We start from the raw sequence: 288,358 nt of genomic DNA on the forward strand, positions 1-288,358 counted from the left end.
CTTAGACAAAATTTTCAGTTGGTGTGAAGAATGGCAGCTAGTCCTCAATGTGGAAAAATGTAAAGTAATTCGGATGAGTAGGAAGAACAAACCGGTTATGTTCAGATACAGTATTTCTAGTTTGCAACTTGACACAATCAAGTCGTTTAAATATTTGGGCGTACGCTGCAAAGCGATATGAGGTGGAATGAGTATGTAGAAACTGTGGTAGGGGAGGCAAATGGTCGGTTTATTGGGAGAATTTTAGGAAAGAGTGATTCAGCTGTGCGATCTATTCCTGAGTACTGCTCGAGTGTTCGGGATCCGTACCAGGTCGGACTCAAGGAAAACTTCGAACAATTCAGAGGCGGACTGCTATACGTGTCACCAGTAGTTTGTTTGTAAACGTTACAGAAATGCTTCAGGACTCAAATGGGAATCTCTAGAAGAAAGGAGACGTTCTTCTCGAGAAAAACTGTTGAAAAAATTCAGAGAACTGGCGTTTGAACCTGGCTGCCGTACGTTCTACTGCCGCTAAGTTGCCTGAGCCGTGCGTGGCTCGTGTTCCCGCCACCATGCATTTTACACCCTGTTTTTAACATACTTCGACCTCACAGCGTTAAATTAAATTACTACTGTCACTGAGTTGCTGCTTGCCTGACCGTGAGCGGCGTTAGCAGAACGTATCGAATTTTCCCTCTCATAGTATCTTTGTTGACTGCTATTACTTCCCGGTCGTTGTCGGTCGTAGGGAGTACGCATTGGAGTTCGGGTTGCGAGTTCGGGTCTGCCAGTCATTTTGGAACGCGTCTGTACTCCGGACCTGCCAGTCGGGGAATTGCAATGCGGCACTAGTGCAATCGGGCTGGAGCAGCACTGAGGTCTGCGTCGGCATGGCTCGCCCGACCACTGCCGCCACGCATCACTTGAGCCGGGCCACGGTCTTGGTCGATCGTCGGTCGGCCGTCCTACCGGACGACGCGTTTTGGTTCGCCGACCGCTCATGAGTCGGCTGTGGGTGCGTGCATCGACTCCCGATCTGTCTTCGTGCGTGCTTAGTTACATTTGTGTGATTTTCTGGTCTTCGTGCAGTGTTTGCCAGGTTGTGTGTGTAGTTGGTGTTATTTCCACTGACGACTATTTTCTGAGGGAAGTCGGTCGGTTGTTGCGGACGAGGGAAATTATCTCCGCGCCGTAAAGACGGCTGGGGCCGCCGGCAGCCCCTGCGCAGTGTCGGAGCGCGTGTGGAGCAGTCCGATCGCTACGAGCTTCGTGGTTCACCGACCCAGGACGTCAAACTTGAGCAGTGGTTTCAAGTACCCAAGCCACGTCCATTCATGTTGTGGTGGTTCGTTTCAGTTGTTTGCTGCTGGGGAGGTTTTCCTGTCAGCAACACAGAGTGTTTCCACTGCTGAAATTTAGCCGCCATGCGGTGCAATTAACTATTTTGGTCGACTAGAATTTGAGTGGACCAGTGGAATTTTCTGTCGTGTGGCCGTTAGTGTTCTGGTTACCTGCCCTGGGCACTGACGTCAATTCAGGCAGCGTCCTTTCCTCAACTGTTGTCGCTGTCCAACATGGTGTGTAAGTTAGACAGCTAATACATACTCCAGTGTGCATTATCACGTTTGTAACGTTTCTGGTTTGAGTTCTCACGTACTGATCGACGGGAAGCAAGTCGTTGTGTCGATCGGTCCGTGGCTGTCCCCAGGTTGGGTTCAGACGGATCAAGTGTAGTTGGGCTCACCACTTGTCTCGCCTAAGTGAACGAGGGCAGACCGGTCTCCCTGGAAGCTTCCGAGTGTCACCGGTGTTTAATTATCTGTTGTGAGCTACTTTAAATTCAAGGCTTATGGTTTTTTTTTTCTTAAAAATTTTGCAAAATTAATTTGTAAATTTATCTTTCAAGCTTAAACATTTCGGCCTTCTGCCTTTAAAACTATATGGTAATACATTCTAAAATTTTGAAATTTAATTTTGGCCCTAAACCGTTTGTATTGCACTTTGCATATGTTTGCTGCTTATTTTTTAAAATTATTTTATTGCTTTCTTGATTGGATTTTTATCTTGTTGATTTGTTAAGATTTCTTGTTTGGAGGCCTTCTACCGTGAAAGAGTTGCATTCGGTAAAGGTCCGGCTATGTGCCGCTTTGGTTGTAAAAGTTATTAAGTTACAATAAATGCCAGAAGGAGAAACTGACCTCAACCTTTGGCCCTTTCCACAATCCTATTACCTGTTCTGCCCAGCGGGTTTAGCGGGCGTATCATTGACCTTATCTCTGACGCGACCCCACCTAGCAACAAAAAAACCAACGTCATATTATGGCATCTGTTGTCCCACGCACTATTTGTCCCACAACCTTTTCAGCTCCTATCATACTTTCGGAGTTATTCTAGGTCGCAATAGTTAGTGATCCACCCTGTAGAATACATATGGTAGACGTTTCTGTTTCCTGAACGAAAAAATAGTACTTAGACGTTTCTGATTCCTACACGAGGTACAAAACTGAGACGTTTCTGTTTCCTGCACGAGGAATAATACTATCTTTACAGAAAGAGCCAATATTTAGTTCGAGTTCTGAATGAAACATACTGCGTAGCTTTTCGTTATGGTGGCGACGGCTTTACTGCCATCTGCTCTGTGCGGTTTCACTGAAATACTAAGCATTCGTTCGTGCGCTTAAGGACCACGGAAATAAGATACGAGAAATTAGGGCTCAAACGGAGGCATATAGACAGTTTTTCCCTCGATCTATTTGCAGGTGGAAAAGAAAAAGAAATGACTGATATTGGTACAGGGTAACTTCCAGCACACACCGTATGGTCGCAGTTTGTCTGTTTGGATGCAGATTTAGATATACAGTTGATAATGCAGACTATTACAGTTTTTCTACGACTTCCCACTGGACACACTGAAACGCCCGCTACATCACGCAGGGCTAACAGGTAATTAGGACTGTGGAAAGGGCCAAGGGAGTTGTGGTCGGATTCATTTCACAATTGTAATTTATTATCAATTTTTGATAACTTTTGAAAGAATTAAATTTGCTTCGCTGCTGAAGGTCTCCAAACAGATGCTGTAGAATAAGTTCAATTTTGAAAAGACATGACACACAGCTAAATTTACGAATAAGATAAATCGTATACATATGAGATGAGCATGCGGAGCAGCTGAAGGCCGCCGGATTAAACCTTCAAAATTTAAATATACTACGATGATTGCTGAGGCAGAAGGCCACAATGTTGTAAGATGCTAACAGGCCTGATGGCCCACAAGCTGCACAGAAAGAGATAAACAAACTCAATAAGATGGCTGAAGGCCGCAAAGTTAAATTCTGCAAATTAAGGAAATATATACTGCAACAATCGGTAAAACAATACATTAAGATTAAAAATCTGCTTTTGCAACACCAACGGCGGAAGGCCCTCAGTAACTTGTAAAATCCTTCAAAGGAAATTACAGTAACCTTTCAAGAGCAGAAGGCGATAATGTTTGGACTTGAAGGAAACATTGAGAATATGTTTTCAGGGCTGAAGGCCCACAACTAACCGTGCCAAATTAAAAATATGAAATACAGTTGAATTACAACAGCATTAACACTACCAAAAAGATAATTAAGAGAACGGCACTCAGGAGTCTCCAGTGGATCGGTCTGCCCTCGTTCACTTAGGCGAGACAGGTGGTGAATCCAACTACATTTAATTCGTGCGAACCCACGAAGGGACAGTCACGGACCGACCGACCAACCGCTTGCTTGCCACGACGGAGTACACGAGAATTCAAGGCCCCAAAAAATTACAAATATCACTATCCCCAAACAAACGTGTATGTGAACTGAGCTACCATGTTGGGCAGCAACAAACGGCGAGGAAAAGACACTGCCTAAAAATTAGGTTAGCGGCCAGGGCAGGTAACCAGAACACTATCGGTCACAAGGCATAAAATTCCACTGGTACACTTGAATTTCAAATACGGTAATCTAGTTGACGTTACCCAAAGGGAACACTCGAATTGTAGTCAACCTATATAGTTAATCGCACCACTTGGCGGCTAAATTTCAGCAACAGAAACACTCGGTGTTGTTCATAGGAAAACCTCCCCAAGAGCGAACACTGGACTCGGGAGGACGACGGTTCAATTCCGCCTCCGGCCATCCTGATTTAGGTTTCCCGTGATTTCCCTAAATCGTTCCAGGCAAATGCTGGGATGGTTCCTCTGAGAGGGCACGCCCGACTTCCTTCCCAGTCCTTTCCTGATCCGACGAGACCAATGACCTCGCAGTTTGGTCTCTTCCCGCAAACAACCCAACCCCCAACCCAAGAGGGAACTAACGAAACGAACCACACATCATGAATGGACGTGGTTTGGGTAGCAGAAACCACTACTCAACCTTCACGTCCTGGGTCGGTGAACCACGAAGCTCGAAGCGATCGGACAGCTCCACACACGCTCCGACACTACGCAGGGAGCGCCAGCGGACCCAACCGACTGCAAAGCACGGAGATAACTTCCCTGGTCCACAGTAACCGACCGACTCCTCTCAGAATGCCGTGGAAATAACGACAACTACACACACAACCTGCACGAAGACCTGAACGATACCCAGCAGTAACTGAACACACCCAAAGGCAAATCGGGAGTCGATGCCCACACACACACACATCACACACACACACACACACACATACACAGCCGACTCCGGCGAGCCAAAACGCGTCGTCCGGTACGACGACCGACCGACGATCCAACAAGACCGCGGCCCGGCTCAAGTGATGCGTGGCGGCAATGGCCGGAGAGCCATGTCGACGCAGACCTCACTGCTGCTCCAGCCCGACTGCACTAGTGCCGCCTAACGCCGCTCACAGTCAGGTAAAGCAGCAGCTCCGTGACAATTGTAATTTAAATTAGCCTAGAGAGGTGTAACTACGCTAAAAACACGTGTAGAATACATGATGGCGGGAACACGAGACATGCACTGCTCACACGCCGCTTTCCATATGGTACCAATATAATTTCACACTGGAAATTACAGACTTTCATAGCAGAATGTTTTGAGGTCGGTGTTGCAGTCAATGAGAAAAGACAAAATGATCTGCAAACTCACCACATTTCATATTCCTGGATTGTGGTATCTGGGAAAATTATAACAAGAGGTTTTCAGGGAAACGGCAATGACTCCCGAAGACTTGAAGTGGTGTCTAAGTCGCACTTCTTCAGCAATAAGTCCAGATCTAGGTCAGTGTGTCGCATTGTTTTCTTTCCAGCACGTGTGAATGCTCACACTCAATGTTACAAGCTCTTGAAATAACAATCATAATATATGCGCAAAGCGTACCTGTGTTACGCGTTTTATGTAGTACAGTAGGATGTTGGTTGGACATCTGCTGACGTTGGGACATTGGTTTACGTGCCACTTCTTTGTTACTATTTGTACATGTTCGACATGTTTTATATCGTTGAAGTCGTCTTTCAACGCTGTTTGAAAGGCTAAGAAAAAGAGTGTTTACTTCTATTAAAAAGTTTGTGTGGAAACAATAGCAGATATGAGTGTTAAATATTATTAGCGCAAGTCAGAAAATTCTCCACCTTTTTTAACCATAAAGCAAAGAAAACCCCCATACAATATTCACTTGTTGTCTTTGTATTTTGGATGGAATGTGATAGCTGCTTCACATGTGTTATCTGTAGTACAAAAAAACTCAATGTAATGTTTATTACCCCCTTCATTACACATCATGAAAACTATTTTAAAAATTTACATCACTATTAGCTTAATTTTAATGTTGAAGGTTTCCAGTACGTAAGTGAAGGCCAATAAGTTTGAAAAGAGTGAGAAAATAAATCATCGTCAGTTCCCTAGCTTTATCCAAATCAGCATTAAGCTTCTGTTAATAATTTGATTTTTGTAGAAGTTATCATTTTTGGTGTACCCTGGAATATTTTTATTAGTAGATGAGGATGTTATATCTGAAAGACAGTGTCCCTAGGTACACATGAGATTTCCTGGTTGGGTCTCAGTCTGGTGACCAAATTTACAATCGCATGACCGTCCGTGCCATAGACATGACCAGTATTTTCTTTTGGCTTTGTTGTTGTGATAACTGAGGTGTTTCGTGCAGCGTTTGTAAGTATTGCGATTTTTACATATTTAAGTGCTGTGTAATATATTAAAGCCATTATTTTTTCAGTTACAGAGATTTATGGTGAGTAAAACTCTAGATATTATTTAAAACCAGTTACCTAACGTGTAGATAGGTTGACCGCACTTCTTTGGTCATGCACCATTTTGCACCTTAAGATGGAACAAAGTCTTCTACCATGGAACACGTGATATTTATAAATAAGTAGAGTTTCTTTAATCTCTCAACAGTTTTGCCTGTCCTTAAAACAGGAATTTTCGGTAGTCGTCAATACCATCTCTTTCAAAAGTTATTAATTTGTATCTGGCCTTTCATAATAATCCTTAATTCGCTTTCAGTTTCTGACTATTAGTTTGTAGTAGATTAATAGCTATGTGAAATATTAATAAATAGACTGACAAAGTATCCTTGATTTCAAGACTATTAAATTTTAATATAATATTTTCTCAATGGTGCTTGACCATGTTGTACATTGGATCAGTTTTTCGCATTTATTAAAACCTTGCTATCTGGAGTAATTTTTGTAACTAAAAAAACTAATTAAAAAATAAAAAAGAAGACTGCAGCACACATAAAATGAATGCTATTGTTTCAAAAAGGAATAAGAAAATGTATTAAACTATTAGAAAGCTGGCTAGAGGCGAAAGTTGAGAAATTGTCCAAGGTACAGCGCTCTCAATGCTTACTCACTCTTTCACCTTTAGGCTGAGATAGGACACTAACAACGGCCTGTGTTAAGTTGCTAAGCGATAATTTGAGCTTAGTATTAGGGGAACACTTGAAATCATGTAAACAAACTTAAAAAATTAATTCTGATACTGGAGCCTCCGAGCGTCGAATAGATGTTATACAAACTTTTAGATCCTTTTTTGGATGACAGTTTTACTAAAGGGGTCATGGCTTTGGAAGTACTGTATTCTATAGCGCCCATATCGCATCTTCTGACGTAAAGAAACATTGGCTTCACGTATAGAAGCTTTTAGATTACCCGACCAACTGTCCCACTGTTTGAGTTTGTGTCTGTTGAGTTTTATCACTCTTGCCTTTTTGTCTTTGACCTTAAGGCTCCTCTCCGAACATTATTACGAAGAGAGTGGAAGATTTTCCCGGCCATCGCATAGTACAAACGCTTGGTCCGAACTATTGTACTGCGGAACAGTCTAACTCTCATTACCGTAGTCAGACACCCAGTCAGTTTCAAATAAAGTATATGCGACTATTCTGCTGCAGCAGCAATCATTATTCCACAAATGTTAATCCAGTCTACCGGAATTCATTCTCTCTTGTTCCAAGAAGGCTCCAAAAAATTATTCAGCTGTTACATTCTTTTACTATTTGTGCATTGTAAGCACATCTCGCATGCGGTACTCCGTCTTACCGCCAATGATTTACAAATATGCAAATTACTTTAATTAATTTTTAATGGTGTAGTTCTCATTGTTACAAATCTCAGTCTTACTGATATTCTTGCCATAATAACTGACATTTTTTCTTTATTTTATCGATACACATAGCATCACTGAGCCGTGGTGCGCCTTTTCTGGATACCAGCTCTTTGGCACGCCACTATCGGTTACCCGGCTGTACTAGGATCTTTGCCGCTGTTGTGATCTCGCGGGTGTTTCGCGCGCGCGGGAGTTGGTGTTGGACTCGCTACGGGGCGCAAGGACTTGCTTGAGTGGACGAAAGAGGAAAACACGCGTGCTCGGCCAGCAGCGGCACGTCAAGCGTACCTCGGCGGTCGCGGGTTTGTGATGGACCTGCTTGTTGTCCACTCCGGGCGCTGTTCGTCGTATTGCCTCGGTGCCTGTTTTCTCGGAGAGACCCATCCCTGGAGACCATCTCGAACAACCCTCTCCATCAAAGACGTAACTGATTTTGGTGCCTTCGTTTCGTTGAACCATTTGCGTTCCAGCGGGTTTACTTGTTGCTTAGTTGTCCTAACGTACGCGTTATTGAAGTAAGAGAAGCCGGCAAAATGTGTGACCGGATGGAGACCAGCAGCTATTACTTCCTTTTAAAAATCCGCTGGTAGGATTACTATTAAGAAGCTGATTAGCACAAAGGTGTGTTATATTTTTTGGCTTTTGGGAGAGTATCCAGAAGTTAATGTATTATCTGTAAGATTTTTAAGTGTATTTTTATTGCCATCAAGTCGACGTTCCTTGTATATTGCTGTAAAATCAGAATCACTTATATAAGTGCATTTATTTGAAAACACCCCCTCAGTTAATAGTAAAGACCCGTATTTTGTAATTTTATACGTAGTTCCTTTGTATAGTGCATTTATTTGGATGCACTCACTCAGTTTTAGAACAATTAATTCTTCATCTATATTGTGAGATCTGAGTTTCTTATGGCGTATACAACTTTCAAGTAACTTCCGGGGATTCAGCCAGGTAACACTTTCAGTGACCGCCGATATTTCGGCGGGAGAAGACCCCGCCATTTTCAAGGCAAACTGCAACGGACATGCGACGTACATGCAAATTTAAAACCTCGGTTCTCGGACTGAAGCAGGAAAGATAACACACACACTGAACACTGAACACTAGTGCCACCAAAGATGACCAGAGTCAGAGCTATCGATAGTGAGACTACGAATTCGCAGGTGAGGTAGCATTGACTCTGCCCCTCTGTTTTTTGACAAAGGAGAGAGCCGGATTCCAAACAGAGTTTAAACAGGAACCTCCATCCCTGTTAACGAGGTTGCTCGCTAATTTAATTTCAACTGCCTCCTTAATGACACTGTCCCAATAGCTGGACGTGCATGCCAATATATCGGTGTTATTATATAACATGGGGTGACCAGTATCCAAGCAATGCTCAGCAATAGCAGATCTACTTGGCTGCTGTAATCGTGTGTACCGTTTATGCTCGGTACATCGGTCCTCCACGGTTCTGATAGGTTGACCAATATGTGCCATGCCACAGCTACGAGAAATACGATATACACTAGCCTTACGCAGACCAAGATCATCCTTAACAGGACTCAAAAGCGATATAATTTTAGATGGAGGTCTGAAAAGACATTTCACATCGTATTTCCTTAAAATACGACCGATCTTGTTGGAAGTGTTTCCTATGTAAGGCAAAGAGGCAGTAGACTTAGATGTTGACTCAGAATTATCATCAATCACCCGATGTACAGTTGGTAGATAGCGCAACGCACGTACAATCAGTCTATCACTATAACCATTTTGACGAAATGTAACTTCAAGGTGGGACAGCTCAGCTGGTAAAGTCTCAGCCTCAGAAACGACATGCGCCCTGTGTACCAAGGTACGAAGTGCCCCTTCACGCTGAGCAGAATGGTGACAACTATTAGCCTGTAAGTACAAGTCGGTGTGAGTACGTTTCCTGTAGACTGCATGTCCCAATGTTCCATCATTCTTCCTCCTAATCAACACGTCAAGAAAGGGAAGGCAACCATCCTCTTCCACCTCCATCGTAAAAAGAATGTTCGGGTGGATCGAGTTCAGATGTTCTAGAAAGGCATTCCAATTCTCCCCACCATGAGACCAAACAGCAAAGGTATCGTCAACATATCTAAAGAAACATCCGGGTTTCAAAGGCGCCGACTCCAATGCACGTTCCTCAAGGTCTTCCATAAACAAATTTGCGATCACAGGAGACAACGGACTACCCATCGCAACTCCATCTGTCTCTTCGCAATACTGGTCACTGAATAAAAAGTAAGTGGATGTCAACACATGCCGAAAGAGATTAGTTAATTCAGCACCAAACTTGGCCTCAATTAACCGCAACAAGAGGAACACGGGTGAAGAGAGAGACCACATCGAAACTCACTAAAATATCAGAGTCATTCAACCTCAGTCCCTCCAAACGACGTAAAAAATCAGCTGAGTTCCTGATATGATGTTCACATCGACCTACTTGTGGACTCAACAGAGAAGCAAGATGCTTAGCTACACAATATGTCGGAGCGCCGATGTTACTCACTATAGACGTGCTATTGCCGAACATTGCTTGTCATTCCATGTTTTATAATAAGACCCAGATATTGGCATGCACATCCAGCTATTGGGACAGTGTCATTAAGGAAGCAGTTGAAATTAAATTAGTCTCGTTAACAGGGATGGAGGTTTTTGCTTAAACTCTGTTTGGAATCCGGCTCTCTCCCTTGTCAAAAAACAGAGGGACAGATTCAATGTTACCTCACCTGCGAATTCGTAGTCTTGCTATCGATAGCTCTGACTTTGGTCGTCTTTGGTGGCACTAGTGTTCAATGTGTGTGTTATCTTTCCTGCTTCAGTCCGAGGACCGAGGTTTTAAATTTGCATGTACGTCGCATGTCCGTTGCAGTTTGCCTTGAAAATGGCGGGGTTTTCTCCCGCCGAAATATCGGCGGTCGCTGAAAGTGTTACCTGGCTGAATTCCCGGAAGTTATTTGAAACTTCATGAATATTGTTATTTATTGATCTCTTAACTTATATTAATTGCTGTTTGGTTGGTGTTTGCCGTGTCTTCTGCGATCTGTTTGTGTTGCTGTTTCCTGTGAGTTGAGGTGTGTGGGAGCGGCGCCACGTTTCGCTTCGGTGCACAGAAGCTGTGACGTGACGTCTAATAGGAAGTGACTCCCGGTTGGGCCCCGCCATTTGGGTGTTTTTTGGCACGGCTTGTCTGCTGCTTCAGGCATTTTAATTTAAGTCACGTTTTGCACAGACAGCCTGCCGTTACTCCCCGTTTGGTAAACTTTCAGCGTGTCATATATATTTAAAAAAAGTTTTTAAAATTTGCTTGGGAATGAATTGTATTTGGTAACTTGTTCCGCTGTTTCTGTTATTTGGGTTCTTAGTGAACTGGTGTGCGTTTCATAAATCACTTTCATATTGCAAATTTTTGCTCATTGATAAGGAATTATCTGTGTTACATTTCTTAAATTACTTCCAAATTGTAATTAATTGTTCTTGTAACCACTGCAATCTTTGTGGTTCATCTCTTTTGGCGATTGTAATTTGGTGCCTTTCTTAATAAGCAAGTTATCTGTGATTTTGGTATCATCTTAAAGATGGCCACGTGTTGATTGTCTAATGTTACTTATAATCCGTCTTGATTGCAAAATTTTTATTCATATGACCGGTTTCGGTTCATCCAGAACCATCCTCAGATCTGATATTCCGGTTACAGGAGTAACCCGTCCAAATCCAGCAAATTTCACATGCTGCGTCACATAGACTCCTCCGCCCCCTTAAAATGAGAATCCTAAAGGAAAAAGTGGACACAATGTTGCAGAATGGCGTTACCAGACCGTCAACCTCGTCTTACACTTCACCAATATTTCTTATCCCAAAAGCCGGCGGTGAGGATTATAGACCTGTAGTTGACTACCGGTTATTGAATAATAAGGTTGTGTTGGAAACCGTTCCCTTGCCCGATATTCATAATTGTTTTACGTGGTTTTCTGGGGCAAGATGGTTCACTGTTCTTGATCTTAATCAAGCTTATCATCCTGATTCCCCATAGTTAGGAATCAAAACACGTCACCGCATTCTGCATGGACTGGAATCTCTTTGAATCTAACAGAGTTCCGTTTGGTTTGGCTACCGGGACCGTAGTACTGTCGCGCTTGTTGGACCGTGTTTTGGGAGATTTAAAACTTTAGCGTGTGTACAACTTATCTGGATGATGTTGTGGTGTATAGCCGAACCTTCGATGAACACCTTTCCCATCTTGAGCACGTGGGTCGTAGATTTCGTTCCGCTAGATTGACCGTTAAGCCGGCCAGGATTACTCTTGCTAGACACCAAGTTTCCTTTTTAGGCCATCTTATTCCGGGAACGGAGTTAGAATTGATCAAGAGCCGACTAGTGGGACGGCAGCCGTGCTTCTTCAAGAACATCAGGGCTTGAAGCGCCCGCTTGTTTGTGTTTCAAGGAAGCTCACCGCCACAGAGTTGAACTATTCTGTTTATGAGTGTGAGGCTCTTGCGGTGCTCTTCGCATTGGAGAAATTTCGATTTTATTTAGAACATAGGAAGTTCGACCCCGAAACTGACAAGCATTGAGTTAGGTCCTAGCTCGTCCTCGAAAGACCGAAAGGTTTGCTAGGTGTGCGGTCCATATTTCCTCCTTTCCTTTTAAGGTTCGTCATAACAAAGGTTCCAATAATCAGGTAGCTGACGCCTTTTGTAGAATGTTTAGTGAAGACCTTGATTCTCAGCCAAGGTGAGAGCACGTGTCGTGTAGTCATGTGGTGAAGAGTGTCCTCACAGAGATCCCTCAATTGTTCATTGACCTTAAGACCAAGCAGAATGGGGATCCGTATTTGGGTCCGATCAAGCGGAAGGCCACTGGTGGCGAAAGCCTGCCCGGTTACTCTTTAAGTAATGGGATATTCAAGTGGTTCACATGGTTCTGAGCACTATGGGACATAACTTCTAGGGTCATCAGTCCCCAAGAACTTAGAACTACTTAAACCTAACTAACCTAAGGACATCACACACATACATGCCCGAGGCAGGATTCGAATCTGCGACCGTAGCGGTCGCGCGGTTCCAGACTGAAGCGCCTAGAACCGCTCGGTCACAGCGGCCGGCAATGGGATACTCTGTAAAGAGGTTGGTAAGCCCGGAGATGTTAGGATTTGCTTACCACTTGATTTAGTTTCACCTCTCTTTCAGTATTTCCATAATTCTGTACTAGGAGGGCACCTCGGCCTCTATAAACCCTTGGCCAAGGTACGGTCCCCATGTCACGTGTCCTTCTCTGTACAGCCATGTGCAGCGGCTCCTCAGTCAGTGTGACGACTGTAGAAGGTGTAAGGCCAGTTCTCACACCCCTTTGGGTCCATTCCAATCTCAAAGAGAGCAGCGAGCGATGGATAAGACGTTTATCGACTCTTTAGGAAGTATGCGTAGGACTAAGGGAGGGTACCGTTATATCTTCGTCGCCGCGAATGACTTTTCGCGTTTTGTATGGTTGCTGCTCAGTACCGGGGTCACTGCGAGTATAACCATACGTCATCTCACCCGTATTTTTTTATGGTTTGGGCCCCGAAACAACTCGTCAGCGATAATGCGCCTGCCTTTGTATCAAGAGAGTTTAAACAATTTTGCTTCAGCAATCGAATCAGGCATATTACTACTACCCCTTACTATCCGCAAGCATCCTTGGCAGAACGGGTTAACCGTAACTTAAAGGCAGCGCTTATAATTTACCACGTCAAATCCCACAGTAGGTGGGACACTACACACCCGTGGTTAAATTCCGCATTCAACATGTCTCAGCATGAAACTTCTAGGGCAGTTGTGGCTAAGTGAGTGTTGGCATATGCGGTAAATTCACCTTTCTCCAGTTTTTGGCAGATCAATGACATTTTGCCTTTTCCCATTACTTCGGATACCCTTAGGGAAAATTGGCAGTGTGCTCGAAACAACATGGAGTTATCCCATCGTCGGTAAGCCGAACGTTATAACCAAGGCAGAAGTGTTTTTCAGGCTAAGACCTGGGATAAGGTGTTTATTAAGAACATCGCTGGTCGGACTGCTCGTAGTATGGGAATTCGTAAGTATATACAGCGTTACTTGGGACCGTGTGTCGTCGTCAGTGTCTTAGGTCCTCTTAATTTGTTAGTTAAGGAGCTTGCAACGGGCAAGGTGTTCAGAGTGCCCCTTAGACAAATCAGGCCATCAGGCCTGTTAGATAAGACATCTCTTTCCGTTCTTTCTGTGGTGGTAAGGGCCGGCCGCGGTGGCCGTTGCGGTTCTAGGCACTGCAGTCCGGAACCGCGTGACTGCTACGGTCGCAGGTTCGAATCCTGCCTCGGGCATGGATGTGTGTGATGTCCTTAGGTTAGTTAGGTTTAAGTAGTTCTAAGTTCTAGAGGACTGATGACCTCAGATGTTGAGTCCCATAGTGCTCAGAGCCATTTTGTGGTGGTAAGACGAAAGCGGGCGGGGGGCGGGATGGTCAGGTTTCAGCGGGGGAGGTAGCCGTGGTTCGCCTTTTCTGGCACACGAGCTCTTTGGCACGTCATTATCGATTACCTAGCTGTACTACGATCTTTGCCCCTGTTGTGATCGGGGGGCTGTTTTATCGTCGCGGCAGTTGGGGTCGGACTCGCTACGAGGGGACGTGCTCGCGGGGACCAAGGAGGAAAACAAGCGGGCTCGGCCAGCAGCGGCGCGGCCGATTTACCTTGCAAGACGGTCGCGAGTTTATGGTGGACCTGCCTGATGTCAATTCCGGGTGCTATCCGCCGCATTGCCTTGGTGTCTTTTCTCGGAGAGACCCATCCCTCGTGACCATTTAGAACAACGCTCTCCATCGAAGGCGTAAGTCATTTTGGTGCTTTGGTTTCGTTGAACGATTTACGTGGCAGCGAGTGTACTTGTTAGTTGGTTGCCCTAGCGTACGTGTTGCTGAAGTAAGAGCAGCCGGCAAGGTGTGTGACAGCATGGAGAACAGCGGACATCACTTCCTTTAAAAAATCAGTGTTCCCAAATGAGGTAGTAACTGTAAGGTATTTAAGATATTAGATCATAGTCTGGTTGTAATTTTATGCATACCAAGCTTACACATTGCAGACCTATGCAACCAAATTAAAGTGCTCAAAACCTAGTATCGTTGTGAAGTTTTGCATTTGAATAACGTGATATCTTCAATTTTTTTCCATTCTCTGCCTTAATCATATGTGGAAATATTATTTGGCAAACTGTGAGAGTGTAAAAGTCTGATACTATATTTTCAGCGGTCAGGTAGACTTCGACGGGTTTGCTAAACTGTACAGTTCTTATTTTAAATGTTTTACAGCATTGATACTGCTGTAAAACGTGTCACTTCCATTGAAAGCATTTATTAGTTCTTCATTTGTATTGTTGTTTATTGAGGTTCTAACTTATATTAATTGATGTCTGCTTGGTGTTTGCCGTGTTTTCTGCGATCTGTTTGTGTCTCAGTTTTCTGCGTGTTGGGGTGTGTGGGAGCGGCGCCACGTTCTGCTTCGTTGCACAGAAGCTGTGATGTGTCGTCTAATAGGAAATGACTCCCGGTAGGTCTCCGGTGTTTAGGTGGACGTCTGGTCTGTTGCTTCTCGCATTTTAATTCACCTTTTGCACAGGGCAGCCTGGCGTCACTGCCCGTTTGGTAGACATTCAACCTGTCATGTATAAGTAAAAAAGGGGGTACTTAATTTGCTTGTGAATCAATTGTATTAATTAACTTGTTGTGCTCCTTGTGTTATTTTGGTTCGTGACGAAGTGGTGTGCTTGTAAGTCACTTCCATATTGCAGATTAATGCCTTAAAAAACTATCTGTGCCACCTTTAAAATTACCTTCAGATTGTAATTTATGTTTCTTAAGTATTGAAATCTCCTTGGCTCATCTTTTAACTCATATGATTGTATATTTGATATTGTCTTAGACACCGCAACGTGTTGATTGCCTATTATCTGTTTTATAAAGCTTATTTTGAATAAATTGTCAATTACTGACTTGCTAGTTGTTGTGTTAAGGAGTGACGTGATAGGGGCCTTGACCTTCCATGCTAAGTGTACCCCTCATCCTTACTTCCTAATTCACAAATATTTTTAAGTGGTGTAGGATCGCCTTTAGAGTTTCGATGTGGTGGATTTGCGTTCATTTATTATAGATTCCATTTATAAACAACATTCCTGCGTGTTATATTTTTGAGTATATTTACATTCATTTAATTTTATACGATGCATTTCCATTCAGCAAGCACCTGGGAAGACAGTACAGTGTTTTGTTTACTTGAGCGTATGAAACAAACTGTTTAAAGCAACATTTGCGTATATAATAAGGCGTCAGGTATTCCAGAACTTGTTTATCTGTATTTTTAATTAATATCTCCTATTGTGCAAGTCTATATTCAGTTTTTGAAATCAATCCCGGCAAATTGTTTGCCAATTTATTTATAACACATCTTGAAGCAAACTACAGAGCAGCGTTCTTTTAGAAATTCTATTTAGAAACATATTCAATTGGATTTAATAACTCCTGAATGCGTTCTTGCTCAAAGAAAAGGTAAGGCTGTGGTATTTCCAACAAAAGCGTGCCAAATGTCTGTGGGACGAAGGCTGGACAAAGAGGGGAGGGTTCCACACGTGTGCCAGAAACCGCCGCGATATTTTAAAAGTCTGTGTTCAAGTGTGGCGGTATTCTTCAGAATAAAAAGTGTAATTACATTGGCAAGATTGAAGGAAACTACTGTGCAGTGATCTTTTAGAAAATGAATTTAGAGACATAACTTCTAAAGCTCCTGATGCTCCAAGACAAGGGAAGAATGTGGTATTTCCCACTAAAGCGCACGATGTGGCTCAGGAGGGGAGGCCGGATAAAGACTGGGAGGTTTCAGAGGCGTGGTGGTATTTCTCAGAATAGAAAGAGAATTTACGTTGCATATTGCTTAAATATTTTTGTGTCATCTAAAAATTCTCTCTCTCTCTCTCTCTCTCTCTCTCTCTCTTTGTACAGTGTTACATCTAGCTCCTCTGACATCTTCAATTTACAAACTGTGTGAAATGTTCCACACAACGCCGAAATTGTTTGGACAATGTGCAATATTCCGTAAACAATATACACCCAAATTGTTTAAATATTACAACTACGGCTCTGATAGTGTTTTGTGTGCAAATGTATTTCGAGCAGTTCTGTCATATATATTTAGGTTGTGAAGCAAATTGTACAAAATTAATATTTCCTATGTTAAATATTCTGAAACCACATTTGCAGAGTTGTATGACATCATCAAGATATGTATATGATAATGTTCCACACATTGCTTGAACGTCAGATTTAATATCTCCCGAAGCAGTTTGTGTACAACGATATGGGGAAGGGTGGCGTATTTCCCGCAAATGTGCCGACAGGGAAGCGTGTCAGGGAAGAAGGCGAGGGTATATCCCACTAAAAGTGTGCCATAGAGAGGTGTTGTGGTATTTTTCACTAAAGTGTGTGAAGTGTCTCGGGTACAAAGGGAGCGTGGCTACTGTTCTGCTTCAGGCTCCATGTGGCATGGTCGGTGTGCCTCAAAGAAAGACAGCACGCTTTGGAGGAGGAATGCCGGGGTATTTCCAGTGCGACAGGAAGTGCTTAGCGCAGTCCTGCGGTTGCCACATGTCAGACCCTGGCTTCCACAGTGAGCGCAGCACATCAGTCCTTCGAGTGGACGACACCAGTGGATCGAGGGCATGTGACAGTTTTTCAGATATGTGACTGTGTAATTACGTGGTTCCTTTAGCTGTCAGAATAAAAAAAAAGTACCACAAGTCTTTAACATAGTCTAAATTTTTTAAACACCAGCATCAGTTTTGAGGTGCATTGCTATTTCAGAAATAAATGAACAGTATTCCTAAACAAATTGTTCAAACAATGCCTTATGCACTGTACAGTAGCCTGCTGTTGAGAGGCCTTCCCAGTACAGGAGTTCGACACAGACTGAGTGCCATCTTGGATTATATTGCTGGAGGGAAGGGACAGGGGAGGGGGCTGGGAGTTCCCTGACAGGGACCCACATGGTGGCTGGGGAAAATCCATACATCAGTGGCTGAGGAGGTAATTAATTGATCAATTACTAGTTTTGCATAATTAATTTGATATCAAAATTGCACCAGAAATCTCTTTATCCCACTACTAACAGATACTCCTCCATTGTGGTTGAACCTGCAGTATGGTTATTTGTATTGTTGTATGCGAGCTAGTTTCTTTGTTCTTCCTGTATAAGACAAAATGTCCTGTAAGAAGTTTTAAAGTAAAATTTGGAGCTGAGACTACTGTCGATTTCTCGTCGAGTTATGGTCTTTAATCATTAAATCTAAGTTCGTCGCATTCCTTCTTCTCAACTACCGGTCCAGTGGTGAACAGATACACAATTCTGGGAATGTCGACAGACATGATGTCCAAGTCTAACATCATATACTGAGCACGACTGTAGTGCGGCTGGATGTAGAGCTGAAGTGCAGAAGAGGACATATCCACTACACAATAATAGTAGATAGAGTGCAGAAGATGATATACATACCAAAGAAAAATACACCGAGGAGACAAATGTCAAGGTTTAGCGATATGCACATATAGAGACGGTGATAGTATCGCGTACACTAGGTATAGAAGGGCAGTGCATTGGCGGAGCCGTCATTTGTATTGAAGTGATTCATGTGAAAAGGTTTCCGATGTGATTATGGCCGCACAACAGGAACTAACAGACTTTAAACGCAGAGTGATAGTGGGAGCTAGGCGCATGGGACATTCGATTTCCGAAATCGTTAGGAAATTCGATATTCCGAGATCCACAATGTCAAGAGTGTATCAAGAATACCAAATTTCAGCATTACCTCTCACCATGAAGAACATGGCCGAGGCCGAGGGACTTCAATTGATGACCAAGAGTGACGACGTTTGCGTAGAGTTGTCACTGCAAACAGACAAGCAACAAAGTGTGAAACAACAACAGAAATCAATGTGCGACGTCCGACAAACTTATCCTTTAGGACAGCGAGGCGAAATTTGTCGTTAATGGTCTATGCAGCAAACGACCGACGAAGGCCTTTCCGGCACTCGAGACCATATCGATTGCACCTTAGACGACTCGAAAACTCTAGCCTGGTCAGATGAGTTCCAATTTTTCATTTAGTTTTATAGGGTGTTTCAGACCCCACGAAGCCGTGGACCCAAGTTATCAACAAGGTACTGTGCAAGCTGATGGTGGCCCCATAATGGTGTACTCTGGTCCAGCTGAGCCGATCGTTGACTGGAAATGGTTCCGTTCAGCTACTTGGAGGCCATTTGCAGTCTTTCATGGACTTCATGTTATAGAAAGCAATGCGCCATGACACCGGGCCACAGTCGTGTACGTCTGAATAAATTTCTGGACTATACGAGAGATTGGCCACCAAGATAAATCGCATAGAACAGTGCTTACCAACAGGTGGTCCGCGGACTCCCTAGGGGTCCGCGAGCTATGCCAGAGGTGTCCGCAAGATGCTATTAGAATAAAACAATATATTAACTATATTTCGTATGATAACAGATTTTTTGTTTTGGGTGCTTCCTGCATGAGCAGAGCTTTAGAGAACGCTATCTTCTGCGTCTAGCGTCTTCCTAGAGGCAACTGACACTAGAAAATATAACTTTGATTACCTGGAAATCGGTTTTACGTTCACTGGACCTGAGCAACAGCCTAAACCTCAATGTGTAATTTGCTATAAAGCCTTTCGAATGAATGTCTACACGATGCAATCTGAAGCGTAGTACTCTTAAAAGACCATACGCTCAGTTTTAAATTTTTCCTGCCATTTTCAGTTAATACTCAATTTTTATTTCTTTAAGGAGTTTGTCATACTAAACACCCAGATTTGAAGACAAACATTTTGAGCAATAATCAAAAATTTAACAATAACAATGATGGCTAAATGGAATAAGTTTTAAGCTCAATATTTTTTCAATAATGAATATGCCAATTTTTTCTAAGTACCAAAAATAGAAAACGCATAAAAAGACTAGATTTGCCATTTTAGGTACTTGATACTGTGTTTTGACAAGGTACCAATCATGGCCGATGAGGGGGTCCTCCAGAAAATTTTGTTGGGACCCCTGCCATAGAATATTTAGGGGACAGAATCGAGAGGTCAGTTCGCGCACAATATACTGCACCGGCAAAACTTTCTCAGTTATGAGTTATCAAAGAAGCGACATTGCTCAAAATATCTGTAGGGCACGTTCAGTGACTTGACTAGTTGAGTCCATGGCAAGTCGAGTAGCTGCACTTCGCCGGGTAAAGGGAGATGCGACACGATATTAGGAAGTATCCCACGACTTTTGTAACCTCAGTGTATAATCTACTCACGCTCCATCGCTTATGCCACATTGTTAAAGATCGTGGTGTTGAGAGCCAACAGTTCTATGAGTCCAGTTTCGTAAATAATGGCAGCAGTTGTCGTGAATATTTTGTTTTTATCTCACTCAGCCCATTCATTTGAGACAAGCGTATAGTCAGGAGCGTCCCTGCGAAGTGTTATAGGACCGCTCCTATTCTTAGTACACATGGTCTGATGTGAAAGGTAAGTCTGTCAGGCTGTTTGTTGACGAAGCTGCGGTGTACGGGAACGTGTCGTCGTTGAGCGACTGTAGCGGGCTACAAGATGACACAGACAAAATTTATGGTTTATGTAATGACTGAAACCTTGCTCTGATTGTAGAAAAATGTAATTTAATGCGGGTGAATAGGAAATCAATCCTGTGATGTATGAATACTGTCGGGTTGGCTGAAGAGCCAACACCGTGTTACAAGAGGCGGCCGAAATGCACACGTTTTAGCTCACGCAGGCTGGCGTGAGGAGGGAAGAACTATACTGACGTGAGGTCTGGAACATGTCATGGAATGAGAATTCAGAAAGCAGACGTAATTAGTTTCATACTTAACTTTAAACCATTAATGATGAACGTCGCTCTTGGGTACGTGATTCACAATATTATCTGTTCAGAATACATTCAGTAACTCAATATGGCGCCTTGCTAGGTCGTAGCAAATGAATTAACTGAAGGCTATGCTAAACTGTCGTCTCGGCAAATGAGAGCGTATGTAGTCAGTGAACCATCGCTAGCAAAGTCGGCTGTACAACTGGGGCGAGTGCTAGGGAGTCTCTCTAGACCTGCCGTGTGGCGGCGCTCGGTCTGCAATCACTGACAGTGGCGACACGCGGGTCCGACGTATACTAACGGACCGCGGCCGATTTAAAGGCTACCACCTATCAAGTGTGGTGTCTGGCGGTGACACCACAAATACAACATTAGTATTGTGTTTCTTGACGCAGTTACGTCGATTGAATATCTAGGCGTAACGTCACTAAGTGATATGACATGAAACGAGCACGTAAGTACGGTAGCAGGGAAGACGCAAATCGATTTAAATTTATTGGACGAACTTTAGGAAATTTTGGTTCATCTGTGAAGGAGATAACGTATGGAACAGTAATGTGATTGGAATCCACAACCAGTTCGAATGAAGAAAGATATATAAGCAATTTCGAAATGCGCTGCTTCGTTCCTTATCCGTGGATTCGATCATCAAGCGAGTATTACGGAGATGCTCGGTGGTCTTAAATTGGAATGCCTGGAGGAAGACAGCGTTCTTCTCGCCGAACCATACAGATAAAATTTACAGAATCGCCGTTTGAAGCTGACTGCAAGACGGTTCTACTGCCGCAAACGTACGTTTCGCACGAAGACCAAGAATGACCACGAAAATAAGATCAGAGAAAGTAGGACTCGAGCTAATGCATGTAACAGTTTTTCCCTCGCTCTTTTTGCGAGTGGTACAGGAAAGATAATTACTAGCAGTGGTACAAAGTATCCTCCGCCATGCTCCATACGGTAGCTTGCAGATTATAGATACAGATATAGATACAGATTTTCACATCTCGACAGGCTGCTAATATTTACACACTCATTTTTTTACTGTAATTGATGTTTCTTAGTTCCTTGATATGGATATTCGTGTCTTACATGAGCCAAATGCCGTACCGCAGTGGTAGCACTGGTTCCCGGCAGATCACCGGAGTTCAGCGATATCGGGCTGGGCTAGCACTTTGGGTGCGTGACCATCCGGTCTGCCGAGCAAGATCCGCTGGCAAGCGGGCTGCACTCAGCCCTTGTGAGGCAAACTGAGGAGCTACTTGATTGAGAAGTAGCGGCTCCGGTCTTGTTAACTGACCTACGGCCGGGAGAGCGGTGTGCTGACCACGTGCCTCTCCGTATCCGCAAACAGTGACACCTGTGGGCTGCCGGTCGTTACCGTTGGGCCTTCATGGCCTGTTCGGACGGAGTTTAGTTTAGCTTCTTACATGTGAGACACTGAACGAGAATGTTTTTAAAAATACACGAAGAATCAATATTTTGATCAGTTTTATATAAAATAAGTTAAACAGGAGGTAAAGTGGAACAACTTTAAACATGTGCATACTTTCCAAAAGTAATTTGTCACCCACGTGTCACACACTGGCCTTGAATGTGAAACGGAAAAAGGAAAGAAGAGGAATTCATACGATGGGGAGCTGTCCTTGTTTGACTTTTCTACTCTTTACTAAATTATCTAAGATCATTTTGACCATAGTCAGTTCATAGAATCATATCCTTTGCCTTCATCCAGTTTGGTCCATTTTGAGCCAGTGTGACATCTCTAATGACGTCACAGCTGGTTCGGCAGCGACAGCAATGGATTTGCTCTGATAAATTTCACACCATGGCCATAAAGTCCCTACCACAACAATTTTTTCTCCATGTAATTATAATTTCCGGATGAAGGTTCATTCAGTCATCTATTGTTCTCACTTTCGCTCAGAACTGCAGATTACATGATATCTGAATTTAAGATTTGCACAGATAGCTACGTTTTTCTTGAGTAGAGGCTGTACGTCTTTGTGATAAGAACATCGGAGACGTATTTCGCGGCAAAAGAATATTCTCTTAAATGGATTCTGTGCGTGACTGTGACAAAAATATCGAAAGGCTTATCTCGGTGATAAGGCCGATCGACAAGCAGACGCTATCAGCACAATTTTAGAACAGAAGTGTACTCAACAAATGCCAAATTTACAAAGTGGCTGACAAAATAACGTCAAACCATAAACTCCGTACAAGGAACTGCCCCAGAGGCCTACATGAACCAACTTCGTTGACCATGTCAGTTAAGCGTGGTTTTTGCTTAATCTTGAATTTTATCTTGTCTATTCTATTAAATTTCGTAACCCGATTTGTGAAGGAAATAAAGGTAAAGTGAAGCACATGGAAAAAGTCTCATTATTGGATTCTTTTCCAGATTACCTAAATTAAGAGTTATGACGTTGCTGACACTTCAGGAGTTACAGAAGGCTAGTTTTAGTTCACCTACCCTTCTTTCGTAACACCCATTACAGTGAGGTAATAGGTCGCATCACTACTGCACATCGAAGCTAAGACATAATAAACTGAAGAGCCAGAGAAACGGATATAGCCATGCGTATTCAAAAACAGAGTTATGTAAACGGGCAGAATACGGTGCTGCGGTCGGAGACGTCTATACAGGGTGTTACAAAAAGGTACGGCCAAACTTTCAGGAAACATTCCTCACATACAAAGAAAGAAAATATGTTATGTGGACATGTTAGAGCTCATTTTATTACTTCTCTTCAACACAGCAACAGAACGTGACTTCAAACACTTTGTTACAGGAAATGTTCAAAATGTCCTCAGCGAGGATACATGCATCCAACTTCCGTCGCATGGAATCCCTGATGCGCCGATGCAGCCCTGGAGAATGGCGTATTGTATCACAGCCGTCCACAATACGAGCACGAAGAGTCTCTACATTTGGTACCGGGGTTGCGTAGACAAGAGATTTCAAATGCCCCCATAAATGAAAGTCAAGAGGGTTGAGGTCAGAAGAGCGTGGAGGCCGTGGAATTGGTCCGCCTCTACCAATCCATCTGTCACCGAATCTGTTGTTGAGAAGCGTACGAACACTTCGACTGAAATGTGCAGGAGCTCCATCGTGCATGAACCACATGTTGTGTCGTACTTGTAAAGCCACATGTTCTAGCAGCACAGGTAGAGTATCCCGTATGAAATCATGATAACGTGCTCCATTGAGCGTAGGTGGAAGAACATGGGGCCCAATCAAGACATCACCAACAATGCCCGCGCTCACAGAAAATCTGTGTTGATGAAGTGATTGCACAATTGCGTGCGGATTCTCGTCAGCCCACACATGTTGATTGTGAAAATTTACAATTTGATCACGTTGGAATGAAGCCTCATCCGTAAAGAGAACATTTGTACTGAAATGAGGATTGACACATTGTTGGATGAACCAGTAGCAGAAGTGTACCCGTGGAGGCGAATCAGCTGCTGATAGTGCCTGCACACGCTGTACATGGCACGGAAACATCTGGTTCTCCCGTAGCACTCTTCATACAGTGACGTGGTCAACGTTACCGTGTACAGCAGCAACTTCTCTGACGCTGACATTAGGGTTATCGTCAACTGCACGAAGAATTGCCTCGTCCATTGCAGGTGTCGTCGTCGTTCTAGGTCTTCCCCAGTCGCGAGTCATAGGCTGGAATGTTCCGTGCTCCCTAAGACGCCGGTCAGTTGCTTCGAACGTCTTCCTGTCGGGACACCTTCGTTCTGGAAATCTGTCTCGATACAAACGCACCGCGCCACGGCTATTGCCCCGTGCTAATCCATACATCAAATGGGCATCTGCCAACTCCGCATTTGTAAACATTGCACTGACTGCAAAACCACGTTCATGATGAACACTAACCTGTTGATGCTACGTACTGATGTGCTTGATGCTAGTACTGTAGAGCAATGAGTCGCATGTCAACACAAGCACCGAAGTCAACATTACCTTCCTTCAATTGGGCCAACTGGCGGTGAATCGAGGAAGTACAGTACATACTGACGAAACTAAAATGAGCTCCAACATGGAAATGAAGCGTTTCCGGACACATGTCCACATAACATCTTTTCTTTATTTGTGTGTGAGGAATGTTTCCTGAAAGTTTGGGAGATACCTTTTTGTAACACTATGTATAAGACAACAAGTGTTTGGTACAGTTGAAGATCGGTTACTGCTACTAAAATGACAGGTTATCAAGATTTAGGTGAGTTGGAACGTTGTGTACAGTCGGTGCACATGCGTTGGGATACAACGTCTCCGAGATAGCGAAGAAGGGGATTTTCCCGTACGATCATTTCGAGAGTGTATCTGAATATTAGGTCCGGTAAAGCAACGCTGCGGCCGGAAAAAGATCCAGCAGAATGGGACCAACGACGACTGAAGAGAATCATTCAACAAGACAGAAGTGCAACCCATTTGCAAATTGCTACAGATTTCAATGCTGGTCTATCAATAAGTGTCATCATGAGAATCATTCAACGAAACATCATCGGTATGGGCTTTTGGAGCCAAAGATCCACTCGTGTACGCTTGATGACTGCACAACACAAAGTTTTGCACCTCACCTGGGCCAGTCATTACCGACATTGGACTGTTGATGACTGGGGACATGCTGCCTGGTCGAACGAGTTTTGTTTCAAATAGTATCGAGCGGGTGAACTTCTACGGATATGGATACAACCTCATGAATCCATGGAACCTGTATGTCAGCAGGGGACTGTTCAAGCTGGTGGAGGCTCCGTGATGGTGTGGAACGTATGCAGTTGGTGTATTATGGGATCCGTGATACGTCTAGAAACGATTCTGACAGGTGATGCGTATGTAAGTATCTTGTCTGATCACCTACATCCCATCTCCATTGTGCATTCCGACGGACTTAGGTATTCCACCAGGACTATGCGACACCCCACACCTCCAGAATTTCTGCATAGTGGTTCCGGGAACACTCTTCTGATTTTTGACACTTCCGCTGGCCACCAAACTCTCCATACACGAACATTATCGAGCATATCTGGGATGCCATTTAACATGCTGTAGAGAAGCGATCTCGAGCCCCTCGTACTCTTATGGACCTATGAACAGCCCTGCAGGATTCATGGTGTCAGGTCCCCCCAGCACTACATCAGACATTAGTCGAGTCCATGCCATGTCGTGTTGCGACATCTCTGCTTGCTGGTGGGGGCCCTAGACGATATTAGGCAGGTGTAGCAGCTTCTTTGGTTCTTCGGTTGTACATTATTTCGACAACAGGTATTATGATATATCTCCATTGTTTCCTCCGTTTCTGAGGCAGTTAAGATGCATTACGCGTATGTAGATGAGCTAATCGGCTACCTGGAACTGCTACGAGGAAAGATTAAGTTCTTGCATGGATGAATGCAAGCGGTCCCAGGTCTCAGAGTGCACTGTACCAGTTCTGGCCTCCGACTAGGTGACCGGTACTGGCGACTCCACCAACAAAGACTAACAGCGTCGCCTAAAATGGGGAAAGTCCAGAGGTTGGGAATTTGGACGGCTGGTACTCGCATGGCCTTAGTGCAGCAGACGCTCTAAGAAATGGCGGAGGGTCATTCTCCTAAAGATGGCTAAGCTACAGCTCTTGAGACTGGATAATAACTCACAGTCAGATATTAGTGCACGTTTGAATACATCTGCGATCTCAATAACATGAGGTAATCCAGTGGCACAACAATAATTTAAATACCTTTAGAACTACAGAAGTTAATATATCACAGTGTACAAACATTTTCACAGTGAACCACTGAATTAACAAATGTTAATCGCTTCATTGTTGTTGTTGTTGTGGTCTTCAGTCCTGAGACTGGTTTGATGCAGCTCTCCATGCTACTCTATCCTGTGCAAGCTTTTTCATCTCCCAGTACCTACTGCAACCTACATCCTTCTGAATCTGCTTAGTGTATTCATCTCTTGGTCTCCCTCTACGATTTTTACCCTCCACGCTGCCCTCCAATACTAAATTGGTGATCCCTTGATGCCTCAGAACATGTCCTACCAACCGATCCCTTCTTCTGGTCAAGTTGCGCCACAAACTTCTCTTCTCCCCAATCCTATTCAATACTTCCTCATTAGTTATGTGATCTACCCATCTAATCTTCAGCATTCTTCTGTAGCACCACATTTCGAAAGCTTCTATTCTCTTCTTGTCCAAACTATTTATCGTCCATGTTTCACTTCCATACATGAATCGCTTCATATGGTTTCATAAAACGATATCTCAGATGACACCATTGGACTACAGGAATCATCTGTGAAAGTTGCATGTCGTTATCTATTTTATTTATTGATTAAGTACGTCCTTAAAACGTTTTTTATTATACAAATCTTTGTCATAACATTGTAGCCGCCAGAATTACACCAAATGAATGCATCTTGAATACTTCTTATTTTGTCAATACCTCTATATTTATTTAATATATAGTTTTGTATTTTGCCAATAATTTTATTTAAATGTTGACTGGCAGTGCTATTAATTAGCTGTGATAATTAAAAGTGGTCGGTCACACGTGTTAGCAGACACCATAGCTGGAAAGAGAACCTGAAAAGAAAACCAAAAAATGCTTGTCAAGAAAGCACAAATAATTGTTAAGATAATAATTAATGACAATGTGTTGTCATTTATCACGAGTGCATTTGCGCAAGGATACTGGCTTAGCCGGCCGGAGTGGCCGTGCGGTTCTAGGCGCTACAGTCTGGAGCCGAGCGACCGCTACGGTCACAGGTTCGAATCCTGCCTCGGGCATGGATGTGTGTGATGTCCTTAGGTTAGTTAGGTTTAATTAGTTCTAGGTTCTAGGCGACTGATGACCTCAGAAGTTAAGTCGCATAGTGCTCAGAGCCATTTGAACCATTTGATACTGGGTTATTTATTTATGGACACACATTTGCTTATGTTTATTGTGAATGGTTTGGGTGTGACTGAAAATTTATAAGATTTCTTTACTTAAATATTCTTATAATTTATTAGTTTTGCGCGGGAAAATGGTCATCTGGAGCCAGATCACGTCTGTAGAGCTTAATGACGAAATATTTTTGTCGGTGAGACCTTCAACGAGTGGAAAAGTAGCGGAACACTACGGGCGTCAAGCAGAGACTGGAACGTTTGGAGGGAAGAGCTCAGAGGAACGATTCTGGACACTTGGTCTCGAGTGCTGAAAGGAGGCAGATCAGTCTATGGTGCCGATTGGTACTCGATAGTGTAGGTGATTGATTCTGGACGGTGAAAGGCCGCTTCTATAACTTCTGAAGAGAGTTTCGAGAGGTCTGAATGCGCTTCCGTTTAAGATTCTAACTGAGAATAGACAGTATATCAGTTGTTATTCTTTGTATCACGTGTGTTAATTTGCAAATCACCATGTTGAACTATAAACAGTTTTGAGCTGGTAAATCTTCCGTGTATTGTGATCACGCAATGGGCAATAAATGGATTATTTGGTTTGGGGATTTTACTACTATTCTCGTAACGCTCTCAAAGTAACTTTACTGCACTTGAATGCGTTATTTTTTTGTTTGTACTTTAAGTGACTTTCGAAGAACCATTTCCCGCTTATTTGAGATGTCTGTTCTTGAACAGACAGTATTCAACGTTTCTCTGTCGTCTGCATCAACTACAGATGTTAGAATGGAATCCTTGTTATTACATTATTAATTATCTTTTTTCTGTGTATTTTATTAGTTCGCAATTCTAGACAGTGCATAGACTATTTGACTGCGGCATCACAGCTGCAGGTTACCATTTGCAGTAAATCAGCTGCGGGTCGTGAAAGCAGACGTGCGCGTCTCGATCCTATGACTACATCGGGGCGGTCTTTTTTAAACAGAATCGCTCAAAGCCCAAGTACTTAAAGTATGAGTGACTGCAGGTAAAGACGCAACGAATTTGCTCATACTGAATGCTGTTTGGAAGAGTAACTACGCAAGCAGTTACCGCTAGTACTATCACAGAATACATCATAAAATCTTCACCAATCGACCATTAAAATCAAATAATTTGCTTTTACTAATTGGGTGACTGTAATGCTTCGTTAATAATTTCAGTTCCTTATGGTTTATAAAATTATCTTTCATGAACAAATTACATTACGCAGAATATATAACATTAAAAGACACGCTAGAATTAAATTATGTAACGTGCTAGTCACTAAATTAATCTCAGTTTCAGCCAATTATATAAAAAACCGTTTTAGAACACTCTTAGGTGTTATCTGTCTTTGAACAAAGGTTTTGACCTTAGTGCTTTGACTGTCAGAGTGGGTAACTGTACAAAGTGCCGTAGTCTTGACGGAGATGCGATCAGTGTAAGGAAGGCAACATTATTTTCATCTGGGATATGAATAACGCTGCGCTCATGTAGCCATTTCTGGAGAGGCGGTGATTATCACTACGACAACACAATATTATAAAAAGAGCAGCTCATCTTGAAACTTCCAGCTAATGTGAGAGTGGCGCAAGAAGAGCCTGCCGTTTTTGAGCAATGTTGCCTCTGACTGGGTTACAGTCACGCATTCCAAATCATAGAAAAGATCCTGAAGATGTTACAAGTCTGATTGTTTTGTCTAGTTGTCACCAATGGCATAAGAACTTTGAAGACTGGGGGACCAAAGCATTTATACATTCCGAGAAGTTCCGACGCAGTATCACAGTACACGGCATAGGGTACAAGAAAGTGACCAAGAAAATTGTGAGAACAGGAAAAAGATTTTAGTGCTCGTTAGTTGTCTCGAGAGTGTAATCTCAGAACTTATTCAGAATTCTTTGAGAAATGGTAATTAATATTTTAAGTCAACTAAGGGGCGCATTGATGTCATCTATGGTTTAGGCTCGTTGGGGAATGATCTCGGAAAAGAAGATCATGCAATTATAGTAGAAGGTACAGGTAACAATTTGGAGTGTAGCCTTAATTATGGAACTGTGAATGACCTCAGGCAGATTTCTGAGTACGCTCTTCAGACTAGTGATATAATAGTCACTAGATGAAGCGTTCTGTGGAACAGTTTTATGCAGGGCTTGGAAAATCTTTCAGGGAGAATGGCGTTCCCATGTGTGTGTGATTGTTGCACCACCATCCGCTCAGTCATATCATACATGACACTGTATTGCATCTGAACGCTTCTGGTAAGACGCTACTTGCATTACTAATTGCCAGAAGAACCAGTGTGACCAAACCAGTATCCATCCTAGCCCAGTGATTTCCTGTCTTTCTCCATACCTTCGGTCGTAGCTGCAGAATAAATACAATTGCAGTTGAACAGTTACTGGTACCACGAAATGCTGCAGCTTGAAGAAAGCCAAAGACATTGAACAAAATGCATTTAGTGTCTTCCACCAAAACATAAGTAGCCTTATAAATAAAAAAATGAACTTCTCATATCTCACCAGGACAATGAAAGGGGAGACGCAATTTCAGCAGACTTGTACCTCTCAGAACATCCTGTGGAAATCACTGAAAACGAAGGCATTTATCTTGATGAGCAAAGCTGACTTCGTACAACTGTAGGACCAATACAAGGAAAGGAAGAGTGGCTAAACATAAACAAAGCGGAAGTAATATAGCCATGGCGGCTAAAGCACAAGTCCCACACTGCCAGAAACGTGATACGTAAAGATATTGACAGCACTGGTGAAAATTACAGTATTTCATATTTAAAATTTCTGTCACAAATGCGGAACCTTCGTCAGCGTGATACATTAACATTTTAATGTAATTCATACATTTAAAATGTCTGTCATATATATAACGTGTGTAATGTACAATATTTCTACATCTAAAATTTGTGTCAAAAGCACATAAGCTTCATCACTAACACATAATGTCCATGTCAAGATTCACTGTGTTATTTCCATATCTATTTTAATGACCAAGTACCTAACTTACGTTAATGCGTTATCTACTCATGTAGAATAACTGTCAGAAATACGCAATCTTCATCAACAACATACACACAGAATGTTTATGTCAACGTTGTTTATACGTCCGTAGTATTTGTCAAAACGCAGAAAGGTTGTAACTTACAGTATTTTCATATCAGTATTATTTATGAAAAATATGTATTTATAGAAAAAATGTGTCTTGTAACATGTGAAGTCGTTTTTTACGTTAAACAGATATTGGTGAGATCCAGCGCTCTAGCAGAGCCGAGTCAGGAGCAGCACCAGCAGCAGCAGATTACCATTTGTACATAGGTTGTATACAACGTTCGGTTTAGTGTTAGTCTGACTTACTTCTGAGTAGTGAAATGCGACTAATTATTTAGCTGTTTTTAGTAGTGCTTTTCATTTCTATTATAAGTTTTCATATATTTAGATCGTTTGTGTCGAGTTGTTTCAATTCCCTCCATCAGGGTCCCATTACCTGTGGTTCACACAATAATTGACTAGCGATGGACAAGGACTGTGCATGTTTTGTATGGATGTAGGTGGGATTGTTCAACGTCCATAAAGACCGGCTAGCAGTGTTGGTCATGGTCAACAGGCTTTCAGTGGTTTCCTGGGCTGAGGTGACATTTCGGCACCCCAGACGAATGCCTTGACAACTCCGGAGACTTTAGAGACGCCTGGATCCCTGATGCCATTGCGTCATCCAGCTCGCAAGCATGACAACATTTAGCTTTCGTTGATTGGCGAACAGTGGCGGTGTCGCCAACCTTTGGGCCGATGGTGAAAATGGCCCTTGGTTTCATGGCTGCCCCTTTTGTGTCACAAACAGGCCTGAGGTATTTCCTACTGCTGAAGGTACATCGGAGCCAGAACTGGACACCTCGCCTGTTTGGACTGTGGGCGATCTTCCTGAGAAGTGTGGACAGGCTCCAAGGGTAATTACTTGTCACTGGGAGTTCCAAAGTTAGGCACTTTATGGAGCCATTCACGAAAATAGTGGGCGTGCTGGGAAATAACGCAAATGTCCACTCTGTTTGCCTGCTTGAAGGGGGGGGGGGGGAGGGGGCGGAGATGTCATCCTAGATGTGGCTCTGCTGGCTGCGAGTCAGCGCACTAGGTGCACCTGCCTGCAAATCGTGGCTCGTGTTGGCCTGAATGACGGTTGCCGCATGGGTTCGGGGCCCTCCTAATTTCCAACAGCGCCTGGTTTTTTTTTCTGTAGACAACTAATCTCGCCTGTAGTACGGAAGCTTAGCTATCGTTCTGCAGCATCGTTTCCAGAACTGATCGTAGTCCTCTGGTCTGGAACAGAGTAGGAAGCCCAAACCAGACACTCACACCATTCTGAAATGGTATCTGATGCAAATTGGTTGACCTCGGCTATCGGGTCGGGAATTGTACGTTTTCCCTTGTTTTAGGTAAGGCATGCACTACACGCAGGAAACTACTACGATAGCGGGGTACATGTGACATACCCACAGGGCTTTTTAGGGTAAAGAAATCCCTCTACACGTCCGATAAGACGCCTCCTGAGTGCATTCCTCAGAATATATCGGAGAAGGAAAACGTCAATATAGCATTCGTTAACTGCAGGAGTGTCTGTAGAAAGGTTCCAGAAGTAATCTCAATAACAGGAGCAATGCCTAGTTAGTACCAGAGTAAGATAGAAACTATAAGTTCTCAACAGGATGTATATCGGAAAGATAGATTGAACACTGGTGGTGGAGGTATGTTTAGAGCTATAAAAATAGTGCGATTAGAACAAATTCCGAACGCGAGATAATTTTGGTGAAGGAAAGTGTTAAAGATGAATCAAACATAGTCATCAGATACTTCTATAGACCATGTGTCTTCTGGCGGAGAAGTTAAGGGAAACTTGGAGAACGTCTCGCGTAAATTTCCTGGGAATGTTATATTTTTAGGAGGAGATTTTAACTTACCCACTATAGACTAAGCGCTTCAGTCGTATATTATCTTGAGCAGTTAACTAGAGAACCGTCTCGTGAGGATAATATGTTAAACCTGTTTGTGACAAAGAGACACGAACCTTAAGACTCGGCCTAGAACCGGGTATCAAAGCTCGTAAGGCCGTTACATCACAAAATATCGTTGGAAATCGGACTACAAAACAAGGCAGGAAAATCGTTCTGCTTCGCAAGAACACCAGATTTCATATTACCTAAGCGGCCAGTACAAATTTTATCTCCAGCACTAACAACGTTGAGTATCAACGGATAAAGTTCAAGAGCACTGTACAATACGCTTTAGACAGGTATATGCCGAACAAAGTTGTGAGGGGTGGAAAAGATCCGCTATGATCGGACAGACTAGGAAAACTGCTAAGAAAGCAAAGAGAGCTTCACTGAAAATTAAAACATACCCAGACTCTCAAAGAGAGACAAAATTGATCGAACACAACATTTGCATAAGCAAGGTTATGTGTGAAGCGTTGCACGAATTATAAAGTAAAATTCTGCCGACCAACTTGACAGAAAACGGGTCGAAGCCATCTATCCACTCTGTGACAATAACAGCATTGAAACGGAGGACGACACAGAGGACGACACAGATAAGGTCGATATACTAAGTGTCTTTTTCCAGAATTGTTTCATAGAATAAGATCGTACCGTAGTACCTGAGTACCTGCTTTAAATTGTTGCACGGACAACAAAATGGCTGATATAGAAATAATTGACCATGGTAAAAGCGGTGGCTCGTTTTTATTTTACTGGTTACTATTCCTTTCTGTAGGGGCTGTGATTTTTTATATTTTGTCTAAACCAGCAAGGTAAAACAGAGACCACTACTTCGACCACATCAAGTGGATTTATTGCTCACGTACTCACACTGAGCCGTGAGCATTTCCCAGTTTATCAATGGTGAATAATTGAAAATGATCATTACTATTATCGGTGCCATGCCTGCAATGGTCGTGCCAGGGGCGCGATATTGAATGTTTATACTATCGTTAATGGCGCGAGACTTGCACGACCTTATAGCAGCCGTTATAGTTCTGCATTATTCTGTTACACTAGGGGTGATTTCATGCAATGAAAGAGAGAGAATGTGAGATTAAAGGATTCATTTATTAAATAGTTAAAAATTAAACAATAATACAACCAAATGGGGGTAAGGGAAGAAAGATTAGAGCTCAGCAGCCTGCCACAACGTACGTTCGTAACAGGCCACGATAGCAGGAGAAAAGGAATTTTAGTAACGATTGCCGTATTATCAAATAGAATCCCATTTGCAGGCATGCAACGACCACCACCATGAATCAGCCAAAGACCAAGAAAGATGCTACTGTGCGTGAATCGCTAGGTAGCCTCCCGTACTAAAGCAATAAAACCCGCAAGACGCGAAACCATTCACAATGGCCTATAAGGTTCCCTTTGGGCCGCAGGGCGCGATTGTACAGTGCACGTCGGTGCTCATGCTTACCGAACTTCATCTCCTGGAAGCAGCTCCTCCGGTTTCCGGCACGGTCACGCTAGAACTGGTGCTACTTCCCCTTTGTCCATTATCTACCCACGAGGGCGGTTGGCACCTACCCGCGAAAAACGGGCGCGCACGTGAACTGGCCAATCATAGGTCCAGAATTTCACAGGGAGGCGATCTCGCGACGTTAAAATCGAGCAGAAATAGCGGTTACAAGGTTGGTAAGGCAGGTTGGGGAACTGAGAACAGGAGAAACTTTGGGCACTACTGAATGTTCAAACGACACCACGTGCTACCCTGGCGATCGGAAAAGGGATGGGAAACGGGAAGCTGCTAGGAAGACTGCTGCCCTCACCCATAAATCAGCGTGAGACAAGCTGTAAAAATCGTCGAATAAATCAGGCAACCCACAGAAATTATTAATATTGCCTGAATTATTATTTTATCGAATACCAGAATGCTGGGAATAGGAATATGAAATACGAGCACTGAATGGTGAATGTAGTACACGTCTTTCAATGGGACGGAAAAGCAACTGAAAATGCTCAACAGATGGAATACCACTGGTGCTGTCAGTGGGATAGGAGTGCAACTGAAATCACTCATCCGAGGGAAGGCCACTGAACCTGACAGGATGCCAGTTCCATTCTTCACAGAGTATGCGGAAGAACTTGCCGCTCGTCTATTATCAGTGTACAGTGGGTGTTTGGAGGAGCGAAGTGCCCCTGATGACTGGAAAAAACATTTGTAATTCCCGTTGCCAAAGAGGACCACCGAACAGATGCACAAAACCACAGGCCTATGTCTGTAACATCAGTCAGCTGTATAATTTTGGAACATGTTTTATACTCGCATGTTGTGATATTTATGGAGGCCGAAAAACTCCTCTGTAGGAACCAACATCAGTTCCGAAAGCAACGATCGTGCGAAACCCGGCTCGCTGTGTTCGTCCACTAGACCCAGACAGCAGCAAATGCACGGGTCCTGACAGATGCCGTGTCTCCTGACTTCCAACAGGTATTTCATACCATACTGAATGTCCCCTAATGAAAAAAAAAATATATGAGCGTACGCAATGTCACACCAATTGAGTGACGTGATAGAAAAGTTTCTAGCAAACTGAAAACAGCATGTCATTCTGAACGGAGAGAAGTTTTCGTATGTAAAAGTAAATTCGGACATGCCGCGGGGCCACAACATATATAAATGACCTAGTTGATACCGCCGGAAAATCCATGAAGTTTTTGGTGGATGAGGCTGTCGTATACAGAGTTACTGCGACCCTAGAAAACGTAGCTATATGCCCGAAGACCTGCTGAGGATCGATTCCTGGTGCGGGGAATGGCAGTTGATCCTCAATAAATAAATGCTACGTAATGCAAACGTAACAGAAAGACGACTTATTTTATGACTACATAATTGCAGAACAGTCACTGGAAGCAATGACTTCCATAGGTTACTAGCAGCATGCATACGGAGAGATCAAAAATGGTATAACTACATAAAATTAATCGTGACTTAGGCAGATGCTAGACAGGTTCATCGGAAGAGTCCTCAGGATATGTAGTTCAGCAACAAAGGGCCACGCGGGGTAGCCGAGCGGTCTAGGGCGTGTTGTCTTGGTCCGCACGGCTACCCCCGTCGGAGGTTCGAGTCCTCCCTCGGGCATGGTGTGTGTGTGTGTGTGTGTGTGTGTGTGTGTGTGTGTGTGTGTGTGTGTGTGTGTGTTGTTCTTAGTGTAGCTTAAGTTAGATTAGATTAAGTAGTGTGTAAGCCTAGGGACCGATGACCTCAGCAGTTTGGTTCCATAAGACCTTACGACAAATTTCCAAATTTCCAATCAACAAACGAAGGGGCCTGCAAAACACTCGTTCAACCAACACTTGAATATTGCTCGTCAGTGTGGGATCCATATTAGAAATGACAGAAGAAATGGAAAAGATCCGAAGAAGTGCACCACATTTCCTTACAGGTTCACTTATTAAGCGTCACAGAGACGATCAACTAACTCAGGTTGCAGACGCTGGAAGAGAGGCATTCTGAATCATGTTGTGGTTTGTTGTTAAAGTTCTGAAAGCGTATATTTATAGAAGAGTTAACATATATGCTCGTTCCTCCTACTTATATCTCACGAAAAGTCCATGCAGGTGAAATTAGAGGGGCTCGAGTTCACACGTAGGTTATGCCAGCAATCGTTCTTCCAGTAAAACATTCGCGACTAGAACAGGAAATAAGGAAGTGACAGTTGTAGAATGAAACTGGGCCACACATCTCAAGGTGACTTGCGGAATATATATATGCAGATTGTAATATATTATTCCTTGCTACTATAGTGTTATCTTGAAGCTGTGAGAAAGGACAGGCGCTCCAAGGCGAGGAAGCAGAGATAATGCTGAGGGCAGACGAAGCTAGGAAAGATATTGTTACATGAAGTAAGGGGAGAGCCTTGCGAAAATGCGGACCCCCCCCCCCCCCAGACGCAGTCCCAGGGCGCTAGATACTCTCCAAGGAGTTAACATGAAACTTCATATGTCGTCTAGACGCTGTTTTAGGTTGCCACCGTAGAACTTTGTAACCAACAGGCACGTACTAGCGTATAAAGCCCGCTTGATACTAGCCCTGAAAAGAGCAATGTTAGTAGGCTCACAAGGGTTAGGAAGAGAGTGAAAACGCCAAAAACTGTTTACCTAGCAGTCCCTACTCCGGCGAGCCCGAGCGGCGGGGCTAAATGACGTATAACAATAATGTTGCAAGCCTTATTTGGCAGAGCAGTTACGTTTACCGTTCAGCTGAACAATGTTGATACCAAATACGGACTTAGTGCAACTGCATTAACATCCCCGTCTTAGGAGCAGTAGAGGGGACCTAACTAAACCGTGATTGACAGGCGCCTACAAGAGACCTACGGGATTGGTGGGTGGCTTTAAGTGGGATAAACAGAGCCCCCACGCGAGCCTTTAAAACCCTAGATTCCGCTTTTTGGCGGAGTTCTCAGTCAGACGACCTGGGCGCCAAATCCGCGTCCGTCGACTCCAGCCTCGGTCCAGCTCCGCATCTGTTCTCTCACTTGGAGTGCCTCAGTGAACAGTGTCACATTCAGTATGTTTTGTTTTGCAACTATGTTGTTGCCTTAAGATGCTGCCAGTGTTTGCTACTGTGGTTAGCATCCACTCCTGGGACTTCTGCACTGCCTTGTGTTGTAACAGTGCTATTCACGCTTTTTCTAACCCTAGAACTACCCTCCAGTGTATTATTTAGTCCTGTCTGGAATAAACAACTATTTCAAAACCCTGTTTGTCCAAGAGTCTCCACAGCGAGTTCCCTATCAAGTCTCACCACCTGCATTTCTAGTAAATGCCTATACCAGTGTTGGCTCAGATAGAATAAAACAGTCAAATGCCTTCACTGTGAATTGCCCTTCTGCCTTCTTCTCTGTGCCGCTCGAGAGTGTAGACTGACCAGTAACCCCTTTTCTCCCTCTCCCACCTACGTCAGGACACGACAAGATGCAGATGCAGAACCTACCGGTGAAACTACACTTGTCATCTTGCGTAGTCCGATTATCGTACCACATTTGGTGTAAGGTGCAACGTAACTCCAAACTAAACATTTGAACAACAAAATGGTCTGCATTATTCTCCCATAACTGTACAAAAGTTATCGAAAGTAATATATCTGTTAAGCTACAGCAAGAAAAAAGGAAATACATGTGAGATAGTGTTAATACTTTCATCCTTCTTTACCGCCTCTGCATTACTGCAGATGACGTGTCACTGAGCACATCTGTACTGTGCATGCAGTACACGTGAGGTGTCTAGTTGTTTCCACTGTCCTGTGTGGAATACATAAGTTCTTGTGCACTTCACTAACCTGCTGTCTTCATGATGATGATGTCCCCAGAGCAGGAAATAGCACGCAGGTTGTGGATTCCTTTTCTTGAGACTGAAATTAACCTCGCAAGGAACTGCTGCTACGAATAAACTATAACTCATTTGGGATGCCACTCGCGTTTTTATTGATATAGACACGAGAAACTGTTCTTGATCACAACGTATTGAATATATCTTTCCACAGTCGTTATATCTGGCTAAAATAACATGAAATACATCCGCCACAGACAACATGTCTGTCTACTGGAGAATAAAATTACATGAATCAAATACTACTATTAGAAACAACATGTCTGTACCTAGCGACGTCAGAACTGTAGTAAATAAAACTGCATGGAATAGATACTGTTATAACAGACAACATGCCTGTCTACTGGAACGGTCAGAACTGGAGAGACGGACTGCCCGAGACACTTCGCGCGCCAAGCCAGAAAGGCGTGACCCGAACGCAACCGAAGTGCATCGGCAGTAATATCATTAGTCTTTTGTTTTGGTAATACTTTGATTTTAATAATTTTGAAATGACTGATTGATAGCTGGCTGTTGAGATATGTTTATTTAAAAAAATGAAGTAATTTGGATGACAGGTTTAATTAATAATAGCAACTAAAGTTTAACGTTTTGGAGCCCTACCGCCGAACCGGTCTTTCTCACGGGAATGGTACCGAATCTAATATCTGTCACCGGTACCTCATCCCACATTGCGTCATCTCTACGCTTCTTGCATCTCCACTGCCCTGGGAATAGCTTCCTGGAGCCTAATACGATGGCTGAATAAGCCAGAAATATTACAAAGCTTACAATGTTATTTACGCATGGAAAATGTCCGTCAGAAATAGGTAATGTATGTAACTTACAGTGTTCCTACATCTGTATTATTATAAAAAATATATAAATACACACACGCAGTGGTTACATAAATGTTAATACTGCCTAAATAGTCTGTGCTATTCATCTGTAGAAGATATGTTAGAAAAAATTTTTCAGTAGCTGGAAGAATTCTGTTATTGCGTAGCTCACACTAGACGCTTAAAACTTTACTGTAGACTCTCACAATTAAGTGCCAAAATGGTATATCAGTGTCCAGATTGTCTGTCTTACGCAACTATAAAACATATATAAGCGAAAACAATGCGACGCCTTCCGGAAGCGTGCAGTTACTGTGTAACTACATTTGACAGCTAAAGCATAACTGTGGACATACAAATTAAGTGCCACAATAACATTTCCATGTCTAAATTGTCATATAACATTACATGTGGCTAAAAACGTGCTGCAGTAACATTTGACAGTTCGTCTTTGATTTTGATGATACTATGTTAAAAAAATGAAGTGACCACATACCAGAATGAGATTTTCACCCTCCAGTGGAGTGTGCGCTGATTACCTGGTAGATTAAAACTGTTTGCCAGACGAGACTCGAACTCGGCACCTTTGCCTTCCGCTTGCATGTGCTCTACCACCTGAGCTACCCAAGCACGACTCACGACCCGTCCTCACAGCTTCAGTTCTGCCAGTACCAGTTTACGTGCCAAGAGTTAAACATGGTGCGGTTTAGGCAATGATTTTCGAATCCGTACTATGGTACTGATGGGACCCATGGTTGCTCTGCAAGTTCGAATACTGCCAAGGTTTATGCGACGATTTGGCTGATCAGATGCACGCTGTGGTGCAATGTTTGTTCCTCAAGGTTGATACTGTGTTCAAAGACGACGGAGCCGCTGTTCAAACAGCCATTGTGTCTGCTTAGGAGAGAACGTCGTGTGTTTGCTCTCGATCCTTCGTCATGGTTACCTGTACTTGCCACTGTTTTGCACGTGCTATCGTATAAGATTCCATGTTTTTATCCATTCCGACTGGAAACCGATTCAAATGCCGTTTCCCTCCACCGTATTAGGTATGGTAATATGTTGTGATCTGATGTTTCTATTTTTTTATCTACCCCTGTACAAAAGACTATTATGTGAGCAGTCAACTTTTGCGACTTAAAGTGGAAGGACAACGACTTCAGAAAACGAGTAAATCTCACATAGGTTTAACAAGCGCCAGTCGATGGACTTGCACCAGAGGTTTAATGTACCTTCACATCGGTAAATTCTCTGTATTCGATTCATTATACGATTCACAATTACGTAAAGTTTCATTTAGAATAGCGATGAATGCTACTACACCTCCTACGGCATATCAGGCAGTCAGCAACTGCTCTACGTGCGCGTAACTGCAGTTCGTTGCCCTACGACTAGAAGGCAAGGCCATTCCTCTGGCTAATTGCCCGTGTCCGTGGTCAGGCACCTAACTGCCAAATAACAGCGTGCGTCTGTGTGTGCTGTCGGTTCCCGTTTTCTCCGCCAGATGACAGAGCCACAGCGCCTGCTTTGTGCTGCCACCACAGGCCGAGCGAGAAACTACGATAGCCGCGTAACATCAGCCGACACGTATCGTCACTGTCCTACTTATAAAACTTCGTAGCGTCTTACGACATACTGAAGAATCAGTAGCATTACATTACACTTTATTTTAGTTTCAAAGTCTTTCTCCCTCTGTAAGCTTGCTTTAAAAACTAATTGTCTTTCATCTAGAAGTTTTGTTTCCAAGTTGGTACCTTAATTTACGTCCAATATAAACCTTACAACATGCGTTTAATGCGTCAGATTTCGCGAAAATATTTTGCTCTGGAAATAAACAGCACCTACACCGCTTTATGCCGTTACTCTGAATGCTGTTTTAGTCTGCTTGGTATTTTAAAAATTGCAAGACGCGTCACACATACGAGTCAGTAGCGTATTGTTTGTTGAGGTACTTTAGCCTGCACACAATGTTACGAGCTTTAAAAACCTCAGATGTTACAAACATGCAACTATAGTTGATAAAGTCTCCTGGGAATTATTACTGTTATGTATGTAGCAAAGCATGAACACTTACTTGAAGAATTCCAAATACACCACCGCAGCAGTTTCTGTGACAGTCACCAGAAAAACACATCAAACACGAAACTTTGCACGAAGAATTGGCATTCACATGTAGATCATTGTGTTAACTCAATCCTGTGACTATTAATCACGCACTTGACGGGTTTTTACTGCGAAGATCTGCAATAAAGTCGCTGTACTACGAGAGAGCACTCGCGGCACGTCTGCACGGTTCCGCTAGAAGAGCGGTAACTTGACTGCACGGTGGATCAATGTGAAATGCGTTACATGGTATACGGAACCAATTATTTTGTTAGGCGTGGTCGAAGGTCGTGTGCAGATACATCATCCAGTAGAACGTCTGCTCGAAACATGCACCGAGCCACTAACGTAAGACTGTGGGCGCAGTGTTATGATAACTGGAGACCTTCACTTGGACTTACGATGTATTACGGTAGTAATCTAAGACGCTATGACTATTCATAAGATCTTGTACGAAATAGCACAGTGACGTTAGGAATGACTGCTGCATAAACGCAGTTCCCTCAGACTGTCTCACAAATAAACGAACTGAAATGGCGGTAATGCACGGAGACGAACCTAGGCCTTCCCCACTAAAGCACATGTCATGGTTTGTACCATCATCCAGTGCATCTTACGTAAGCTGACTGAAATGAGCTGAAGCCCTTTCGTCTTACTGAATTTTATTTTTCGGGATGCAGCCTGTGACTTTTCTGGATGAGTATTATCAATCAAGTCTTTGTGGGCAGCACCTGTAAGATATCTGGCTGAATATTTGGCCCTTAAAAACAGTCATCTGCAATTAAAGTTTGCAAGTTAATTGATAATAGAGGAGGAGGGGCAACATTTCGTTAAAAAAATAAAACTAAAAATAAAAATTTAAAAAAAGCAGAGTCTTATTTGGCTACAAATGAAAGCGTCCTGTTGGGCCGTTGTTTAGCATTACAGAACAGACGAGGAAGACTGCGAACGAGGAGAATAATCTCAACGGCAGTGAAGGTTGAAGAGTATATGTTCCAAAAAGGGATTAAACTCCACCTGCCTCTGCTCCCTGTAATGGTTTTTTTGGCTTCTGGCCGGCTGAAGTGGCCGTGCGGTTCTAGGCGCTGCAGTCTGGAACCGCGAGACCGCTACGGTCACAGGTTCGAATCCTGCCTCGGGCATGGATGTGTGGGATGTCCTTAGGTTAGTTAGGTTTAATTAGTTCTAAGTTCTAGGGGACTAATGACCTCAGAAGTTGAGTCCCATAGTGCTCAGAGCCATTTGAACCTTTTTTTTTTGGCTTCTGTTTAAAAGTTGTTTTGATGGTGTGTACGTTGTATTGTTAAATGTATGAAAATGTAGCGGCAAGAATATGTATTATTTTCAAGAAATAAATAATCTCTGATAAGTCTAATTATGTGCTGCTGAGCCTGACTATAATGAATTATTTTGTCATACCTTATCACAAGAAACAAATATTGAAATGCTGTTTCAATAATTCAGTACGTGACATTAAAATGTATGCACCAAATAATTAATATATCACTTCACAACGTCTACCCATAACAACAATGATGTCGTAAATATTTTTATTTAAAGTCACTGATAAATTATTACGAGAAAATTAATCTTACACACCAGCCATAAAAATTATTTCGTTTACGTAAAGTCTAAGATTATTCTATTGAATGTTACATTCACTGTTAGAATAGAAAAATAATAAATTCCTGTGGGTTCTTGTCCTCAGAGTTCAAGTATTGTAGCATCGGTCGAAAGAATTAATGGCGGCAGGCAAAGCACAGTCTGGACTGCTGCGGGCACAAAACTTACAACATTCATAGTTGGTTATCTAGTTACAAATGAAAGTCCGTACTCTAGAATTGTACGTTATATTTTTTTCTTTTTATCACTTATGACTACTTTAAAAGAACAGACCTCAGCTTATCTTCGATCTCACCCGCTTCATACATCACAGAGAACAACAGAAGAAGGAAAAAATTTCAAAGACAATACAATGCCAATACATTGTTTTAGTGGTAGTATCTTTTGTTATATGAACATTCTTTGCAGAAGACTGGTTATAAAAATAACAAAGCATGTTGTTATTTCAGGATGTAATAAGTTTTTTCTTAGTTATTACATATAAGCTTAAAAGTACTTTCTGGAAAAATATTCAATACTTCATAAATCTTGTGGACTGTCGCATACACTGGCGACACATAATACTGGCGTTGACATTACATCCCGCAACAGGTGGCATTCTAGTCAGAGCCTGGCGGCCATGTTAAGAACGACTGTTCTAATGAATTCTGGAACTACTATCTTACAATGTTAACTTCTGGAATGTATAAACACATTCCCCAGGTACTTTCAGTAACCAAGAACTATGGAAGCGAATACGAAAGAAAACTTCCCAGGCCTAAATCAAACGGTGGATCGGCCATTACAGTAAGCAATGTATTTAAGTCATTGAATTCTTGAGAGCTAAAACCAACACAGGAGGCTAAGAAAGCGTCATAGGCTTCTGATAAAGGGTATTCTAAAATACTACGGAGACCTAAGTATTTATTTGGTACATTAAACATCAACACACTTTTAAAAGTAGGAAAAATTGAAAAAGCTCACCAAAATCATTGATGAATAGAACACATGAATTTTCCGTCTACAAGAAACAAGAATCAAAGATGTACACGTTATGAAGCTCGAGAATTGTGGGATTTATAAATGCGAAGCGAAAACTTATAACGAACGGCATGCTACACTACTAATGACGAGATGTGGAAACATGACACATACATTAAATGTCGCTCATACAGCAAGAAAGGAAAAGGTTTTTGCGAACTGCTAGAATCGGGAGTGCTACAAAATTTCAGATAATAATATTGAAATTATGGGGGAAGACATAAGTACGCAAATTTGCGAAGAGAAATGTTTTAACCAAATTACTGAGAAATATTCAGCAAACAAACGAACAAATAAAAGTCGCATAATATATAAAGGACTGCGCCTGTCCTTCCAAAAGAAATCGATGTCTGCAAAATATAACTGGTTGCCCTGGAAACAGAAATCATTGCAGTCGCCGAAGTCGGGAATGCCAAAGAGACCAGGTGGCAATATCAATGTAAAATCAAAAAATTATTATCCATCTGAAGTATAAAATAGGGATAAATATCGAAACAGGCCACCATTTGACAAGTGTCAAGATGGAATTCATGTCTCCAAATCGGTTAAACCTTAAGAAAAAAAGGATGGAAAGATTCTATTTAGAAAACATAATAACGAAGAACTCCACTTACAACTCCGAGACACAGTTGTCCGAACTTGGGAAGAAACGAAGGCCGGGACGATTAAGATTTCTGAAGAAACAGCTGTTTCAAGGAGAACTATGAAGCACGAATGGTGGAACCATCAGTGTCAGGAATCTCAGACAAAACGAAAGAAGATATGCAAGAATGGCATCGAACAACAAAGAAAATTCGTTTTAAGGATTTCAGAACGTTCGACGATAAACAACAAAGGTGATGAAAATCGTTAAGCGTGTAACAAAGTTCAACTCTGTCAAACAGAAAAATATTTTCAGAAAATAAAGAAACGGAGACTTCTGCAGAGTAGTCAAATAGCTATTACCTCTTCAGGTATGACCTCTAAATCTTTGTTTTTGGAAAAAGAACTGAAAGCTAGGTCGATCCAGCAAAACGAGGAGAGTTATTAGCTAAATATTTCGAGGCACTATTCAACTGAGACGAGCCAAAAGAGAGATTTCACATCTCAATTACTAAAGTGGAGTTTCCCAAACTAAGGACACTAAATAAGAAGTAACTTATAGGAATGATTCAAGACACGGAAAACAACAAAACATCAAGTGAAGATGAAGCTGTTGCACAGTTATGGAAATTGGCTGACGGATATCTATTGTAAACGAAGAATGCGGAGTATATGGCTAGGGAAGAATTAACAGATGATTGAAAGTGCGCGTTAATTTATGCTTTACATAAGAGAGGACATAAAATTGATGCCAGTAACGACAGAAGAATATCACTGTTACCAGTTAACAGGCAGGTAGACGAAAAACTCAGGGAGTATCGAGATGTATTTCGGATGGCAGGGTCATACATATGTGGAGCAGACGCTGAGACGTAAACTCACAATACGAGAGAGTAGCAGGTGCCAGCCCTATGTCGCAGGCTTTGTGGACTGTAAAAAGACACACAACTCAGTTGGCAGATCACCACTGAAGTACTGGAAGAGCTTTCTGTGGATGATAAAACAACAAATAAAATTCGGCAAACACTAAGAAACACAAGTCCTGAACTTAAATTTTTAGGAGACATGTGTAACGCCTTTTAGGTGCGAGTAAGTGCTAGACAAGGACACTGTCTATCCCATATTTTACTGAGTTGTGTCCTTAAAAACTGGGATTCCATAGAGATAATAAAATTTGAAAAATCTAAAAAGTGAGTATTTAACTTTCACCGATAATGTCGCAATAGGATCAGGAGACATAGAAATGGCAAGAAGAAAAATCAACATTTAGAAAAGAACTGCAGAGAAAAGCATATCCTCATGTATCTTACGAGAAAACACAATATATGACAAATATAAAAGCTTCTCCAAATTTCATGAACACAGATGCGGAAGAATTAAACGTGAGTCAACAATTTTATGTTTCTGTGAGGTAATACAAAAGAACGGCCGTAAAGAAGGGGCTAATCAACTGAGGGCAAGGAATATGGAAATGGCCTTTCAGGATGATGTGTACAATAATATCTTTATATCCTGTAAGGCAGCAGTACAGTATTCTGTTAAATTAATAAAACCAGAATGTCTATCCGCAGCTCATGCAAAAAGAAAGACAAGAAAACCCTAAAAATTATTAAGGTCAATAAAATACAAATGCAGACAAAAAAGTAATGAAGATCTATACAAGAAAAGTGAACAAGTAATGTAACAATGAGAAAACCTAGAAATCAGTTTCGCGGCCATCTGTAACGGACGATTGTAAACAAGATATGCAATGGAGCATCACAAACAGGAAACATTTCCCTGGTACAAGTAGCTCTGAGAAATCAAAAGCGATCCATCTGAAAGAGATGAAGATTGAAGAACATGAAAGTCCGAACAAAGATAGGTTTCGAAAGAACGTGAGGATTCCACTCGACCAAGGAATGCAAGAAATGAAACTGCAGCAATGTGACTAGAAGATCGGAAACAACAGCACCCTGATGGAATGAAATTCCTTTCGAGAACAAACTGGAAGACAAATCAGAGGTATATACTTAGTTTGACCACAGGAACCTCAAATACAGTAAACGAAAACTGAAAACAGCTGCTTCTCTTGTCTATTCTAACTGTACCAAGAGCATCCTCAATCGCCTACAAAAATTTTTATGAGAATTTGCTATAGTGTTCTTCCTCGTTTATGAACGAAACTGAAGACACAAAAAAACACGCTGACACGTTGTGAAAGTTCTTCTGCGGTCTGCGATTCGTAACTGAAAGAGTCTGGACACACTGAAGGCGATGTAGACACGGGAACTGCTACGAGTTGTGTCACATGCTACAGCGATGACTCGCATACATATACCTCTCCCTTCTCCTACAGCCAACACAACGCGGCCTTCTTGATGACGCGTACTAGCAAATATTGATCAAGTAGATCCAATATCTGTAGTGCTATGTGCCTTGTCATGGCAATGAGACTATAATGAACAGCAATGTTTCGATTACTAGAGTTTTGACTTTTTGTTTGGAATTCAGTTTTGATACATCGCTGCATTCTCTAATCCATTACAGTTCACGTGACAGTGTATAGAAGTCGTATCTGTCTGATCACGGAAAATATGTGTCGCAGTTATTCGATGATGGGGACACGGCGGCAGAGTGACAAGTGCGATTTGAGTGCTCATCAAAATACAATTTTTGTCCTATTTGTTGACTCTACAATTTTTTCCTCTGTTTCATGTGTAGAATATGTTTTTGGACGTTTAGTGATTGCCACATTCGATGTTTACCTGTACAATGAATATCCGAACATTATTATCTAGGTCTGACTTTTGTTTACATACTGAATGCTTGCTCGTAATGCCCTGTTCACATCCGCGGCCATCTTTTATACTTATCTTTTGTTGTGAATAGCCGCCCTTGTGTCTTTTTTCTCCTCACAAAAGAGTGAAGATTCAAAGTCTCTGCGTTGCGTTTAGAAACTACTGATTTTGCGTTAGGTACGACTACTGTCTAACATTGTGCTTCCGCACGTGCGTCTGCCGTTACTGAACACGCGCCGTTAGTGAACTCACCGCAGGTTACATTCTTTTGTAGTGACATATTATAAACATGTATGTATGTATGTGCGTTCCATATGTCCTCCTAAACCACTGGACCGAATTCAACCAAAGTTCGTATACTTACTCCCTGGAGAGAATCACTCGGCATGGGTTTCGAAAAAGACGGTCGTGTGAAACCCAGCTCGCGCTATTCGTCCACGAGACTCAGAGGGCCACAGACACGGATTCACAGGTAGATTCCGTGTTTCTTGACTTCCACAAGGCGTTCGATGCAGTTCCCCACAGTCATTTAATGAACAAAGTAAGAGCGTATGGACTATCAGACCAATTGTGTGATTGGATTGAAGAGTTCCTAGATAACAGAACGCGGCATGTCATTCTCAATGGACAGAAGGCTTCCGTAGTAAGAGTGATTTCAGGTGTGCCGCAGGGGAGTGTCATAGGACCGTTGCTATTCACAATATACATAAATGACCTTGTGGATGACATCGGAAGTTCACTGATGCTTTTTGCAGATGATGCTGTGGTGTATCGAGAGGTTGTAACAATGGAAAATTGTACTGAAATGCAGAAGGATCTACAGCGAATTGACGCATGGTACAGGGAAAGGCAATTGAATCTCAATGTAGACAATTGTAATGTGCTGCGAATACATAGGAAGAAAGATCATTTATCATTTAGCTACAATATAGCAGGTCAGCAACCCGAAGCAGTTAATTCCATAAATTATCTGGGAGTAGGCATTAGGAGTGATTTAAAATGGAATGATCATATAAAGTTGATCGTCGGTAAAGCAGATGCCAGACTGAGAGTCATTGGAAGAATCCTAAGGAAATGCAATCCGAAAACAAAGGAAGTAGGTTACAGTACGCTTGTTCGCCCACTGCTTGAATACTGCTCAGCAGTGTGGGATCCGTACCAGATAGGGTTGATCGAAGAGATAGAGAAGATCCAACGGAGAGCAGCGCGCTTCGTTACAGGATCATTTAGTATTCGCGAAAGCGTTACGGAGATGATAGATAAACTCCAGTGGAAGACTCTGCAGGAGAGACGCTCAGTAGCTCGGTACGGGCTTTTGTTAAAGTTTCGAGAACATACCTTCATCGAGGAGTCAAGCAGTATATTGCTCCCTCCTACGTATATCTCGCGAAGAGACAATGAGGATAAAATCAGAGAGATTAGAGCCCACACAGAGGCATACCGACAATCCTTCTTTCCACGAACAATACGAGACTGGAATAGAGGGGAGAACCGATAGAGGTACTCAGGGTGCCCTCCACCACACACCGTCGGGTGGATTGCGGAGTGTGGATGTAGATGTAGATATAAGAGTCTCCTACCTATGAAAGGTGTGGATGTGATGGTGAAAACGGAGTGTATTCCACGGCACCCAAATACCCACTCTTTATGCATACAGTATTTGAGAATGAGAGCACTTAATGACTTGCAACAAACTTTACACATAAATTCAAACAATTATCAAAAATTTTCTCTCTGACCATCCCCATAAAACGATCAAAGGAAAAAAGTTTATCGCTCACGCCGCATCGAGCATGATGTTTTAATTTATTACTTCTTTACTGCAAACTGCATTCACGAAAAATTTTGCGGGTAGTATTCGCGTTTGTACCTGCAAAACTGTATCATTGTACGATACACTGTGCAAGAGATATAGTAATCAGCCATATCGTTATGACCGCCTATCTAGTGTCCGGTATGTCCATATTTGGCACTGATAACAACGGCGACACGTCGTGGGATAGAAGCAATGAGGTCTTGGTAGGTCGTTGGAGGGAGTTGGCACCACATCTGCACACACAAGTCACTTGATCTCCGTAAATTTTGGGGAGAGGTGATGTACTCTGACGCCACCGTCAATCACATCCCAGATTCGACTGGGTTCAGATCTGGTGAGATGCAGGGCTAGTACATCAAATGGAACTCGCCACTGTGTTCGTCCAACCACACCATCACTCTCCTAGCCATGTGACGAGGCGCATTATCATATTGAAAAATCCACTGCCATAAGGGAACATGATCTTCCTGAACGGCTGTACATGATCTGCAACCAGTGTACGGTACTCCTTGCCATCATAATGCCTTGTAGGAGCTCCACTGGGCCTATGTGACTGTTCCCCATAGCGTAAAGGAGCCGTCGTCGCCACCTTCTCTCTGTCCTGCAGTACATGTGTCTGGGAGCTGCTGCCCTGGAAGACGACAGATTCCAGCCCTCCCATCGGCTTGATGACGAAGGTGTCGGAATTCATCAGACCATGCAACGCTCTGCCTGTGCATCAACGTCCAGTGACGATGGTCACTTGCCCATTTCAGCCGTAGTTGTCGATGTTGTGGTGTTAATATTGGCACAAGCATGTGTCGTCGACTCAGGAGGCCCCGTCGTTAGGAGTGTTCGGTGCAGCGTGTGGTCAGACACACTTGTACTCTGCCCAGCATCAAAGTTTGATGTTGGTTCCGTAACAGTTCGATGCCTGTCTGGTGTTACCAGTTTGCCTAGTCTACGACATCCGGCATCTGTAATGAGGGATGGCTGCCCACTCTACCAGAGTCTAGACGTGGTTTCTCCTTGGGTTCGCCACATGTTGAACACAGTCACCACAGCACTCCTCGAACACCAGATAAGTGGTACAGTTTCCCAAATGTTCGTGCCGAGCCATCACCAACTACCCTCGGTCAGATTCAGATTGATCGCGCGCCTTTCCAATTCTACACACGAACAGCACGCTCACTGATACTGCATGTACCATTCATGTGTCTGACTAGCAGTTATTTCTCGCGAGGCATTGCTGCTATCACCTGGTCGGCTTTATATCGATAGTAAGTTGGTGGTCATAATGTTCTGGCTGATCAGTGTACGATGTTCAAAAATGGTTCAAATGGCTCTGAGCACTATGGGACTTAACATCTATAGTCATCAGTCCCCTAGAACTAATAACTACTTAAACCTAACTAACCTAAGGACATCACACAACACCCAGCCATCACGAGGCAGAGAAAATCCCCGACCCCGCCGGGAATCGAACCCGGGAACCCGGGCGTGGGAAGCAAGAACGCTACCGCACGACCACGAGCTGCGGGCAGTGTACGATGCCTTAAGCACAAAGATTCATGGAAAACTGCCACATCACACATGAGGCATCACGCATCACGTTTTAATTTGTTATTTCTTTACAATTAACTGTATTTACGGCACAAATTGCCTACAGTATTCACTTATACCACTGAATGTACCTGCAAAATTGTGTCACTGTACGATGCATTGTTCAGAAAGCATGACATCATAAACACTGCAGGACCAAATTCGTTAAGATGCAGCTGACATATGTTTACAAATATATATAAAGCATATTAAATATGTGTGACACGTGCAACCTGTGGCAAAGCCGTAGTTGAAAAGCTCCTCTTCAAGTTCTGGATCGATATCAACCATGCAAGGGTGCAGAAACTACTACCTGGAAATACACTGAAGAGCCAAAGGAACTGGTACACCTGCCGAATATCGTGCAGGGTCGCAGCGAGCACGCAGAAGTGCCACAACACAGCACGCCGCAAGGCATCCCGGATATACTCGTAGCCAGCGGAAATTTTTAAACTAAGAAGAATGTTCCTGGAGCCACTCTGTAACAGTTCCAGTGTGCAGTCGGTATGTTTGCTGGGAGGTCTTCTCCGCGATGTGGGGGAGCCCCAGCTGGTGGCTATCGAACGCACTGGGTGCAACAGGCTGCATGTAGTGGCACATGTCGGCACGGATGACGCCTGCCGCTTGGGTTCTGAGGCCATCCAAGGGTCCTTTCGGCTGCAGGGTGCTTTGGTGAAGGCATGTAGCAACGCACGTGGGGTACTGGCTAAGTTGTCTATTTGTAGCATCGTACCGAGTGTTGATCGCGGTCCTCTGGTTTGGAGCGGAGTGTAAGGTCTAAACCAGAAGCTCAGACGACTCTGCGACGGTATCGGATGCGTATTTCTCGACATCCGCTATCGGGTGCAGAATTGTAGGTTTCCCCTTAATAGGTCAGGGGTGCACTACACTCAAGAAGCGGCTATTAAGGTGCCGGAATACGTGTGGCGTGCACATGTGGCTTTTTTGGGTTAGAGATCCCAAATGGTTCAAATGGCTCTGAGCAGTATGGGACTTAACTTTTGAGGTCATCAGTCCCCTATAACTTAGAACTACTTAAACCTAACTAACCTAAGGACATCACACACATCCATACCCGAGGCAGGATTCGAACCTGCGACCGCAGCTATCGCGCAGTTCCAGACTGCAGCGCCTAGAACCGATCGGCCACTCCGGCCGGCTTAGAGATCCCCTCCGTTGGGATCAAAGACGATTTGCCTATTAAATCAGCCATAGTGACCGCAGAGAATCTTGGCTCTCGCAGACCAGAGATAGAAAAGACGAATACAATTTTGGTAAACTGCAGGAGCATCCAAGGAAAGGTCCCAGAATTAGTACGGCTTACTGAAGGTTATAAGTCACAGATAGTATTTGGAACACAAAGCTGGTTGAAACCAGACGTCAATGACAACGAAATCCTAAATTCAGATCGCCATGTTTATCGTAAGGATAGGTTAGTTGCCAATGGTGGCGGCGTGTTTATTGTAGTAAGAAATTCGATATAATATAGGGAGGTTATCACAGATTCCAAACGTGAATTAATCTGGGTGAAATACAGCATCAAAGAATGGTCAAAAATGGTGATAGAATGCTTTTATAGACCACCTGGGACAGGATGTGTAGTTGTAGAGCGCTTCAGACAGAACTTGCAGAACATCATTAGTAATTTTGCTGATCATGCCTTTGCAATATGGACTTTCAACTTGCCAGGTATAGATTGAGAGCGTTATGCCATCAAAACTGGTACCAGAGACAGGTACTCACGTGGCATTGTTCTGGATGTCCTGTCCGAAAATTACCTTGAGCAGATACTTAGAGAAACAACTCGTGAGGGTAACGTCCTACACCTCCTGGATACAAACATACCTGAACTTATCGAATCAGTTAACGTAGAGGAATATATCAGTGATCATAAGGCTGTGACAGCATCTATGACGACGGGTCCTATAGGGAATGTTAAGAAAGGTAAGAAGACATATTTGCTTAGCACGGGTAACAGGATACAAATTTCAGAATATCTCAGTTGTCAGCATCAAATATTCGGTGACGAGGACGAAGATGTGGAAAAAATTCAAAGGCATCGTTCAATATGTCCTCGTTCCGAGTAAAGTTTTAAGGAACGGAAAAGATCCACCATGTTTTAATAGCCGTGTTAGAAAAGAGCTACGAACACGAAGGGCACTTCATCTCAGCTTCAAGAGATGTAAAATACTAGCTGACAAACAAAAGCTCAACGAAGTGAAAATGAGCTTAAGGAGACCTATGAGAGAAGCGTTCAATGACTTTGAAGGTAAGACGTTGTCAACCGACCTGAGTAAAAACCTTAAGAGTTTGGTCATATGTAAAATTCTCTCAGCGATCATACCGGCACCGAAACGGAAGATAGCAGAATACTGAATTCGGTCTTCCGAAGTTGTTCCACCGCAGAAGATCGTAACACTGTTCCTCATTACAATCGTCGTACAAACGTCGAAGTAGCAGATACTGAGATAACCGATAGTGGAATTGAAAAGCAGCTACAGTCGCTTAACAGTGGAAAGACATCAGGACCAGATGAGATACGTATGAGATTCTATAAAGAATATGCGAAAGAACTTGTTCTTCTTCTAGAAGTTTTTATCGTCGATTGCTTGAGCAACGAAAGATACCTAAAGACTGGAAAAAAGAGCAGATCATTCCCGTTTTTAAGAAAGGCCGTAAGGCAGATCCACACGGTTATAGACCTATATCGTTGACGTCAATCTGTTGTAGAATTATGGAACATGTTTTATGCTCAAGAATTATGATGTGTCTCGTAAATGAACATCTCATCTATAAAAATCAACATGGATTTCGCAAGCAGAGATCCTGCGAAACTCAGCTCGCTCTGTTCTTCCATGAGATCCACAGCACAGTGAACAATAGTGCTCGGGTTGATGACGTGTTCCTTGATTTCAGTAAGGCATTTGACACCGTCCCGCATTGCTGTTTAATGAAAAAACTACAATACGAGCTTGTGGAGTATCGGAGGAGACCTGCGATTGAATTCAAGACCTTCTTGCAGACAGAACTGAACACGTTGCTCTTAACCGAAAAAATCGACACGTGTAAAGGTAACATTCGGAGTACCACAGGGAAGTGTGACAGGACAGTTGCTGTTTACAAGCGTCGGATGCTTTTTAAGGCTAGTCGCAGATGATGCAATTGTCTATACCAAAGTAGCAACGTCAGAAGATAGTAAGAATTTGCAGAACGACTACAGAGAACTGATTAATGGTGCAGGCTCTGGCAGTTGACCCTGAACGTAAATAAATACAACATATTGCGCATACATAGGAAAAGAAATCCACTACTGTACAATTCCATTATTGATGAAAAACAGCTGGAGACAGCGACTGCCGTAAAATATCTCGCGGTTACTATCCAGAGCGACCTTAAGTGGAATGACCACATAAAACAGATAGCGAGGAAAGCAGATACCTGACAGACTCATCGGAAGAATCTTAAGGAAACGTAACTCATTCACGAAAGAAGTGGCTTATAAGGCGCTTATTGGCCGATTCTTGAGTACTGTTCATCTATCTGGGATCACTATCGGGTAGGAATGCTGAACAAACGGCACTGGCAGTCGTTACAAGAGAGGCGTTGTGCGCCACGGAGAGATTTACTATTGAAATCGGGACAGCACTTATCAGTAGAAGTCGGACAACATAATATTTCCCCCACGTGCATCACACGAATTGACCAAGACGAAAAAATTCGAGAAATTGGAACCAATACAGGGACCTACCGACAATCATTCTTCCCACGCACTATTAGAGAGTAGAAAAGGGTTGGAGGGGTCAGATAGTTGTACCGAAAGTGCCCTCCACCACACTCCATTAGGTGGCTTGCGGAGTATGATGTAGATGTAGACGCAAGTTGTCAACAAGGACTGCGGAAGCTGATGGTGTTTACATGGAACGAACTGTGTCCTCTGCTATAACTGAAGCTAACACTGGCTAGAAATGGTTATGTTCGGATTCTTGGGGACCATTTGCAGCCATTCATGGATTTCACGTTCCCAAACAACGATGTAATGTCAGCGGAACGTAATTGTTCGCTATTGATTTGAAAAATATTGTGGAAAGTTCGAATGAATGATTTGGCCACCCATATCGCCCGACGTGAATCCCGTCGAACATTTACGGGACATGTCGTGAGGCCCGTACGTGCACAATATCCTTCACCGGCAACAGTTTCGCAACTATAGACGGCTATGTAGACAGCACGCCTCAGAATTTCTACCCAGCACTTAAAACAACTTGTTGAGTGCACGCCACGTCGAGCATTCTCACTACGCCGGAAAAAAGGAGGTGCGACACGGTATTAGGAAGTATTCCATGATTTTTGTCACCTCAGTGTATTAAATTTTTACCATTGTGTGTGTTTTACAATCTATATTTTTTACCATAGAACCCAACGTCTTCCTAATGAGACAAACAGCCTGTGATCCGCACGAGGTTTACATCAGTGTCAAAGTTTCTTACGGTACGATGGAAACCGCTTATTTATGTTGTCCATCAGTCTTCTGATTCATTTCCACACAGTACTATGGTACAAACGTACATTTGTCAGATATTTCGTCCTCACATTAAGGCCGATGTTAGATACTAGCAGATTTCTGTTGGTGAATATTGTTCCCTTTGCGCATGCTAACTTGCTTTTAAAGTCATCCTTATTTCGTATCTCATACGTCGCAGATGGCGTCCTCTTGGGTAAAATATTCCGGAGGTAAAATAGCCCCCCATTCGGATCTTCGGGCGGGGACTACTCAAGAGGACGTCGTTATCAGGAGAAAGAAAAGTGGCGTTCTACGGATCGGAGTGTGGAATGTCAGATCCGTCAATCGGGCAGGTAGGTTAGAAAATTTAACAAAGGAAATGGATAGGTTAAAGCTACATATAGTGGTAATTAGTGAACTTCTGTTGCAGGAGGGACAAGACTTATGGTCAAGTGAACAGAGTGTTATAAATAGAAAATCAAATAGTGGTAATGCAGGAGTACGTTTAATAATGATTTAAAAATAGGAATGCGGGAAAGCTACTAAAAACAGCATAGTGAAAGAATTATTGTGGCCAAGATACATACGAAGCCCACGCCTACCACAGTAGTACAAGTTTATATGCTAACTAGCTCCGCAGATGACGAAGAGGTTAATGAAATGTATGAGGAGATAAAGGAAATTATTCAGATAGTCAAGGAAGACGAAAAATTAATAATCATGGGTGACTGGAATTCGATTGTAGGGAAAAGAAGAGAAGGAAACGTAATAGGTGAATATGGATTGGGTGTAAGAAATGAAAGAGGAAGCCGCCTGGTAGAATTTTGCACAGAGCATTACTTATAGCTAACAATTGGTTCAAGAATCACGAAAGAAAGTTGTATACATGGAAGAAGCCTGGATATACTAGAAGGTATCAGATAGATTATATAATGGTAAGACAAAGACTTAGGAACCAGGTTTTAAATTGTAAGACATTTCCAGGGGCAGATGTGGACTCTGACCACAATCTGTTGGTTATGAACTGTAGATTAAAACTAAAGAAACTGCAAAAAGGTGGGAATTTAAGGAGACGGGACCTGGATAAACTGACTACACCAGCGGTTGCACAGAGTTTCAGGAAGAGCATAAGGGAACAATTGACAGGAATGGGGGAAAGAAATACAGTAGAAGAAGAATGGGTAGTTTTGAGGAATGAAATAGTGAAGGCAGCAGAGGATCAAGTAGGTAAAAAGACGAAGACTAGTATAAATCCTTGGGTAATAGTGAAGGCAGCAGAGGATCAAGTAGGTAAAAAGACGAGGGCTAGTATAAATCCTTGGGTAAAAGAATAAATATTGAATCTAATTGATGAAAGGAGAAAATACAAAAATGCAGCAAATTAAGCAGGCAAAAAGGAATACAAAATTCTCAAAAATGAGATCGACAGTAAGTGCAAAATGGCTAACCAGGGATGGCTAGAGGACAAATGTAAGGATGTAGAGTCTTATCTCACTAGGGGTAAGATAGATACTGCCTACAGGAAAATTCAAGAGACCTTTGGAGAAAAGAGAATCACTTGTATGAATATCAAGAGCTCAGATGGCAACCCACTTCTAAGCAAAGAAAGGAAAGCAGAGAGGTGGAAGGAGCATATATACGGTCTATACAAGGGCGATGTACTTGGGAACAATATTATAGAAATGGAAGAGGATATAGATGAAGATGAAATGGGAGATATGATACTGTGTGAAGAGTTCGACAGAGCACTGAAAGACCTAAGTCGAAACAAGGCGACGGGAGTAGACAACATTCCATTAGAACTACTGACAGCCTTGGGAGAGATAGTCCTGACAAAACTCTACCATCTGGTGAGTAAGATGTATGAGACAGGCGAAATACCCTCAGACTTCAAGTAGAATATAATAATTCCAATCCCAAAGAAAGCAGTTGTTGAAAGATATGAAAATTACCGAACTATCAGCTTAATAAGTCACAGCTGGAAAGTAATAACGCGAATTCTTTACAGACGAATGGAAAACTGTTAGAAGCCGACCTAGGGGAAGATCAGTTTGGATTCCGTAGAAATACTGGAACACGTAAGGCAATACTGACCCTACGACTAATCTTAGAAGATGGATTAAGGAAAGGCAAACCTACGTTTCTAGCATTTGTAGACTTAGAGAAAGCTTTTGGCAGTGTTGACTGGAATATTCTCTTTCAAATTCTGAAGGTGGCAGGGGTAAAATACAGGGAGCGAAAGGCTATTTACAATTTGTACAGAAACCAGATTGTAGTTATAAGAGTCAAGGAACATGAAAGGGAAGCAGTGGTTGGGAAGGATAGTGACACAGGGTTGGAGCCTCTATCCGATGTTATTCAATCTGTATATTGAGCAAGCAGTAAAGGAAACAAAAGAAAAATGCGGAGTGGGTATTAAAATCCATGGAGAAGAAATAAGAACTTTGAGGTTTGCCGATGACATTGTAATTCTGTCAGAGACAGCAAAGGACTTGGAAGAGCAGTTGAACGGAATGGACAGTGTCTTGAAAGGAGGATGTAAGATGAACATCAGCAAAAACAAAACGAGGGTAATGGAAAGTAGTCGAGTGATGCTGAGGACATTAGATTAGCAAATGAGACACTTAAAGTAGTAAATGAGTTTTGCTATTTGGGGAGCAAAATAACAGATGAAGATCGAAGTACAGATGCTATAAAATGTAGACTGGCAATGGGAAGGAAAGCATTTCCGAAGAAGAGAAGTTTGTTAACATCGAGTATAGATTTAAGTGTAAGGAAGTCGTTTCTGAAAGTATTTGTATGGAGTGTAGCCATGTATGGAAGTGAAACATGGACGATAAATTGTTTGGACAAGACGAGAATAGAAGCTTTCGGAATGTGATGCTATAGAAAAATGCTGAAGATTAGATGGGTAGATCACATAACTAATGAGGTGGTATTGAATAGAATTGAGGAGAAGAGGAGTTTGTGGCTCTACTTGACTAGAAGAAGGGATCGGTTGGTAGAACATGTTCTGAGGCATCAAGGGATCACCAATTTAGTTCAAATGCTTCAAATGGCTCTGAGCACTATGGGACTTAACATCTGAGGTCATCAGTCCCGCAGAACTTAGAACTACTTAAACCTAACTAACCTAAGGACGTCACACACATCCATGCCCTAGGCAGGATTCGAACCTGCGACCGTAGCGGTCGCGCCGTTCCAGACTGAAGCCCTTAGAAACGCTCGGCCACCAGCGGCCGCCACCAATTTAGTATTGGAGAGCAGCGTGGAGTGTAAAAATCGTAGAGGGAAGCCAAGAGATAACTACACTAAGCAGATTCAGAAGGATGTAGGTTGCAGTAGGTACTGGGAGACGAAGAAGCTTGCACAGGGTAGAGTAGCATGGAGAGCTGCATCAAACCAGTATCAGGACTGACGACCACAACAACAACAACGTCGCAGAATTACTTAATTTCGTCCGCTTCGTGGTTCCCAATTTTCATGTTACATTTATCGCTAATCTCATCTTTGTTACTCCCCATTATTGCGTGTTTCATCGGTTTACTCCCAATTCATACTGCATGCCACTCAGAGTTATCATTCCATTCAATGGGTCCTGCAGTTGTTCCTTCCTTTCACTGAGGATGTCTATGTCGTCAGTCAGTATTATCATTGATGTCTATTCATCATGATTTATAGGATCACTCCTGGATCTTTGTTTTATTTTCATCGTTGATTCAGAGACCGACGTATAGACTGAACAGTAGGGCAAAAGACTAATTTCTTGTGTCAAATACCATTTCTAATCCGGGCAATTCGTCTTGGTATTACATTTTCAGTATGTCCCGTTCCTTATGGTGTCTCGGGGCTGCCCGCATATATTTGAATGCAAAGTGGCCAACTGGTTTGGCTAAAATGGTTCAAATGGCTCTGAGCACTATGGGACTCAACTGCTGAGGTCATTAGTCCCCTAGAACTTAGAACTAGTTAAACCTAACTAACCTAAGGACATCACAAACATCCATGCCCGAGGCAGGATTCGAACCTGCGACCGTAGCGGTCTTGCGGTTCCAGACTGCAGCGCCTTTAACTGCACGGCCACTTCGGCCGGCGCCAACTGGTTTCTTTGACGGATATTGTGGTTTAGTAATATTCTGCACTTCTTGTCAGTGAGGACGAATAAAATAACCTATTTCCCAAGGAAGGTAGCTAGTACAGATAGCTGCACTCTGGTACATTTTTGTCTTGTAGGACTAAACTACATGTACGTGGCTGCTCTGCAAAATCACATTGAAGTGCCTGGCAGAGGGTTTATCGAACAACCTTCACAAGAGAACTCTGTTATTCAACTCTCGAACAGCACGCGGAAGAAACAAATGCTTATATCTTTCTGTGCTATATATGATTTCCTTATCTTATTATGACGATCGTCTCGATGTAGGTCGGTGTTAACAAAATAGTTTCGCACTCGGAGCAGAAATATGGTGACTGAAACTTCGTGAGAGGATCCTGCCACAACGAAAAATTCCTTTTTTTAAAAATTATATCAACCGCAATTCCACTATCATGTACGTGCCACTCTCTCCCCTATTTCTCGACGATACGAAACATCCGCCCGTCTTTGAACTTTCTCGATGTACAATGTTAATCCTATATGGTAAGAATCCCACACCGTACAGCAGTAATCCAAATTAGGACGGACAAGTGTAGTGCAGGCGGTAGATCTGTTGCATTTCCTAAATGTTCTGCCAGCAAAACACAGTCTGTGGCTCACCTTCACCACAACATTTTCTGTGTGTTCTTTCCAATTTAAGTTGCTCGTAATTGTAATACTCTGGTATTTATCTGAATTTAGGGTCTTTAGATTTGATTGATTTATCGAGTAATGGAAATTTAACGGATTTCTTTCAGCACTCGTGTGGATGACCTTACACTTTTCATTATTTATGGTCAACTGTCAATTTTTACGTCATACATATAACTCATCAAAATCGTTTTGTATTTGCTTTTGGTCTTTTGTTAGCTTTGCTAGACGATAAACGACAGCATCATCTGCAAACAACCTAAGGCGGCTGCTCAGATTGCCTCCCGAATCGTTTATGTACACTCCTGGAAATGGAAAAAAGAACACATTGACACCGGTGTGTCAGACCCACCATACTTGCTCCGGACACTGCGAGAGGGCTGTACAAGCAATGATCACACGCACGGCACAGCGGACACACCAGGAACCGCGGTGTTGGCCGTCGAATGGCGCTAGCTGCGCAGCATTTGTGCACCGCCGCCGTCAGTGTCAGCCAGTTTGCCGTGGCATACGGAGCTCCATCGCAGTCTTTAACACTGGTAGCATGCCGCGACAGCGTGGACGTGAACCGTATGTGCAGTTGACGGACTTTGAGCGAGGGCGTATAGTGGGCATGCAGGAGGCCGGGAGGACGTACCGCCGAATTGCTCAACACGTGGGGCGTGATGTCTCCACAGTACATCGATGTTGTCGCCAGTAGTCGGCGGAAGGTGCACGTGCCCGTCGACCTGGGACCGGACCGCAGCGACGCACGGATGCACGCCAAGACCGTAGGATCCTACGCAGTGCCGTAGGGGACCGCACCGCCACTTCCCAGCAAATTAGGGACACTGTTGTTCCTGGGGTATCGGCGAGGACTATTCGCAACCGTCTCCATGAAGCTGGGCTACGGTCCCGCACACCGTTAGGCCGTCTTCCGCTCACGCCCCAACATCGTGCAGCCCGCCTCCAGTGGTGTCGCGACAGGCGTGAATGGAGGGACGAATGGAGACGTGTCGTCTTCAGCGATGAGAGTCGCTTCTGCCTTGGTGCCAATGATGGTCGTATGCGTGTTTGGCGCCGTGCAGGTGAGCGCCACAATCAGGACTGCATACGACCGAGGCACACAGGGCCAACACCCGGCATCATGGCGTGGGGAGCGATCTCCTACACTGGCCGTACACTACTGGTGATCGTCGAGGGGACACTGAATAGTGCACGATACATCCAAACCGTCATCGAACCCATCGTTCTACCATTCCTAGACCGGCAAGGGAACTTGCTGTTCCAACAGGACAATGCACGTCCGCATGTATCCCGTGCCACCCAACGTGCTGTAGAAGGTGTAAGTCAACTACCCTGGCCAGCAAGATCTCCGGATCTGTCCCCCATTGAGCATGTTTGGGACTGGATGAAGCGTCGTCTCACGCGGTCTGCACGTCCAGCACGAACGCTGGTCCAACTGAGGCGCCAGGTGGAAATGGCATGGCAAGCCGTTCCACAGGACTACATCCAGCATCTCTACTATCGTCTCCATGGGAGAATAGCAGCCTGCATTGCTGCGAAAGGTGGATATACACTGTACTAGTGCCGACATTGTGCATGCTCTGTTGCCTGTGTCTATGTGCCTGTGGTTCTGTCAGTGTGATCATGTGATGTATCTGACCCCAGGAATGTGTCAATAAAGTTTCCCCTTCCTGGGACAATGAATTCACGGTGTTCTTATTTCAATTTCCAGGAGTGTAGATATGGAACCGCAGAGGGCATGTGACATGTAATATTAGCTATTTTTGGCTTTATTAAAACAGCAAATAGTTAACACTTTCAGCCAGAAGGCGAATACTTGTTCATAAAGAATGATTAATATATAATAAGGCGTCGCATAACGACGGTGGAATTTCCTAAATAACGTAATTCGTCGTCTTTGGGCGGCAACATAAACAGAAGAATACGGATCGATATGCGGTCCTACACTATTTTGTTCGCTGGAGAACAAATGAAGCCTTGAGCGCTAAACACTTATACTGTTCTTCTTAAGTAAGACGGAGACAGATTTGTGGCAGTGTGATCTAATTTTTACTAAATGTATAAAAACGTGTTACGTCTAAGTTTGAGTGAAGCGTAAAAAGAAGAACTGTTATAACTTATCGTGACGACGCACGAGCGACTCAAGAGGACAATCGCTATGTAAAAGAGCGCTCAATGGACATGAAACGGACATAAAAATCTACCGTCATTGTAGTACTAAGCTTAAGGTACGATATATGTTTTAGTTATAGTAAATATTTGTTTTGGGAATACTGAATCATTTAGTAGTGCTCATTCCTATCATCTCCTCAGTATTATTTTCATTTTAGTTATTCATTTTGCTAAGATTACAGACACCAAGATCAGCACTCCATAATGTGTATTACATTGACAAAAGGAAAACTGTTTTTATCGTCTTCTTGCATCAGCTTTAATATTGATTTTCCCTTTTGTGTAATGTTACAGTTGTTCTTGCGCCCTTAAGAACTTTCTGGTCCCTTAGGAAATTGTTTTGTCATAACAATAACTTCACGACCGGGTATGATCGTATCTACGGTCATGAAGTAATTAGAAAGACGGTAATGAAATTTCTTAATCAATAGCACGCTAGCTGCGATTGCTTAAAGCCACGCGAAACTGCAAGTAGGGACTATTCACATTTAATAATGCATTACTTTATGACAATGGTCAATCCATGATTTTTACGCCAATTGTGATTGATAAAACAGTAAGCGAAATCTCAATTTCCAACTTTTCCATTGAGTAACAACATCATTTCTTTTGTTACATCACACTTGGCGCCCGAACAGGGACCTGACGAAAAATTAGTTCAAATAATTGGAAAATTTTCTGTGTGCTTGTGTTAATAAATGTTTTGTCGTTTCATGTACATATCATCCCTCTGAGAGAAAGACGGAAATATGCTGGTCGATAATGCAGTTTAATTACCGAGACAAAGGAAAAGAAAAGAAACGCGAATTTGCTGAGAGAACATAGCGGTAATCAAGCAAGCAAAAAGTAAGTCAGAATTTTGCATACGCAGTGTAGTGCTTCAGTAGCGACGTTGCTTTTCCAAGTTGATCCGCATCCTTTCTATCTCCTTCCCGCTATAGAAAATCTTCTTTGTTTTGTCTTTCAAAGTAAAATTCTTGGCAGTCTGATAATAGAAATTATTTTCTTCCATTGTTAGACTAGCTGTATTACATTTTCAACATGGTGGATATTGTGTGCAATTTGCAGTGAAGAGCACCTTTATTCATTGTCTGAAACGTTTAGGTTCCATCTTGTCTTCTCGCCAGATATAATTTCATTTGTTGCTCACGCGAGATCGGTGCTCTTAGCGGACTCAACAGCAAGCAGTGCACCGCGTCACTAACAAACGACGAAAGCCTTGCGTAGTGGATCAGTAGCACGCAACTTAATGACGAAAATGGCGGATAGTAAACAGAGACAGGTGGAGACGGGAGTGAAGACGTTAACAGTGTTCCATACCCTTTACGATCGCGAACGACAGGTTCCCTTGTGGAAAATGAACTAACTATGTCTGTAACAGGGGAAAGTGTCCCTAAAGTCCAAACTCTTCCCGTTGCAGCTACAAATGACTTCGGTGCGTTAATGGAAATGCTGTAACAACAGTTTGACGCAGTAAATGAGACTATAAAAACACAAAATGAGACTGTTAACGCCCGATTAGATGCTGTAAGCGAATCAGTAAAAACACAAAATGAGACTGTTAACGCCCGATTAGATGCTGTAAGCGCATCAGTAAAAACACAAAGTGAGAATGTTAACACCCGATTAGATGCTGCAAGCGAATCAGTAAAAACACAGCTAGGCACAATCAAAACAGATCTGCATAAAGAAATTACGGCTGAATTAAATACCCAGTTGGGTGAGGTGCGAACTAAGATCAGCGATCAAATTCAGAAAATGCAGAAATAGGTGAAAAGTGAAACAGCTGAAGTATCTGGAACATTAACCAAAGAAATAAACTCAGTTATAAATGCGGTATCTGACATTGAAGGTCTAGTAGAGGATCTGTCGAGGCAGATAGACTCAATCAATACCGAAGAACAGGTTAAGAACACCTTGAACGCACACCAGGAGGCAATGTCGGAACACTACGGTGGATGGATAAAGGGTAAAGATATTTTTATCGAAAAGATGGTCAGGGAGGAGCTTAGGGAGACTGTCAAGGATGTAACATATGAAATCTTAGCTGCTCCTGGTAAGTCGGGAGACACAGTGGTGTCTGAATTGGGACAGATTCGGAGGACACTTACACGGGATCTTCCTGAGTGAAAGCAGCAAGTAGTGGACGAGGTCAGAATGCTGAGAAACTGGGTAGAAAATCCGCACACGCATACGCAAGCTATAGGGAACAACTCTTTTAGACGGTGACAAATATCAGTCAACTCCTTATGGTTCACCACCTCGTTACATGCAAAACAATAGTCCTGTTGGGCCCCGAGTGGGAAAAAGTAAATGATCTGCCCACAATTGTGAGTTTAATGCAACAGGAAAGTGTGATTAAGCATCGCACTATTCCTGTTTTTCACCCGCAGAAGCGAGAAATACACCCGGCCGTGTTCCTAAAGAATCTTTCCGGCATATTTCCCAGGAGCTGGACAGACAGGCAGCGTATTCAGTTCGTCACTGGATTTATTTCCGGTGATGCAGCATTTTGGGGAACGGAGCATTGCACTCCAAATGACTAATATTTTGGAAACCACATCGCTTTGACGGTGTAGAGTGTTTGTGTGCAGAACTGTGTCACAATAGAAGAGCATGTGTTTACGTTTATGATCATTTCTCTCATACCAATACTTTCTTCTACTGGCCCCAGCCACTAGAAAGATATTTCAGAATTTATAGCATAGTTGATTTACGTAATGCTGGCTCTGAGCACTATGGGACTTAACATCTGTGGTCATCAGTCCCCTAGAACTTAGAACTACTTAAGCCTAACTAACCTAATGACATCACACACATCCATTCCCGAGGCAGAATTCGAACCTGCGACCGTAGCGGTCATTCGGTTCCAGACTGAAGCGCCTAGAACCGCACGGTCACACGAGCCGGCCCAGTTGATTTACGTAAAATACTTTAAACTACATCTGTATGGCGCTTCATCACGCATAAACCACATGTTTCTTCTTAGCTGCCGGCCGCGGTGGTCTCGCGGTTCTAGGCGCTCAGTCCGGAACCGCGCGACTGCTACGGTCGCAGGTTCGAATCCTGCCTCGGGCATGGATGTGTGTGATGTCCTTAGGTTAGTTAGGTTTAAGTAGTTCTAAGTTCTAGGGGACTGATGACCACAGACGTTAAGTCCCATACTGCTCAGAGCCATTTGAACCATTTGAATTTCTTAGCCGTCTGTTACATCATCACAACATTCACGGATCTACTGTACACCGACAAGGGGTTCTAACCACCTCGACATGCTTGCATGAGTATGATTGGAGCAGAATAGTCTCCACTGAACAGCAGTTACGGACACATCTCGTTCTGTTCCTTCATGAGCCGTGGAGCGTGGTGGGTATTGTACCCTCCTACTTCCAGTCAGCTGCAAATTAAGTCATGACAGTGTTGTAGGAAGTGTTGGTCACAGACAACAGGGCGAGATCTTTCAGTCTCCAACTTTAACCTAAGAATACGAGAATGCTCTGTGTGTCCCATACACATAGGGATAAATGGGCAATCATAACTGTAAAATACGCACTATGATCGAAGTGCTAGAAATATGTAGATAACCAACCAAAATGCATCGGTATAGGATGCTGTCTTGTATACTTTGGTGTATATGTTTGAGAATTAACCATAAATGGACTTACTGCACAGTCATCTACATTCGCTACCTATTATATGGCACATGCAAAGTACTGGAGTGGTGGTTTCGTGATGATACAGAAACTGGAGAGCATGCTGCCATGTCATTGATCGCCATCAACATTACAGACGACCTGTAAAACTGCTATACTTGATCGCACTAGCAACTGTGGAACTTATTAAAGTACATTGTTGCATATCGACGATGTCTTTTCTCTCCATGCATCCACTGGTACACTTTTATTACCAAATAATGTTTGTCTGATTCCACTTGTCTGAGATGGAGAGAGTCTTGGTGGAAACAACACCTTCCAGGAATGGCCAGCACCAAAAGAGTGATCACATACATGGCTGCAATATAATGGTCTTGGTCTCTTTGAAATGGAACTTTGGATTTTGCTACCTCGCTTCTGTGAATGATGAGATGAAATGTAGTGGTCATCACCTTTGGGCAGCTGTTTGGAAACGCTCCACAATGCTGAACACTCCTGCATTTTGAATTTTTTGCAATGGCTTACACATTTTTGTAAATAATTATTACAACCATCCTGTGTGTTGTGGGTGCAGAAAAGTTTACACCCTGCATTGTCCAGCTTCCTGTGAGAGCAAATGGATCTAAACGATTTAATGTCTGTTTAGCACCTGACACAGTCCTCGAAGTCATTTCAGAATGACAAAATGTATGGTGGTGTGAAAAGCAATAATCATACACTATGTGGATGTGTTATAGTGAAAAAGCAATGTATCAAACTGCTCATGAAAGAACAACACTGGAACTCTCTGTTGCAGTGAACAGTCTATGAGATATCATCCTCCTACAGTAGGGATGGACTGGTCTGTGTAAGCGACTTCGATTACAGGCCACCTGCTACAATGGACCAATATCTATGTAATTAATAGGCTCGCCACATATGCTCTATGTCAGCATACAGACCGTATTTGAATTCGTTGTAACTGAAGAGAGAGATGGGTAAGATCTTACCAAGTTCTCTACTGGGTGCCTTTAGTGGCGTTTCTATAATTTATCGTTTTTCTCTGCTGGATGGTACAAAATAACAACTGAGCCGCTCGTGGCTCGTGTTCGTGCCATCTCTTATTTAACATCGTGTTTATGCTGTACTGTCACCTCGTTATGTTAGTTTCAATTACTTGTGTCACTGAGTTGCTGCTTTGCCTGCTCGTGAGCGGCAGCAGCAGCGCTTGTCGATATAGGCCCTGCTGTATTATCTTTGCTGTACTGCTATTACTTCCTGGTCATTATTTGTACACTAGTCAGTTGGAACGTGCCAGCAGTTAGTTGCGACCTGGCAGTGTTTGTGTTGGCACACGGAACAAGTTCAGTCTGGGCGTGGCAGCAGTGAAGTCCGGACCTCCCTGATTCGCCTGATGGCTGCCAACACACGTGACTGGAATGGCATCGACTTTGGTTGGTTGTCGGTCAGTCATGTTGCCGGACGACATGTATTTGGCCGGTGATCGCATATGGGTTGGCTGTGTGTGCCGACTCGTGATTCGTTCCTGTTATTGTACAGTCACTGCCGTTAGCATTGTCTATTTATTCGTGCAAGTGTTCGTTAAACTGTGTGATTTTGACTGACAAGTTATTTTAAATGTTGTCGGTGTACTGCCTCTGAGGAGTGAGTCGGTTGGTGTGGATCTGCGAGGAAATCTCCGTGCGTCGTAGTGGGACGGGCCCGCTGTCGGTCCCTCCGCAGTGTCGGAGTGTGTGGGAGCTGTTCCGATTGCTACGAGGTTCGTGGCTCACCGACCCAAGACATCAAAGTTGAGTGGTGATTTAATTACCGAAGCCAGTCTGTTCACATTGGGCTACTGATTTTCATTGTTCACTGTTGGGGGTATTCCCGTGAGCAACACCGAGTGTTCGAGTTGGTGAAAGTTTGGCCACCATCCGATGGATTTTAACTGTAGTTTTGGAATTTTCTGTCTTATGGCCATTAGCATTCCGGTTACTTGCCCTGGCCACTGACGTAAAATTCAGGCAGTGTCCTTTCCTCACCATGTTGTCGCTGTCCAACACGTGTGTGTTGTTTTGACAGCTTATGCATACTAGGTTGTGGGCGGCTACGCCTTTTAAGTTTTGGCTTTGGAGTTCCTTGGGTACTGGTCGGGTGGAAAGCAAGTTATCTTGTCAGTGAGTCCGTTGACTGTCTCTTGGTTGGGTTGCCAGCGGATTGGATATAGATGGGTCGACTACCCGTCTCCCCTAAGCGAACGTTAATATTCCAATTGCACACCGACTCCCGGAAACTTCTGAGCGCCACTGGCTGTACTGCCTTTTATTATTGGGTATTTTAATGGCTCATAGCCGATGGTTTGAATTTGTATGCTTTTAGTTGGGTTTTAAATAGTGGGCCTTCAGCCGTTTTACAATTCGAAGTTCCTTACTTGTCAAGTCTTTCATTGTTTGGGCCTTCAGCCTCATTTAAAATATTTTTGGATAAATCTTTGAGCCTTTTGCCTTTTGAAAATTTATTGTAGTTGTGTTTTTCAATCATGGGCCATCAGCCATTTTAAAATTAAAATTCCTTACTTGTCAAGTCTTAGATTGTTTGGGCCTTGAGCCTCTTTTGAAATATTATATAAGGATAAAACCTTTCGCTTTCTGCCTTTTGAAAATTTATTGTAGTTGTATTTTAAATTATGAGCCTTCAACCCTTTTAAAAATTAAAGAGGTTGTGCCCTTAAGCCATAAGATTGTGTGACATATTCAGTCGATAGTGAAGCTCTGAAATTTGCGCTGTAATGTTTGGGCAACTAAATAAAGTTACATGTGCTCGAGTGTAACTCACAGCCGCTCATTTCTGGCCCCTTTCCAAATTTCCAACTGCCTGGTCCTGCGGATTTAACCAGGAATTTCAACAATGATAGAGGAAGTTTTTGTGTGGCATAGATGAATGCACTCTGAGGAACACAGACATCTTTCAGACTGGAGCACCTGTATGTAGTTTGGAAATTCACTACAATGCGGTAGCAAAATTCTTGTCCTTTTTCCAGTCCCCATATGATGTGGGGTATTTTTAATCTTCCTGATAAGAAACCCCATCATAATAGCCCATACATTTATTTTTTATTTTTTTAACTACCTTGTGTTGCAGGAGAAAGCTTCGTTTGGCTATGACCTCATCAACTGTGCTCAGTTGGCGGACCTACAACAACATGTTCCCATTTCCATCGAGTGGTCAAAACACGATCCTAATGCTGTAACTCAGCTCACTGTGTTTCTCCATGGGATGCTTAAGATGGTAGATACAACACCCTGCGACTTCCGCTCAGTTTCGACTTAAAGTAGGAGGATCATATGAAAATGGCTGCAGGGAGTGTAGGGCAGAGTCTGAGGAACAGTTACAAGTTGTAGAGGAACTGTCTATATCCGCGGTTAAGTTTTGCTTTATGGGGTCCTTAGGAGATAGGTTTGTAAAAGGTGACTCATTTCGAGATATGAGAGTACCATGCATATGATTCACCAGTGGCTGTAATCATTAAAAGACATCTCCATAGAATCTAACACATGTGGTTGAATGGATAGAATTGATTCCAAATAGCACACAGCATTTCTACCAGAAAGCCTAACACTTTTTTTTTGAGTCATCAGTCTTGTGACTGATTTGATGTGACGATTTCCTCTCTTGTGCCAACCTCTTCATCTCAGAGTATCACCTGCAACCTACTTCCTCAATTACTTGCTAGATGTCTTCCATTATCTTAATGCTATGTATCTGAAAGGCCAGTATATTGGTCATAGGATTTTGGACATTTCTTATAACTTCAATGTATCGTTGCATTTATTAAGTGATTACTCACATAGCACACTATCTATTGTATGTGATCATTCTTAATCAACCATCATCCTCTCTCGCCTATAACCCAATGGATATTTTCCAGAACCTCTGGCATGTTTTCTGCATACTATTGAGATATAATGCATTACAGTTGCTGTTTGTTTGCGTGGGAAATATCTAGCAGCGGCGTGAGAGAATCTACACTACTGGCCATTAAAATTGCTACACCAAGAAGAAATACAGATGATAAACGGGTATTCATTGGACAAATATATTATACTAGAACTGACATGTGATTACATTTTCACGCAATTTGGGTGCATAGATCATGAGAAATTAGTACCCAGAACACCCTACTCTGGCCGTAATAACGGCCTTGATACGCCAGGGCATTGAGTCAAACAGAGCTTGGATGGCGTGTACAGGTACAGCTGCCCATGCAGCTTCAACACGATACCACAGTTCATCAAGAGTAGTGACTGGCGTATTGTGACGAGCCACTTGCTCGGCCACCATTGACCAGACCTTTACAATTGGTGAGAGATCTGGAGAATGTGCTAGCCAGGGCAGCAGTCGAACATTTTCTGTATCCAGACCTACAACATGCGGTCGTGCAATATCCTGCTGAAATGTAGGGTTTCGCAGGGATCGAATGGAGGATAGAACCAGGGGTCGTAACACATCTGAAATAAAAAGTCCACTGTTCAAAGTGCCGTCAATGAGAACAAGAGGTGACCGAGACGTGTAACCAATGGCACCCCATACCATCACGCTGGGTGATACGCCAGTATGGCGATGATGAATACACGCTTCCAATGTGCGTTCACCACGATGTCGCCAAACACGGATGCGACCCTCATGATGCTGTAAACAGAACCTGGATTCATCCGAAAAAAATTACTTTTTGCCATTCGTGCACCCAGGTTAGTCGTTGAGTACACCATCGCAGGCGCTCCTGTCTGTGATGCAGCGTCAAAGGTAACCGCAGCCATGGTCTCCGAGCTGATAGTCCATGCTGCAGCAAATGTCGTCGAACTGTTCGTGCAGATGGTTGTTGTCTTGCAAACGTCCCCATCTGCTGACTCAGGGATCGAGACGTGGCTGCACGATCCGTTACAGCCAAGCGGATAAGATGCCTATCATCTCGACTGCTAGTGATACGAGGCCGTTGGGAACCAGCACGGCGTTCCGTGTTACCCTCCTGAACCCACCGATTCCATATTCTGCTATCAGTCATTGGATCACTACCAACGGGAGCAGCAATGTCGCGGTACGATAAACCCCAATCGCTATAGGCTACAATCCGACGTTTATCAAAGTCGGAAACGTGATGGTACGCATTTCTCCACCTTTCACGAGGCATCACAACAACGTATCAGCAGGCAACGCCGGTCAACTGCTGTTTGTGTATGAGAAATCGGTTGGAAACTTTCCTCATGTCAGCACGTTGTAGATGTCGCATCGAAAAACATCGAAAAACATGCCAAATTTAAACAGACGCAAAACCTCAGTGATCAGCAATCTCTTACAGATCTCGAAATTTAGTGTGAACTTCAATGCAAGGTGCTTATAATAGTTTCCACAGCAAAAATTTGTCTCGAAACCAGGCAGAAAACCCAAAGGGATTCTGGTCGTATGTATAGTATACTAGTGGCAAGACACAATCAATGCTTTCTCTGCGCAAAGATGCAGATACTATCGAGGACAGTGATGCCACAGCAGAGTTACTAAACAGAGCCTTCCAAAATGCTTTCGCAAAAAAAGACGAAATAAATATTCCAGAATTCGAATCAAGAACAGCTGCCAACATGGTAACGTAGAAGTAGATATCCTTGGAGTAGTGAAGCAACTTAAATTATCTAATAAAAACAAGTCTGGTTCAAAAAAATGTTCAAAAATGTGTGAAATCTTATGGGACTTAACTGCTAAGGTCATCAATCCCTAAGCTTACACACTATTGAACATAATTTATCCTAAGGACAGGCACACACATCCATGCCCTAGGGAGGACTCTAACCTCCGCCGGGACCAGCCGCACAGTCCATGACTGCAGCGCCTTAGACCACTCGGCTAATTGGTCCACACTGTATATCCTTTAGGTTCCTTTCAGAATATGCTGATGCAATAGTTCCATACTTAACAGTCATATACAACCGTTCGCTCGATGAAAGATCTGTACCCAAAGACTGGACATTTGCACAGGTCACACCAATTTTCAAGAAAGATAGTATGAGTAATCCACTGAATTACAGGCCCATCATATTAACGACGATATACAGCAAGATTTTGGAGCATATATTGTGTTCGAACATTACCTCGAAGAAAACGGTCTATTGACACACAAAGAACACAGATTTCGAAGACATGGTGTTTGTGAATCACAACTAGCTCTTTACTCACGTGATGTGCTGAGTGCTATTGACAAGGGATTTCAAATTGATTCCATATTTTTGGGTTTCTGGAAGGCATTTGACACTGTATCACTCATGTGGCTTGTCATGAAATAGCGTGCTTATGGAATATCGTCTCAGTTATATGACTGGATACCTGATTTCCTGTCAGAGAGCCCACAGTTCGTGTTAACTGACGGAAAGTCATCGAGTAAAACCGAAGTGATTTCAGGCATTCCCCAAGGTAGTATTACAGGCCCTTTACTGTTCCTTATCTACAGGGTGGTCCATTGATAGCGGTCGGGCCAAATAAATATCTCACGAAATAAGCGTCAAACGAAAAAACTGCAAAGAACAAAATTTGTCTAGCTTGAAGGGGGAAACCAGATGGCGCTATGGTTGGCCAGCTAGATGGCGCTGCCATGGGTCAAACGGATATCAACTGCGATTTTTTTAAATAGGAACCCCCATTTTTATTACATATTCGTGTAGTACGTAAATAAATATGAATGTTTTAGTTGGACCATTTTTTTCGCTTTGTGATGGATTGCGCTGTAATAGTCACAAACATATGGCTCACAACTTTAGACGAACAGTTGGTAACAGGTAGGTTTTTTAAATTGAAACACAGAACGTAGGTACGTTTGAACTCTTTATTTCCGTTGTTCCAATGTGATACATGTACCTTCGTGAACTTATCATTTCTGAGAACGCATGCTGTTACAGCGTGGTTATCTGTAAATACCACACCAATGCAATTAATGCTCAAAATGATGTCCTTCAACCGTGATGCGGGATCCTTACCAGATAGGATTGACAGAGTACATCCTAAAATTCCAAAGAAGAACAGCACGATTTGTATTATCACGAAACAAGGGGCAGAGTGTCACTGAAATGATACAGGATTTCGGATGGACATAATTAAAACAAAGACTTTTTCGTTGTGGAGGAATCTTGTCAAGAAGGTCCAATCGCCCATTTTCTTCTCCGAATGCGAAAATATTTTGTTGACGCTGACCTTCATAGGGAGAAAAGATCACCATGATAAAATAAGGGAAATCAGGGCTCATATGGAAAGATGTAGGTGTTCTTTCTTTCCACGCACTATACGAGACTGGAATAATAGTGAATTGTAAAGGCGGTTCGATGAACCCTCTACCAAGTACTTAAAAGTCATTTGCAGAGTATCCATATAGATGTAAACGAAGACCCCCATCTGTTCAACAAATTGTTTGAATAAACAATATTCCACACATTAACTCGTCTGTCAGAAATTGTTTAAACAATATTCCATACACTGCAATCGATTTCCCGCCAAATAGCCCAGACACAAACACATGTTTCGTTAGAAATTTACGACGGTTGGAACTTTAACAGTGGCAACTATTTATTTACAGCTCGTTCAAAATAGATACGTGTTTCAAAGTTTTACTGACTTTCATAGTAGTCACAGCATTGTGTATAACCTGTTGCCAGCGATGTTGATGTCGTAGGATACTCTTAGCAACGCCAGTTGTGTTGATAGTTCGAGCGGCGCGGTCTATGGCCCGACGATTTTGTAGCAGTTCTGAAGCGAATGCCGTGAAGTCCTTCATTCAGTTTAGAAATCGAGTTGAACTCACGAGGGCTTAAGTCAGGGGAGTACAGTAGGTCGTATAACACTTAGCAGCCCCATCAGTCAAACATCTAATCTAATCTATTCTAATCACTTCAGTAACAGCTTGCACTGTACGTGCTTGAGCATTATCCTGCAAAATGATGTTCAGGTCCTGCAGAAAGTGTCATCACTTCTGACTCTAAGCTGGTCGTAGGCTGTGTTCCAAAAAGGAACAGCATCAAGAAAAAAGTGACAGGATCTGGCCATCATTTTGCAGGACAATGCTCAAGCACGTATAGTGCAAGCTGTTACTGATTTATTTGACTGATGGGGCTGCCAAGTGCTATGCCACCTACTGCACTCCCCTGACAAGCTATCGTGAGCTCAAATAGATTCGTAAACTGAAGGAAGGACTTCACGGCATTCTCTTTAGAACTGGTACAAATTCGTCGGGCAATAGACCGCGCCGCTCGAGTTGTCAACACAACTGGCACTGCTAAGAGTATCCTACGACTTGCACATCGCTGGCAACCGGCTATACACATTGCTGTGACTACTTTGAACGTCAGTAAATCTTTGAAACACGTATCTATTTTGTACGAACTGTAAATAAATAGTTGCCAGTATTAAAGTTCCAACCCTCGTATCACTACACCTCTTTTGCGTATGTAGTGCTCATCATGTCCTCCATCATTGCCTCTGTACAAAAATATCTCTGTTATTTAGGAACTAATAAGCAGTGTACTTGTTAATGGCGACAGAGCATTACAGAACTGGTCATAGAAATCTATATCTTCAATGACTGTTTTTTTTTTTAGATTACATATTGGTTAACCTGGTTCAGTCTTCTATTATGGGCGTGTGCTTCGATTTTCGTTTTCTATTTTCTGGAAGCTTGGGGCACATTCGGATGCAAGCATTATTCTTGCCAGTGGCTACCATTCTCTTCTGTTCGTGCTTTGTGTGTTGCCCATTTGTTTGCAGATATGCAGCTTGCAGTTCGAAACCGTATCTATTACTTGCCAGTATTAATGCTATTCAATGCTATAAATGTTGAAGAGGTTGAAAAGCACATCAAAACGACGAGCGAGGATGTCAGTGACCTTGGTTGAGATAAGAGAATGTGTTCTGTAAATTCAAATAAGTAACAGTGAATGTGTTGGAACACACATGTCTGATGAGGCTGGACCTTTGTTACCAGCATACTGGACTTCTAAACGTTACAATTATTTTACTAAAGAAAATACCTGTTTGGAGGTGGAAAATATTAAATTGAGATGTTCAATATGTAAATAAACTAGGAATATGGCCGCAACCTGGAATCGTAGTAAAGACAGAAAAAGAGTGGATAAAATATGAGGTTGGTTTTGTGGCACTATGGCGGCACAACAGTTAAGTCTGCAACGGTAGAAATGCGTAACACTTCCGAAAATTAATTCATTATTAAACAGGTCAAACGAAAAGCAAGTGTGTGTTGAGAAAACGAACGCACACAGACGGGAAACGACTAACAAAGTTTTTAAATCTGCCTACAAAGAAGCCAGATTGAATACAACTTACACAGATTTTCTTGTGGACGGACACCTTCAGCAAATTAGTGGATTGCGTATGGGGAGAGTTCTGAACTCTAATTTTAGTTGTGCGAATATTACTGATTGCAAGTGGGGGAAACGAGAAAGCAAATAACTGAACATCTTGTGTATGGTAACTAAATATACTAGTTGATGAGTCTATTACTACAATAAACGTGTCCTAGTGAATTGTTTGAGATCTGCCATGAGCGTTAATGATCCTCTGCAAACTGTTTCCTAGGATTTTGTTGAATTGCTGATACGATAGTATTTTCACTAAAAGGAGCCCTGCTAAACAATTTAAGTACAAATGATCTAAATACAACATGCCTTAAGGCAAATATTATTGGATTTGTCTGTGATAGTGGTTACGTAATCCATGGTAAGAAAAAAGATATGCAACAAAAGAAACTCTCCCTTATATGCTGATACGGTATTGTTTAAATCATAAATTGGAATTAGCTTTTCATGATAAACTAAGAGAAGAGGACGGCGTTACTACTTTTCATTGTTTTTTGATAAACTGTATTCTACATAGAACACGTCTCTTAAAATTCAAATACAATTTAGTGGACGCGCAGCAGCTTTATGCCAGACATTATCGAAGACAGGAAAGACATTCATAGTAACAAGGACATCTACGAGCTTAAGTAGTGTCACAGCAGTACGGAATACCTACAGGCCCTTCGTAAAGCACTTTACACCATCTTCCAATGATCCTAAAAGAGATGGAAAGGAAAGAAGCAAGTCTATAGTTTATGCAATTTCGAACAGTAATGAATTTATTAAAAATTTATGTCTACCGTATGACATTCTGAAGAGCTTTCTGACTCATCCTTGCGCCTACAGGAAATAGAGTTCGGACTCCAACATGAAGACAGGGTGATTAAGCGCACATTCTGTGTTGTAGACTCAATGGTAAATTGTCCAGGTCTATATTTACAGCAAGCCAAGTGTGCTGTGACATCTCACTTAGACACTCAACCCTAAATGTAATACTACGTTAAATAAATTCATAGTGGATAATTTTAGTGCAGCTTGACAGAAAATCTCAAGCAGCGGTTAGTGCAAAACGTCTAAGTCAAGCTTCACACCTTATTCTTTAGAAGCCAAACCTGACGAACAACTGGAAACAATTTGAGGACTTGAAAACAGTGTCCACAGCTCACTGGCATGAAGAAACACACATTAAGTGTTAACAAATATAAGAAACAGTCTTCATCAGCAGCGTGCAAGTAATATTGTTTTTATTAAATGTGTGGAACCACAGCTTGGCGATTTTCATCCTGAACCATACGGCAGGTCATGGCTACAAGGAGGAGAGAGGAACAAACATCGTGCAGAAATGACAACCAAACAAGGATGTTCACGAGGCTTTTTGGAAAATTCTGAACTGAGTCTCCAAAAAAAAAAAAAAAAAACGCTAAAGTAGTGGGTGTCAGAGAACTTTCTCGTGAAATCATTCTGACTTTCATGAAGTATACTGTCTAAGATGGGGGCAGCCTTTTCGTTTACGGCAAATGTCATCAAAGTGTCGCAGCAGCAACGCAGCTGGGTGCTGAAAGTTGTATAAAAAGCAGGCAAAGAACTAACAAATATGTCAAACCACTCACAAAATCTATAAATAACCAAAAGTATAAAACGAAAAATAATATCGAAATCTCCACAACTCGACGGGGGAAGGTATGGGATCCTCACCAGATACCCAATTGGTGCCTAAAATAACTATGGACTGATATGACTTTCTGTCCTAGATTTTGTTCATGAATTAATGTGCGAGTGCTACAAGCCGAAGTAGTGTTCTCGGAATACTATATTCCAAATAGTGGACACATCAATATTCGTCATATACACCACTGCTGAGCTGAAAATTTGCGCTATCACGGAGAAGTATGTAAAAAACAACTTTGGCCTGTCAATGTGTGGTGTCTAGTTTCCGTGAATCACATTGTGGTGACCGTAGGACGGTTCACAACATCATAAAAAATTCTCAAAAACATAATGTTAATGATCTACAACTGGTGTCCATATATGTAGCGAATTATCCTCGTTATTTAAGCACAAACAATTGATCTTCTTGATCAAAAATGGATATGGAATAATTGTCTCCTACAGTTAGTGACAAATACATAAGCGCTTGAAGTGAATAAGTCTGGGTCATACTTCAAACACTGTGGAGTGTTTATTAGTATACGTCAAAGTACAGGTGGGCCAAATCTCAGATGGCAGTCGTTGAAGACAATCACAAAGGACAACAACATCCAGTGGGTACCTAGTCCTGATACCCAGAGACCAGAGGACGCCAACGTTTGAGAGGAAGAGGGTCGCAGATGTTGGATGGCTGTTCGCAACGGCTGTGAAGGTCTGAATTCGAGACTGGTGTGGCGGCTGGAGCTGCAGGTTCCACGGCTGGATAGTCACCTAAATACCACTCTGGTGACAGATATGGCTCGGCCTTCTTGCTGGTACGTGGCGAGGAAGAAGCAAGTGGTGCTACGTTTGCAGTTCCTCTAATCGAAATACGAGCACCACCATTGTGGCGTCCACAGCAGGTATAAACAAAAACGAACCTGTGTTGCTGTTCTCAGCTGGGTATACTTACGTGTGGTTCCACAACAAGCGTTGCCTGCAGGGACGCATCTTCTGCAGCCCACAAAACATCCCTGTTGGGAGAAGTATGCCGATACAGTAATATCGTTGGTTCCTGATCTCTGATGCAACTCTAAATACTCAAAAGTCTCTACAGCTTACAAAGAGCACGGTATTGGCTCATTACCTAGCTTGAATTTATCACGAATCTCTCACCCATCAAGAAGTAATAAAACGGAACCGCAAACTTACAGACTAATTTCCCTAAATACCATATCTCTAGATTTCTGGAAATCATTTGACACGGTGTCCCTCTGCACGCTGATAACGAAAGTACGATCATAATGAACAGGTTCAAACATGAGTGGCTCGAAGACTTCTTAAGTAATAGATCCCATTATGTTGTCCTCGACGGCGAGTGTTCATCAGAAACAAGGGTTTCGTCAGGAGTGCCACATGGAAGTGTGATAGGATCGCTGTTGTGCTCCATATACGTAAATGGTTTGGCGGACTGGGTGGCAGCAATCTACGGTGGTCTGCTGATGATCCCGTGGTGTACGGTAAGGGGTCGAAGTTTAGTGACTGCAGGAAGACACAAGACGACTTAAACAAAATTTGTAGTTAGTGTGATGAATGCTAGCTAACATTAAATGTGGATATGTTAATGCGGATGAGTAGAAAGGACAAACCTATAATATTCGGACACAGTCATACTAGCGTCCTGCTTGACGCAATCAAGTCGTTTAAATACCTGGGAGAATTTTAGGAAAGAGTGGTTCACTTGTAAAGGAGACCGCGCATAGGATGTTGGTGCGACGTATTCTTGAGTACTGCTAGAATGTTCGGGATCCGTACCTAGTCGTGTTGAAGGAAGACATCGAAGAAATTCAGAGGCGGGCTGTTTGACTTGTCACCCGTAGTTCGTTTGTAATCATTACGGAGATGCTTCTGGAACTAAAATGGGAATCATAGTATGAAGGCTTTCACAACCGGATGACATATCTTCTGGTAAACCTTCCGGGATGTAAGGTCGTGGTCCATGAAACTCTTCAGCTCCTAACGTTTCGTCCAGAGCTGCGCTGGACATCTTCAGAGAGGTCTGGCCGACTGATGGGTCGGACGTCTGCGAGCGACTTATATATCGTAGATAGTGGGCGTGACCAGAGTTACACGTGATATGCAGAGATAATCTTTGTCAGAGATAAAACTTAACTATCGATCGTAATCTCGTCACGGATAAAAACTGACTAGCAGTTCTGTAGTGCTACTGTCCAAATATCACTAAGTTTCATGGTCTCTTCTTTCCGATTAAAATTATCCCTATGTTTATATATTTCAATTGCTTCTCTACAAAGCCGTGGGTAATAGTTCGTCGTCGTAGATAAAATTTTTGTTTCGGAAAACTTCACTTGATGATTTTCTGACTGAAAAGCGTGTTCTGCTACAGCTGATTTATCTGTTTTTCCTAATCGGCAAAGACTTCTGTGTTCTTTTAACCGTGTATTTACGCTTCTTTTTGTTGTTCCAATATAAACTTTACCACATGTACACGGAATTTTATATACGCCACTGGCTAATAGAGGAGCGCGTTTATCTTTTACAGACCGGAGAACATGACAAATTTTCTTCGTTGGTCTAAAAACAGGTCTAATATCATGTTTGCTTAAAATCTTTCCAATCTGATCCGTTACTTTCTTTATAAAAGAGAGAGGGACTGTATTCTTCCATCGTTTTTCGGGCTTGTCCTTAGGCTTTTTGTTGTTTGGGTGCAGAATTCTGCTTACTTCTTTCTTTGAGTAGCCATTTTTCTCAAAAGCATGCTTCAGATGTTTTAATTCGACGTCTAGATACTCTGGCGTGCAAATCCGTCTGCCTCTGTCAACGAGACTTTTAATCACACCTCTCTTTTGTTGTGGATGGTGGTTAGAGTTTTTATGTAAGTATCTGTCTGTGTGCGTTATTTTTCTAAAAATCTGTTGTTTCAATCTTCCATCTGTTGAAAGAATTTAGAGAACCGCCGTTTGAAGCTGACTGCCGAGCGTTCTACTGCCGCCAACACTCGTACATAGCGCGCAAGGACCACGAAGATAAGATACAAGAAATAAGGGGTCATACAGAGATATATAGACAGTTTTTTGCCTCGCTCTATTTACGAGTGGAAAAGAAAAGGAAATGACTAATACAGGTACAGGGTAATTTCCAGCAAGCATCGGACGGTCGCAATTTATCTGTATGGATGCAGATTTAAATGTACAGTTGATAATACAGGTTGTTGCAGTTTTTTCATGTTTTCCCACTGGACACACCACTTTTCATATGGTGCCAATAAGATTCCGCAGTGGAAATTACAGACTTTCGTAACAGAATATTTGGAGGTCGGTGGCTGAGTCAATGAGAAAAGACAAAATGATCTGCAAGCTCACCACACATCGTATTTATGGACTATGGTATCTGAGAAAATTATAACAAGAGGTTTTCAGGGAATCGGCAATGACTCCCAAAGACTTGAAGTGGCGTCTACGTCGCACTCCTGCAGCAATAAGTCTAAATCGAGGGCAGCGTGTTGCATTGTATGCTTTCCAGCACGTATGAATGCTCAAGGTCGACGTTACAAGCTCTTCATATAACAGTCATAATATACAGGCAAGCGTTTTATTGCATGTACCGCAGTAGGATGTCTGTTGGACATCTGCCGACGCTGGGAAATTGGTTTACGTGCCACTTCCTTGTTACTATTTGTACAGGTTCCATATGTTTTATATCGTTGAAGTCGTCTTTCAACGCTCTTTGAAAGGTTAAGGAAAAAAGTATTTACTTCTATTAAAAAGCATATGTGAAACAGTAGCAGATATGAGTGTTAAATATTATTAGCGCAAGAAAGAAAATTTTCCACGCTTTTCTCCATATCGTAAAGGAAACCTTCACACAATATTCACTTGTTGTCTTTGCATTTTGGATGTAATCTGATAGCTGCTTCACATGTGTTATCTGTAGTCCAAAAAAACTCAATGTAATGTTTATTACCTTCTTCATTATACATTAACAAAGCTGTTTTACAAATTTGCATCAGTTCTGGCGTAATTTCAATGTGGAAGGTCTTCAGTACGTAAGTGCAAGGCTAGCAAATTTGAAAAGAGCTAGAAAATAATTCATCGTCAGTTCCATAGCTTTACCCAAATTAGCATTAAGCTCCTGTTAATAATTTGATCTTTCTAGAAGTTATCATTTTTGGTGTGTCCTGGAACATTATAATTAACAGATGAGGGTGTGAAACCTGAAAGACAGTATACCTAGGCACACATGATATTTCCTGGAGAGGTCTCAGTGTGATGACGAAATTTATAATCGCATGACCGACAGTGCCCTAGACATGACCAGCATATGCTACTGATTTGGTTGTTGTGACAGTTGAGGTGTTTCATGCAGCGTTTGTATTAAGAGTTGTACATATTTAAGTGCTGTGTAATATATTAATGCCATTTTAAGGATATTGTTATTTCTTCAGTTACAGAGTTTTATGGCGAGTAAAACTCTATATATTATTTGAAACTATTTACCTAACATGTGGACAGGTAGGCCGCATTTCGTCGGTCATGCACCATTTTGTACCATAAACACTGTAAATACAACACTGTAAATACAACACTGACAAAATGTCCTCTATTGCAACACTGTCAAATTTGAATAGAATATTTGCTCCAAGGTACCTGAGCATGTTGTACATCTAGAAAAACGTTACTTTCCTGGAGCAATTTTTCTGATTTCAAAAAAAATAAATAAATAAATAAAATAAAATAAAGATGACAGCAGCACACATAAAATGAATGCTATTGTTTCAAAAGCGAATAAGAAAATATATTAAACTTCTATTAGAAAGGTGGCTAGAGGCGAAACTTGAAAAGCTGTCCAAGGTACGGCACTCTCAACTACACACTTACTCTTTCGTCTGCGACGTATATTTACGTGCGTGCGTGCGATGAACCAATTGCGACGGATTAACGTTGCTGCTTCAATGCAATTTCTTTTATAATTTTTGTTCACCTACCTCTTTACAGCGGTAGAACTTCGCACGTAAACTCCTGACTGCAGCTACTTACGAGATAACAGAAAAGCAGTGTTGAGAAAACAGTAACCTCATAGCTTCACGCCGGAGGCAGCTATAAGTAAAAATTTGCTGAAAATTGTCTATGTACTTTAAAGAAATGATTCGGAAGGGGGATGTCACTCGTACTTTAAACATGAAGTTCAAATTTAAACCTTCAATAGATCTTTTTTGTCATTAAGCAAGATATTCAGCCCATATTTACGAAAATTACTAAAGTTTCTGCTCACAGCTATCACCATACCTAAAACAGCCAGAACTTTTACCTTCCCAAATTCCGAAACCAATTACTTGTAACACAGTCAATGATCGGCCAATTACTTCTGCACACGATATTCAGTGGTTGTCTTTAGTAAAAGTTCATGCTCGCCATAAAATACTCAGTAAGAATATACTCAGTACCGCCACGCTGTATAATACATAATTCGCTCGCGATTTTCGTCGGAACGAATGATCACAACACTCTAAGGTTTTCATAAACAGTTTCTGGTCACTACCAGATACCATTAACACAGGACCATAATGCGGAAGTCATCCCAAGACTTCATCCAACACATAATGCGAAAAGTCACATCCAGCATAACCGCCTCCAATAAAAGCAAGCTCGCGCCTCCCTTCTCACTCTCCTACACTCAAAACTATATGTCTCCTCGCTAGGCGGCCAACCGTCTCGCTTCTTATTGGCTGTCAGCACTTACGACCAATGAGAACTCACTTCTAGGGCGCGGCTCGCGCCAAAATCTAGCAAGCACCAACCACTTCTCTAGGTTCATTGACGTCATCAAATTAAGTAACACAAAACTCTCTAATTAAATAAACAAAACAAAATGAACTATAAGCTATACTCTACATCTGAAAATTTATTATGTAGTCGCGAATGTTCTGGCTGTCTTATACATAAGCATACATACTTGGACATCCGACATTCACTAGTAGGGGAACCACTAGTGGATTCGTTCCCACGTTACAGAGTTGGAACACTTGCCAGTTCCTGTAGGGAATTACATGAATGATTTTTTAATAATGCCGAACGCCTCACATACTCTCACGCATGCATTCTCATTCACACGCACCCTAACACACAATACACATATTTACTTAGAATTCTTGAAATTATTATTACAGAACAGTCACAGAGCTTTTCTGAAACTAAAAACTTTCCAAATTTATGTATGAACACTGAAAGTGTTATCAGATCATCCTACATAGTCACTGAATGTGAACTATTACATCATTGTATTTATTTAAATTCTTGACTGTTGGAAAATTACGTTTTTTATGGAATTTTACTAACTTCCAAAATACAACTATTTTTGATCTTAGACTTTGACATATTGTTTATTTCCACAACAGAAGGATGTACATCAAATATGACGTTCCTCAGGTTATTCCTTTATTAATTATTAATATTTTTAGTTTCGTACAATGTAAGTGGCCTGCCAGCGCTACTCCACTGCTTTCACACGTGCAGCTGCAACAGATGGTCGTGACGTCAGTCTGCAGGACATCAACTGACCGTATAATACTCTACCGGCTTACATTGCAGCCCACATACATTCTGAAGTAAAGCTTTTAGTAGACAAATGGGCGATCGGGCACTAGTTGCGACGCAACACGTCTTTAGACTGAGATAGAACAATAACGACTGCATGTGTTAAGTTGTTAAGTGACAATTTGCGCTTAGTATTAGCGGAATACTTGAAATTACCTAAATAATCTTAAAAAGAAATTGTGATACTGGAGTCTCCGAAGGTCAAATAGATGTTTAAAAACTCATAGACCTCTTATAAGATGACAGTTTTCTACCAGGAACTTTACAGGAAATATTAAGGGGGCCATGGCTTTTGTAATATTGTATCGTAAGTCGCCCATATCGCATCTTCCGACGTAAAGATACATTGGTTACACTTATAGAAGCTTTGAGACTCCCCAAACAACTGTCCCACTGTTTGAGTTTGTCTCTGTTGACTTTTACCACTTCTGCCTTTTTGTCTTTGACCTTAAGATTCATCTCTGACCATTATTTCCAAGAGAGCGAAAGATTTTCCGGCCGATCGCATAATACAAACGCTTTGAAGTATTGTACTCCGGAATAGTCAACCTCTCATCACCGTATTCACACACTCAGTTTCAGATAAAACATGTAGGACTATTCTGGTGCAGCAACAATCGTTATTCCACAAATGTTAATCCACTCTACTAGAATTCCATCTCCCTTGTCCCAAGAACTCTCCAAAAATTTATTCAGCTTTTATATCATTTTATTATTTGTGTAATGTAAGAATATCTCGCATGTCATACCCATGTCTTATCGCCATTTATTTACAGATATGCAACTTATTTTAATCAATTATTGCTGCCGTAGGTCTTATTGTCACAAAAACCTAGTGTTATTGATATCCTTGCCATGGTAACGGAAAATTTTTTGTTTTATTTTTTTGATACACTTATTGTCACAACATGTGTGTATGAGTGAGTATGCGTGTGTGTGTGTGTGTGTGTGTGTGTGTGTGTGTGTGTTTGTGTAATGAATATGATGAATAAACAAAAATTTCAACGTAGGTTAGTAGTGAAACATTTTCGCAGCAAACAGGTTTCTTATAGCGGATTTAACTTTCTTTTCAATAATACTCACACTGTATGTGTTCCCTGTTTATTTGGCAACACAGTCTACCCTACCATAGTTGAGACAGTTTCACCATGTCGCTCGAAAGGCTTTAAGTGAAACTTGTAAGCCCTCGTGATGGAGCTTTCGCTACAAAACACGTATTGGGAAAAAAAACGATATAGGACACAGCTTACAGTATTTTATTAGAATAGTAATTACTTAATTACCTCCTTTGTGTTTTGCAGAGAGTTTCTTTGTGATAGAATCTCTTACATAGCTAAAAACTTCGGTAGAATATTCCATTTTCTGCCTGTGTGGTTTAATATTTGTCATTATGAGTTTTTCCCACTGAAAGGCTCCTTGATGTTTCTTCAATGCGCCGTTTATGTAAGCATTTATGTAGAATACCACGGTGATTCTTTGTTGTTTTTAGATAATACTTAATAACTAATAATTATGAAACAATAACAAACCAGTGGAAAGTGCCCCTATTGGAGTAAAGAAAAGAGGCTAATTACTGTTCTTTCTAAAAAAAACTCTGACTGAGAAGTACGCTTAAAAATTTTCCCAAATATTTTGGAATGCGAACAAATTCGCACTCTTTTTAACACACAAATCGCATTTGATCCCCGCATGCTCCCCTAACTGTAACTCGCTCACACCGACTAGTCCATGGGTGTAAGTCGCTCATGCTCATAAGCAATCACTTGCCCATCTCACTCGTACTCATTCAGCCGAATTCATTGTCATTATCTCTTTGTATGTCTCTGTTACTGTCTCCTGTCTCACAGAGACAACCTCCTTCGTTCTGGCCTACCACTATTGCCTCCTCTCACTGTCGTTGTATCCCTCTTGCTGTATGTTACTGCTACTACCTCATTTATTCATTCTCTCTCCTGTTGTCTCTTCTCAGTGTCACTATCTCTCTCTCTCTCTCTCTCTCTCGTTGTCATTGTCATAGCCTATGCCTCTCCATATCACTGGCCCTCATCCCATTTCATTTTTTCTTTATTCCTTTCCCACTGGCAATGCGTCTTTCACTCTTTTCTTAGAACTGTTCTGTCACTGTCAACTACGAAAAGGGGAAATATGTTCGCAAGAAAAAATTTTAAAGCTGCTGCAGAAGGCAGACTTAGGCAACTGGTACTCCACTTTCCAGTCAGATTCTTTCAAAACAGGATCATATTAAACATTTTGGTGCACCGATAAGAGCATTTTTGGGCTTGTTCCCTTCTTTTCCCCTGCTACAGCGGTGCAGATTACTGATATGGAAAGAACTATATGGGTCATTCATAGTTTGATAGTTTACTTACGAGAATTTAAAATAACACAGAACTTATTTTGACACTTCCGACCGAAATTTATGTGCACAAAAATTTTGCATGTGCTTCCGTACTACAACATGTGATTCCATGAACACTTTACACCAATTTCTCCTTGCTACATCACTTTATAAACTATATTATTGCCACACACCGGATTTTACCTGCTTAGTTTCATGTACAAGTATGGTAACTTTGAATCTCTGTACCTCCGAAACCGATTAAGATATTACGAAAATTATCAAGCTAATTCGAAACCATTTTCTGTGCTTAGACATTTGCTCTGTTGTTCGATTTTGCTAAAAAACCAGGTTTTTCGAGTTTTCGCAGGAACTGCTCATGAACTAAATAGTGCTTCCTTAGCTCCCTTAAGGTGTACGGAAGACAATACATAAAGGAAAAAGGACCGATCGATTTGCTTCATTTGCTAATCTGGAGGAAGCGTTGTAATATCCAAACTTTGACCCTGTAGTATAGGACAGTTACGGTAAGACGCTCCTTCTGTTGCGTGAACAAATGGTCTCTAGCTCAAGCGCAATCCAAAACACATGGCGCTCTCTTTCCATCGCCAATAGAACCCGAGATATATGCCACGGAAAAATACCGTTTATACGCTCGTTGTTTTGGAAGACATTGGGCATCGAATGGTGTCGCAAGTGCACCGGTTGTAAAGGGATAGAAAAATGAAAAACTGGAAATAAATTTTTAGGTTATCTACATGATGTAACATCCTGTCAAAATTCATTAAAGAAACTAGGAACTTGGCTTCCATGCTTGCCAGAGAGAGTATTACCAGCAACTTGTGCTGCCTTCTCAGGGTCAGAGATACAGCAGGTACTAAGAAAGAACCGCCCACAAAGACAGAATGTTGGCGCAGGCAGCTTTCCGCTAATAACGAGGACGGCTAACTGTCTCAGTGAATCGCAGAACAGAGATAATTGGAATACTATATCAATCATTACACTAACATTCAGATACAGACATCAACTAACATTGATAGAGACAAATCTCAACGAGACACGAAAACTATAAATTAATACAAGAAAATAATAAAAATAATAGCAAAAGTAGACACAGTGGGGAGAAGGTGACCAACCTGTGATTGACTGGCGTTTCCTAAGAATTGCTGCCCTAGCAGTTGGCGACATCCGCTAAAGAGTCTCTCTCACTTCCCAGGGAGACGGGGTGAAGTTCACTTGTAGTACAGACTTGGTGGCTTTGACTTATCATGTAGGTTTCATCGCCTAATGAAGGTGGATGGGATGCCGTGTTCGTAGTTGGCAGCAGTGCTGATATTCGGTTTTGCCCCGAAACTTATGTGTTTGTATTTGTATTACAACTGTAAGATTTTGTGTATAGAATTATTATGAATTATGTGTTAAAACGAGCAACATTCATGATGTACTGACGTTTACAATGCTATATTAATGCTTTTGTAAAATCATTATTAATATGGATATAATAGACTGTAATGCACTTAATGACACAATTTATTGGAGTGATCACACACCTGACGACCCGCTCATAATATGAGCTTTAATGTAGCTGTCGTGTTTTCCACCAACTCCCTCGCGCTTCACGTCGGCCGTTGCATACGAGGGCAAGACCTCATATGAACCGATCTATTGAGTCTTTTCTGACCCAAGTCACGTTATTTTATATTAAGAAACGTGATTTGTTATTTCACAGAACTGTTGTGGGTTGAATGATGTAGAAGGTGCTACGCTTCTTTTATTTTTAAAACGTGGTCCAAAATCTGCACTCTCTAACACTTCGTTGACTGTTCATTGAATGTACAAGACTAAACACAAACAAATGTGATGAAGACGGCCAGCGCTTTCGCGTATGGAAGAAACATTTTCCCAAAAAGTCTCTCTACTACATTCCTGACGCAGCTCAATCAGCAGCAAATGTATTCTATCGGTTCTATATCTGAAGACTTTGTGGGCCCTGCCAGTGTCGATTCTCCTTTATATCTGCTCTGCTAGATTTCTATGTGTGCAACTTGTTTTTGCAAAAGAAGTGAATGAAAAGGATGTTTACCGCCTATTTTTAAATCGAGGGTATGTTTCTTCGATTCTATCTTTAATGAAAGTTACAAAAGTTTTCCCTATGTAGGTGCCATCACTCGGACCAAAACTGCCAAAATATATTCTTCTGTTTTGTATTGCGACAAAAGTTTAAACAGTAGGACAGCAAGTACTACTGTGTCAGCAATCCTCGCCTGAACAAAACCTTTTTCTTTGGTATGTATAGCCAAGACCCAGAAGTCTTTGCAATCGGCAGAAGAAACATTTGCTTGGTTACAGGTGACCAGATGTAATGACTTGGTATCTTGTACAGTTGATACAGTAGAGACCATCAGACCATAAGACCAGTGACCAGCAGAAGGCGCCGGCCGACAGTAATCGTACTCACCAGCAAGCCCATGTGTATGTCCACCTCTGTGACTGACATCAGTTTGCCATGAAATGTGATACTCTAGTGGTGGTGACGATCGACATCAGCTGTATAATCTAGTCACTATAAGACTGTACGCAGTGAATTTACTAAATTTCTACCACGTTTAAAAAAACTCAGCCAAATTCGTGAACCTGTACTCTGTATCAATGTGTGGGTCAAAAAATCCTTCTCTGTGTCATTGTTAATGCAGAAAGACACTTAACTAACAAGAAGAATGCTCCAAGAAACGTAAATTATGCAAACAACATAAGCATTTCGAGAAACATCTATGTAGCCGTAATGACGTCCAGAAATAGCTGGAAGAGGAAGCTAGTTAATGCATCAGTTTTGGAATCTACAAACGACAGTTTTCAGAAAGTAAACGAAGGTTTCCGTCAGCCTCAAGAAGTCACTTGTACATAAACAACGCTGCGTTAACATTGCACAAATGAGATATGACGAGCTGTGTAGTAATTGACTAGACCCTAGACTTCTAAAGGCGGTCGCTACAGCTCGAGCTGAAAGGTGCACAAAAGTACACATATTCGGCTGCTAAGTGAAGCATGCATTTTAGGAATACTCCCCGAAGCTGTAGAAATAATAACTCTTCGTAGTACTTTTTAATCCAGGATTGTAATCCCAGAAATGAAACACCAGCTCTCAAGTTTGGAAAGTAGGAGAATTGCACTTAGAGAAGCTAAACTGTTCGGAGTGACATAATGTCAGGAGGTGTTTCATTGCGGCGCACTCATTCATTCTGGATAACTAAGTTTAGAGGAAAAGCTCAGGAATATTTCCCTACGCCTGTCCTCAGCCATCATGGAAGGTTTGCACCATTCAGTACATAACGTGTACCGGGAAGAAACGAATATTTACGAACAGCCGCTCGTCCGTCCCATATAGAAAAAAAACTACTCTGTTTTCAATGGTTTCGCGGTTTCTTCCATATGAAATTATGAGGAAAGGAAACGCTGTACGTGACTGTAAATTAAGATATAGTTTTCTTTTCCGCGCTGAGAATTACAACTCAGTCGCTAACTACAGTCAATTTTGCTGATCATGCAGACAAAGACTGTACCTGTAATCTTCGCAGACATTTTCATACATGAACAAGCAATACATGTTTCATGAGCGTTTTGAGCAACATTACAAATAGGTATGTAGTAGAGAGACGTCTAATGACTTTGTAACAAAACAGCCTAATTCATCGCTCAGGATGGTTATCACTACATCGCGCATCATCAAGCATGTTCTAAATCTCTGTCCTGTTACAAAATAACATCTTTAGCTCTCAGTATTAGTGTGGCGATATGTACACACAGCTCAAATAATTATAATTGACAATAACGCATAAATATGTATCACAATGTCCCTTCCAGAAAGTAGAATGGTATTGCATTGTTGGCTGGGAACTGTGCAAGACAGGTTCAGCCAGCTAACTGGAAATATTCTTCAGACCTTCGCGTACAATGGCACCTTGTTTACATTAAGTGTGAGAGATGTGAGTTTAAGTGCATCTGAAAAGTGTAGTGACTTTAAAATGTGTATGGATTGTGCTATCATTCTTCTGTTGGATGATAATTAGAGAACTGACAGGATGAAACCTGTACCTGATCTCAAAAAGCACAACTGGGGTGGCCGGGCTCAACCTACCAAGTCCCAAATTATCTAATTTTGAAAATTGATGTTTTTGTTCCTTATTTCTAATGAATCACTATAAGTACGATAATGGCATAAGGGTATTTGTACTTACTGACATAATGGCTGTCCTCTAAATGGGACACTGGGATCTATAAGTATCGGTGTAGCATACTGAACTGGATTCACGTTTGGTTTATTTTTTTATGATACGGCGCAAAATACTTCATACACATCGTCACACGGCATTTAATTCAATACGGTTTTAGTTTCTCTTTGTATTCAGCTGTTACATGTCTTCTTTCTGTGTTTCTTTGATCAGTTGTATGATCAATTCCATCAAACTTAATGTGCAGTATCACGCCAATGGATGCCAAAATTTTTTTCTTCCAGTATTTAGATTCAGATATGCAACTGTAACAGCATGTCTGAAACAAAGTAACGCCAGTGCATTTTTTTCCAAGCACTAGTCTGTAGAGAAGCCAGTCATTTATGAGCGCCACTTCCAGCATAACTATAAGTAGGACCCAATACAATTTTTTCCATCTGATGCCTGTCGCATATTTTCCCACTAACCAGTCGTAGTGATAAAGTCCTATCATGTACGCATTGCGTGACTTCCAAATTACAGGTTGTTGCACTTGTGTCTCCTTATTTGCGTGTCTAATGTATCTGGTAGTTGCTACTGATGAATCAACATAGTAAACATTTGTACCAGTTATAACTCACTTAGTGTCATACCATATAACAAATAAGAATTCACTATTGCTGTCGAACTGAGAGTCATATTGATGTTGAGCTGTCCTTTACGGTGCCTTGCGGCTCTAAACTGGACAATCGCCACCTCGATTCTCTCCGACTGTCTCAATTGCGCGGTAGCGCAGGTGTCTGAGATAAATCAGAAGATACAAGAATTGTAATCATATTTGCGAATATGGTGAAAATCCAGCTGCACAGTTTGTTGGTGGCAGTGAAAATTTGGGCCACACCAGGACTTGAAAGCCGATTTCCCGCATTACGCGAGTGGTCGTCATGAATCCTTCTGCTTCCTTAGCACACTCACCAGACAGATCACAAATTTCATACGTCACTGTTTTGTCTGTATCCTATACCCGCACAGATACTGTTAACCTTTAGACGGATAGACGAATGATCAAATTCGTGGTCTTGGTTTTAGGCATGAAATACTATATTGCAGTGTCTGTGCTGATTCAATGTACTCTGCAATCTCCTTCAGAAATGTATACAGTAAATAAATCTTTCTGGCCCGAGTAGCACACATGAAAATAATGCACTGAATGTCTCAACAAATCGCTTGGCATACTAACAGACACCAACATGTATGACTGAATAACTGAAATGATGACGCCAAGTCCCAGTGTCCTTTTTAGAGCACATCTTAATTTGCTACAGTACACAGTAATGAACGTGACTGGTATCGAGGTAACACTGCAAGGAGTTCATAAGTCAGATTGCTGGTTATAAATACACAAAAGTCATTGCCATTTTTTTCTAATTTGCATAAATTATCAATAATGTAAATACCTGTAAAATCGAAAAGTGTGGCTCAGTATTCAACAAGCAATTAATGACATAATTTACTATTTTCATCTTCAGTAAACATCAATTTGTTTTAAAAAACACCAATAAACGACACAGAGCAGTAAGATACGAAAATCGTATTTAATCATAAATTCATAAATAAAAATATGTACTGTCCTCTAAATAGGACTCTGGGATATAATGGGTCAAGATGCCCATAAAGAGTGTCACGTGACCTCACTTTATTAGATACTGCCCAGAGATCTGAAATATGCTGTAGTACATAGACGCAACGTCCGGTGACCATGAATGCTGCACTACCACACCACTTCCCGTCTGACGTAAGGTCAAAATGACAGCAGCCAACAGCAGGTGGCGTACCCATGCGATTACCCATACAAGTACTGCTCGTGCTCGACGTCACCTATCTTCGGTGATGTGATGAGAGTTGGTGTATTCAACGAGGCTAGGCTGCTGCTATTGTTCCCTCTTAATGATGCATACTGTCGATTTTTTTTGTATGTCCCACCCTTCCTTGAGCACTCTTCGTTCAGGCTAGTAGTGTTACATAACCGTCATTAAAGGAAATTAAACCTTCTCGACATTCCCCTAGGATGTCTTGTAAGAACAGAAGTTGTAAGGTACAAGTTACTACCAACATTAGGAGAAATAGTTGTGGTACATTTGTAGATGTCAAACAGCAAATTTACAACAGATTTCGAGGATTGGAGAGAGCATACCGTATAAGTAAACAGCGTACGAGTATTGTAAGGATTGTAATGAACTAGGAAGGCATTTTAATTTATATGTACAGAGGTTGTGCACGTTTCTGCAGCACTAGGTGGCGGAGACCCTGGTGAAGTACGGCAGCGTGTTGGCGGGCGCCGGGTAGCTGTAGAGCCAGGTGGGGCCCTGTATGACGGGGTGCTCCGGGTCAGCCTCGTCCCTCCAGCTGCCCCTGGGCAGGTAGATGTCGCGCTCCACGTCGTCGTGGTACAGCACCGGCGCCACCAGCACGTCCTCTCCCAGAAGGAACTCTGCACACGCAAAGCACACACTGTGTCACTGCTGGTCTGCTATCACACAGCTGATCCTGCAAAGTACAGTCACAAAGATTTAACCACCTCTTCAAAAAAATGAACCTACGCATTTTACATCGTGTCTGCAGTTCTGGCACCGCAGTACGCTGCTATGGACTCAAAACAAGATGACACAGTCTAGTCCCATTTCATCAGCGTCCTGCTCCATTATCTTTTTTTTCTTTTTTCTCACATCTAGTAGCATGCTATGGTACTGAGACGTTGAGTGTACTAGGACATCAAATATAAGACTGCAAAAAAAAGGAAAAAAAATTGACCTAACTTTACTTTTTAGGGCAATTATTAAAACTTTATGATAACACCTTCTACTTTACTAGGAAAAAAGCCACACATTTAAGTTCTTGCTTGTCTGTTGTGAAACACACAGACAGAGAACATAAAAGCCCCACAATTTTGCCTCTTAGCCCCACCATAAGAGATTTCCATAAATAAGGCCTTAGCGATACTAAAATGGGAAAGCCTTTTCTCTGTAATCGGTCGTTCAGTGTGTTAATGCTTCTGTCAGTTCCTTTATATCTTGTGCTAATGTTTTTCATTTCGGCATATTTCGTACGTATAAGAAATATCCTCATAAAATGTTCTATGCAATGCATTCTCTCTCTTCTTTCATTTCCGTCCTAAACATCTACAATTGACTTGCTACATCTCTCACTAACCTGTACTTTTTCACATAAATGTTTTCCACGGACATCTGATCTTGCCTTTTCTCTCCAGAACTCCTCATTGGGTATAACCCCAGTATAGTTTCACATAAATCTCAATAACGCCTTTTCTCTCCAGAACTCCTCATTTCGTATAACCCCAGTGTAGTTTCACATAAATCTCAATAACCAGTTTCATTTTCTCCTGTTTTATAATGGTTCACATTACGCTAGGAACAATGTGGTGATACAGAAGTATAGAATGAAAGACATACTATTCCTTACCAAGAAATTATTTCGCAGCCATTCGCTTCTTTCTTCGTACCTAAATAATTATTTTACGATCACTATACTTATTTCCATGAGGTCTGGTGATTGTGTTGTTCCTAATATTTTTTGCTTTTTGGTCATTAACTACCTACTGTCATACGGATTGAAATGTAGGCTGTCATTTTTGTTATTACTAATACATAATTTTCTGTAAACACTGTAGTATTTGCTGTACGCAGACCCCGGCAGCAGGGGTACTCAGTAGCATCACCCACTCCCCTCTGCCCCCCCCCCCCCTCCCGCGCAAGCATCCAGCTCCGTCCCATCGGCCACTTGTGTGCCAGCTTCCACGCCCTATCGCTACACTTCTGTGGCTATTTAGCTGTCGCAAATTTAATTTACGACTATCAGATATTATTTCATGGATGAAAACGGGCATGGGGATAAACAAAGGAAGGCTTAGAACTCTGACCATGGGTATAGTTAATTTTACAAAAGTGGACTCAAATGGTTCAAATGGCTTGGAGCACTATGGGACTTAACTTCTGAGGTCATCAGTCCCCTAGAACTTAGAACTACTTAAACGTAACTAACCTAAGGACACCACACACATCCACGCCCGAGGCAGAATTCGAACCTGCGACCGTAGCGGTCGCTCGGCTCCAGAATGTAGCGCCTAGAACCGCACGGCCAAATATAAAAGTGGAAAAACAAATGTTGATCTCTGTGATAATGGTTTCCAACTAATTTTAGAATTTTGGGTATGTGGAATACAAATCCATGAAGTAGAACTGAAATACATTGTGACATACCATCCTCCAAGCAACTCTTATGAAAGCTACATGAGACAGCCTGGAACGCATTTTTAGAACGTACTGCCCTTAGCAGCATAGTACATGGAGATAATGGCTACATACTTTATGGGAAATTTAATTGTTTAAATTATGACTGTACTGGGTACACACCAATCTAAATTATTAGAGAAGGAAGAGATTAGTGCATCATTAAAGAAATTATAGTATTTCCATCTAGGAATGAATTGGCAACCGATTAGTGAAAGAGGTTATCTAAAGTACATATGACGAAGCGGATAGTGGTCAAGATAATGAAACACCATGTTCAGTTACACTGTAAGGCAATGAGAATAGGAAACAGTGCCCCTGTAGAGGCATAAGAGGAGAAAGGTCAACATGGTCGCTGAAAATAACTGTACAACCAAGTACATTCACCAATAGTCATAGTCAAATTGTTTCATATTTTCTATGCTCCAGTTGAGGTAGCTGATATACCACAAGGTGACAATTATTTTTTCGTTTTTCCTAAGTCTAAATACAAGTTTAGACCTAGGAACATGGATCAGAAATTGTATCACACTTGAGTGGACTAAGGAAAAGTCTTCAGTCAATCCGCAGCCTACGTGGGATTGGGCGTGGTGCACACAAGGCCCTGAGCTGATTTTAGCAGTTCTTATTGTTATATTTCTGGTACAAAAACTCTCTTATTTTATTCTATAAATCTCTGTAAGTGTACGCTGCACCCGTAAGTCTAACAGAGAGGAATGAGTCAAATGAATAAAATATAACTATATACTGCTTGGTGATACTGTAAAACTGAGTCAACTATCATTTCGAAATTATATATTACAGTACGTCGAAAGTTAATGAAGATATTGTTTTCTCAATCGTGATAGTAACAAGTAGTTTGAGTTCTAAAAATGTAGATTCAAACTATTGAGGAACTCTTTCAGGGGAATATGGGTTTAACGAAACAGTAGCTGCAATGCAGGGTCCATCGACTGTTCTGGTCTTTGGTCGTGGGTTTTAGGAGAAGAACCTCCTCGCCAGCAATTTGTTGATGGAGTGAGCATTCCATTTTACTTCATTAACGGACTTCCAATGTCATTCTGTGATTCATTCCTGTTGTTCTCGCATCAGGAGGAGTGGCAGCAGCTTGTACGCATGTGAGATATCTCCAACGCTGCAGCCTGAACAAACAACATCTGCCTACTTACTACGGCCGGTGTCTGCAGCTAGCACTCCGCTACTCGTGTTGTGCATGCTGACGCTGCACGTTACTCTTTCTTGTGTCCCTCTAACTGCTAACATCACGTGGCACTACCTTATTATCCTTCCGCCTGTACCAATTCCTGTCATTGGTTCCATATTGCATACGAGTAATGTAAATATGTCTACAAACTAATGCGAAGTACATGGTTTCCTTCCATTCACACGTAGATCGCAGAAGAAATGATTCCTCATATGCCACTGTGCATGCGTTAATTAGGCTAACCTTGTCTCGGTGGTCCTTCCGTGATCAACAAGATGGGGATACAGTTGTACTTTTCTAGGTTCGTCACTTACTCTTGATTCTTCGCTGTACGTAAACAGGCCTTCACAGAACCTTTGGAACCTGTCTTCACGCGTCAGGTCACCTACATGAGGCTCTCACATCGGTCGAACAGTTACGCGATCTTTCGTTCTACAGTTCTTTGTATAACTTCAGTATCCTCTGTTAGTGCTGATTGTTATGGGTCAATATACTTGAGCAGTACTACAGAATGGAGCGATTATTGCGGTTAGGGGAAAACTATGTTACGTAGCCACTAGCCTTAGTTCCCTGATTTATGCAACAGTTGTTGTTTGTGACACTCGGCGCCGTACAGTTGCATGGCATGCAACACAGTGTTTATGGAGGGTAGGGAGGGCGTTTGTAAGTGCAAATCTTGAAAGTTATTACGTTTATTACTAGGATATCACACTGTGTGTATCTGGCATGTCTTTTCCGAGTACTTACAGAATTTGTCTTGTACTGCACTGGGCATGATGAGATGTAGGAAAGATGTATGCGGCTGTAACTCAAAGGGACGCGCAGTTCCATTGAATGTCGTTAAACCCACTAGAATCCAACCGAAGTATGATTTCCCAATGTGGCATCGCCTCCACATTGGTGTCGCTGCATATTTCAGTCAACTGCAAAACTACCTCATAGATTTTCTGAATTCTGCAGACCTACGAAAACTTACAGCTGAAACTGGTAGTTTGTAATACTACAATGACACTTACCAGTTAAAGGGAACGAAAATAAAAAAAAATAAAGGTTCTGGCTTTGTTACATTGTCATTCTATGGCGAACTCGTATTGTCACATTCCAGATATGACATTTGGTTCTGTGTCCTGATGGCGTTGTTAATAGCAAGTACTCTTTTCGTTTAGCGGAGGGAATGTTGTATCCTTGAATTATGGAAACTTGGTTCTGTCTTTTCGCATGTTTTGACTGTTGGAGTATCGTTCTGTGGTAAGAGCAAGAAATAAGACAGAGAAAGCTGGTCATCGTACCTGAGTCTGTGGCGAGGGCAGTCTCGTCGGTGGGGTCGATCCACCAGATGGGGGGGTTGACGGGGCTGCCGTCCCGCACCGCCTTCCTCATCAGCTCGACGATGCGCGGCGCGTACTGGGCGTGCAGCGCCGCCATGCTGCGGCTGATCGTCACCGTCTGCAACACGGGCCGCTCTCAGCTACTGGCTTGCGGGGGCGCTCCCAGTTCTCAAAAAGTGAATGTTCTGTGCTTTGTATACAAAGCGACTCTCTGATTAAATCTGATAATTTCAGTGCTGTGAAAAGAGACAAGAACAAGAAACAAACAAGGTGTAAGATTTATGTCTCAACATGTGACCGTGTGAGACGCTATATCAGATAGGCAGCGTACTTGTGAAGTCCTTGTATTTACGGCAGAGACTTCTAACTTTGGACAACGAAAGTGTCTATACAGTGTGTTAGAGGTTTAAGTGCGATATTGTGATTATTGGTACTGTAATGTATGCTTATTTCAGGATTTTTTTTATTTTATTTTTTTACTTCCGCGTCTAGCAAACTTGTCACATAATTTACTATCTGATGTTTTCCACATGGTCGTAACTACGCCACTAAGCGGAGTGTGCATGTCAGTATAGACTGCCCGTTTCGCGTCCACGCTTCCACACTACAACGCCTGACCTACTACCGACAGGAAAATAAGTATTACTCACTTGATTTTGGCACTTGTACTAAGAGGTACTAATCAACCTACGAACATACTATTCCTAATAGCTATAATTATTTGCTTACAAATGAAGTGAATACTGCTGTAATATTGTTCAGTATGCCGTCCTTAGTCACCAATAAAAATGTGTGCACTTACAGCTGTTATATCCTGTATATATACACTGACGCGCCAAAGAAACTGGTATAGGCATGCGTATTAAAATACAGAGATATGTAAACAGACAGAACACGGCGCCGCTGTCGGCAACGCCTGTACAAGACAACAAGTGTCTGGCACAATTGCTGGATCAATTACTTCTGCTACAGTGGCAGGTTATCCAGATTTAAGTGACTTTTAACGTTGTGCTATAGGCGGCGCACGGGCGATGGGACACAGCATCTCCGAGGTGGCGTTGAAGTGCGGAATTTTCCGTACGACCGTTTCACGAGTGTACCGAGATTATCAGGAATCCGGCGTAGCATCAAATTTCGACTTCGCTTTGGCCGTTAAATGGTCATGCAAAAACTGGACCAACGACGACTGAAGAGAATCGTTCATCGTAACAGAAGTGTAACCCTTCCGCAAATTGTTGCTCATTTCAATGCTACGCCAGCAACAAGTGTCAGCGTGCGAAGCAACCAATGAAACATCATCGATGTGGACTTTCGGAACCGAAGGCCCACTCGTGTAACCTTGATGACTGCAGGACACAAAGCTTTACACCTCGCTTGAGCTCGTCAACACCGACATTGGACTGCTTGTGACTGGAAACATGTTGCCTGGTCGCAGCAGTCTCCTCTCAAATAGTTCCGACGGGCTTAGGTAATTCCAGCAGCACAATGCGACATCACAAACGTCTAGAACTGCTACAGAGTGGCTCCAGGAACACTCTTCTGAGTTTATACACTTACTCAGGCTACGAAAATCGCCAGACATGAACATTATTGAGCATATCTGGAATCACTTGCAACGTGTTCTTCAGAGGAGATCTTCACCCCTCGTTCTCTTACGGATTTATGGACAGCCCTGCAAGATTCATGGTGTCAGTTTCCTCCAGCACTACTTCGGACATTAGTGGAATCTATTCCACTTCGTCTTGCACTTCTGCGTGCTCGCCGGGGCACTACACGGTATTAGGCAGGTGTACCAGTTTCTTTTGGCTCTTCAGTGTATCATCGTAGCACAACATTAACCACAATGACAAGAACTGAATATTATGCAAAATTTGTTTCACATACACTGAGAAGGAAGACCTTGATTGCGAAGTCGCAAGTTCAGTCTTTCGTAAGGCTCATTTAACAGTGTCGTTTGAATAAATATGAGAGGAAAAATATTAGCTGTTAATGACTCACCACGTGCATCAGGAGGGCGACAGAAATTGAGTGTCCGGGAGTCGCAGAGCTCAACCTTCTATGGCGTGTAAGTATTACACTTCACAAAATGGACTTCCTCGACATTCACGAAATGTTCAAAACAAAACAAACCTGTGGTATAACTTTCGCTGTGGTCACAGAAAGCTTTCTTGGTGCTACAGTGTTTACACATATATTAACGTTTGCCGCAAAGTGCGTCAGCTTACCTCTTGGTCAAAGTCCCAGGGAACGTAGGAGAATTGTATGGTGGGCATGAAGACGTTGGCCTGCAGCCAGCGTATGAACAAGTCCTTGGTGGGGACGGCACCTTTGTAGCCGTTCCCGCCCACCATGTCTGGCAGCACGAAGTTGTGCCCGACCATGTTCATCTGCAGCAGCGTCGTCACCAGCGACTTGAGCCCGTTGTCGATGGACCACGCGCTGTCCTTGTCGATCATGCGGAAGTAGACGGGCACGTGCTGGCTGCGGACGCTGGCCCTCACTTCGATCATGGGCCCGAACTGGGCAGCGGTGTTCACGTAGTCCTCCGTGAACTTGACAGGGTTCAGCTCCACGGGGTCCATGTCGGGTAGCTGCGGCAGGAAACTCGTCTCGCCGGCGTCGAACTTGAACGAGTCGATCCCGGTCTCATTGCGGAGTACCTGAAATGATTTTCGCACCACACCGCAAATCAATGCGGGGAAAATTGGAATATGTCGGTATTGTGTGAATGAAACCGTCTAGATCGGTAGTCGCCAAAGTATGGCCCGAAAAAAGTATCTGTGCGGCTCGCGGTTGTCAGACATATTTTACAATGGTAAGCTTCTAGCAACTAACAGCGCAAATCCAAAAACGTAAACTAACGTTAAGACCGACTTAAGAATGTGATTTTCTTGATCAGTAACAAACAAAAATACTTACAGAGACAGTAACATCACAAGATGCACTATACAGGGTGTTACAAAAAGGTACGGCCAGACTTTCAGGAAACATTCCTGACACACAAATAAAGAAAAGATGTTATGTGGACATGTGTCCCGAAACGCTTAATTTCCATGTTAGAGGTCATTTTAGTTTCGTCAGTATGTACTGTACTTCCTCGATTCACCGTCATGATTTCACACGGGATACTCTACATGTGCTGCTAGAACATGTGCCTTTACAAGTACGACACAACATGTGGTTCATGCACGATGGAGCTCCTGCACATTTCAGTCGAAGTGTTCGTACGCTTCTCAACAACAGATTCGGTGACCGATGGATTGGTGGAGGCGGACCAATTCCATGGCCTTCCACGCTCTCCTGACCTCAACCCTCTTGACTTTCATTTATGGGGGGATTTGAAAGCTCTTGTCTACGCAGCCCCGGTACCAAATGTAGAGACTCTTCGTGCTCGTACTGTGGACGGCTGTGATACAATACGCCATTCTCAAGGGGTTCATCAGCGCATCAGGGATTCCATTCGACGGAGGGTGGATGCGTGTATCCTCGCTAACGAAGGACATTTTGAACATTTCCTGTAACAAAGTGTCTGAAGTCACGCTGGTACGTTCTGTTGCTGTGTGTTTCCATTCCATGATTAATGTAATTTGAAGATAAGTAATAAAATGAGCTCTAATATGGAAAGTAAGCGTTTCCGGACACTTGTCCACATAACATATTTTCTTTCTTTGTGTGTGAGGAATGTTTCCTGAAAGTTTGGCCGTACCTTTTTGTAGCACCCTGTATATTAACTGATGTTCGTAAATTCGGCAGGGAACTGAGGCAAGTTTAGAGTTTACGTCAAAGCCAAAGTGGTATGTAGCGCGTCAGCTGCGCGATTAATAGACGTTACAGGGGAAATTTTTTATTTTTTATTTTCCAATGGTGATAACTCACGAGTGTGCCCAACTAAAACCAAGCAGCTGTAGCGGTATAAATGTCAGACGGGTGTAACGTGGATTCGTGAATGCGCCTTACAGAGACTGCCATCTCGAAATGTACTACATGTTCGTAGCAACTAATATAAAATCAAATTAAGTTTATTGTAATAAAATCCAATGAGCCGAAGAAAAATGACATTCAAAACATTTATCAAACAGTTTTGATCATGTGTCATACTACAATCACTGTTATCTAATAATATAATATACTAACTTATGTTGGTTCCCAAGTTATACTAATATTGATAGAGAAATGTATGGTAAAGTGGCCTCGACGTGAAAACCGACTGTTGCATATTTAGTGCTTGGACATTGCTGCTGCCTGCCGAGAAGTCGTCAGACTACTTCTTGTTTACATCATCCGAGGAGCAGGTTTCGTGGACACTCCACCTCTGACATCCAGGCAGGATTCAGTATTAAAGACCCTATCAGTTGAAGTCAGGGAGTTTGACAGACGAAGCTGTTGTTGTTGTTGTTGTGGTCTTCAGTCCTGAGACTGGTTTGATGCAGCTCTCCATGCTACTCTATCCTGTGCAAGCCTTTTCATCTCCCAGTACCTACTGCAACCTACATCCTTCTGAATCTGCTTAGTGTATTCATCTCCTGGTCTCCCTCTACGATTTTTACCCTCCACGCTGCCCTCCAATACTAAATTGGTGATCCCTTGATGCCTCAGAACATGTCCTACCAACCGATCCCTTCTTCTGGTCAAGTTGTGCCACAAACTTCTCTTCTCCCCAATCCTATTCAATACTTCCTCATTAGTTATGTGATCTACCCATCTAATCTTCAGCATTCTTCTGTAGCACCACATTTCGAAAGCTTCTATTCTCTTCTTGTCCAAACTATTTATCGTCCATGTTTCACTTCCATACATGGCTACACTCCATACGAATACTTTCAGAAATGACTTCCTGACACTTAAATCAATACTGGATGTTAACAAATTTCTCTTCTTCAGAAACGCTTTCCTTGCCATTGCCAGCCTACATTTTATATCCTCTCTACTTCGACCATCATCAGTTATTTTGCTCCCCAAATAGCAAAACTCCTTTACTACTTTAAGTGCCTCATTTCCTAATCTAATTCCCTCAGCATCACCCGACTTAATTAGACTACATTCCATTATCCTTGTTTTGCTTTTGTTGATGTTCATCTTATATCCTCCTTTCAAGACACTGTCCATTCCATTCAACTGCTCTTCCAAGTCCTTTGCTGTCTCTGACCGAATTACAATGTCATCGGCGAACCTCAAAGTTTTTATTTCTTCCCCATGAATTTTAATACCTACTCCGAATTTTTCTTTTGTTTCCTTTACTGCTTGCTCAATATACAGATTGAACAACATCGGGGAGAGGCTACAACCCTGTCTTACTCCCTTCCCAACCACTGCTTCCCTTTCGTGTCCCTCGACTCTTATAACTGCCATCTGGTTTCTGTACAAATTGTAAATAGCCTTTCTCTCCCTGTATTTTACCCCTGCCACCTTCAGAATTTGAAAGAGAGTATTCCAGTCAACATTGTCAAAAGCTTTCTCTAAGTCTACAAATGCTAGAAACGTAGGTTTGCCTTTCCTTAATCTAGCTTCTAAGATACGTCGTAGGGTCAGTATTGCCTCGCGTGTTCCAATATTTCTACGGAATCAAAACTGATCTTCCCCGAGGTCGGCTTCAACCGGTTCTTCCATTCGTCTGTAAAGAAATCGGGTTAGTATTTTGCAGCTGTGGCTTATTAAACTGATAGTTCGGTAATTTTCACATCTGTCAAAACCTGCTTTCTTTGGGATTGAAATTATTATATTCTTCTTGAAGCCTGAGGGTATTTCACCTGTCTCTTACATCTTGTTCACCAGATGGAAGAGTTTTGTCATGACTGGCTCTCTCAAGGCCGTCAGTAGTTCAAATGGAATATTGTCTACTCCGGGGGCCTTGTTTCGACTCAGGTCTTTCAGTGCTCTGTCAAACTCTTCACGCAGTATCATATCTCCCATTTCATCTTCATCTACATCCTCTTCCATTTCCATATTATTGTCCTCAAGTACATTGCCCTTGTATAGACCCTCTATATACTCCTTCCACCTTTCTGCTTTTCCTTCTTTGCTTAGAACTGGGTTTCCATCTGAGCTCTTGATATTCATACAAGTCGTTCTCTTATCTCCAAAGGTCTCTTTAATTTTCCTGTAGGCAGTATCTATCTTACCCCTAGTGAGATAGGCCTCTACATCCTTACATTTGTCCTCTAGCCATCCCTGCTTAGCCATTTTGCACTTCCTGTCGATCTCATTTTTGAGACGTTTGTATCCCTTTTTGCCTGTTTCACTTACTGCATTTTTATATTTTCTCCTTCAATCAGACGAAGCTAGTTCCGTTAATTTTCAGTAAAAACGTCTTTTTTAGTCGCCTCATGTAAGATAAGTCATATATATAGTATTGTTGTTCCCTCTTTTATATCGAGAGCTATAATTTTTTACAGTATCATTGTTCAAACAATCTTTTGGCCCCCAAATGTAGTTCCTTGTTATTTATTTCTGTCTGACAGTGACGTCTAGGGATCGTTGACGTCGACATGGCCAAGGAGTTCGCCCCAATAAGAGTTACTTACTTCAAAAAAACACGTATAATACAACAGATAAAACTGACTTCTAATTCCTTCCTACACAAAGTTATCGTCCACAATTCTTCCCCTTTGTAAAAATTTAGAATTAACGGTACGTAACTATTTAAAGCCGTCACGGTTCTGTTATATTTAGCCTAACACAATAGTTCGATTGAGAAAGGTTTACTGCAGCCTTCTTAGTATTCTTTAAAGTATTGGGGTGTGAAGATGCCTACAAAATGTCCCTGCAAACCATAAAAACAAACATTGAACCCTATTCCCATGGCATTGTCACAGTTCCCTCTTATGCACGGAAGACTGGTCACTATGTAAGACTTCAGAAGGACGTATGTATTTTTAACAATATTTGGTGTGAAATCTTTTAATATATAGATTCAAAATGTGTAACCGTAAGCTTCTAACAATAACCATGGCTTGATGAAAGTTGAATTTTCCTCATCATTGCCACTTTTACGCCACCCCGTTCCTCCCTCCCCCCTCTCTCATAGTAATCGGCCCGAGGTGTCATCCCACAATGTCAGTATTGGATAATAGCCAAAAAAAGTTTGACAAACTGGTTTAGATTGCTTAATACACCTCTGTATTTACAACATCGTTTCCACTATTGCCATTATGAACTCTGTAATTAAAATTAAAGGCGCATAAGAATGAGAGGTGTTTGTTGCACATTGTCACGCTACAAAATACGAAAAATTAAAAAACTGAATAAGTTTTGAATGTTCACTCTGCAAAACTTAGAACTCGTAGACCAACTTTGAGATTCATAGAGATATACATATATACTAAGCGATCTAGACAGCATTATTCATAAATATCCACAATGATCGCAGACTGAGTTAGGAAATTTATTTTCAATTTTTTAATAAAACCAGTACGTCGGTAGTACAGAAAAATTGCGCAATATCATAACATGGAAGCTGCACTAAAATTACCTTGAAACCCATTATATACCTGGTAGAAGCATTATTTTGAGTAAGACTACAGGTGGTGCAGGAACAGAGAATAGAACTGAATTAGTACAACTGTTCGCACAGTGATAAATGTCGATATGTTGCACGAAATTCAAATTGATCACTGGGGAAGCGCAATTATATCTATGTTAACATCATATCCGCTTACCGCTATCCGCACTTGCTATTCATTCGCAAATGGATGTGACAAGAATTTACTTTCAGGACGCCGAGTTCGCCTAATTTCAGCGTTGTGATCTCCATGCATTATGAATGCTGACGGCAGCAGTGTGTTTCTGGACGTGTTTGCAATGTGGGCTCTCGCAAATTCGTGAGAAACCTGTTCCGCGGTGCACAATCGCTTTTTTGTACCTTCTCACACTTGTAATCTCCCAATTCTATCAAGTCTTTCGGTTGCACATTTAAGAACTGATTTATTTCACCTGGAAGTGCAACGTTTCCGTCAGGTTACAGTGTGGGCACCAGGCACAATCGGACATGGTCACCAATGACTGGAGTCAACATATTAAGAAGTAAATTATTTATTTAATTTCAAGTTGCAGCACAAACAGGCACAGACATCGCCGTGCTTGTAAGGTTGCTCCTTGCAGTTTAAATAATGCTTACTGCAGGGGTGACATCGCTGCGCGTTCTTACGAAACAAACCTCGCAGAGCAATTTTTACAGTATTTAGTGATACTTTTACGCTGACAAAATAAGACCGTGACGAGTGGTACAGCTCGTCAGTAAATATTTCTCTCACGACGATTAATCCAACATAAATGTACGAAACCGACCAACAATAGTCAAAAACTGATCAGATGAATTTTTAAGCGATCTGTTTCGTGTTGATTTACTCTTCCTTACGGCTCTTTCAGTCCATCTGAACGAACAATGTGCCTTACCAAGGCTAAGTTTCCATGGTTGTTCTTTTAAGGAATATAAAACTACAGCACAACTTGAAGCACAAGACAGAGCCCAGAACTATTATCATGCAACAACCACATCCTTCCGCCACTGGTCACTGTACTGTGTCATCAGCTGCAGCAACCGCTCCTGTGTCGACAGATCTGGGGCCGGACCAGTCTTACTCAAGTCTCAACAGCCGGATCCGCTGCAGATAACAACAGTCGGTCGTTGCCTCTGTTCTAGATCGTTCGGCGTGCCACACAAGAACTACTACTACCAGGAATTCAGCGAACAGCAACGGTATTTATACTCAACGAAACCAGCCCGTCACCTTGCGGTAGCTGTTAACGTCATGTGCACCCAGTCTGTGACGGCCAGAGCCACTTCAGTGATGCGCTCGTTTACCAACACCAGGTTCCCAAACTCTGTGCGCTCCGTGCCGTGTACTCGGGGCTGCGAAGGGTCCACCCATGCTCGCCCCTGCCGAGGTATCGGCGAGAGACTTGCGTGTTCAGCACCACTGGGCGTGGCGCAGTCCGGCGTATTGACCGCAGAGCATCCACTCAGTTCTGTTATCCACACTGTCCTTGAGATCACCGCACAGTGAGTCACTGAAAGACAAATTCACTTTGCACATAACCTCTGTTCAGTACGACGGCCTTATGCCACCTTTCTGGGAGTGCTTGTACGCCCACATGGTACCACTCCACTGCTCGACTCGGAGCCAGCGTCTTGCTGCATCAGTAACTTCACCGTCATTCACGTGCTCTTTCCGCGTTGTGCATCATCCTTTGGGCCAAGGAAATGGAAATAGTAAGGAGTGAGATCCGGGCTGCAGGGTGGACGAAGAAGAACAGTCCAATTAAATTTAGTGAGCTCCTCTCAGGTGCCTGCAATTGTGTGAAACCTTGCTTTGCCATGAAGAAGGAGAAGTTTGTTCGTGTGTTTGTACCGACGAACACACTGAAGGTGGTTTTTTTCATTCCCTGAGGGTAACACAATACACTTCAGAGATGGTCGTTGCACCATATGAAGGAAATCAAACAGAATAACCAGTCTCAGAAGACAGTCGCTATGAACTGACAAGTCCATTTACTATCGCCTTTGAGGCTGTTCGAAAGAACATTCTCACGATCACCTTCGTAACGCGCAAGTAATTCTGCACAGTTGGTCCTTCGTTGCTCTTTATGGTATTCTGTTATGCGGCGAGGAATACAGTGTGCAGACACCTTTCAGTACCCCAGCTAGTGAACGAGTGTGTCAGCACTACCAACACAGACATCCAGTTGAGCAGTGAGGTATTCGATTGTAGCCCATCGATCACCTCGAATCAGAGTGTCCGTACGTTCCAACATAGCAGGCGTTGCAGCTGTGTGTGGCCGGCCGGCACGTGGGAGATTGGAAACGTTTGCGTGATCTTACTGCAATGATGACAGATGCCTCGCCCAACGACTCACCGTGCTTTTGTTCACTGCCAGGCCTCCACCTATCGGAACTTCATGAAACTACGAGTAAGGGCTGAAGCGGGAATCTTCCACTATGTCCGACAGCAAATTCCGTATTTTTTCAACCGATATTGGCAGAGAAAAAAAAATATGTTGCATTACCTATTGAACGCCCCTCGTGGTTTAGGAATTGTACTTACTGATTCCATTTCAGGATGAAACGTTTGAGAAAAAAGGAGGCGTGCTGCGACACACTATGGTCCCAGTCAGAAAATAGTGCAGTAGGATCAGGGACAGAAACTGCATGCGGTTGCAATAGTGCTCCCAGACGCCAGACTGCACAGCATCAGGCCGCGCTGTACGTGGCGGCTTTACTGCCCCCAACACTCAGACGCTGTATAACGCCATCTTTGTTCTAACATATCTTTCGGGAGCGAGGGAAGCGGGCGGGATTTAGTCAGTCTTTTAACTGATTTAAAGCAGACCGTATTGGCTTCTCCTCGGAGTAGTCTCTCCCATAAAACTGATGCCACACAGGGATCCCCCTACTACCACTAAGCTAGTAACATATCTTCAACGTCAACAGCCGCACTCTGCTAAACCGCTATCAAATCCATGGCAAGGGGTTCTTCCTATGGTACCAGTTATTGGGGTTTCTTCCTGCTCCAATCACATGCGGAGCGTGGGAAGAATAGCACTGTAATTGATCTAATGATGACCTCTCTATCCGTATGGGAGCGATACGTAAGCGTTTTAGTACATTCCTGGACTCATCAGTAACTGCCTATTCTCGAAACTTTCTAAATAGGCTTTTACGATATAGTTTGTGTCTATCTCCAGCCGTCCGCCATCTAAAGCTACATCTGCATCTAAACTCTGCAAACCAGAGTTAAGTGCACTGCAGAGGATACACCTTGTTGTACTAATTATTAGGGATTTTTGATTTTCCATGCGCGTATGGAGCGTGGGCAGAACGAGTGCCTAAATGGTTCTGTGCATGCTGCAATTTGTCCAGTCTTGTCTTCACAGTCGCTATGGCAGAGATAAGTAGGGCCTTATAACGTTCTTCTACATTCGTCAGTTTAAGATGATTTCAGAAAATTTCTAATTTTCACGGGGTGTTTGCGCCCATATTCAAGCGTCGGTCATTTCATTTCTTTCAGTATCTTTGTGACCCTCTCACATGGGTCAAACAAATCTGTGGCCATTCGAGCCTTCCTTCTCTGTAACCATTCAATGTCCTCTGTTAGTCCTATTTGGTACAGGTCCCACACACTTAGCAATATTCTAGGATGGGTCGCACGAATGATTTGCGTGACAGCATTTCCCTAGTATTACACCAATGAAACGCAGACTGCCACCTGCTTTACTTGTGACTGAGACTATGGGGTCATTCCATTTCACAGTCCCATAAACTGTTATACTCAGGTACACGTACGGGTTGACCGATTCTAACTGTGACTCATTAATACTACCTTTTCTCCGTTATGTGAAGTTTGCAGTTTTATGTTTCTAAAACACTGGAGCAAATTGTTAGTCTTTTCATCTTTTTGAAATCTTATCGAGAACTGAATATTTTTGCAGCTTTTCAGTTAATCTTCAATTTTGTTTATTCCACATATGCATTTCCTTCTCGATTCTGTGGATAATCTGCTCAGTAACAATTTTATCACTCTATTTGTTTTTTTAGCTTTCTTTTTTAACGTCACATCTGAAGCATTTCAGTTCTCTTATTTATCACTTTTTACCATAGTCCATTACGATGTTTCTTCTTCACATCGATGTTAGTTCATAGTGAATGGGGTAATGGAGAATCCAACTTGAGAGGAATGATATTTTGGTTCGAGAACTGCAGTTTAATGTTATTGAACCAGGGTTCCTCCAAGTCTCACAAAGAGCACAATAGACTTCACGCTGAAAAGTTCCACTAAAATTTGTCAGTGGGCAATTATAGATCACCTATCTCTTCCTGACAGGGAGACGCTACCTCCTTTTGCAATCTATGTCTCTCGTATTTTGTCCAAATATTAATCGAATCACCAGAATAACGTTTTACCTCGACAACAGAGCACTGCAGATCACTACGAAGAACTACTAAATGCAGACGCAGTGCAAAGGAGGCCACTATAATTTTACTTTCCCATAGCGCATTGTTGACGGTCAGCGACATTCTTTTTCAGCTGTTTCAAAAGATACATATTATTTGACCCGGTATCGCATACCTATCATGGACACTCACGCATCTACACTCATGCTCATAAATTAAGGATAATTGAAGAATGTGGTGCCACACAATGTGGCACTACACGAAACTGGCGCTAACAGCATAGGTACATAGGGAACACACGACAGAGATCTGTAAGTTCACGGTATTGGTGATAAGTTGAGAAAACCGACCCGAAACACATGTGCTACAAAACGCCACTGTTTTTCGGGCATGTACCCTGACATCAAAGTGGGATATGATCATCATGCACGCGTACACAGGCCAAACAATGGGCTGGCGTACTCTGGATCAGGTGGTCGAGCAGCTGCTGGGGTATAGCCTGTCGGAGCTCCTGAAGTGTCCTAGGGGTTTGAAGAAGTGCAGCGGTACCTCGACCGAGAGCATGGGGTTTAGGTCTGGAGAACAGGCAGGCCACTCCATTCGCCTGATATCTTCTGTTTCAAGGTACTCCTCCACGATGGCAGCTCGGTGGAGCCGTGCGTTATCATCGATCAGGAGGAAGGTGGGGCCCACTGCACCCCTGAAAGGGCGGACATACTGGTGTGAAATGACATCCCGATACACCTGACCTGTTACAGTTCCTCTGTCAAAGACATGCAGGGGTATACGTGCATCAATCACAATCCCACACCACACCATCAAACCACGACCTCCATACAGGTCCCTTTCAAGGATATTAAGGGGTTGGTATCTGGTTCCTGGTTCACACCCGGTGAAAACCCGGCGAGAATCGCTGTTCAGACCATACCTGGACTCGTCTGTCAACATAACCAGGGACCACTGTTCCAATGGCCATGTACTGTGATCTTAACACCAGGCTTTACGGGCTCTCCTGTGACCAGGAGTCAGTGGACTGCACCTTGCAGGTCTCTGGGCGAATAAACCATGTCTGTTCAGTCGTCTGTAGACTGCGTGTCTGGAGACAACTGTTCCAGTGGCTGCGGTAAGGTCCCGAGCAAGGCTACCTGCAGTACTCCGTGGCCGTCTGCGGGCACTGATGGTGAGCTATCGGTCTTCTTGCGGTGTTGTACACTGTGGACGTCCCGTACTGTAACGCCTGGACACGTTTCCTGTCTGTTGGAATCGTTGCCATACTCTTGAAATCACAAGTTGTGGCACACGGAGGGCCCGTGCTACGACCCACTGTATTTGACCAGCCTCCAGTCGCCCTGGTATTCTACCCCTCATAACGTCATAAATATGTGTTCTTTGAGCCATTTTTAACACACAGTCACCATTAGCACTTCTGAAAATGTCTGCACACTTACTCGCTGCACCGTCCTCTGACATGCACCAACACACCTCTGCGGATGTGGCCTGTTGCCAGCATCACAGTGTGACGACCGCAGGTGAAATGCACCGCATGGTCATAGCCCGAGGTGATTTAAACCCGAAAACCGTCCACCAGAGCGTTGTTTCACCATGTATCAGCCTTATCCTTAATTTATGAGTATGAGTGTAGTAATTCAAACGTATAGGAATGCAAATTGATGACGAAATCTCTTGGGCTTATATACCGGTAGCTTCGCCAGAATATGGTGACACACTGCGGGATTTCAACGCAGCCACCTGGCTGCAAGTCCGAGAAGATTCCGTCAGTAGTATACGCCGGGAAAGTTTACACGCACGTGCTAAAATCATATTTATAAAGCTACCAAATATGCAGCAACCAGTTGGGAACCACATGGAGCCCACCATTCATAAAAATCATATTTACCATAATTACTGAAACTTTAAATGGTAATCAATGGACATATCTAAAATAATACAACAAATAAGTGAGGCTGGTATATTAATGGACTAAACAAGAATGAGATAGCCACTATACACCACCTTAAAGCCTCACCCTAAAAGCTTAGTTTACAGCTCCAACACTTCTGCTCCCATCGACAGCTAGAAGAGGGTACATGTCCCTACTTAAACCTGTTTCTGCACTTCCGTCGAACTAACACAATCAGTCGAAATGTGGCATATAATGAGACACGACACAGCCGGGTAGTTGGTTTCAGCGACCACAGCTCACTGAACACCTCTGCCAGTCACTCTTCCTTTCACAGCCGGATGGGTCTCTGACACGTGTACTGGTGCCCAACAGAAAAAGCCTTCTAGAATTTGCAAATACGTTCCCGTGGACACCAGTCATGGTATGATTCCTGTTTGGCTTGATGTCAAAAAATACACCCGTCAAGTGAAGCCTGATCAGGAATACCTGTTGTCTGGTCACTTCAGGCAGGATTGCAGCATCAAAAGTGGGTTCACTCCCACTAAGACCACACTGGAAACGACTACGAGCTGCCCATACAAGGTGGTTATTAACCTTTTGAACCAAGGTTTTTCCTATACGGCTGGAAAGGCCTACACCACATTAACAAATTAGAAATGTATGATCATACCAAGGTTTAAAGAGGGATATTTAAATTACTTCATTTCTGTAGGCTGGAAACAAACGAAATTTAAGAAAAAGCGAAAAGTCTTTCTTCTCCTCCCTGTGAAATGCGACAACTTACTGTAATATATCGTATCGCTAGCAGGTGATGCGTCATGTGCCGCAGACAACGCAGAATCCAGTTCTCTCATGGAGAATATGAACGTTTCCACCGACTTCAACAGACACACCGCGGCATCTTAAAGTTAAAACCAGATTGACCGGGAGGCAAACGATGATAGTCAAAGCGATGACATTGGTTTGGCACTAAAGCAACGATTTGGCATCTCCTACCTGCAAGACGGACCTTCCCAATCGTCTCCTCTAGACCTTTTGTGTTCTGGGATTGTTGACACGATCTCTTCTTGCGTACCATAATTATTCGTTGACGTCTCGCTTCACAACGCCAAATAACTTACAATAGTGAAAATAACCCTTTGTCAAGCACAAGATAGTACACTATGCATGTATGTGGGTGTTGTAGATGTAGAGCTGAGCAAAAGTACTGTCGGACTCTGACCCGATTCAGTGTTAAATGTGTCTTCACCGTCTCAGTAAAATAATGACAACTCATGTGGCTTTTCGTGGTAAATTTGGGATCCAAAACTGCTTATGCACAGGGTCTATACCATACTTTTGAGTACTGTTATCATTAGGTCTGTAAGACAACGCTCATTGTACGACGGCTCTGCCATTATACGGACCGTGATTTCCGCAACAGCGTATTAAAGCTGGAGTTTGAAGGTGAAATTTGGAATCCTACAATAGTGGTGTGAAGTGGACGCGGTAGGCACAGAACGGATTGTTGTAAAATAGTCTGTCACTGAAGTCACCACCACAGGACATCGTCTTCGCGGCAGTCATTTACCACCTACCGGTGACCTAGGATTATCCTGGCGAATACTGGTGGAAAATTTACCATTTGACGTCTGTATAAGGTCGATAATACAGAACCTTCGGTCCGATCATTTATGTCCGTTTGTTGGTTAACGGTAGCCCAAAGGCGATTTTTCAGCAAGGCAGCGCACCACCTTATTGATTCCGAACAGAGTCCGCTCCGTCCACCCATATATTCTGATCTCTGCAATATTGCAGACTAATATTACGCTATCGAGAGCAATATCCATGAGTAACTAGCGGCGTTTGATCGGCCATAGATCAGCCTACTGCCCAAAGGATATAGTTTCTCGCAGAGTCCTCGCTGCGACACGCCGCTGCCGACATAGCGACAATAGGGAGACCTACAGAGAAGCTGCCTCTAACACAATTGCTTATGAGTGCAGATGCGTCAAAGAAACTAGGAACCTGAAATGATGGTACTTACCCAGAGTCGATTCGCCCACCACGCTGCTGCTTCAGGATTAGTGAAGTCGATGATATGGCCGACTCCATTCCACCAATTAGTACTGGAACTACCGTTAGTGTCATTTACGAAGTAGCCGTTCGCCATTCCCTCCGAGAGGTAGGGCTCGCATCCGCGATTCACAAATGGATGTATCCAGAGGGTTACACGGAATCCTAAAGCGTGCAGGTCATTTGTGAGTGTTTTTATGTCAGGGAACTTGGTCTTATTAAATTTGAAGCTTCCGTAGCAGGTTTCCCAGTTGTCGTCTATTTCTATTTGGCTGTTGTTGAATCCATAGGCGAGGACCTCGGCGGCCATCTGCCTGACCTTCATCTCGTCGACGTCGTCCTTGTAGCGCGCCCACGTGGACCAGATGGGGTGTGTGGTCATACGCTCGTCTGGGATCCCCGTCGGCGTGCCCAGGTAGTTCTGCACGGCGTACTCGTGGGCCTGCCTCGCATCGTCGAACATGCACAGGTCCCACTCCAAGACGGTGAGCGGTCTTTCCAACGGGTACGGATCCTGGTTCTTCGCAATGAAGCACAAAGCGTCGACCGAATCGTTGGTATTCTGGTCGATGAAAAGAGGGACGTGAGCTGGAATATGGACGAATCTCCCGTCAGAGAACAACCAGTAACGCACAGCAACTCCGACGTGGTCTGATTGTTTGGTCACGTACGAATACTGGCTGTAAACGTTGTTCTCTATGGGCCAGTACTGCCGGTACTGCTCGAGGCCTCCAAAGATGTGACTACCCGAGTGGTTCTGGCAACTGGTCAGGACTGCCGTTGAAGAGTTTACCCACTGCCTGAAGGTAGCACACTGGCTGACTCTCTCGTTCCTACGGACGGTTATTTTAGTCCTACTGAAGTGGAAGCAGTCTTCGTCAGAGTCACTCTCAGAACACGCCATAGGAATGCCTTCATCGCTGGGTGTCAGAATGTAGCCGAGGTCAACCTCACGGCCATCTGCAACATGTAGTTAGTCATTTTATTTACAAGTATAGAATCAGGACCGCGTATAACATCCAAAAGTACAGGTCATCCCAAAAATTTTAAAACATTTAATCATGTTACTCCGTGAATGAAATTATAGAGAAAAGCGTATCACATGCTGAAGTGATGTACAGCAAATAGTTGGAAAATATTCTAGGTTGTGTTGTCTATCAAGTGACACATGCTCTAATAGCATTCGTAGATATCCAGTACAAGCTAGAGCATGGAAGCCAACCCATCTAGAAAATACAGGGGGCTGAGAAGATAACACACACATTATCTGAGATAACAATTTTGATAGCTGTCGGCAGCAATTACGAACTTCTTCCATCATAAATGAACCTCTGTCATTACATAAAAATAAATTATTTAATCAAAGGACTTTTTTTTACTCTCGGTACATACGTAACAGATCTATTTGTCATGTCGAAATCACACATTTTCGCTCAGCTCTGAAATCAAAGTATCTCATGCTTCTCTGCGACGCAATGAAAAATGTGTCTTCTACTGATACTAATGAATAGTGAGACATATGCTTTGTTTCTTGTGACTTAAAAGCTATACCACATCATGGATATTTAGTCTTGATATACATTACGGAATCTTCCGTTTACTTCATACTACTTGTTTTTTAATTACAAGATGAACGCTATACCTACCGAACAGATAGAGAAAGTGTATGAGGATATTGAAAGGGTAATGCAGTATGTAAAGGGGGACGAAAATCTAATAGTCATGGGCGACTGGAATGCAGTTGTAGGGGAAGGAGTAGAAGAAAAGGTCACAGGAGAATATGGGCTTGGGACAAGGAATGAAAGAGGAGAAAGACTAATTGAGTTCTGTAATAGCAAATACCCTGTTCAAGAATCACAAGAGGAGGAGGTATACTTGGAAAAGGCCGGGAGATACGGGAAGATTTCAATTAGATTACATCATGGTCAGACGGAGATTCCGAAATCAGATACTGGATTGTAAGGCGTATCCAGGAGCAGATATAGCCTCAGATCACAATATAGTAGTGATGAAGAGTAGGCTGAAGTTCAAGACATTAGTCAGGAAGAATCAATACGCAAAGAAGTGGGATACGGAAGTACTAAGGAATGACGAGATACGTTTGAAGTTCTCTAACGCTATAGATACAGCAATAAGGAATAGCGCAGTAGGTAGTACAGTTGAAGAGGAATGGACATCTCTAAAAAGGGCCATCACAGAAGTTGGGAAAGAAAACATAGGTACAAAGAAGGTAGCTGTGAAGAAACCATGGGTAACAGAAGAAATACTTCAGTTGATTGATGAAAGGAGGAAGTACAAACATGTTCCGGGAAAATCAGGAATACAGAAATACAAGTCGCTGTGGAATGAAATAAATAGGAAGTGCAGGGAAGCTAAGACGAAATGGCTGCAGGAAAAATGTGAAGACATCGAAGAATATATGATCGTCGGAAGGACAGACTCAGCATACAGGAAATTCCAAACAACCTTTGGTGACATTAAAAGCAACGGTGGTAACATTAAGAGTGCAACGGCAATTCCACTGTTAAATGCAGAGAATAGAGCAGATACGTGGAAAGAATACATTGAAAGCCTCTATGAGGGTGAAGATTTGTCTGATGTGATAGAAGAAGAAACAGGAGTCGATTTAGAAGAGATAGGGGATCCAGTATTAGAATCGGAATTTAAAAGAGCTTTGGAGGACTTACGGTCAAATAAGGCAGAAGGGATACATAACATTCCATCAGAATTTCTAAAATCATTGGGGGAAGTGGCAACAAAACGACTATTAGCGTTGGTGTGCAGAATATATGAGTCCGGCGATATACCATCTGACTTTCGGAAAAGCATCATCCACACAATTCCGAAGACGGCAAGAGCTGACAAGTGCGAGAATTATCGCACAATCAGCTTAACAGCTCATGCCTCGAAGCTGCTTACAAGAATAATATACAGAAGAATGGAAAAGAAAATTGAGAATGCGCTAGGTGACGATCAGTTTGGCTTTAGGAAAAGTAAAGGGACGAGAGAGGCAATTCTGACGTTACGGCTAATAATGGAAGCAAGGCTAAAGAAAAATCAAGACCCTTTCATAGGATCTGTCGACCTGGAAAAAGCGTTCGACAATATGAAATGGTGCAAGCTGTTCGAGATTCTGAAAAAAGTAGGGGTAAGCTATAGGGACAGACGGGTCATATACAATATGTACAACAACAAAGAGGGAATAATAAGAGTGGACGATCAAGAACGAAGTGCTCGTATTAAGAAGGGTGTAAGACAAGTCTGTAGCCTTTCGCCCCTACTCTTCAGTCTGTACATCGAGGAAGCAATGATGGAAATAAAAGAAAGGTTCAGGAGTGGAATTAAAATATAGGGTGAAAGGATATCAATGATACGGTTCGCTGATGACATTGCTATCCTGAGTGAAAGTGAAGAAGAATAAATGATCTGCTGAACGGAATGAACAGTCTAATGAGTACACAGTATGGTTTGAGAGTAAATCGGAGAAAGACGAAGGTAATGAGATCTAGTAGAAATGAGAACAGCGAGAAACTTAACATTTGGATTGATGGTCACGAAGTTAATGAAGTTAAGGAATTCTGCTACCCAGGCAGTAAAATAACCGATGACGGACGGAGCAAGGAGGACATCAAAAGCAGACTCACTATGGCAAAAAAGGGATTTCTGGCCAAGAGAAGTCTACTAATATCAAATACCGGCCTTAATTTGAGGAAGAAATTTCTGGGGATGTACGTCTGGAGTACAGCATTGTATTGTAGTGAAACATGGACTGTGGGAAAACCGGAACAGAAGAGAATCGAAGCATTTGAGATGTGGTGCTATAGACGAATGTTGAAAATTAGGTGGACTGATAAGGTAAGGAACGAGGTGGTTCTACGCAGAATCGGAGAGGAAAGGAATATGTGGAAAACACTGATAAGGAGAAGGGACAGGATGATAGGACATCTGCTAAGACATGAGGGAATGACTTCCATGGTGCTAGAGAGAGCTGTAGAGGGTAAAAACTGTAGAGGAGGACAGAGATTGGAATACGTCAAGCAAATAATTGAGGACGTAGGTTGCAAGTGCTACTCTGAGATGAAGAGGTTAGCACAGGAAAGGAATTCCTGGCGGGCCGCATCAAACCAGTCAGTAGACTGATGAAAAAAAAAATTATAAAAAAAATACCTACCACACAAGCGACTCGTTTTAGATTCCAGATTCGTTTCCTACTTCAGTTTGTTGCAATGGAAGTGCTACTTTCAGCTCGCCATAAAACAAATACAAACAATTTTTGGTCCCTGTGGACGATTTGTTTGCACATTCATAACCGGAACCCTTTCCTTAGCATACTTGTCTCGAGCTACGTCTGCCGGCCGGTGTGGCCGAGCGGTTCTACGCGCTACAGTGTGGAACCGCGCGACCGGTACGGTCCCATGTTCGAATCCTGCCTCGGGCATGTATGGGTGTGATGTCCTTAGGTTAGTTAGGCTTAAGTAGTTCTGAGGTCTAGGGGACTGACGACCAAAGTAGTTAAGTCCCATAGTGCTCAGAGCCATTTGAACCGTTTCGAGCTACGTCTCGCTAGGTCCCCTTTCTGGGTAGGATCTATAAAACATGACTGAAGTTATACTTCCTTTATGTTTCACAGTCTTCCGAGTTATTGTCAAGTTTTATGCATCTTTTTTTTTTCTAAATTGCTCCACTACATTTAATTTTATGGTGAAACTCATTCACTTTTTATGCCAGTTATGCCACTTGTTTATTATACTAGTGATAGAGTACCTTTCCTAGTGTACAGCTTTATTTTCGTATTTTTTTGATATAGCTAAACCATTAATAGAGACGGTGCCTACTGTCTCCAATAAGTAATTTCCCAATCAAAGACCACCCTTCTCGAAGAAATATTTATCGAAAAAACGAAAATCAGCAATAGACTTGCATTATTTTCTGCAAGAACACATTAAATAACTTTTTGTAGTCACTGTCGGAGAATTCAGTTAATAAAGAACATAATTATGAAAGGCCACTCTGCAACTCTTCTACCAATACCTTTTCTTCACCAATGAGCGTACACGAATAAGCCAGCAAATTATTTTTATCGTGACAATGGACGTGCTTAGTCTAATATTTCTGATTATATCTTTGCGAGTATGTGTCTGTTGTGCAATGTAACTTCTTAAGCAGTATCAGTGTTCTTAGCCCCATATGAGAGAGCTACATTACTTTTAGTAGTTCAAATGGCTCTGAGCACTATGGGACTTAACTTCTGAGGTAATCAGTCCCCTAGAACTTAGAACTACTTAAACCTAACCAACCTAAGGACATCACACACATCCATGCCCGAGGCAAGATTCGAACCTGCGACTGTAGCGATCGCGCGGTTCCAGTCTGTAACGCCTAGAACCGCTCGGCCACTCCACTTTTAGTAGTGTAAGAGATCTAGCTCCAGAGATTTTCATCCATATCTTCATCTACGTGGATACTCCCCAAATCACACTTAAGTGCTTGGCAGGGGTTACATTGAACCTTCACATTACTCTCTATTATTCCAATCTCGAACTGTGCGCGGAAAGAAAACGAATACCTATATCCTTTCGTGTGAGCTCTGATTTTCCTTATTTTATTATGATGATCGTTTCTCCTTACGAGGTCGGTGTCAACTAAATATTTTGGTACTCGGAGGAGAAAGTTGGTGATTGATGATTCAAATGGCTCTGAGCACTATGGGACTTAACTACTGAGGTCATCAGTCCCCTAGAACTTAGAACTACTTAAACCTAACTAACCTAAGGACATCACACACATCCATGCCCGAGGCAGGATTCGAACCTGCGACCGTAGCGTTCGCGCAGCTCCAGACTGTAGCGCCTAGAACCGCTCGGTCACTCCAGCCGGCTAGGTGATTGATATTTCGTGAGAAGATTCTCCCGCTACGAAAAACGCCCTTGTTTTAATGATGTCCACCCCAAATCCTATACCATGTTAATGACACCATTTCCCCTATTTCGCCATAATATATAACGTTCTGCTCTTCTTTTCCCTCCCTCGATGTACTCCCTTAATTCTATATGTTAACGATCCCAGATCCCGCAGCAGTACTCCGAAAGAGGACGGACAAGCGTAGTGTAGGCTGCCTCTTTAGCAGATATGCTGCATTTCGTAAATGTCCTGCCAATAAAACGCAGTCTTTGGTTTACTCTTTCCCGCAACAATTTCTACGTGTTCTTTCCAATTTAAGTTGTTCGCAACTGTAATTCTAGGTATTTAGGAGAATTTACGGGCTTTAAAATTGACTGATTTATCGTGTAATCGAAGTTTAGCGGATTCCTTTTAGCACTCACGTAGATGACCTCACACTTCCCATTATTTACGGTCAACTAACAATTTTCGCACCATACGGATATCTTTTCTAAATAATTTTGCAGTTTATTTTGATCTTCTGATTACTTTACTAGACGATAGAGGACAGCATCATCTGCAAACAACCTAAGAAAATTGCTCAGATTGTCTCCGAAATCACTTATATATATAAGGAACAACAGAGAGCCTGTAACACTACCTTGGGAAACGCGAGAAATCACTTTTGTTTTACTCAACGACTTTACGTCAATTATTACGAACTGTGGCCTCTCTGACAGGAAATCACGAAGCCCATCAAATAACTGAAAGGACATCCCACAAGAACGCAGTTTCACTACAAGTCGCTTATGTCGTAAATTGCCAGAAGCCTTCTGTAAAACTAGAAATACTGAATCAATTTTATATCCCTTGGCAATAGCACTCCGCAATTAGCGTGTGTAAACAGCTAGTTGTGTTTCACAAGAACGATGTTTTCTAAGTCCGTGTTGACTATGTGCCAATATACTGTTCTCTTGAAGCTAATTCATAATGTTCTAACACAATACATGCTCCAAAATTTTGCTGCATACCGACACCAACGTGTCGAATTGTTTTTATTGGCCAAATGGTTCAAATGGCTCTGAGGACTATGGGACTTAACATCTGAGGTCATCGGTCCACTAGAACTTAGAACTACTTAAACCTAACTAACCTAAGGACATCACACACATCCATGCCCGCGGCAGGATTCGAAACTGCGACCGTATCGGTCGCGCGGTGGGCCTGTAATATAGTGGGTAACTCCTACTACCTTTCTTGAATATTGGTGTGATTTGGGTAGCTTTCCAGTCTGTGGGTACAAATCTTTCCTCGAGCAAGCGGTTGTATATGACTGTTAATACGAAACTGCTGCATCGCCATAACTGGTATACAGTGCTGACCGGAAGACTTGTTTTTATTAAGTGATTTAATTTGCTTCACTTCTCCCAGAACATCTAAGTTACTCATGTAGGCAACTTCTATTTATTCTTGAATTTTCTAGTTATTTTACATGTAGGGTATATTAAATTGTGCACAAATGGCCTTATTATTGTGTTCTTCTCTTTGCAGAAACTTTATGATCAGCTGATTAATAACTTGTTGGTCTATCTTTGAACCGAGCGAGGCTCAATCCCGTGTCCGGCCATCCTGATTTAGGTTTTCGTGATTTCTCTAAATCGCTCCGAGCAAAGGCCGTGATGATTACTTTCAAAGGGCACGGCCGACTTCCTTCCCTGTCCTTCCCTAATCCGATAAGACCGATGACCTCGCTATCTGGTCTACTCCCAAAAACAGTCCCCCCTCCCCCTCTTCTCCTTGAATAACTACTACTGCTGTCTATCTGTGGAAGCCGTTCTGCATGACATGGATTCAAAAAAGTCCTAAAGGTTTCCAGTGATATGTGGCCGCGGATATCTACTTAAAAATCACACAGTTCCCGCAAATTACTGACCGATGGTTTGTAGGCTCGAACCTAGCGTCCGACAGCATCACAGATGTGTTCGATCGGGATCATATCATGCGAACTGGTGACCAAGACGTTAACGTAACTATCACGGTCATCAAGCCATTACAGCGCAATTCTGATCTTGTGACATGGACAGTCGTCCTGTAGGAAGATGCCATCCTTGTCGAGGAAAATTCAAGCTTGAAGTGACACAGCGGTCAGCAATAACGTCCACGTAATCCAAAGCTGACATTGCCCTTCGATTACCACCACGGGTGCCATGGAGGCCCAGCTCAGTATCCACACTCACCTATATTCATGGCACGGTTCACGTTTAGAGCATCTGTACGCCTGTATGACGGCATATACAGATTCAGCCATTGAGTTGGTATAACAAGAAACGTGACTCAGTTGAACAGTCACACGTTTCCACTGATCCATGGTCCAGTCTCGATGATCCTGTACCTTGCAACAATATCGGATCACCATGGCAGCACGTCAACTGCCGTAGGGCCCCATGTTCAACCATGTGAGCTGAAAGGCGTACTCCGAAGCACTTGGGCCTGCTCCTCTATTTCCACTGTCGTTAGGTTTGCAATACGTAGCCGCCCATTCCGATTTACAGAAGTAGTTGTTACAGCTTGTGATGTAAGAAGGCCCACTGCTCAGAGGCCCATAGACACGGGTTCACAGGTAGATGCCGTGTTTCTTGACTTCCGCACAGCGTTCGATACAGTTCCCCACAGTCGTTTAATGAACAAAGTAAGAGCATATGGACTATCAGACCAATTGTGTGATTGGATTGAGGAGTTCCTAGATAACAGGATGCAACATGTCATTCTCAATGGAGAGAAGTCTTCCGAAGTAAGAGTGATTTCAGGTGTGCCGCAGGGGAGTGTCATAGGACCGTTGCTATTCACAATACACATAAATGACCTTGTGGATGACATCGGAAGTTCACTGAGGCTTTTTGCGGATGATGCTGTGGTGTATCGAGAGGTTGTAACAATGGAAAATTGTACTGAAATGCAGGAGGATCTGCAGCGAATTGACGCATGGTGCAGGGAATGGCAATTGAATCTCAATGTAGACAAGTGTAATGTGCTGCGAATACACAGAAAGATAGATCCTTTATCATTTAGCTATAAAATAGCAGGTCAGCAACCGGAAGCAGTTAATACCATAAATTATCTGGGAGTACGCATTAGGAGTGATTTAAAATGGAATGATCATATAATGTTGATCGTCGGTAAAGCAGATGCCAGACTGAGATTCATTGGAAGAATCCTAAGGAAATGCAATCCGAAAACAAAGGAAGTAGGTTACAGTACGCTTGTTCGCCCACTGCTTGAATACTGCTCAGCAGTGTGGGATCCGTACCAGATAGGGTTGATAGAAGATATAGAGAAGATACAACGGAGAGCAGCGCGCTTCGTTACAGGATCATTTAGTAATCGCGAAAGCGTTACTGAGATGATAGATAAACTCCAGTGGAAGACTCTGCAGGAGAGACGCTCAGTTGCTCGGTACGGGCTTTTGTCAAAGTTTCGAGAACATACCTTCACCGAAGAGTCAAGCAGTATATTGCTCCCTCCTACGTATACCTCGCGAAGAGACCATGAGGATAAAATCAGAGAGATTAGAGCCCACACAGGCATACCGACAATCCTTCTTTCCACGAACAATACGAGACTGGAATAGAAGGGAGAACCGATAGAGGTACTCAAGGTACCCTCCGCCACACACCGTCAGGTGGCTTGCGGAGTATGGATGTAGATGTAGATGTAGATGTAGATATTTTTACAAATATCAAATCCTAGGTCAAGAGCTAATAAACCTTTATTTGCAACTTCTTGGCTGACTTTTCAACTTTTTGTATATATGCAGATTGAAGCGAGGAATGAAAATTTGCACCAAAGCCAAGATCCGAAACCGGGTCTCCTGCTTAGTAGGTAGATAATAATCACTACGCCACCCTGCCACAGTGGCTTTGTACAACTGCACAGTTTACCGTAGTACGCGTTCCTTCTCATTCCAAACTCCGATTCACGCCTCAGCCCACACACAACAGAAAAGTATAAGACTTGATAAAGGCTCTGCAACTATGAAGTATGGTTTGATTATAGAACTTGTACTGGGTTTAGGCAGGATCCTCCGTTTCTTTCGATGCTGATGTGAGTTAACTATGACGGTCATCAAGCCATTACAGCGCGATTCTGATCTTGTGACATCGACAGTTGTCCTGTAGGAAGATGCCATCCTTGTCGAGGATTCAAGCTTGAAGTGACGCAGCGGTTAGCAATAACGTCCACGTAATCCACAGCTGACATTGCGCTTCAATTATAACCAATTCGGTTGGGGATCCTCTGCAATACTGTACGAGTTTAGGGAGGATACCAAGTGAGCTAAAGCGGGAATTTGGATTGAAGGGGAGGCGTGCTAGCGCTGTCCGTGCAGTACTGGCGCAGTGGTTAGCACGTCTGCCTAGTGAGTAGGAGGCCCGGGTTTGAGTCCCGAACTTCGTACATATTTTCATTCGTTGCTTTAGTCTGCATGTATAGACTGACACAAAAAAAACACGCAACACCAAAAAGAAGTTGTACGAAATGAACGAAATTTTGTAGTCTTTTTCCTTCATCTGAAAGATGATGCTATTGGAATTCAGCGCTAGCAGCATAAGGGTGGCACTAGTAGCACCAGTATGTGGATGCAACTGTGATTTACTTTAAATATAATCTAGTACGGTAGTGAGCGTTAGTTACCTTTGAGATTGGACGTGGTGAGATGATGCTAATCAACAATTTCTCTGTGGGAGCAAAGTCGCCATTATCAGCATCTCACTGATTAGAGCGAGGCCGTGTAAGAGGGCTGGGAGAAGCTGGTTGTTCCTTCTGAATTTACGTGATTGCTGGCGGCGGTGGTCGCGAGAATGTACGGGTCGCAGGAAGACCGGGTCCGGGCTGCCGCGTGGCACCTCCGAGTGGGAGGACCATCGTGTTCAGAGTATGGCCTTCGTACGTCGTACTACATCCGCAGGAGCAATTTGAGGTGACACAACTAACTGTCAGAAGTAAGTTACTTCAAGGACAGTTCCGAGCTATCGCCGGCACAGCCCTCGGTTTCATCGAAGAATGCAATAATGCTCGCATCCTGCACTGGAGGTGCCTTCAATAACGCTGTGTCTCCTAAGTGTAGTAGCGAAGGCGTGGGGGGGGGGGGGGGGGGGGGCAAAGTTTCTACAGGCAAATCTTCTGAGCGTTGGTAAACGTACAAAATAGAAAGGAACGCTGGAAACAGTGCACAAGTCACATGAAGAGCCATGGGACAAGTTAATTAGTATCTTACAAAACGACGTACATAGTAGATAGCAATGCACATGCGAAGTAATCAAACACCTGAACAAGGAAGATAGAGGCAATGTCTCACTGCAAATCACACCCAGTGAGCAATGGATAAATCATTATTCAGACTTATGGTGTACACAGAAAGCCGAAGACAATGCTGCAGAAATTGTAAATTGTGTACAACGAAATAGTAGATTCAGTTATTATGGAGGAGCTGCAAGACGCTTTCAAAGGTGTAAGGAACAGGATAGTAGGGAGTAATTGCTGAAGTGATAAAATATGGCGACTTATCACTAGATGAAAGGGTTTTACAATTAATAAATTAATGCTGGAGGAACTCCAATATCTGACACGTGGAGTAAAACAAAAGTACTCTCTCTGTTCAAGAAAGGGAAACGCAAGGACTGTAAAAATGATCGTGGCATCAGTCTTTTAAACAATGGATACAAATTGTACTCAAAGATAGTCAGTCAATAACCGCATGAAGAATATCACAGAAGCTGTTGTTTCCGAGGACGAAATGAATTTACATCAGGTCATTCATGCACGGACAAGTGTTTGTAATGAAGGACATTAAAGAAAGAGACAGAGAACTTAATCTAGAGACGCATATGGCCGTCTCGGCTCTTGAGAAGGCTCTTGACCGTGCTAATTGTCATAGCCCATGGAAACTGATATCAGAACGTGAATACCCTTATCATTTAATAGAGGTAGTGAAAACTGGAATATAGTTACTCTTTTTACTGTATTATATTTCAAAACTTTATCATCACAGACTCCAAGAAAAGCTTGCTTCACCACCAGTCAATAGACATATATATTAACTCCATTCTTCGTAAATGAAAAAGAAAAAAATAGAGGATAGCGCTCGATGTGTACCTGAGTGTGATTCTGTTTGTGGATGATACCGTTGCTTTTCAAAAGAATGAAGATAACCTACAAAGATCTTAACAGCAGCTCAACGAAATACGCAAGGAATATTACGTGAAGTTTCTAGTAATTAAACCAAATTGACGGCATTCCAAGGAAAATATAAAGCCAGATAAAAAACTTACATGATTCCGTTTTGGAATAGACCTCCCGAATATCTTACTTAGGCTGTGGCGTACGTTTCGATAAGTTTCGTTCCTGAAAATAAAAGACACACAAGTTGTCTGTCGTGCGATTAGCAGACATTGGGCCATTATGAACAAACAGCAGGAATGAGGTTCATCAGGAGGAAGAAGGACTGCGCATAAGAGACATGATTAGAAATACGGAGATACTCGTATTAGAACAGAATTAAATACTTTCAACATGAAAGAAAAAGTTGAAATGTATCGTGGAAATAGGAGACATGAGAAAGTCTGGTCATAAAATCCGCAGATGATCCTGAACTACATATCGAGTGAGGGAAGACGGGAATGACTTTGTTTGTGACTTATGAACGGGTGCGATACGAATTAATAAAATTTTCTCGGGCTTCCAGCCGCGTCAGGTGGTTAAAATCGCACGAGCTTTCGACTGAGCTCTCGCCGGTCATTGTCAAGTGGTAAGACTGACTGCTGTGTCGCCATGGCCGCGTCGCTATATAGCCGCACTGCTGGCTGTGACGTCACTAGTGCTGTCTTCCTCGCCAGATATGGTAAAGTTTTCATCCCGCGTCCGTCACGCCCGTTTTAACCTCGCGGTGGCCGGGTCCCAGGCTGTGCTGAGCTGCAAACCGCAGTCCTTGTTGATGGTGTATTTTCAGTAAGCATCAATACACGGTTGACGGAGCACAAAAGAAACTGTCGCTTGGGACATATTGACAAATCGGCAGTAGCGGAACATGTTTTTAAGGATGGAGGTCACGAAATAAAATTTGGTGAAACAAGCGTGCTAGCGAAGATCGTCGCACTATTATACACGTATGTATAGAGAGGCAATTGAAATCCACAAACATCAATACAATTTTAATCGTAAAGAAGAAGGATTAAAATTGGATAAGGTATGGCGGTCGACGTTGCATCAATCACGTTACAATCGATTGCCTGCAATCGACAGAACAGACGATAGCCAGAGATAGCTGCACATCGACGCCACGTGACGTGTGGTGGCGCCCCCTACGATCTCTATATAAGCGGCGGCCCCAGCTCCTAGCAGAAGCTGCTGACAGCCCGCCTTGTGTAAGGTGATAAAAATTACAATAAAGAAAAAAAAAAAAAAACTCCTAGCAGCCAGTCGTCGACTCATCTCGGAAGACGTTCTCCGTAGTTGAGAACGAAACGTCAGGGAGAAGAAGTTCTACAGATCGACCACGGCAACTTAGCCCGGAAGAGTTTACTGATAAAGACGCCGGCCGTGAAAGCCTACATGGCATGTTTGTACTTCCTCCTTTCATCAATCAACTGAAGTATTTCTTCTGTTACCCATGGTTTCTTCACAGCTACCTTCTTTGTACCTATGTTTTCCTTCCCAACTTCTGTGATGGCCCTTTTTAGAGATGTCCATTCCTCTTCAACTGTATTGCCTACTGCGCTATTCCTTATTGCTGTATCTATAGCGTTAGAGAACTTCAAACATATGTCGTCATTCCTTAGTACTTCCGTATCCCACTTCTTTGCGTATTGATTTTTTCCTGACTAATGTCTTGAACTTCAGCCTACTTTTCATCACTACTATATTGTGATCTGAGTCTATATCTGCTCCTGGGTACGCCTTACAATCCAGTATCTGATTTCGGAATCTCTGTCTGACCATGATGTAATCTAATTGAAATCTTCCCGTATCTCCCGGCCTTTTCCAAGTAAACCTCCTCCTCTTGTGATTCTTGAACAGGGTATTCGCTATTACTAGCTGAAACTTGTTACAGAACTCAATTAGTCTTTCTCCTCTTTCATTCCTTGTCCCAAGCCCATATTCTCCTGTAACCTTTTCTTCTACTCCTTCCCCTACAACTGCATTCCAGTCGCCCATGACTATTAGATTTTCGTCCCCCTTTACATACTGCATTTCCCTTTCAATATCCTCATACACTTTCTCTATCTGTTCATCTTCAGCTTGCGACGTCGGCATGTATACCTGAACTATCGCTGTCGGTGTTGGTCTGCTGTCGATTCTAATTAGAACAACCCGGTCACTGAACTGTTCACAGTAACACAAAAAAAATGGTTCAAATGACCCTGAGCACTATGGGACTTAACTGCTGTGGTCATCAGTCACCTAGAACTTAGAACTACTCAATCCTAACTAACCTAAGGACATCACACACATCCATGCCCGAGGCAGGATTCGAACCTGCGACCGTAGCTGTCACGCGGTTCCAGACTGTAGCGCCTAGAAACGAACGGCCACTCCGGCCGGCCACAGTAACACACCCTCTGCCCTACCTTCCTATTCATAACGAATCGTACACCTATTATACCATTTTCTGCTGCTGTTGATATTACCCGATACTCATCTGACCAGAAATCCTTGTCTTCCTTCCACTTCACTTCACTGACCCCTACTATATCTAGATTGAGCCTTTGCATTTCCCTTTTCAGATTTTCTAGTTTCCTGCCACGTTCAAGCTTCTGACGTTCCATGCCCAGACTCGTAGAACGTTATCCTTTCGTTGATTATTCAATCTTTTTCTCATGGTAACCTCTTCCTAGGCAGTCCCCTCCCGGAGATCCGAATGGGGGACTATTCCGGAATCTTTTGCCAATGGAGAGATCATCATCGGGGCGGACGTCGTAAGACATCCGTTTAAGTTCGTTGTGGATCGATTGACTCAGCTTTTTTTATTACAGAAGGCAGCTAACCCTCTGACCGAACACGCTGAGCTACCGTGCCGGCGACATGTCCTGTGGATGCACGTTACGCGTCTTTAATGCAGTGGTTCCCATTGCCTTCTGCATCCTCATGTCCTTGATCATTGCTGATTCTCCCGCCTTTAGGGCCAATTTCCCACCCCTAGGACAAGAGAGTGCCCTGACCCTCTATCCGCTCCTCCGCCCTCTTTGACAAGGCCGTTGGCAGAATGAGGCTGACTTCTTATGCCGGAAGTCTTCGGCCGACAATGCTGATTATTTATCAAAATTTATGCAGTGGCGGGGATCGAACCCGGGACCGAAAATGTTTTGATTATGAATCAAAGACGCTACCCCTAGCCCGCGGGTACACCCTTTATATTATATATTTATAAAGTGTATATTCTGTACCAACGTACTCTTTTTTAACTGGAACAATGCCTATTGACATTAACAAACTAAGTGTGTGGTAAACTAGAATGTTACTGGTGTTCGTTGCAGGGGTCTAGTGCAAGTTGTTTATGAGATATCGTATTTTGACAAGTTCCCACGCCGAAACTTGTACAATACCTGTTGCAGCACACATTAAAGAATAACACAAGTGAATACACTACGTATGTGGATTCTCACAAGTAACGAGACAGCTGACCATCACAGTTTGTATTCAAAATGACCACCGGCAGCGGTAATATGATGGTTGGAACTTCAATAGTGGCTACTACGAGGGTTGGAACTTAAACATAAGCAACTACTAATCCCAACCGATACAAAAGAGATAAATGTTTGCATCTGTTACTGTCCTTCAAAGTAGTCACCAGCGTTGCGTAGAACCCGTTGCCAATGATGCGGAAGGCGTAGTATACCGTTAGCAGAGCCTGTTCTGTTGATGGTGCGAATGGAGCGGTCTACTGCCTGTCGAATCTCTGGAACAGTTTCGAAGTCAATGCCACCGTTAATGCACAGTATTACTTTCGTTTTCGGAGCTTCGCCTGAGACCAGCTTTGCGAAAGAAGCTGCGACACTTTCGCGCAACCCACCCGTCGTTTTGCACGACAATGAACGGTCGCATACAGCGCAAGCTGTGGCTACTCTGCTCGGTCGATGGGACTGGGAAATACTGTACCATCCACCATACTCCGCGGACATAAATCCTTCTGACTTTGATTTGATTCCGAAGATAAAGGAATCACATCGTGGCATTCGTTTCAGAAGTTCCAGAGATTCGACAGGCAGTAGACCGCTCCATTCGCACCAAAACAGAACATGATCTGCTAATGGTGTACTACGCCTTCCACATCGCTGGCAACGGGTTTTACACAATGCTGGAGACTGCTCTGAAGGCCAGTAAAACTTTGAAACACATATCTATCTGTAAATAAATACACTACTGGCCATTAGATTTGCTACACCAAGAAGAAATGCGGATGATAAACGGGTATTCATTGGACAAATATATAATACTAGAACAGACTTGTGATTTCATTTTCGCCGGCCGGAGTGGCCGATCGGTTCTAGGCGCTACAGTCTGGAGCCGCGCGACCGCTACGGTCGCAGGTTAGAATCCTGCCTCGGGGATGGATGTGTGTGATGTCCTTAGGTTAGTTAGGTTTAAGTAGTTCTAAGTTCTAGGGGACTGATGACCTCCGAAGTTAAGTCCCATAGTGCTCAAAGCCATTTGAACCATTTGAATTCTTTTTCACGAAGTTTGAGTGCGTAGATGCTGAGAAATCAGTACTCAGAACAACCACCTCTGGCCGTAATAACGGCCTTGATACGCCTGGGCATTGAGTCAAACAGAGCTTGGATGGCTTGTACAGGTACAACTACCCAAACAGCTTCAACACGATACCACAGATCATCATGAGTAGAGACTGGCGTATTGTGACGAGCCAGTTGTTCGGCCACCATTGACCAGACGTTTTCAATTGGTGAGAGATCTGGAGAATGTGCTGGCCAGGGCAGCAGTCGAACATTTTCTATATCTATGTATCTAGAATGGCATGTACAGGGCCTGCAACATGTGGTCGTGCATTATCCTGCTGAAATTTATGGTTTTGCAGGTATCGAATGAAGCGTAGAGCCACGGGTCGTAACACATCTGAAATGTAACGTCCACTGTTCAAAGTGCCGTCAATGAGAACAAGAGGTGACCGAGACGTGTAACCAATGGCAACCCATACCATCACGCTGGCTCATACGCCTGTATGACGATGACGAATACACGCTTCCAATGTGCGTTCACCGCGATGTCGCCAAACACGGACGCGACCATCATGATACTGTAAACAGAACCTGGATTCATCTGAAAAAATGACGTTTTGCCATTTGTGCACCCAGGTTCGTCGTTGAGTACACCATCGCAGGCGCTCCTGTTTGTGATGCAGCGTCAATGGTAACCATAGCCATGGTCTCATAGCTGATAGTCCATGCTGCTGCAAACGTCGTCGAACTGTTCGTGCAGATGGTTGTCGTCTTGCAAACGTCCCCATCTGTTGACTCACGGATCGAGACGTGGGTGCACGATCCGTTACAGTCATGCAAATAAGATGCCTGTCATCTCGACAGATAGTGATACGAGGCCGTTGGGATCCAGCACGTTGTTCCGTGTTACCATCGTGGACCCACCGATTCCATATTCTGCTAATAGTCATTGGATCACGACTAATGCGAGAAGCAATGTCGCGATACGATAAGCCGCAATCACTATAGGCTACAATCCAACCTTTATCAAAGTCGGAAACGTGATGGTACCCATTTGTCCTCCTTACACGAGGCATCACAACAACATTTCACCAGGCAAAGCCGGTCAACTGCTGTTTGTGTGTGAGAAATAGGTTGGAAACTTTCCTCAAGTCATCACGTTGTAGATGTCGCCACCGGCGCCAACCTTGTGTGAATGCTCTGAAAAGCTAATCATTTGAATATCACAGCATCTTCTTCCTGTCGGTTAAATTTCGCGTCTGTAGCAGGTCATCTTCGTGGTGTAGCAATTTTAATGGCCAGAAGTGAAGTTGCCATTATTAAAGCTCGTATATACCGGGTGATCAAAAAGTCAGTATAAATTTGAAAACTTAATAAGCCACGGAATAACGTAGACAGAGGGGAAAAAATTGACAGAGATGCTTGAAATGACATGGGGTTTTATTAGATCAAAAAAAAAAATATATTACTAGACGCGTGGAACATCTTTTGCGCGCGTCGTTTGGTGATGATCGTGTGCTCAGCCTCCACTTTCGTCATGCTTGGCCTCTCAGGTCCCCAGACCTCAGTCCGTACGATTATTGACTTTGGGGTTACCTGAAGTCGAAAGTGTATCGTGGTTGACTGACATCTCTAGGGATGCTGAAAGACAACATCCGACGAGAGTGCCTCTCCATAACTCCGGACATGCTTTACAGTGCTGTTCACAACATTATTTCTCGACTACAGCTATTGTTGAGGAATGATGGTGGACATTTTGAGCATTTCCTGTAAAGAACATCATGTTTGTTTTGTCTTACTTTGTTATGGTAATTATTGCTATTCTGATCAGATGAAGCGCCATCTGTCGGACATTTTTTGAACGTTTGTATTTTTTTTGTTGCAATAAAACCCCGTGTCATTCCAAGCATGTGTGTCAATTTGTACCTCTCTATCTACATTATTCCGTGATTTATTCAGTTTTGAAATTTATACTGACTTTTTGATCGCCTGGTACATGCTACCATTTCGGCTTGGAATGCAAGCTTCCCATTCGTTAACAGCAACAAACTATCGAGCAGAGAGTGATGGTTATAATAGAAGAGAGGCAGGAAATAGTTTAAACAAGGTGGGCTGGTGGTAGGGAGGAAAGTAATCGTCATAACCTCAAACGAACCCCACCACCGGCTGGAAACGGCGAGATGGAAGTGGGGAAGACTTTCTTGCCCCTGAAAAACTCATGATTAACCACTATAAACTAACATATACGGAGGAGAAGCTTATAAAAGTAACAACAATACTGATTCGCTGAAGTCCTCCCCACCTGATAGGCTGCTCGGCGCCATAAACTGAACCGAAAAGATAAATCTCATAACCTCACAAAACACTGTTGTTGCTGACATCGACTAAAACCGTTGTGGCTGTCTCTTCCGGGAAACGCCACTGTGCGACACCTGCCGTAGCAGCATACCACCATGATCCAGTCCAGTCATCGAGAGATAGTAAGTCCTCTCCATGTGGCGTAATACGAGGGTGGTTTGAAAAGTTCTCGGAATCACCACGAGAGGTCAGCGCTAGCGCAACGAGTTCTCCACGTGATATTCCTTGGACTGTTGCCTTTAAACACGTGTCAAGTCAGTGTTCTTGGAAGAGAGCTGTGGTGGTGACGTTCCTCTATTGTTGTTCCCGCGTAGTGATTTGCGAAGATGGAAAAAATATCGAAATTCAAGTAGTGATGAAGTACTTCGTAAAGAAAAGTATGAAAGCAACGGACATCCATGCCGATTTGCAGAATGCACTGGAGGACTCTGCTCCTCCATATTCAACCGTTGTCAATTGGACAAATGAATATAAATTTGGTCGGGAGAGCTTTGATGATGATCCGCACAGTGGTCGGCCAAGATGTGTCACTACTCCAGAAATCATTGTAAAAGTGCACAAAATGGTCATGGAGGGTCGCCGATTGAAAGTGATTGAAATTGCTCACTCTTGCCAGATGTTATCTGAAAGGGTATATCACATTTTAAGTGAAGACTTAGAAATGAAAAAAAATTATCGGCAAGATGGGTGCCTCGACTCTTAACTCGCGCCGTAACACATGTGCCGTCGTCATGGCAAAATTACACGAACAAAGGTATGAATTCATTAATTATGGTATGAATTGTTGCCACATCCGCCTTATGCACCTGATATGGCTCCCTCAGACCTCCATCTCTTCCCAAAACTGAAAATTTTTCTTGGTGGACGAAGATTAACTTCGAACGTAGAACTGATCGCCGGAGTTGACAACTATTTTGCAAAGCCCAGAGGAAAATCATTTTCGAGATGCGATCAAGGCACTGGAACATCGTTGGACCAAATGCATTAATCTACAAGGGGACTACATTGGAAAATAAAAGAAGTTTCAGTGATGTAAGTACTTTTTTTGCTATTCCGTTCCGAGAACTTTTCAAACCACACTCGTACTTCACAGCTTGCAACCATCTCATGCTTCGGGATCTCAACAGAAAACATGGTATGACCGAGCCAGCACCAATTAGCCTGTAGGGAATACGCAATGTTTTTCACTTATTTCGCTTTAGAGTCCAGATTCAGACTTGCATTTGATAATGACCTGATTACAAGTACAGTTTCTTCGATGCATTTTCATCAGATACATCTGTGAGTTGCGCATCGTATTTAATTAGTTCCTGCATCACAACTCGACAATTGGCTGTACAGTTGTCGGTCATCATTGGAAGTGCGTCTGTAATGATAGAGAATCGCGATTATTGAAAGTGGTGCAGACGATGGGTTCCATTGTATTCTCATTCATGTATGCTCACAAGAGAACACAATATTCAGAGAAAGGCCATTTCATCTGAATTGTTGGAGTGTTTTGAGACCGACTGAGAGGCCCTTCTGTCGTTATGGGGGGCGAAAGCTGGGTGCACAACTCTGTGCCAGAAACAAAAAGGCATGGAGTGGCATCATCCTCATACACCACAAAAGAAGAAATTCAAGATAACCCCGTCTGCCGGAAAAGTCATGGTCACAGTCTTCTAGGATTGTGATTGCATCATTCTTATGGATGTGATGCCAAGAAGATCAACCATGAATTCAGAGTCATACGCAAAGCCTCTGAATAAACTCAAGGACTTTTATGACGTGTTCGATCGGACAAGAATCCAGCAGAAATCTTGCTCCAACACGATAATGCCCGCACACACACAGGTCTGAGAACCTGGGAACACATCGCGAAACTGGTTTGGACATCACTGCCTCATCCAGCCCATAGTCCAGGCCTGGCAGCCTCGGACTTCCATGGGGCATTAGTTATTTAACAACTCTCATATATTATTGAATGCAATTAATGAATACATTATAATCAATGTATAACCATTCTCCCTATACATTGGCTATAAATACCCTTAAACCAAGTCTCTACTGTGTGCCAGCCACCACCAGAACCCGGCCAGAGTCACCGAGGCTGAACATCAATATGTGGACTGAAACACCTCCACATTTGTGAACCAGATTACAGTTCTTTGAAAAGTCTTTCCCTAGAGTCCCAGATTCTCTCGTATTAGCCCCCTTTGTGAGAACACGTCAGTGTGGGAGAAAGGGAGGAGAAATATTACATTCGAATGCTACTTCAGAGACGAATTTACGGCTACTAGTGGGAATGGGTTATGCTACAAATAAAGGGAGCTTACATAGCCAGACCACCGTAAACCAGACGTCAACACCCCATAGTGGCTTCACAAGTGACTATATTCCAATATCAGCACAGTATGGTTAAGGGGACATCCGCCTTATTTTTATCTAGTAATTGTACTGCATCGAGTTTAATCATTTTCAGAACTCTTGAAAGGAACTAGGAGCTTCTGCTACATTGGACACTAATTGAATTATAATATTTTACGGACTATAAGATGCACATTTTTCCTCGATTAATTGCCTCCAAATCACAGGTGCGTCTTATACTCGAAACTAATACAGAAATGAAGCTTCCTGGCAGATTGAAACTGCGTGCCGAACCGAGACTCGACCTCGGGAACTTTGCCTTTCGCGGGCAATTGCTCTACCAACTGAGCTACCCAAGCACGACTTACGCCCCGTTCTCACAGCTTTACTTTTGCCAGTACCTCGTCTCCTACCTTCCAAACTTTACAAAAGCTCTCCTGCGAACCTTGCAGAACTAGCACTCCTGAAAGAAAGGATATTGCAGAGACATGGCTTAGACACAGCCTAGGGGATATTTCCAGAACGAGATTTTCACTCTGCAGCGGAGTGTGCGCTGATATGAAACTTCCTGGCAGATTAAAACTGTGTGCCGGACCGAGACTCGAACTCGGGACCTTTGCCTTTCGCGGGCAAATGCTCTACCAACGGAGCTACCCAAGTACTCTTTCAGTAGTGCTAGTTCCGCAAGGTTCGCAGGAGAGCTTCTGTAAAGTTTGGAAGGTAGGAGACGAGGTACTGGCAGAAGTAAAGCTGTGAGGAGAGGGTGTTAGTCGTGCTTGGGTAGCTCAGTTGGTAGAGCACTTGCCCGCGAAAAGCAAAAGTCCCGAGTTCGAGTCTCGGTCCGGCACGCAGTTTTAATCTGCCAGGAAGTTTCATATCAGCGCACACTCCGCTGCAGAGTGAAAATCTCATCCTTTAATACAGGAATATCCAGCGTTTGAACTAAAATTCCCACGAGTCTTAAAAATGGTCATGTATTCGATGTCGCAGGAAACTGGCAACATTGGATTCCACTGGAAGCTACAGTGCACCGATACGACGAACGTAAGTTGCAGGAATTGACAAGCTTGCTAACACTGTCTCCCTTCCGCCTCGCTGTCGCAAACCGAGAGTACTATGCCAGTGAATTTGAATTGAAAGTGACTTGTGTTATCAGTAACAATACAATATTTTTTGTTAGTAGCTATTTACGTAATGAAAAAAAGATAGATATCCATATGATGCAGTCTATAAATTTAAATTAATAGCAAGTGCAGAAGAACAAATAAACAGTGCGGTTTAGCTGCATTTCGGCCCTCCACCAACAGAAGAAACCATTCGCGATTGGCAGGCTAGTGAAGAAGAACCGAAAAAGATGAGGAACACTCATTGTGCAAATGGGGGACTGAATGCAAAATGGCCAAAATTAGAGGATGACGATTTTCAGGGATTTTAAGTCAGTTAGGTTACATAGACTAAGAATTATTTTTAGTCTGGCTTTGGAATCTAATAATAAAAATGGTAAAAATATTTTTTAAACATATTTGCTTAAAAATAAGGTGCATCTTATAGTCCATATTGTCTTACAGTCCGTAAAATGCGGTGCATGATTCGCTTGTGTGAGCACACTTTCCGAATGTTACTATTATCTTGAGGGAAGAGTCCGTACACTTCTGGACAAGTGAGGGCGTGGGACACTCACCTCTGCTGGTGGAGATGGAGACTCGCCCACTGTGCTGGTCGTAGCGCGTCTTCAGCTGGGCAGCGGCGCTCGCCGTCAACACCAGCAACAGCAGCGCCTTGTGTGCAGCTACGACAGAGACAGACAGAACACAGGTCATCGTCATTTCATTCTGGAGTTACGTAGTGTGCTCAAAGTCGCTGGTTTCAACTGGTGGAGACAAAAGTGTTGCTGTTCTCGTAGAAGAGCTGAAGGCATCCACGTTTCATTTCGCAGATAGATAAAGAGGTCCCGAGGCCGTTCACGGTATTGCACGATATGTAACAGTGTGCAATAATGATATTGCGCAATATTTAACATTGCGCAGTATTATTGACTTTCTGTTGATGAGGTTGACGGTTGTGCAATATTTTGAGGGATGTACTGAATTTAGAGTTTATTAGCTAACTGCTTGGATCGTATAGTGTCAGGCTAGTATTGTATATAAATTCTTCCAGTCCAGATGTGGCATAACAGCAAACCACTGCTTAACAGTATTGGTTAAAAACAGCCTTTATTTGCATTTTCGGTAACATGATATGTGCGATAGGCTATGATATCACGGTCCACAAAGCTTTCCAGTCCAGATACATTAGGTACGCCTGTACCACCACGTACGATAGCAACTGTTAACCATCCGTTCCCATGGGTAAAGGAATCATTGGTGTCGATGCTGAAGTTGAGTCTGCAACCGCAGAACACAGCGGGTCCATCCAATAGGGAATGTGCAGCAACAGATTTGATGACATTCTTTTTCTTGTCGGCAGCTGATGTAGTCATTTCGACGTCCTCAACTGTTTTATATATTGTCTGTCTGGCACGACGACGATATCTCCTGTAAGGCATCTTGGCAGCGTTCAATGCAGTTGCCTGTGCAGCTGCAGCAGCGCGAATGGTCCGCTCCGCGGGCAGCGCTCGCTTTTATAGCCGCGCAGTGGCGCGGAGAGAGATAAGGGACTTAGAAAATTTCACAGTGCCAGCCGAGTGTTATCCCGTACGCGGGCACTAGTAGCGCGTACGCTGTTTGTCAGTCTTAGGCGGCTGGCGCGCTGCCAAGATGGACATGAGCCGCCTTATCGGCGGGGTCAAAGGTCAAGCACACAGCACCAAGATCTGCATGACGCATTCCGTTCACAGGAGCGAGTTAATCGTTATGCGTTCACTGTGAACGGGAACGCCTAATGCTGATCTTGGTTCCTCTCGCGTCCATCTAGAAAAGATAACCTGAAGATGCATAAATAAGGCGAAACGCGCCGTTGAAAAATAAAAAAAAATTTAATTGCAACCAAGATTGTTTTTAACCAATACTAGTATTCTATATGTTTCTCATCTCCGTTTGCTCTGCCAGACTATTTATCTTGCGCCATTTGTTGTGTTGTGATATGGGAACGGATTCGAAATCAGCAGAACGGACGTTAATTTGGGAGTCACTGAAAGCAGTTAGTGATTTCCCATCTTTGTGGTGTGTTAAATGAAACGAATATAGCCTTAGCCGGCCGAAAAATTAATCACCCCAGTGCGCACGCGCACTTTGTAAACGTAGCACAGATCGAGTCACGTGATCAACAGCGAGCGCACTGCCTCTACGGCAGCAGAAGGCGGTAGCGATCGGAGAGACATTTATATTTCAAGCTGTCGTTGTACGTGAACATGGGTAAATGCAATGTCCTGACAGAATGGCAAGACCGGGCAATCACGTTTGACCGTAATCATTGCCATATGGTGTGTGAAGTTGCTGGATTTGTTGGCATTTCGCTGCGAACTTTTTGACTAGTGTACAAGCAGTGGTGTGAGACATGTGGCCACGAAATACAACGGCAGAACTGTGGTCGGAAAAAGATACTGAGAGGGACTGGAGGTGCGTCTTACCGCTTGTAAATGAAAATCGCTTTCAAACCCGAAAGTAATTGCCACCGTTGGTGGATGAAGGTATAGGATCCATCCAACCTGTCGGGGAGAGAACATTCCGTTAGGAACTGCGTGCAATGAACATTGTGAGTCTGACACCTCGCAAGCGGCCATTGCTTACAGAGGCACGTAAGGACGACAACAGCAAAGTTCATCTGGCTGGAAGAATATTTGAGTGGTTTCCTGAAAACTCTTCTACCTAGCTACATATCGACTGGCCTGCAAAATCGCCTAATTTGAAACCCATCGGAAATCTGTGGGACATTTTGGAACATGTTGGAGCGCCTCCAGCAGCGTCCTCGTAATGTGGTGGAACTTGTGTTGTTTTCAATGTTTATGTTGTATTCCGTTCTATACGTCAAGTGATAAGGCTTAATTGTGTGTAGATGTGCAGTTCATTAAACTGTATAGTTTTTAGGCACATATACGTATAGCTACACATCAAATAATGCAACCCACACTAAAGTGTCAACAAAACTTATCACGGCCAAATTGCGCAGTTTTCTTTTATGGAAATATAATTTGAAGGATTAACGCCCGCAATATGAAATACGTAAAGAGCGGTGTTAAACACCGTACTAGCTCGTCTGTTCATAAAACATCTCATGTTTTTTTTGCGTTGCAATTTCATCGAAGTTAGTACTGCGTTAATATCATGCGTTCGCGTAGAGAAATATTATTACGAGGTGCGGCTAGAAAAAAACCGGACTGATGCTGGAAAAAACATTTATTTACAATTATTTACAATTTCATGTTATCTCCTTCAATGTACTCTCCTCCTCGGTCTCTACACCGCTCCATACGAATTTTCCACTGTTCATAGCAATGCTGCAGATCATTTTCGGTAAGTCCATACATTACTTCCGTCGCTTTTTCTTTTACTGCTTCAACAGTCTCAAATCTAGTTCCTTTCAAAGCTGACTTGACTTTAGGGAAAAGAAAAAAGTAACAGGGGGCCAAATCAGGTGAGTAGGGTGGATGATCTAAGATGGGAATGTTGTGTTTTGCCAAAAACGTCTTCACTGACAACGCACTGTGAGCTGGGGCATTGTCTTGGTGAAGGATCCATGACTTTTTTCTCCACAAATCGTTCCGTTTTCTCCGTACTCGCTCACGTAGGGTAGCCAGGACGCTAATGTAGTAATGCTGATTCACTGTTTGTCCCTCTGGTACCCAATCAATGTGCACAATCCCTTTGATGTCAAAAAAAACAATCATCATTGCCTTGAATTTCGATTTTGAAATTCGTGCTTTTTTTTGTCGTGGAGAACCAGGAGTTTTCCAATGCATCGATTGGCGTTTAGTTTCGGGATCGTAAGTAAAAAACCACGATTCATCGCAAGTAATAACATTTTGTAAGAAGGTGGGATCACTTTCAATGTTTTCCAGGATGTCAGAACAAATCATTCTTCGGCGTTCCTTCTGTTCAATTGTGAGACACTTTGGAACCATTTTTGAACACACTTTGTTCATGTTGAAACTTTCATGAAGAATCTGCCTAACACTTTCCTTGTCAACTCCTGTTAACTCAGACACTGCTCTGATTGTTAAACGGCGATCTTGTCGAACAAGTTTACCGATTTTTTCAATGTTTGCATCAGTTTTTGCTGAAAATGGTCTGCCAGTGCGAGTGTCATCACTGGTGTCTTCGCGGCCATCTTTAAATCGTTTAAACCACTCAAACACTTGTGTTCGCGATAAACAATCATCGCCGTACACTTGTTGTAACATTACAAACGTTTCACTTGCAGATTTTCCTAGTTTGAAACAAAATTTGATGTTAACACGCTGTTCTTTCTGTACACTCACCATTTTCCGACGCACAGACAAAACGTCAACTACTTAAAACAGACGCCACAGGCAGACTGAGTGCAGGAGGCAGATGAAACTCGAGCAGTAGGCGGAGCGAGAGTCACGTGACAGGCCACGCGACTTTCAGCCTTATTGCATTCGTTTTATTGTTTCACCAGTACTAGTCCGGTTTTTTTCTAGCCACACCTCGTATATGGCATATTCATCACTGATCATTTCGGAGTATATTAATTTCTGAGAATTTTCTTAACTGAGATTAACGTTAGCCGTTATACGGCAACAACAATAATGTAATGAAAACTATAATCAACCTTTGCAGATAAATTAAAATGACACTAAAGTTAAATAACATTATTAAAATAGAAACTACGTAAGTTGTTGCTGCGGCTCTGTGTCGTTTAATATTGACGATAGTCAAATGAGACGTTAGGGCTGTGCAAGGAGCCAACAACAATCATTCATAGGATCGCGTTGTATTGCGCGTCCTGATATTCTGAAAAAGAAGTCATTAAATTCCCAACAAGTAGGGATCCCAAAGATACATAAATAAAGGTTTTAAGTGCTAATGAACACATACATTTAACCAAAATGCAATGTAACTACGCTTACGGTGCCTCCCACGTCTGTCCTCATCCAAGATGAAGACCAGAGTAAGTAATTGCATAAAATCATTCGACTGTTTCACAGCTATTAATATTTTTAGCATAGAACAAACAATTATATACATAATAAATCGATGTTTTACGTACAATTATGTTGAATGATAATGTCTTTTTTCTGTACATTTTTAGTATGGCTTTCAATTATCATAAAAGTCTTAATTCACTGCACTGTTCGTAATTCCACATGAATACACATTGTTCTCTCCAGTGCAACTAGTACAAATTCATCTATAAAATCCTCAGTGGGTGGCTTAACCTGGATGCCACGTATCTGCACCATCTTGTGGACTCACTTCCTAAGGGAATCTAGGTGACTGTCAAGTCCAGGGGCGGAATTACAGGATAAATTAACTGATGCTTGTAATGATTTCTGTAGGCGTAACTAACTGTTTGCCCGGTGTGCTTAGTAATGCCGCAAAGAAATTGGGGAATACGATAAGTTGTCGATGTAGAGGGAAATGTACCCGGGAGCTGATAAGCAGGGAAATATACCTGGAAGATGATAAGCTTCAATTAATAAGGAAATTAAATTCATTGCGGGCAAATTATAAGAAATAATTGAAAGCAAATACGAGCGAATGGTAAAGCGGAGCTGGTGCTAACGTGCTACAGGTACCTCGATCCCTTGAATATTTTGGAAGGGCAAGAAATATTTGAACACAATGTAAGTAAAAATCTACGTATTTCTGGCCTTTAAAACTGTATCCTAATAAATACATATTAGAATGATATAATTACAGTTGTAGATGTAGCCATTTCCAAAAGTACATTTGATAAGAGAGTACCGATCCTCAGAAAGTTCCGATAGTACTCATTAGCCTCGCATTCCTCGACTCACTCAGGAAATGTTCATCTCTCTCTCTTCTTATACCACTCATTCATCCATCTACGCCTCCTCTTTTCCTCACGTGAGAGCAAAGCCTGTCCAAAAGGGAAATTGCAGCTGGCGTCCATATCCGTCATGACTGCGTGTCCGAGATTTGGCACAAACATTGCGCGCTATCGATTCGTTGTCTAAGACCAACCGTAAAAATGTTGCACTATGTTATTAGCCAATATTATTGACAGTATAGGGGCCGCTTTGTCTTAATGCGCTTAACGTCACTGGTCCCAACCGATGTTACCAAAAGTCGCCATAAAAGACTGTCCTTGTTTTGACGAGGCGTCCACGCCCAACGCGAAATTTTCTTGGTTCTAGACGCTTTCATGTAATATCACTTGACGCAGCAATATATATAACATTCTTGAATGTGTCAGGCAGTTGTTCACACAGCGACATGAAAACAGTTGCTAAGTAAATGTTGCTTTATTGATAATAATGTAGAAAACAGGAACGTTATTGAAAACTGCATATTAAAGCGTACTTAGTCGCGTTCACATCGGAAAGTAAAGGTGAGCTCTGTCTCAAATCGTCGGACGAGTCATACAAATTTTCACAGTGCTCGTAGGAAGGTAATTTGTGTAAGCATAATGATCGTTGTTACAAGCAGTTGGCTTGGTATATGTTGTGTAATGGTGATCACGCTGTACATCCCACTGTATACTTCCACACTTATTCTTGATACAACATCACCTTCAAGATGTAAATGCCTTCAGCATTCATCGTAATTGCGTCACCGTTCACGACGTTATTAAACTGGCATCGCTTGATCCAAATGAATGCGACACGATATCTCTCAGACCATTCGTTTCCCACCATAACCCATGTCCTTTTATCTGTTCTCATGCCACGTAAAACTTGGCTAACATGAGAAAAGTTCGGTTGCACACAGAGTGGTATCAAGAATCTGTCTCCCTAGGAACAATAAACGACTGCTACAGAATGGGGTAAATTATTATAGTATATCAATTCGAGTGGTTCATGGTGTGGGTTCCTGTAGTCATGTCCTAGTTCATGAACCACAGGCAACGTATGACTGGCCAAGTAAGTGGTCCTGACAGTCGGGATACTAGTTACTTTGGAATAAGGCTGGGCATCTCGGACATATTCCGAGTCGTGGTCACCTTTGTTCTCCTAAGGCAAAGACTACCAAATCCACCGGTTAGTCCTTCAACCGTTAGGGGTAAAACCCAATGGGACGTGGGGCAAGTAAGGCTAGCAACCTGCTTCCCTGGTACTTTAAATATGATGCTGGCATCAATCAGAGCAAAATGCCTCGGACCTTTGGAGGTGACGGAGTCCCACCTCTAACTGACAAACCAGGGACTCCAAGATACGATTGGCAAACAAATGGTAATGAGATGGGGAGCTATTAATATCAATGGGGGCTACTCTGGGAAGAAGGTAGAGCTGGCAGAGGCTGCAAGTAAGATGGGACTGGACGTTTTAGCTGTTAGTGACATTCGGGTAAGGAGTGAGAAAGAAGAGGAAGTGGGAGAATGCAAGGTCTACCTGTCAGGAATCAAAGCAGGAATAGCACAATGGGGTGTAGGGCTTTACATCAGGAAAGAAATGGAACCCAGCATAGTTGCAATAAGGTATGTAAACGAACGACTGATGTGGATAGATTTGACAGTGTCTAGCAAGAAAATTAGGATTGTGTCAGTATATTCGCATTGTGAAGGGACAGATCAAGCTGGATAGTTTTTATGAGGCACTCAGTGATGTAGTTGTTAGAGTAAAGGACAAGGACAGTGTTCTGCTCATGGGTGATTTTAACGCCAGGATTGGAAATCGAACAGAAGGGTATGAAAAGGTTATGGGTAAATTTGGAGAGGATATGGAGGCCATCAGGAACGGGAAACAACTCTTGGATTTCTGTGCCAGTATGGGCTTAGTAATCACAAACTCCTTTTTTAAACATAAGAAATTTCACCAGTATACTTGGGAAGGCAGGGGAACCAGATCTGTCATTTACTATATAATAACAGATCAGGAATTCAGGAAGGCTGTGAGGGACACGCGTGTATTCAGGGGATTCTTTGATGACACTGATCATTATTTAATCTGCAGTGAAATAGGGATTGTGAGGCCGAAAGTGCAGGAGGTCAGGTCCATATGTAGGAGGATAAGAGTGGAGAAACTTCAGGATAAGGAAATCAGGCACAAGTACATAACAATGATCTCAGAAAGGTACCAGTTAGTTGAATGTAGTCAATTACAGTCATTGGAAAAGGAATGGACAAGGTACAGGGACACAGTACTAGAAGTGGCTAAAGAATGTCTTGGAACAGTAGTGTGTAAAAGTAGGATGAAGCAAACAGCTTGGTGGAATGACACAGTCAAGGCAGCCTGTAAAAGGAAAAAGAAGGTGTAGCCAAAATGGCTACATACTAGAACTCAGGTAGACAGATAAAGTTATGTTGAAGAAAGAAACAAAGCCAAACAGATAATTGCAGCATCCAAGAAGAAATCTTGGTAAGACTTTGGAAACAGGTTGGAGACTATGGGTCAAGCTGCTGGAAAACCATTCTGGAGTGTAATTAGCAGTCTTCGAAAGGGAAGGAAATGGCAAGTATTTTGGACAGGTCAGGAAAACTGCTGTTGAATCCTGTGGATGCCTTGGGCAAATGGAGGGAGTATGTTAAAGAGTTGCTCAATGTAGGTGAAAATACGATCAGTAATGTTTCAGATTTCGAGGTAGAATGGAATAGGAATGATGATGGAAGTAGGATCACGTTTGAGGAAGTGGAGAAAATGGTCAATAGATTGCAGTGCAATAAAGCAGCTGGGGTGGATGAAATTCAGTCGGAACTCATCAAATACAGTGGAATGTCAGGTCTTAAATGGCTACACAGGATAATCGAAATGGCCTGGGAGTCGGGACAGGTTCCATCAGACTGGACAAAAGCAGTAATCACATCAATCATTAAACATGGAAACAGAAAAGATTGTAACAACTACAGAGGTATCTCTTTAAATGGTATAAAGATTAGAATCTTCAAAACGTAAGTAATGTCAGTGGGAATGAAATATAAACGGATTGAGTGCCAAATAAGAGGAACAAAGTTAGAACAGGTGGACGGTTTCAAGTACTTAGGATGCATATTCTCACATAATGGCAAAATAGTGAAAGAACTGGAAGCGAGGTGTAGCAAAGCTAATGCAGTGAGCGCTCAGCTACGATCTACTTTCTTCTGCAAGAAGGAAGTCAGTACCAAGACTAAGTTATCTGTGCACTGTTCAATCTTTCGACCAACTTTGTTGTATGGGAGCGAAAGCTGGGTGGATTCAGGTTACCTTATCAACAAGGTTGAGGTTACGGATATGAAAGTAGCTAGGATGATTGCAGGTACTAGTAGATGGGAACAATGGCAGGAGGGTGTCCACAATGAGGAAATCAAAGAAAAACTGGGAATGAACTCTATAGATGTAGCAGTCAGGGCGAACAGGCTTAGATGGTGGGGTCATGTTACACGCATGGGAGAAACAAGGTTACCCAAGAGACTCATGGGTTCAGCAGTAGAGGGTAGGAGGAGTCGGGGCAGACCAAGGAGAAGGTACCTGGATTCGGTTAAGAATGATTTTGAAGTAATAGGTTTAACATCAGAAGAGGCACCAATGTTAGCACTGAATAGGGGATCATGGAGGAATTTTATAAGGGGGCTATGCTCCAGACTGAACGCTGAAAGGCATAACCAGTCTTAAATGATGATGATGATGATGATGATGATGATGATATCAATTCGTTCCATCCGTTACACTTCGTAGTGTGACAAGTGGATAGTTGAAGTATACATATACAGATCGTGAAGTAACTTCCTTTAAAGAGATATTTACTTCCAGCAATAATCATAAACTGAAGATTTGTAATTAATGATTTCTTAACGACGATTCTGTGGCTCACGTTTGCAGTACATACATTAAGAATTTCGGTCTTTATAGCTGAACATGGCATTTATATTCTACATAAATACCAACTGAGTAATGTAAACTTTCCAGGAACAAGTAAGTTTTGGCACTGAGACCACTTTTTTGACAAACACTTGCAGTACACTCGAATAAAAACTGCAGGGAGTTTCATGCACGTCAAAGTTTAAAAATAAATCGCCATAGTTTTGTTATCATTAAATGCTCCTTACATTAAGCAGTTAGCAGAAGGTTCTTGTGCGGCTCGTTGTAGGACAGAAGAAGAAAATGGCTCTGAGCACTATGCGACTTAACTTCTGAGGTCATCAGTCGCCTAGAACTTAGAACTAATTAAACCTAACTAACCTAAGGACATCACACACATCCATGCCCGAGGCAGGATTCGAACCTGCCAACGTAGCGGTCGCTCGGTTCCAGACTGTAGCGCCCAGAACCGCACGGCCACTCCGGCCGGCGACAGAAGAAGAGGACGCATGATTACTCTGCAATTCGCAATTATTAGGAGCCTGGCGGAAGGTTCAACTAAGCACCTTCAAGCCACTTCTTCACCTTTCCACTTTCGAACAGCGCAAGGAAAGAAACGAACTCTTAAATCTTTCCGAGTAAACTCTGATTTCTTTTATTTTGTTACGAGGGACTTCGAGACGTGCGTGGCTCATATTCGTGCCATCCTTATTTAACATCTTGTTTTTACCATACGGCCGCCTCGCCATTTTAATTTCATTACTGGTGTCACTGAATTGATGTCTTGCCTGCCAGTGAGCGGTAGCAGCAGTGGGTATCGATAAGTGTTCTGTTGTACTATCTCTGGGCAACCGATAGTATTTCCGGGTCGTCGTGTTTCTGGAAGGTAGTTGGGGTTGGAACGCAGTGCAGTCGGGGACGGAGCCCCAGTGAGGTCCGCACAGCCAATATCAGCGGGGACGACCGTTGGTTGGTCGTTCGGTGGGTCGTCTCATCGACATAGTGCATTTGGGTAGGTTCCTTGCTGTGCAGAGGTGTCGGTTGTGTTCCCTCTGCAAGGTTGGGTTCGAGACGGTGTCTCCGGGACGTCGTCCGTATGAAGAAAGTCAGTCAGTCGGAGACGCACCAGCCGTGCAGTCGCGACGGAGCAGCAGTCGCGAACGGACCAGCGGTCCAGTCGGTCGGTTGGTGTGGAGAAGCATGCAGGCCCCTATCGCGCGGAGTCGGGCTGGAGCCGCCGCCGGTTAAGATTCCAGCCGTCTTCCTGTGAAATTAATTTATTCCCTGTTATGGAATTTCACCAGTGGTATCTTCTACCCTGTGGCCGTAGACGGTCCGGTTACCTTCCCTGGTCGGTTGACGTAATTTTATGTAGTGTATTTTCCTCGTCGTGTAGTTGCTGTCCAGTGGAGCGTGTAGTTCGACAGCTGAAGTGTTGTTGGTCGTTGTGGGCGCCAATATTCTGTGTGTCGTGTATTGAAATCTTGTGGTAGTTTTACTGGTTGCGTGGAGCGGAACTGATTTGGTTGATAAGTCGGTCGGCTCTCTGTTGGTTGGGTTGCCTCCAGATTAAGAAGTCGTTGGACAGGCTGCCTGTCTCACCTAAACGGGCGTTAGTGTTACAATCCCAGGGCGACACTAGGATACTTCTGAGCGCCCTTCCTTGTGTGTTATGGAGAAATTTCCCTGTTTGGGTTTTAGTTATTTGGTTGATGTATGGCTTTCAGCCGAGTATCAATATCTCTTAAATTAATGTTCTTGTCTTGCCCTTAAGGCATGAGATTGTTATATTTTTATATGGGGCCGTCAGCCGAATTTTACTGGAGAGATTTTAAGATAAGGCCTTCTGCCCTTTAGATTGAAACTCCTCTTATTGCTTAATATGCGACCTTCAGCCTAGTTCCATTAAAGTTAAATTGCTAAGACCTACAGCGGATTAGAATGAAGATTTAGAAAATATTCTTAGGTGAAACCTCCAGAAGAACCTTGTATTTCACTTTTGATGAAGCCTTATGTCTTGGATTTTGAATGTGGCCTTCAGCCGATCTAAAGCTAATCAAAGGAGGTCGATTAAAGTTTTGAGTGTTTTGCAACCTTGTTGTAATACTGTGTGTTGATAAATAAAGTTTGTATGTTAAGTGCAGCTGACAGGAATTCATTTTGGCCCCTTTCCACAACCTAATCCACTCTGGCCCTGCCAGCCCAGGCATTTCAGATTTTTTCCCTATGTAGGTGGGCTCCAACAAAGTATTTTCACACTCTGATAAGAAAGCAGATGATTTAAATTTCGTAAGAAGATACTACCGCAGCGAAAAACGCCTTTGTTTTAAGGATTACCAATCCTATCTGAAGCTGATTCCACGCCGCACACCCTACAAACAGAGTGAACAAGCATAATGTAACCTCTTGCATTTTCTGCGTGTTCTGCCGATAAAGTGGAGCCTTTGGTTAGCTTCCCCCACAACATTATATATGTAGTAGATCCCGTTTATTCGTAATTCCAATCCATAAGTATCTAGTTGAATTGACAGCCTTTACATATGTGTGATTTATAGCATGACAAAATTTCACGAATTGCTTTTATTACTCATTTGGATGACTTCACACTTTTCATTATTTGGAGTGAATTTCCACTTTCCGCACCACACTGATGTACTGTCTATATCATGTTGCAATTGGTTTTGTTCATCTTACGACTTAAAAAGACGATAAAAGACAGCATCTGCAAATAACTGCAGCTTGGAGAAACAGTGAAAAGCTAAAGTGTACATGGGACAGGGTTCAGAATGCCACACGATACGAACTCTAATATAGTGCGTAGCCACAGTGTTACCTCAATAGGTTATTTTTCGCAGAAGGACTGCGTCGTGGACAGCCAGGCTGTGATGTGAATCGCTCCATAGGCGCTGACGGCAAACCGCAATCGCGGCCAGTGAAGAGTAATTATGAGTGAAAACGGATCTTGAACGATTGGGATTCATCATCATCATCATCGTTCTCCAACTTCAGTGTCACGGGTACGGTGTACAAACACTCGTCATTTCCCTCTGTCTTCATACATCTTCTATTTCAGGACAACTTACCATTTGTATCCGTCCTCCTCCACATCTGCAGTCTGTATCCAGCGTTTTCTTCGTCTTCCTCGTGATCTTCTTCCTATGAGGTACAGGCTGAAATACGTTTTGGCAGATCTTTCTCTGTTCATTCTCATTATGTGCCCATGTCAGGAACCTGAGTTCCGATTATGTCCTTTCTATTTGTTTGGCTCGTAGTTCTAATGAATCTCAGTTCTGTTGCTTGAACTCTGCTGAAGTCTTTGTTTAGCAGCGTACATGTTTATAAACCATAGTGTTCGTACGAAGTAGGCGTGTGACATGGTCGCTTTTGCTTTTCGTGGCATTTCATCGTCCCAGAGAAGATATGCGTGGATGCATAATCTCATCCATATTCTGCGGCTAAATAATGCTTTCTCCTTGTTTAGACTAGTAAATGTGGACTATTATTTGATCAATTTGTGAACTGTGTGGTCGTAGCGACCATAACACTGAAAATATAATATAACCATCTGCATTCTTATGAATGTGGACATATTCTGTCCACTAAAATTCAGAGTATTTTAAGATCGATTACTAAAATTGTATGCTAAAAGTCTGATCTCCTCACATCTTCCGCCGGGAACTTAGTGAGGACATGAGAACGTCACCTTGATTGCGCACCGACATATCGTAATGGGTAGTCATGTTCAGGGGACGAAAAAAATTGTAGTCCATCCTGAATCCAGATCATCATGTAGGCAAAACTTTGAAAATTAACGAGCACAATAATTGCCACATGGCTATGGTAGCTCATGTACCGTTACCAACGTTACTTGCTCATTATCGTAATTAAAAAGACGATTTTTAAATGAATTTGTTCACAGTAAACAAAACGTAATTATCCTGTGTTTGTGATGTATAGTTTCGCAAGATCAGGTGGCGTGTACATGGCTGTTTTCCGTACAAGGCAGGCGATATCGTCACACATTGTGGTGAAATTCGTGTAATTTTCAAGTAATTACATTTACAGCTCAATTGTTTCATACGAAATGTACAGTTTCTCTTTATAGATATGAATGAGACATGCCCAAAGAAACCAGTTTATTACGTCTATTATCTGAGACCCTGAAGCGAGGGAGAGACAGTTGAAGTCAGAAACTGATGAGCGAAAAGAAGGATTTTTTTTTAATGTGTGGAATCAGTAAGGTAAAGGCGCCAAATTTCGTCTCCGAGCCTAATTTCGTCTCCCGACGGTTCTCTGTTCTGCTGGTAGGGGCACCACCGATGATATTTTTAGTTAGTTGTGCCCATGGCCATAAGTTAGTTGTGAAAGTTTCATACATCCAGTCCTCTGCGTTGCCGTTTGAGAAGACGTATTCTAATTTGTCAAAAGTTTGTCGAAATACTATTTGTAAATGCCCTTTCTGAATTATTATAATGTGTTTATTTAGTTGTATTTGACATATCTATTTAGGGTAAGCCATAAACTGAGTGATCTGAGCGTTTTGCTGTGTTGGTTTACTTCACGTAGTGTAGGATGCCGCCATATTTGCCAATAGAATGTTCCTACGAGGGCTATCCACAAAGTACATTACGTTTTGGAATTAAAAATGAAGTATTGGAAATTTTTTTAATTATATACAGATGAAAGCCACACTTAAATAATACTTTTCTACATAGTTGCCATTTAAATTAAGGCACTTATCCTAGCGATGGACGAGCTTGGAAATTCCTTCGTCGTAAAATTCGGCCGCCTGCGCCTTCAACCACGTGGCGACTGTCTTTTGGGACGGAAAAGGTGTGACTTTTGTGGATTTCCTGGAAAGACGCACTACAATAAACTCTCAAAGGTATTGCCAAACTCTGCACAACCTCAGAAGAGCAATACAAAACAAGTGCAGTGGAAAGTTGGGCTCAAAGATCTTGCTGATTCACGACAACGCCCGGGCCCACACGGCAAATGCCACTCGTGAAGTTCTCGAATCTTTTAAGTGGGAGTTGTTTTCTCATCCACCGTACAGTCCCGACCTGACACCGAGCGACTTCCACTTATTCCCAGCAATGAAGAAGTGGTTGGCTATGCAGCGTTTTGACGACGACGCACAGCTTCAAGAAGAGGTAACCACGTGGTTGAAGGCGCAGGCGGCCGAATTTTACGACGAAGGAATTTCCAAGCTCGTCCATCGCTACGATAAGTGCCTTATTTTAAATGGCAACTATGGAGAAAAGTAGTATTTAAGTGTGGCTTTCATCTGTATATAATAAAAAAAATTTCCAATACTTTATTTATTTTTAATTCCAAAACGTAATGTACTTTGTGGATAGCCCTCGCATTATCTTCCTCCCATCTGTTCCCACATTCGTTCAGGGGACGAAACTGACAACATACTTTTTTATTTTGTTTCAGATGCCACCTAGGAAGAAGTAGGACAGAGAGGCGATGAAATCGGCAATAACTGCGCTGAGAAACAAGGAAATTGGATATAAAGCTGCGAATAAGACATGTAGTGTGCCTAGAAAACCAATTTTTTTCATGTGAGTTAGAGACTTAGTTAGAGTCTTATTGTAAGGACATGGAGAAAAATTTCTATGGTCTTACTCTGAATGACCTTAGGCGGATGGCCTTCCAGCTTGCTATAGGCAATAATTTTGCTCACCCATTTTCAGTCGGGCAAAAAGCAGCTGGACGGAAGTGGTTGCGTCTGTTTCTTCAGAGGCATCCTGCACTTTCTACACGAACGCCGCAGTCCTTGCCACCAGCTAGGGTACAAGGTTTCAACGAAGAAAGTGTTAAACTCATTTTCTCTGTTTTGAAGCCCGAGTTGGAGAAAATACGATTTAATCCACTTAAAGTGTGCAACGTAGATGAAACCGGCATCACAGTGACACAACACAAAGTAAGAAAGATTGTTGCTATGAAAGGGTGCGCAAACTGTCGTCTGCAGAGAGAGGTGCATTAGTGATGGTTGTTTTGTGCATGTCGGCATCAGGTACATTTTTGCCTCCTCCAGTGATTTTTCCCAGAAAGCTGATGAAGAACGAACTCATGGCTAGAGTTTCACCTGGGCCAATAGGAGCAGCGAATGAGTGTGGGTGGATCACAAGTGGTCTCTTTAAAAATGGTTTCGTCATTTAATTTGAGTTGGAAAGCCGTCAAAGGAAGATACTATTGTGTTGATATTGGACGGACACTATTCACACTCTCGCAATGTGAATATTATTAACATTGCTCGTGATAATGATGTTGCCGTAGTCTGCTTTCCTCCTCCCTCCACTTCAAAACTGCAGCCTCTCGATGTGTCGCTTATGTTTCCTTTTAAAACTTTTTATGCACAGGCATTAGAAAATTGGCTGTCTATCCGTCCTGGCAGGATTATTGGTAACCTTTAGGTGGCACAGCGAGGCTGTAGAAACAGCCGTGATTGGTTTTAAGAAAACTGGGATTCTGCCTTACAAACCGAATTTGTTTGGCCCAAAAGACTTTTCAGCGATTGACGACGCCTCCTCAGCTTCTGCCCCATATGCAAAAAAATCATTCAACAAGCACTTCTATACAGCAGGACTTTCCAGCCGCTCAATCTTCAAGCAGCACGCAGATGCCACAGTTAAAAGCACTTAGCCGCAGAGATATCGTAGGAATGCCTGTTATCCGTTCATCTTCATCTAAGCGACGAGGCAGGGCTTCTCTTATTAAAGGCTCACCTTACAAGATGAATCGACAAAAATTCCAAGAGAAAACCAATCGTAATGTGAGAAAACTGTTAGATCTAATTCCGAAAACATTTCCAAGAAAGATAAAGAAACCGTTAAAATAGAAAACAACACTAGAAATATCCAGTGACTCTGATGACGACTGTGATGTCCCATACCAAGATTCAAGCGGAAGCGAGGATAATGAAGATGACGCGAAGTGCCTCATTTGCTTAAAACGTTTTTCTCAGGACAATCATGGGGAAAAATGGGTGCGTTGCACTCAATGCTCCGTGCGGCAACAGGAAATCCGCTCAGGAGGAAACCTGTACCTAATATAAATCAATATTGTAACATGTCTTTATTATTATTATTATTACCTTCTTTTTGAATTGTAGATATCTCTTCTACGGGAAGTATTAGTAGGAGACGGAAATAAGACCGCTTTTCCAAGTTTGGTAAAAGTACATTGCTTTTAAACTTTTTTTCTGTAAAGATAACAAATCGTTTCTGATATATTGTGAGCTAAATACAATGTGTAGGCTTAGCTGGTGGTGTTATGTAAACTTTTTGCTAATAATTCTGAAATCCGTGGGCTAGCAGGATAGAGTGGATGCGGTTATATTTTTGGAAAGCGGCTTAAATAAGTTACTGTCAGTTGAACTCAATATATAAACTTTATTTCTGAAAACACACAATCACACAAGTAAGAATTAAAACTCTCCAGGTTTTAACGAAAGACATCCTTTGATTTAATTTAGATCGGCTGAAGGCCACATCTAAAATCGAAGGCACAAGGTCTAAGCAAGGAATTGAGGTACAGAAGATCTTCTGGAGGTTTCACTTGTTTAGAAAAAAAATTATCTTCAATATAAATAGGCTGAAAGCCTTACCTTGAATTTTTCCCATAGAACTCCCTTGAAGGCCCCACATTAATGAAGAAGAGTGGTACTACTTAAGGCCGAGACAAAGATTTTCAATGATTAATCTAAATAGGCTGAAAACTAGGCTCAAGGCCGCATATCAACAAACAATTTAATAGCTTAAGGCCTAGGAAGGAGAGCTTTCAATTTGAAACGGCTGAAGGCCTTATATTAAAATACACTCCTGGAAATGGAAAAAAGAACACATTGACACCGGTGTGTCAGACCCACCATACTTGCTCCGGACACTGCGAGAGGGCTGTACAAGCAATGATCATACGCACGGCACAGTGGACACACCAGGAACCGCGGTGTTGGCCGTCGAATGGCGCTAGCTGCGCAGCATTTGTGCACCGCCGCCGTCAGTGTCAGCCAGTTTGCCGTGGCATACGGAGCTCCATCGCAGTCTTTAACACTGGTAGCATGCCGCGACAGCGTGGACGTGAACCGTATGTGCAGTTGACGGACTTTGAGCGAGGGCGTATAGTGGGCATGCGGGAGGCCGGGTGGACGTACCGCCGAATTGCTCAACACGTGGGGCGTGAGGTCTCCACAGTACATCGATGTTGTCGCCAGTGGTCGGCGGAAGGTGCACGTGCCCGTCGACCTGGGACCGGACCGCAGCGACGCCCGGATGCACGCCAAGACCGTAGGATCCTACGCAGTGCCGTAGGGGACCGCACCGCCACTTCCCAGCAAATTGGGGACACTGTTGCTCCTGGGGTATCGGCGAGGACCATTCGCAACCGTCTCCATGAAGCTGGGCTACGGTCCCGCAAACCGTTAGGCCGTCTCCCGCTCACGCCCCAACATCGTGCAGCCCGCCTCCAGTGGTGTCGCGACAGGCGTGAATGGAGGGACGAATGGAGACGTGTCGTCTTCAGCGATGAGAGTCGCTTCTGCTCTGGTGCCAATGATGGTCGTATGCGTGTTTGGAGCCGTGCAGGTGAGCGCCACAATCAGGACTGCATACGACCGAGGCACACAGGGCCAACACCCGGCATCATGGTGTGGGGAGCGATCTCCTACACTGTCCGTACACCACTGGTGATCGTCGAGGGGACACTGAATAGTGCACGGTACATCCAAACCGTCATCGAACCCATCGTTCTACCATTCCTAGACCGGCAAGGGAACTTGCTGTTCCAACAGGACAATGCACGTCCGCATGTATCCCGTGCCATCCAACGTGCTCTAGAAGGTGTAAGTCAACTACCCTGGCCAGCAAGATCTCCGGATCTGTCCCCCATTGAGCATGTTTGGGACTGGATGAAGCGTCCACTCACGCGGTCTGCACGTCCAGCACGAACGCTGGTCCAACTGAGGCGCCAGGTGGAAATGGCATGGCAAGCCGTTCCACAGGACTACATCCAGCATCTCTACGATCGTCTCCATGGGAGAATAGCAGCCTGCATTGCTGCGAAAGGTGGATATACACTGTACTAGTGCCGACATTGTGCATGCTCTGTTGCCTTTGTCTATGTGCCTGTGGTTCTGTCAGTGTGATCATGTGATGTATCTGATCCCAGGAATGTGTCAATAAAGTTTCCCCTTCCTGGGACAATGAATTCACGGTGTTCTTATTTCAATTTCCAGGAGTGTATTTCGTGTAAGACTTGGGTGAAGGCCTCATACTAAAGAATAACACTCTTATGACTTAAGGCCAAGACAAGGATTTTGAATTTTTAATTTAAGAGAGATTGAAACTCATCTGAAGGCCACGCACCATGCGGAAAACAGTTTTATATCTTAAGGCCTAAAGGGAAGAGATTCTAAATTTCAACTAAAATAGGCTAAAGGATTTATCCTAAAATGTTTCACATAAAACTCGGCTGAAGGCCACTTAGAAACTAGAAAATATTTCTTACGGCTTAAGGCCTGGACAAAATTTTTCAACTTTTGATTTGAAAAGGCTGAAAACTCGGCTGAAGGCCACATGGAGTACTTAAGGCTAAAAGGAAATCGCTATGTAAACACAAGGAGCGGCGTTCAGAAGGTTCCAAGGATCGGCCTGGGAAGGTAATACTAACGCACGCTTAGGTGAGACAGAGAGCCAGACTGACAACCTCTTAATCGCAAGGCAACCCAAAGGAAAGCCAGCCGACGAACCAACCAACGAGATCAGTTCTGCTCCACTCTACCAGCAAAATGACAACAAGATGTCAATAGCACAACGTTCTCGATACTGGTGCCCAATCCAGCCAACTCAGAATAAAGGCCCAGAACTACCAACAACAGCTCAGCTTTCGAACTACACGCCGTGCTGGACAGCATCAACATGACGAGGAAAATACACTGCCGGAAACTACGTCAACGACCAGGGAAGGTCACCGGAACGTCAACGGCCACAAGGCAGACGATACCGTTGGTACACTTCATTAATGAAGGACTGAATTAAATTAAACACGACACAGGAAGATGGATGCAATTCTAGCCGACTTCAATGTACACATGTTGTTGCTCACGGGAATCTCCCAGAAAGCGACAACCAGGATCAAACGAAAAGACGTGATAGAGGTTGAAGGTTGATAGTACGTTAAGTGAACACTCAACTTTAGTGTCCAGGATCGGTGGGGGACGAACTTCGTAACCCTCACAAGAAGCGCCTCACAACTCCAACGATCCGTGTACGCCGCAAGTGGCTCCGGCCCGACTACGCGCCATGGAGACTTCCTCGCTTCTCTGCCCCAATCGACCGACTGCTGGTCCGTCTCCGACTGACAGACTGCCTCCGACTGCCCTGCTGGTCCTTCCCCGACTGCTCCGTGCCCGACTTCCTTGAGGTCCATTCGCAACTCGGACACACGACGACGTGGAGACACTGGCTCGGACCCAACCATGCAGTGGGAACACTGCGACATCTCTGCACAGGCAAGGAACCGACCCATGTCTGGCGAGGTGACCCAGAAGCGGTCAGAGAACCAGTTAAACGTCACCCTATGAGACAACCGGCCGAACGACCAACCAACGGTCGTCCCCGCTCAAATCTCCTTCCATTGGACAATGCATGTGTATCGCCAGTGGTCGAGCGAGTACTGACTGTCCGCGCCTCACCGGCGCTCCGTCCCCGACTTCACTGCTGCTGTGTCCCGACAGAGCTGCCAACTGAACTCCAGACACACGACGACCCGGAAATACTATCGGTCGCTCCAGAGATGGTACGACAGTGCATTTATCGATAACCGCTGCTGCTGCCACTCACAGGCAGGTAAGGCAGGAAGTTAGTGAGGACAGTAAATGGAATAAGAAAACCAGGCGACAGTACCGTAACAGAAGATGATAAACAATAAATGGCATGAACACGGGCTGTGCACAGCTAAAATTCATTTAAAGATATGGTATTCAGAGGCCAAAAAAGACTGCGGTACGAAATTTGGCGCCTTTACCTGAGTGGTAGAACAGTTGAAACTGAAAGACCCCATGAATCTCGACGACTGATTGAGAAAAGCACCATACGCGTTAGTGAGTTTCTTCAGTGGAGCTCAGTGCCTGTTAAAACTCTTTGCAAAACCAATAAAATATTATTTATTTTGACCATGAGGGAGAATTGGTGTAAGTATTAATTGTTGTGGAACTAAGTTTTCCAAAATAAATTTGCAGATAACATTTATAAAATTTCTGTGTGTGCTAGTCTCCCAAAAAATGCTATAGGTCAGTTTTTCTTTTAGACAAAGAAGAATTTCCGCTGGCACTCCAAATTGTAACTTCGTCAAACTATTTTCCAGATCTCGGAACACTGAAATTTAAGGTCTGGAGTTTTGTGGAAAGCAGATAAACTGAAACATAACGTGGTACCTTCAGCTTACTGCTGACAGCGTATCGACATCCAAAGATGGTTGTTATCAGATAGCAGTACAGCGAGAAATCGGGACACCGGTCATGAGAAAAGGTAAGGTCCCTGGTTTTTCGTCTACACAAACCGAAAAAATCCCACACACATAAGGGACTTGAAACCGGTAGTTGAAAAGTAAAAGTTGTGTCAGCACAAACAACCGAGACGCAGAAGTGAAAATCTGAGTTGGCAATAACGATTCAGAGTCTTAGTGAAGGACTGCAGTAAATATTAACATAAATTGCGAATATTATTTGCTGTATAAAAACAGATAAAGACTGTTTGAACGCTGAAACATGTTGTATTGCAATTCCTTTCAATATAACAATGATTCTTGCAGTTGATATTGTTTGAGTGAGTTATTTGATAACAACAATGGACTAAATATCTTTATTCGCAAATGGAAATCCGTCTGTCACTGCCTTTGGCTGAAAAGGACCGAAGCGTTAATATCTATTCGCTTTTTTGACGTCTCGTGCTGAAAGTGAGAAGTGCAAGAAATGATTACTTAGTTTAGCTGGGGAATATTGTTATGTAATAAGAGTTTTATTTACCCTGTTCACCTGATTTTGAGAAACAACCAAATTTTGATTGACCATATGGTTCAAAATGGTTCAAATGCCTCTGAGCACTATGGGACTTAACTGCTGTGGTCATCAGTCCCCTAGAACTTAGAACTACTTAAACCTAACTAACCTAAGGACATCACACACATCCATGCCCGAGGCAGGATTCGAACCTGCGACCGTAGCGGTCACGCGGTTCCAGACTGAAGCGCCTTTAACCGCACGGCCACACCGGCCGGCTAACCATATGGGATTGTTCGATTACAAATATCTTGATAGCATATCACATAGAACATACGTCATTAATTTTTATTTTATTGCTTATGTTAATGAGGACAAAGTTAGAAACACGTGCCACTCTGATAAACAGATGTAGTTTTTGTTTTGTCAGACTAGAAATATACTTTAATAGTTTTATGTTATTTTGAAATGTCCAGGGCTTGTTCTACCGTAGCCGTCGTTCCACTCAATATTGAATTTTTCTGATGACATTGTACGTGAGGTCAGTGTAAAATTCCAGTAAAATACCATAGTGACTGGCATTCACTGGAGGAACTGTGAATGAACAAATTATTGGCACTCGCTTTATAGTCAGAGTGCTCAAGAATGCAAATATGAGACATAGCAGGGTATGTCTGTTAAAAGTAATTTATAAAGCGGAGATGCATTTGACAACACTTGTTCCAATAATAAAAGGTATTAGTCAGTTGGAAATTTGTAAATTGCTCTTGGTTGGCCGACAGACAAAATCTTGTGGAATTTACGTCGAAAGGAAGGTGTGCAGGACCTAGAAGTAGTAGATGAATGTACTAATAACAAGTGTTGCTGCTATAACGTGACAACAGGTGAAGCAAAACTGCACAGTATTTCTAATGTTGTGTTGCCCCTTTTGCGCCAAAAGATTTAAATGGGTTCACAGAGTCGATAACAGACTGTCGACGTTCATCGTATACCTTGTTCCCTATAACAGTCTAGTGTATACGGCGACATGGCTCGGTGAGGGAGTAGACGATAATTCCACTGTGTTCTATTCCTTTCTCTTGTTGCTTTCCATGGATGAATTACAGTCAGGTATATTTTGGAATTGTTAGCTTCTACCGTGCTGACTAGCACATTATTGTGGATAATGGTTTTCAACTCGTCAGTCCTGTAGTTCACACCTCTACGTGCATCCGAGAATCTTTGAACACGAAGAACAGATTCTATACGTGGTCTATTAGTGGGATCACAGTGCATTTTATGTATGTTCAAATGGTTCTGAGCACTATGGGACTTAACATCTATGGTCATCAGTCCCCTAGAACTTAGAACTACGTAAACCTAACTAACCTAAGGACACCACACAACACCCAGTCATTTTATGTATGTAAAAATTGAATTGTCAACTCGAATAGTTATCACAAAGTAAACCATTAACACTCTGCCATTGCTTCTTTCTATTTTGAGTAGGATAGCCATTGTAGGAAGGATTTGTGATGGTCCAATGTCATATCAATTATATTCGACTAGACTTTTAACCTTGTAAAATTCTGTTAACTTATAATTGTCGAGATCTATACCGACGAACATAATTAGGGTTCCTTAAGGCCTGCCTCTGAATATTTGAAAACTCATGACTTTTTTGCCTCAGATGTTATGTAAACCAAAACATGCATCCATTAGTATGCAGTATACAAGCTTAACCTGTATATCAGTCTTGCAAATTGCTAGTGGGCAGTATGGAAAGGTAGCTGATATTACACCAGAATAGCACGTATCCTTTGAAACTACTGCGTAGTTATCAAACACTAACGCCATCAGACGAGATTACTTATTTGTAATAGAAAAACATGTTTTTATCCGTGAAAGCAATTTTGAATGGTTATCTGTCTATGATTACCTGTTACGAAACTACGGCTAGATTGGATGAATATACTCGTATTCTGTATCCTATTTGAGTAGGCTGTTATGTTGTAAGTGACAATGACTAAACTGATCGCTGTTGCTAAAAGAAGGAAAAATAGTTATTACGACTAAAAGCCTTTGATTTTCTTTGAATTCTTCAAGGCTCCGGTGCTCGCCTCTAAGGAATCAGCTGAAACTGTAATTTGAAAACTCATGATTTTGTGCAGTAGCTCTATTCCACTTCTTTAATGAAACACCTGTTTCGAACAAATAATAAAGAATCGTTATGTATTAAGGTAACATGTGTCAAATACTGATTTTTGAAAAGTATTGAACGGCCTTAAATCATCTCTTGTTCAGAATAATCTGACTGCGGAATGTGTCGTTTTACAGAGGTTTGGAGGGCATAAGATCAAATAAGGCAGAAGGGATCAATAACATTCCATCAGAATTTCTAAAATCATTGGGGGCAGTGGCAACAAAACGACTGTTCACGTTAGTGTGTAGAATGTAAGACTGACTTTCGGAAAATTATCATCCACACTTTTCCTGCAAGAGCTGAAGAGTGCGAAAATTATCGCGCAATCATCTTAACAGCTCATATATCCAAGTTGCTGACAAGAATAATATACAGAAGAATGGAAAAGATAATTGAGTATGTATTAAATGACGATCAGTTTTGCTTTAGGAAAGGTAAAGGCCCCTGAGAGGCGATTCTGACTTTGCGGATGAAAATGGAAGCAACAATAAAGAAAAATCAAGACATTTGTCGACCAGGAAAAAACGTTCGACAATGTAAAATGGTACAAGATGTTCGAAATTCTGAGAAAAGTAGTGGTAAGCTATAGGGAGAGCTGGGTAATATACAATATGTACAAGATCCGAGAGGGAACAATAAGAGTGGATGACCAAGAACAAAGTGCTCGGATTAAAAAGGATGTAAGACAGGGTAGTCATTCGCCCCTACTGTTCAATCTGTACATCGAAGAAGCAATGATGCAAATAAAAGAAAGATTCCGGAGTGGAAGTAAAATTCAAGATGAAAGGATATCAATGATACGATTCGCTGGTGACATTGCTATCCTCAGTGAAAGTGTAGGAGAATTACATGATCTGCAGAATGGAATGAACAGTCTAATGAGTACAGAATATGAACTGGGAGTAAATCGAAGAAAGACGAAGGTAATGAGAAGTAGCAAAAGTGAGAACAGCGAAAAACTTAATATCAGGATTGATGGTCACGAAGTAGATGCAGTTAAGGAATTCTGCTTCCTACGCAGCAAAATAAGCCGTGTCGCACGTAGCAAGGACATCAAACGCAGACTAGCACTGACAAAAATGGCATTTCTGGCCAAGAGAAGTCTACTAGTATCAAACATAGGCCATAGTTTGAGAAAGAAATGTATGAGAATATACGTTTGGACCACAGACTGTACGGTAGTGAAACATGGACTGTGGGAAAACCGGAACAGCAGAGAATCAAAACATTTGAGATGTGGTGCTACAGTCTGCGGGATTTCAATTTGGGAAATGATGTGATGTGGCCCTCAACTACGTACCCTCCGACTCAGAGTTGCAATATTAAAAGTTTTGGCTGATTTCGTTGTCTAGGGGCTGGGAAACGTAGTTGCCGTATTACAGGCCAAATACCGCTGAGTCTATTGTATACGATAAAAATACACACATGAATCGAATGGTCAAAGGTTTGTATCACTGGGCAATTGCGAATTATGAAAGTAACGTATTAATTTATAAATGAAAGATTGCAATTAAATAAACTCTGCAGGTACTATCTTAACGACTTTAAATGATGAGTACGATAGTAGAAGTACTTCTGAGAATCCGGTATATTTCTGCAAAACACTCATTGGTGTCGATGGTCCGGCAATTAAATAAAATATAAGTTGAATAACAGGGAAACAATAGATTCCTACTGCACGTAATTAGTTATGAACAGCAACATAGCTCGCGAGGTATTCACTTCTAAACGCACACTACGTCTTCACTGTAGAAGCCACGGAAATCTCACAAGTGCACAAGTCGGCACTGCAAAGTATTTCTATCTGCCGCGACCACGCGCAAACCACTCCACACTCTCCAGTTCTCTGTGCCGTCCTCTCCCGTCCTGTCCAGCACTTTCCGTGTCCTGTCCCGTACTATCAGCACTCTTCACCCGAACTCGCTTCCATCCAGTCTCGGCCGGCCGCGGTGGCCGTGCGGTTCTGGCGCTGCAGTCCGGAACCGCGGGACCGCTACGGTCGCAGGTTCGAATCCTGCCTCGGGCATGGGTGTGTGTGATGTCCTTAGGTTAGTTAGGTTTAAGTAGTTCTACGTTCTAGGGGACTTATGACCTAAGATGTTGAGTCCCATAGTGCTCAGAGCCATTTGAACCATTTGAACCATCCAGTCTCCCCATTCACGAGCGCTGTGACTGGCTAGAGCTCTCGCACCATGTCTTCATGCCAAAGCACCCACACAAACATAATGAAAAACATTGGAAGTACTGGATTTACATTTAAGTAACTTGAAATTATGTAAATATCCCCACGGATGGACCATAAACAGGCTCTAACACACATTATTAGATATTGTTATGTTCCACTCGAATGAAATCATTTTGAGGGAATTAGATTAGGAAATGGAACACTAAAAGTAGTATAGGTATTTTGACATTTGGGCAGGAAAACAGCTGACTATGTTCGAAGCAGGGAGAATGTGAAATAAGCACTGGCAACAGCAAGAACAGCGTTCCTGAGAAAAAGAAAGTTATTAAAATCGAATATAAACTTATATTTCATCCCTGCTAAAACCTAATGCTTTTCACACACGAAAAATGCACAGTTGCAACGTGGTTACAAGCATATCCATATTTTATGTCCCTATATGGACGGGAAATCAAAGACATACCACCTCCAGCCAGTAGAACTGCGCCTAATAAAGCACTATGATGCCTAAACTAACCATCGAAGCACGAAAAGCTTCTTGTTGAAAATTTCGCGTGGGAACAGTTTTTGTGATGACGCAGGAACTGAACTGCTGTTTAAATACACATAAAAAAGCTATCTACTGTAAATGAAACGAATCGCTGGCATCAAATTTACACAAAAAAGCAATGTTGCGGTGTTTCGGTTTCCCGCTTTAAATGCTGTCCCACGCAAAGAGCCAGTCACAGTGTTAATTTTATAAGGGACAAAAAAAAAAAAAAAAAAAAAAAAAGGACGCGGCACGTCTATCTCTGAACCTCACATCTCTTCAAACACGTTGCTCCCCAAGGCACCTACGCAACAGCAGAAATCTCTAGAGAGACAACTAAGTAAGATCTCTCCGTGACAGTTTCAGGTATATGTAGGCTCAAAACTGGTCCTGTCTTTTTTCTCTGTAGTCTAGCATCTTTTGTAAGTATGCTCGTTCCAAGAACATCTTTACGGCCTTCACAGTGAATGACTGTCAGATGTTTGGTCGAGCTATGCAAACTGTAACATAGCCACGGTCCCTTCAGAAAGTCAGTCATTTTCTTAGGGTACCCGAAGCGAAATTTTGTTCTTGTGAGTGAGTGATTTACGCCTTTTGAAGTCATTATTAGATACATAAACAAATAAAATGGACATATATCAAAGGAACAGAACAAAAGGTAGGCCAGTAGCCTAAGGTCTCTGTGATTTCTGTAACACAGTAAATATTTAACTAATTTCTTCATGAATAGTATAGATCAGATATAAACAAAGACATAGATGAATAAATACATTTATAAGCATGCTGCTCCCGTTTTTTCATGTAACTGTGGAGTACTTATGGCCTGACGCGATCGATAGTAATCGATCACTCTGACGTCCAGTAACTCGTGTATTATTCAAGTTACGTGTCTGTAGTTCATAGCAATTTAGGTTTACACTAATAGCTTTCTAAAGACACCGCGATCGACAAAATCGGATGAAGCGTTTATATTTTGGAAATTCGTTGCTGGGTCTTACTTGTATAATTTACCGTCAGATTCTAAACTTTAAACTAATAAAAATATTGAATATCTGATTACATCATCAGAATCGTCGTACAAATAATAGTTATGAACATGTTTGTTTCTGAGGTATCATGATTCATCTATTAATTTCTATACGAACTGTGAAACGTCTGCCACTAAGGTTTCACGAAATGCGCCATCTTTGACCCTCACGCCGCACAGCGTCACCAAGGAATTCCCAGCCACGTGCTCGATGTACCACGTGCGCCGGCTGTTGTGAGGCACCACGCGGATGATAACGAACTCAGCCCTGCCGCGCGGCCTGAGCGGTGGCCGCCAACTCTGAACTTAGAATATTTCCAGGACGCCGCAACTCGCCCGTTACCTCACAGGACGAATGTTGAAAATTAGGTTGATTGATAAGGTAAGGGATGAGGACGTTCTGTGCAGAATCGGAGAGGAAAGGGCTATGTGAAAAACACTGACAAGGAGAAGGGACATCAGGGAATGACTTCCATGCTGCTAGAGGAAGCTGTAGAGGGTAAAAACTGTAGATGAATACAGAGATTGGAATACATCCAGCAAATAATTGAGGATATAGATTGCAAGTGATACTCTGAGATGAAGAGGTTGGCACAGGAGAGGAATTCGTGACCGACCGCATCAAACCAGTCAGGAAACTGATGACTCAAAAAAGAAATAAACATTCTTCAAATGGCAGTGCGATGAATAGGTCTACAGTGACCTGCTGTGAAACTCTCATCACGCAGTAAGCATTGCTCGTAAGAGGGTGCAGAACAGTTCAGCGACACTGTAGTTTATCTTGAGTACAGTGATTATCATAACGCATTTTGCAGACTACTGCAGCCGCCGTCACATACTACGAGGTGTTTTTTTTTAAGTAAGTACCGTTTTGAAATTAAAAACAGACGTGCTGAGATATCTCAAGAATTTTATTTTTACATGAAAGCCTGTACCTTAATCTACTTTTCTACATAATTTCCGTCAATATTGAGGCACTTGTCATAACGCTGTACCAGTTTTTGAATACCCTCTTCATACAAGTCTGCCTCCTGACTTGTTAACCTCTGTTTTGTCGCTGACCGGCCAGGTGTTTCTTCAAGTGCAGGAACAGACGGTAGTCACTGGGCGCAAAATCGGGGTTGTACGGAGGATGATCTAGAGTTTCCCATCAAAAAGATGTGATGAGATCTTTGGTCTGATTCGCCACATTCGGACGGGCATTGACTTGCAGCAAAACGATGCCCTTGCTCAAATTCCATGGGCTGTTGCTTTGATTCTGGTGTGACGTAGGCCATCCATGTTTCATCGCCCGTAACAATTTGGCTTAAGAAATCACCACCGTCGTTGTGGTACCGCTCAAGGAAAGTCAATGCACTGTCTAAACGTTTGGTTTGTGCACATCCGTCAACATTTTCGGTACCCAACACGCGCACAATTTTCAGTAATTCAAGTGCTCGGTCACAATGGCATACAAAACACTAAGAGAAACATTAGGAAAGTCATCCCGCAAGGAGGAAATCGTAAAGTGTCAGTTTTCTCTCACCTTATTGTCCACTTCCTGTACCAAACTTTCATTAACGACCGAAGGACGCCCACTCCGTAGTTCATCATGCACATTTGTGCGGCCATCTTTAAATGCTCTCACCGACTTTCTTACCATTCCATCACTCATAATGCTTTCTTCGTGAACTGCAGAGATCTCACGATGAATATCGATCGCTTTTAGGCCTTCAGCACTAAAAAATCTTATAATAGCCCGTACTTCACAGTCGGCGGGACTCACGTTTATCGGAGGCATCTTAAACACTCAGTACACAACGTAAACAAGGAAGAATCAGACTGTAATGGCGTCAGTGCGTAGATTAAGGTACACGCTTTCATGTAAAAATAAAATTATTGAGATATATTAGCACGTCTGTTTTTAATTTCAAAACGGTACTTACTTAAAAAACACGCCTCGTATTTCACCGATTGGTTCAGCAACCAGCAAACGTTTGGTTCATTAGTGAGAGTTTGGCTGTTACCGATATCGATTAGTCGATTACAGATATTCAGATAGTCATCTCTGATAGAATAAAACTACTGAAATCACGAAAATATGTCACAGTTATTACGTTCTAGAGCATCGTAATGTCAGGTGCCTGACTGTCGTGTTTCTCAACCGAGATATTTTCGCTTACAGTCGACGATCTTCCCACTAGAACTGGCGACACGTTCCAGCCTGGTTTTACACGCAGCCAGCATAATTTAACACTACAGCACAGCTGCTGGTGGGTTCCAGACCCTAAGAGGATGACAGAGTAAAGTCCGAAATACTAAACGTCTTTTTCCAAAGCTGTTTCACAGAGGGAGACTACACTGTAGTTCCTTCTCTAGATTGTAGCACAGATGACAAAATGTTAGATATCGAAACAGACGACAGAGGGATAGAGAAACAATTAAAATCGCTCAAAAGAGGAAAGGCCGTTGGACCTGATGGGATACCAGTTCAATTTTACACAGACTACGGGAAGGAACTTGCCCCCCATCTTGCAGCGGTGTACCGTAGGTCTCTAGAAGAGCGTAGCGTTGCAAAGGATTAAACAAGAGCGCAGGTCATCCCCGTTTTAAAGAAGGGTCGTCGAAAAGATATGCAGACCTATAGACCTATATCTCTAACGTCGATCAGTTGTAGAATTTTGGAACACGTATTATGTTCGAGTATAATGACTTTTCTGGAGACTAGAAATCAACTCTGTAGGAATCAGCATGGGATTCGAAAAAGACGATCGTCTGAAACCCAGCTCGCGCTATTCGTCCACGAGACTCAGAGGGCCATAGACACGGATTCCCAGGTAGATGCCGTGTTTCTTGACTTCCGCATGGCATTTGATACAGTTCCCCACAGTCTTTTAATGAACAAAGTAAGAGCATATGGACTATCAGACCAATTGTGTGATTGGATTGAAGAGTTCCTAGATAACAGAACGCAGCATGTCATTCCCAATGGAGAGAAGTCTTCCGAAGTAAGAGTGATTTTAGGTGTGCCGCAGGGAGTACCGCAGGACCGTTGCTATTCACAGTATACATAAATGACCTTGTGGATAACATCGGAAGTTCACTGAGGCTTTTTGCGGATGATGCTGTGGTATATCGAGAGGTTGTAACAATTGAAAAATTGTACTGAAATGCAGGAAGATCTGCAACGAATTGACGCATGGCGCAGGGAATGTCAATTGAATCTCAATGTAGACAAGTGTAATGTGCTGCGAATACATAGAAAGAAGGATCCCATATCATTTAGCTACAATATAGCAGGTCAGAAACTGGAAGCTGTTAAATCCATAAATTATCTGGGAGTACACATTAGGAGTGATTTAAAATGGAATGATCATATAAAATTGATCGTCGGCAAAGCAGATGCCAGACTGAGATTCAATGGAAGATTCCTAAGGAAATGCAATCCGAAAACAAAAGAAGTAGGTTACGGTACACTTGTCCGCCTACTGCTTGAAATTGATCACCAGTGTGGGATCCGTGCCAGATAGGGTTGATAGGAGAGATAGAGAAGTTCAAACGGAGAGCAGCGCGTTTCGTTACAGGATCATTTAGTAATCGCGAAAGCGTTACGGAGATGATAGATAAACTCCAGTGGAAGACTCTGCAGGAGAGACGCTCTGTAGCTCGGTACGGGCTTTTGTTGAAGTTTCGAGAGCATACCTTCACCGAGGAGTCAAGCAGTATATTGCTCCCTCCTACGTATATCTCGCGAAGAGACCATGAGGATAAAATCAGAGAGATTAGAGCCCACACAGAGGCATCCCGACAATCTATCTTTCCACGAACAATACGAGACTGGAATAAAAGGGAGAACCGATAGAGGTACTCAAAGTACCCTCCGCCACACACCGTCAGGTGGCTTGCGAAGTATGGATGTAGATGTAGATGTAGATGAAGGCACACGACCTCTTCTTTAAACGAGATAACCACCATCAATATCATGTCCCCCCGAAACGTAATTGTAGTTGCGTACTAAACACCTATTTCGTGAAACAAGAGTCGCGAGGCAAGATATTTGTTAACCTGCAGTACCATGTAATGGAAAAGAGTTTCAAACATAACTTCGCCATCTCACAATTACATAAAGTTAACTTTAATTTTATAGCCTATATAATGGTATAAAGTAAAATTCCGGTCTGTCACTTTTATCTAAAACAGTTGCTCACCTTTATGCATTGTGGAGGACGCTGTACAATACTTAGAGCTCATACGGTTTCCTTGTGACTGCTAGGTCTCTGCAGGCTGCCCTGTACAAACCTTTATATAACGTGCTCTTATCGTCTCATCAGATGCCCCAGTAAGTGAGAAAGTACTTCCCAATCGTTTACGATATGATTACCAGAAAGTAATCAAGCGATAATCTCTATAAAGTCGCAAATCGATCCAACTTTACCACGATTTCTCTATTGATAAATCATTTCAATTATGTGATGACTGGAAAATTTAAAAAGGACTCTTTTTAACATAATTGCATACTGACGTTCTCTTTGTGCTGGGCCAATTTAATGCGGGCTTGGCGTGGCGTGATAAACTTCCCACGTTTACAACATGCTGCCCGCGTGTGGCCCGAGGCTCCAATCGGTACGTCTCGGCTTCGCTCGGTCATTGTCGGAATAGTGCGACGTTTCATTTAGCAGTATGAAGCGACACTTTCTCTAAGCATTTGGTGCGGCTCATTTTGTTCGACACGACTTTCTTCCGTTCAGCAGAATCGTGGTGTAAGCCAGGGCGGGCAAACCTCTCTAATCTTCGACAGACATTTATCATCCGTACTTATTATTGCATGATACATGTCCGTAGCAGTCCCCGGCTAGGAAACGGTCAATGGTAATAACATACGTGACTGGCGCGAGCAGTAGTTGGTTGGCGACGGGCAGTGGAAGCGGTCGCGTGTGCGAGCAACGAGCGGAAGGACCCACCGAACTGAAGTGCAACACGCTGTAGATTGGGCCTTACTGTGAAAAGCTATGGAGAGGAAGAGCCGGTGGCCGTCACAGTCACCAAGTGCAATTTGGCTGATGAGGCAGGACCTAACGTAACCTGCTACGAGCCGAGAACACCGGGTGATATACTAAGTTACGATAAACACCAACATTAAGCATTACAGAGTGTGTTTTGATAGAAAGGAAGAAGAAAGAAAGGTCATCTTTAGTTATCTGCCAAACATCTAAGTAATAATTGCAAATTAATACCATGAAAGTTAAGTCCAAAGAAATGCCGGTCAGAGGTAACTTTTATGTGGAAGAGAGTTGTAAACGCAACGAAGAAATGCAAGGCGTCTACAGTACTAATTCACGAAAAAGTAAGTCGCTTGCTAGCTATAGTGGTATCAAGGTATACGAGAGCAGCTCTTGCCATAGTTGAGCGAACGGAGCGCGACGAGATTGTTTTACTTTCAAGAGTCGTTGTTGCGCGGCGTAGACGCACGGATTTTGTGAACTGATATTCAGACTAGAGACCTGAACCGAGATAGTATTCTGACTGTGTATACCGTGTTGTTGGACTTTATTAACGGAAGTAGGCAATACTGGACTCAACATTCATATAAGTGAACTTATAGAAAGGAATGGACAAAGTTTCAAAAGACTATAATACACGTTTAGTCTCGAGTAGGAGACATTGACACGAATACATGAAGAAGATACAATTACGCCGAGGGTTAAAGCTGTCGTAATTGTCACGATACTTGAAACTAACAGAACTGCCAGTGCTAATTAACCGTGTGTGCGCGTGGCGTGATGTTTATAAAGTATTTAGCCAAAAGGAACAATAAAATTGTTCATCAAAAGTGGAAATTCAACGTGTCATTCTATGAATATTTAGTAACTGCTCATCAAAAGTTAATGAACAGTGACTATTTAACTTGGAAGTAAATTCGTGGACTGTTAGTTGTGACAAGGGAGGTTTGGACGTACATAATATTGTTAAAGAGCATCTGTGGATCTCGCGTCATATAGAGCGAACAATTTTACTTAGCAACGAACAAACAACGATCAATACGATCTGCAATTGAACTTTTTCCTCGCTTTTGTTGATGTGGCCGATGTGCATGAGGGCAGATTCATCAATTACTGCACTAAAGTGTTAACCGGACACATAATAATTCAACTTTAAACCAAAAGAGACAATCAGAGTGCGCAGTTCGCATTAATAAGGAAACTGTGCGGACTCGCAATCAAACTTTAATCATTGCGCGAGGAACGATTTCTTAAGAGCTTTTTCAGATCTTGTCTCTCGTTAACCGACGGAGACATCCATTATCGTGCATCGCGTCTCGACTCCACCGACCGAGCTGTAGCAGTAACCGCTCCACGGCGTCGACAACACCAGCACGCGTGGAGAGGGGACGTCACATCATTCTGGCGCCTACAATGTGGGGCCCGACGACGCCAGCTGCCGTCTCATCTGGGAGACAACGCAACGTCTATGGATGACAGTCGACGCCTCATCGAGCAGATAACGCTAGCCGAATCATCTAGAAGACGACGTGATCTTCGTGGACAACAGCTATACATTATTTGTCCACAGAACGGAAATCAACGACACCGGACGCCACACCGTCCGACGCTTATCCTCAACTACGAGTGCAGAGACAACGTGGGGGGCTGACGTCTCCACAACACAGCCAACACTTCACGACTTCGAGTGAGCTACACGCAGAACGACGCAGCGCGTCGGAGAGCAGTCACCAGGGACAACACCAACGCTACGACAATCTTGAACACCAGAGAAAAAGTAAGCAATCCACAAAATAAGTAATCGTACGCAGAGTAGATTATTTATCATAGTGGGAATATTATACTTTCACTGTGCTTGTGTTTTCGTAGTAGTAATAATATTAGTGGGTGAAATAGTGTAATAACTGTGAGCTATACTAAACGGGTTATCATCATGTCTAAGAGGAACATTAGATTGCGTAGCGATATGGACAAGAGAATTCCCGAATCGGGGGAGGAGTTTAGTGATTTATCAGAACAAGAAGAAGGTAATAGAACCATTGTCAATGCAGAAGGTGAAACGTTTACCGAATCTGATGAAGTAGTATCACCTAGTGTATCGGGTGTTAGAACAAAAAATAAAGTTGTAGAATTAGCATATAACAATAATTCTGATGCTAAAGAGGAAATAGATCGCGAATGTGGATTGAGTGTCGCACAGACGAGCTCTGGAAGCGTGGACATACTCAGTGTCATATTGTCAAAACTAAATATATTGGATGATATGAATGATTCAATCAAGGAACAGCAAACTACCTTAGACAAGAAATTTTCAGAACAATAAACATCCTTAGAAAATAGATTTCTGGAACAGCAAACAGCATTGAATAGTAAATTTTCTGAAGTAGCCGAACAGCAGACCATATTAAATAATACATTTGAGTTAATAAATTATTTTATTAGTGAATTTAAACAAATTAAAATTAAAGTAATTCATTGTTGTGACCATAGTTTTGATCGAACATCCAAGCAACAATTTCGTAATGACGCGAAGCCAGAAAATGAATATGTATGTATTCAATTAAAATTCAACTGCGAAACGAAGCGTCCGCGTACACAATCCAACGTGTATGCTAGTAATCCGTGGGAAATAAACTCAGAATTGGAATTGGATGATGACCCGTATGTACAACGGAGTTGTGTTTCTTCCTTAAAGGTGAAACACAGCATCTTTAAGAGTAGGCAATTTCCAACATTCTCTAGTGAGAAAAATAACATCAACCCGAAGGTATTTATAAACTCGTTTAAGAGAATATTTCCGCGAAGCTGGACTGAATTTAATAAAATATAATTTATCTTGTCTAAGATCATAGGAGAAGCTGCATTGTGGGCCACGGAAATTAGTGAGACTTGTAATAAGTGCTCAGAGCTCAAAAGGCTTTTCTTAGCGAAATATTGGTCCTTAAGTCGTCAAGAACGTTTGCGTGAGGAGGTTTACCAACATGAGTTTTACAACCCTAAGAAAGAGACTTTAAGGGAATACTTTGAGCGTTATTTTAATAAGACTAGATACTGGACTGAACCCATTTCCAGTCGTAAAGTCATCAGGATATTGAAGGTCAGGTTGCCATTCAATATAAGGGAAAAGCTCGTTCACTTAATGGACAGTGATGTAAAAAAATTTTTGTCTGTAATTGACTCAACTGATATATTAATGGAGGACGCCAGACTATGGCACAACAATGACAGCAATTATTATAGGAATAATGGAAATAATAGTCAGTGGAATCAAAATAGGCAGAATAATAATAAGAATTCTACCAACTTTAACCAGAGTAATCAGAATTTCATAAACGGTAGCGCACAAATAGATCGCAGGCCTAAGGATAACCAAAACTGGAACTCGAATTATAATCGTCCTAAAGGTGCCTTCGTACCGAACAATAATCAAATGCCAGGACAAAGCGATTTCCAAAGAGTAAATGTAGTATCAATGAACAGGAAGAGAAAGTATGGGGAGGGGGGGGGGGGCGGCAATCGCCAAACCATCAGTGTTGTGGCGATGGCCGACAGAACAACTGTGCCCCTGTGGAGCCGCCTAACAAGTCCAGTTGGGGAACATGCCAAATGAACAATGTAGGTTGGGCTAATACCAATGATACCGGCACGTCCTTTAGCCATAATCGACCTATATCATTACCAGATGGGAGAAACGTAATAGTAGATAACGCGTATCCACAAAAAGTGAACGAGGTACATCCAGTCGAAATACACGAACCACCGAGAAACCTAAGTGACAGACGGTCAAATGAGAGCCATTCATTTTAGGCCTTCCTCGGATGGCTGGTTATGAGGAGGGAGGCAAACTTCACCAATTACAGGCTATTGTGGTAGCGAAGATCAATAACATTTCAGTAAATATTCTGATTGACACAGGTGCAACGGTCAGTGTAATGACGATTAATTGTTTAAATATGGTTAGTAGACAACAGAAGCTACTCACTTTGCCAGTGTTACGATGTGCGGTATTGGGGGCCTTTAGCGCGAAGCAAAAAGGATAATTAAACAAGTAAGGGTAGCAGTAGAACTACAAGAAATTAAATTAGAATGTACTTTCTTCATAGTATCTAAAATGGCTACACCGTGCATATGAGGTATGGATTTTTATATGAATATAGTGCAATCCTTGACATTAAGGAAGGTGTATGTTAAATGTTAATGATAGGACATCAAAGATAATGCTAAGAAAGAAAAGACTTATTTTAGGGAAATACTGTCAACATATAATTGTCAACTGTATTCCGGTGAATGCTTTGCATTACATAGATGATGACTGTGTTGAGTCAACTAATGTTGAAGCTGATATGTTGAGCATTGATGATAAAGTTAAAGAATCAGAATATTTATCGATACAGCAACAGATAGAATTAAGAGAAGTATTAAGGTTATATCAACCAGAATTTAATAAAAAACCACGGACAATAAAAAACTTCGAATACAACATCTAAACTTACCCACATACCACATTCTGTAAGACGACGTACTGATTCCCATGGTCAAAGACGGAAGCGGTAACGAAGGAAATAAAGAGGGTGTTAGACTGGGGTATCACCAAAACTTCAACGTCAGAGTACTCCAGCCCTCTCTTAGCCGTAAGTAATCATAATGGAGATATACGTTTGTCTTAGATGCGAGGGATATCAACAAAATTATCAAACCAGTGAGGACTCGACCAGAAAATATTGGAGAACTTGTGCAAAAATTTCATGGAGTGAAATTTCTAACCTCCCTAGACCTCAGACGTCTTATTGGCAAACAAAAATCTCCAAGGAATCACGAAAATACACCGCTTTTATGTATTTGGGAAGAAGTTATCAATTTAAAGTAATGCCATTCGGGCTAAATATTAGTGGTGGTGTATTCATAACCACATTGGACAAAGTGCTTGGTCAAGATCTCTTGGAACGAGTTACAGTTTACGTAGACAGTTTGTTAAATGCCATGGTAACATGGGCAGAACATCTGGAATTACTAAATCGTGTGTTTGAAAATTTTTTGGAATATGGAGTAACGATCAATTCGGCACAATCAAAATTTTGGAACGAATCAAAATAAATTTCTGGGTCACATAGTCACACCTGAGGGAATAGTGCCAAATCCTAGGAAGTTAGATGCCATTAGAAGCTTCCCATGTCCTATACACAAAAAGCAGTTAAAATCATTTTTGGGGTTAGCGTCCTTTTTCAGGAAATTTATATCCCATCAGTTATTGAATAAGGAATGTCTATTACAATTGTTACAAAAAAATGTACCATGGCACTGGACTAATGCTTGCAGTAAATCTTTCGATGAAATACGTAGTGCTCTAATTAATGCTCCGCTGCTGCACCATCCGCGCATGTAAATGGATTTTTTCATCGCGAATGATGCAGCAGAGACGGGATTGGGGGCTACATTATTCCAAATGGATGACGAAACAAATGTAGATACGATAAACATAATTGCTTTTGCCAGTCGAACACTATCTAATTGTGAACGTTCATATTGTACAACTGAATTAGAGGTGTTAGCGTTAATATGGGCGTTGAAAACATTCAGGTATTTCGTATATGGTAAGAAAATAGTTATATATTGTGATCACAAAGCTGTCACATTTCTTATGGCAAGTTGAATGTTGCGTGGCCGACTTACACGTTGGGCCCTAGTGTTGCAAGAGTACAGCATGACAGTTAAGCACGTCAAGGGTCGCGACAATGTCGTAGCAGACGCATTGTCGAGATTGCCAACACCTAAGTCTGACGAAATGGAAGAAGAACGTATAGTAGATTTTAAGATCATGGTGTTTGAAACAGTTCCATATATGAAAGAGGTAAGTGAGATGTGTTTGCATACAGAGCGGATGCAAAAGATAGATTGTAAGTGGAAGGAAGTTATAAGTGATTTACGTACTGGCAAAAGTAATAAAATTAAGAATCATTATAGAATAAAAGAAGGTGTATTGCTCTACCGGGAAAATGAAAAGGATAAGTTGAAGATCTGTATTCCTTATAAGTATGTTGATCCTATTTTATGGTTTACTCATGTCTGCTGGGGTCATGTCATGTGTTATGAAACTACAGCAACTATGTTTTTATCCGAACCTATTAAAGCGAGCTCAAGAAGTACTAAAAAGTGTATGGTATGTCAAAAGGCAAAACCAGTTAATTATAGTATTCAAGGTGTCTTACATCCCATAGTTCCTAAGCAACCATTGAGCATTGTGTCATGCGATATATGTGGACCCTTTCCGACAGCCAAGGGGAATTTCGAATATGCGTTTGCTATGTATTTATTTTTGAAACATGTAAAATTGTATCCGTTAAGATCCACTAATGTCAAACCGATGTTGAGAAAAATCAAGGATGACTATTTAATTAACGTAGGTAAACCGACGATGTTAATTTCAGGTAATGCCTCTTACTTTAAAAGTAAGATGTGGCTTGAAGCAATGAAGACATGGGGCGTGCCTCATGTGTTCATAGCCCGGTTCAACCTATCAGGGAACCCAATTGAAAGGATATTTCGAGAACTAAATAGATTTATAAGGACGTATGTGGGCAAAAAGCACCACCGATGGGTAGAGCTGCTAGATAGTTTTGAAACCCTGTACAATGAACTACCACACTTACCGACTGGTTATTCGCCAAACGAAATCTTATTCAGTAAGCAGAGTAATGACAACTGGCTTGGTACTTTACCATCTATACACCAGATGGAAAAAAATCACCAGGAAATGATACGTAAAGCGTACTTGAGATTAAAACATAAGGCTAAAATACGCAAGAACCAGTTTGATAAGAGAATAGGTGTTGTAATTAGCTCTAAAGTACGTGATTCTGTATTATGAAAAAACCATCCTAAATCGTCAAGAAAAAAGAGACTGAATAAGAAATGGTGTAATATATATAATGGATCGTGCTGAATTATTCCGATTCCTGATGCTGGGAGTTATCTTCTAAAAGGCGAGGAACATAGAAAAATAAAAGGACTTTATCCTCATCTTGAATTAAAAAGGTATTTTAGTTAGTCCAGAATAATTATTTTATGCATCAAGATATTTTGTGTAGCAAGAGAAGACTAAGATTGTTTATGTTTTCTATTTAGATTAGTAGATTAGTAGTTAATAGTTATAATTATTTTTTAATTAAATTTAATTGAGTCATCCAAGTAGATGATAGGTTTTACAAGAAGAATCAATTAATTAATATAAGTTCCACTGAGTTATTGCTAGAACCATCTTAAGGATGATTATGTGTGGGAATTTTAGTTAATTAATCATGTGTTTATTCTAGATTAATAATAAATGCTTTTTAGAATATTTGTTCACATGTTCTGTGATGAAAGAAGCACCACACGCATGTACACACAAGCACAATGAAAACTATAATCAGGATTAATTCGGGTAGAAGAGTAATTTTAAAAGCGAGATCACTTATTTTGGGGAAAGCAAGTGAAGTCTGTATAGAAAGCGACCAAGTAACTAATGAGGGTACCAGAGAGTGAGAACTATTTTATGTGACAGAACCAAAACGGTTAAGTGACGATAGTGTGAACAGTCTATGATTAATAAAGTAAAGAAACATGTATAGAATGCCAAGATACTATTCAAACTACTGAATGACATTGTTACACAGAGGTAAAAAGATAGTGTCGTTAGAAAACAGTAAATCATTAGTGTTGTGTGTGTGTGTGTGTGTGTGTGTGTGTGTGTGTGTGCACAAGGGAAAGGAGTGCAATTAGTGTTCCATATTTCCGACTATGGTGTTGCGGACAGCCAATCTGCAGGCTGTACCGAGCTGTAGTGCAGTCCACCACTGACATCACCACCTCTCAACGGAGCTCAACCCTCAACCGGCGACAATCGAATCGTAATCGCTGCTTTGTACGATCTGATGCAGTAGCAGCTTCGCCAGGGGACGCCACAACTGTCCATTTGAAAGCTGGTTACAAGGTTCAGAGGTTTCCCATGGTCCTTCGTTGTTTTGTCTCTTTGATGTTGGTTTCGTAATTGTCACAGTATTCAGTGCACAGAAAATTTCGTTGAACAGTCAGTATAAAACAATCGGTTTGTTAGTAGCTGCGACAGTATGGTAGCGCAAGTTAATATATTTCAACATTTGCTACAACTTCAGGGATGGATGTCACAGTGTTTTAATGGCTGAATATTTTATTTTAATAGCCAGTATGAGGATGTATTTGTTTTGAGAGTAACTTCCAGAGTATGTTAGCGCACGTAAATGTATCTGAAAGGTTTCTTGCAAGTTAAGGAATAGAGTTCATAGTGTGATAATGGCTGAAAACTTCTTTGAATAACCAGTATAAAACTACGTCTGTTCTGAGAGTAAATTCCAGCGTGTGTTAGTGTACGTCAATGCATTTGAACAATTTCATTTGAATGGCTAGCACTAACCATTTCTATTTGGTGTTAGTTGTCATCAGGTGTTAGCGACGTAAATGCGTTTGAATCTGTGTCTCTAGTTAGAGAATACGTGCTAATATCTGTTAGTAGTGGTTAACTTATTTGATAAGGACTGTATAAAACGGTCAGTGGTTTGGTAGTAACAGCCCCAGGCTGTTGTCATACACCGTTAATGCTGAGACAGTTTGCACGGGGTGTCTACACAGTTTCATTCTTTGAAGGCAACTGTTCCAGTGAACTACTTCCTGTAAGATCGTTGAAACTTTAATACATTCTTTTCAAGAAACAATAATTGCTGTTGTGGGCTAGTGCCCATTAATTGCATACTGAGGAAAATTTTAATATTTTAATACTCTAATATTTTAAAGTGTGTAATATTCAGTATACTTTTTTAGCAAAATTTAGTTGGTGCATTGGCGTAGTGTCCGTAGTTCGTAGCTCGTGTAAAAAAAAAAAACTTTGTTTGCTAGTACCCGTAAGTTCATTTATTATTCGATAGAAGTTAATTTTAATAGAAGTAACTGCTACAGTTGGGTAGACATAATAAATATCACTTTTTGGAAAGTTTTTAAAATAACTGTTGCTCAGTGGCAATTGTTCGTAAATTAGTTTACTAATAAATTGTTATCCTAAAAGTTCAGTGGCTTTCACTGCAGGAGCTTCTCTCAGCTTACCACCTCTAAGGTACTACAGACTTTTCACCATGTTTGTAAAGTTTGCATAATGTGGTATTAACTTATACATGGAGACGGAGATAAATATCTATGTATACTTTTATTCGTTACCTTTGAATTAATTACATTTTTTAGAAACGTCTTCCTTGTGGGCGTTCACTAAATTTTCAGAGCAATAGGATTCTTTCCTAACACTTTCCTTTTTGTACTCTTATGTTCTAACATACTACAATGCGGGTAGTGATTTATACATTCCGATGCATTCTAAATAATAATAACGATCTTTCGTCGTGTTCTGAACTCATTTTCCATGCAACGACAGCATACGTAACCTAACTTTACGTCATTGTTCTGTGTAGCAAACGATAAACTGTCAAGGATATTGTCAATACTGCCTACAGACGGTACAAGATTTCTAGGAATTGCAGTATATTTTCAAAGTTTTTGATGTTGTCAGCATTATTTCGCAACCTTTCAACCTGATTAGTCAACTGTCAGTATTACTGCACATCCAGGAAATATTGTCAATATTATTAGCCGTCGAGGGGACGCTTAAGTATACGTGGACTTTCTGTGTAGAACGCTCCTTATACATTAGGTAAATGAAACTACACACATCAAAAATGTTTTGCATCAGCTCGGTTCCAGAACTCCTGAAGACAGACATTGACTGTGGATATTGTATCGCAGACAAAGTCGGTCTGACTGTTCGGAGATGTCACTAAACCCGCCCAAAGATGTAAACAACCACGCATGAGGAACGCCGATTAGACGGAGAAGGTCCGACAGACGATCCGTTCCAGTCATTCCACTAGAAAGGAGGCAGACGGCTCGTGTTGTCTGTAGTTCACCCATGCCTAGACGGTCAATAACGAGGTTCGATCGCGTCCGCATTGCTACTTTATGCCAGGAAGGGCTCTGAACAAGGGAAGTGTCCAGGCGTCTCGGAGTGAATCAAAGCGATGTTGCTCGGACATGGAGGAAATACAGAGAGACTCGAACTGTCGATGACATGCCTCGCACAGCCCGCCCAATGGCTACTACTGTAGTAGTACCACTACCTACGGATTATGGCTCGGAGGAACCCTGACAGCAACGCCACCATGCTGAATAATGCTTTTCGTGCAGCCACGGGACATCGTGTTACGACTCAAATTGTGCAGATTGGCTGCATGATGCGCAGCTTCACTCCCGACGTCCATGGCGAGGTCCATCTTTGCAACCATGACACCATGCAGCGCGATACAGATGGGCCCAACAACATGCCGAATGGACCGCTCAGGATTGGCATCACGTTTTCTTCACCGATGAGTGTCGCATATGCCTTCAATCAGACATCCTCGGAGACGTGTTTGGAGGCAACCCGGTCAAGCTGAACGCCTTAGACACACTTTACAGCGAGTGCAGCTAGGTGGAGTTTCTCTGCTGTTTTGGGTGGCATTATGTGGGGCTGAAATACGCCGCTGGTCGCCATGGAAGGCGTTGTAACGGCTATTCGATACGTGAATGCCATCCTCCGACCGATAGTGCAACCATATCGGCAGCATATTGGCGAGGCATTCGACTTTATAGACGACAATTGACGTCCCCATCGTGCACATCTTGTGAAATCCTTCAGGATAACGACATCACTCAAATATGGTGGCCAGCATGTTCTCCAGACGCAATCCCTATCGAACATGCCTGGGACAGATTGGAAAGGACTGTTTATGGACGACATGACCCACCAACCAGTCTGAGTGAGCTAAGCCGAATCGCCGTTGAGGTGTGGGACAATCTGGACCAACAGTATCTTGATGATCTTGTGCTTAGTATGCCACGCCAAATACAGGCATGCATCAATGCAAGAGGACATGGTACTGGGTATTAGGATGTACCTGTGTGTACAGCAGTATGGACCACCACGTCTGAAGGTCTTGCTGTATGGCGGTACAACATGCAATGTGTGGCTTTCATGAGCAATAAAAAGGGCGGAAATGACGTTTATGTCGATATCTACTCCAATTTTCTGTACAGGTTCCGGAACTCTCGGAACCGAGATTATGCAAAACCTTTTTTTGATGTGTGTGTATGGTCTCAGAGGCCCCTTCAAGTCTATGATTATGTACAGAGTTAAGCGCCCAGTGATAATTTGTAGCAACTGCAGGATTCGAACCCAGGTCTCTTGCTCAGATGCGCTAATCACTGTTTTGCATTAAAGCTGCTTTGCTTAACTCCACGGACTACCCGAACACGCCTCCCTGCTCCATCCGAAGTCCCATTTGCGCTTCAGGCGAATTGCGCAACTTGGTCAGCTTGGAGTGGACTGAGGCGTGAATGGGACTTTGGATCTAGGAGGGAGGCGTGCTAGGGTAGTCCGAGCAGTTGTTCAGAGCCGCTCTTCCAGGGCGTAGGGATCAGTGCGTTTGCCTAGTGAGCGGGAGATACAGGTTCCAATCCAGACGTCGGTACAAATTTTCGTTTACCACTTCACCCTGCGTATATGCATTATAAAAACAATGTCCAATCCCAGAAACGTGTAGTGGGTGGTTTCTGCAACGTGTCTGGCATTAGCAACGTTGAGGCCACGTAGTGGAGTTCGTAATGAGGCGTGGGGAAGACATATCGAGAGGAGGCGATTGCAGGCTGCCTGTGCCGACTCAGCCCCCCCAAGAGCTTCCATATCGACAGAGCGCATTTCTGTTGCGCTGTTCTCGCCATTTCAACAAACTATGGTTTCTAGTTAAGCGTGTGTTATTGATCTGAGATGACCATCACGACTCACTTATTAATTTTTTTATGTTTCAAGACAGTAAATGAACGTTCACTGTGGTGCCCAAGTGTTCGGTGGGCAGTTTCCCCTGCTGACATCCCCTCTTGCCGTAGAGTGGCAATATGCAGAGGACCTGAGCTTGGAATGACGCTCAGAGGCACGTTGTCACACTAATAGTACGCACAAGGCGCGTTGTCTGCTTCATGTCTGAAGTAACATTCTGACTAGTGAAGTCAAAGTTTACTTATATCTCTTTTACAAAGATGGCTGTATGATGGAGTTCCCTATAATGAGAGAAATATGAAGAATCAAGTTTCCAAAAAATGTTGGAATTCTTGAGACCCAAAAAAGTGCCTAAATCATTTGCGAAACGAATATGTACACTATAGCCATGAAAAAGAAATTTCCCAGGAACCAGTCAACTCCGAGTAGACACAGCACAGCACACACCATTGTGGAGCCACCACTGGCTTGCACAGTACATCGTTGACAACTTCGGTCCATGGCTCGGTGAGGTCTGCGCCACACCCGAATCCTACCATCAGGTCTTACCAAACGAGAGCGGGAATCATCTCACCAGGTCACAGTCTCACAGTCGTCTACGGTCCAACCGCTATCGCCACGATCCCAGGAGAGCCGCTGCAGGCGACGTCATGCTGCTAGCAAGGGCGCTCGCGACGCTCGTCTGCTACCGTGCCTCATTTACGCAAGGTTTCGCCGCACTGTTCCAAGGGATACGTTCGTCGTACGTCCCACATTGATTTCTGCGGTTATTTCACGCAGTTTTGCTGCTGCGGCCATAATAACGTCGGATATTATTTCACGCGAATCATCTGAATGCAAATGACACCGCCGCCAATGCACTACCCTTTATACCTCTTGCGCGATACTACCACCACCTATATAAGTGAATATCGCTATCCAATGACTTGTAACCTCAGTGTATACACAGTTATTCAAGAAGATATGCAAATATTGTAATATGTTGTTCTGCAAGTAAAATTAAAGAAAAAAGTTTATATAAACATAGGTCAGTGCATGTGTAGTTACGGAGTTTCGGCTAATAAAAGATGTTGCCTCAAATTTAGCAACTTCGATAATACGAAGCCATCGCAAAACTGTACGACGTTAAACTAAAGCACGATTTCCATTTATTTTGTTGTTATTGGTCTGGTGAATCTAATGAAACATGTCCCAGATGTGTATCTGTAGTAGTTTTCTAAAACATCCGGAAAAGCAGAGACGTAATTTCGTAACTTTTTTAACTTATTAACTTCTTGGCTCCATTTGCTTTTAAGTTCCAGACAATTGCACAAAGTTTTCAACAGAAGTTGTAGAGGATTTAATTTTGGAAAAATGATGGTAATAACGTTAACCGAAGCTATATAAATGTGTAAGATAATGTGCTTTTATTAATGGAAAGTAAACAAATTTACTTGTATAATAATCTTTGCTTCTCTGAATGTTCTGGAAAACTACTGCTGATACACGTCTGGGACAAGTTTTATTACATTCACCAATAACAAAAAATAAAAGTAAATCATGCTTTACTTGAAACTCGTATAGTTTTGCGATGGCTTCGTATTAGTGAAGTTGCTAAATCTCAGGCAAAATCTTTTATTCGTCGTAACTCCGTAACTAAACATTGGGGGACGCATGTTTATGTGAACTTTTTTCTTTAGTTTTACTTGTAGAATAACATATTAAAATATTTGCATATCTTCGTGCATCGACCTACAAATACACTATGTGATCAAAAGCGTCCGGACACCCTCAAAAGCCGAGCGGTTCTAGGCGCTACAGTCTGGAACCGCGCGACAGCTACGGTCGCAGGTTCGAATCCTGCCTCGGGTATGGATATGTGTGATGTCTTTAGGTTAGTTAGGTTTAAGTAGTTCTAAGTTGTACGGCACTGATGAGCTTAGACGTTAAGTCTCATAGTGCTCAGAGTCATTTGAACACCCCCAAAAACATACGTTTTTCATATTAACCACATTGTGCTGCCACCTACTGCCAGGTGCTCCATATCAGCGATCTCAGTAGTCATTAGACATCGTGGGAGTGCAGAATGGGGAGCTCGGTGGAATTCACGGACTTTGAACGTGGTCGGGTGGTTGGGTGTCACTTGTCACATACGTCTGTATGAGAGATTTCCACAGTCCTAAACGTCCATAGGTCCAATGTGATGGTGAAGTGGAAATGCGAAGGGTCACGTACAGCACAAAAGCGTACAGCACGTCCTCGTCTGTTGACTGACCGATACAGCCGACAGTTGAAGAGGATCGTAGTGTCTAATTGACAGACATCTAGCCAGACCATCACACAGGATTTCCAAACTGCATCTGGATCCACTGCAAGTACTATGATAGTTAGGTGGGAGGTGGAAAACGTTGTATGGACTGATGAATCACGGTACATAATGTGGCGATCCCATGGCAGGGTGTACGTATGGTGAATGCCCGGTGAACGTCATCTTCCAGCTTGTGTAGTGCCAACAGTAAGATTCGGAGGCGGTGGTTTTATGATGTGGTCGTGTTTCTCGTGGAGAGCGCTTGCAGCACTTGTTTTGCATGGCACTATCACAGCACAGGTCTAAGTTGATATTTTAAGCACCTTCGTACTTCCCACTGTTGAATAGCAATGCGGGAATGGCGATTGCATCTTTCAACACGATCGATCACCTGTTCATAATGCACGGCCTGTGGCGCAGTGGTTACACGACAATGAAAGCCCCATAACGGACTGGCCTGCACAGAGTCCTGACCTGAATCCTACAGAACACATTTGAGATGTTTTGGGACGCCGACTTCGTGACAGCGACAGAGATCGATACCTCTCCTCAGTGCAGCACTCCGTGAAGAATGGGCTGCCATTCCCTAAGATACCTTCCAGCACCTTATTGAACGTAAGCCTGCGAGAGTGGAGGCTGTCATCAAGGCTAAGAGTGGGCCAACACCACACTGAATTCCAGCATTACCTATGGAGGGCCCCACGAACTTACAAGTCATTTTCAGCCACGTGTCCAGATAGTAAAATAAACTTAGTGCGAGATATTTATACCTATTACACTATATAGCTAGTTATTGTGGAGCTAATCAAGAATGTTTGTCATCCCCTTATTCACATCAGTATTTGCTGCTACTGCCACTCACGTGGCCATGCACTGCAGTGCCAGTGGAAGTGAGTTGGTGATGTGGGGCGGCGGGGGCGCGAAAGAGGGTGGGGGGCAGAGGGAGTAGAGAGAGAGAGAGAGAGAGAGAGAGAGAGGGAGAGAGAGAGAGAGAGAGAAGAGAGAGAGAGAGGGAGAGAGAGAGAGAGAGAGAGAGAAGAGAGAGAGAGAGAGAGAGGAGGATATGGAACAGAAAGACCGAAAACAATTTAGAGAGATAAGTTTCCTTTAATTTACGTCTATGGTCACAATCTTTTCTGTTTAACAGATTACAGGTTTCCGTCTTTAATGACCGTCGTCAGATCTGTCTCATAAAAACAAAGTCCTAATGCACTGATGATGGTCATTAAAGACCGAAACCGGTTATCTGTTAAACAGAAAAGATTGTGACCATAGACGAAAATGAAAGGAAACTTATTACATATACGGGTCACTGTTTTTTCGCGACGATGTCGCAGCTTGTGAAATTTAGAGAGAGTTTTATGCAGTGAAACTTGGTAGATGCACTAACGCATTAATGCGGAATAGATTTACGATGGAAAAAAGAAGAAAAACAGTTCCAGTTTTGTCCGCCAGCTGGGAATCTGGAGCTATGAAGGCAAGAAAGACGCGTAGAAATGTTTCCAACTGTAATGGGTTAGGAACGGGACGTGGGTAGAAAGGTCAAACACGTGAGGAAGGTATACTATTGATTTTACTGTTCACCGTTATCGCTTGTCAAATGAAGGAATGGATGTCACATCGTCATACAAACAGTGCATTGAGCCACATTTGACCCTGTTGCCAAAAATTGGAGCTAATTTTGCCCAGTTTAAATCGCTTCCGCATTAACGCACTAGTATATCTTACCACGTTTTGATGATTACAGCCCACACTGGACCTGTGTGAGTAGCTGCGCTTACATTTCTGCCACGCGCTACAACTCAGCGTAATTGGCGTATTATATGTGTGACTGAACTGTGGGAGTATTTTGTCCTAAATGGAGTGAAAAGATTTCAAATGGATCTTATAGCTAATTCTTACCTTCTCCTGTACATCAAGTAACCCACCTGAAAATTAAATACATGCATTATGTGCTTAAAATTTCTGTAAAATTCTTATTAGATGAACAGCAGTAGTCATGTTTTATTATAAAATAGAAATTATTCAGTGTCAGACTTGAGGCTATGTTGAGTAACATTGTGGACATGTGTTGAATTAATATTTCCTCCACAGCTTACAGTGGAAGCGTTATTTCCCTCGGAGTTTGTGGAGGAGTTTATGTTGACAGAAGAACAAAGCACTGATATTATGAAGTGAAATGGTAGCAAAGGATATCACAGCAGGACAACAGAAATGCTGAGGATGAGGAAGGTCTGTAAATAAGAGAAAAAGAAGACGTCACTGAACGGATGTAATTTGCGGTTACCAGTGACTACATTTGCAGTGGTACTGCCGTATCAGTGAACACTACGTTTTATCCATAATGATTACATATACATGTATTCGATGAGGTTTAGGAAGAGCTGACTCTGGTAAAGTACGGAAGAGTGTTGCGAGGCGCAGGGTATTTGCGGAGCCAGTAAGTCCATGGTGGGGTGCTCCGGGTCGGCCTCGTCCTTCCAGCTGCCCTTCGGCAGGTAGATGTCGCGCATAACCGAGTCGTGGTAGAGCTCCGGTGCCACTAGCAGGTCTTCGCCCAGCAGGAACTCTGGAAATCAATTCAGAGTGAGGATACAGAACAGCATATTGCCCTTCAGCTGTGACACTTTTATGAGGCCTTGATTATGAATATAAACTTTGCAACAACTGAAAAATGTGCAAATCTGCAAGCGACGCAAAACTGCTAATGCGTGATGTCAGTGTGCAATGGTAGCTATAGACAGCAAGGGAAGCTAAGCACCAAGTTCAGAGAGTTCAGAAGCTAGATCTGACCTGCTGAGTTGTGAAACAGTCAAAACGGTTTTGATACTAGGCAAAGTCAGAAACTGGAACAAAATAGTCTGCCCAAATGCTCTTTGCTCACGATGGAAATGGAACGAAACTTAACAAAACAAAGGTGGCAGCACTTAACTGTCTGTGGGAACTGTTTCAACAAAGTAAATCCCGCCACATTTCCTACGTTCGACCGTAGACTTTGAGCCGTGCGTGGCTCGTGTTCCCCCCATCATGTAGTTTACACCCTGTTTTTAACGTACTTCCACCTCACTACCTTAATTAAATTATTACTGTCACTGAGTTGCTGCTTTGCTAGACGCGCGTATCGATATATCCCCTCTCATAGTATCTTTCTCGACTGCTATTACTTCCCGGTCGTTGTCTGTCGTAAGCGAGTTCGGGTTGCGAGTTCGGATCGCGAGTTCGGGTCTACCAGTCAGTTGGAACGTGTCTTGAGCACTGTCCGGACCTGCCAGTCGGGGAGTTGCAATGCAGCACTAGTGCAGTAGGGTTGGAGCAGCAGTGAGGTCTGCGTCGGCATGGCTCGCCCGTCCATTGCCGCCACGCATCACTTGAGCGATGCCACGGTCTCGGTGGATCGTCGGTCGGTCGTCCTACCGGACGACGTGTTTTTGCTCGCCGATCGTTCATGAGTCGTGTGTGTGTGTGTGTGTGTGTGTGTGTGTGTGTGTGTGTGTGTGTGTGTGTGTGTGCATCGACTCCCGATTTGTCTTCGTGCGTGTTTAGTTACCGTTGGGTATCGTTGAGATCTTCGTGCAAGTGTTTGTCAGCTTGTGTGTGTAGTTGGCTCTATGTTCACTGACCACTATTTTAGATGTTCTCGGCACTCTGACGGCAGTCGGTCGGTTGTTGCGAGCCAGGGAGGATATCTGCGCTCGATGCAGTCGGCTGGGTCCGCTGGCGGTCCCTGCACAGTCTCGGAGCGTGTGTGGAGCTGTCTGACCGCTACGAGCTTCGTGGTTCACCGACCCAGGACGTCAAAGTTGAGTAGTGGTTTCAACTACCCAAGCCACGTCCATTCATGTTGTGTGGTTCGTTTCGGTGGTTCGCTGTTGGGAAGGTTTTCCTGTGAGCAACACCAAGTGTTTCTATTGCTGAAATTTAGCAGCCATTCGGTGCAATTAACTATATTGGTTGACTACAGTTCAAGTGCACCACTGGAATTTTGTGCCTTGTGGCCGTTAGTGTTTTGGTTACCTGCCCTGGCCACTGACGTAAATTCAGGCAGTGTCCCTTTTGGATGAAGTTAACTATATTACCGTATTTCAAATTCAAGTGTACCAGCGGAATTTTCTGCCTTGTGGCCGTTAGTGTTCCGGTTACCTGCCCTGGCCACTAACGTAATTTCAGGCAGCGTCCTTTCCTCACCTGTTGTCACTGTCCAACGTGGTGTGTAGTTTTGACTGCTTAATACATATTTCATTGTGCATAATCACGTTCGTAACTTTTGGTGTTTGAGTTCTCATATACCGATCGATGGCAAGCAAATCGTTTTGTCGGTGGGTCCGTGGTTGGGTACCGACGGATCAAGTGTAGCTGGGCGCACCACCTGTCTCACGAGGGCAGACCGACCTCCCTTGAGGCTTCTGAGTGCCTTTTCCCTTACTGTCCTTCTCACCGGTGTTTGATTGTTTATAATTTATCATAGCCAATAATTTAAAAAAAATTTGCTTGTACTGGATTTTGTGTATTTTTAAATTTTGGAAAATCAATTGTGGGCCTTCGCCACTTAAATCCTTACTAAAAAAAAAAAAAAAAAAAATTGCAGCCTTCTCTCTTTGAAAGGTTGTGTAATATATTTTAAAATCTTGAAAATTTTACTGTGGGCCTGCAGCCGTTTGTATTGCATCTTGTTTATGATTGTCTATTCACCCTTGACTTGAGGCTCTCAGCCTCGCTGTGTTGTATAAGTTAATTATTTTATTTGAAATTTTAAATACATGTTTCTACCACTTGAGATTTATCTTGTTGCTTTAAGATTTGTTGTTTGGAGGCCTTCAGCAGTGAAATAATTGGTTTTTTGAAACTCGTATTTCTAAAGGTTCGGCTCAAAAAATGGTTCAAATGGCTCTGAGGACTATGGGACGTAACTTCTGAGGTCATCAGTCCCCTAGAACTTAGAATTACTTAAACCTAAGTAATCTAAGGACATCACACACATCCATGCCCGAGACAGGATTCAAACCTGCGACCGTAAGGGTCGCGCGGTTCCAGACTGTAGTGCCTAGAACCGCTCGGCCACTCCGGCCGGCAAAGGCTCGGCTATGTGCTGTTTTGGTTTAAAGGTGTTATTGAGTTACAATAAATTACAATTTTGAGTGAACCTGACCGACATCTTATTTGGCCCTTTCCACTGTCCTAATCACTTGTTCTGCACAGCGGGTTTAGTGGGCGTTTCAGACGTAGAAATGTAAGTTGGCATAGATTTGAAAAACAGGCAAAATTTCAGGAGAGAGGAAAGGTCAGAGGACCCGAAGGTGTGAAAATGAAGATGAATTGGCTTTTCTTCCACCCTGGGCATAGTGTTGTTCCCGGTAGAATGCACCATGACACATAACTGCAGGAAGGCATAGGCCCTTTCGGCCTACAGGAAGGATCACAATAGCGACAATAGCGACGTCAATATGTCACACAATTATTGGACATGAACTGAGAATATGTGTCAGCTTTGATTCAAGGGAAGCAGAGAATGCAACAATAACCTATACGTAGTTAAAATATAGCTCTGGGTAGAATAAAAACATAAGTAAGAGAAAAAAAGAGCGTCCGTTCAAAACGAACATCTTCGCTTTCCTATGAAATTAGGCTCTGCTGCTGGGTAGTACTGAATACAGTTTTGTTCCAGAATTTGCATTGTGGAGTTCTTGAAATGTCCCGGGCGTGCTGTCCACAACGTGGCCGAGAATTCGATGCTCGAATCAACCCCATCGCTGGACGGCGATCCCCCTGAGGTCATAAAGTGTTAGTGGGCTTCATGCAAATGGCCCACAGTGAGTTCATATGGTTCTAAGAGAGGTCAGTTGGATTCTCAACACAGGCCATTCCATTCGGTTGATATCTGCGGCTTGGAGGAACGTGTCAGCGAAACGGGCGACGATTGCTCGTGCGGTTTCGTCCTCAGAGACGAACTCATTGCCGAACTGATGACTGTATGGCAGAACAATAGCTTGGAGATAAAACATAGCCTTCGAATTACTGACCGAAAAACGACTGACCCAGTGGTAAATAAGTTTTTAAATTAGTAAATTAGTACAGTTTTTAAATTAATACATGGAAGAATCCTGGAGATAATAGAAGGTATCAGATAGATTATATAATGGTAAGACAGAGATTTAGGAAGCAGGTTTTAAATTGTAAGACATTTCCAGGGGCAGATGTGGACTCTGACCACAATCTATTGGTTATGAACTGTAGATTAAAACTGAAGAAACTGAAAAAGGTGGGAATTTAAGGAGATGGGACCTGGAAAAACTGAAAGAACCAGAGGTTCTAGAGAGTTTCAGGGAGAGCATAAGTGAACAATTGACCGGAATGGGGGAAGAAATACAGTAGAAGAAGAACGGGTAGCTTTGAGGGATGAAGTAGTGAAGGCAGCAGACGATCAAGTAGGTAACAAGACGAGGGCTGGTAGAAATCCTTGGGTAACAGAAGAAGTATTGAATTTAACTGATGAAAGGAGAAAATACAAAAATGCAGTAAATGAAGCAGGCAAAAAGGAATACAAACGTCTCAAAAATGAGGTCGACAGGAAGTGCAAAATGGCTAAGCAGGGGTGGCTAGAGGACAAATGTAAGGATGTAGAGGCTTATCTCACTAGGGGCTAGATAGATACTGCCTACAGGAAAATTAAAGAGACCTTTGGAGAAAAGAAAGCCACTTGTATGAATATCAAGAGCTCAGATGGAAACCCAGTTCTAAGCAAAAAAGGGAAAGCAGAAAGGGTCTATACAAGGGCGATGTTCTTAAGGACAATATTATGGAAATGAAAGAGGATGTAGATGAAGATGAAATGGGAGATACGATACTGCGTGAAGAGTTTGACAGAGCACTGAAAGACCTGAGTCGAAACAAGGCCCTAGGAGTAGACAACATTCCAATAGAACTACTGAAGGCCTTGGGTGAGGCAGTCCTGTCAAAACTCTACCATCTGGTTAGCAAGATGTATTAGACAGGCGAAATACACTCAGACTTCAAGAAGAATATAATAATTCCAGTCCCAAAGAAAGCAGGTGCTGACAGATGTGAAAAGGACCGAACTATCAGTTTAATAAGTCACAGCTGCAAAATACAAACGCGAATTCTTTACAGACGAATGGAAAAACTGGTAGAAGCGGACCTCGGGGAAGATCAGTTTGGATTCCGTAGAAATGTTGGAACACGTGAGGCAATACTAACCTTACGACTTATCTTAGAAGAAAGATTAAGAAAAGTCAAACCTACGTTTCTAGCATTTGTAGACTTAGAGAAAGCTTTTGACAACGTTAACTGGAATACTCTCTTTCAAATTCTGAAGGTGGCAGGGGTAAAATACAAGGAGCAAAATGCCATTTACAATTTGTACAGAAACCAGATGGCAGTTATGAGTCGAGGGGCATGAAAGGGAAGCAGTGGTTGGGAAAGGAGTGAGACAGGGTTGTAGCCTCTCCCCGATGTTATTCAATCTGTATATTGAGCAAGCAGTAAAGGAAACAAAACAAAAATTCGGAGTAGGTATTAAATTCATGGAGATGAAGTAAAAACTTTGAGGTTCGCCGATGACATTGTAATTCTGTCAGAGACAGCAAAGGACTTGGAAGAGCAGTTGAACGGAATGGACAGTGTCTTGAAAGTTGGATATAAGATGAACATCAACAAAAGCAAAACGAGGGTAATGGAATGTAGTCGAATTAAGTCGAGTGATGCTCAGGGAATTAGATTAGGAAATGAGACACTTAAAGTAGTAAGGGAGTTTTGGTATTTGGGGAGCAAAATAACTGATGATGGTCGAAGTAGAGAGGATATGAAATGTAGACTGGCCATGGCAAGGAAAGCGCTTCAGAAGAAGAGAAATTTGTTAACATCGAGTATAGACTTAAGTGTCAGGAAATCTTTTCTGAAAGTATTTGTATGGAGTGTAGCCATGTATGGAAGTGAAACATGGACGATAACTAGTTTAGACAATAGAAGCTTTCGAAATGTGGTGCTACAGCAGAATGCTGAAGATTAGATGGGTAGATCACATAACTAATGAGGAGGTATTGAATAGAATTGGGGAGAAGAGGAGTTTGTGGCACAATTTGACTATAAGAAGGGACCGGTTGGTAGGACATGTTTTGAGGCATCAGGGGATCACAAATTTCGCATTGGAGGGCAGCGTGGAGGATAAAAATCGTAGAGGGAGGCCAAGAGATGAATACACGAAACAGATTCAGAAGGATGTAGGTTGCAGTAGGTACTGGGAGATGAAGAAGCTTGCACAGGATAGAGTAGCATTGAGAGCTGCATCAAACCAGCCTCAGGACTGAAGACCACAACAACAACAACACTGTGCGTAAAAGAGTTGTATACGAGTGCTGTAAAACTGATTTTGAATTTTGAATTTTTGGCGTGTTGCACACATCTAAGGTCTTGACACTTTTCACGACGTAGAACTGTAAAGTAATACTGTTAGGTGAAGGTGATCTTCGACAGTTCCTTGGAAATCAAACACAGTACGCACGTGATGCACTACACCGCTTTTACGTTGTTGATGCAGAAGATGTGGTCTGGAGGTGTATACCGACTGCCACTGAGTGCGTCGCACGTTGTAATAATTTAGCTGAATAACCGCGAGTAGATTTGCTCGGCGGGGCCTGGATATTTGAGGCAGATTCTTGAATACCTGCAGTCCCCGCAGCTGCGTTGGTGGCGACACAACCTCCAGAACGTTCTGCAAAGGGCTCGTTCAGCCAATTCCGTCAGTTTCTGGCGACCCAATAGTACTCTGGCAGAACGGCCCCTTCACGACGGATACACCAGAAGCTTTCTCAAACGATTTTAAAGAAACTATTCGCTAAAAAAATTTATTTTTCACATCAGTTATAGCTTTATATATCAGCTTCATGAAGTAGCTATAATTTCGCTAGTGATCGCAGTTTTTGTGATATTTCGCACGTAACACACTGCGTAAAATTCGAAAATCTCGCAATGAAAAATAGTGGTCGCTTTGAATTTGTGTTTGATGTATATTGGCCCATATATTGCTGCGTATGAAATTTAGCTAACATACTGAAATTTTCTTTTGGTTTGGAAGGAGGTGTCTATCTATCACCGTTCTCGAGAAAAGTGATGTTATGTATCAATGTGTGTGATGCACGTGGCTACAATAAAGCTGGAATGAAATACTCGTAATACCCCTTATAGCTCAGAAACGGTTTGTGATATCAAAATGAGATTTCGGCAAATGACAGCACACAAAGACGAGTTTCTTTTTTTTCATATGGAAGACAAGCGGAATTTTCTTATCTACTACGATACACGAGTTACTGCAGACTCTTTACAGTGGAATATTGTAACTTTTTAGGAGTCATCGGTAGATAAGTGAAGAAATGACACGTTTATATTTATTCCGAGAATGTAGTTTTTAGCATTCTTTTGACCTGGTTTGTCACCAGTTCCTCGTGTAGTAAGCCACTTCTTCAAGATTCTGTCGCATTTGCGACTTCACTACTATATTAGCGAGGTTACAGTGAGTAAACTCTGTCTTGTTCTGAAAAAAGGAAGCTAATTTTAACATGGTAACAAGAGAAATGTAGGTGATACTCAAAATTCATCACTTACATCATTGATATATGTCTGATTTTCAGGCTACAGCAAGTTTTAGTTGCTACATGTATAACAAAAATGGTCACAGCGAAAAACTTATGCAAGTGTACCGTGACGAACCGTGTTTGTAAAAACTGACAGACAAACATTACACAAACAAGAATATAAAAAAATATGGCACAGAAATAAATGGTTGAATCATTTCTAGACAGTGTTTCAGCTGTCGACCAAAGAGCTATAACGAAATTACAATGAAATCTAGACCTTTAGCTGCTTACAGGCGTTGATAAATATCAACGGGGACAGTGGAAAATTTGTGCACTGACCGGGTCTCGTACCCGGAACCCCCTGCTTACATGGCAGATGCTGTATCTGTATTCTCTTTTTGGCTGATCTCATTTTGTTCTATATTGTTAGCTGAACTTGTTCGGGGCGGACGTTCTATGACACCCGTTTACATTCTTCGTTGATCCGTTCTCTCAGTTTTTTTATTACAGAGAGTAGCTAACTCCCTGAGAGAACACGCTGAGCTACCGTGCCGGCATCCGCAGGAGTCACCGAGGACACAGGACATACGACGAATACAGAGACTTTTCTCTGGCACGCTCCCCGTGAGACCCACATTCCCAACTTCCTGTCCACACACTACATTTGTAGTTCCCTTGCCCACTATACTCATTACTCCCGGCAGTCAATCTACCGATTCCCGTAAGAGTTCGGGCAATGCGAACGCAACGGCACTGAAGAATATCATTCCCGGTTAGCCTTATCTGTATGAAGATTTTATCTGTTCTTTTTGGCATGTCGGGCATTAGGTCGCATTTATCACGTGTCTCTCGCCCTGCGCCAAGACCCAAGCGGGGAAAAAAAACTACGCAGGTGACACCTGTCTATAAAATGGTAAAAGAACGGATCACCAAAATTACTATCGAATATTCCTAGCATCTGCTGCTGCTGAATTGTTGCACTTACTTTCAACTTCGGATATAATAAATTAACTTGAAGGAGAAAATTTTCTGTCCACAAATCAGTAAGCATTCAGAAAGCATCGTTCGTGTGATACTCTGGCTCTTCCTCACACTATATCCTGCAAACCACGGATGAAGAGCTGCAGGCAGATTCCATATTCCGAGGTTTCCAGAAAGCGTTTGACACGGTGCTCCACTGCAAACTGATAACGAAACTCCCAGCATATGGAATACGTTCCCATATGTCGTCGGTGAAGAAACAATACTACGTAACTGACAACTTATAGTATTTGCACACCTACTCTTACAGGCAGACTGCCGTTTTTTTAATTATCTGCAAATAAAGTGAACTAAAACAATGCAGCGTATATGACACATCGAATCATGAATGGAAATACCGCGTAAGTGCAAAATAATGAAATACTGAGTAGCTAGATTGTTTTGGATGTAGTAAACAATCCCGCGTAAATGCAAAAGCGTGCGCAGCCATACCGCATTGTTATTGCTTACTACGTATATTCCAGTGTTCGAAAGTGGTTTCTTGTTTCTAGTTTCAGCTCCTGAAAATGGACAGCGTTTTACATGTCTTCAGTGAGGAAGAAATTGTTTCTCAGCTGAACTTAGCGTATGAAAGCGGAGAATCGTTATTGAGAGCAACAGTACTCTTCGTCTTCAGGCCACGAGTGGCCTACCGGGACCATCCGACCGCCGTGTCATCCTCCGTGGACGATGCGGATAGGAGGGGCGTGGGGTCAGCACACATCTCTCCCGACCATTGTGATGGTATTCTTGACCGAAGCCGCTACTATTCGGTCGAGTAGCTCCTCAATTGGCATCACGAGGCTGAGTGCACCCCGACTTGAGAGCAACAGTGGTAAGGAATTTTTATGTCATTTACCTCGCATTAACAGCGGCCCGCTAAAACTCTAAAATTTAGTAGTAACAAAGCTGTTTTACTGTAACGCCACACTTCACTTACTGTGCCCTTTATTCCTTTTTAAATACCAACTTGAGTATAGGTTCTCATGTAAATCCAGAACGAACAACAGCCGAGAACACTAGCAGCAGTGAAGTCAAACGAACAGAAGAAGATTTAATTCTGTATATGGTGTTCTCAGTCGCTTTTCCTGGGCCATCTAATGACAGGTAATTTTTTTTGTGACTATTGGTGTTATTAATGATATTGTAACCGTTCGTTATCTTAAAACTGCAATTCAACTGTGGCCGCCTTAAGTTCATTTTTCAAACATTTCTTGTCTAGAATCTTCGCTGACTGCTTCCAAGACTGCTCAGAATGATACAGCAATCACAGTTGCCACTGCAGACGACAGTACTTATTCACTTTTATTGCTACACGACAGTGTTCATTTTTTAGTAGACAATTCAGACAACTCATCGGTAGATGATAGAAGCAAGGATGTTGTAAGTGGATGCCAAGAATTTTAGGGTGACCTAAGCAGTGACAGAAAAAGGAAATCTAAAGCCTGCCCTGAAGATTGGAAGAAAGACGCAAAAGAAACTCTGTGAATGTGCGGAAAAGCGTATTTTGGATGTAAAACAAGTCGAAGTTGCAAAATTACTCATAATAGTCCAAGAGAGCCAAGAAAATTAGGTCCGAAGTGTACTTCCAAAGATGTGTCAGAAATCCGTTCAGAGGAAGGACCAACAATTTTTTTCTGCTGACAGGCACGCAATTTTTACCACTTTCTGGAAAACGATGTCATGGGATCAGAGGAAGATTTCCGTAATCAATCTTGTGGGCATAATCACAACCAAATGTCCAGGGAAGATCACTGGTGAATCCAGGAGAAAAGGCAAGCTGATGTATTAACTGAGAAATGGTAGTGAAAAGCATCAAGAATAAAAAAAAATTCTAAATATTCTTGGCATTTAAGAATGGACAGTGAGATATTGCCTCGAAAACTGCACACACTGCATGGGCCCCGATTCAAAATCGTCACGTTCCCGAATAAAACAAACGAAGAAGAAAGATGAGAAAAACTTCGTAACAGAATTCCTGGACTGTCTTCCGAAACTGCCATCGCGTTACTCCAAGAACTCCTCCTCGAAGCTGTAACTTGAGCCTTTCGCACAAGGCAAACAACACTTGTACGGACTCTACGCCCAAAACTGTAGTAAGGAACAGGTTTCACCATTTAGTCGCGCCACATTTTACTTGGTTTTCGAAGTGGGTAACAGCTTATTTTCTCCCAAGAGAAACCTGTGCGTCTTGTAGTTACAGGCTCGGAAACTTGAATGGAGGCATACGAAGGAAAGAGCAGGCAAGGTTGCAGAAAGATCTAGATAAGAAAGATGGCCAGCGCAAGCTGTGCACACTCTACACCACAGACGTAGACGCCGTGAATGCAGCACCACTTTTAGAGGCAAGTCGAGTTTACTATAAAACAAAATTCTCTGCCCATAGCTTCACACTGTATAATTTGAAAAGTCATGATGCAGTGTATTACTGCTTCGATTAAACGCAAGTTGAACTGATTGCTTCATGTTTTGCCTTACGTATCGTGCACACACTGTCCAAAACGATTAAGGAAATCCCTGTGACAGTCATTTTCTTTTCTGGCCTCTGCACATATCAGAACAGAAATGTGGTGATTATCAAACGCTCTCTTAAGATTAGCAATTGATTCAGGAGTACTCAACACGCAAATTTTTTTGGCGAAAAGCCATACTCAGATGGAATGTGATTCAGTTCACAGTTCCATCGAGTGGAAGATCAAAGGAGGTGAAGTTACACTTTGTAGCTTGTATGCCTTGATATCTAAATAGGCGAGAAGAAAGCCAGGATCTTACGAAGTTTGTTACCTAGATTTCCCCTGTTTCACTAACTGTGAAGTGAAAAATTTATGGTTGTATGACTCGGTTACCTTGGGAGAGCTGCAAAGTGTGAGCCAATAGTTATGGACCTGAGGGCGATGCAGTATCGTCCAAACTGTTTTATTTACTACAAGTGCACTTTCGACGACGTGTGGCAAAAAGTACGAAGACGTCCGAGAAAAATTTCTGGAGAAATTTGCTTCCCCAAACTATACAATAAAAGTTATGAAACTTCCTGGCAGATTAAAACCGTGTGCCGGAAAGAGACTCGAACTCAGGACCTTTGCCTTTCGCGGGCAAGTGCTCTACCACACATTCTGTATACAAAGAAAGACTGAAAATGAAGTACACTAAATTGGATCATTTCCAACAATATAAAGCCGTTTCTCATTGCTATTTTGGCGACATTCCTTATGAATGATCATCATATTGGACGTTGCTATTTCAGGAGTGGCAGTGCGATGTTGTTCTTTGTTCGACAGTCTTTTCTTGAACAAGTCTATAGACAGTAGCATAGCCACAAGAAGATCGATAGACGCCAACGACAAACTCGCCAAAGCCCTCTCGGCCGCCGGTATTCAGGATCGCCTTGGTGGACCGGAGGTCCAGTTAGTTCGAGTCTGTACGCCGTGTGAGCTCCAGCGTGTCACCGAAACGGAGCCGCAGACACAACATCTATCTTAGAATCAGGCAGCACATAGCGAACACAATAGTGTTCGTAGGGGACTTCGTACTTCATCAGCAGTGAGGCTAAAGTGGACTGTCCACAGCACATGGAAGCCTAAGTTAAGTTGCTCTTTGCTTATGTAATAAAGAACCCAGTTAATAATTGTGTGCAGTTTGTGCTGTAGAACGAGGATACCGGCTACCAACCAACATCCTCTGTTTGCTCCCCGTGGCACAGGTCCACAGAGACAACGAGACGACATAAAAGCTGGAAACGAGATTTCAACAAACCCTATGTGAACCGCGTGTATATTTGAAGTTTTTCCATGAACTCGTTCAGTAAAATCTTTTCGAAACGATGTTGTATCTTTTTTTTTCAGCACCAAAAACACCGCAAAAACAGTAAGTCTTACAGAAGGCTGACAAACCAATACCGCGCAAATAACATTCCTGACAAATAAATACCAAGACAATTCCGCTTATCTGCCGTAATCAAACTTCCTGAAGAATATTTTCTTTGTTTCACTTTTTGTTACGACTCGGAAGATCATTGTAGTGCAACAATTCAAATTTAGGTCCTTGTTGGAGGAACACGTGAGGCAATACTGATCCTACGACTTATCTTAGAAAATAGGTTAAGGAAAGGCAAACCTACGTTTATAGCATTTGTAGACTTAGAGAAAGTTTTGACAGTGTTGACTGGCATACTCTCTTTCAAATTCTGAAGGTGGCAGGGGTAAAATACAGGGAGCGGAAGGCTATTTACAATTTGTACAGAAACCAGTTGACAGTTATAAGAGTCGATGGACATGAAAGGAAAACAGTGGGTGGGAAGGAAGTGAAACAGGGTTGTAGCCTATCCCCGACTTTATTCATCTGTATACTGAGCAAGCAGTAAAGGAAACAAAACAAAAATTAGGAGTAGGAATTAAATTTCATGGAGAAGAAATAAAAACTTTGAGGGTCGCCGATGACATTGTAATTCTGTCCGATTCAGCAAAGGACCTGGAAGAGCAGCTGAACGGAATGGACAGTGTCTTCAAAGGGGGACATAAGATGAACATCAATAGAAGCAAAACGAGAATAATGGAAAGTAGTCGAATTAAGTCGGGTGATGCTGCGGGAATTAGATTAGGAAATGAGACGCTTAAAGTAGTAAATGAGTTTTGTTATTAGGGGGGCAAAATGACTGATGATGGTCGAAGTAGGGAGGATGCATAATGTAGACTGGCAATGGCAAGGAAAGCGTTTCTGAAGAAGAGAAATTTGTTAACATCAAGTATAGATTTAAGTGTCAGGATGTCGTTTCTGAAAGTATTTGTATAGAGTGTCGCCATGTATGGAAGTGAAACGTGGACGATAAATAGTTTAGACAAGAAGAGGATAGAAGCTTTCGAAATGTGGTGCTACAGAAGAATGCTGAAGATTAGATGGGTAGATCATATAACTAATGAGGGGGTATTGAATAGGATTGGAGAGAAGAGAAATTTGTGGCACAACTTGACTAAAAGGAGGGATCCGTTGGTAGGGCATATTCTGAGGCATCAAGGGATCACAAATTTAGTACTGGAGGGCAGCGTGGAGGGTAAAAACCGTAGAGGGAGACCAAGAGATGAATACACTAAGCAGATTCAGTAGGATGTAGGTTGCAGTAGGTACTGGGAGATGAAGAAGCTTGCACAGGATAGAGTAGCATGGAGAGCTGCATCAAACCAGCCTCTGGACTGAAGACCACAACAACAACAACATCATGAATCGTATCAGTTATTTTAGACAGTTTTTTTGTGTCTCCTGTAAAATTCGTGTTTTTCTGCTTACGCGGTATTTTTGATTGAAGACTTAGGTAACAGAACCAGTTATGTTTTCCTAGACGGTGAGTGTTTATCAGAGTCAAGGACATCGTCTGGAGTGCCGTAGGGAAGATTGACAGGACTGCTCTTATTCTCTTTTTTACATAAATTTTGTGACGAACAGGGGAGCAGCAGTCTGTGGCTGTTGGTTGACGAAGCTGTGGTGTACGGAAAGGTGTCGTTGTTGAGTGACTGCAGGAGGTTATAGGATGACAGATAAAGTTTCCAGTTGGTGTAAGAAATGGCAGTTAGCTCTAAAGGTAGAAAAATATAAGCAAATGCACGCAAGTACAAAAAACTATCCTGTCATGTTCGAACACAGCATTAGTAGTATGCTGCTGGACACAGCAGGGCGTAATGTAGCGAAGCAGAATGAAATGGAGCGGGCAGTGTTGATTTTAGTGGGAAACGCGAATGGTTAACTTCTGTTTATTGGGAGAGCCCTAGGAAAGTAATACAGACCACATATAGAACACTAGTGCGACCCATTCTTGAGTACTGCTCCAGCATTTGGAATCCCGACCAAGTCGGATTAATGTGAGACATCGAAGCAATTGAGAGGCGTGCTACTAGATTCATTACCGGTAGATTCGACCAACCAACGAGAATTATGGAGATGCTACTTAAACTCAAACTGGAATGGCTGTAGGTAGAAGTACTTCTGACGGAACACTATTGAGAAAATTTAGAGAACCGGCATTTTCAGATGAGTGCAGAAAATTCTCCTACATCCAGCGTACATTTTGAATGAGGACCGCGAAGACAAGATAAATTAGGGCTCGTTTGGAGGTATGTAGACGGTCGTTTTCCTCTCGCTCCCTTCGTGAGTGGAATTGATATGGCTTGCTACATTTGCAGACGTAGATGTAGAGCAACCTTCTTCCCTCGTTGACACCCGTTCTCCTCTTAAGGTGAGGATGTGTTAACGGTCTAGACTTCCAGTTACCATTAACCATTCGAAGCATACTTACTGAATGCCAGTGTGAACAAGGCGTGTTCCGTCGTTCACGAGTGAAGATAGAGGTCTCTTTGTCGAACTGCAATGACAAAGCAGGTTTTACATCCACTTCCAGGCAGCTGCGTGTTTAATGGTTACTTGTCGTCAAAAGTGTAGTGTAAAAAAAGTTACCCATGAAAAAATATGTAATTCGCGATGAAGACGCCAACCGTTTTTGATCAATGTATTGACTATGATGGCTTAATTGGGGACGGAACAACTTCGCTGTAGAAATCTACATGGCTTCTGCAAGCAGCGGTCGTGCAATCGAGACGGCTGTAGATAGGTGGCTAAAGGTGTTTGGAGTATCTCTTTTCTCCCAGAATCTATAAATACAATTCTGCGATGTCACCTACTAATCAATACATGCGAATGCGAAATGTATGGACATACGTGCGAAAGGATTGAAAACTACGTAGCAAACTGAACACAGCGAACCGTTGTTAAAGGATAAGCGAAGATAGTATATGGAGTGCCTCCACACAGCCGTACTACTGTTTACGAGAGATGTATACAAATGACTTGGCGTATAACGTTAGAGGCAGTTATGTGCAGAAAGACCTAGTAAAAACCTTACGAAATAAATAGAGTGTCAGTAACTGGTACAGAGTTTGGCAGTTCGCCCTAATCACGAACAAATGTGATCAATGCGTGTAAAGTGATGAAAAAGGATCTGATATAGTCTAAGTATCATGCGGAATCATTCACGACTTCATTTACACTACTGGCCATTAAAGTTGCTACACCACGAAGATGACGTGCTACAGATGAGACATTTAACCGACAGGAAGAAGATGCTGTGATATGCAAATGATTAGCTTTCAGAGCATTCACACAAGGTTGGCGCCAGTGGCGACACCTACAACGTGCTGACACGAGGAAAGTTTCCAACCGATTTCTTATACACAAACAGCAGTTGACCGGCGTTGCCTGGTGAAACGTTGTTGTGATGCCTCGTGTAAGGCGGCGAAATGTGTTGTGTCTAGACAAGACAGCCTAGACACAATGAGAGGAAGCCGAAAGGCACGCGCTAAGCTAAAGCTGGATGGCGAGAGGTCTGAAACAGGATACGTAATGAATGATAAAAAGAAAAGTACGTAGCTTCTGTAATACTTAACTTTAATCCATCCTTTTGGTACATCTGGAGATTGTGGCGATACAAGTGAGACTCTTTAGATACATGCAATGTTACTAATGGCGCCTTGCTAGGTCGTAGCCATTGACTTAGCTGAAGGCTATTCTAACTATCTGCTCTGCAAATGAGCGAGGCTTCGTCAGTGTACATCGCTAGCTACGTCGTCCGTACAACTGGGGCGAGTGCTATCCCGTATCTCGAGACCTGCCTTGTGGTGGCGCTCGGTCTGCGATCACACAGTGGCGACACGCGGGTCCGACATGAACTAATGGACCGCGGCCGATTTAAAACTACCACCTAGCAAGTGTGGTGTCTGGCGGTACCATACGTTTCCGACTTTGATAAACGTCGGATTGTAGCCTATCGCGATTGCGGTTTATCGTATCGCGACATTGCTGCTCGCGTTGGTCAAGATCGAATGACTGTTAGCAGAATATGGAATTGGTGAGTTCAGGAGGGTAATATGAAACGCTGTGCTGGATCCCAACGGCCTCGTATCACTAGTAGTCGAGATGACAGCTATCTTATCCGCATGGCTGTAACGGATCGTGCAGCCACGTCTCGATCGGTGAGTCAACAGATGGGGACGTTTGCAAGACAACAAACATCTGCACGAACAGTTCAGCGACGTTTGCCGCAGCATGGACTATCAGCTCGGAGACCATGGCTGCTGATACCCTTGACGCTGAATCACCGACAGGAGCGCCTGCGATGGTGTAGTCAACGACGAATCTGCGTGCACGAGCAGACCGTTGTGGCCGAACGGTTCTAGGCGCTTCAGTCTGGAACCGCGCGACCGCTACGACCGCAGATTCGAATCCTGCCTGGGGCGTGGATGTGTGTGATGTCCCTAGGTTAGTTAGGTTTAAGTAGTGCTGAGGTCTAGGGGACTGATGACCTCAGATGTTAAGTCCCATAGTGCTCAGAGCCATTTGAACCACTGTTTTTTTTTTGTTTTTTGTTTTTTTTTTTCTTTTGGTGCACGAATGGCAAAACTTATTTTTTTCGGATGAATCCTTATTCTTTTTACAGCATCATGATGGTAGCATCCGTGTTAGGAGACATCGCGGTGAACGCACATTGGAGGCGTATATTCGTCATCGCCATACTGGCGTGATGGTATGGGTACCATTGGTTACACGTCTCGGTCACCTCTTGTTCGCATTGACCGAACTTTGAACAGTGGACGTTACATTTCAGATATGTTATGACCCGTGGCTCTACCCTTCATTCGATTCCTGCGAAACGCTACATTTCAGCAGGATAATGGACGACCGCATGTTGCAGGTCCTGTACGGGCCTTTCTGGATACAGAAAATGTTCAAATGCTGCCCTGGCTAGCGCATTCTCCAGATCTCTCACCGATTGAAAACGGCTGGTCAGTGGTGGCCGAGCAACTGGCTCGTCACAATACGCCAGTCACTACTCTTGATGAACTGTGGTATCGTGTTGAAGCTGCATGGGCAGCTGTACCTGTACACGCCACCCAGGCTCTGTTTGACTCAATGCCCAGTCGTGTCAAGGGCGTTATTACGGCCGGAGGTGGTTGTTCTGGGTACTGATTTCTCAGGATCTATGCACCCAAAGTGCTTAAAAATGTAATCTCATGTCTGTTCTAGTATAATATAGCTGTCCAATGAACACCCGTTTATCATCTGCTTTTCCTCTTCGTATAGCAACTTTAACGGCCAGTAGTGTACTTATAAGCTTCTGCCGAGCGTGATTTAATATGGTAGAACCACTTACACGGCATACACCTTCCTTCGAAAGAGTTTCCAGACTCCTTTTATTTCTGGCGTATAAGCGACCACAATGTAGTATTATGGTGGCGACGTGAACTGACAACTGTAAACAGCAGACATGCATTTGATAAGTGAGCTGTGAGCAGGCAGTGTTAAGTAGTGGACTTGCGACCGTAGTATGCCAGCGTTCTGTGTTACAAACTGCAGTGCAGCAACATCTCTAAACCAAATTTTCAAGACTTTGTCTATAATGTTTTCAAGAAGAGAAAAGTATGTGTATCGTTTGTCCCGCAAATCTTGATTCCTCAACAAACAAAGCAATGCGTGGACACCAGCCGCAATTTACCTCAAATGCAAAACGCTGACGATTCTCTTCTGGAAAAAATCATCACGAGATCTGGTATTACCAATCACAAGACGACAAACTGTGGTTGTTCACATTTGGGTCAACGGTTTGAAGACTGTTTTCGAGGCAATGCGACGCACGAGTTGGTCAATCTAGCAGAAGCAAATTTCTGACAGTTACATATTGCATATTAATGTTCTGTGCGTTGTACCCAAGTGGGAACAGACTATGTAGAATACCTGAAGCAGTACAATCACCATATTAAATTGTGTTTATTTTGTTAATCTAGTATCGAAACTTATTGGACTTGGTGGGTAAGGCAGCGCGGGGTGGCCGTGAGTTCTGGGCGCCTTGTCACGTTCCGTGCGGCTCTCCCTGTCGGAGGTTCGAGTCCTCCCCCGGGGATGGGTGTGTGTGTTGTCCTTAGTGTAAGTCAGTTTAAGTTAAATTAAGTAGTGTGTAAGCTTAGGGACCGATGACCTCAGCAGTTTGGTCCAATAGGATCTTACCACAAATTCCAGTTCCAACTTGCTGGGTAAATCTAGTACTTTCCAGTGTGAGAGACACATCTAAGAGGGAGACTAATTAAATTCAAAGAGACAAAAGTCAGACAGTAGAAGTATGTACAGAAAGTGAGGCGTGTCGTACCTGAGTCTATAGTGAGAGCTGTTTCGTCGGTGGGGTCGAGCTACCAGATGGGCAGGTTAACCGGCGTTCCATCCTTCACCGCCTTCTCCATGAGTTCCACAATGCGGGGCTCGTACTGAATGTGTAGGTCTGTCATGTTGCGGCAGATCTCCAGCGTCTGTTACATGGGAAACAATTAAACGCTATAAAACTGTGGAACCCCCCTGAGAAGAAAATCTTCACCATACAAAGCGGAATAAGTATTCACTTAGCAAGATAATTTTCTTTTACTACCTAGACTACCGTGAGATACCTTAGACATGAACCTTTTTCAAATGGTAGGGTTGCTGTTGACTTCCACTGCAACTGTGAATCGTACTTTTGTCTGTGGAAAATGTGTCCTGACAACGGAATCAAATTGGAAGTAAGTCTCTTCATGCGAGGAGAGGCTCCTGTATCTGTAGAAATTGCAAACCCGGACAGGTAGAATAGTTGACGCTGATCGTTTGGGCTTTAGAAGCATCTAAGGTATCTCGGTAGTAAAGGCTGTAACAGTAAACCGTTTTAGTAGTACATCGCACAGCATAGTATCCAAGGCGTTGCAGGAAACGGCTTGATCACAGCTAATGAAACGCTTAAAGCGGAACTGGACCATAAACACACCAGTCAATGGAATGCGGGGCAATAATGTCTCGTAATATTGTATCTAGAAAAGGAAAACAAATTAACAATTACACATTGTTAAAGAAAACCCTATTCCTGAACAAAACAATAGCAACACAATGAAGGGATGGTCACACTCGCGTTCCATTTATCTTGTAGATGGTAACAAACAGACAGCTAAAGTTGTACAACCATCACACTGTCAAAAGACTGGTTTGATGCAGCTCTCCATGATGGACTCTCTTGCACAGGTATCTTCATCTCTGTATAACTGCTGGAACCTTCACTTACTTGAACTCCTTTTCTATTTACTAACTTTCGTATCCCTCTACAACTCCTCCCCCCCCCTCCCCCATTTACCGTCATTATCAAACTATTTCTTGTTGCAACAATATGAGTATATTTTATATCCTCTTTATTTCTGTCATCGTCTGTTACTTTTCAGAGCGAGTATCAAAACACTTCTAAGCTGGGCCCCATAGAGGACCTTCCACTTTTTCCCACAACACACCATTACCCTTGGTTTACTGTTATAAGAGTTAATCTTGTAGCCTCTTTGCAATTGCTATCTATGATGCTGGACAGACCTCCCAACCCTTTGACACCCCTAATAACGATATTGGCATACCTTAAGGTTCTTAATCATTCTATTCGAACATTAATTGCGTTTTTCAAGTTGGCCCTTAGTGTACGGCTTGCTTTATGTACAGGTTGATTAACGTGAGGGACAGCATGTGACCGTACGTTGCTCCCACTGCTGCCTACCTCCTAAGTCCGTGGATTGCTGTAAATGCACTCTGGTTCCTGCACAAATTGTAGTTAACAATTCTCATCCTGCGATTTATATCTGATACTTCAGAATTTCAAAGAGTGTATTCTAATCAACGTCATCAAAAGCCTTGTCTTAAAACAACCTAAATTAATCTAACCACCCTACATTACTGAACAATCAAGAAAGTATTGCTCAGTAATGCAAGAGCTTTCATTTGGAGTTTCTTATGAACTGGTATTGATATAAGCAAATATTATTGTCAATTACTAAGTACTCATTCCTAACGATTTTCAATGACGACATGTCAGAGCAAATCATAGAGTGGAGAGAAGCCCCATGTGCCCTTAAACGTAGCCAGGATTTTGTCAAAAGCAGGGTAGGGGGGTGGGGAGGGGGAGGGGTCTGATTTGCTAAAGAGGACCTTAAAAAGGCTCATGATTTTCTTGATTCTGAAAACAAATTTATAATTTTTTGTAATTTTACGTACATAATTTGCTTTTGGTACGCCATTATACAACTAGTCTTTGGTATATAAAGATAAGCAAGAAAAGCTTTGTTAAATAAGTGCAACAGGTACAGTATCTCAACACACATACACAAACACAAACGCACAAGCAATAAACATATATATATATATATATATATATATATATATATATATATATATATATATATCCTTCCCATGAACCATGGACCTTGCCGTTGGTGGTGAGGCTTGCGTGCCTCAGCGATACAGATGGCCGTACCGTATGTGCAACCACAACGGAGGGGTATCTATTGAGAGGCCAGACAAACATGTGGTTCCTGAATAGGGGCAGCAGCCTTTTCAGTAGTTGCAGGGGCAACAGTCTGGGTGATTGACTGATCTGGCCTTGTAACATTAACCAAAACGGCCTTGCTGTGCCGGTACTGCGAACGGCTGAAAGCAAGGGGAAACTACAGCCGTAATTTTTCCCGAGGACAGTCAGCTTTACTGTATGATAAATTATGACGGCTCCTCTTGGGTAAAATATTCCGGAGGTAAAATAGTCCCCCATTCGGATCTCCGGGCGGGGATTACTCAAGAGGACGTCGTTATCAGGAGGAAGAAAACTGGCATTCTACGGATCGAAGCGTGTAATGTCAGATCCCTTAATCGGGCAGGTAGGTTAGAAAATTTAAAAAGGGAAAAGGATAGGTTAAAGTCAGATATAGTGGGAATTAGTGAAGTGCCGGCCGTGGTGGCCGTGCGGTTCTAGACGCTGCAGTCTGGAACAGCGGGACTGCTACGGTCGCAGGTTCGAATCCTGCCTCGGGCATGGATGTGTGTGATGTCCGTAGGTTAGTTAGGTTTAAGTAGTTCTAAGTTCTAGGGGACTGATGACCTAAGATGTTAAGTCCCATAGTGCTCAGAGCCATTTGAACCAAGCCAATTAGTGAAGTTCGGTGGCAGGAGGAACAAGACTTTTGGTCAGGTGATTACAGGGTTATAAATACAAAATCAAATACGGGTAATGCAGGAGTAGGTTTAATAATGATTAAAAAAATAGGAGTGCGGGTTAGCTACTACAAACAGCATAGTGAACGCATTATTGTGGCCAAGATAGACACAAAGCCCATGCCTACTACAGTAGTACAAGTTTATATGCCAACTAGCTCTGCAGATGATGAAGAAATTGATGAAATGTATGACGAGATAAAAGAAATTATTCAGGTAGTGAAGGGAGACGAAAATTTAATAGTCATGGGTGACTGGAATTCGTCAGTGGGAAAAGGGAGAGAAGGAAACATAGTAGGTGAATATGGATTGGGGGGAAGAAATGAAAGAGGAAGCCGCCTTGTAGAATTTTGCACAGAGCATAGCTTAATCATATCTAACACTTGGTTCAAGAATCATAAAAGAAGGTTGTATACCTGGAAGAATCCTGGAGATACTAAAAGGTATCAGATAGATTATATAATGGTAAGACAGAGATTTAGGAACCAGGTTTTAAATTGTAAGACATTTCCAGGGGCAGATGTGGATTCTGACCACAATCTATTGGTTTTGAACTGCAGATTGAAACTGAAGAAACTGCAAAAGGTGGGAATTTAAGGAGATGGGACCTGGATAAACTGAAAGAACCAGAGGTTGTAGAGAGTTTCAGGGAGAGCATAAGGGAACAATTGACATGAATGGGGAAAAGAAATACAGTAGAAGAAGAATGGGTAGCTCTGAGGGATGAAGTAGTGAAGGCAGCAGAGGATCAAGTAGGTAAAAAGACGTGGGCTAATAGAAATCCTTGGGTAACAGAAGAAATATTGAATTTAATTGATGAAAGGAGAAAATATAAAAATGCAGTAAATGAAGCAGGCAAAAAGGAATACAAACGTCTCAAAAATAAGATCGACAGGAAGTGTAAAATGGCTAAGCAGGGATGGCTAGAGGACAAATGTAAGGATGTAGAGGCTTGTCTCACTAGGGGTAAGATAGATACTGCCTACAGGAAAATTAGAGAGACCTTTGGAGAGAAGAGAACCACTTGTATGAATATCAGGAGCTCAGATGGCAACCCAGTTCTAAGCAAAGAAGGGAAGAGAGAAAGGTGGAAGGAGTATATAGAGGGTTTATACAAGGGCGATGTACTTGAGAATAATATTATGGAAATGGAAGAGGATGTAGATGAAGGAGGATAATATTATGGAAATGGAAGAGGATGTAGATGAAGACGCAATGGGAGATAAGATACTGCGTGAAGAGTTTGACAGAGCACTGAAAGACCTGAGTCGAAAAAAGGCCCCGGGAGTAGACAACATTCCATTAGAACTACTGATGGCCTTGGGAGAGCCAGTCATGACAAAACTCTACCATCTGGTGAGCAAGATGTATGAGACAGGCGAAATACCCACAGACTTCAAGAAGAATATAATAATTCCAATCCCAAAGAAAGCAGGTGTTGACAGATGTGAAAATTACCGGACTATCAGTTTAATAAGTCACAGCTGCAAAATACTAACGCGAATTCTTTACAGACGAATGGAAAAACTGGTAGAAGCCGACCTCGGGGACGATCAGTTTGGATTCCGTAGAAATGTTGGAACACGTGACGCAATACTGACCTTACGACTTATCTTAGAAAATAGATTAAGGAAAGGCAAACCTATGTTTCTAGCATTTGTAGACTTAGAGAAAGCTTTTGACAACGTTAACTGGAATACTCTCTTTCAAATTCTGAAGGTGGCAGGGGTAAAATACAAGGAGCGAAAGACTATTTACAATTTGTACAGAAACCAGATGGCAGTTGTAAGAGTCGAGGGGCATGAAAGGGAAGCAGTGGTTGGGAAAGGAGTGTAGCCTTTCCCCGATGTTATTCAATCTGTATATTGAGCAAGCAGTAAAGGAAACAAAAGAAAAATTCGGAGTAGGTATTAAAATTCATGGAGAAGAAGTAAAACCTTTGAGGTTCGCCGATGACATTGTAATTCTGTCAGAGACAGCAAAGGACGTGGAAGAGCAGTTGAACGGAATGGACAGTGTCTTGAAAGGAGGATATAAGATGAACATCAACAAAAGCAAAACGAGGATAATGGAATGTAGTCAAATTAAATAGGGTGATGCTGAGGGGATTAGATTAGGAAATGAGACACTTAAAGTAGTAAAGGAGTTTTGCTATTTAAGGAGTAAAATAACTGATGATGGTCGAAGTAGAGAGGATATAAAATGTAGACTGGCAATGGCAAGGAAATCGTTTCTGAAGAAGAGAAATTTGTTAACATCGAGTATAGATTTAAGTGTCAGGAAGTCGTTTCTGAAAGTATTTGTATGGAGTGTAGCCATGTATGGAAGTGAAACATGGACGATAAATAGTTTGGACAAGAAGAGAATAGAAGCTTTCGAAATGTGGTGCTACAGAAGAATGCTGAAGATAAGGTGGATAGATCACGTAACTGATGAGGAGGTATTGAATAGGATTGGGGAGAAGAGAAGTTTGTGGCACAACTTGACTAGAAGAAGGGATCGGTTGGTAGGACATGTTTTGAGGCATCAAGGGATCACAAATTTAGCATTGGAGGGTAGCGTGGAGGGTAAAAATCGTAGAGGGAGACCAAAAGATGAATACACTAAGCAGATTCAGAAGGATGTAGGTTGCAGTAGGTACTGGGAGATGAAGAAGCTTGCACAGGATAGAGTAGCATGGAGAGCTGCATCAAACCAGTCTCAGGACTGAAGACCACAACAACGACAACTATATATATATATATATATATATATATATATATATATATATATATGATGTACTCTTTTGCCTCTTTGCTCTTGGCTAACAAAACACAGCTCAGTCTTCATAAGTTTCGCTATCGTGGAGCAGAAATATCTTAATGTTGGATTGAATGACTTTTGATGGTGAATGGTTCAGATCTCTTTTGACGATTGCTGTCTTTTTCCTACCACAATCTTGTATCTAAATTTCTGACATATCTGAAACCAATTTCTTCAGCAATTCAAAGCATCCCAAGTTCCTTAATTCAATTTCAAATTGTTTTAATGTATTTTCCATTTTTTTAAATACCACAGTTTTCTTAAGTGATCACTGGTAACAGATATTACGAATAAGACATTCACAGTAGAACATCTTTCTTGCAGTGGAACTTTCAGACATGGTAAATCGCAGTTCCAGAAGTGAATCATCTTTACGTACAGGTACATAGTACAAAATGTCGAATGCTAGCAGCCTTCCAATGTAAATGTCGCTGAACTGCGCATATTCTCGAAACCTTATGCAAAACAACATTAAAACTAATTATTGTCTGCCCGAGAAATAAATAACTATTACCCCAATTCAAGGTAAGAATGTCACAAAAGCAACGAATTGTATTTTAGTATAATTGTTTCAACAATCTAAAAACATTACAGTTTAACGATTTTCATACAACATCTGAAAAAATATTGTTATGTTAGAAGTGCGTAAATTGATTATGAAAGAAGGTTGCCGGTAGGGGGGGGGGGGCAGAGTAGGAATGGAGGGTGTAGCCGGATCGGACGTATTCAAGCAGCCCATTGAAAAAGTCTTAGAAATGAACGCTCTACTGAATGCGCAGTCACCACATAACCATAACCCTTCCGCTGTCCACAAATCCTTCCCCGTCGACAGATATCGGAACTGGTTTTCGTAAATGAGTAATGCCCAGGTGATCAGATTTGGCTAAATTTTGCCATTTGGGCTTCTAATGACAGAATTTCGAGCAAATGTTTTGAAGAAATGCAACTACCACCTTTTGGACGATATTTTTGCCATCAACGGGACTTTTAGGGCACGCAAGCAAATCCTAGAGTATTTTTATGCACTGCTTTTAATTTAATGTCATCTGTAGTTATGTTTACCGCTCCACTGCCTTGTGAAATATTGAATTATTGCAATCCAAAACTTCTACGTTCTCAAATACGAACTTCAGTGCTATCATTAAAGTGCTGTAGACAGGTACTTAGCGTATTATAGTAGCGCATACGTATCTTTCAGATACCATAACCCTAGAGACGAATCAATATTGGTTTTACTAATCGTTCTTTTCAAAAACTTACTTCTAATTAGAAACTATCACAACAGCGCATAAAACAAAAGCAATAAACATCAGCACTTACATTGAATTCAACTACATCAGCTGCTTGGTCTCATTTGTCGTTTTATTAATCAGTGCATGATTAACAACACAACTGAGCTCGAATAAGGCCCACAATATGCAGTAGTTGGTTTTGGCTAAAATAGCTAACACTGCTATCGATATATCGAAAATTTAAATCTGTGTTTGGTCTCGATGACTATCGAAAATGTGTAAATCGTTTTCGTAGTATGACTGAAAATCATATCACTATTCAGTTTCACTTCACGGCAGCTAGATCGTGCGTAATTTTATTTAGGCAATAAAGGGAGTCCGGACACTCTGGAAATTCAAAATTTTCCCCGCCATATTATAGTAAATGTTCTTGCGCTCCCAGATCAGTAACGTGGTGTTCCAAACATGGTTCAAATGGCTCTGAGCACTATCGGACTTAACTTACGAGGTCATCAGTCGCCTATCGTCATTAGAGTGCTTCCATAATTCTGTGTCTAGCGGTCGCGCGGTTCCAGACTGTAGCGCCTAGAACCGCTCGGCCACCCCGGCCGGCTAACGTGGTGTTTCGGAACGCACTAGTAAACCATATTGGCAGTCATAGTCAAGTGGACCACTTGCTACCATTCTTCGGGGCACGTTTTAGTGGAATTTGAAATATTTAGGCAGATGCTCTTCCGCCCTGACTTGTAGTGTCTTTTGCTGAACTTGTTCTGCGTGACCTATTGTAATTAAACGTAGTATCAATAGGAGGCATGGGTTTAGGTTTAATTGTGTGCCTGCATAAAATTCCACTGAAACCAGGTCTGCGCTTCCCTCTCCCTTTCCATAATTATGTGGTGAAAGTAAATCCTGTTGACTAGAGGGACCATTTGTCATGATGTATAATATGAGAGTCCCTGATGTTGCATAAGAATGGGCAGTACCTATTACAATATATACACGACTAATAGTTCAAATGCTGTAGGTAGTCAATAAGTATCAATTAATCTAAATCCTCTACTGATTATTTCCTCCCTTTATCATTAATAACTTAAAGAATAGGAGAGACCTAAAATATCCAAACCTCCCTAGAAATTGGAAAATAGGATTGATAAAAGGTCCCTAAGAGATGACAGGCAAACCCCCACAAATTAGTTCCTACCTCAGGCGCATGTTGGCTCAACAAATAAAAATAATTAAAAGCTGTATGCTCCCAAATAAGCCCTGCATAGGATCCTTTTGAAGTTGTTATAAAGATTGCGTCATCTGTTGCCTTCAGATTTTTGTGGGTAAGTTAAACCCACCAGGTAAAAATTTATTAATACCCCAACTGTAACTCGCAGGGGCCTGTAATTTCGTGGAGCACACGAGTTTTGTAAAGCAGTACTACAGCGGGTAGCTTGCAGAAACATTAGTACACGATAAGCGACGGTAAACATCCTACCCAGTCGAATTGTATCAGCACCATCGGTAGGATGGTTACGTAGTAATTGGAGAAAGTGAGTAAGGAATGGAGAAAGAACATAAATGCCAAAGGTATACAACTAGGAAGAAAGCCAAAGTAGATCACTGTTGAGTGTCAAGCATTTGCAGATGAAATGGCACTTACTAGAGATTCACTTGAAATTGCACAACAAATCACAGAATTACATCAAAAGCAACAGTAGGATTATAAATATATAGCAGTTCATGACAAATGTCAGTAATGAACCTCAAAAGCTTAATTTATGTAAATTCACAATATTTAAAGCAGACTGTTTGGAGAATGGATGTCATACAACATGAAGGATAAGGCAGCAGTAGATACTATAGTATATAAAATGGAGACGGCTTTTCAAGCAGCAAGTTATATACACACCAAAGGAATCTTTATCCTGGAACACAAAGTTGAAATACTGTGGGACAATGATCAGGCCAGAAATACACAATCGAGTGGAAGCTCTTGAACTAGCTGAGGAGCGCTCGAAAAATTAGAAACAAGCTGAAAGAAAAATCGTAAGGCAAATACTAAGGCCCAATAGCAGCAGATTATGACGTAGTAGAGAACTAAAGGGTGTTACTGAATATCGATCACAGACATTGAGGATTTGTAGTGGGGACCAAGACGGTTAAGTTTAGCCCAGGAACTCATGTCTGCGATGGGAATGTACCGATTTCCCGCTATAAGGAAAACACCACAACATACTTTGAAATCTCCCGCAGTTCCAGCGACGCTGAGTAAGGTATTATGTACGTCATTCACTTATCATCTCATGTACAATGCCCACTACATGTTCGGTTACATGCCATTTAGTTAAGTTTGTGATCTGGTCAGAGAGCTTTCTACCTGCTCTTGCGCTTGTGATCTTCGTTCATATTGTCCTGTACAATAATAAGCATTCACTACAGTACGAAATGTCAGCTGTACGTAAATTTCATCTTTGGCGTGTTGCTGTTGATCATGGTGAACAACGCGTTTGCGGAATACGCCTAGATGATGTTATTGTGAGGCGAAGCTCGGCGCAATAGAAGGCCTGCTCGTTAATTGTATATGGAGCGCTTTCCACATCAGACACCATCGCACACCCTCTTTGCTACGGTGTACCAGCGGGCCTCAGAGATGGGTACATGCATCTCTAGGAGGACCGACTGTGGTGCTCCACGGTGGAGCCACACATCCGAACTTGAATAGTCTGTATCCCAAGCAGTTGAAGAGGAAGCGATGACGAGTACCAGAAACGTAACAAGGAGACTGAATGTCGATCACTAAAATGTACTTCGTGTTCTGCATGAGCAGCAGCTACGTATGTACTACCTCCAGAAGGCAAGGGCAATTCAGTCACGGGACGTTTCGTTACGAACCCATTTCTGCAGGTGGTTCTAACACCGTTGTGTGGACAGGACGGATTATCCAAGGTTGATCCTTTTCAAGGATGAAGCCAAGTTGCTATGCGGGATTAGCCGAGCGGTCTGAGGCGCTGCAGTCATGGCCTGCGCGGCTGGTCCCGGCGGAGGTTCGAGTCCTCCCTCGGGCATGGGTGTGTGTGTTTGTCCTTAGGATAATTTAGGTTAAGTAGTGTGTAAGCTTAGGGACTGATGAGCTTAGCAGTTAAGTCCCATAAGATTTCACACATATTTGACCATTTATTGTAGAAGCCAATTTCACCAGAGATGGTGTTCTGAAATCCCACAGCAGTCAAGTGTGGGCTGATGAAAACATGCATGCTGCACTTCCATCCTCCCGTTGTCCCTTCCCAATGGGATGTATAAATTTGTTATCGGTTCCTGGATGGACGTGCGATTCCTTGACAGCATACTGCATGGTTTCTTGGAAGGTTTGCTGTTGAATGTGCGTCAGAACGTGTGGCACGATGTCGCACCATCTAATTTTTCACGTGAAACTATTTGGGCAACAGCAGATAGGATGTGCTTGCCCGATTTCTTGGCCTGCATGTTCTCGCGACTTGAACCCGCTAGACCCATACCTTCCGGTCACAAGAAATCCTTGGTGCTGAGACCCCTGTTGTATCTAAGGAAGACTTAACGGTGCAGATTGTTGCTGCGCCAAATGCTGTAAGTCCAGGGACTGGTAATTTTGTGTACCAGAACGTGTTACAGAGGTACCGTATCTGTGTTCACAACAGTGTTCGTCACATCGATACCTACTTGTAAGTGGGCAAGATGAAGGTAGGCTGGAGTCAGAGAGCAACGTGTGTTGTGGTATTTTGAATGTAGAGTGAAAAAGGTATGTTTCCAGACATGAATTCCTATGCTAAACTTAACCGTCTTGGGCCCCACTACAAGTCCCCGAATTTTGTAAAGCGAATTTAGTTACAACCTGTCTAGCTGAAAGCTGAAAAGTTAGCAAATGTAATGAGAATAAGTAAATTAAAATTGCATGGACACATATACAGGTTCGATAGGAACAGAATAACTAAAAAATTTTAGAATTGCTAAACAATTGCCAATGTGAAGTCACATGGCTGAAAAAAGTAGGAAGAGATGTCGAAAATGTACGAGTAGAAACGGGCAAAATGAGAAATAAAATACTTTTTAAATAAGCAATGGAGAAGACAACTTTTACGACAGCAGAAAAGAAACAACTGAAAACAATGTATGCAAGAAGAGAAGGGGCTATATTCTCAATGAAAGAAAGAAGTGTTGGCCCAAAGGAAACTGCTGTTGACAACAAAATAAGTGGCAGAAATGCTGATTTGTCGCACCTCCTAAAAAGTTTATTCGAAATTAAAAATAGGGTTGTATTAGAGCAGTATCAAAGTCGTCAAAGTGTCTTCTGATCACGCTATGTTTAATTCAAGTGGGAGATGGTGCTGGTCTACGATGAGATCTCTATAGGTTGAAAAGTATTCAAACCGACAAACTCTGGGAGGTTGTAGGGGACATCAAAACAAATATTTTTCTCTAATGTCATTTTTTCCTATGAGTATTACTTAAATCGGTGGAGGCCGTATTACGCTCTTCAGTTGTTAGAGGCCGTATTACGATCTTCAGTTGTCAGAGGGCGTATTACGCTCTTCAGTTGTAGGCAACTGCTGTCCACCAGTGTAGAAATGCATTGTATCTGTTTACTATTGGAACGATACACCTGGAGTGAGTACACTGATATGGTTGGTGCGTACTACGTAGTGCACCACAACGGACGAACTGCACAGCAGGTTTATCAACAACAATATCCTAATCGCCCTGTCCCGCATCATACGACCTTTGCTGCTGTGTACCAACGTCTGCGTGAGACCGGGTCATTTAGCAGATTACCTGGACAGGGACGCCGTCGCATGGTAAGAACGCTGCAATTTGAGGAAGCTGTCTTGCAGAATGTGGAGTGGGATCCTCTAATCAGCACTCGTGCAATTGCACGTAACATGGGGACGAATGAGACGAATGTAAGAACAGACCTTCGAGAGCAACTGTTACGTCCATTTCACTTACAGCGTGTCCACAACCTGGAACCAGTTGATTATGCACCCAGAGCACATTTTTTCGCAGTGGTACCTGGAACAGTGTGAAATGCATCCTATATTTCCATCCTCTGTGTTGTTTACCGATGGAGCAACGTTCGGGCGCGATGGAGTCTTCAACATGCACAATTCGCATGTTTGGGGTGAGGATAACCCACATGCCACAGTTACTATCGCTCATCAAGTGTGGTTCTTCGTTAATGTGTGGGTCGGTGTTGTTGGGGACTGTTTAACTGGGCCGTGTCTACAACCTAGGCCATTAAATGGCAGGCACTATTACAATTTTCTCGCCAGAGCATTGCCAGAATTTCTGGAAGACGTCCCGCTCCCTACAAGTAAACGCATGTGGTTCCAACATGATGGGGCGCCGGCACATTTCAGTCGTCGTGTGCGTCTATTCCTGGACCGACGGTTACCAGAAACACACGTTTGGCAGAGGTGGTCATCTATCATGGCCTACTCGATCCCCAGATATGTCCCTTCTGGACTTTTCTGTGTGGGGAGAGATGCGCAACCTTGTCTACGCAGCTCCTGTTGCATCAGAAGAGGATGTAGTTGCCCGGATAGTAGCAGCAGCGGGAACAATTCAGGATACACCTGGGGTTTTTGCCCATGTCAGACAGAACATGATACGACTGTGTAACCTTTGTTTACGTGTCAATGTAGGCATATTTGAAAATCTACTGTAATTGAAATTGGGTTGTGTTAATGCGTCGTCTCTTGGTCATAAAAAAATGGAAAAGTGTTTGTTGGTTTAATTAATTTCCGCCAGAGAAATCTTCCTCTACCGGTTTAAATACTGCTCATAGGAAAAAATTAGGGGAAAATTAGGGGAAATTTTTATTTTGATATTCCCTACAGCCTCCCAGAGTTTGTCGGTTTAAATACTTTTCACCCTGTATGTGGTTTATCATTGTGATGTTGAAATGTTAAATGAAGTATTACGGTATCGGCGTCAGAATGCACTGAAACATCACAGGTAGCACCTCTAATGACCTTCACGCCAGTGTAAAAACCGGTAAACATAGATATACTCAGTACAGGTTGTCCCACGAGGAATGGTCAGTATGCAGGGATATGACTGGAACAATCATTCGAAGCAAAATGTCCGGTAAATGTGAGCTATGTAATGTATACGTCAAGAGCGAGGAGCACTTCTTCATCATCAATACTGCGAAACAATTCTCTTTTCTACTGCAGGCTTTTAGATTTCCATTTTTTGAGAAGTAGCGGTATGCAGCACAAAAAATGTAATCCAGTAAGCATGAGCACTAAAGTGGTGCATAGTTTAAGAACTATGATCACTTGTTCATACAGTGATACAAATGCTCATAGCCCCATGTATACTGGACAGTTTTTCCTTATTTAGGTCTATACTATATATTTTTTTTTTTTGGTCATCAGTCTACTGACTGGTTTGATGCGGCCCGCCACAAATTCCTTTCCTCTGCTAACCTCTCCATCTCAGAGTAGCACATCCAACCTACGTCCTCAATTATTTGCTTGACGTGTTCCAATCTCTGTCTTCCTCTACAGTTTTTGCCCTCTACAGCTCCCTCTAGTACCATGGAAGACATTCCCTCATGTCTTAGCAGATGTCCTATCATCCTGTCCCTTCTTCTTATCAGTGTTTTCCACATATTCCTTTCCTCTCCGATTCTGCGTAGAACCTCCTCATTCCTTACCTTATCAGTCCACCTAATTTTCAACATTCGTCTATAGCACCACATCTCAAATGCTTCGATTCTCTTCTGTTCCGGTTTTCCCACAGTCCATGTTTCACTACCATACAATGCTGTACTCCAGACGCACATCCTCAGAAATTTCTTCCTCAAATTAAGGCCGGTATTTGATATTAGTAGACTTCTCTTGGCCAGAAATGCCTTTTTTGCCATAGCGAGTCTGCTTTTGATGTCCTCCTTGCTCCGTCATTGGTTATTTTACTGCCTAGGTAGCAGAATTCCTTAACTTCATTGACTTTGTGACCATCAATCCTGATGTTAAGTTTCTCGCTGTTCTCATTTCTACTACTTCTCATTACCTTCGTCATTCTCCGATTTACTCTCAAACCATACTGTGTACTCATTAGACTGTTCATTCCGTTCAGCAGATCATTTAATTCTTCTTCACTTTCACTCAGGATAGCAATGTCATCAGCGAATCGTATCATTGATATCCTTTCGCTTTGTATTTTAATTCCACTCCTGAATCTTTCTTTTATTTCTATCATTGCTTCCTCGATGTACAGATTGAAGAGTATGGGCGAAAGGCTACAGCCTTGTCTTACACCCATCTTAATACGAGCACTTCGTTCTTGATCGTCCACTCTTATTATTCCTTCCTGGTTGTTGTACATATTGTATACGACCCGTCTCTCCCTATAGCTTACCCCTACTTTTTTCAGAAACTCGAACAGCTTGCACCATTTTATATTGTCGAATGCTTTTTCCGGGTCGACAAATCCTATGAAAGTGTCCTGATTTTTCTTTAGCCTTGCTTCCATTATTAGCCGTAACGTCAGAATTGCCTCTCTCGTCCCTTTACTTTTCCTAAAGCCAAGCTGATCGTCACCTAGCGCATTCTCAATTTTCTTTTCCATTCTTCTGTATATTATTCTTGTAAGCAGCTTCGATGCATGAGCTGTTAAGCTGATTGTGCGATAATTCTCGCACTTGTCAGCTCTAGCCGTCTTCGGAATTGTGTGGATGGTGCTTATTCGAAAGTCAGATGGTATGTCACCAGACTCATATATTCTACACACCAACGTGAATAGTCGTTTTGTTGCCACTTCCCCCAATGACTTTAGAAATTCTGATGGAATGTTATCTATCCCTTCTGCCTTATTTGACCGTAAGTCCTCCAAAGCTCTTCTAAATTCCGATTCTAATACTGGATCCCCTATCTATTCTAAACCGACTCCTGTTTCTTCTTCTATCACATCAGACAAATCTTCACCCTCATAGAGGCTTTCAATGTATTCTTTCCACCTATCTGCTCTCTCCTCTGCATTTAACAGTGGAATTCCCGTTGCACTCTTAATGTTACCACCGTTGCTTTTAATGTCACCAAAGGTTGTTTTGACTTTCCTGTATGCTGAGTCTGTCCTTCCGACAATCATATCATTTTCGATGTCTTCACATTTTTCCTGCAGCCATTTCGTCTTAGCTTCCCTGCACTTCCTATTTATTTCATTCCTCAGCGACTTGTATTTCTGTATTCCTTATTTTGCCGGAACATGTTTGTACTTCCTCCTTTCATCAATCAACTGAAGTATTTGTTCTGTTACCCATGGTTTCTTCGCAGCTACCTTCTTTGTACCTATGTTTTCCTTCCCAACTTCTGTGATGGCCCTTTTTAGAGATGTCCATTCCTCGTCAACTGTACTGCCTACTGCGCTATTCGTTATTGCTGTACCTATAGCGTTAGAGAACTTCAAACGTATCTCGTCATTCCTTAGTACTTCCGTATCCCACTTCTTTGCGTATTGATTCTTCCTGACTAATGTCTTGAACTTCAGCCTACTCTTCATCACTACTATATTGTGGTCGGCGTCTATATCTCCTCCTGGGTACGCCTTACAATCCAGTATCTGATTTCGGAATCTCTGTCCGACCATGATGTAATCTAATTGAAATCTTCCCGTATCTCCCGGCCTTTTGCAAGTATACCTCCTCCTCTTGTGATTCTTGAACAGGGTATTCGCTATTACAGAACTCAATTAGTCTTTCTCCTCTTTCATTCCTTGTCCCAAGCCCATATTCTCCTGTAACTTTTTCTTCTACTCCTTCCCCTACAACTGCATTCCAGTCGCCCATGACTATTAGATTTTCGTCCGCCTTTACATACTGCATTACCCTTTAAATATCCTCATACACTTTCTCTATCTGTTCATCTTCAGCTTGCGACGTGGGCATGTATACCTGAAATATCGTTGCCGGTGTTGGTCTGCTGTCGATTCTGATTAGAACAACCCGGTCACTGAACTGTTCACAGTAACACACCCTCTGCCCTACCTTCCTATTCATAACGAATCCTACAACTGTTATACCATTTTCTGCTGCTGTTGATATTACTCGATACTCATCTGACCAGAAATCCTTGTCTTCCTTCCACTTCACTTCACTGACCCCTACTATATCTAGATTGAGCCTTTGCATTTCCCTTTTCAGATTTTCTAGTTTCCCTACCACGTTCAAGCTTCTGACATTCCACTCCCCGACTCGTAGAACGTTATACTATCTGCTCCCAAAATATGGAATACGAGGAACTTGCAGTAGAAGAGATCTGTTTCACATTATCGAAAAATGAAGAACTGCTGATAGCTCTTGAGGAATACATGCTAAAGTCTATATGTACCAGACGTTTTCGCTTCGAATGATCGTTCCTGTCGTATCCCTTATTATCAAACACTGCTTGTCGGACAGAATGTAAAGCCCTTAGAAACATCTAATGTCCACACAGAGATCACATTTACCTCTTCCATACACCAAATGTGTCAAAATATCGTAGGGAAAGAGAGATCTACAGAGTAATACTATTTCGCCAGGATATAACCACATTAAAACACGTAACTGTCATTTTCAAATTTACCATTATCCATTCATTAAAAGAAGGGCCTCCCATTGCTTTGATAATTCACTGTGTGTACTGAGCACTCCCCACACTCTGCCTGGAGACGAGACGGCCAATCATCCGTATGCATATCACGGCAGTACTCAGTGATATTACTACTGTGGTCACAAAAAGGTAGTCAGTTGTTGGGAAGGAGTCGCGAACTTAGTTGATAGGATAGCAGATGCCCGTAATCGGAGCATATCTTACGTTCGTCTCGACACTCTAGACGCCGTGACTATAGACGGGAAATAGTTCAGGGACCGAAATCATAGAATCATTAAACCATTTAATTACCTCTGTATGACCTATTAGTGCTGCTCCATCGGAGGCCACTGGGCGACATCCATGCTCTCTTCGGACCAGTTTTCTATCCTGCCTAGCTTACCTATCTCTCACAGTACTCAAACCCGTCCTACTCTCCACCATGCTATTGTTTGTTATGTACGTATTTATAGCGAGAAAGGGTTCAAATGAAATTTGATTTCCATATCAACCTGCTGAACTGTATGTGCGCATCACCCGATGCCAGTGACTCTGCAACTGGACTCTAATTTATTGACCAGGAAATAAATATTTAGTGTGCACATGTGTCAGGAAACAGCGCCATACACATGAGATTCTAACGCACCTCGTTGTCGAAGTTCCATGGCGCGAGGGAATACTGCACCGCTGGCATGAAGACGTTGGTCTGAAGCCAGCGAATGAACAGGTCACTGGATGGACTCTCGCCGTGGTAGCCGTTCCCACCCACCATGTCCGGCAACACGAAAGGGTGACCGACAATGTTCATCTGTAGAAGTTTGGGTATCATCGCCTGGAGACCGTTCTGGCCGCTCCAGTTGCTGTCCAGGTCGACCATGCGGAAGAAGTGGGGCAGCCGCTGGCTCTGGACACTGGCGCGCATCTCGACCAGCGGCCCGAACTGGGAGGCGGTACTCGCGTACTGGTCGGTGAAGACGACGGGGTTCAGTTCGGCGGGCTCGAGTACGGGCAGCTGCGGCAGCAGGTTCGTCTCGCCGGCGCCCAACTTGAGCGAGTTGATCCCAGTCTCATTGAGGAGTGTCTGAAAGTAAGCTGGCAATTAATGTCTGTGCATACGAAGAAAACGGCAGCTTAGTCTGTCTAAAGTAAAAAAAATAATGTAGACAACAAAAATTTTGTGTATGTGTATGGGTGCATGATAGAAAAAATAAAAAACATGGCCTGACATTCAGGAGATAAGTTAGTGCAGACGTATACACGCATGAGTGCATGAGAAGAAAAGAGAAATGTCTTGCGTTTTGCGGCATTTAGAGTTTTCTAGAAACCAAGTTTAGTCATCTTCAAGTTGAACACATCGAGAGCACGATGAATGACTCAACATCGTAGAATTTCTTGGAGGAGGTAGGTAAGGTAAATGCATGAGATGAGTAAGGTAAAGGAATCAGAGAGTTTGCTTACAAAACCGATATTTACCAGATTAGATTACATTTAAAACTGTATTTTCTTTTGCTGTGAGCCGTAATACCATGAATGAACTCAACTTAGAATTCAAGTCTCTTATTAACAAAAGCTAATATCCAGATTCTAAACGTGTAGTGAGAAATACAAACATAGCAAGAAACGTCTCATTTAATACCAAAATTCTGCTTAGTATTCGGAGAATTCCTGTCGCTATAAATATTGTCTAATATCTTACAGTCCTGTTTGGGCTTGCTGTATTATTCTATACGTTAATTCCAAATAACGGCACTTGTATTTTTTCATGGATTTCGAACGTAATTCTACCCTGTTTGTATCTGAGCACAACTCCGAAAGTGCGAACGGATAGTATTCGACTTTACAGACGTACTGGTAGTGATTACATGCTAGCAATATGTTGTTGTGCTTGCCTTGGGAATTTCCTTAAGCTAAAACGTGCTAACGGATGAAGGAAATGCTCCTCATAGGTCAGCCTTAAACTGAAATTATAAGCTGCGCACTCAGCCTCCGTGAACACTGGTGCAAATACTGCTCTTACTAATAACAAACACATGCAATCTGGAAGTCAGCCTTCCTGAAATAAACAAGAAGTACTTCAAATTGCAAGTGAAATGAACATAATTAACGGCTAATAGTGGAATTAATACGAATAAAGTAGGCAAGACGTTTATTGCATTTGTAAACCACGACATTTAACTGTCGAACGTCGATGTAAATTAAGGGATGATCACACTCGCAAAGTATTCGACTTCTTTTTAGCTATAGGCACTCTCTTAATACTTGGAAAAATGTCAGTATCCCTCCCGCATAAGGAAACTTCTTTTTTATTGCGTTTCACTTTATAACAACAAGTTTATAATCTACAGTAAATATTAGCTTTCGTTGATCAACAGCTTGTATATTAAGTTCTGTGCATTTTGCAGTTCACGGCGTGTTAATAAAAAGCTCATATCGTTGTACTGTTTTTAAATGTAATACAATCTGATAAACATCGGTTTTTCAAGCCTATTTTCAATGCGTTTACCTTACGTATATCCTTCCAGAAGTTCTACAGTATAAACTCATTCTTGGTACTCTCGATTTGTTCAAACTGATGCGTTGGGCTGACGCCACCCTATTGGACTGTCATAGCTCACTGTCTATGATGTGTCACTACCGACCAACCAAAAGATTTTATTTACTAGCCTACAAGAAGCAAAAATGCAAAATAAATACTATTATAACGCCGGATGTAAGGGACGATACTTGGTCGAACAAGGTTATCATGCTAGGCAAGATATATAATTTGATCGATTCACCTGACATATCTGCAGAACTTGGTTTCTAAGAGTTGGTACTAAAACAATATCATTAGTTATCATGTAAGCTTAAAGTGTAGCCGTTCCGCTTCATTCTTATGACTCACGGCTAATGGTTGTCGCTACAAAATTGTCCTCAAAATAAAAATATGGCTACTTCATATAACCTTAGAATCAAATGAAACTTACCGCAAAGTTTCCTTCGACTCTTATCTTCATTCTGGTATCTGTCCAAGTTCCGCTCTCTATATTTTATCACTGCTATCGCCGCGTGTAATATACAAGAATTTCTTCTTGGTCTTGTCTTTTTACCTATTTGTCGCCTTCTGAATTCACTGTTTCATCGCTCAAAGCTACCCAGTTGTCTTCATTAGTACACTTTTCTCCTGTGTAGTCACGTGAAATTCTCAACACGCAATTGTTCTTTCAGTTCATCAGCGTCTCCTCTTCTTAATTCTGTCTCATTGCTATTTCTTTACTTTAATTCGCGGTACAGAACCAGCAAGATATGACTAGAGTTCACATTTGTCCCTGGAGAGGTACTGCAGTTTTAAATGTAGTTATCAAGTATTTGTTTTACCATTACATAATCTATCTGAGACCTTCCGATGTCTCCAGGTCTTTTCCATTTGTACAAACTACTTTCATGATTCTTGTTTGCCGTGATTAAATAAGGGTGTGTGGAAATTTATCCCACGCAGCTTCTCCTTTCAAACTTTCTCTTCAGTCATATCATCCAAAAATTTTTCTTTTCTTCCTTTTCCTACTGTCGAATCCTGTCCCATATCAGAATTAACTTTTCGTCTAGCTTAATTATCTGTATAATTTCTTTTATTTCATCAAGTGTTATTTCAATCTTTTTACCGTCAGCAGAGGTAGTAGTCAACTGAACTACTCTATGTTTTGTCAGGGATTTTCTCTGCCTCGTGATGGCTGGGTGTTGTGTGCTGTCCTTAGGTTAGTTAGGTTTAAGTAGTTCTAAGTTCTAGGGGACTGATGACCATAGATGTTAAGTCCCATAGTGCTCAGAGCCATTTGAACCATTTACTCTATGTTTAGCTAGTAATGTATATGTTTATGTGTATATGTTTATAATAACTTTCCTGTTTTCCAAATTTAGAATCCATTATTAGATTTAATTTAGCATTTCCCAAGTGAAAAGAGAAGGAATCGTAATTTTATATACGCTCACAAGAAAAGAAAATAACTACACGATGCACCACGAAGGATTTATCCGAATGGGGCGTAAATAGGTAGATCTGGTGTACATGTACGCACAAACAAATGATTATAATATAAGAAAACTGGATGATTTATTCAAGAGTAGAAATAATTCAAAAGCTAAGATCGCTTAAATACTATTTACTGGATACCCGGTTTCAACATACTAAAGGTGCCATCACAGGATCTGTGAAGATATAACATCACAGGTTTGAGGGAGGGCTTACATGAGTTACATTATATACATTACTATCAGTACAGTACCACATACCTGAATGTAGCTTAACATTTATAAACCATTTGGATATAACGAGACATGAGGCAGACCAGCTGATACAAAATCATTGTCAGAAAAAAATAAAAATAAAAGATACTCTCATGGTCATTACTTTACTTCAGATATGTAAAACCGAAGTCACAAGATAAAACTGCGGGTACATGACCAGGTCGGCCTCACACTGCCCTATTCCGCGCCGGTTTACCGGCTGCGATTCTAGTGATTCACAACCGGCCACTAGATAGCGTTGTCCAAGCAGTGCACACACAGTCCCATGGTATAACCACCCATTAATAAAACAATACAACTTTACTATTACTGCTAATCAAATACCCATGCAAAGAACACTTTCGCATACACTGACTGTACATATTACAGGGTGTTACAAAAAGGTACGGCCAAACTTTCAGGAAACATTCCTCACACACAAAGATAGAAAATATGTTATGTGGACATGTGTCCGGAAACGCTTACTTTCCATATAAGAGCTCATTTTATTACTTCTCTTCAAATTATATTAATCATGGAATGGAAACACACAGCAACAGAACGTACCAGCGTGACTTCAAACACTTTGTTACGGGAAATGTTCAAAATGTCCTCCGTTAGCGAGGATACATGCATCCACCCTCCGTCGCATGGAATCCCTGATGCGCTGATGCAGCCCTAGAGAATGGCGTATTGTATCACAACCGTTCACAATACGAGCATGAAGAGTCTCCACATTTGGTACCGGGGTTGCGTAGACAAGAGCTTTCAAATGCCCCCGTAAATGAAAGTCAAGAGGGTTGAGATCAGGAGAGCGTGGAGGCCATGGAATTGGTCCGCCTCTACCAATCCATCGGTCACCGAATCTGTTGTTGAGAAGCGTACGAACACTTCGACTGAAATGTGCAGGAGCTCCATCGTGCATGAACCACATGTTGTGTCGTACTTGTAAAGGCACATGTTCTAGCAGCACAGGTAGAGTATCCCGTATGAAATCATGATAACGTGCTCCATTGAGCGTAGGTGGAAGAACGTGGGGCCCAATCAAGACATCACCAACAATGCCTGCCCAAACGTTCACAGAAAATCTGTGTTGATGACGTGATTGCACAATTGCGTGCGGATTGTCGTCAGCCCACACATGTTGATTGTGAAAATTTACAATTTGATCACGTTGGAATGAAGCCTCATCCGTAAAGAGAACATTTGCACTGAAATGAGGATTGACACATTGTTGGACGAACCATTAGCAGAAGTGTACCCGTGGAGGCGAAAGCTGCTGATAGTGCCTGCACACGCTGTACATGGTACGGAAACAACTGGTTCTCCAGTAGCACTCTCCATACAGTGACGTGGTCAACGTTACCTTGTACAGCAGCAACTTCTCTGACGCTGTCATTAGGGTTATCGTCAACTGCACGAAGAATTGCCTCGTCCATTGCAGGTGTCCTCGTCGTTCTAGGTCTTCCCCAGTCGCGAGTCATAGGCTGGAATGTTCCGTGCTCCCTAAGACGCCGGTCAGTTGCTTCGAACGTCTTCCTGTCGGGACACCTTCGTTCTGGAAATCTGTCTCGATACAAATGCACCGCGCCACGGCTATTGCCCCGTGCTAATCCATACATCAAATGGGCATCTGCCAACTCCGCATTTGTAAACATTGCACTGACTGCAAAACCACGTTCGTGATGAACACTAACCTGTTGATGCTACGTACTGATGTGCTTCATGCTAATACTGTAGAGCAATGAGTCGCATGTCAACACAAGCACCGAAGTCAACATTACCTTCCTTCAATTGGGCCAACTGGCGGTACATACTGACGAAACTAAAATGAGCTCTAACATGGAAATTAAGCGTTTCCGGACTCATGTCCACATAACATCTTTTCTGTATTTGTGTGTGAGGAATGTTTCCTGAAAGTTTGGCCGTACCTTTTTGTAACATCCTGTATATGCTATGCATACTGTACATACCACACATAATCGTCATTTACAGAGTAAAAACATCTGAAGCAAAGGCACTATACATATTAGCGCCATACAAAACTACATATTATAATTGACCCTTATTCATATATGGAAGTCAGGAATTTACACACAGTAAGTCGTTCATAACACGACATAGATACAATGTGACGAGTGATTAAAACCTTTTTGGTGTGCTTTACCTGTCTGGGAACTACGGTCTTAGGTATTGTAAAGGCTAAAAAATTGCTAACGTGTTATACAAGGCTCTCACCATCTATGAACTCATTATGAACGTAGTACGGACCGACTATGAAAACCTGCATAGGCACACAAAATTAAGGAAGGTCAGAACAAACCGAGGGGCCACGGGAACAGGGGGGAAAAACAGACATGCGCACGAAGGTGCTCAGAAACTCCACGTGCGCTCCCATCGGCATGGAACTCGTTCCGTCCGTTCAACTCACCGCATGGGGAGTAATGGGAAACACATTACTACGATACCAAGAAACCCCCATTCTGGCCGGCCATACACAAATATATCTGTAGAATATGGAAACGTGACGAATACACATTTGGCGGGCAATGGTAATCATCAAGCAAAGATTTACAGCGAGGCTGACCAATTACACGGCAGACCGCAAACAAGCATTTACCATAACATAGCAGGTCACGCCCTGCAAAAAACGCGACCCATAAATGGCATTAGCATGACTCTATACGTGGTTTTCCGAGCATAACAGATACACAACAGCCATCATAGTGTGTGAAGAGGCCACATACGATCACTAGAGCACCGCATCAAATATGTCAAAGAAATTATGGTCCGCCGATTCTAATCGGTCGTTCAACAATTTGCTCGGAAAACTCTTTCTGTTTTTGTAAATTTCGATGTTTTCGGCTTCATGCAAGATTTTCATACCTTGTTGCGTATCAGTAATTTTATGGTTCGAGCCCCGCAGACGGTCACCCAAAGCGGACTCATTGTGGGCACTCGTGTGCTCACGAAAGCACGTAAAAAACGATCTGCCTGTTTGCCTCACATAAAAGCCTTCACACCCGCCACATTGTAATCTGTATACCCCTGTGTTTCTAAATTTATCAGTGCTGTCTTCAGTTCATTACCATGAACTGTAAATGTGTAAGACCCACACGAAATAGGATTAATGAGGGGTACTGAGCACATAGAAAGAACGACGTCAGGAATGGTTACGGGTTCGCCTAACTCACAGGAGAGCATCACGAAAATATATGAGAACCGAATTGGTAGATCATTGAAGACAGATACCAGTTATCCCATGGACGAGAGCTTACAAGGTTTCAACAAGCAGTCTGAAATGAAGAATGCAGAAAGGTTCTTGAGGTGACTGTGTATCACTACCGTTGCGATCGTGAGAACACGAGTAGTCTAGAATGGAGTGTTCGCTCATATGGAACTTCCTGTGAGATTAAACCTGTGTACCAGGCTGGCGCTCGAAACTGGAACCTTTGCCTTTTGCCGATAAGTACTCTGCCGTCTCAGTTGTCCTAGCACGCAAGCACGGATCACGACTAACCATCACTGCCTCACTTCCGACAGTACTTTACCTCCTACCTCCCAAACTACGCAGAAAGTTCGCCTGCATGCCTTGCGGGACAAACACTTCTGGATGAAAGCGTATTGCGTAGACGGGGCTCAGTGTAATATGAGTTACAGTTTCTAGAATGAATTTTTCATTCTGCAGTGAAACCGGTGTTGATACGAAACCGTATGGGGGAAGAAAAGCAGTGAGAGTTGCTAGTCAGTCGGCCTAGGATAGCTCAGGGAGGAGACAGAGTGTATTTATTGTTTCCACAATGGAGCAACCAGTGCGAAAATATGCTTTGAAGTTTTCTTTTTCATTAAGGATCCTACTGCTGAAAGTCGCGGACGTACGTATTTGGTTACATTATCATGGTCAGGAAATTGCAAAATGTCAGTCCATACAGCTAGCTATATCAAGCGAATACGTAGGGAGTGAATTGACGAAACTTACGGGAAACAAAATGCCACAACACTTTTACGGGGATACAGGCACGAGACATCACAGGATCTTGATTTCCGGCACGACAAAAACGACACACACTACGACCTATAGACCATACGGTTCACCGTTGAGAGCCACTCCTAGTGAGTCCAACCGAGGCATCCTGAAGCACTTCCGTGGCGCTGCACATAGGAGGCCTGGAACAGGAGACCGTAGAAACTGCACACCCAAAGCAATGCCGGCAGTGGATCATCGTAAAAGAAACAATAGGCACGAAAACCACGACGATTCAAACAGTTCAATGGAGGAGCACAGATTCCGCAGACAGAAGCGGACACACCCCAAACGCTTCAGAAACTTTAGACTTAAGAAAACGACGATAATACAGACGGAGCAAGAGATCCGGGTGTTAGAACAGAAACTGAATCGAATTAGAGAAATTCTAAAAAAAATTGAAGACATAGGAAGGTGGCAAATTTGAACCGTAAGACAGTGACATTGCTATGACATTGCAGACAGGAGCCGTCGAATCCACGGATACTACCGAGGTGCAGGCTATGGTCAATAGGATTCCGTGGTCCGACGATATCGGTGTTCATTACATAACATTTGGCAATTCGTTACGAAAAGACTACGTATGCAACGTTATAACATTACAACTCTCAATACAATCAGCGTTTAATCGGCAATCAATATCCGGCCGTTAAAAGGTTATCTTTTCGCTGCAGACACAGGTATTACTCCACTCCAAGAAGTCAAGCAGTGTGAAATAAAGAGAATAAGTAATTTTGAGGCAGTTGACGGTTCTTGTGGCACTGTAATTTTGTTGAAAGAAGATATTCTGTATACGATAAAGACTGCTGTGGACATAGGAAGGGGCGCAGCATTCCAATTGCACAATACGTTACTTGTCGACCTTTATGTGCCATCGGGAACAAATAGCAGAGCACGCAGAAGCTACTTATTTACTAGGACTTAGTAATTATTTTAGGAAGCTCTCATTACACAATGGCCTTAGGCGGAGACTTCAACTGTGTACCGCGGGGGGAAGACCAGGCCACAAACTATAATAATTGTGAGGAACTGCAAACATCGACGAGTCGAGTAGAGTTGGTAGATGCCTAGATGACACTGCGCCCCCAATGTCACGACCTACGCTTTTTTAGCGAACATCACCGCGAAGAGATTAGATGGAACGTACTGTCAAAGCTCTGATGTTCACTGTAACCGGCACGAAATTGTGACCAGAAAGTTTTTCAATCACTGTGATTACCATATTAGGATCAACCTTCCTTGCCAAACAGCCTTTAGAGGACGTGCTGTGCGGTACTTGAACATCTGCCTTTTGAAAGACCAATTAGTGAAACAGGCTATTTTAAAATTATGGACACGCTATCAGAGCCGTGCGAATACATTAAACCATAAATAAAGCGAAGTAGTGCGCCAAGGAAAAAGCGAAGTGGGATAAATCAACTATCGAATTACATTTCATGTATGTCAGAGATTTAAACGCGAACCATGAAGCCTTGCAACAAAGCTTTGTTAAAATAAAACGGGTTAAAGAAAAAAAAAACATATCCTTAACTCGACAATTCTTGTATGACAGACTAATCTGAGCAACCGACAATTATGATGTTCCTTCGGAACTTACTTCTCGTATTATGTGGAATACAGAAGAAAATCGAGCAGAAGTTAATTAAACGTCTAATTGATGAACAAAATATGTATTAAGATGCACAGGTGACCACAAAGCAACACGTAGGGTATCATTTTACCAAATATTATGCGCTACCGAAATCCTGTTCTAACTACGAGAATACCATTCCATCGTACATGCTTAGTGAGGTAAGACAGGCTCAAAACGAGGGCCTATTAGAATGTTTTACTTCAGCAGAAATGCGTTTAACAATCCACGCAACACCTGAAAACAAGGCAACAGGAATAGATTTCCCTAGACTCTCATCCTTTGATGGTTGGATGGTGTCGGCTCCGGAAGCACAGAAATTCTCAACGAAACAGTTACAAAAATTTTCTCCCCCCACAGTTTTGCCCCAGGACTGTTGGTATTGATGTAAACAATGGTTCAAATGGCTCTGAGCACTATGGGACTTAACATCTGAGGTCATCAGTCCCCTAGAACTTTGAACTACTTAAACCTAACTAACCTAAGGACATGACACACATCCATACTCGAGGCAGGATTCGAACCTGCGACCGTAGCGGTCGCGCGATTCCAGACTGAAGCACCTAGAACCGCTCCGCCACAACGGCCGGCTGTTGGTGTTGGTACCAAAGGTGATAGATTCTAAACAATTAAAAAATTACTGACCGATTGACCACCTTATTAAATACCCGTTTTGAAATTCTAACGTGTCTCTTAAAGACGGATTGAAATTGTGACTTGGTGAATTTTTCACGTACTGTCATACTTAACGGATTTTTCACCTCGACTCCTTCGGATTACTCAGATTTCATTGATAGTGCTTAGAGCTTGTTAACGATTAAGAGAATCGTAACAATTACAGGGATTTTATTAAAGCCCAGTTATGCGTAGCTCCTTTCTGAGTCGGTGTCTTCATCTCGAAGCATTCAAGCTTCCCTAGGGCAACTGGTAGACGGAAGACATGTAACTGTGGAACATGAGCTTTGAGGATAAGAAAACCACCGCAAAGTCTCAGTTTCGAATCCTGATTCAGCACACAGTTTTAATCTGACAGGAAGTTTCTAGGTTAGACTAAACGCAGCAGACACAGGGGCATACAAGCAGTCAGCCTTCCCGAGCTCCATAACATGGGAGCGCGCTCAGTACCTTCCGCCTTGGGCATCATGGTGATCTGCAGAGAATGTAAGCAGATGGAGAATAAATTTTGGCCGGCCGGAGTGGCTGACCGGTTCTAGGCGCTACAGTCTGGAACCCCGCGACCGCTACGGTCGCAGGTTCGAATTCTGCATCGGGCATGGATGTGTGTGATGTCCTTAGGATAGTTAGGTTTAAGTAGTTCTAAGTTCTAGGGGACTGATGACCTCAGCAGTTGAGTTCCATTGTGCTCAGAGCCATTTGAACCCAATAAATTTTGTTTGCAGGGACAAGAGAATACGCTCATGGGACTTATCGCTTAGAATTCATCTCCGTGTAACAAATACAGCGAGCGTGGTAAGCATAAGATTAGTGAGTTAAGTAATGATTACTAATCATATGAAATGTCTCATCATTATCCAGAAATAATTGATTTTGTACACAAAAGTGACAATCAATTCTAAAAGTATTAAGTATGGCATACTTTAATAATATGTTTACGCAAAAGAAAAGTTGCATTTCTTTGAGAAATTCCTCTACACAAGTCGCCAAACAGAACACAGTTATAAACATGTAAACTGCTATCATGTAAGTAGATATGAAGGCTTATGAAATATTCGTAGCTTCTATTGTACTTATCCTAACTTGTACGCTTATTTTTCAAGTTAAGAGTACTATGGACAGTGTTTAATGTGTTGATTTCATAGATAATTCATTCTTGATGTGAATTTATAGTTTCTTGTCAATTCGGCTCCTTTGATAGTGTCTGTTTCATGTACAAATCGTTATTGATATGGCGATTGTTATAGTTTCTTGTGACATAGCCTCTCCATGCAGCATACCAAGTTATCCTCAGTTTTAGGTAAGATTCGATTCTTTGTCGAAAATTACAGAATACATAACTTAAGAATGTCAAATTCCGAACGATTATACACCTATTTTAATTTTTTAAGGCTATCTAGTGAGGTAATTTGGATCATACGACGACTCACCATTCCCGGTCCAACCACACTCCACTGCAAAAGCTAGGGACGTGTTGGATAATGTATTAACAACTCAGTGGAAAGAAATGAAAGTGCGGGAGTATACTGCCAGAAGTCTCTCAGTCGTGTACAGAAAGTTGGACATCACACGGCGCCGGGCCAGAGTGACTATGTGACTACGAGGGTTGCCCAGAAAGTAATGCACCGTTTTTTTCTTCAGCGGTTCTTTATTGAACATAATGATAATTACACACACAAAAGAATTGCTTTATCTAGACACCCTATTCTCCCACGTAATCTCCATCCCGTTCTATGGCGTTCCACCAGCCCGTAACGAGGGCGTGTAAGCCCTGTCGGTACCAATCCTTGTCCTGGTGGCGGAGCCAGTGCTTCACTGGGTGAATCACCTCCTCATCGTCCTCAAAATGTCTTCCACGATGGCATCCTTTACTGCCCAAAGAAGTGGAAGTCCGAGGGGGCAGGCCAGGTGTGTCAGGTGTGACAGCCGTGGATGGCCTCCCCGACTGCTGCAAATCGTGGAGCCCCGCCGAACCGCCATCTGATGACCTCACCCTCCGTGCCCAGCTACTGACTGTACTTCTGTCGACAGCAAATGCTCCATAGACATTTCACAAGCGTTTGTGAATGTTCCCCACAGTTTCTTTCTCTGCATTTAGGCATTCAAAGACGGTGCATTGTTTGTAACATACATCACCTACAGACGCCATTTTGAAACTGTCCCGCCGCTACGCTATCTGTCGGAAGTGATGGAAACTTGGCGCTCTGACTCAGGAGAATTTCAAATAATACATACGTAAAGTTTCGCATTCCTGGAATTGTTTGCGCCTGAGAAAAAAATATGCAGTGCATTACTTTCTTGGTAACCCTCGTATATATCCAAATAGGATTGGCCCAAGAACAAGAGGCAGTTGTAGGAACGGAAAAATACGGTCTGCGTCAATCAGCTAGCAGTTACGGTGCACTGTGGTGGTGTTCTTCTTTACAACATGACCCGGAGACAACCTGTGAATGAGTTCACACGCGAAAAATCACCAGGCAATTGGAAGAAGGACTAAGTGTGACGAGTGTAGCCCACGAGATCGGTACAGGATTGTTTCACGTGTATGGGAAGCATTCCGGAAGACGTCACTGCTCTCTGAAGGAGACGAGGCGGTCTTTTCTCTGATAATAGTAGATTTAGTCTGATCAGCGATTCTCGATCTAACCTCACACAGCAAGAGATGGGAACATGTAATGTACCCAGGAACATCGTCGAACACAATCGTTTTGATAATGTAAGCGTTATGGCGCAGAGAGGCATAATGTTACTTGGGTGTACTGACCTCCAAATCTTTTAACATCTTTCACACACCGGTCAACGCTATTGTGACGTGGTACAACTCCCCCATATGCCTCTTTTCAGCGATGCATTCGGCCATGACTCCATTTTTATGCTTGTGAAGCAGCTCCTGGAACGAGACAACATTCAGCGAATGGACTGCCTGTTCCTCTACTTCGGTCGAGCGCCTATGGGGAGACTTATTGGAACCAACGACCATACAGCAAGTGTCAATATAGCTGGTGGGAAAATGGAGCGTCCTCCCACAAGAACTTCTTCCCGTCATTGTGGCCAGCGTCAGATCACATTGCTGATTATGCATTACTCTCCATGGTATTGTAATATACAAGGGATCATCATAACTCGCGGTGGCTTCAGTGTTATTAGTATCTTCGAAAAATATTGCCCATTCTGTTCGTCTCATTGTGTAGTTCCTTCAGTTACCGTCTGTACTACAGTGAAGCCGTTCTTTCTGAGTAGAGTGCAAGGTCCATCGCGTTTTTTTACAAGGCAGTGACACATCACGTGGATGTCTTAACGAAGACTTTCACGTGACGTTTTGCTTACCAGTGTAACTACCATTACAGCTGGGTGTGATAGTATATTTCTGGAAGAAGAGCTTCGAAGTAGACTGCTTTGCTACTGATACTATGTTTGAAAGCACGTTGACTCACCCAGAGACGATTCGACCACCAGGCTGCTGCTTCAGGGTTAGTGAAGTCGACGATGGCACCAGATCCTCTCCACCATACAGTGAAAGTGCTTCCATCGGTGTTGCTCACAAAGTAACCTTTGGCTAGTGCATCCGAATAAACGGGTTCGCAGTTCGAGTTAACAAATGGGTGAACCCACAGCGTCACGCGGAATCCCAGTGCGTGAAGATCATTCGTGAGGCCAGTGCACCTGGTGGAAATTGTATTTGTGTAATTTTATAAATTCCAATGTGTTTTGTAAGGAGGGTAAATTAAACATTACAAAATTTTTAAAAGACAGTGGTTTGTAGTTAAATATTTGCTACAATTAGATACAGATGAAGCAGAATTTAAAGACCTTGTAAACACTAAGTTTTCAGAAGCAAAAGGATTAACTGATAACCAGAAATGTGTTAAAATCTTTGTTGAGGGAGTATAGTGATGTGTTCAGTAACACTCCAGGTAGAATGAAAGGATATCAGTGCACTTTACATCTAAAACCACACCAACTACATTTTATAAATAAATATTGTGTACCTGTAACTAAGAGAGCCGCATTTGAGAAAGAGTTGCATAAGAAAGAAGTGTGTGACATCATCGAGAGAAGTGTCATGCCATATAGCAACCCATTAGTCATTCTTTCAAAAAGAGAGAATGGTTCTGGATTCTAGGCATCTGAACAAATTTTTTTACACGGAGGAGGAGCACTATACAACCATTGAGGAACTTTTACACTCGTTTAAAAATACTCAGATTATGTCTCGTTAGGATTTAACTTCTGGATTTCATCATGTACCTTTCGTTCCAGAATTTCGTAAATACACTGCTCCTCTTTACAGTGCTAGATGTTACCAATACAATGTAGTACCTTTTGGTTAGAACTCACTTCTAGCTGAATTTATAAGAGTACTAGATTGGGTATTGGGACAAGACCTGGAAGGAAAACAGTTTATATAGACGATATTTTGGTAACAGGACAAAGTTGAGAAGAGCATTTCGAATGGTAGAAGCACGTATATGAAAAATTTAGGTAAACAGCAATGACTCTGAAACTCTAAAAACGTAAACTTACTGCATATGAACTAAAATTCTTTCATTATGTAGTTGCTAGGGAAAGAATCTTGGCAGATCCAGATAAAATTAAAGCAGTTTCAGATTTTCCAGCACCAAGTAGCAGAAAACAATTGAAGTACTTTCGTTATTTGTGTGGATTTTATTGTAAATTTGTGAATGGATAGAGCTTGGATGCATTCTGTTTAAGCAATTTACTTAAAAATAATACTCATAGGGTTTGGACCCAAGAATGTCAGGAAGCATTTGAAAATGTTAAGAAAGAATTGTATAACCAAAATCTGTTACACAAACCAGGTTTCAGCCTACCATTTTGTTAGCATAGAAACATTAGTGACTATGATCTGAGAGCAGAACTATTTCAGGAAAAAGAAGTTAATGGGGAAGTCATACATCACACAATTCCTTTTGCAAGTGGAATGTTGCTGAACATGTGAAATCCTACACAGTTACAGGAAAAGAATGTTTAGCTGTTTACTGGACATTTGCTATGTCATGGTAGATTTACAAGATGGGGAATTTATTTGCCACAATTTGATTACGAAGTTAAATATATTAAAGGTTCAAAAAATGCTGTTGTAGATGCACTGTTAAGGGTGTTATTAGATAAGAGTAAGGAAAAGTTGGATCAAAATGTGAAAAGGGTTAAAATGATATATAAGAAAGATATACATGTTAAAAATGTTATTAGCGTGATGTGTAATGAAATTAGAAGGAAAAATAGGTTTTGAAGTAGGGGACAGGTATTATAGAGTATATAAAGGAGCACTTTTCTGGATAACAGATGTGGATTCTGACGACTGGAAGTACTGTTGGCCAGAGGAGCAAGCTGGGAAGTTGACTAAATATATACATGAGTGTTATGGAAACACTGGTATTAAAGAAACTGCAAGAACATGTTTATTTCTATAACACAGCTAAAAAGGCTAGGAAAGAACTGTCTACTTGTGACAAGTGTAAGAGATTGAAGGTAAGTAACAGAACTTGTAAAGGTGAGATGCAAAATATAATACCTGGCCAACCTATGGATTTAGCTGCTATGGACTTTTGGAAATTTACCAAAAATTTTATATGTTTATTGTTACGTTTTTTTCTTTGGTTGATGTTTCCCTCAAATATATAAAATTGTATCCTGTCTTACAAGATACAAGTAAGAAGATCATTGCTAAAATTGAAAAAGATTACTTCAAAAATGTAGGAAAAGTTAAAATTACTCTCTCAGACAAAGGATCACATTTGTATCAATGTATTTGAAGTTATTCATAGAAAAATATGGTAACAAACATATTTTAATTTCTGATTGTCATCCTTCATTAAATCCAGCATCAAGACATTTACTTTAAATTAGTTATCTGTGTTCCACATACTGTAGCCACAAGCATCCTACATGGTATGAACACATCAGTGAATTTGAAGATGTAGTGAATAGCTTGCAACACAGTTCCACAGGATTTTTACCTGTTCAAGTCATGTTTCATAATAAACCAGCAAATATTATCTGTGAACTAGTACATTTTGCACAATGTACTGGCATGTCTACTCAAGAATGTGAAGCAATTGTGAGAGAAACCACGAAGAAGAAGTGATAGATACGAAAGAAGAGACATGATAGTAAGGTCAAAATAACTAAGTTCAGTGTTGGAGACTATGTTCCTATTAAATCATATAATATATCTAAATTATTAAGATCTGTGTTAAAGAAGTTCTTCAACAAGTTTTCATAAGCTATTGTATTGCCCATTATGTGACATGAAAACTAATGAGTGAAAAATGTTTGTAGCAATCAGAGACCAAAGGACAATATGAATGACAAAAATGTTGAACTAGCACTTGGAAAAATTGGCTCAAAATCTGATGAGCACTGGTTTCTGAAGTGGTATATCTGTTGATGTCAGATATTGTAAAGTAATTAAAGATATTAGTGAAAATGTGAAAGATATTGTAAAATGCTGTTACAAAACATTTGTATTCTAAGTAAAAGGATCAAGTTTCTAACTAAGTAAATTAATTTTTTTGTGACTGAAAGTATTTTGCTATATTTTCTTTAAAGCGCTTCAAACAACTCTACATGGACCAAGGTGTTTCCTTCTGGCAGCAGTGCATTACCAATCAATAATATTTCACTAGTTAAAGTCAGACATATAAATGTTAGTAAATAAAGGAGTATAATTTTTGTGTAGTGTGTGGCTACATACAGACATTTGTTGATCACAGTATTTTTCGGTTTTTGAAAATACTTAGACATTTTCATGGAAAATAGGTTCCACTGTATGCCAATGTCATATCATCTATGAATGTAGTTTTATTTCAAAGAATAGAGATACAAGTAGAAATATTTGATACGTGTACCATCTATTGCTTATCCCATGTATGTTATATGAGGTTTGCTAATAATTTGAGAGATAGTGAACAGCCAATTATTTTGAAAATTTTTGAGAAAAGACCTTGGTAAGGTGAAAGTTTGTGCTTATCCTCACTTGAATGAAGGAATGATACTAATGCAATTTTGTTTTATATCATGTAATGAAGAACCTATGAATATTGATTTTGTTATACTCCAGAACCTGTTGATATAACCAGTTTAATTATTTAGTATCAAAATTTTCTCACTTTTCGTGCTTTCAAAATTTTTGGGGGTACTTGTAATAAAATGGTTATGGCGAGGAAAAATGCACTAACCGATCTTGAATAATATGCAATGAATTATTTCTTAATCAAAGACTCAAAAGCCAGAAATCCATAACCAAATAACTGTACAAAAATGTATAACTGTCAACATATTTAAACACTTTATGTAGTTTCTATGATTATTATGTTCTTGAAAAGATAGACTGTGATAACAAAGTATGTGTACGTTGTTTTAATAATGTATGTTCCAAACGTGATTTTCATAAACACATTCATATGAGACAGAATTTTATTTGCTACCTGCCGATAGAAGTAAATCTTTGTTCTAATTTAGTACGAATATGGAGTGCGAGTTATGTATGTGTTTAGATAGCCTGGAAGTTGAACTTAGTTGCACTGTGCAGCGAAATAACTAAAAATTTATATATTCGACAACAGAAGCTCAACAAGCGATCATATCATTTAAGAATATGAAGCCAAGCATACCCTAAACTAGTATATGAACTTGCATTTAAGAATCTCGCATGTACACGGATTGTGACCCTACAATTTTCAGTAACGAAGAACAATAACAGATGAGTGCTATGAAAACTGTTTATTTACATTCTACTGCTGCTACCTCTATCTGCTCTATGTGACTATCTCAGCATGCCAACTGCTGCGAAACTGTGACCAGCCATCCAAATTTAAATTTAGTTCAAAATTCATGAATCCACTTTGGGTTTTGAGAGGGCAGTAAGGGTGAGAAGAGACTTACTTAAGTCTTTGAGTCCTTGATCCGTCAGACTACTTCCCCCCCCCCCTTTTTAATAAAAAAAGAAATACTCATAAATTGCAGCAGTTGAAAATAAAAATGCCTTTTGAATACAGCACATTAAGATTTTTTTATATAACTTGTGCCCGGTCTAAGGCGCTGCAGTCATGGACTGTGCGGCTGGTCCCGGCGGAGGTTCGAGTCCTCCCTCGGGCATGGGTGTGTGTGTTTGTTCCTAGGATAGGTTAAGTAGTGTGTAAGCTTAGGGACTGATGACCTTAGCAGTTAAGTCCCATAAGATTTCACACACATTTGAACATTTTTTAACTTGTGCCCCAGACGCGTTTCGCCGTAGTTACAAGCCGTCTTCAGCGAGTGTACTGAAATATTACACAGTTTGCACATGTAGGGCATCATCTGCATATATGGGTTCTGTGTCTTGAGTGTCGTTCATATCTATATGTTTCTTTCCACATTTTGCTCTGCATTACTTTTTCTTTAACTGTATGTGAGCTGATGTAAGTTCTGTGTGTGTGTGTGTGTGTGTGTGTGTCTCCTTTTCAGTTTTTTTTTTTCACATGTATTTTTCTATGCACTGACTGAGAGAAGGTCGAAACACGAAGAAGAAGTTGTGGGACATTAACGGCAACTGGTAGGCGTGTTTCTATATTTGAAAGATGATTCAAATTTCACGCCAGTTGCATAAGACCGGTGCTAATAGCACCACAAACAGGGATGATTTAAATACACGCTGTAGCTGTCATGAGCGCTAATTACTTTTCGGATTAGACTTGGTGAGCTGGTGTTAGTCAGTAATGATTTGAAGGCGAGAAAGACGTCTTTCACAACAGCTCGCCGTGTTAGAAAAGGGCCATGTAATAGGTCTACGAGAAGTTGACTGTTTCTTGTGCTATGTTTCAGAGAAACTTGGCAGGAATGTAGCAGTCACTGTACAGGATTGATGCCAGCGGTAGTTGCGGGGATCTAAGGTCGCAAGAAGACCGGGCTCCTTACGGTTACTTGACACTATCGAGAGGGAAGGCCATCGTGTTTGGCGTATGGCTCTGGCTCATTGTACTGCTTCTGCAGCAGCAATCTGAGAAGCAGCTGACACCACAGTGATACAATTAAATGTTACAAATCGGTTACTTCAAGGACAGCCCCGGGCCAGATCCTCTGTAGCGTGCATTTCACTGAGCTCAAGCCGCCGTTACTTGTGACTTCAATGTTAACATGCGAGAGCTCACTGGAGGTCAGTACGGAGCTCTGTCGTGTTTTCATACGACAGTTGGTTCTGCCTCTGTGCCAGTGATGCCCGTGTGTTGGTTAGGAGAAGGCCGTTTGAGAGGGGGCCAGTGGAGACCCTGCAACAAACCTGTCTGCTTGCTAGACACTTGGGCCTACATCTGGAGTTACGGGATGTGATTTCATATGACAGCAGGAGCGCCCTCGTTGTTACCGAACACACTCTGACAGAAAATTTTTACGTCAGGACGGTGATTCGATATGTTGTTCACGAACAGCATTCCAGGTGGTGATTTCCGACAGGATATCGCTCGCCCACGCACCGTCATTGTAGCCTCATATGCTGTGCAGTGTATCGGCATATTGCCTTTGCCTGCTCAATCACGAGATCTGTCTCCAATCGAGCACGTAGGGGACATTATCGGAAGACAACTCCAGCATCTTCCAGAAACAGCACTAATCGTACATGTACTGACCGACTAAGTACAACAGGCATGCAGCTGCATTCCACAAACTGATATCCGCCACCTCTATAACACAATGCATGCACGTTTGCATGCTTGCATTCAACATTCTGGTGGTTGCACGGGTTGTTAATATACTAGCATTTCACATTTGCCATGTCTTTCCTCGCGCTTACACTTAAGTTGTGATCTTGTAATTTTAATCGCTTAAAAGTATTACCTAGACAAATGTATCCCCGAAGTTTGATTACTAACTTAATTATTTTTTTGTACTGCGACTTTTTCCGTTGATGTGTTTTGCTGTTTATTACACTACTGGCCATTAAAATAGCTGCACCAAAAAAGAAATGCAGACGAGAAACGGGTATTCATTGGACAAATATATTATACTAGAACTGACATGTGATTACATTTTCAAGCAATTTGGGTGCATAGATCCTGTGAAATCAGTACCCAGAACAACCACCTCTGGCCGTAATAATGGCCTGGGCATTAAGTCAAACACAGCTTGGATGGCGTGTACAGGTACAGCTGCCCATGCACGTTCAACACGATACAATAGCTGATCACGAGTAGTGACTGGCGTATTGTGACTAGCCAGTTGCTTGGCCACCATTGACCAGACGTCTTCAATTGGTGAGAGATCTGGAGAATGTGCCAGGGCAGCCGTCGAACATTTTCTGTATGCAGAAAGACCCGTACAGGACCTGCAACATGCGGTCGTGCATTATCCTGCTGAAATGTAGGGTTTCGCAGGGATCGAATGAAGGGTAGAGCCAGCCATGGTCTCCGAGCTGATAGTCCATGCTGCTACAAACGTCGTCGAACTGTTCGTGCAGATGTTTGTTGTCTTCCAAACGTCCCCATCTGTTGACTCAGGGATCGAGACGTGGCTGCACGATCCATTACAGCCATGCGGATAAGAAGCCTGTCATCTCGACTGCTAGTGATAGGAGGCCGCTGGGATCCAGCACGGCATTCCGTATTACTCTCCTGAACCCACCGATTCCTTATTCTGGTAACACTCATTGGATCTCGACCAACGCGAGCAGCAAAAACCGCAATCGCGATAGGCTACAATACGACCTTTATCAAAGTCGGAAACGTGATGGTACGCATTTCTCCTCCTTACACGAGGCGTCACAACAACGTTTCACCAGGCAACGCCGGTCAACTGCTGTTTGTGTATGAGAAATCGATTGGAAACTTTCTTCATGTCAGCACGCTGTAGGTGTCGCCAACGGCGCCAACCTTGTGTGAATGCTCTGAAAAGCTAATCATTTGCATATTACAGCATTTTCATCCTGTCGGTTAAATGTCGTGTCTGTAGCACGTCATCTTCATGGTGTAGCAATTTTAATGGCCAGCAGTGTATTATCATTTTTTTCTTTTTCTTGTCTGTTTCGTTTTTCATTTATAGGAAGAGATGTGAGATTTGTGATCATGTAATGAAGTTAATGTCTTTGTAGGACAAAAATTTCTGCAGCATGTAAGCTTACATTTGAACAGAAAACACCATTCATTCATTGCAATTGGTATGAAGTGCAATAAAAAGGGCTGTATTATTGATAATCATTTTATAATTTGAAGCGTGCAGCGAAGTAGTGTTTAAGCAGTTATGGACTTAACAGGCAAAAACTTCTAGTGTGGACAGTCAAATGGCAACTGTAGCGAATCCATCAGGTTCTTTGACTGGTTAACAGATCCGTATCTGAAGTCTTCCCGATTTACTAATGCTCCTTCTCGCCATCACCTCTCTTGTAGTTATATTTGTCTGTCCAACTTCCGTGCTTACTCAGTTTGCATATGTCAATAACTCTTCAACTGAACAGCCTACTGTGATAATCATCATTGCAGCATCCACTGTTTTAGCGAAATTTAAATCACATCAGTCCCCAGCGCTTCGGTACCCCACTAGTTTTCACACTGATTCTTTTTTGTTATTCTCTTAAACTTTAAACTGCTCTTCATCGTAACTAAGCAGGGATCCGAGCCTATACCCTCTAATGTGTACGCCTGAGAGTCTAATACCTGATTTCTGAATCTCTGTCTCAACATTCTGCTATCCAGCTGAAATCTTCCCGTGTCTTCTCGTGGTTTCATAGTATATCTCATCCTCTTGGGATTTTTGAACAGTGTATTCGCTATTACATGCTGAAATGTTCTCCCTCATATCCACACTCTCCCATAACACTGTTACTTGTTTCCTCCCCTACTACAGCGTTATTCCCCTCATGATTATTATACAAACATCAAAAAAAGTTCTGCAACACCTCGGTTCCGAGAGTTCCGGAACTTTATCAGAAAATTTGAATAGAGATAAACCTAAAATCACAGCTGAAAGAAAATGTTAGCAATCCTTTAGCCTCAAGTAAAGTAAAATCATTACCTTTCGTCCTTACTAAGTAAACAGCAAAAACCATCCATAAATACTTAGCAGTCCAAGCATCCACGACCGAGTGACACTTGGCAGGCAGCGTCAGACCATTTCACCCAGATGCGGAATACGGACTACTTCTTGAAGATGCATTAGCCTAGCTCTTTCCCTGTCAATGTTCGACAAACTCTATGGATCCTACTACTTGCCAGTACCGCGTTAGGTTGGCAATACAATCTTTCTGTGCTACAAACTACGATCGTGTGGAACCAACTTCAAAATATCCTCTCGCACATGTGCATTCACACAGAGACACGTAGAAGAAAAAAGTGAATCGAAGTGGGCTATGCATGGGTAAATAAAGTGTGATTGTGGCTGGGTAAAAATGAGGGTGAACCAGACACTGCTCACATGATAGACGCAAAGTGCTCTTAACACAATGAGGAGACAGAAGTCGTGGTACACCACCTAGTGCTGTGCCGGACCTCTTTTTGCCTGACGTAGTGCTGCAGGTTGATGTGCCATCAACTCATCAAGTAGTTGGAAGCTTCGTGCAGAAATGTGGAGCCATTTTGCTGTCTCTATTGGCTTCCATATTTGCGAAAGAGTAGCCAGTGAAGGATTTTGTGCAGGATTTAATTTATTGTTTCCCATAAGTGTCCTAGAAGATTCATGTTGGACGATCTGGTTGGCGAAATCATTCTCTCGAATCGTCCAGAATGTTCTTCAAAGCTGTTGCGAACAACTGAGGCAGCGTGAGACGGCGCATTGTCATCCATAAAGATTCGATCGTTTTTTGGGAACACAAAGTTCCTGAATGGATGCAGATTGTCTGCAAGTAGCCGAACATAACAATTTCCAGTCAATGATCGCTTCAGTTTGACCAGAGGACACAGTACATTTCATATAACATAGCCAACACCATAATGGAGCCACCGGCAGCTTGCATTGTGCCTTGTTGACAACGAGTTCATAGCTTCGTGGGGTTTGCACCACACTCCGTCCTACCGTCAGGTATTGCCAACTGAAATCGGGTCTCATCTGATGGCTGTCCAGTCGTGTAAGGTCCAATCAATATGACAACGAGGATAGGAGAGACGCTGCAACCAACGACGTGCTGTAAGCAAAGACACTCGCTGTGGTCGCCTGCTGACATAACCTATCAACGCCAGATTTTGAAGCTCTGTCTTAACGGACACGTTCGTAGTATCGTAGTACGTCCAACATTGATTTCTGTGGTTGTTTCACTAAGTGTTGCTTGCCTTTTAGCACACTGACAACTCGACGCAGCTCTAGATCATTAAGTGAAGGCCGTCGGCCACTGCCGATTTCCTTGGTGGGAAGTAATGCTTGAAATTCGGTATTCTTGGCACACTCTTGACGCTGTGGATCTCGGAATACTAAATTCCCTAAAATGATTTCCGGAGTGAAATGTTCCATGCGTCTAGCTCCAGTTATCATTCCAGGCTCACAGTCTCTTAGATCCGGTCATTCGGCAATAATCATGTCGAAAACGTTTTCACATGGACCAGCAGGCAAAAAATGGCAGCTTCACCATTTACTGCATATTTATATCTTGAGTATCCGATACCACCGCCACCAGTATACGTGCACTTCACTATTCCATGACCTTTGTAACCTCCGTGTATTTACTAAACAGATTAAACTGACCCGCCGGGCGCCTAGGCGCTACAGTCTGGAACTGCCCGACCGCCACGGTCGCAGGTTCGAATCCTGCCTCGGGCATGGATGTTTGTGATGTCCTTAGGTTAGTTGGGTTTAGGTAGTTCTAAGTTCTAGGGGCCTGATAACCTCACAAGTTAAGTCCCACAGTGCTCAGAGCCATTTCAACCATTTTTTTAAACTGGCCCCTTTCAACACGATAAGTAAAATGGTACGTCTATAATCAATAGAACTGGAAATCCGTTTGGTCAGCAAAAAGCAACGCTACGGTATTGAGCTTAGTTGGGCTCTTCGCGTTATTTCCATGACGTTAGCAGCTTCATGGGCCGCCTACGGGCCCAGGCAGTTAGGAAGGTTTGTCCGGTAGGATTTTGGGGGGAGGGGCAGCAGGCCTTCAGTACCTCAGCTGCCATGGCGTCATCCTCAGTGGACAGCGGCGGGCCGACAACTGCCTTCCAGTGGACTGCAACAGCTAGACTACACGCTACAATATAGCAGATCACTCAGCAGTTCTATCTATACTGGTGTCATTGGTATGAAGTGAATTTTGCGACAGGTGGAGGAATTAAATGAGGCATTCCCCAGGGAAGATCGCTGGGGTCAGTGGTGTTCGTGGTGCATATTAATAACCCTTCCGGAAACGTTAATAGCAACGTCAGACTCTTCAAAGTTCATGGAGTTATTCATTACGAAGTATTATCTGAACGAGATACAATAATATCAGTGATACCTCGATAAGATATCAAAGTGGTGTAAAGATTGGTAACTTGCTTTAAGTGTTCCAAAACGCAAAACTGTGAACTGCATGAAACTAAAAAGGTAGACTCCTACAAATACAATTAGAATATATCAACTCGTACAAACATCTGTGTGCAACGATTTTTAGGGATGTGAAGTGGAATCGTTACATAGGTTCAGTCGTAGGTAAAGCAGCTGCAGGCATCGGTTGATTTGTACATTACTAGGGATTTGTGCGATTCTTCCGCCTTTAGGGGCAGTTTCCCACTCAAGGACAAGAGAGGCCCAGGACCTCTGTGCCCTCCTCAGTCCTCTTCGACAAGGCCGTTCGCTGAATGAGGGTGACTTCTAATGCCGGAAGTCTTCGGCCGCCAATGCTGATTATTAACCAAAATGTAAGTGGTGGTGTGTTTCGAAACCGGTACCAAAGATGTTTTCAATACTAATAAAAAGCGTTACCCCTTTACCACACCATCGGCTGGAAGACTACGTCTCATCCGACTAGGTCACGGTTTTCCAGTCGTCTACGCTGTAATGTGGTCACGAACTCAAGAAAGGCGTTGCCATGGTGTTAGCAAAGACATTCGCGTCGTAGTCTGCTGCCATAGGCGATCAACGCCAAGTTTCGACGCACAGTCCTAACGGATACATTTGTCCCACGTCCGACGTCGATTTCTACGATTATTTCACACAGTGTTGCTTGTCTGTTAGCATTGGCAACTCTACGCAAACGCCGCTGCTGTCGATCATTAAGTGAAGGCCGTCGGCCCCTGCGATGTCGGTGGTGGGAAGTAATGCGTAAAATGTGATATTCTCGACACACTCTTGACACTACGGTCGTCGGAATATTGAATTCCCTAACGATTTCCGAAATGGAATGCCCAAGCGTCTAGCTACAACTACAGTTCCGCGTTCAAAGTCTGTTAATTGCCATCGTGCAGCCACCATCATGTCGGAAGCCATTTAGCATGATCACCCGAGTACAAGTGACAGCTTCGTCAATGTCTTTCCGTATCTTGTGTACACAATAGTGCCGTCACCTCTACACTTGCACATCGTTATCCAATGACTTTTGTCACCTCAGTGTATTTCGATGCGACAGACTCAGATGGAGAACTGAAATGGAGACACATTCTGCAGTACAGTACTAGTCTGCTATTTTGTCGCAGAAGAATCTCGTAGCACCGTGGTATAGTGGTTATGATACTAAATTGCTGCATGAAGGGTCATGAGTTCGAAACTCACAAGGACTGAATTAATTTCTATATTCTGTTCGAGTACATTCTAGAAGTATCAGCAAATGTCGAGACTCATTGTGCTGAAATGATCTGTAGTTGTATGCATACTGTAGGAGTTCTGGCCGGAGGCAGTTCGCTCCGCGCTCTTGTATGTGCAATTGTTGAATAAACCTTCGTTAAAAGAAGTTAGTGTTCGTCATTCATCTAATTACACCTTCTTCTACGTGACATTATTCTGGTGGAGGCGCTGGGTATTGGAACATGTGATAGCGCACATTATCGACGACACAGTGGCTCCCATCAGGCGACGACAGAGCCGCCGTTTACGTGGCGAGAAACCATATTCAACAGATCGCAATCTTTAGGAGACAGAAGAAGAAGAAGAAAAAGAAGAGAACGTTACGATGACAGCAACTGTGTGCCACTACATGAAACATTCTTCCGGGTTCTCTGGTGACGATGGCCAAGATCCAAACAAGTGGCTGAAGGTATATGAGCGTATAGCCAAATTTAACAAATGGGATGACACCGTATGTTGGGCTAACTTATTTTTCTACTTGGATGGCACTGCCAAGCAATGGTACGAGAAAAACGAGGAGAAGTTCACAAGCTGGGAAGTATTCCAGGAGGAACTGCACAAGTATTTCGGTGACACACAACGACAGAAGTGCAAGGCTGAAGATAAATCAAAGTGCAGGAGAAACTACAGCATCCTACATTCAAGACGGAGCTGCGTAAAATAGTGGATCCTAGAATGAAGGAGGAAGATAAGGTTGCACATCTCATGAAGGGTGTTGCTGAGGACATGTATCAAGCCCTACTCCTGAAGGAGGTTTCGATAGCAGACGGCTTCATAAAATGGTGCCAGTATATCGAGACAATGCATCAAAAAAGAATTACACACAATAAGTTTGAAGGGGCTCCAAACATCGAATAGATGTCTGTGATGGAGGAAGCAATTGATTTCACAAGTGTTCGTCAGATAGCGAGAGAGGAAGTTCAGAAGGCACTTGGATTGCACGGCGAGCAAAAAGCAGAGACGCTTCAAGAGGTCATAAGGGAGGAAGTGGAACAGACATTGAACCCAATCTCTCGTCCTTCATGTCCCTTTAAAACGGCGAAAAAGTCGAGACCCAGGCGGAGTTACGTTCCTACAATGTCGCATGAGGAACTTGTTTGGGCACCAAGGAAGAGTGATGTCTGGAGGATCCAAGATAACCAACCAGTATGTTTCCATTGTGGACGACCGGGACATGCGGTGCGCTATTGCCGAGAAAGGCGGCAGATATTTGACGACGTCCGTGCCGGATGACAGCAGACCGATCTTAGCCGACGCCAACTCCGGGACGAAGAAGATGAACAAGAAGATGTGGGTGCAGGACGCCGCAAGCTGGCCGCTGGAGAGGACGCACCCCAACACGCCGATCAAGGCCTCCATCGCAGTTTAGAAGCTCCAGCCGATCACTTAGCCGCTACAACGTGGAAAAGGGTGTGAGCTTCCTTGGAGGACGCCGAATAGAAAAATCCTCCGCCGTCGATCACTACAATGATAGGAAACTACGTCGATATCCTCATGGATGGCCGACCAGCCCAAGCTCTTGTGGACTCTGGAGCATCATATTCAGTCATTTGGGAGAAGTACCGTCGCCAGTTGCAGAAAACCGTATTCGTCGGCAACAAAACATCACTGCTGAAGGTGGCTAATAGGAAATATGTAAAACCCACAGGAAGATTTACCATTCGTGTGGGTGTAAGTGGCCGTACACAGCCCTTAGAATTCATCATCTTACGAGAGTGTAGTCATGACGTCATTCTCGGATGGGACTTTATTAAAGCTTCTCAGGCAATTATAGATCCCCCGCAGTGATTGAAGGAAACATGAGTGAATATATTGCGAACTATATGAATACCTTTACGTATTCCCGTACGTGGATGACGTCTGCCAACAGTATAACTGTCCTCTTCACAAGGCCCGAATCATTCTATCCGACAAGTGATGAAGAAATATGAATTTATATGATGTAAAATAAACTTTGGTACAACTTGACACATCGTGTGACGTCAAAAAATTATCAGTTTGATGCTGTAGGGCAGTGGGGCTGCTATATACAGGGTGATTTTTTTCGCCGTACACAAACGATAGGGACTGATCGATGAGAGGATACGGAGCAAAAAAGGTCTTTTGAACTTATGTCCGAAAATGCTTGGTTTCTATGCTAGGGACGATTTGTTCGATCATAGATTGTTGCAGAGACTGGGGTATGATACGTGCTGTACCATGAAGCCATAATTACAGTACGTGTTGAAAATGGTTTCTATGTGCCTCAAAGCATGCGTGTACTCGCCGTAGCAGGTTCTCACTTTCACACAGGCGAGGCTGCAACCGAACAGTGTCAAAGGCAACACCAATAAGCTGCTCCAGTGTCTCCACATCTGGATTGGGCTCTGCATAAACGATAATTTTGAGATGGCCCCATAACCAGAAACCGCACGAGTTAAAATCCGGTGAACGAGGAGGTCATGCAAGTGGATCCCCTAGTGCGAACCATCGATCAGGGAAGACACGATTGATTCGTCTGGACGTTGAAGGCTAAATGGGCTGGAGCACCATCACTTAGCAGCCACATAATCCATCGAATACTGAATGGTACTTCTTCCAGTGAGGGAGGCAAAGCCACCCACAAGAAATGCCGATAGTTCCGGCCTGTTAGGCGACTTGGAAGGCTGTTCCCAAAATATGGTCACAAGTTATCTCAGCCCTCACATTCCGGCTGCACCGATGCTGATGATTTGCTGTCACCGTACCATGGAGGTTCTGCATGCTATACCACAGATGACTGTTAAGAAACTCGAATATATCACTCCGCGTAAAGGTGGCCTCATTTGTGAACAGAATGGATGACAAAAATCCTGGGATCGTGGTTTCCTGGTGAAGAGACTAGAGACAAAATTGCTCCCGATGTCTAAACTCTGTCGTTAGTAAACTTTGCACACGCCGTAAGTGCTAAGGGTAGTAAATATTGTCATGGAGAATGTTTCACACGATCGTCTAGCTTACCTCGCAGTGGCACGTCTGCATTATGGTACTGACGCGGTGATCACATTTCACTATGTTAATTTCATTTTTCTTCAAGACTGGTGTTCGAACATTTCGGGTACGTCCTTTGTGATTTTCTGTTTGCTGGAACGACCCTGTCCCAGACGAACTGTGAAACACTGTTGCAAACATTGAATGCTGTGTTCGTTGTTGGTGGGGATAGGTTCCTGATACAATCTTGCTGCCCGCCGCCCGTTGCCATTTGCCTATCAAAGGGTTCAAATGTCTCTGAGCACTATGGAACTTAACTTCTGAGGTTATCAGTCCCCTAGAACTTAGAACTACTTAAACCTAACTAACCTAAGGACACCACACACATCCATCCCCGAGGCAGGATTCGAACCTACGACCGTAGCGGTCGCGCGGCCCCAGACTGGAGCGCCTAAAACCGCTCGGCCACTTCGGCCGGCCATTTGCCTTTCCGTAAATAAACACCATGTCGGCAAGCTCTCGATTAGACTACGGAACTATTGTATCACATCCAATACAAGGTGAGTCAGCAAGAGAAGTGAAATGGATACAACATTAGCAATTTCTGTGGCAGGAGAGAGCGCTAGGGCATGACGCATGGGGAACAGTACCACCCTCTAGAAGGAAGCCATGCATACGTAACTGTAGCTGCATGGTACAGCGCGTGTATTAGACCGCAGCCTCTGTAACAACGTATGATTGAATAAGTGGTCTCTAGCATGGCAAACATGCCTTTCCGTCTATAGGTTCATAGACCTTTTTTTTGTTCCGCATCCTCTCGTCGATCAACCCTAGAGTTTGTACTCCGCGGAAAAAAATCACCCTGTATATTATACAGGGAGACTAACACTTGGCTACAGAAGGCAGGTTCACGTGGATGTAGTCAGGATTAGGTATTCAGAGATGAAGAGGCTTGGACTGAGCAGACTGTCGTGGAGAGCTACAAAATCCAGTTCTGGGTGCGAAGGCAACAACAAGGTAGCACAAATATCGAACAGTATATCCCGTAAGTTTTGAAGTAGATTTTTTTTTGTTTTGTTTTAATGAACTTACTGTATAAAAACTGTTGCCGGATGAGTTAGCGTCAATTGCCGCAACCAGCACACTACATTACATCTCTCTGCACACTCACCTTTGTTGGACAGTATCAGGATCCGGCCAGTGTTCTCTGCGGAAGACACCAGCAATCCCAGCAGGTGCAGCGTCGAACCTGCGTCGGAGAAGTTCATAAACTATAAACGGTACAAAGTGTCTTTTCGCGTTGTTCGAGTACCAGACGTTACCCAATCACGAAAAAAATTGCTAAAGAAAGGACTTCGATTGCTGAGGAATTATGCTTATGACCAACTTCATTGTTCGAGGTGATTCAGTGTTCCTCTGCAGCAGTTAACGCAAATGCCATTGTAACTGATTAACTTATGGCTCCATAGGTGCCATTTTCTTTGCAGTATCATCCAGCTATAACTATGAATTATCGTTAATAAATAGTCTGTCTTTCAATCCTAAGTATACAGGGTGAATTACCTAAAACTTGCATAGAAAATATAGCGGAAATGGAAAGTGCTTTCGATATGCGGTTTTCACAGAATGAATTTGTTGTCAGTGGCTTGTATTGTTAGCCAATAATAGATACTAATACTACTTAGAAAGTGTACTTTCTGTGCAAACATACTCCTCTTTAAATAGAAGAGTGTCTATTGGCGTTAACTAACTAATATTAGGGTAAATGGGAATATCAGCGGTGTTCGTTGCAGGATTATAGGGAAAGTCGTTTACTGGAAATCGTATTTTAAAAACTTTCCTCACCGACAGTTATTTGTGTTACCCAACCTGCGTAGTTGCTAGGTACGATGTTGTGACGTTGCCTTACAGTGTGCTTGTGTGTTCCTTGAGTGAACAGCGACCTCGTAGTCAGTTAGTGTGTGAAATTCCAAGCAGTACGTGAGTCGTGAGTGGACGACTGCATTTACCAACGCAGAAAAACCTGACATGCTCATGGCATATGGAGGGTGTAGGGAGAATGCACTACGTTCTTGTACGGTGTATACTGCAAGATATCCAAATAGACGTCAATCATCTCAGTAATTATTTATCACCCTCTTCAAGCAGTTACGTGAAAGTGGTAATGTAACACCTAGGCAACTTAAGGAAACAAGTGACGACAAAATAGGGGAAATTAATGTTGTTGTTGTTGTTGTCGTAGTTGATCCGCTCGTTAGCTCCTGCACAGTCGCACGAGAAAGTGGCACTAGTCAGGCAAGTGTTCTACACATTCTCCATCGACATAGGTTCCATCCAATCGTATTTCTCTCCATCAAAAGCTGCGTGGAAATAATTATGAGAACATGGACGCTAAGACACGATACTCCAGATGTACGACATGTATCTTGTTTAGTGACGAAGCCACGTTTACCAATCATGGCCAGGTTAACCCCCGAAACATAGACTGTTCGTCTGTTGACGATTTGGCTTCGTCAGATGGTACGTCAGCTTCCACAGGGTATAAACGTGTGGTGTGGAATAGCGAACCATAAGCTCATAGATCCCTTTCTCATAGACGGAAAAAAGAACGTGCAGAAGTATCGCAGCTTCCTACGGGCCACCTTCCACGGATGCTAGAAGATATTTCTCTGCAGATTAGGAGAAACATCTGGTACTAACATGATGGCCGTCCCGCCCATAGTACAGGAAGTACTGCGGCATGTCTACACGAACTGTTTGCAAATCGTTGGACTGGAGGTAGAGGGCATGTGCCCTGGCCGGTTTGTTCCCCGGGTTTGACACCTACAGACTTTTTTCTGTGGGGAAAGCTGAAAGACGCTGCTTGCAATGACGTACCAACTACATCCGATGATATGCAACGACGTATTACTGCAGCTTGCTCGGACATCTCCTCTGAAATAGCTAGGACGTGTGAGGCAGTTGTTCCTTATCAGACTGGGAGCATGTATTGCAGCCAGCGGTGGTCATTTTCAACACAGCCTGTGATTGTCTCGTTACTGATCAGAATCCACATAACTAGTTTATACACTTGCGTTGTTCCTTATTGTGTGCTGCTGCATTTAAAATCGTGTGTGTTTGCACAAAAAATACACTTTCAAATAATTATTACATTCTGTTGATTGGCTAACTAGCGAATGGCTAACTATCCGGTCAACAGCACTTCCCATTTCCACAATAGCTGCGGTGCAAGTTCTAGGTGTTTCATCCTGTATATGTGATCCTGTTTCGGGACATAATAATTCAACCGATTTCATGAATTAAAACCCCAGTAGGGTCTTAACATTCATTGTTTATGAAGGCTGCTCTAAGTCGCATTCGATAAAGAGCCCAGATTAATGCTTCATAGTTACGAGTTAATGTAAATAACTAAACGAACATATCTGAATCTTTACAGAAGAAAAGAACATGGTGTATGATGACAAGAAACAAAACTAGAGAGATAGAAAGCTATCTCGGCATTTGGATCGAAACTCTTTGTGTTCGTAGTGTGTTCCAGGAGCGCATACCAGTGAGATTCTTAAAAGTATCAGCGGTAAAGGCTGGATTTCAAAGGTTGTATAATATTTACCCCCAGCAGAAGAAGGGAACACAGTGCATCAACGGCGTCCGCAACGATGGATAAATCCGTAGGAGGCGCGCCAAACAATCTCAAAAGAGTATGAACATCTGCCAAAAGGAATGCCAAACAACAGGAAGACAGGGTGAACATCCACCACGACGAAGGAAGCCATGTTTTTCGAGTCCGACCCAGGACCTGGAGTGTGCCCGCAGCATTAAGGCTGCAGTAGTCGCTGACACCGAGTGGTGGAGTCCACTCCATCATGCGCAGGTAAACCTAAGAGGTTTTTAACAATAACCACGCCTAACTTTATCATCTCAATCAATTTGTCGTTTTTTATCTGTTACTGATTCATTTTTAAATTAAAAAAAAAGGAAATTTGTGGTAAGCTACTATGGGACCAAACTGCTGAGATCATTGCTCCCTATGCTTAGATACTACTCAATCTAACTTAAATTAACTTACGCTGAGGACACACGCCCATGCCCGAGGAAGAACTCGAACCTTCGACGGGTGAGGAGGGAAGGGGGGGGGGGGGGGGGGAGCCGCGCGAACCGTTGCAAGGCGCCTCAGACGAATGGCTACCCCGCGCAGCTTTCAATTAAATTACACAGTTTTATAGTTAGGTAGTCCACTACTCTCTGTCACATAACTCAGGTGCATCGCTTTTTTCTGTTATTCTTCCAGCACTGTCTCCGCTTCTAGATGTTAATCGCGCAACACGGTCTTCCTGTTCAACATTAATTTTTGTTTCTGAGACGGGGGCCTGTTTCAGACCTTTCTCCTCAAATTTTATCATATTTGCATACTGAATTTGCATACGACATCCTCTTGCTTTCTTTCCGATTCAGTTTTCACTTGTCAACTTTTCACAGTTACTGCGCGCCGATTACGTGAGTGATAAAGGGCAGCTAATAGCCAGATTGATTATCGACCTCTCTGTATCTAATACTTTATTCTTGTAGTAGATGTTCCCTTTAAATGCATCTGGCCTTGACAAGCGGAACGCCTTTCCCCTAGGGGGTAAACGAGAGGAGATTTCCCACGCTTTGGAAGAGCTACCGGTCACTGAGAAGGCAGCTCCTACAGTAGCAGAAGGCTCGGAGAGTCAGACAAGCCTTTCAGGGATTATCCTCCTAGGTGAGGCTCCACAGTGCAAATGAGCGGCAGAATGGAAGACTGGTGTCCTCTATAGCTGAACAGGAAACCACTGGTGGGAGGGGCGACAACTCTGTTCGTTATTAAGTTTTGGTTGGAGTCCTCAGCAGCCCACCTGTCGTTATCCTGCTGTGTGTTGTCTCCAGATATGTTTGCTGAAGCAAAATAGATAGCCAGTCATGCGTCTGCAAATTTCCAAACTATGCCCTTCCCGTGGGGACACTGTGAAGCCCACCAAAGTTCCAGAATTTACGAAAAACAAGTGTATGTGGGAACGGGAAGACACTCATTTCCCATTTCCTTACACACTTATCTCATTGGCGGATACATCTTTTTACCTTTATGGTGGGAGCTATGAAGCGGACTTCCAGCTCCATGGTTGGAAGAGAACTAAGGCGGTTTCCGCGATTGATGCCTTTCCGAGGCCTGAAGGAAGGCTACAAAAAAAATTGAGAGAAGTTTCTAAGTCGGTATTGGGATTGGTATGGGTATTCTGATTCGAACGTCTACTTGGTGATTCTACTCTGAACTCTGTCTCCTACGTACTTCTCTTGACTTCGGCTCTGTATGCAATCTTCGACGTTTCTCTTGGAATTTACGGGCATCTGCGGCCAGTAATCAGGAGGATCAAGGGATCCACAATTCGCACTCTTACCGTATCGGCTCAGTCCGCAGCTCGTGGTATAGTGGCTAGCGTTGCTACCTGTAGATCATGGAGACCCTGTTTCGGTTCCCGGCGGGGTTGAGGATTTTTTCTGCCGGGAACTTGTTGTTTGTGTTGTCATCATCATTTCATCATCATTCGTGAATGTGGCTGGATTGGACTGTGTAAAAATTTGACTGATGACCACAGCAGTTGAGTCCCATAGTGCTCAGAGCCATTTTTTTGTACCATAACCACTGTCTACTCTCTTACAGTATATGTTACTTTCCATCTCTTTCCCCCTTCCAACGTCTCCTTCTATGTCAGCACAAAAAATCGCGGGTATGTTCGCATTCCAAAATTTTCAGGAAAATTTGTGAAGATACAGAGTAAGGTAGAATGAGGCAGCTGGAAGCTCACTTTTCAGTCATAGTCTTTTAATCCGGAGCATATTGGCCTCTTTTGTTCTCCGATAGGAGCGTTTCCCCACCGGTATTTTTGCACTCAATTCAAGCAGGCATTGACATGTAAAATGTCTTTGTGTTAGGTGACAGTGTAAATATTATAGATATTAAGTACAGGGAGGAACACATGCGCAAGTAGTGGTATGTTGAATCTTTTCGATTATACGACCTTTCTAAGTACATTTTATCCTTAGCATTTTTCTTAACATTAACAGGGTCTTTTCTTAGATAGACAGCTTTATCGACAGAAAAAGAGGAAACATTAAGTCACTTGCATTTGGTCTGCTGCTACGAAATGCGTGTTTGCTCTACACTAACAACAGGAATGTATCAACAGATTTGTCCAACTGAAGATAATGGTGTGAACCAGCTAAATGCTTCTTGGAAAAACAAAAAAATGACGTACGAATTAAACTGTTATGTTTACCAACTTTCATAGCCCTCATGATGTCCGTGCTTTACTGACGAAATATTCAAATGTTATACGTTGTCTAACATTCTCTGAAAGTTATAAGTATGTAGAACTGAGCGTGCTTGAATGTCAGTACTTTTCAATTTTTTGGCTAAGGATCAACTGGTATTCTGGTTAGCAGACAAAGCCACTACCCCAAGACAATGGATACCTGGTTATAAAATATATAATTTTGACTCAGCTGCGTGTAGCAGCCACACATGCATTCAGGAACAAAGACATCTGCACGAGAGTGAATAATGGAATCAGACTCCAGTTCGAAAATTCAAAACAGAACATTATAATGAACTGATTACGATAATGTAACTGATGGCGTTGGCAGACACGAAAGCCGAAGATACCAGGTATACTTCTACCTACGGCCTCGTCAAAGACGGTGGAAGAGTGGGGAGAAGTGCGGGTAATTTGGTAATATTGATGTCTCTGGTGTCAGAAACGTCCCCTAAAAGGTGGAAGGATCAGGCACGACGAACGGCATGAGGATGGAGAAGGTAATGGAAACCACTGCATTCAAGGCAGTTAATGTGAATCTACAGGACATGTGGCTTTTAATGGAGAAAGGATCGTGATGATGTCTCCACTGTAGAAAGATTTCGGATTAGCATCCCATTCAGGTCTCCAAGAGGTGACTTGTAATGGCGAGTTCAACATGAGTAGAAGACAGAACAACCAACGAAACGGTAACATTCTTTGTGTCGTACCATGGAATGTTAGGAGCTTTAACATGACAGGGTGCCTAGAAAACATGAAATGGGAAATGAAATGGTTCCGTCTATATATAAAGGGGGTCAGTGAAGTGAAATGGAAAGAAGATAAATTTATGTGGCCAGACTAACATAAGGTAATGTAACAACACGATATAATGGGAGTTGCTATGAATAAGAAATTATGATAGAGAGCGAGTTAGTGTGACTTGTATAGTGAAAGGTTTGTTTTCGTTAGAACTGACAGCGAAGCGAAGCTTACAACCATAGAACATGCTAATATCACACGAGTAAGATAAAGAGATATAGAGAGAACGTGAAGGAAATTTTGAAAATTTGTGGTAAGTTCCTAAGGGACCAAACCGCTGAGATCATCGGTCCCGAGGCTTACACACTACTTAATCTAACTTAAACTAACTTACGCTAAGGACATCACACACACTCAGGCCCGAGAGAGGACTCGAACCTCCGGCAGGGAGAGCCCCGCGAACCGCAAGGCCCCTCACACCGCACGGCTACCCTGCGCGGCCTGTGTGAAGGTACTGAGTGGATATTTAATATGTGAAAGAAGATGATACTCTAATAATCATGGTGACTGGAATGTTGTTGTAGGGGAATTAAGACAGATATTGGATGTAAAGGAGCAGACATGGACTCACATCGCAATTTATGGTTCAAATGGCTCTGAGCACTATGGGACTCAACTGCTGAGGTTATTAGTCCCCTAGAACTTAGAACTAGTTAAACCTAACTAACCTAAGGACATCACAAACATCCATGCCCGAGGCAGGATTCGAACCTGCGACGTAGCGGTCTTGCGGTTCCAGACTGCAGCGCCTTTAACCGCACGGCCACTTCGGCCGGCCATCGCAATTTAGTACGGAAGGAAAATAGACTGAAGCTTAAGAGAATCGTTTGGTATAATCAAACTCAGAAAAGCTGATGTATATCTGAAGTTTTCTAAAGCTGTAGATACTATGAGAGAGAATATCACCACAAGAATTACTGTACGTACGAAAAAGAATTGGCATCTCTAAAATTGCCATTTACAGAAGTTCGATAGAAAAGAATAGGTACAGCGAATATAACTGAGAAGAAATCTCGGATAACGGAGAAATACTTCAATTAAGCAACGAAAGAAAGAAGTACAAAAATGTTCAGGAAAATGCTGGAATATATTTTCCCTTACGAATAAAGTCAACAGGAACTAGAAGAAAGCAAAAGCGAAATGGCTTCGGGAAAAATGAGAAAAAAAAACAGAAAAAGCAAGGGTCGTTGACCGATTCGGCGTATAGGAAAGTACTATTACGCGATAGAAGATGGAATGGAAGCCGATATGTAAGACAGGGGTTCTAGCCTGAGATTGAGGGTTTAATAGAGCTTTGGCAGACGTGCTATGGAGTACGAAAGAGGGGACCATTCCTGCGGAATTTCTCATATCTTTGGAGGGGTATTTGGGGTGGGGGGGCAATGGCCACAAAGCGACTATTCCAGTTGAGGAAGTGCTATGAATGTATGTTTGGAGCACTACACTGTGTTGGAATGAATAATGACTGCTGGGAAAATGGAAGAGGAATAGATGGGTTAAGAAGTTGGGTTACGCAGGGATGTTGAATATTAGGTGAACTGTTAATATTAGAAATGAGAAGTTTCTCCACAAGAACGTGTAGAAAACATTGACAAAATAACGGACAGGATGGTAGCACACGTGTTATGGCGTGAAAGGATTGCTTTCATGGTTGTATAAAGGCTGCAGAGGATTAAAACCATAGGAAGAGACGGAAACTGGAACACAATCAACAAATAACTGAGGACTTTTCTGAGATGAGGTGGTTAGCGTAAGAGAGGAATTCGGGGCAGGCTTCATCAAACCATTCAGAGAGCTCATGACATAACAAATAAAACAGAGAAGCCTTTACCTCGTGAGTCCATTGGACATTAATCGTCTGGTGCAACTGTCTTAGCACTGAAAACCAAAATGCGCGTCCGCATGATGGGCACAATGAGCACCTGATACTTAATGCTGACAACCGACAGAATCTTTAAAGAGAAATGGTCACATATTTTTTATATCTGTTCAAGAATGAAGAGTGGAAGATATTATTGTTGTAGAGCACATTTTGTAATTGAATTACAACATTTGTAAAGGAGCAGATCCAGAGATTTTGAAAGAATCGACGTACTCGTACCTTACCAAGGTTTGTTGAACATCTTTTGTTGCCCCAGTCCTGACAGCTTTAAATAAACCTTCCGATAATAACCAGGACTCCTTTATTCTTGTTTCAATGCTATTTGATTCATGTAGAAATATTTGAGGCAACTATTTGGATTTTCTTAAATATTATAGGTGTAACATTTTTCTCCAAAAATTAATATTACAGGACATTATTGATAACTGAATCTTAATGAACTTATTTGATATCGTCTACGTGTACAAGTAGTTTTCAATATGGATACATCTCTCCACTTACAAACAGGTCAAATCGTCAAGCTAATAAACAAGCTACTTCAAAACATAGACATTACCTTGATGAAAATAGAGAAATGTGTACCGAGAATGGTTTCATTTAGGCGTTCTGCAGTATAAAACAGTCATAGCTATTCCATTTTCGCTAAACATAATTTTTATGCGGTTTTTGATTTTGTTTTTCTTTGAAGTCTTTTTCTTAAGTAGTACTGTATATCTGATGAAATGTGCACTAAAAGGTGGTTTCCATGCAATTGATTGCAACATGAGTGTTGTTAAAAATGATTTTAGAGATCTTGCCCTAATACATTCACGAACTTTATGTTCTGTAATTATGTCGGAAGTAAAAATTGATGGGGGCGAGGTATTTTACAGACCACTATTAGTTTAATAGCTTCGGAGTTCTTATAAGGGAAATGTATTTCCAGTTACTACCTTCAACTAACATTTTAGGTGTAATATTGAATTTATTGCTTAATTTTCTCCAAAATTTAAGCCGTTATCTGTCGCAAGTGGTAAGATCATGTTCCCAGCTAGCCGTTTAAGTTATTTGAAACATACTTCACGGAGATCGTGAAATAATTTCCACAACGCAGAAACACTAGTCTTGAAACATGGGGTGAAATTTTACTTATATCGTAAACAGGAAAGGTGATAGCTTACCTGGTGACATTCTCATAGTGTGCGTGAGCAGCATCAGGAATGGTCCCACGTATTCGTTCGTGCATATGTAGGGTAACCTTATCAGACCACTCCAGTGTCACCAGGAGAAGATTCTCTTGAGACAAAGACGTAGATTTTTATCTTTAAGTTGTGTCATGCTAGAAGTTTTATGTCATGAGACCTAATCATAATTCTCCCTGTTGATACATCTATTATCTCCATCATCAGCTTTAGAGCATTCGAATGTGTATCTAATAAAATGATTCCAAAGGCTAATTTAGTTATTTTAGTTGAGTGAGAGAGCGTACAAACTGCAAGATTCTGTCCATTACAACAAAATGCGAGTAACCTGAGACTGAAATATAAACAGGAAAGTTCTGTATTTAGAAATACGTTAACACGGCCTCTGTGATGGGGAGTGACTTGTTTATTAATGTGGTTCATAGAACTAATAAAATCCAGAATGACGCTCAAATGTCTTTAATATTTTAGAAGTTTGAATCACCAATCAAACTGAAACTTAAGACATATGGTTAAGGATTGCTTGAAAAAACGATATGAGAAGTGTTCTAATGATTCCTAATGATCGACTGGAGAAACCGACAGATAAGTGTTTTACGACAGGCAGTTTAGCCTCATAAGATTTCACAAAATACACTTTAATGAGCCAAATCTGTGTTACAATAATTAACTTCCACAAAGACACAAATTTTACATGTTTAATACATTGAAAGAAATTTAAGATAAGAACTGTGGCATCTGTCCTAACAACCGAGTATTAGCTAGTGTTACATCAAACTTTTGTTCAGCATAAATAAATAGATTACAACAGGATGTACAACGGAAAGCCTTTTTCTGTTTCAAGAAAAGTATCTGCGTGTGAGAGAGTGTAATTTAGGTATTTACTCTTAAATAAGGCAAGTGAATATCATCAGCATCATCATTATCAGCCAATTTCCATCACCTGTACTATAAAATCCTCTTTATTACTTCATTACGTTAATAAAACTATCACAGACACGTTCCAGTGTACATCTCTCCTGTTTCTTTACGGTAAGTTTCTGCCGAAGAGAATGCTAGTAAGAATCAAAGAGAGTCTCACCTTAGCCCATTTTGCGGTGGCCAGTGTTGCCTCATTCCAATTCCATAACGCTCACTGTAGTATTCTCCACTTTCTTTTGTCCATCTGTTACTATTAATCCAACTTCTTATTGTTCTAAGAATGCTTCTTTGCTTATCCGTGGACTGTAAAGAACGAGATTCGTAATGGATGACCAATAACTTCCTGAGTATCGAATGCTTCTTTCAGCAAAAATGATCTTAAGTATGACGACATTTCGCATCCTTGGCAGATTAATCTACACTACGTAACAAAATTAAGGGCTCACTTTCTCGAACTCAGTAACTGTCCTTCAGTCCTACGCTTAAGTTCGACATTGAGCTCAAAGATGCCTGCCTACAAACTTTTTCTGTAATGGTGCAAAAAGCGTGGTGGACTGAGTCGTCACCTTTGGGCTCAGCGACACCTCAAATAGCAAGAGATCGACAAATGCGAAGAAAGACCACTGCTTAGAAGTTCATGTGAGCTTCAAGGTGTGTTAGTGATGTCACATTGGCACCTAATTTCGCTACAATGCTGCCCAGCACCACTGTGGACGCGTCACAAGATGGTAAAGTCGTCACACCTGCTCTCACCCACATTTGACCCGTTCTTTTGCTGCCTCTGCGGTGAAGGTCAGAATGGCGACACATAGCGATAAGCCACCCAGAATCGATACGAAAACTCCCCAACGGGAGACTTAAAAGGCGGTATCGTAACCATCCCTTCCCTTAGGACGTTATTCCCAAACATTTCGTGAAACAGAAGCGCTGAAAGAACGTAAACATTCTTTGCTGCTTTGGATCATGTATAAATGTCGTCTCAGTGATTCAACCCTACACTAACGATATGCTAGGGCTGTAACCCCACTGAACATGATCTGTCCCCTTTGAAGTGTAGGGCGACCGCAATTTTGGCTCTGGTGTACAAGGCAGAATTGCTATGGACCGTTCAAAACCATTACATGAAATTTGAACTTCATTCGAAGCATGTAAGGTGTTTTACGGTTTTACAGCACTTCTGTGCAACGCTCTCCTGTGGCGTGAACACAGGGACGAGGGAGGGAGGGGGGCGCTACATTGTTATGTGCCTGAGTAAAACGCCAAAGGGTCCCTCTATCACCCACCAGTCCGGCAACACTTTTGTTGAGCATTTAGTAAGGTACCTATTGGAAACTTCGATATCAATTTAGTCTCGCGGCTGTTCTAGCGCCTTTAGTTACGCACACCGCAACTATAGTTTTGACTAACAATCAGGTGTCAGAGGAGCCACGTGGCTGAATCGGCGTGGTTTGTGACAGGTACATTTATAAGGTGCCCAACAGAGGTCGACGAGTGGCACCTTCCGTGATCACACCACAGGAGGGCACGAAACACAAGCGCTGAAAAAACATAGAACGCCTTAGCTTCTTTGGATCACGTTACGATTTCGTTGAATGGTTTTGAATGCTTCCCAGTGTTTCTACCATATATACCAGAGAAAAAACTGCTGACATACTGGGGTCCAAAGGCCTGATATCAAGTTAGGTTGGCTTGCAGCTTCACCATGTCCTTAGTGTAGGGTTGGAACGCCGAGAGGTTGACAGCAGTGTGGAACGTTGTGAAGAATGTCGTCCTGTTTCTCACCGCACTGCAAACTGTCTTGTATGACAGCAAAATTTTGGGAATCAATGCCCTAAGGGAAGGGGTTGTTTCACCGACGCATTTTACGCCACAACCTGAGGTCTCTTCATGTCAATTCTGAGCGCCGATGTGTCCGAAATGTTTCCCTATGCCGCTCACAGGAAAACCGAGTGATTTTAAGTCTGGGTTTCACAGCTTCCACTTCCGTCGCAGAGGAGTCAAAAGAAGGGATGAAAGATGGGTAATGGGCGTGTGACAACCTTATCGTGTGACGCCTCCACTGTAGCTTTGGGCAGAACTGTGATGAAATTTGGTACCAATATGGCCTCAATAGCCAGCACGACTTGGCGTGGTTGTGCTGTGTACTTTTGTGACACATAAAAGTTTTCCTTTGTGTTTCAGTTTTCGAATTTAAATTGCTACTAGGTGGGAATGAATAAAATATATTGCAGAAGTTAACAAATACTTATTTCCGAAATACAGTATTACAAGTTGTTTTCAGCGAGACACGTTTTACAGCAAGGTGCTGTACACAATGAAACTTCGCATACAGCTCAACAGCATGAATTCTCTTTGCAAAGATCTTTTTCGTGTATTCCACATACCTTCTTGTTGGTCTTTTTTTCGCTGTGGGCTGCAGAAGGTCTGGAAAATTCCCGGCTGAAGGCGTGTTGCGTTCAGTGTTCGAGGTAGGTCCTGCTGATGGCCAACTATTCGCCAAGACTAATAAGAAAGCTCATTCTACTTTGTTCACCAGCATGCAATGTGCAACAAGTGGCGGAAAAGCTCCTGTTGATATTTTTTCAGCCTCCGCCTCGACATCCGGCAGGTGTGCGACTGAGAATCGTACCTATCCACGCCTTCCATATTCTTGTTGTAATCAACGACATGTAGCTTTTGAACGATTTCGTTCTTCGAGTTAACATTTAAAAATGTATCGTCATGGAAACTGCTGGCCGGAAAAACGTCTCTTTTTTCCTTCCATTTCATTACTATCTGTTTTCCTCTGTTCTCTATTATGCACGCTGCTTTTTTCAGTTTTTCCTTTTCTTACGAAGTCAGGGAACCCCTACCTGTCCTGCCGCATTGTGCCGACAACGGCGGTGCAATTGCTGGTTATTTTGTCTACCAGATCTGGACTAGTGAACCAGCTCTCACGATAAATGTAGTCACCTTCATCAAGTAGATCAACTGGAAGCTCCAAAAAATTGAAAGGTTATTGTTTCTTCTTGATAGTGGCTACCATAATTAGTGTCCTTTCCACTGCAAGCAAAGATCCATATCTACCGAAGCCGTTTTCACAGAGGTCGTAAAATGTAATTCGGAATTTTCTGCACTTTGATGGAATAAACTACCTCCATCCAAGCCGTCCTTTCCAAAGCAATAACGATTCGTGAACGGTGAGGTTCCTTTCTGGCATGTATACTGATTAGAATTTACGTCACAGATGCTCCATAATCGGGTGAATTTTGAATAGTTTTCTGCTGATAACACCCAGCGGGTGATTCGAGGTACTGTCAGCAAAGTGGAGGAATTTCAACAAAATATGAAACCGCTTTTCACTCATCAGTTTCCTGAAGAAAGGTGTGTCAACTGCTTTTCTCTTTCAAAAGTACATCTTATATTCTGGTCTGTGGAGAATTCCTTCAAGTATGATCATTCCAATAAGTGTTTTTTGTCTTATCGCTTGTAGTATCCTGCCAACTGCGATGGTGAAAAATTGTGATGAGAAGCTATGAGCTGTTGTACATAAGTTCAGCTATTCAGCTATTACTTTGCACAAAGCATCTTCCACAAAACAAATAAAACAACTCATCACGTCTCATTGTCTTAGAGGCCAAACTGTACCACTACTGCCACCGAAAAAATATTTATTACGAACTGAACTAGCACGCACAATTGATCTATGTACCATCTATTGCAGTAGTGTCTCGTCGTCAAATGTTTCTAGCCTCAAAATCTGAAAACATCTTGAAAACTTGCAGAACTGTCAGTGAAATTATCGTCGCTTTCTAAAAGCAGCTGCACTTTCTCCGAATCTGATAAACGACTTCTTTTCGCCATTGCAAAAGATCACTCACTAATGCGGCGGCAAATACAGACAAACAAGTCGCGCTTTTGCGGCTGCGTCGCAGGACGTGTACTATCGTCTCGCGCTTGAGTGGAAAATGTTACAACTAGCCCACGATACGCTACCTGAAAGAGCTGCCTTATAGTGAACGAAGCTGCTGATATCACAGTTTCAACGGAAGGCCGGTAATTCGTCATTCCCACTAGCTACTAGCCACATAACTCAGAGGACAAATATGTCCGTCTAACCCACGGTGAATAAGCAGAGCGTCGAGGGGTACATCCGTCATGTCCACTTACAGGATTAAAGCTCACATGAACTTCTGAGCACTGGACTTACTTCGCATTTTCGGCACCTTACTGTTGAAGTGTCCATGAGCCTGAGGGTGACGACGCAAGGACCCCGCGCTTTTGTGCACCACTACATAAGTAGTTTGTAGCACCTTTGAGCCAAATGGGAGACAATAACGACGTTGGAAAAAGTGATGCTTTAATTTTGTTGCACCGTGTATATTGGTAATTCAATCTGAATAGAGCGCCTTCTCCCCGTAGTTTGAAGCTCCGATGTTTTTCCAAATCTCTTTTCTATCTGTGGCGGTTGTCAAACTTCAGTTTATAGAACTACAATTCTATCCATTAGCTTGTTACTGGATGGAAGCAGTCCACCGTTATGTTTTTCACTCTTTGTGTAGACGTGAAAAGTGCAAACCATTTCTGTTGACTGACTCGTATGGTTGTGCTCTGACCAACGTCGCTGGACTTTATCATACCGTAACATATGACGAATTTAATTCTTACGTTGTTCAGTCTTTTAGGACAAACAATATTTACAACACATGTCCTGGCGGAAGTTCGAGTCCTCCCTCGGGCATGGATGTGTGTGTTTGTCCTTGACGATAATTTAGGTTAAGTAGTGTGTAAGCTTAGGGACTGATGACCTTAGCAGTTAAGTCCCATTAGATTTCACACACATTTTCTGTACAACACATGAAATAATACCCTCTGGAACTGAAGAAAATGAAAACAAACAAAATCGTTCAACTGACTAGCGTAGTTCCCTTTCTTGAAGCCGACCATCTGATTGGCTACAGCTTATTCTACATTTCTTTACACTTTAACACATTTAAATAATCAAAACTTTACCACTTTCACGTTCTAAATAAAGTAACAGTAATCTCCATTACCTGACAAACGATAAATTCTTTTGCATAAAACCAATACAGTTTCCTTCTTAGCTTTGAATGCTACGGCCATTAGCCTTGCACCAATGTGCTTTCTGATAAATAAATGGAGCAAAAGTAACTATTATGCACTCAACTTCATAACAAATATTCTATTACCTAATGATTCAATAAGGTGTCATGCAGTTATCGTTCAATGTGTTTTGTGTGGAGGAAATGGTGATCTGATGGTTAACTGTAAATACCGATAATTTAACTTTACTACATCTTTTAAACAAATAAAGTTACAAAGTTGATATTTACAACGTTTGTCATTTTATCGATGCTCTTCTATATGAAATATCGATCGTTAATATCGACGAAAGCGTTCACACTTTAGCATTCAGATCTTTGTTACAAAACTTGTTAATTTCACTTTAACAGTAAATCCTAAGCTATTATAGATATGATCAATATTCAAGGTTTATTGGGATCACCAGGAAAATTTATGTATTGTAGGATGGCAGATTAACATTACTGTGGCTTAATTCCCTGCACTACTAGAGAATTAATTAGTTTTCATAAATGTTTCCCTTTATGGCCGATCTTAGGTCCGCCATATTTTACACTGCTACATCTCTCCAGCCACAAAAGCCTTCTACTGGCTTTCCCTATGACGTAGGTTCTCGTCTGTCTCACTCGCACACTACAGCGCTGGCCTCAATAAGCAATAGACGCCTGTGAATTTACCCATCCTGTAGTGAGTCTGCGCCCTTTGTGGCACACGGTCCTCGACGACAGGGTTCGTTTCACAATTCCTGTAGGCTGACTCTTTCGGCCATATATTTAAACAAGAGCGCAATGCTTGTTAACTCACGAGTTGAAGCAGTGAGTCAAGTAAATTTTAACAGCTGTAGTCGGAAAGGGGAGAGGGTGACATAAAGTATGTTGTAAAAGGATTTGAGTCACTACGTTTCCGTTTCCAGGAAAAATTGAGGTTACATGTCACGATGCAGCATCCTTCTCGCACCATGTGAAATCATTATAAGACTTGAAAAGAAGGGAATAAGTCACTTACCCCAATTAAATTGATTTCAAGAAACTGAAGAATTTGTGACTCTGATTCACAGGCGATACAGCCGAGTAGGGTAACTACCACAGTAAGCGAAAGATTTGCTTTTGAGTATCTCGGCTCGAGGTGGAAATCACAGGTTCTTTGATTTCTCGACATCTGATGATTATAAGAAGAATTTTGCCAGTTTCTGAGAGTTCTAGCGAATCAAAATGACAGAAACGTATCCTGCATCAATATTTCTTTTAAGGGCACGGAAAAGTAATAACGTAAACCCTGTCCTAGAAACTACTGTACTTCCAACAGGCGTTGGTCCATAGCTCGGTACTTATTTGAAATTCGTCTGTGGTTGTGGCCTTCTTAGGTTCCAAGAATCTATTTGCAGAGTGTTATAGTGATTGACGACTTCTCAATGTGGTGTGTTCACTTTGACAACAAACGATGATATATACAAATGTATAAATTATTTCTCGGTCACTGTCCAAGTCATAGCGTAGCAACGTATCTGATGATAACTTATTCCTCGCCACTAATTTTTAGCCCATCCTTAAGAATGGCAATCCATTTAATCAAGAAGTTCAGGAGGTTTCCACCAAATGATAGTAAGTAAATGAAGGTGGGTATTGATTAGGTTACTAGCTAGTTTTTCAGGTACTGAATTATTAGAAGAAATATCTTTCATGTTTTTTGTTAGCGATGTAAAATATTTTTACATCAGTGTCACACTTTGTTAGAGAATCATTGCCTATCCTGTCGACGAGTTGAAGCAAATTAACAATTCTTCACACGTAAATTGTTCCTGAATTAGAGACATTTGTGGGGAGCTTGTATTGACTTCCTCGACTAGTTTCATGTGAAGGTAATTTGCTGATGCCGCTCTTGATCGATCAGGAAGTTTCACGGATGTAATCGTGATGAAATTTTATCTTGTGGTATTTTTAATTTTCACGAATGATAACGAAAGTAGAAAGAAGGGAGACGCTCAAGCCTGCTGTCGGCATAAGATCTTCTGCTATGCAGTAACTGCAAAAGAACTGCTCAGGTTAACGACTCCACCCAGCGTATGGATCACTATAAACCGGATTACATGCTCTCGCTGCAGGAAAGTGACGCAATGTTTCGTGATTGGGAACCTTGCAAGAAACCTGCCCTATCCTTTCCATTTAAATTACGACAATATCAGTTGCCTCCACAACAAGGATTCCAGCCATCTACAACAACTCCAGCGCAACACAATTAATATTTATTAGTTACTTCACGTTAAGAGAAAGTTAAACCAAAAATTGCCTCTGGATTCGCTTTGGCGAGCACAGAACTGCGTGACGATGGTATGTTGTGTGTCACAGAAAACGTGGATAGTAAATTAAACAGCCGGATGGTCACAGTGTTATATACCTGAATAGGAAAGAAAATTGCAGACTTGAGGTGAAGTGGTGGATGAGTGTGACTTGTGAGATAAGCACAAGGCGGACGAGTGTTGAGGAGAAAGATTCGGCTGTTGGACCCTACCGCACTCCGGTTTTACTAATCATGCTCGACCTCTTCGACTTTCAGAGAAGTGTTGTTTTATGCACCAAGAAAAGTTAAGTGGACAGTAAAACAAGAACAGTCTGGCCAACGTAAATCGTGTAGTCGAGTGAATTGTTGACATTGATGTCTCGAATGTGCCTTTGGAACCTCACCCTCTTTACTCCTGTCAAATATAAAGGAAAGTATCTGCCACGGGCCTATTGTAAAAAAATCTGATTTAAACTCGTCGTGCAACCGTGTGCACCGTAACAGTTATGCTTCGGTTAGCCGTGATGCGTCTGACTGCGTGATCTTGATTACCGAGCACATCGTAAATTTCACACTCACAAAGAACTGTTGATCTAATATTTACGCTGTTGCTTCTTCGTAGTAGTATTTTCTGATATTCATGTCGGGTCTCCATCCGCAATACATGTATATTTGGACCCATTATTTAGACTGCCTACCTTATCGCCGTCTCCAAGTGAGTAAATTAATTTGCACTAACTCTGCGGCGGCTCCTTTATATACCAACATTAGGTCTAAAGCGCCTGCGCGAATGTAACTGCCTTCTAGCGCATGGCACAACAACGCACCAGGAAGAAAGCTCGCGGAAACTATAAATCAATATCAAATATTTAGAGCTTTTGATGACTGAAACAAAGACGGCTGTTTCTTAATGTGGAATAGAGCAGGGTTCCAACTTTTACTTAAAGGGTACCCCTTATGTCTGTTTATAATATTGTCACACAGCCAGATTTCAATGGCTTCTTTCACTACACAGTCCCAATACCGCGACGCAGGGACAACTTGTGTCTCATGGTAAAACATTTTATGTCCTTCAGTAAGCAATGTTCCGCCGATGCGAATATTTCTGTCTGTAATAAACGCGTATGGTGGTGATGTTCCAGGCATCGATCCTGGACCGTACGAATCGTTTTCCAATATAGGCTTTCCCGCAATGGCAGGGAATATTGTAGAATCCCGGGCTTTCTCAAACCTAAATCATCCTTCACTGAGCCCGGCAAATCCTGGTCACGATCGTGTCACCTATCGCCACATCCGCGAAGCTCCTGCCTCTTTCCTCTCCACCCTGGCCAGGCTCTACAATGTAGTCCTGTCCACCGGCTACTGCCCCGACCTGTGGAAAACCTCCCGTATCCTGACGTTCCTCAAACCCGGTAAACCGCCGTCCGCTGTCTCCTCCTACCGTCCGATCAGCCTTACCTCGGTCTTCAGCAAGGTCCTGGAATCCATCCTCACAAGATGCATCCACCAACATCTCCGCCAACACCACCTCCTTCCCGTTACCCAGTGTGGCTTTCGGCCGTCCTACTCTTCCGATGACCTTCTCCTTCACCCGACTCATCTCCTCTCTGAACAGCTTAATTCGCGTCGTTCCGCTGTCTTCCTCTCCCTTGACCTTGAACGAGCCTATGTCCCCGTGTGGCATTCCAGTCCCCTCTTCAAGCTCCAAACCTTCGCCCTTCCTATCAACTACGTCCGTCTGATCGGCTCCTTTCTTTCCCAAATTCCTTTCTACGTCACCATCCACAACACGGATTCCTACACTTTTTCCCCACCGCTGGTGTGCCCCAGGGTTCCACCCTCTCCCCTCTTCTGTACCTCTTGTATACGGTGGACATGCCGCCACCTCCACCCCCCATCCACCTTCTCCAGTACGCCGATGACACCGCTTTCCTTGCCCTTGCCCCCACCCTGCAGCGCTCCCAACACCTTCTCCAATCCCATATTGACCATTTCACCACTTGGTCCAACCAGTGGTTGCTTAAGGTCAATCCTTCCAAATCGCAGGCGATCATTGTAGGCAAAACCACCCCTTCCTTCCGTCTCCTCGATTTCTACATCACCATCTATGGCCGTCCTATCGCCCTCACCCCCACCCTTAAGTACCTTGGTGTCACCCTCAACCGTCGCCTCTCCTGGACCCCCCACCTCCAGACGATCCAAGCCAAGGCACGCTCCTGACTCTGTCTCCTCAAGCTCCTTTCCGGCTGTACTTGGGGCCTGGACCCCTCCACCATTCTCCATACCTACAAATCCCTCATTCGCCCTACCCTTTGCTACGCCCACCCCTACCTTTTACAAATTCCTTCAGATCGTAGAACGCCATGCTCTTTGCATCACCTGTCGCATCCATCTCCCCTTCCCCACGCGGATCCTGTACGACCTAATTCCCTTCCCCCACCTCCTCCTCTTCCTTGAATGGATACAGATCCTCTACACCTCCCATAAACTCGATCCTCCTCACCCACTGGTCTCTCCCATCCTCTACTGCCCCCGTCCGCTGCCACGCCTGTACTTCCCACCTGCTCTCCATCTCTCCACTCTCCACACCCTCTCCCAAGGTGGCTTCCACCAGCTTCCCCTCCCTGAAGATGCCCCCCTCCCCTCCATCTACCCCTCCTACCAACTTTGATCCTCCCTCCCTCTTCCTGTGTTTGTTCCTTTGGGCACCCTCTCTCCCTTCTATCCCCCTTCTCTCCCTCGTCCCTTTCTCCCCACTCCTCCCCCAGGCTTCTCATACCCCCATACCTCTACTCCTCCTCCCATCTCCTCTGCCATTGGCATCTTTGCTCTCCCCTCTCCCTCCCCCTCACCACTCTTCCCCTCTTGGCAGGTCCCTGGACTCGCACATGTTACATGGACATTCGCGGAGATCATCGCCATCAGTTTCTCTGTGTGTCCATCGTGTTTGTGTTAGTGTTCACCGTCACACTCCAACGTTCACCTGTGCCATCAAATCATCAGTATTTGTGGGCCATGCCAACGTGTTTCAGTGCCATTTTCGTCGAGTGTGAACGGCTCCATGTTTTGTATTCCTGTGTCTACTGTTTTTTGCCTGTCTATCTATTTATTATGTATCTTCTTAATATTTTTTCTCATTGTAAACTCGAAGGCTGAAGAGCAGCATACGATGCTGCTGCCAGCCTATCTATGTATATGTATAGGTATAAAAATTACAATAAATGACAAAAAGAGCCCAGCAGAGCTCTGGTCTAAACTGGTGGACGGAATACATTTCTCATATTAAATTTCTTTAAAATTCTTTCTATTTTTAAAGATATGCTTCCGCAAAAGGTAAAAATGGTACCGATTTGCTTTCCTCTTCTGTTGGTTCCTGCGAAGGTCCAATCTGTAGAGCACAACAGATCTGACTGTCAGTATATCTATTCTGCCTGAATACACTTTTCGGCTGAACCAGTTGTTCTGTCAAATTATCTGCATCTGAGATGGCATGAGCTCTTTTTACCAATGTATGTAGAACTCCATTGCGTTGGTACGATGGATGACAACTTGCAGCATGAAGATATCAGTCCGCATGCGTGGGCTTACGATAAGCACTATATCCTAACGTCCCATCATCCCTCCTGTAGACCAAGACATCCAAAAACGGAAGTTTTCCATCCTCCTCAACTTCCACCATGAACTTAATATTCGGATGCAGACAATTAAAACGATCTAGGAAACGTTCCAGAGCATTCCTCCCATATGGCCATACCATGAACGTGTCGTAGACAGTTGGTTTTAAGGACGCCATCTTCAGTGCCATGTCATCCAAATCTCCCATAAATAATTTGGCAACTGTGAGGGATAATGGACACCCCATAGCCACCCCGTCAGTCTGTTCAAAGTATTCCTCATTAAATAAAAAAGTATGTTTACGTCAACAGATGGCGACAAAGCTTAGTTGTTCCTTCGTCCAATTTTTCACCAGTTAACTGCTAAGAATTTTCAACAGGAACTCTGGTAAACAGGGACACAACATCAAAAGTAACGAGCAAATCTGTGCCACTGAGAAACAAAGACTTCAAAGTGTGAATAAAAACCAGACAACTGGATATGTTGTATTCGCATTTTCCTACATGAGAATGGACGCTAAATACTTGGGTAAGTTGTAAATAGGAGCGTCCAAACTGCTGACAATAGGCCGAAGAGGAACTCCTTGCTTGTGTACCTTAGGCAAACTGTATAATCTCGGCAGGACTACAGCACCAGGTCGAATTTTTTTAACAACGTCGTCAGATAATGAACTTTTGTTCAAAATTGAAAGCGTCTTGCGTTTTATACGTCCAGTTAGATCGTTCTTCCATTTTTCGTATGTCAAGTCTGCAAGCAAAAGATCTGTTTTACACATATAATCGTCTCGTGAAACAAGAACCGTTGCATTGTCCTTGTCCGCAAGTAGAATTACTACATCCTGGTCTTCTCTGATGGACCGGATCGCCTCTCTTGCAAGTGAGAGATATTACTTCGCAGGGGTTCAGGATTGATGCGTGGAGTATCATGGTCCCACGCCTTCATTTCAGACAGAAAAATTTACTATGGCGCAACGTTGTCATACTGAAGGACATTAAATATTTTACAATGAGACACAAGGGGGTACCCTTTGCGTCGCACTAATGTGTAGTGACAGAAGCCACTGAAATCCTGCTATCTGACAATATTATATACAGAGGTTAGGGGTACCCTTTAAGTAAGAGTTGGAACCCCGTTTTGTTTGAAATTAATAAACAGAGGTCTTTGACCCGGTCATCAAAATCAGTCAACAGTGTTTGATACTGATTTATTATTTCCGCGAGCTTTCTTCCCGGTGCACTGTTGTGCCTTGTGCTAGGGGGCAGCTGCGCTCGCGCACGCGCAGTAGACCTGTGGTCGGTGTATAAAGGAGCTGCCGCACGGAGGTTGATTTCATCTAGAGGGTTGGATTCCCTCCTTCGAAAGCACAAGATTCCAGAGCCTGGGCTACCCTCAGGGTGTGATCTACGTCTTCGAAGCGGTAGTTGCTGTTGCTGTTACGTTTGCTGACTGCCTGTCTGTCTGTCGCCTGCTGCTGCTGCTGTTGCAGTCTGTCCATCTGTCTTCCTGCCTGCCTGTCTGCTCGCCGTCCATCGTCGACGCCACTGCCTGCTGTCTGTTCGTCCGTTCGTCGCCATCCGTCCGCCATCATCCATCGCCGCCGCCACCACCTACTGTCCGTCCGTAGCCGTTCGTCCACCATGAGCACTCCACCTCCACTGTCATCTACACCTCCCTCTCCTCCTCTTCCACAGTCACTTCCTGGAGTGCCGCCCCTGGCCTATCTCCTTACACCTCACCTCCCATTCCCCCACTTACCCATTCCCCTATCTCCTCCCATGCTGTGTACCCCCACATCTACACCCTTCCTCCACACCTCAACAGCTCCCACTATTACCCCCGCCCTCACATACGCCTCTGTTGCCGCCTCTGCTGCCACCCCTTAGGTGGTCAGGTTCCCTTCTCTCACCCACCCTGTCACTTCGTCATTTGCATCCCCTGCAGGCATCATGTCGTGCTGAGTCACCATCACCACCACTGAACCATCTGCTTCTCCCAGCACCTCCACTACACCACAGGGATCTGCCACCTGCCACCTCCCTCTCCTACCCGTCCCTCTCCCCTCCTCCTAGCCTACAGTCTCTCAAAAAACCCCAAAAGTGGGTCATTACCGACTCTGCTCCCACCACTTCTCACAAAAAGTCAGCACCACCTCCCTGTCCTCCCTTCATCTCCATGGAAACCACCCCTCCTCCAGCCACCCATACCCCAGTGCGTGCCCTCCACACCTTTGTCCTGTCAAATACCGATCCTAAGTTCCTTGATGCCCGTACCCTCGAAAGTATTTACCTGGTTCTCGCATCTCGTGACTCATTCCCCACAGGGAAGCAGTCCTTATCAAGTCTCCATCCCCCTTCTTTCACACGGACCTCCTCCTAAAACTCCCAGGTGTTTTGTTTGACCCCCATGCATTTCTGACACCCTTCCTCTCCTCTTCCTCTTCTCGTCAGCTCCAGCATCCGGGTCGCCCCACCCTACCTACACCGCTGTGATCAACAAGCTCAGCCCAGTGATCACAGAGCATGAGGTGTTGGCAGAACTAAACTCCCACTCAGACCTGGAAATCCTCTTTGCCTGCAGTATCCACAATGCCTCTGGTCCCACCTACCTCATGTGGGTCTTCTTGGAGTCACCCCCTCCACTGACCATCTCCTCACCCAGGGTGCCCTGATTTACCACCGTCACCACCCTGTTGAATCCTCCAAATGCCCTCCCCAATCCTACCGCTAACAGCGATGCCTCATGTACAATGATCATCTGACTCCCAACTGCAAATCCCCCCCCCCCCCCCACCTGTCCCCATTCAAAGGCCTCCCACTTTCTTAAAAATTGCCCCAATCTTGCTGCTCCTGCTTCCTGTAACACCTGCAATGGCCCCCATCCCACCCACTAGTGTAAAGCGAAACCCCCTCCAGCCACCCCTGAGCGTACAGTCCCTGTCGATCCCACTGATCCCCCTGTCCACCCCAACATTTTCCTCTGTCCACCCCCCACGGCTGAGGTAATCATCTGGTTCCTTACTGTTGTACTTCACCGTTTTCAGTGCCCCCACACCTTCCAACAAATCTCCCTCGCCACCGTTTTCCACCTGAACACCTCTGCCACTTACTCCCACAACCAAGCACACTTCATCTTCACCCACCTTGACTCCCTAGATTAAGCATCTCTTCCCCCCTCCCCCCTCTTCACATCATGGCGCAGTACGAGTACCACATCCTCTTCCTGGACATTTGCTCCTTCCACACCAACAAATGCCGGCCTGTGTGGCCAAGCGGTTCTAGGCGCTACAGTCTGGAACCGCGCAACCACTATGGTCGCAGGTTCGAATCCTGCCTCGGGCATGGATGTGTGTAATGTCCTTAGGTTAGTTAGGTTTAAGTAGTTGTAAGTTCTAGGGGACTGACGACCTCAGAAGTTAAGTCCCATAGTGCTCAGAGGCATTTGAACCATTTTTGAACACCAACAAATACCTACTCAAGCACAATCTCTCCCTCCAGCTGGTCGACACCTTTCTCTAGAAAAAAAACTTTCTCCAGCCCCACCATTCTATCCACACCTCTCCCTACATCCTTCACCACACTGACACTCCACATCCTCATGCGCAAGGTGGAGTCACCTTAAGCATATTCCCATCTGGACACAACCTCTCCTCAATGACCACACAGAACACCTTTACCTCAGTGTCTTATTCCCCTCCCTCTCCATTACCTGTGCCACCATCTATGTCCACTCCACTGCTCCTCTTCCATATGACTTCATCTCACACACTGACCGCAACTTCTCCACTTATGTGATTGCTGCCCACCTCAACATCCTTAGCTGCTCTCCTACTGCCCTCTGGTGGTGGCATCAGTTCCTCTCCTAGATCGAGGGTGATCTTGTTCCCCTTCCCCAGCACACCTGACCTACAAGTGACACCACCCCCAATGTTGTCATTGCCCCCACCAACTTCCTTGGGCGTATTGCCGCTGCCATCCTTGACCCCACAGATAGCAATCACCTCCCTGTCCTCCTCACCATAACGTCTTCTCACCGCCCCCATTCGACTCCTCTCCCTGTACCCCCTCCCAAGGTCGTCCATGACTACCACCATGCCAACTGGGATACCTACTGGGAATCCATCACCACCCAGCTCAAAAGCCACCCTCTTACCTATCGCCATCCTGATGACATCATCCACACCTCGTCCTTCCTTCAGAAGGTAATTACTAATGCCGTGGAGGCCCATGTTCCAACTAAAACCAATCCTCTCCCACTGTCCCACTCTACCTCCGTGGGCTGTCCTCCTCCTCTGTGAATCCCACTGCTTCTACCGTCCTTCCTGTGCACTCATCACAGGGATACACTTCAACGCCACCCGCAAATACAGCAATATGAGTGGAACCTTTTTACAGCAATGAAACGACGGGACTGGCACCAGACCTGCACATGTCTCAACACCAGCCTCCCTATGAACTCCTCCAAGTACTGGTGCACCTCCCATCACCTTGTTAATTCCCATTCTGTTCCCCACTACCCCCCTTCTCCATAACGACCACCCCCTTCCTGACAACCTCAGTAAGGCCAACCTATTCGCTTCCCACCTTTCCAAGGTCTTCTCCATCCCAAGTGACCCCCACTTTGATTATTCTCTTTTCCCCACCTTCAAGGAACGTGCCGATACCTCAGTCGCTCCACTTTCTCCTAGTCTCCAGTAATTGGGGCAGTTGCCCACTCCATCTCAGCACAAGACATTAAACTCATCTTCCAGTCCAAACGCAGCACGGCCCCTGGTCACGACTGTGTCACCCACTGCCACCTTAGAGAAAGCCCCTTTTACATTTTGACTGTCCTCGCCCATCTCTATAATGTCATCCTCTCTACTGGCTTCTACCCTGACCTGTGGAAGACTTCCCACATCCTCTTATTCCTCAAAACCAACAAATCCCATTCCGTTTTCTCTTCCTATTGTTCCATCCGCCTCCATCTTCAGTAAGGTCTTCGAATCCATCCTCTCCTGCAGTATCCATCAGCACCTTAATCAACACCACCTCCTCCCCCTTATCCAGTGTGGTTTCCGACCCTCCTTCTCCACTGAAGACCAACTCCTTAACCTCGTTCACCTTCTCTCCCTCCAGCTTAACTCCCATCGCTCCGCCATTTTCGTTTCCTTCGACCTCCAAAATGCCTATGACCGTGTATGGCGTCCCAGTCTCCTCTTTAAACTCCAAACCTACACCCTGCCTGTCAATTTTGTCCAGCTGGTTGCTTCCTTCCTCTCGTGCCATCTTTCCTGTGTCACCCTCCACAACACCAACCCATATCTTTTATCCCACTCCTGGCGTCCAGGAGAGCTCTGTCCTCTCCTCTTTCCTTTATCTCTTGTATATGGCTGATATGCCCAAGCCACCCCCACCTGTCCACCTTCTCCAGTATGCTGATGACACCACCTTCCTGGCTCTCTATCCTACCCTTCAATGGTCCCAACATAACCTACAAACCCACCTTAACCAGTTCACAACTTGGTGTAACCAGTGGTTCCTCCGTCTCAACCCCTCCAAAACCCAAGCAATCATCATAGGCCACACCACCCACTCCTTCCATCTCCATGATTTCTACCTCACCCTTTATGGTTGTCCCATCCAGCTCACCCCCACCCTGAGATACCTTGGCCTCACTCTTGACCTTCACCTCATCTGGACCCCTCACCTCCAGACCATCCAGCAGAAACCCCATTCCCGCCTCCACCTCCTGTCTGGGCGGGCATGGTGATTGCATCCTTCCACCATCTAACACACCTACAAATCCCTCGTCTGTCCTATCCTCTGTTATGCCAGCACTGCCTGCTTTTACAAGGCCATCCAAATCCTCGAACGCCATGCTCTCCCCCTTGCCTTCCACATCTGCCTTCCTTCCCCCACACTGGTCTGTATGAACTCATCCCCTTCCCCCACCTCCTCCTGTTCCTCCAACATCTCTGCATCCTTTACTTTTCTGCAGGCTTGATCCCCTTCACTGTCTGGTTTCCTCCTTCCTTTTCACCCCCTGCCTGTTGCCACACCTCTATCACTGTATCCCTCCCTCTCCCCACCTCCACACCCTCCATCACCTTCATTAGGGCAATTTCCTGCCCCTCCCCCTCCCAGATGATGAACTTCGCCGTGACATATACCCTTCCTTCCAACTATAATCTGGCCTTGTTACCCCCTTCCCCAGGGCCCCCTTTTTCTCTCCCCTCCTTCTTCCAGAGCGAATTTTCCTCCTTCCCCCCTGAGACCCTACACCCCATCCCCACCTCCTCCCCTCCCATGTCCCTCTCTACCTGGCCCTCTTCGGCGCACCCCCCTCCCATCTCCCCCCTCTCTTCCCTCCTTCCCTTCTCCCTTACCTCCTTGCACCTGGCAGATCCTCCGTTCTGATCATCGTCAGTATGCCATGTCAGTGTTATGTGTAGTGCTGTTCTCCTGTGCGTTGAGAGGTGTGATTTTAACTGTGTGCTGGCATTGTACTTCATGTTACTGTCAGTGATCCTTATATGCTACACCAACCATCGATACTTTTATGCTCTGGTCACACTGCACCTTGTGTTCTTCTAACTGACCCAGTTTGTGGTTTTTTGTGTGTGCTACTTTTTTACGGTTTTTATCTCCATTTTACAGTCACCCCTTTTTTTCTATTGTCTTCCATGATGTTCCCCCTTTTTTATATCTATGTACACCATGTTTTCTCCTTTACGTTATTTTTAAATGTCTTCTATTAGTTGTTATCTGTGTTTCAGCTGAAAAGCAGCGCATATACTGCTGCCTAACCTAAAGATGATGGCCAGGTGGACCGCCGAAATATTGTGTCCAGATGAGGACATATCATAGAATTTATGCTTTTCACAATAACCTTCTGGTCTTAGGAACTGTTACTACTCTGGTAAAACAGGTGATCGGTAGCAATATTTACTATTTATTACGACGTGTAAGCCTATACTGAATTTATTATTAAAAGCAATTGTTTGTTGAATTCCAAAGCTTAACGTGGAAATAGGATTTGGTCGTTTTACCTATAACAAATGCACAAACGATAGCACTTCAAAAAAAGAAAGCACTACTTTCACTACCGTTTTGGCAGTTAGCCATATCTACCAAACAAACTGTGACTGATAAGTGTCGGGATGAGTGTTGCAACTTACCGTCAGTGTATTCTTCTGAAATAAATACTAAATTATATCAAGCCCAAACGTGATGGGGCACATTCCGGGCTTTCTTTCGTAAAAAAGTGGATTACTAGAATGCAAGCTTTCTCTTACTGCTGCAAATTTGTTCGAAAACAGGACGGAAGAAAACAGATACTTTGACTATGTAACCCTCTGCCTGCCACTAGGAAATGTGATTTGACTACAGAAAATAATTAATTCGTGTCAAATATAGTTATAACCGAAACTGATTATAACTGTACCAAGTTTAAAAAGGGCGCAAGTTCTATTCCAATGCTTTCATGAATGGCAGTTAATTCCGTTTAGAATTCAGTTAAACATGACGACATTTTTACGTTGTCGAAACAAATTTACACGTTCTGGGAAAACTTGTGTTAGCAACAAATTAACTCTTTTCGAAAAACAGAAAAGAGAAATGACTGTGAATCATCTCAGTAGACAATGAGTAACGTACCTGCTTAATTAAGTGGTTAGGACGGCTAATGGAAAATTGGTCTGTTACATAGCCTGGTACATTGGAACATGAATTGAAATCTGGATTTTAATACAAAAGGTTCCTTGGGTCACCACCTGAACTGACCAACCACTTAATTGCCTTGAACATCTGCTTGAAAAACAGGTTTCTGAATAAGTCTCAATTTAAAAGGAGATGAAGAAAGTTTGATGTACTTTGATAAATGAGAATCAGTTTTGGAAGTGCTCTTAAATATTCTAAAAATGTGAGTTAAGCTGGGGTTGGGGAGCCGCGATACGGAATTGGATAAAGAGTTGGTGACTTGTTTAACATTACGAATGTCTTTAACTCTATATTTGTTTCAGGATTAAAACTTTAAATAGGGAAGCACAGGAACAAACGTACATTTAACAGGAAAAACCATACTCTATCGTGGAGTGTTGGTACTGAATATTGCTGGTAAAACGGACTGAAATGCATAAATGAATAGCATGATCATTTCACATTGGGAATGCCATGGGAAAGAGGCATTAAAGGCGTACGCATTTAGACTGTTTATCACAGAGAATGCAGGTGTTCAATAATTTAATAAAGGAAACAAGATCTAAACTTAGAGAGAGACTAGCTCGATGTTTGAATACTTTAACAGAAAATTATTCTCAAATTTATAAAAAATTTCGATTAAAAGCAATGAGTAGGAACCACGTCCTGTGAACAATTCTTTCGAAAAGTAGGAGCTACCAGCCATTCACAAAGAAAACTCATGCAAATCTACACAGTGGCCTTTTATTCATAAGACTACCGAAACATCATCCATATGCTCATGATCAGTAACACGATTTCTTGAGGAATTTTGTCATGCTCATACATCCACGTGGCCTTATGCCCCACAATCCCAGAGTTATATAACACTGCTATAAATTCCAAAAAAACCGAAATCTGTTTTCGATTCCTACCTACGCAAGGTATCCAAAGTTATTCTATAATAGCTGAAATCCCCAAGAAGTGAATTAAGGATTCAGTTAAGCCGAAATTTACACATTCACAAAATTCCAACACTATGTATTAAACCAGACGTTATCTGTTCGGCGATTCCTACTGCAGTGGGGCTGTTCGCTATTCACCCACAGTCCCTAAAGCAGATTGGAAACTTGTGCAGAGACTATATGCATATTATACCTGTGACAACTTGACGAAAGTGATGGATCATCGCTTGCCGGTGTCTCTCTGACCCAGACACACAAAAGTTGGCAAAGCTGTCCGTATATTCAGAGAAATTTACCAAAAGTCCAAAGACATACAGACACTCCAGCAGATGACAAAGACACTTCCAAGCAGCCGGGTAGCGACAGGGAACAAGAAAAACATGGGGTTACTTCATAAATATGTGATGATTGCTTTTCTGTATTAATTTAAATTCCTAAAATGTATCTAGCTAATGTGGAAAATGATTCAGATATGAATTACAGAAAACGTATGGTAATTCAGTAGTTGAAATATCAGCATGGCTGCATGGCTGCTAGATGTAGCATGTAGCTGATCATCCTCTCAGTCTGAATTTATAGGAGCACCGACGTAAGTAATGCTGTTCAGAAATGTAAATGTGGGTATCAACCATCAAATAATATTTGAAACACAATATATTCAACAAAGATGTGCAGCAAGATACACGCAACATGTGGATAATGCTTCCAACCCACTATTAAAACCAGACCTCACATTCATCACCACTAGCCTGTGTGACTCTTTGAGCTGTATTATATCGAATCTCGTTCGTTAGGCATACGTCAAGCGGTTGTAGAGTTGACAAATTTAGGTCAAAAAGACATTGCCAAATCTCAGTGCCAAGAAAATGCATATGGCTTCGAAAGTGCTAATCTCTTCAGCACCCTCAGTACAGTGGCAAAAGTAATATGCCATAAAAAGAATTTCTCGGGCCAGGCTTTAACGACTGAAGTTGGCACGAATAATTACAACTACGAAAGATTCCCACAGCTTTAACTGGTGATCATTTTAAAAGAAGGTGATAGTATCTGTCTGATATTAGCCCTCTTATGATACGTTTTCCAGATAATCAGGCTTGATAAAGTAAAACTCGTTCAAAATCACATTGATGACTTAAGAGCACTTAAAGCGTACGCATCTTTATCACATTGCACTGATAGAGAAATATGTTTAAGCCATGAGTTAACTTAATTTTTTGTAGGTTGATTAGTTATAAGCACGTATCATCTGGATGGCTGTTACAAAAACTGGTTTACAGTATTATGTAGGTATTGAAAACTGTGGAGACAAAGATAAAAATTCAATTCAGCCTAACAGGTTGCTCATATAGAAGAGTTTTAAGAGTTTTAAGAGTTTTATATATTCCAACATCATCTTGTGACTATCTGTAACAGCCAGGGAAAATTTTCATTCTGCCAGTAATCTAAACTTAAGTTCTAAACAATGGGAGAACCCATGGTTCAGATTCCACTTTAAACAGCAGGTTCTTTCGTCCTGTTGGACATCTGCGATACGTTAGGGACTCGCAAGTCGCTGAAGTGCAATAAAAGTGAAAGAATAGCACCAGGGCAGTGAGCCATACCAAACTATTATTCTTGTTGTATACCCAAATTATTCCCCATTTTTGTTCATCGCCGACATTGGTAAGCAGCACCATAACTTTTTTCTTGAATTTAGGGAATAGGCACTGGTGATTTAGATTGGACTAAAGTAACAATAAAAATGAATAAATTTTCCATTTCTTAAAAGAAGTAATTTTCTTGTACTAAAATATGTATCTTAACTAAACACTTTATTTCATTATTGTCAGTTAATTAATTTACTCCTCTTGGTAATTTTCAATCTTAGACAGTGGTTTATCTACCTCTGATATAATTGTTTGCTGCTGCTCATAGAAATGTTTTAATATATCACTTACAGTTTCCTGATCTAGGTGGCTGGTTAATTACAACCGATCGTTATTTGACGTTATTTGATTCCAAGTCATTAATTTTGCTCTGCTCTAGTAGCACATTGGTTTCACAAAATGGAATTTCTTCCTTCTCTTCCATAAATTTAAAATGATATTAATTTATTTTGCTACTACTGCATTCGATCTTATCTACAACTTCTAAAGATTCGATTTTCCTTAGATTTATATTTTCACATAGCGAAAGTTTAACTTCTGGAGCAATCTGTTCTACGACTCTGTCAGAATCAACATGAATATTATTGATTCTTTGGTGAATTACGTGGATTTTGACATACCCTTGTCTCTGTAGTATAGTGATGAAGTTTTACTGTACTACGATCCAGTATCATTACATTATTACCTTTCATCCTATCTACTTCGTAGCATGGGTCGACTCTTAGCCCAGAGTTCTGTTTAACAGTTTCTCCTGTATTATGAAAATGATTTTTATTTCTTCCAGCCCATGTATCTTCTCTTGTACTATTGAGACTGACCAACAGTCCTATGTTATTAACCATATGACTAACCTAATTCGATTTTCTTATCACAAAATTTTTCGATGTACAGTTGGGCAGGCGATCACTTAACACAATAATGGGAAGTCTTTCATCAGCTGATTCATCTAACGGTTTTGACTTATTTACATACCACTCAAAAAAGCGTTTATATGCTCCAGACCTCCTTTCATTTGGTGAATTATATGGATTTTGACATACCCTTGTCTCTGTAGTATAGTGATGAAGTTTTACTGTACTTCGATCCAGTATCATTACATTATTACCTTTCATCCTATCTACTTTCTAGCATGGGTTGACTCTTAGCCCAGAGTTCTGATTAACAGTTTCTCCTGTATTATGAAAATGATTTTTATTTCTTCCAGCCCATGTATCTTCTCTTGTACTACTGAGATTGACCAACAGTCCTATGTTATTAACAATATGACTAACCTAATTCGATTTTCTTATCACAAAATTTTTCGATGTACAGTTGGGCAGGCGATCACTTAACACAATAATGGGAAGTCTATCGTCAGCTGATTCATCTAACGGTTTTGACTTATTTACATACCACTCAAAAAAGCGTTTATATGCTCCAGACTTCCTTTCATATAGGCTAGTGTCTCTGGAGAGTTTATGCTGTGCCTGTTCAATCCCATATTTCTCCCTAGATCTTCTGCAAACCCCCTCCAGTTACCAAACACATCGCTCTGTAATACAGCCCATTTCATGGTGTCTCAATCTAAGAATCACATTACAAACTGGATATTTCTTTTATCATACGTCCAAGTGGGAAATGTTGCCCCAAATGTGTTTAAAATATGACACAATGTTCTCCATTACCTTGTCAAAAGGACTTTGTTCAAATTCAGGAAAATCATTTCATAGTTTATTGTAATATTTCGACGAACAACCCCACTATCTTTTTCAGGTGCTGTAGCTTTTGGTGTTATGTATAATCGCTGTGTCAATGCTAACCACACTATGAACCACTATTGGTCTCACAGCCATATGTAGAGCTGGTGCCAATGCCCAATATGCCACCTGATTATTGTAATACTGTACAGTTTACACAACTTAAATAGACACTACTTCTCAATGATACCTTGACAATTAAATTAATATTATTAAACAATTGTTGAAATATCGTATACTCATATTCTGTATACAAAATTAAAACAAAAAGGAATATTTCAAATAATTAAGCGCAGTCACTTAAGCTGAACACATATCTCTTCTACTCCTTCTCTCTCACACCTCTGCAGAGTTCAAGCTCTTATCTTGACATGAAAACCTATTGACATGTTATCTTTAATCTTTGAGCTGTGCTTGCCTCAAAGTGATCTATGAGTTGATTCACTAACGTAATTGTTCCTTGTATTACCATGTATATTCACATACTTTGGCTTCTATCCTGCACTCAGCAGTCCTCAAACACTCACAACACAATCAGTATGATCAAGTAATGTATCTGAAATTACATAAACAATTAGTGAGACTTACTAGTCATGCATGAATACAGTTTTGCACAAATCTGATCTCAAAATAACTTGTGATATGACTCACAAGCATTACCCAAGAAAAGCTTTCACATTTGTGGTGCAAACCTTGAAACCTCTTGAACCTGAGCGATTCCAATTTCCCGGCATTTTGAAACAGCGCTCAATATACCTCATATAGTTCCACATAAGGAAGGAATAACGTGTGATTCAGTTAATTTCTTTTTCTCTATAACTTATGAAGTTTCACCAGAACCTTTTACATTAGAGTGAAACACCTCACTACTTTCTTAAACTTATCAAATCTCTTGGGTTTCCAAGAAGTCCTGCAGATGTTGGACGAAACCAATCGAACTACACTGCTGCCCCATAGTTTTGAAGAAACAACCAGTGGAGCCACATCCCAAAAGTAAGCTAGCGGATTATCACCTACCTGAACAAATATTGGCGTTAGAAAGTAGAGTCGTTAGGAAGTTCATCTACAATCTCCTCAAATTGGTGAATGTAAGAATCACAAGAACAATGGTAATGAGAGATGGCACAATTTCCATAGTTCTTTCATAATTCAGCACGATGGGTATGAAACAGTACAATGCAATAAAATGAAAATTGTTTTGTTTTTATTTCATGGAAATATCTATTTTCAGAGTTGTGAATGAAACTGTGGACTATTGTCTGAAATGACATTTTCTACATGGCAAACTGTTTTTAGAAAACATAGAACAAATGCACATATGACAGACATACTAGTATGTCAGTGCCATACACTGATATCAGTTCTACCACAACAAAGTTATCTGAAAAACCGTTAATGGTTCTTGGTTCTGAAATGAATAAATCGACTGCAACAAGTTCTTTTAAATTCGAAGAAATCATAGGAAACAATGGAGTGTGAACAGCAACCGTCAGCAGCTTGACCTTCTGACAAAGTTTGCATGAACCGAATATTTTTCAGATTATCTTCTCCATGTTAATGAAGTAGTACAATCACAAATATGGTGACAACAATTTCTTGGTGCAAAATAGGCTTAACTGAGGGGAGTATAACGAATCATATTATTAATTAGCCTCTGTGGTACACACACAAGTCATTTTGTACTGCCGATATCCTTCTTCTAAACAAAATGTCATTTTTAACCAAGTACTAGTGACTAACTGCAACATTGGAATGTTCCTTACACTTCTGCGTAACTGGTCATGAAATAAACTATTTTACATCAAGCGGCCTTGGTTTCTAATACTAAAAATTACAACATTAGAAAACCGCAACAATATGTGAACACATGTAAATTATGTAGAAACATACCATGCATTTCATATATTTCAATTCAGTACTACCTCATTTTCCAAATCTTTAGACTAATGAGATACACAGATTTTTTTAATAACCAGATGGCGTGTGTCCCTTGTGATTGAATACATGAGTTCTTTCGAGATAACATAAATCACTATGATCATTACCAATTGATGAATCAGTAAAGAAGACCTTTGTGGACTGGCTACACTCTTATTTATGGTTAGCGAATTTATTTTATTCCAAATTAGTTTATTGAACGTTTTTGCCCCATTCAGTTACATTTTGATTTTTTTATCATCTATGTTGTTAAATTCATATTATTAAAAACTGAACACAGCTGGGGAAGGTACTACAACCAAAACCCCACGTGTGTATGCATGTTTTATTATTGTTTCTGAGTGCGCAAATATTGTCAATTACTCAGTATCCTGGAACACAGTAGAGTGCAATGTGTGACAGAATGGGCGCTCCAAGCAGTGGAAAGAAATCATATGACAATAATATCTTAGACTGGAAGTTTAATAACTAAAAGTCGAAATGTACAAGCAAGCTAGCTCGCTGGTGAATTTCTTTGTGTGATACTCTCCTGCAAATTTCAGATTCTGTTGCATTTGTTGAGGACATTATCCACTGTACTTGAGGGGACCTGGCATTGTACAGGCTACATTTCTAACATCATTCTCCCCCGCGCAGTACGACTGATCTATACAGCAGAAGTAACATAAAATTTGTACAAACAATTAGGGTTGTTAGCCAAAGCATTTCGGAGAAACTCAGTTACATATCTCATATATTATGGTATTTACAACAATATTTGTAAAACGCTAAGAAGTAGAACATTGTTTAGCTGAGGTACCACTACCTTTGGTACCGCTGATTGCGCAACTTAAAAAAACATCCAGGCTACAGAAAACATTCTTTATAGTATGCCATGTCTCCAGTTTCCTCTTCTGAAGGTAATCTGTGGGAAATATACAAAATTTATTTTACTACAAGAAATACATTTAGAAATTTTCACCAATAATCACACATATCTTCATGAAATTGTAGAATTTTCTGAAAATAGTAGATAAGGGAGGTACAGGAGGTCATTCTAATTATATATGCCACTTTTTGTGAATTTAACCTAAGTCATTAGAAGAAAAGTGCACCTAAATATTAAAAATTCATGTTTCCAAATTGTCGTTAGAACATGAACCATAGAAATTGCACCATCTTGCAAGTTATTACTGTATTCATTACACATGCTATCAACACAACCAGCTTGACAAATACAGGTTCCAGTATTCGTTCCCTGCGTGGCTATGGACGCTATCTTTGGGATTCTGCTGGAGACCATAGAGATACCTCCAAGGAAGATTTGTATTTGTCATATCCACCTATTTAGGCTTAGACAAGAAAACTAAATACGTGATAGTTCAAAGATGTAGAGATCAATGTGATAACCAGTCACATCAAATAGTTGGTGAACATAAATTCGAGTGTGTTGAACAGTTCAAATTATTGAGACCAGTGACAGATGAACAAAATCAGCGACAGGTAGAAATAGAAAGAAGACTGTAAAATGCTAACCGAGCCTATTATGCAATACAGAATCTCTTAGGGTCCAAGCTGCTGGCTAGCAAAGCCAAAATAAAGTTGTATAATACAGTCATAATGAAAACAGAACACCACCGTTTACAAGTGTTTAAGAATAAAGTTTGTAGAAAAATCTTTGGTCCCTATTATGACAATGAATCACAATGCTGGAAGAGAAGACACAACATAGAAATCCATGAGCTATCACAACAACCAGTGATAGTAAACATAATAAATGCTAGAAGACTGTAAAGGGCTGGATATCTGATGAGAATGAACGAAAGACCATGGTGTTTTAAAAATATTCAGGGAGAAGCTATATGGCAAAAGACCAAGAGGAGTACTTGGCACAATGAAACTGATTGCATATGCGAAACATTGGGAATAAATAATTGGGAAGAGGCAGCCCAAGACAGGAGCAGCTGGAGGAATCCTGTGAGATGGGCAGGGGAGCTTCGAGTCACTTAGAAGCCTACTACTACTGCTACTACTACTACTACTAGTACTATCTATTTAGACTTAACTGTATCGATAACAGCAAAGAATACCTGTATCTATATTGTATGCCTATACACCCAATTCTTGTAGGTAAATGTTGAACCAACTAATGTGTAGTGTTCTATGTTCCTTCGAACTTGCCTCATAACCTCTGTTTGCTGCTAGTTTTCTTTACTTAAGGCATTTCTAACACAGAGAAAACATGCACTCGAATAGGACAACACAGCAGTAATTAAAAAGCAAATGTGCGTCAAATTCTAGAAGCAAGCAATAAAGAAATACAGTATAAATATTGTATGATCTTTGGCTGCAGGTAAGCCACAGGTTTCTAGGTACACAGGTACTTGGGATACAACATTCAGAGCCTTCTACAATTCATATCTAAAACTTGAACCACAAATGATTGTTTACCTACATTGGTACACGTTTTTATCTGTTAATTTTTTCCATTCGTTAGCTTTAGCGGTCTAAACCAAAGATTAAAACGCGGTATCATCACAGGCCTGTGGAGCTAGTGAGAAAAGATGAAGAACATCAGCGTTCTTATGCTTGTAATAGCTCCAGTCGGATATTTCACCGATCTTGCGCTTTGTTTATTTTCCCGAACATGATAGAGGGAGGACGTGGATTTCTGTGAAATACATTCTTCGTTACTAACTGCTTATTTCACCTGGTCTATCTTTCTGTGTTACCGGTATCTGAAACACTTCGGACAAGCAACACATTTAAGCAGAGCAACTGGACGCCGTAGCATTATCTTCACAGAAGAAGAGGAGGTAAGTAACATCAGTAATCGACGAACTATCATCTAATTATCGCATATGAAAAATCATAAGCCTGACAGTCTGGAGTGTGCACCCCTCTGTGTAAATTAGATGGGACACACGCTCCCGACCGAACTCCCTATTGTTTCGCCTCTAATGAGGCACCAGTAAATTTCCATCGCAATTATTATTCTTAAATTTGTTAATTAATCAGTAGAACAGATTCGGCAGGTGCAGTAATTCAGTGATATAAAACATGTACAAAAATGGTTGAAATGGCTCCGAGCACTATGGGTACTTAACATCTGAGGTCATCAGTCGCCTAGAACTAAGTACTACTTAAGCGTAACCAACCAAAGGCTGAAGGGCCTAGAACCGCTCGGCCACAGTGGCCGACATAAAAGATGTTGTGTAACATTCTATTGAACTAATTCTTCTTTTGAATTTGTTTTGTTTCATGACTGGAATATTGCCGAAAGAAAACCAAGTGCACAAATAGTACTCATAAATTATATATCGTTAACCAGAGAAATTGTACCAACAACATTTAAGAAGATCGTCTGTAAGGTAGGAAGAAACTCAAATTTACAGCTCCCACGACTGCGCTTGGTAACGCATCGATCGAAAGCAGTATCACTATCTTACACTACACAGTCACAAATTTGAAGCAATTTCTTTAAAGTAATAGAGATGGGGGTTAACATTATTATGATTTTTTGAAATGTGGGCATAATGATTTTAAACAGTAGCAATAAGCTACATGTCGTAGGATACATCATGTAGTGATCGGGAAAATTCAAACAATTATTTTTAAGATTAAAATTCAGTTTTATTTCATATTTATAAGTTAAAAAAGATTTAAAAAATGGAACAAGTTGTAAAGGATGTGTAGAGTAATGAAAATAGTGTACAACTACAAAAAACGTTGCCGCAATGGGAGCGACGACAGTTGATAGTGAGACCGAAATGTCGATCATATCGACGACAGCCGGCAATATCACACAAATTCAGCTGATGCTGATAACGGTAATGTCATGTCTCATGACGCTATCATGCTCGCAGTAGACAAGTACCCAAATCTCACCGGGAAGCATTTCTCTCATGAAGCCAGAGAAAGACTCGCTAGTGTGCAATCAGTAAATCTCAGTTTCTCCATGTCACGAGAAGTTCTTTTAAATGTGACAGAACAAGACACGGTAGGTACACAAGAACTCAGTGCGACATGAATTTATTCATTGCAGGACATGTACAAAGGCCTCACTAAACTAAGGATGAATTTATTTAATAATTTTTCTACACAAAAAACCGAAAAACTTCATAAATTTCCTGATTTTAAAAATGAACAGAAGTCAATGTTTGATGGTTTTTAGAACGATCTATCACATTGGTTCCATAATTTATGTAAAAGTCTACAAATCGACCTTTTTAACGATTTAACGTACAAATTTGCATATATGGGGAAGAAATTAAAGGTGGTATTATTCAATGAATTGTTTCAAGAGATAAACAACCTAGATCAACAGGTGTCATCTATAGACGAGGCACAGTAGAAAATGACATATAAATTAATCGGAAATCTAGGTTTCCCATGCGGTACCATATCAGACTACATACAGCCACACTGCTTGTGCATGCTTTCTAATGACATTTTATTTGGTTGCCTGTTAGGTCTTTA

General features: G+C 42.5%; 2 protein-coding genes across 2 annotated transcripts; both read right to left on the reverse strand.

Moving 5' to 3' along the window:
- Positions 1 to 91,676: 91,676 nt before the first annotated feature.
- LOC126413189 (myogenesis-regulating glycosidase-like) lies at positions 91,677 to 183,810 on the reverse strand. Its single transcript, XM_050083085.1, has 6 exons — positions 183,687 to 183,810; positions 135,062 to 135,169; positions 112,041 to 113,029; positions 98,450 to 98,884; positions 96,186 to 96,342; positions 91,677 to 91,876 (listed from the first exon to the last, which is right to left on the reverse strand). Exons 1-6 carry the CDS (start codon positions 183,808 to 183,810, stop codon positions 91,677 to 91,679), a joined length of 2,013 nt encoding a protein of 670 aa, XP_049939042.1.
- Positions 183,625 to 221,598, reverse strand: LOC126413190 (myogenesis-regulating glycosidase-like). The gene is made up of 3 exons (XM_050083086.1): positions 221,569 to 221,598; positions 219,249 to 219,683; positions 183,625 to 183,866 (listed from the first exon to the last, which is right to left on the reverse strand). Exons 1-3 carry the CDS (start codon positions 221,596 to 221,598, stop codon positions 183,840 to 183,842), a joined length of 492 nt encoding a protein of 163 aa, XP_049939043.1. The 3' UTR covers positions 183,625 to 183,839.
- Positions 221,599 to 288,358: the final 66,760 nt, after the last annotated feature.

This window comes from Schistocerca serialis, chromosome 7 (genome assembly GCF_023864345.2).
Source record: "Schistocerca serialis cubense isolate TAMUIC-IGC-003099 chromosome 7, iqSchSeri2.2, whole genome shotgun sequence".
NCBI classification, from domain to species: Eukaryota; Metazoa; Arthropoda; class Insecta; order Orthoptera; family Acrididae; genus Schistocerca; species Schistocerca serialis.

Bases quoted from the DNA above. Each gene is read 5' to 3' on its own strand.
- LOC126413189 (XM_050083085.1), bottom strand. From the start codon at position 183,810: ATGCGCGACATCTACCTGCCGAAGGGCAGCTGGAAGGACGAGGCCGAC. The intron at 135,170-183,686 runs GTCAGCTCTTCC...TCTCTGTCGTAG, and splicing joins CTCTTCCGTACTTTACCAGA to CTGCACACAAGGCGCTGCTG. The intron at 96,343-98,449 runs GTAAGCTGACGC...CCCGTGTTGCAG, and splicing joins CCTGGGACTTTGACCAAGAG to ACGGTGACGATCAGCCGCAG.
- LOC126413190 (XM_050083086.1), bottom strand. From the start codon at position 221,598: ATGAAGATAAGAGTCGAAGGAAACTTTGCG. The intron at 219,684-221,568 runs GTAAGTTTCATT...GCTTACTTTCAG, and splicing joins GAGTCGAAGGAAACTTTGCG to ACACTCCTCAATGAGACTGG. The intron at 183,867-219,248 runs GTGCGTTAGAAT...ATTGATTTCCAG, and splicing joins CATGGAACTTCGACAACGAG to AGTTCCTGCTGGGCGAAGAC.